Source organism: Monodon monoceros, unplaced genomic scaffold (genome assembly GCF_005190385.1).
Source record: "Monodon monoceros isolate NGI ecotype Baffin Bay Population unplaced genomic scaffold, NGI_Narwhal_1 Super_Scaffold_9, whole genome shotgun sequence".
In the NCBI taxonomy this organism is placed as follows: Eukaryota; Metazoa; Chordata; class Mammalia; order Artiodactyla; family Monodontidae; genus Monodon; species Monodon monoceros.
The window spans coordinates 46,071,434-46,324,466 of record NW_021703786.1 but is presented as its reverse complement, the minus strand read 5'-3'; the positions used below and the strand labels follow the sequence as shown (position 1 = coordinate 46,324,466).

At 49.7% G+C, this 253,033-nt stretch overlaps 16 protein-coding genes, 4 non-coding genes and 1 pseudogene across 33 annotated transcripts in view; 16 read left to right on the top strand and 5 right to left on the bottom strand.

Annotated features, from left to right (window-relative positions):
- The window catches only part of POLR2A (RNA polymerase II subunit A), a 20,394-nt gene extending 19,024 nt beyond the window's left edge, over positions 1-1,370 (top strand). The window contains exon 29 of the mRNA XM_029212464.1: positions 1-1,370. This exon is cut by the window's left edge and continues 221 nt beyond it. Coding sequence (XP_029068297.1) covers positions 1-951 — 951 coding nt within the window. The 3' untranslated portion in view covers positions 952-1,370.
- A 23,922-nt stretch (positions 1,371-25,292) lies between these two features.
- Positions 25,293-26,395, bottom strand: LOC114889442 (annotated as a pseudogene).
- A 6,836-nt stretch (positions 26,396-33,231) lies between these two features.
- Positions 33,232-41,203, top strand: LOC114889233 (tumor necrosis factor ligand superfamily member 12). Of its 3 annotated transcripts, XM_029212305.1 has the most exons (8): positions 33,232-33,464; positions 33,622-33,672; positions 34,252-34,324; positions 34,994-35,047; positions 35,132-35,167; positions 40,128-40,251; positions 40,426-40,561; positions 41,004-41,203. In XM_029212305.1, the coding sequence occupies exons 1-8, from the start codon at positions 33,306-33,308 to the stop codon at positions 41,040-41,042; spliced, it is 672 nt and encodes a 223-aa protein (XP_029068138.1). In that variant the 5' UTR covers positions 33,232-33,305; the 3' UTR covers positions 41,043-41,203. The 3 variants fall into 3 exon arrangements, with proteins under 3 accessions (XP_029068138.1, XP_029068137.1, XP_029068136.1); XM_029212304.1 differs by lacking the exon at positions 41,004-41,203 and having other exon boundaries at positions 33,625-33,672; positions 40,426-40,729; XM_029212303.1 differs by lacking the exon at positions 41,004-41,203 and having other exon boundaries at positions 40,426-40,729.
- Positions 41,204-41,225: 22 nt separating this feature from the next.
- On the top strand, positions 41,226-45,055 carry TNFSF13 (TNF superfamily member 13). Of its 5 annotated transcripts, none has more exons than XM_029212306.1 (7): positions 41,529-42,550; positions 42,834-42,878; positions 42,984-43,053; positions 43,207-43,254; positions 43,398-43,516; positions 43,728-43,866; positions 44,129-45,055. In XM_029212306.1, the coding sequence occupies exons 1-7, from the start codon at positions 42,368-42,370 to the stop codon at positions 44,236-44,238; spliced, it is 714 nt and encodes a 237-aa protein (XP_029068139.1). In that variant the 5' UTR covers positions 41,529-42,367; the 3' UTR covers positions 44,239-45,055. The 5 variants fall into 5 exon arrangements, with proteins under 5 accessions (XP_029068141.1, XP_029068139.1, XP_029068143.1 ...); XM_029212310.1 differs by having other exon boundaries at positions 41,529-42,625; XM_029212308.1 differs by lacking the exons at positions 41,529-42,550; positions 42,834-42,878 and adding an exon at positions 41,226-41,515.
- A 445-nt stretch (positions 45,056-45,500) lies between these two features.
- Positions 45,501-54,738, top strand: SENP3 (SUMO specific peptidase 3). The gene is made up of 11 exons (XM_029213305.1): positions 45,501-45,731; positions 46,574-47,299; positions 49,525-49,764; positions 49,862-49,973; positions 50,343-50,490; positions 50,620-50,667; positions 51,081-51,158; positions 53,159-53,296; positions 53,483-53,566; positions 53,686-53,736; positions 54,189-54,738. The coding sequence occupies exons 2-11, from the start codon at positions 46,585-46,587 to the stop codon at positions 54,297-54,299; spliced, it is 1,725 nt and encodes a 574-aa protein (XP_029069138.1). The 5' UTR covers positions 45,501-45,731; positions 46,574-46,584; the 3' UTR covers positions 54,300-54,738.
- An 882-nt stretch (positions 54,739-55,620) lies between these two features.
- Positions 55,621-62,363, top strand: EIF4A1 (eukaryotic translation initiation factor 4A1). Of its 2 annotated transcripts, none has more exons than XM_029210877.1 (11): positions 55,621-55,654; positions 57,030-57,078; positions 57,520-57,652; positions 58,112-58,251; positions 59,740-59,908; positions 60,243-60,352; positions 60,691-60,834; positions 60,918-61,055; positions 61,175-61,264; positions 61,529-61,608; positions 61,727-62,363. In XM_029210877.1, the coding sequence occupies exons 1-11, from the start codon at positions 55,632-55,634 to the stop codon at positions 61,869-61,871; spliced, it is 1,221 nt and encodes a 406-aa protein (XP_029066710.1). In that variant the 5' UTR covers positions 55,621-55,631; the 3' UTR covers positions 61,872-62,363. The 2 variants fall into 2 exon arrangements, with proteins under 2 accessions (XP_029066710.1, XP_029066711.1); XM_029210878.1 differs by lacking the exon at positions 55,621-55,654 and adding an exon at positions 55,829-56,338 and having other exon boundaries at positions 61,727-62,029.
- On the top strand, positions 57,687-57,821 carry LOC114889828. The gene has a single exon (XR_003792130.1). It is a non-coding gene; the product is annotated as a small nucleolar RNA SNORA48 (small nucleolar RNA).
- Positions 58,550-58,694, top strand: LOC114889829. Its single transcript, XR_003792131.1, has one exon. It is a non-coding gene; the product is annotated as a small nucleolar RNA SNORA48 (small nucleolar RNA).
- LOC114889845 lies at positions 60,012-60,152 on the top strand. Its single transcript, XR_003792145.1, has one exon. It is a non-coding gene; the product is annotated as a small nucleolar RNA SNORD10 (small nucleolar RNA).
- Positions 61,310-61,451, top strand: LOC114889891. Its single transcript, XR_003792182.1, has one exon. It is a non-coding gene; the product is annotated as a small nucleolar RNA SNORA67 (small nucleolar RNA).
- A 211-nt stretch (positions 62,364-62,574) lies between the features above and the next one.
- On the top strand, positions 62,575-66,572 carry CD68 (CD68 molecule). The gene is made up of 6 exons (XM_029210879.1): positions 62,575-63,341; positions 63,424-63,884; positions 64,066-64,185; positions 64,319-64,391; positions 64,507-64,677; positions 64,991-66,572. Exons 1-6 carry the CDS (start codon positions 63,293-63,295, stop codon positions 65,122-65,124), a joined length of 1,008 nt encoding a protein of 335 aa, XP_029066712.1. The 5' UTR covers positions 62,575-63,292; the 3' UTR covers positions 65,125-66,572.
- Positions 66,573-67,178: 606 nt separating this feature from the next.
- Positions 67,179-70,344, top strand: MPDU1 (mannose-P-dolichol utilization defect 1). Its single transcript, XM_029210880.1, has 7 exons — positions 67,179-67,302; positions 68,470-68,535; positions 68,724-68,856; positions 69,189-69,274; positions 69,392-69,510; positions 69,675-69,785; positions 69,925-70,344. The coding sequence occupies exons 1-7, from the start codon at positions 67,200-67,202 to the stop codon at positions 70,048-70,050; spliced, it is 744 nt and encodes a 247-aa protein (XP_029066713.1). The 5' UTR covers positions 67,179-67,199; the 3' UTR covers positions 70,051-70,344.
- Positions 70,345-70,600: 256 nt separating this feature from the next.
- Positions 70,601-72,699, bottom strand: SOX15 (SRY-box 15). The gene is made up of 2 exons (XM_029210883.1): positions 71,633-72,699; positions 70,601-71,012 (listed from the first exon to the last, which is right to left on the bottom strand). The coding sequence occupies exons 1-2, from the start codon at positions 72,157-72,159 to the stop codon at positions 70,844-70,846; spliced, it is 696 nt and encodes a 231-aa protein (XP_029066716.1). The 5' UTR covers positions 72,160-72,699; the 3' UTR covers positions 70,601-70,843.
- A 1,015-nt stretch (positions 72,700-73,714) lies between these two features.
- FXR2 (FMR1 autosomal homolog 2) lies at positions 73,715-87,822 on the bottom strand. Its single transcript, XM_029210876.1, has 17 exons — positions 87,380-87,822; positions 81,047-81,099; positions 80,620-80,713; positions 80,146-80,217; positions 79,885-80,033; positions 79,549-79,642; positions 78,957-79,073; positions 77,429-77,599; positions 77,147-77,225; positions 76,704-76,813; positions 76,385-76,471; positions 75,859-76,081; positions 75,462-75,659; positions 75,169-75,369; positions 74,979-75,074; positions 74,733-74,833; positions 73,715-74,415 (listed from the first exon to the last, which is right to left on the bottom strand). Exons 1-17 carry the CDS (start codon positions 87,458-87,460, stop codon positions 74,320-74,322), a joined length of 2,022 nt encoding a protein of 673 aa, XP_029066709.1. The 5' UTR covers positions 87,461-87,822; the 3' UTR covers positions 73,715-74,319.
- On the top strand, positions 86,090-103,041 carry SHBG (sex hormone binding globulin). 2 transcript variants are annotated; one of them, XM_029210882.1, is made up of 6 exons: positions 86,090-87,041; positions 98,875-98,964; positions 100,098-100,287; positions 101,195-101,356; positions 101,592-101,751; positions 102,865-103,041. In XM_029210882.1, exons 2-6 carry the CDS (start codon positions 98,936-98,938, stop codon positions 103,035-103,037), a joined length of 714 nt encoding a protein of 237 aa, XP_029066715.1. In that variant the 5' UTR covers positions 86,090-87,041; positions 98,875-98,935; the 3' UTR covers positions 103,038-103,041. The 2 variants fall into 2 exon arrangements, with proteins under 2 accessions (XP_029066715.1, XP_029066714.1); XM_029210881.1 differs by lacking the exons at positions 86,090-87,041; positions 102,865-103,041 and adding exons at positions 101,868-102,004; positions 102,430-102,524 and having other exon boundaries at positions 98,884-98,964.
- SAT2 (spermidine/spermine N1-acetyltransferase family member 2) lies at positions 95,169-97,501 on the bottom strand. 3 transcript variants are annotated; one of them, XM_029210885.1, is made up of 7 exons: positions 97,188-97,461; positions 96,976-97,027; positions 96,756-96,839; positions 96,555-96,656; positions 96,372-96,412; positions 96,127-96,238; positions 95,169-96,042 (listed from the first exon to the last, which is right to left on the bottom strand). In XM_029210885.1, exons 1-7 carry the CDS (start codon positions 97,251-97,253, stop codon positions 95,993-95,995), a joined length of 507 nt encoding a protein of 168 aa, XP_029066718.1. In that variant the 5' UTR covers positions 97,254-97,461; the 3' UTR covers positions 95,169-95,992. The 3 variants fall into 3 exon arrangements, with proteins under 3 accessions (XP_029066718.1, XP_029066719.1, XP_029066717.1); XM_029210884.1 differs by having other exon boundaries at positions 95,861-96,238; positions 97,188-97,501; XM_029210886.1 differs by lacking the exon at positions 96,756-96,839 and having other exon boundaries at positions 95,169-96,238.
- Positions 103,042-110,084: 7,043 nt separating the features above from the next.
- On the top strand, positions 110,085-116,817 carry ATP1B2 (ATPase Na+/K+ transporting subunit beta 2). 2 transcript variants are annotated; one of them, XM_029210667.1, is made up of 7 exons: positions 110,085-110,757; positions 112,536-112,664; positions 113,378-113,482; positions 113,671-113,807; positions 114,045-114,101; positions 114,880-114,978; positions 115,086-116,817. In XM_029210667.1, exons 1-7 carry the CDS (start codon positions 110,646-110,648, stop codon positions 115,248-115,250), a joined length of 804 nt encoding a protein of 267 aa, XP_029066500.1. In that variant the 5' UTR covers positions 110,085-110,645; the 3' UTR covers positions 115,251-116,817. The 2 variants fall into 2 exon arrangements, with proteins under 2 accessions (XP_029066500.1, XP_029066499.1); XM_029210666.1 differs by having other exon boundaries at positions 113,602-113,807; positions 115,086-115,372.
- A 5,452-nt stretch (positions 116,818-122,269) lies between these two features.
- TP53 (tumor protein p53) lies at positions 122,270-134,987 on the bottom strand. 2 transcript variants are annotated; one of them, XM_029212409.1, is made up of 11 exons: positions 134,849-134,987; positions 126,613-126,714; positions 126,454-126,475; positions 126,107-126,364; positions 125,498-125,684; positions 125,304-125,416; positions 124,964-125,073; positions 124,485-124,621; positions 124,324-124,397; positions 123,790-123,896; positions 122,270-123,228 (listed from the first exon to the last, which is right to left on the bottom strand). In XM_029212409.1, the coding sequence occupies exons 2-11, from the start codon at positions 126,684-126,686 to the stop codon at positions 123,147-123,149; spliced, it is 1,164 nt and encodes a 387-aa protein (XP_029068242.1). In that variant the 5' UTR covers positions 126,687-126,714; positions 134,849-134,987; the 3' UTR covers positions 122,270-123,146. The 2 variants fall into 2 exon arrangements, with proteins under 2 accessions (XP_029068242.1, XP_029068243.1); XM_029212410.1 differs by lacking the exons at positions 126,454-126,475; positions 126,613-126,714; positions 134,849-134,987 and having other exon boundaries at positions 125,498-125,728; positions 126,107-126,270.
- A 950-nt stretch (positions 134,988-135,937) lies between these two features.
- WRAP53 (WD repeat containing antisense to TP53) lies at positions 135,938-147,424 on the top strand. Of its 2 annotated transcripts, none has more exons than XM_029213156.1 (10): positions 135,938-136,536; positions 136,687-136,785; positions 137,260-137,371; positions 145,075-145,163; positions 145,353-145,443; positions 145,553-145,685; positions 146,248-146,456; positions 146,663-146,766; positions 146,913-147,042; positions 147,163-147,406. In XM_029213156.1, the coding sequence occupies exons 1-10, from the start codon at positions 136,133-136,135 to the stop codon at positions 147,172-147,174; spliced, it is 1,383 nt and encodes a 460-aa protein (XP_029068989.1). In that variant the 5' UTR covers positions 135,938-136,132; the 3' UTR covers positions 147,175-147,406. The 2 variants fall into 2 exon arrangements, with proteins under 2 accessions (XP_029068989.1, XP_029068988.1); XM_029213155.1 differs by having other exon boundaries at positions 135,949-136,536; positions 146,913-147,047; positions 147,163-147,424.
- Positions 147,425-149,532: 2,108 nt separating this feature from the next.
- On the top strand, positions 149,533-153,433 carry EFNB3 (ephrin B3). The gene is made up of 5 exons (XM_029212806.1): positions 149,533-149,654; positions 151,827-152,119; positions 152,289-152,381; positions 152,484-152,588; positions 153,024-153,433. Exons 1-5 carry the CDS (start codon positions 149,533-149,535, stop codon positions 153,431-153,433), a joined length of 1,023 nt encoding a protein of 340 aa, XP_029068639.1.
- A 9,378-nt stretch (positions 153,434-162,811) lies between these two features.
- DNAH2 (dynein axonemal heavy chain 2) lies at positions 162,812-248,546 on the top strand. Its single transcript, XM_029213407.1, has 85 exons — positions 162,812-162,968; positions 167,161-167,222; positions 171,347-171,517; positions 179,561-179,789; positions 180,330-180,440; positions 180,610-180,848; positions 181,817-182,008; positions 183,967-184,172; positions 184,836-184,965; positions 185,231-185,413; positions 185,918-186,132; positions 190,339-190,485; positions 191,286-191,442; positions 191,693-191,932; positions 192,227-192,415; positions 192,612-192,759; positions 193,243-193,435; positions 195,021-195,221; positions 195,316-195,472; positions 195,836-196,010; positions 196,334-196,497; positions 198,124-198,285; positions 198,386-198,489; positions 199,537-199,693; positions 199,845-199,927; positions 200,018-200,198; positions 200,584-200,722; positions 203,080-203,297; positions 203,513-203,614; positions 203,945-204,070; positions 204,544-204,654; positions 204,964-205,152; positions 205,597-205,700; positions 205,801-205,990; positions 206,530-206,710; positions 207,447-207,574; positions 207,904-208,056; positions 208,339-208,464; positions 215,373-215,591; positions 215,835-215,952; positions 216,165-216,301; positions 216,815-216,952; positions 217,044-217,202; positions 218,618-218,770; positions 218,949-219,040; positions 219,356-219,554; positions 219,709-219,933; positions 221,111-221,215; positions 221,960-222,148; positions 222,348-222,433; positions 222,562-222,692; positions 222,850-222,999; positions 223,353-223,520; positions 223,767-223,927; positions 224,206-224,345; positions 225,768-225,900; positions 226,012-226,151; positions 227,456-227,666; positions 227,877-227,993; positions 228,164-228,305; positions 228,985-229,154; positions 229,298-229,414; positions 233,925-234,089; positions 234,786-234,911; positions 235,050-235,198; positions 235,272-235,338; positions 235,472-235,622; positions 235,860-236,008; positions 236,194-236,327; positions 236,485-236,629; positions 236,711-236,910; positions 238,382-238,508; positions 240,027-240,213; positions 240,423-240,571; positions 240,698-240,881; positions 241,117-241,307; positions 245,307-245,498; positions 245,669-245,853; positions 246,061-246,289; positions 246,376-246,527; positions 246,650-246,764; positions 247,256-247,432; positions 247,530-247,604; positions 247,760-247,910; positions 248,056-248,546. The coding sequence occupies exons 1-85, from the start codon at positions 162,812-162,814 to the stop codon at positions 248,208-248,210; spliced, it is 13,275 nt and encodes a 4,424-aa protein (XP_029069240.1). The 3' UTR covers positions 248,211-248,546.
- The last annotated feature ends 4,487 nt before the right edge of the window (positions 248,547-253,033 follow it).

The window sequence follows — 253,033 nt, the reverse complement described above, 5'->3', positions numbered from 1 at the left end:
CCCAGCTACTCCCCGACCTCGCCCAGCTACTCCCCGACCTCGCCCAGCTACTCCCCGACCTCACCCAGCTACTCGCCCACTTCCCCAAGCTACTCGCCCACATCACCCAGCTACTCGCCAACCTCTCCCAGCTATTCGCCCACCTCTCCCAGTTACTCGCCAACTTCACCCAGCTACTCGCCCACCTCACCTAGCTACTCTCCGACATCTCCAAGCTATTCGCCGACATCACCAAGCTACTCACCAACTTCCCCAAGTTACTCGCCCACCAGCCCTAACTATTCTCCAACCAGTCCCAATTACACCCCGACGTCACCCAGCTATAGCCCAACATCCCCCAGCTACTCACCTACTAGTCCCAACTACACACCAACGAGCCCCAACTACAGCCCAACCTCTCCAAGCTACTCTCCGACCTCACCCAGCTACTCCCCGACCTCACCAAGCTACTCGCCTTCGAGCCCACGATACACACCACAGTCTCCCACCTATACCCCAAGCTCACCCAGCTACAGCCCCAGCTCGCCCAGCTACAGCCCGACTTCACCGAAGTACACCCCAACCAGTCCTTCCTACAGCCCCAGCTCACCGGAGTACACCCCGACCTCTCCCAAGTACTCACCTACCAGCCCGAAATATTCGCCCACCTCCCCCAAGTACTCTCCGACCAGCCCCACCTACTCGCCCACCACTCCAAAATACTCGCCGACGTCTCCTACTTACTCACCAACCTCTCCGGTCTACACCCCAACCTCCCCCAAGTACTCACCCACCAGCCCCACCTACTCGCCCACCTCCCCCAAGTACTCACCCACCAGCCCCACCTACTCGCCCACTTCCCCCAAAGGCTCGACCTACTCGCCCACCTCCCCTGGCTACTCGCCCACCAGCCCCACCTATAGCCTCACCAGCCCAGCCATCAGTCCCGATGACAGTGATGAGGAGAACTGAGGGTGCGCAGTGGCAGCCGGCTAGGGGAAGAGCGGCTTCAGGGTGTCGTGCAGTCCTCCCTCCCCTGAGGGGCGCAGGCCCCGGTCCAGCTCCCTTGTACATAGCTCCTTGTGACAAAGTTCCCTGTTGAGGTTCTGGTCCCATTTCTGCCGGGGCTTTTGTCTTGTTCTCCACTTGTGCCGTCTCAGAACCCACTCACCTGCAGTGGTGTTCTCCTTCTCGCCCTACCTGCCCGAGGCCTGTCCCCAAATCCAGGATCCTCCTTGCCTATGGCTTGATTCGGGAGGTAAAGGGTATTTTAACTTTTTGGGGGTAGTTCCTGCTCTGGGTCGTCACATCTGATTCTCCGGAAGAACAAAGTGAAAGCTGCCTTTTGTTTGTTACTTTTTGAATTTGAAATAAAGTTTACTAATTTTGACCAGAAGTGTGGCTGTTGAGTGCTTTATTAGGAGGCAAGAATACCCAGGCCCCTACTCCCTGTCTGGGCTGCTGTTCCATTTGTCATGTTTTAGCTGATCCCTGCTAATGGGGCAGGGGCAGGGGCAGGAAAACGAGCACAGACAGTACATTCACGGAACAAACACCTACTTTGTGCCAGGCTTTGCTCTGTCCTGGCTTTGTGGTTGAACAGATAGATACAGGCCTTGTCCTGCATTAAAGCAATATTGACATAACATCTTTTTTAACCAATTTTACTGATTATCATAATATGTAATTTAGAAAAGTACAGAAAGGTACAGTACAGAAGCAGAAAAATTATTGCCCTTAACACCACCACCAGGAGGCATGTTTTCTTTGGGTATTTTTCCTACCTGTTTCTCAGGTCACTTGTAATCAGTCTTTGTTTTGGCCTCAAACCAACAATGAGAAGATTATGGTTACTAGGATATGTTTTAAAGCTGAAGTTAAAGAACTTGGTGATAATTTGCTATTTTCAGTTGGCCATTTCATATTTTGTTCCATTAGTTCCTTTTTTTTTTTAATTTTGGCCACGTGGCTTACAGGATCTCAGTTCCCTGACCAAGGTTTGAACCCAGACCCATGGCAGTGAAAGCCCAGAATCCTAACCACTAGGCCACCAGGGAACTCCCTGAAATATTTCAAAGGATAGTTTAGAAAGTAACATGGGGACTTCCCTGGTCATCCAGTGGGTAAGACTCTGTGCTCCCAATGCAGCGGGTCCAGGTTCAATCCCTGGTCAGGGAACTAGATCCTACAAGCATGCTGTGCAACTAAGAGTTCGCATGCTGCAACTAAGAAGCCTGCATGCCACAACTAAGAAGTCCGCATGCTGCAACTAAAAGATCCCACATGCCACGTGCTGCAACTAAGACCCGGCACGGCCAAAAGAAATAAATATAAATATGAAAAAAAAGAAGAAACATGGCCAAGATCTATTAATTTATCACTAAGATTATAGGTGGTAGATACCATTTTGCAGTATTTAATCCAGATCTTAAATTGTTTTGAAAGAGATGACTTGTTTTTATAAAAGGGTATTATAAAAGATCCAAGCACGGTAGAAAAAAGAATAACATCTTCCCAATCCCCTGAATTACTGTTGGCAATTGGTGAACATAATTCCAGACAGCTCTTTCACCGTATAGAATGATAGAAGGATAGATAGAAAGAAATGGCTTTTTTCCTTGTGATGAGAACTCAGGATTTACTTTTTTTGTTTTAAGTTTTGTTTTTTTTTTAGTATTTATTCGGTTGCATTGGGTCTTAGTTGTGGCAGGCGGGCTCCTTAGTTGTGGTATGTGAACTCTTAGTTGTGGCACGCACGAGGGATCTAGTTCCCCGACCAGGGATCGAACTCGGGGTCCCCTGCATAGGGAGTGCTGAGTCTTAACCACTGCGCCACCAGGGAAGTCCCAGGATTTACTTTTTCAACAACTTCCCAATATACTGTACAGCAGTGTTAACTATAGTCATCATGTTGTACATGGCATCCCCAGTACTTATATTTATCTAACAACTGGAAGTTTGTACCTTTTGACCACCTTCATCTAATTCCTCCACCCCATGCCCCACCCCCATAACCACAAATCTGATTTCCTTTTGTATGAGTTTAGTTTGTGTTCTATTTGTTTTAGATTCCACATGTGACATTATATAGTAGTAGTAGTATTTTTTGTCTGCACCATGCAGCATGAGGGATCCTAGTTCCCTGACCAGGGGGTTGAACCTGAGCCCCCCACAGTGGAAGCGTGGAGTCCCAACAATTGGACCCCCAGGGAAGTCCCTGTATAATGTTTCTTTTTTCTCTGTTTGACTTATTTCATTTAGCATAATGCCCTCAAGGTCCATCCATCTTGTCACAAATGGCAATTAAGGAAGTGAAATCTGCCAGGATGAGGCAAGCACAGTGCTCTCTGCAAGCGCAAAATTTAAGGGGCAACAAAAAAACACATAATCAAGATAAATAATATTTTAATGCAATATTTAAAAACTCAAAATTAATGTAAAAGTCCATGATGAATGAAATAGTAACAGTTTAAATTTAAAAAGGATCCAGATGAATGATTTTCCCCCGTTTGCCTCTGGCCCCGATGTGACTTGGCATGGCCCTGGTCTTTGCAGGTGTAGTTCCGTGGTCTCACATCTCTTTCGAGGACTCACAAGGCCTTGTTTGCTTGTGTGTTTTACAGCTTTAGATTGTGAGCTGCTCTTTTTCCTTGGAACTCTATCTGTGGGAGAACTTTGAGTCCTTGATCGAAGTGGCATACCTATAGAGAGAACGTGTATTTGCTTTCTCCTGGCGTGCGGCTGCACTAGCAACCTGGGAACCCTTTGCATTTTTTTAAAATTAATTAATTAATTTGGCTGCGTTGGGCCTTTGTTGCTGTGTGCGGGCTTTCTCTAGTTGCAGCGAGCAGGGGCTACTCTTTGTCTCAGTGCACAGGCTTCTCATCGTGGTGGCTTCTCTTGTTGCAGAGCACAGGCTCTAGGCACGCGGGCTTCAGCAGTTGCAGCACGCAGGCTCTAGGGTGCAGGCTCAGTAGTTGTGGCGCACGGACTTAGTTGCTCCGCGGCATGCGGGATCTTCCTTGACCAGGGCTCGAACCCGTGTCCCCTGAATTGGCAGGTGGATTCTTAACCACTGGGCCACCAGGGAAGTCCCCAGTTATGTACTCTTATCAATGTATTTAAATGGCTCATCTGTAGTCTTCTTACCACTGCTTCTCTGTTGTCATCTTTTTTATTCATCTGTCTGGAATGTTTTTCAGAAAAGGCTCATAATTGCCTCGTTATAGTCCCTTAATCTTTTATTTTGAGACTATCTTCCTGTAGCCTTCAAAATTGAAGCATATCTTGGCTGGATATTTCTTTCCCTCACAATTTTGTGGACATTGCTTGATTTTTGTATTGGTTAGGTTCTCCAGAGAAACAGAACCAGTAGAATGAATAAATATATATATATAAATAAATATATATATATATATAAATTCATAAACAGGTAAATTCATATATATATATATATATATATATATATATATTATACTATGAGGAATTGACTCAAGGCTCAAGGATTACGGAAGCTGAGAATTCCCATGATCTGCCATCTACAAGCTGGAGACCCAAGAAAACCAGTGGTGTAATTCAGCCTAAGTCTGAAGGCCTGAAAAGATTAGATGAGATGTCACAGCTCAATCAAGTGAGGCTGGAAAGAAAAGGGGTGAATTTCTCCTTCCTCCATCTTTTGTTCTATTCAGACCTTTGATGGATTGGACGATGCCATCTGCTTTACTGAGTCTACCAATTCAAATGCTAATCTCATCAAGGACAGCTTTACAGACACACTCAGAAATAATATTTAATCTGGGCACCCTGTGACCTGTCAAGTTGACACATAAATTTAACCATGACCAGTCCACCCCTTTTCAATTTGTACCCAGATGCACCTCTTTAAACCATACTTAATCTCCAAATAAAGACAATAACAAGATCATAATTCCATGATGCAACTGTCATGTGTACAACTGAAAATACACTAACCCCTTCCCCAGAAGAAGAGGTGAAGTCCTTGAGTAGTGTTTAGTCTTCCTGATATGCCATAACTTAAATACTATGACGTAAAATTAACAATACTTAAATACTATGATATAGAGTCAATACATCTTATGTTACATGATAAGGGAATAAGAGAGGAAAGAAAACAAAGAGAGATACACATACACAAACATATTCATAAAGCAATGAGGAAATAAATATTCATAACAGTTATAGTCCTAATTTCTGTAACTAGCCATGTGGTCATAGCTGGTATTTATAACTACCTTCTTCTACTACCCATTCTGTATTCCCTTTGCCTTCAGCAAGCACCTCAGCTGGTCATGGTTCTTCACTTGGTGGGGTGACCCAAACCTTCATTCTTGAAGGGGCTAGACCATTACTAATTCTTCCTCAATTGGATTGCTGTCATTTTCCATTGACTTTAATTACAGGACATGGTAATGCTAAGAGATGCCCACACATATTCTTCCTTACCTCCATGGTGGATAGTAGTCCAATTTCTCCTTGGCAGTCAGGATCAATCACCCCAGCTAGCCAACACCATAACTCCCTTCTTTGCCCGTTGAGTGAGAGGCATGAGATGCCCAAAGTGGCCGGGTGGCAGTCTTAACTTCCAGTTCAATGAAATCATTGTTGAGTCTCCTGGTGGAAGCATCCTTCCCTCTGGATCTAAGACCTCTAGGTGAGCAGAGCATAAAGTCATAGGAACAGGAAGGAAAAATGTTGCTGGTGAGTCATTAGGGGTAATAGTGAGTGGTGCCACTCCCTTGATTCCTGGACCCATGAATCCTGGCTATCAGAGAATCAGGACCATATATCAAATGCTGATTCAGAGCACAGACAGCCTCCCAAAGAACCTTGCCCCAGCCCTGCAAGGTATTGCCACCTAGCTAGCACTGGAACTGAGTCTTCAGAAGGCCATTACATAGTTCTTTCAAGCCAGTTGCTTCAGGGTGGTGTGGAATATGGAGAGACCAGTGAATTCCATGAGCATGGTCCTGTAGCCACACTTCTTTTGCTGTGAAGTGAGTTCTTTGATCAGAAGCAATGTGGTATGGACTACCATGACATGTGGATAAGTCCAGGGATGGTAGTTTTGGCAGAGTCATTGCATGCAGCATTGCATTTTGCCAAACGTATCCAGAGGGTCTATTCCAGTAAGAGTAAAACACTGCCCTGCCCATGGTGGAAGCCATCCAGTGTCATCAACCTGACAGCATCTCTCTGTCACGGACACTTCAGGCACCATTGGGTCTGCTGGATCCTGTGACCCGAAGGGCAGAGCAGCCTGCACAGCAGCCTGGACCTATCACACAGCCTTCTCTTGTTCTGGACCCCACTGAAAACTGCTTTTTGGGTCACTCAGTAAATGGGCCAAAGTAACGTACCCAAATGAGGACTATATTGCCTCTAGAAGCCAAAGAAGCCCTCTAGGCCTTGTGCCTCTTTCTTTGGATATGGGAGGGAGCAGATACAATGACTTATCCTTCACCTTAGAAGGGATATCTCAACATACTCCACACCCCCTGGACCCCCAGAAGGCCCCTGAATTTTAGTTGGATTTATTCCCCACCCTACAACACACAAATGTCTTACCAATAAGTCTAGAGGAGCTGCTACTTCTCACTCACTAGGTCCATAATGTCACTAGGTCATAATGTCATCACTGGTATAGACCAGGGTGATAGCTTGTGGAAGGGAGAGGTGATCAAGATTCCTGCAAACTAAGTTATGACATTGGGCTGGAGAGTTGATATATCCCGGAGGTAGGATAGTGAAGGTGTGTTGCTGAGCTGAAAGCAAACTGCCTCTGGTGAGTCTTATGGACAGAGATCGAGAGAAAGGCTTTTGCTAGGTCAATAGCTTCATACCAGGTACCAGTGGATGTGTTAATTTACTTAGGCAATGAAATTGCATCTGGTCCAGCAGCTGCAATAGGCATCGTCACCTGATGGTGGAATAGAATAGACAGCCCAGATACTGATCCATGCATATGTGGAATTATGATGTAGTCCAGCAATGGAATGGCAGATCAGTGGGGAGAGGAGGAACTATTCAATTAATGAGGGAAAAAAAGACTGGCCAAATGTGCAAAAAAGATAAAAGTGGATTCCTATCTCATTCTCAGAAACCAATCCCTGATGAATTAAATGTTGAAAGAAAAAATTTAAACAGATAGTAGAAATAGATTAACATTTTTTTCTGAGGTTGGACTAACAAAATTTTTGTTAAATAAGAACCCCCCCCCAAAAAAGTACTAATGCTAAAAAGAAATGGACACATTTGAAAAAATTAAAATTACAAACAGCTATTCATCAAAAGACATCATGAATTGGATGAAGGCAGTCAAAATGTACAAACTTCCAGTTATAAGATAAACAAGGGGAATTCCCTGTCTGTCCAGTGGCTGGGGACTCAGGGCTTTCACTTCCGCGGCCCAGGTTCAATCCCTGGTCGGGGAAGTAGCATCCTGAAAGCCTCACGGTGAGGCAAAAACCACACAAACAAACAAAACATGTTCATAGAAGCAGTGCTTATAATAGCAAAAACATGGAAACAACTCAAGTGTCTGAGTTCTCACCACGAGGACAAATAAGTTTTTTTCTGTTTCTTTAATTTTGTATCTATATGAGATGATGAATGCTCACCAGACTTTTTTTGATAATCATTTCATGATGCATGTAAGTCAAATCATTTTGTTGTATGCCTTAAACTTACACAGTGCTGGATGTCAATTATATCTCAATAAAACTGGACCAAAAAAAGACACGTCATGAATAAAGTAAAAAGAAGTAAGTTGCAAAACTGGCAAAAGAGGTTTGTAACACATACGACTGACTGACAGAGAATATATATTAAAAAAAAATCTTCTAAAGATGAATAAGGAAAGAATAAACCACCAATAGAAAAATGGGCAAAATACATGAACAGGGATTTGGGAGTCAAATAACAAACAATGAAGAGATGTTCAACTTTCTTTGTAACTAGGGAGATTCAAATCAAAATGATAGTTAACCACTACTTTACACTCAATTGAAGGGCAGAAATTTAAAAGTCTGATAATACCAAGTGTTGAGAGGATATGGATCCATAGTATCCACATTGCTCAAGGGAGGGATTATACATTTGTGCAAATTGTTTGGAAAACAGTTCGATGTTATTTTGCAAAGTTGGACATGACGTTCCCCAGGACCTGCATTCCAGTCCTAGCTCTGTGCTCAGAGAAACTTTCCCTCGGGCCCCAGGAGGCACGTAGAATCATGTTCATAGAAGCAGTGTTTCTAATAGCAAAAACATGGAAACAACTCAAATGTCTACAGGCAGGAGAATGAATATATCAATTGTGACATTCTCAAAAGAGAAGTAGTTTGAACGCTGACATCATAGATGAATCTTAGCAATCTAATGTTAAATGAAGAACGTAATCTCAAAAGGTTACATGATTTTTTTTTATTGGCTTTTTAAAAAAATTTATTTTTGGCTGCGTTGGGTCTTCGTTGCTGCGCGTGGGCTTTCTCTAGTTGCAGCAAGCAACGCCACCAGGGAAGCTCCCAATATCATTTTTATAATGTTAAAATTTAACTAAAATTAAGCAGTATTTTAGTGCTACACTTATATGTGATTAAATCAACATTAAAAAGTGAGGGACCAGGGCTTCCCTGGTGGCGCAGTGGTTGAGAGTCCACCTGCCGATGCAGGGGACACGGGTTCGTGCCCCGGTCTGGGAAGATCCCACATGCCGCGGAGCGGCTGGGCCCATGAGCCATGGCCACTGAGCCTGCGTGTCCGGAGCCTGTGCTCTGCAACGGGAGAGTCCACAACAGTGAGAGGCCCCCATACAGCAAAAAAAAAATAAAAAATTAAAAAATGTTTAATTGGTGAACCACATGAAACACCATTGGAACTTGAGAAGCAGAGGGATGACTAATGGGAAAGCCACGCCCCTGCCAGCATGGCCCCTGACAGGTTGTCACACCTGCCACCTCGCACTGACAATTTCCACATCACTCACGGACCCTCCAAGGTTTGTCAATTCTGAATTACTATCATAGACTGACCAGGCTCTATTACCACACAGGATAATCATAAACTCAGTGAAATGCCCTACATTTCCTACTTTTACAATTACATTCGAGAACATGCTGTGAAGCCACCAAAAATTTAATTTTGTTTATTTTGTCTCAAAATTTCCAAAATTGCAACACCATATATGAACCCTAGTTGGAAGCAAAAGAAGAGAGTCTTTCAGGGTTCCAAGTGCCGGCTACAGTTTTAAATTTTCATCTCTGCCATATCTGAGTCTGGTTTCGATGTCTGCTCTGTCTCTTCAAACTGTTTTGACTTTTAGTATGCCTTGTAAATTGTTGTCGAAAGCCAGAGAAGATGCACTGGGTAAAAGGAACTGTTATAAGTAGGCCTTCAGTGATGTGGCCTTGAGGTTTGCGGGAAGGGAAGCATTCTACCGCCCTATGAGGAGGTCCCAATATTTTAGCGAGCCTGTGCCCCTGGGCTGTAAGCTTCACAGGTGTTTCTTAGTTTTTTCTTCCCTTGAAGTGGGAGGAGATTGTTAGAGGGGGCTGGGGGTGGGTATTTCCCTCCTCCCAGGTGGGTTAGGCTGTGGTAAACTAGTTTCTCTTGAGAGCAGGCCTTGTTAAGAGGAACAGAATGCTCTGGGTGATTTTCAAAATGGCTACTTTTCCCCTCCTCCTACCAGAAGCAGAAGAAGATTTTTCTCTGATCTTCACTGTAAGAACCTGTTGGAACTCCTGGAGGTAAAACTCACAAAGAACAGACTACTCCCCCTAAGACTGAGCCCCCTGGAGTTTTTAACTCTCAGGTTTGTCCACACTGAGCCTCCAGCAATTCAAATGCTCTTTTGATTTTCCTACCCTGAGAGGGTTCTAGTGCAGGATTCTGTTCACGTGTTTCTGCTCTAGTAAGTTGTAATTCTTTGTATGTGCCTGCCTGTCTCTCCAATTTTGAGGGGAGGGGGGAAGCAGCGGTTTACGCTGTGACCCCAGTTCTCTAATGGATCTAAGAAAAGTTGTTGATTCAGTTTGTTCAGCTTTCTACTCCTTAGGATGGAGTGACAACTTCCAAGCTCCTTACATGCCAGACAGGAAACTGGAAGTGTCTCTCTCTCTCTTTTTAAATAACAGCTTTACTGAGATATAATTAGTATACCACAAAATTCACTCTTTTAGATTGTAAAATTCAGTGGTTTATAGGATATTCACAAAGTTGTGCAATGCTCACCACTAATTGCAGAATATTTTCATCACTCCAAAAAGAAACCCCGTTAGCAATTGCTCCCCATTCCTTCCTCTGCCCACCCCTAGACAACCACTACTTTCTGTCTCTATAGATTTGCCTATTCTTGGTATTTCATATAAATTGAATCATAAAATATGTGGTGATTGGCTTCTTCTCTGTAGCATAATGTTTTCAAGTTTCATCCATATTGTAACACATATTAGTATTTCATTCCTTTTTATGGTAGAATAATACTCCGTTGTATGGCTATACCACATTTTATGTATCAGTTCATCAGTCAATGGACATTTTAGTTGCTTTCACTTTGGGGCTATTATGAATAATGCCAGATTTTTGTGTACAGATTTTTGTATGAACATGTTTTTGGTTTTCTGGGATATATACCTGGGAGTGGAATTGTGGGGTCACGTGGAATTCTGTCTTTAACGTTTTGAGGAACTATGCTTACTGGTCATTTGTATATCTTCTTTAGAGAAATGTCTATTCAAATCCTTTGCCCATTTTTAAACTGGGTTGTCTTTTTATGGCTGGGTTGTAAGAATTCTTTATATATTCTGGACACAGTCTCATCAGATACATGATTTGCAAATCATGGGTTGTCTTTTCACTTTCTTGGTGGTATCCTTTGAAGCAAAAAAGTGTTTAATTTTGATGAAGTCCAATTTATCTAGTTTTTCTTTGACTTTTGTACCTTTGGTGTGATATCTCAGAAATCATTGCCTAATCCAAGGTCACAAAGATGTAGGCCTATGTTTTCTTTTTTCTTTCTTTCTTTCTTTCTTTCTTTCTTTATTTTTTGCGGTACGCGGGCCTCTCACTGCTGTGGCCTCTCCTCTCCCGTTGCGGAGCACAGGCTCCGGACGCGCAGGCTCAGCAGCCATGGCTCACGGGCCCAGCCGCTCCGCGGCATGTGGGATCTTCCCGGACCGGGGCACGAACCCGTGTCCCCTGCATCGGCAGGTGGACTCTCAACCACTGCGCCACCAGGGAAGCCCTATTTATTTATTTTCTATTGTTAAGTTTTTTTGGCTGCGTTCGGTCTTCGTTGCTGTGCACGGGCTTTTTCTAGTTGCGGTGAGCAGGGCTACTTAGTTGCGGTGCACGGGCTTCTCATTGCGTTGGCTTCTCTCTTTGCGGAGCACGGACTCTAGGTGCACGGTCTGCAGTAGTTGTGGCACGCGGGCTTCAGTGGTTGTGGCTCGTGGGCTCTAGAGCACAGGCGCAGTAGTTGTGGAGCACGGGCTTAGTTGCTCTGTGGCATGTGGGATCTTCCTGGACCAGGGCTCGAACCAGCGTCCCCTGATTATTGGGGGCTAACTTTTGTTACATGTGGCACTTCAGTTGTCTTAGCACTGTTTATTGAAAACAAATTTAATTGACTTGGCACCCTTATTAAAAATTGGTTGGCCATAAATGTAAGGTTTTACACCTTGCTAATTCTCACTCATTCTTAACATGTCAAATCACACTTACCTTCCTCTGTGGTGCTTTCCCTGACCATCTCCCCACTCTCTGTACCCAATTAGATAGACCTTTTTTTTTTTTTTTTTTTTCAGTACGCAGGCCTCTCACTGTTGTGGCCTCTCCCGTTGCAGAGCACAGGCTCCGGAGGCACAGGCTCAGCGGCCATGGCTCACGGGCCCAGCCGCTCCGCGGCATGTGGGATCTTCCCGGACCGGGGCACGAACCCGCGTCCCCTGCATCGGCAGGTGGACTCTCAACCACTGTGCCACCAGGGAAGCCCCAGGACTGATATTAATACCAAGAGCAGGAGGAGTTTTCCTGAGCAACTGGTTGGTTGTTAATCTCAGACTCCTAGAATCATGTGATTGACTGAGTCACCCTTCCTACATCAGCTTCTGGGATATTTAAAGCAGATTTGTGGTCCCCTCCCCCAACACAAAGCAATTGGGGCATTGTGGTACCCATTTTATACTTGTTCCTGGCATGTGATGGCCCCACCTTGCTTCTTCGTTCCTCTTTCGCCTTCTTTGCTTCACTGAGGTAAAATTACATCCAGTGAAATGCACACATCTTATGCAGACAACTGGATGAGTTTTGACAACTCAAATGTTGACACCCATGTACCAACACCCAAAGCAAGAGAAAGAGCATTTCTATCACCCAGGAAGTCCCCTTGTATTCCTTTTCTGTCAACTCCTCACCCTGAAACTGTCCTTTCCTGCTTTTAGTGTAGTCTCTTATTGTTTTTCATGTAGTCTTTTAAATATCTTAAATTCTCTATTGGAATGAGAAAGGGGATGAATAATGAGGATATTCAAGTGGTGGAGAGGTCCCGGCCTTGGCTCATTCCCTTACAAAGCTTACCTCCCATCTGGGAGAACGACACCCAAAGAGGAAGCTCAGATCCCACCGCCTGAGGCCTTCTGACCACGTGCTGGGTTCCTGGCCAGGCCCTCCTTCCCTCTGCATAACTGGAAGCCCCCTCCGTATCTCACTACCCAGTCTGGGGGTGCTTCCCAGGACACTTCCTCATGGGTGACTCTTACCTTTGTTCATTGTCCCTTTCCATCTCAGATCATCATGGATCCTCCCCTTCCTTCAACCCAGCCCCAAACTTAGTCATCACAGTTTATCCTACAAACCATTTTTTTTTCTACGTGCCCATCACTGCACCGGGTGAGGGGGACACAAAGACAGAGCCTAGATGGTTCTGGCCCTCTGGTAAGTAAGGGGCTTGCTACCCACATGTGGAAAAGTCACCTTACAATACAAGGCAGTATGTGACCTCAGAAAAGGAGAATCACGGTGAATTTACACGCATCAACCTCAGCGAGGCCCTCCACAGCAATCTAAGGTCCTCGAGTTTATTAAGCCATTCAAAAATATTTATTTTATGTTTGCTATATGCCAGGCACAGTTCTAAACACTTGGGGCACATGAGTAATTAAAACTGTTGAGGCCCCCTGCCCTTGGGGAGCTTGCATTGCAATGGGAGAAAACACATAATAAATGTAAGAAATAAGTAAATCAAGTAGGAAGTGAGAAAGTAACCATTGCTATGGCAAAAAGGAAAAGGGCGGGCTTCCCTGGTGGCGCAGTGGTTGAGAATCCGCCTGCCGATGCAGGGGATGCGGGTTCGTGCCCCGGTCCGGGAAGATCCCACATGCCGCGGAGCGTCTGGGCCCGTGAGCCATGGCTGCTGAGCCTGCGCGTCCGGAGCCTGTGCTCCGCAACGGGAGAGGCCACAACAGTGAGAGGCCTGCGTACCGCAAAAAAAAAAAAAAAAAAGGGCAAGATGAGGGACCAGGAATTTGGGACCTGGGCCAGATGCAGGATTAAATGAGGTGGTCAGGGTGGGCCTCATTGAGCAGAAGAGATTTGAGCAAAGACATGAAAAGGGGAGGGAGGAGATCTAGTGGGTATCTAGGGAAACCTCTTCTAGGCCAGTGGTTCTCAGGCCAGTGATGTTTCCTCCCTCTTACCCAGGGGACTTTGCCAACATGTGGAGACATTTTTGTCGTCACAACTGTGTGTATGTGGAGGTGCTACTGGCATCTAGAAGGGAGAAGCTGTAAACATCGTACAATGCACAGGACAGCTCCCATGACAAAAACTTAGCCAGACAAAGAGTGAATAGTGCCAAGGCCAAGAAGCTGGTCCAGTAGTAGGAACAGCTGGCGCAAAGGACCTGTGGCAGAAGCATGCCTGGTGTTCATGGAACTCTGGGAACCTGTGTAGCTGGAGGGAGGAGACAGGAGCCAAGGTCGGAGGGGGAAGGGCCAGCTGATGCAGGGCAGGGAGGCAGTGATGATGACGTGAGCAGTCACTGCAGGGCTTGAAATGGAGGAGTGATGTCATCTCGCTGAACATTTTAGAGACTCCGTCAGGCTGCTCTGCTGAGAACAGGCTGCGGGACCGAGAGCCAGTGACCAACGCAGTGACCCTGAGAGCCAAGTTGGACTTTCTCCTCTTTCCTCCCCGTCCCCCATCCCTCCCCCTTTCACTCCCAGCTGATGACCTCAGCCCTCAGAGAAAAAGCAGCAGCTGTGGATGAGACTCCCACCCCTGCACCCCCTGCTCACCCTCCTTTCCCGGCACAGGGTACAGGCCAAGCCCCAGGCATGGGCCCAGGATTCCCCTCTGGTCCATCCCTTCAATGCGCAGGCGCACTCTCTTATCTCCCATGTGACAAACCAACCAACCAGCCCCAGAGGCAGAACTGTCCTTCAAGGCAGGAGACTCTGGAAGGGGGTCACCATCGAGTGCCAGCCTTCTGAACCGTTGAGTCCCTTTGTTATGAAAGATCCTCGGGGTTCCTACCACCTCACAGTTTGAATTCTTCTTTCCATGAGCAGGCATTCCTTTTCCAGATAAAACAGAAGGGGAGAATTTAAAACAGTTCACAAAAATGATCAAATCTACTATAAACACCCCCTCCCACTGGCCCTGGAGCCCTCGTTCAGCTACCATCCCCCACCCCATCCCTCTGCGGCCAAACCACATCTTCACCCACTGCAGTCTGGTTTCCGCCTCCCCAGCTCCACCAAAACTGCTCTAACCTCCATGTTGTTAAATCAACACAGCCGACCCCTCCCTGCTCCCTGACACTCCATCCTCCCCTCCTGCCCCATTGGGGCTCCTCTTGCAGTCTTCTGGAGTCCCTCAGGGTTCAGCCAGCCTCTACTTCTCCTCTCCCCCTCCCCTTTCTCCCTGGGTGATCCCCTCCCACAGATTTAAATAGCTTTTATTTAAAATATCATTTATTCCCTCAGCCTGGCTCCAACCCAAAATACCCAAGCACTAGGCAGACTTCTCTGCTTGGACATTTCATGGGTACTTCAAACCTAACATGATCAGAATGGAATTCTTTGTCTCAGACCCGTTCCTCTCTGGAGGTCCCCATCTTGATGTATGGCACCCACATGCATCCAGGTGCTTGAGCCATCCGAGCTGCCCTGGATCCTCCTCTCCTTCGGGACCATTTCCAAGTCGCGTTGCTGTTCTGTTTTATGAATATGTCTCAAGGCCACGCACGTCTCTCCCTTTCCACACCTCCTCCTCAGCGTTAACTGCCATCATCTTTCTCCTGGAGTCCCCAGCCAGCTCCCTGCCTCTTCTGTCCCTCCCTCCAATCTTTTCCACGTGATCTTTCTAAAGCAAAATCTCCTCCCTCCACGGCCTGAACCCGGTATAATGGCTTCCCTCTGCCCTTCGGATCAACTCCCAAATGTCCAGCCTCCCAGCCGGCCGCTGCCCCTCCCACACCACGTTCCGCCAGGTCTTCCCCACCCCTGGGCCTTCTAGGGATGCTCTTCCCCTCCCAGGAAATATATTATTTATGTTAAAATATATTTTATAGGTTAAAAAAATTTTTTTAGGTGTTGTAAAATACACGTAACATATAATTCACTGTCTTAACCATTTTTAAGCGTACAGTTCAGTAGTGTCAAGGACACTCACATTGTTGCACAACCATCACTGCCATCCATCTCCAGAACTCTATCCATCTTGCAAAACTGAAATTCTGTACTCCATTCCCCCTTCCTCCCAGCCCTCGGCAACCACCATGCTACTTTCTGTCTCTATGATTTTCACCACGCTAGGTATCTCATATAAGTAGGATGATATAGTATTTGTCTTTTTGTGACTGGTTTATTTCATTTAGTGTAATGTCTTCAAGGTGCATCCGTGTTGTAGCATGTGTTAGAATGTCTTTCCTTTTAAAGGCCAAGTAATATTGTATGGATATACCACATTTTGTTTATATATTCTTCTATCCATGGACGTTTGGGTTGCTTCCACCTTTTGGCTATTATGATTAATGCTGCTATGAAGTGTCCAAATATCACTTCAAGATTCTGCTTTCAATTCTTTTGGGTATATACCCAGAAGTGGAATTGCCAGATCATATGATAATTTTATTTTTATTATTTGAGGAATGGCTATGCTATTTTTTTTTTATGCTATTTTTGATAGTGACTGTACCATTGTATATTCTCACCAACAGCAGCACACAAGAGTTCCAATTTCTCCACACCATTCCCAGCACCTGTTATTTTGTGGGCTTTTTAAATTTAATATTAGCCATCCTAACTGTTGTGGGGTGATATTTCATTGTGGTTTTGATTTGCATTTCCCTAATGACTAGAGGTGTTGAGCATCTTTTTATGTGCTTATTGGCCATTTTAAAAATCTTCTTTGGAGAAACGTCTATTCAAGTCCTTTGTCCATTTTTTAATCAAGTTTTTCTTTTGGGGGAGGTTGAAGGAGTTCTTTATAATGTATAACCCCTTATCAAATACGTGATTTGCAAATATTTCCTCCCACTCTGTGGGGTTGCCTCTTCACTCTATTGATGTATCTTTTGATGCACAGAAGTCTGAATTTTTGCTATAGTCCAGTTTACTTATTTTTAGTCTTGTTGCCTGCGCGTTTGGTATCATATCCAAGGAATCATTGCCAAATCCAAAGTCATGAAGCTTCTCCCCTACGTTTCCTTCTAAGAGTTTTAGAGTTGTAGTTGGAAATACTCATTAACTTCTCTCTCCCTGGTTAACTCCAACTCAAATTTGCCTTCGTAAATGACCCTTCCCCAGGGGGCCTTATCTAATCCCAGCTGCATTCATAATCCCAGTCACATCCTGTGACATCCTTTCATGGCCCACATAGTACAACTTCCCCTTCGTGGCCCTTTCCCCAGTGTAGCGAGATTTTTACTTGGTGGACATTTGTCATCTTGAAGGCAGGAGCCTCTTGTTCTCACTGCAGGACTAACACCCGCCACAGCACTTGGTACCTAGTGGGCCTCCGTATATTTTTGTTGAATGAATGAATGAGTGGCCAAGTGTTAAGTGAATGGGACAGAGGGTGAGCGCGCAGGGAAGTTAAAGCTGGATGGCCAGAAAGAGGAGAGGTCTGATCCAGGAAGGCCAGGAAAAGATTGGAGAGGAGAGAAGTTCGGGAAGGCCTTCTAGCTGGAGGGAACAGCCTATACTCAGAGGTGAGACTGAGCACTGCCGCCAGACACGAGCAGGTGGCCAGACTGCCTGGAGCAGGGCCGTGCAGGCAGCCATGGCCAAGGGGGCTGGGTGGGCCCGGCCTACACCAGGTACATGAGTCTGACCAGGAGAATGAGGGGAACCAGTGAGGAGATGGAACCACCCTGTGACATAATAAAATACTGTCTCTAGAAGATTCTTTGGCAACAGGGTGCACAATGGGTGTGAGGGGAGGAGATGCTGGAGGTACGAAGGCCAGTATGGAAACTTCTACTGGTTGAGAACCACCCTGTCTGAGACCCAAGCTCACTGCTTAAGTGCTATGGCCTTTACATCTTTTGCTAAACTCTTTGCTAAGAACATCCTGGGCAGAAATAACCAGCTACTGCACAGCCCCCCCCGGTGTGGTCCTGTCTCCTGCACCAATCACGCACGTGAGTTTGGCCGTGTACACACCTCAGCTTTGTCCTTGTCATCTGCCACGCCTGCACTGCACAGCCGGACGCACGGCAGCCCCTGAGCTGACAGGTCAGGCGAATGAATGCTTCAATCAGGCATTTTCTTTGCTCCCTGAAAAATGGGGCCTGCCCCTCCATTGCAGTTTAGGGGAGAAGACCAATATGTTTTCTCAAAATAATGCCTGGTCAGACAGACTACAGAGTGTGTTCCTTGTATCCAACTACAGTGTCCTCTTTGTATAATGCAAATTGCTTTGCACTCCTTGCATACAAGTGAGGGCTCAATAACTATTTGTTAGCAGTGAACAGAGAGCGGTACCTCAATAATTGTTAACTGATGAGCCCAAACATGACTTAAGTACATGCAAACGAACAAGCCTTAACCTCCACCAAAAGCCTAAGGACGAAGCTGCCACCAGCGTGGGCCTCTGGTGTCATTTGGCGGCCCGGGATCTGATCCTCCTGTCTGGGCAATTTCCTACCATATGCACATTGCTGGGCGGTGGAGCCATCCACCCTCGTTAGAGACCCTAAAGCCAGAGGTTCACTTTCCCAGCATCCCTTGCAGCTGATGGGGGTCACATGACCCAGGCTGAGCCAGATGGACCACTGCCCCTTCAGACTCTGGTTTGAGGGCTAGAGAAACAAAGCAACAAGGAGCACATCCATCCCAGGGCCAGCAGTGGCCTCCAGCATCCAGGGCCAGTGGTGCTGGAGGTCCTGGCTGTGCGTGTGTCCTGCAGGGCCTGTGGCTGGCATACCCTCACCAGGCCAGATCTGCAGGGAGCTTTGGTCTGTGTCCATGCTGCGGCTCCCTTGACCTGGCTATGCAGGCTTCCTGGTGATTCTGGGAGCCTATGGCCTTCTGATAAACTGCTTTTCTGCTTATAAACACCAGGGATGGTTTTTATTGCTGAAAACGCTAACGACTCAGCCACAGACAAGGGCTTGGGGCAGAGGTGGAGGCCTTATGTCCTGCTCGTCTGAGGGCCTCGCATCAGCTCCAGGCCCAGGCTCTGCCCCAGGGACCCCTCCAGCAGAGCCTGAGCAGGACTCTGAAGCAGTGGGGTCACAGGCTGTCCTAGCTCGAGGTGCCAGACCAGCAGCAGAAGCATAACCTTAAATGCAAATCCTCCTTCCCAGACCTACAGAATCAGAAATGCTGCTGGAGGATCTCCCTGGTGGTGCAGTGGTTAAGAATCCACCTGCCAATGCAGGGGACACGCGTTTGAGCCCTGGTCCGGGAAGATCGATCCCATATGCCGCAGAGCAACTAAGCCCGTGCGCCACAATTACTGAGCCTGTGCTCTAGAGCCCACGAGCCACAACTACTGAGCCCGTGTGCTGCAACTACTGAAGCCCGTGCGCCTAGAGCCCGTGCTCCTCAACAAGAGAAGCCACCACAATGAGAAGCCCATGCACCGAAACAAAAAGTAGCCCCTGCTCACCGCAGCTAGAGAAAGCCCACACGCAGCAACGAAGACCCAACGCAGCCAAAAATAAATAAATAAATAAATTTTTAAAAAAAGAAATGCTGCTGGAGGGGACCAGCAAACCCTCTAGGTGGAGACGCAGATGCACCCTAAAGTTTGCCGTAGAGGTTAAGGGAGGAGCCATGTGCAGCAGAAAAAGCAACAGACAGAAAGCAGAGACCAGGTTCTAGCCCTTGACTAGTTGGCTTTGTACTCATTTGCCTTACCTTTCTGAGTCTAGTTTTCTTTCATCCATAAAGTGGGGGATCATGATATCACCATAGAGATTTTTTGTGAGGATTAAATTAAGTAACACTGTACACATACAGTGCCAAGCATGGTGATGGTCCCACAGGAAGTGGCAGCCATCACTGTTCAGACTGGTTGCAATTAGTCCTCTTAGTGGACAGCTGTGCAAATTTGGGCTGGGCCCCTAGCGTCTCAGCCTCATTTTTTCCTCTGTAACATGCAGATAACAACCCTCACCTCCCAGGCTTGTCTGGAGAATCAAGGAAGATAAACTCTGAAAGCAATGTTTTGTCCAAACTAAAACATGAGACTATGAAAACACAAAGTGAAACACAAACGTTCAAAAATATTCCACCTAGATACCAACACAAGGTCAAGTAGGGCTCACTTGTGGGCTTCTCATCAGGCCTGGGCTCCGACTGTGGGCGGGGGCTGCATTAGGCAGAGGAGACCCAGCAGTGAGCTGGCAAATATGGTCTCTGCCCTCGAAACTGCTCATAATTGAACTTCACACTCCAGTGAGGGGATAGACAATAAATATAAATTGTGCTCAGTGCAATGATGGCAACACACAGCGTTGTGATCGAGAATAACATTGGGGTTGGGGAGGGGATAAAAATGTGGGAGGGAGGATGAGGAAGAAACTTGCGGTGTTGGACCACACTTAAAGGTGTCATATGAATTTACTATATAATATTTATATATCCTATCTGTGTCTGATAAAGGGTCTAGAAGCAGTGATACTTCTAGAAGTACTGAGTTTACCCTGTGTTTAGATCTTGGTTTCTAATAGACCTCTCTGTGACGGGAAACAGAATTCCTTGAAGAGCTCCCAGGGCTGGTACAGAGGAAGTACAAAGGGTGCCTGGAAGAGAGAGGTGGGGAGGAGAAGAAGAAAGAGAAAGAGGAGGAGAAGGGGAAAGAGGAAAAGGAGGAGGAAAACAAGAAGGAAGAGCTCAGAAACTGAAGAAGACACAGGAATCAAATGGAAAAATCTCCCACTGGATGAATCTGGAACAATATACATATTAAAATGGATAATGACAATAGATTATAATACATTATATAATCAATGAACACATGGCTATCCTAAAAATAAAAACAAATAATAAGTGGAGAAGAAGGGAAATTACAGTAGAGTGTAATTAATAAATACAGAGGAAGAATTAGGAAATTCATGTCTTGAACCCAACATAGTAATAATTGATTCAGGCAAGAAACATTAAAGGATGTTAAAGTCTTTAGGTAGACTTTTGTTGGAGAACAGGATATTTACAGGGTCTCAAACGTCTTTCCACAGACTCTTTTTTTTTTTCGGCCGTATGGCTTGCAGGATCTTAGTTCCCTGATCAGAGATGAAACCCGTGGTCCCTGCAGTGTAAATGTGGAGTCCTAACCACTGGACTGCCAGGGAATTCCCTCCACAGACTATTTATTCATCACAAAGATGATAAAGGTAACTTTAGAGTGGAGAAGCCTAGCACAAGTGACCTTAACCAAGGGATCAAAGTTAACATCACCAGCAGTAATGGGATGAATCATGTCCTGTGCCTCCTGATACGAGGCACCGAGAAGGACACACAGCATTTCTAAGCTTTCCTGCCAAAAATTTGCAACCTGATTTATTCATAAAACAACAGCAACAACAAATAACCTAGGGGACATTATGTGATATTGTGATTTACAATAAGAAATATATATTTCATCTTTGTCCCCATTTCTGGCACAGAGCTCCTAAAACCCTTGGAATTTCCCAGTTGATAAGAGCAATGGGAGTATCTTTTCTTTTAGTATTTGGTCTTTTGTCCTTGGTTTCTGAAATAATGCCAGGGCCATAAAAGTGAAAGGAATGTCTTGTGTCATAACAAGTGTCATAACAAATCCCCTTCAAGCACACTTGAGCTTATGTTAACGGGGTGACTTTTGGAAAGCCCCTAAGGATGGGGGCTGGTTGCCAGGGGAGCCAACCATGTGATTAGAGGGTTGGAACTTTCAATCCCAAACTTCCAGGGAGGGGAGAAGGGCTAGAGGTGGAGTTCAGTCACCAATGGCCAATGATTTAATCAATCGTGTCTATGTAACAAAGTCTCCATAAAACCCCAAAAGGACCACGTTTACAGAGTTTCTGGATTGATGAACATGTGGAGGTGCTGGGAGGGTGGCACGCCCCTTCCCACAAAGCTTGCCCTGTGCATCTCTTCCATCTGGCTGTTCCTGAGTTGTATCCTTTTGTAATAAACTGGTAATCTAGCAAGTAAACTGTTTTCTTTCTTTCTTTTATTTTTGGCTGCAGTGTGTGGCATGTGGGATCTTAGTTCCCTGACCATGGATCGAACCTGTGTCCCCTGCATTGGAAGCACAGAGTCTTAACCACTGGACCACCAGGGAAGTCCAGTAAACTGTTTTCTTGAGTTCTGTGAGCCTCTCTAGCAAATTAATCAAACCTAAGGAAGAAGTGGCGGGAACGACTGATTCATAGCTGGTTGGTTAGAAGCACTGATATCAACCTGGACTTTCCCTTGGTGTCTTGTATGTGGGGAAGGGACAGTCTTATAGGACTGAGCCCTTAACCTGCAGGATCGGACACTATTTCCAGGTAGATGGCCCGGAATTGAGTTAAATTATAGGACACTCAGCTGGTGTCGCAGAAACGCTTGATGTGTGGAAAAACCACACATCTGGCATCAGAAGTGATATGGTATTGTAGAAGTATTGAGAATAGAGGAGACACACAACAGGAAGTGAGTTTTTCCTTTATACCTTCTCTAAAACAACTGGCCCAGACACAAAAAAATCAATGTCTTGAAAGACAAAGAAAGGCCGAGAAACTGTTCGCAATTACAGTAAGTCCCCTACATATGAACAAGTTCCATTCCGAGAGTGCGTTCGTAAGTCCAATTTGTTGGTAAGTCCAACAAAGTTAGCCTAGGCATATAACTAACACAATCGGCTATATAGTACTGTACTGTAATAGGTTTATAATACTTTTTTTTTTTTTTTCGGTACGCGGGCCTCTCACTGTTGTGGCCTCTCCCGTTGAGGAGCACAGGCTCCGGACGCGCAGGCTCAGCGGCCATGGCTCACGGGCCCAGCCGCTCCGCGGCATGTGGGATCCTCCCGGACCGGGGCACGAACCCGCGTCCCCTGCATCGGCAGGCGGACTCTCAACCACTGCGCCACCAGGGAAGCCCAGGTTTATAATACTTTTCACACAAATAATACATAAAAAAACGAACACAAAAAATAAAGAAAACATTTTTAATCTTACAGCGCAGTACCTTGAAAAGGACAGTAGTGCAGTACAACAGCTGGCATACAGGGGCTGGCATCGAGTGAACAGGCAACAAGAGTTACTGACCGGAGGAGGGAGAGGAGGTGGGAGATGGTAGAGCTGAAGGATCGTCAGCAACAGGAGACGGAGGGCGAGCTGCAGTTTCACTCGTGCCTGACGTTGAAGGCACAGGTTCTGGTTCCTTGCTGGAACCAGATGCATGTTCACGCCTTTGAAAGTTCACAACTTGAAGGTTCGTATGTAAGGGACTAACTGTAAAGGAGCCTACAAAGGCGTAAGAGTGTGACCTGTGATCCTGGATTGGAAGACGCAATTGCTATAATGGACATTATTGGGATAATTGGGGAAATTTAAATATAGATTGTATACTAGATAGTGGTGTTGTATAGATATTAAGAATGCAGATTTGATATTTATATTATAGTTAGGTAAGAGAAAAATCCTTGTTCTTAGGAGACCCATGCTGAAGTATGCAGGGTAAAAGGTCATGATGTCTGCCACTTACTCTCACACATTTCAACAGTAATAAGAAGAAGAAGAAGGAGAAAGTATATTCGTGTATATATATACATAATATATATGTGAAAAGAAAGACAAAGCAAATGTGGAAAAAAGTTGACTATTGGTGAATACAGGGGGAAGGTCTAAGGGTGTTCATTGTAGTATACTTCAACTTTTCTGTAGGTTTAAAATTGTTCAAAATAAAATTTAAAATAAAAAACTAAAAACATTTCCAGTTGAAAATACTTTGGGACTTCCCCGGTGGTGCAGTGGTTAAGAACCAGTCTGCCAATGCAGGGGACATGGGTTTGATCCCAGGTCCGGGAAGATCCCACGTGCCTTGGAGCAACTAAGCCCGTGCGCCACAACTACTGAGTCCACGTGCCACAACTGCTGAAGCCCATGCGCTTATAGCCCATGATCCTCAACAAGAGAAGCCACTGCAATGAGAAGCCTGTACACCACAACGAAGGGTAGCCCCCGCTCGCCACAACTAGAGAAAGCCTGCGTGCAGCAGTGAAGACCTAATGCAGCCAAAAATAAATGAAAAATAAAGAAATTTAAAAAAATAATAAATAAAGAATAAAAAGCTAAAAACATTCCCAATTTAAAATACTTTGGTCTGTATTCAGTGATCAAGTGTGAAATTTCTGTATCAACTCCATTTGTGATACCAAGTTTGGTAAAATAATGAATGAACCAATTTAAAGATAGTGCATTTATCTTCCTTAAAATGACTAATGAAGGAAATGAGAAGCCAGAGGGGTAGAGGCCAGGGAAAAAGGGTTTCAAAATGAGAGTGAAAAACAATCAAAGATGTTGCAAAGAAGTAAGATGTGCGCTAAGGCGTATCTGCTGGGTTGAGTAAAGGGGACTTTGGTGGAGCATCTGGTCAGCTGGGGAGTGGGAGGGAGGGCCAGGGAGTTATCAGTGAAGGGATGGTTGTGAAAGCCTGGGGAAGGATGGGATTTGTAATACGAGTAGAGGATTTCGGTTGTTTTATTAATCGATTGAGGGAATTCCCTGGCAGTCCAGTGGTTAGGACTCCACACTTCCACTGCAGGCGCCACAGGTTCAATCCTTGGACGGGGAACTAAGATCCCGCACACCTCAAGGCGTTGACAAAAACAGACAAAAAAAAAGTTGATTGAAGTTTTGAGCTTCCGAATTTTGACAGAAAGTGTGTGTGGTGGTGACTTGGGAGGGTGGTGATAAACAGCTAGTCCTCTTCTAGGCTTGCTACCGACTCCAGTTGCCTGGGATTGTCCCGGGTTTAGCACTGAAAGTCCCTCATCCTGGGAACCTTCTCAGTCGGGATGGCCACTGTCCACTCCCAGGTTGCTCCCACTGATATTAACTGGTCACTGCCAGCCTGGGAGGTTACATTATATTTTTCGTTCAACAAGCTTTTGCTGGAGGTGGAAATATGATGGCCAGCAAAGCAGACACAGCCCCGACCCTTACAGACCACGGGAAATTCCTTCTTTGCATTGAAGTGGTATTAATCAAACTGGGCCTCTTTTAAAAAAAATCTTATTTTCCCTCATTATAATGGTAGAAAAATTGAGAGGAAAAGTGTACAAAGGCAGAGAAAAAAAAAAATCACACTGGCAGATTTCCTTTCAGTATTTTTCCTACACATTTCCCCAGTCACTTCCTATCAGTGTCCAAAAAAATGCAAGTTAATTTTAATTTTGGCCACAAACCAAGAACAAAAAGGTTAAGTGCATTGAATTAATTTTTCAAGCCAAAGTTAAAGGCTCTGAGGATGATCTGCTGTCTCCAAGGGTCCAATCCCTGTTTTTTTCCACTAGCAGGTGTGATCACAGGCCTGGCAGAGGCGCGTAATGACTTTCCCTCCTCAGCAAGGCTTCCTGCTTTGCAATTTTTTTTTCTTTTTACAAATTGAAATGCTGCATTCATTTGATAACGAATCAAGTAGAACAGAGGAGATTATGGTGAAAAACAACAGTGCCTCACCCCTTCCCATCCTGTTCCACCCAACACCCTCCTGTGACCTAGAGGCAACCCCATTTTTTTTTTTAACGGCATAAATGAAACAGCCAATTTTATTCAAATTCTCCAAAATTTATGCTCAATATGTTAATTGTTTCTAAAATGTTTCACCTTTGTATAATGGTTTTATTATTTCATCTTTCTTTTATAGTTTTTTCATTTTTTTCTGTACAGTTCTTCAGTAGAAGCCAGAGTCCTGAGCTGCCCAGTTAGGAGCCTCTGACCTACTATTCTGATTAAGTTTCTTCTCAATATTCATGGCCAACATCTGGCTTCTAAATGAAAGGCTTTTGGTCTTTTCAATCACTTGCTGATAGGGTGAGACTGCACTGTTACCCATAACCACATGACCTAATTTAGAATCAATCTTGGCATCCAGTCTTGAATTTCTAATCAAATTTACAATCCACCTTTCAGCTTCTTCTGAAGTCATGTTCAGTTTATCTGCCAACATGTTTATGCTGCTACATTGATGGATGCGACAAAATGTCTCAAATACGAAGAGACAGGCATTTTCAATGAAATCCTCAAGACAAGCCACCAAGACGAAATCATTCACTAGCACTGATTCACATTCCCTTAGCTTTTTCTGAGCCCCATCAAAGTCAAAGTTAACATATAAGCATTCAACAGACTCTGTAATTGGGTTTTTATATGTGTAAGACTCCTGTTGAATAACTTTGACCAGATCTTTTAGCACCTGCCGGCGTTTTCAGACATCTTTGTTTGTTATGACTGCTGTGGTCAAATAGTGGAGAATATGTGGACACATTGTCTGAATTGTGTTAAGATACGGTGGCTGGTAAAGGAAGAGATCAATAATGTTATCACACCCTTTAGGGTGATCGAAGAAAACAGAGACCAATGAATGAGCCACATTCGCTGCTGAAGAGGCTGAAGTGGAGAACTCACAGAATTATTATCTATCGTCTCTTTTAATGGTGTATGGTCTTCCATGGCTGCATCCCAATTCTGCATTAAGATTTCAGAGGCCAGTTTTCCCCAGAGTGAACTCAAAGCATTTCTATCCATTGCTGGAACCAACACTCTAAAGAAGTAAAGATATTCTGCTGCTCCAGAGTAATTTCCACATTCATATTGGAATTTTGCATATCTGTAGAGTGTATCTAAATATTCCTGCCTAAAACCATGCTTGTCTGCCAGGTAGTCAAACAGCATCTGACCATCCCTGGTTGACTGCATTTGAGGCAACCCCTTTTAATGGTTTCTGTTTTTATTTCTTTTGGAAGTTGTTTCCAAAAATCCTAGCTCAAATGCCCGTACTTTATTTCTTTATATATCAGTTTTAGTGAATGTTGAGCTTCCAATATAAAACATGAGGCGTTTAACTCATTTACCCTCCCTCTCCCTCTCTTCTTCCCAATAATGACTATTTATATTATTATTTTTGTTTTTATATTAATTATTTTGGTTCCATCTACTTTCCTCAGCATCTCTAGCAAGAGAGGCCAGCTTGTAACTCCTCTTTCTCTCACTTCCACATGCAAACTTTTCTCAGTTTCACATTTATTGTACAAAGTCAAGATTTTGGGTATTTACAATTGTTCCTGCAACCACAAACAAGTCTTCTTGATTTTTCTATGTCGACTCCAAAGGTTAAGATCCAATGAACAGTATTGACATTATGAGGGAGTTGTGAATACTGATCACACTCAAACAACGGGCTGGAACCCCGTGCCCCCAGCAGTAGAAGTGTGGGGTCTTAACCATTGGACCACCAGGGAAGTCCCAGGATTACACTTTCTATTCAATGCACTCAATCCCACAACCCAGGAGAATGTTTCAAGCATTAAGGTCATTGATTAATACTATGTCAATTAAATACCATCATGTCATGTTAGAACTTGCCTATCATTTAAACTATTATTTATTTATCTATTTTGGCTGCGCCGGGTCTTAGTTGCAGCACGTGGGATCTTCCTTGCGGCATGTGGGATCTTTTATTTCACTTGTGCCATGCGGACTTCTCAGTTGGCCCACAGACTTCTTAGCTGGGGCATACGGACTCTTCGTTGCAGCGTGCATGTGGGATCTAGTTCCCCAACCAGGGACCGAACCTGGGCCCCCTGCATTGGGAGTGTGAAATCTTACCCACTGGACCACAAGGGAAATCCCTTGCCTATTATTTAAATCAAGAATTTCTTCTTCAGTTTTGGAATTTTCCTAGAGATTCTGATGGCTTTTCTTTCTCCTTGTACTCCTTACCTATAGCATGTCTTTTTTTCCCCCGAGTTATTGTTCATACCATTGATACAATTCAAGCCACATTTTTGCTTCCTCCTCCAGGTAGAACCCATTACTCCCTAAGTCATCATCCTTCATTCCCTGTTCTTTGGGCTTAGATCCACTGTTTCCTGTATATTATTTTGTCTTCTTTCTGGTTTGCTACCACATTTTCTGGAATACATCCTCAATTTTCTAGAAAAGTGTGTGTGCAGGCCAACTTTGTGTGTCAGAACAAGTCTTTATCTGTTTGACCAGATATATAGAGAATTCTAGGTAGAAATTCTTTTCTCTCAAAATTGTGCAGGCATGTCTCCATTCAGTCTTCTAGGATTCACTGGTATTGACATAAAGTCTGTAGCCATTTTGATTCTTGTTCCTTTGGAGAGGAATAGTTTTTCTCTTTAGAAACTTTTAACATCTTCCCTTTATTCCTGACGTTCTGAAATTTCATGAGGAAGTATCTAGATATGGATAATTTTTCATTCATCATCTTGAGCATACAGTAAACCCTTTCAGAATGAAGACATGACTTTTTCTGGAAATTATCTCTTATTTTTTTCTAAGATAGTTTCCTTCCCTCCAATTTCTTCATTATTATTTTCTGGGGTTCCTAATAACTGTATGATCCTTCTGGATTGGTCCTCTGTGTTTGCTATCTTTTCTCCCTGATTTCCATTTTTCCTCTTTTCTTTTTTTTTTTATAAATTTATTTATTTATATTTTTGGCTGCGTTGGGTCTTTGTGGCTGTGCGTGGGCTTTCTCTAGTTGCTGCGAGCAGGGGCTACTCTTCGTTGTGGTGCGTGGGCTTCTCATTGCAATGGCTTCTCTTCGTTGCAGAGCACGGGCTCTAGGTGCGCAGGCTTCAGTAGTTGTGGCACACAGCATCAGTAGTTGTGGCTCACAGGCTCAGTAGTTGTGGTACACAGGCTTAGGTGCTCCAAGGCACGCGAAATCTTCCCAGACCAGGGTTCGAACCCATGTCTCCTGCATTGGCAGGTGGATTCTTAACCACTGCGCCACCAGGGAAGTCCCGCATTTTTCCTCTTTTTATTCTATATTTTTAGAGATTTTTTTTTCTTAACTCTATGTTGTAATCCTTCTATTCAACATTTATTTTTGCAACCACAGTTTTAGTCTCTACAAAATAATTTTTGTTCTCTGATTGCTCCTCTCTCCCACAACATCCTGCTCTTGCTTTATGGATGTTTCGTCTTCTTGAATCTCCAAGTATATTAGATAGTTCTCTTTGTACTAGGAATTATCTGTTTTCTCCAGTGTCAGTTTTTTTGTTTGCTTATTTTGGTCTTTCTTTGCATGCTACTTGTTCTCCCATATGCATGTAGATCCTTGGTAATATTTAATAAAGAACTACCTAGGTATCCTGGATTTCCTCTGCTGGTATATAAATTATACTCTTTCTCCTTTAGGTTTTTCCCTGGTGGAAATTTGGCCTAGAAATTCTTTGTGCATCAAGATAGGACATATCAACTGAAAGGCTTCAATTGGGGTAGGGAAGGTTGATGGTCAACTGTCAGGCAGTGGGCCACCCCAAATGCTAGAAGGAAAGACACTTATTCTGAACCTCCAACATTCATACCAGAAGCATTAACTTCCCTCAGACAATTGATTCCATTTCTTTGGAGACAAGATGTCTGACATTTTGTCTGAGGGAAAATGCCTTCTGGTGAGGAAGGGAAGTAGAGTCATAACTGATGCTGGTGGCCTGTCTTCCAGGCCTTCAATCAATTCTGGGTTTTCAGTCCCCCTTCTCCCACTGTCCTTTGCCTGTTGGCCAAGACCGTGGCCTCTCCTTGGCAGCCTAAGCAGCCAGGCTTGGCTGGACACCCCCCCCCCATCTTGGCTGTCTTTCCTTTTGACACTGCCTACTTTGATTTCAGTGGGATCTGAGGGGAGATGGGTGATGAGGAGTATGCCTGACCTGGGATCAGAAATCCTGTTTTATTTCCTAATTGTTCCACACGTCCAATACCCAGACTGACAGAGGCCCATGGTAATGGCTCACTCGTCAAGCTCAGTGAAAATCAAAGAACTCTTTAATGAATATCAGGGTCATCTCTAAACACAAGGCTCGCACGTTCATCTCAGGGCTCTGGCCTCAGAGCTGAGGAGGGAGTGGGTAAACTGAGGAAGGAAACCAAATTACTTCAAGAAAACACAAGCATTGCCTTTATGTGGGTCAGGCTTTTCCAGATGGAGGTCTCTCTGGTCACCTGAAGGAAGGGGGCTTGTGCAGGGACAGGCCCCTGTGGCTGACAAAACCAAGACCTTCCTCAGCTCGAGGCCTGGTGGGAAGAGCCAGCCACCCTCAGGAGTGCACACAAGCTCCTCAGATTCTCTTCAGTTCCTCACCCGCTCAGACAATGGTGTCTGGTACCAGTTTGCATCTTGCTATTCTGTCCTTGACTTTTTCCAACTCTTGCCCAATAACCTCAGATAATCCCTTTCCACTCTGTCATCCCTTTCTTCATCTCATTTGTATGCACCCAGAAAACCCTAATCACACCTATTAAGCACAGAATAATGACAGAGAAAGCCTTGCTTCAAGGGAAAAAGGAAAGTCACAAGTTTGAAGTAAAATTAAATTTAAATCAGTGTCATTAAGTGATATAAATCCTGAAAATGACCAGAATTCCTTCTGGGCTTTCCACCAAAGCCTCCTGGGCTTCTTCCTTCTCCCTGTATTAAATGTGAACCACTAGAATCCCCAATAAAGATCTGTCCATTCATTCATTTATTAAATATTTATTGAGTGCTCCCTGTTTGCCTGATACTTCGCTAGTCACCAAGTACAAACAGAGGAGAAGAAGACATGTCGGCCCTGTCCCCTTGGGGCTTTCAGTTCAATCAACCAACAAATGTTTATTAAGCATCTATTATGTAGGTTGAGAACTGAAACCAGGGATACTCATTCAGCTTAACATTGATTTTTTTTAAAAAATTAATTATTTATTTTTGGCTGTGTTGGGTCTTTGTTGCTGCACGCGGGCTTTCTCTAGTTGCGGCAAGCGGGGGCTACCCTTCCTTGCGGTGCGCGGGCTTCTCATTGCGGTGGCTTCTCTTTGTTGCGGAGCATGGGCTCCAGGCACGCGGGCTTCAGTAGCTGTAGCACACAGGGTCAGTAGTTGTGTCTCGCGGGCTCTAGGGCGCAGGCTCAGTAGTTGTGGCACACGGGCTTAGTTGCTCCGTGGCATGTGGGATCTTCCCAGACTAGGGCTCGAACCCGTGTCCCCTGCATTGGCAGGCAGATTCTTAACAACTGTGCCACCAGGGAAGTCCCAACATTGATTTTTTTTTTTTGGCTGCGTTGGGTCTTCGTTGCTGCGCACGGGCTTTCTCTAGTTGCTGCGAGCGGGGGCTATTCTTCGTTGTGGTGCTCGGGCTTCTCATTGCGATCGCTTCTCTTGTTGCAAAGCATGGGCTCTAGGTGTGCAGGCTTCAGTAGTTGTGGCACACGGGCTCTAGAGCACAGGCTTAGTAGTTATGGTGCACGGGCTTAGCTGCTCCGTGGCATGTGGGATCTTCCTGGACCAGGACTCAAACCCATGTCCCCTGCATTGGCAGGTGGATTCTTAACCACTGCGCTACCAGGGAAGTCCCTTAACATTGATATTAACGTGACTATTCCACTGCCTTCATTGGCATAACATTTTTCCAAGAGACTTGCCCAGAAAGATGAATATTGCAAATTAACTTTATTGCTTATTTATTGCTGACAGTTTGCACCCTAAGACTGTTTGAACCCCTCACCTCAAAATCCTCATTATTCTGTGTTCATTCTAAACTATTACGCCATGACCCTTCCCCAACCCTAATCAACCCCCGCTCCTACCCCATGATGGAAAGACTCTCCCCCTTTAAATGAGATTTCAGAGTCTCAATAAATGTCATGGCCTTACTCATCTCCCTGTGAAGTGTTGTCAGACTGTCAAGGGGTAAGCAATAAACCTGGCTTTATCTTGCCAATAAAGAGATATCTTTATCTTGTCAAAAAGATATCACGAGTTTGCTCTCGTGATATCTGGGGAGCCAGCATTTGACAAAGTGCTGGGAGCACAGTGGTGACTGATGTCCTCATAGAGTTTACATTCTAGAGATAGACGATAAGCAGATAAACCAGGAAATATGTAATTTGTATTTTACAATGTAGTTGGGGAGATAGTAGCCAAACAGATCATTACAAATTACAAACAGATCATTACAAAATAACTAAGAAGGAAATAAAGGATAGAGAACGGGGGAAGTTGGGAACCTAATTTAAAAAAATGATCTAGAAAACTCTCCTTGAAGTGACTTGAGCCAGGGGTGAGGGTGGTCTGAGCGTTCCAGGTAAGGAGAATAACTGGTGTTGAGACCCTGAAGCAGGAAGGTGGTTCAGAAAGGTTCCACAATGGAAGAGAAACCAAGTCAGGAGGGCAGCGGGGGAGCGGGCAGGACTGAGCAGAGGGGGAAGGCAGAAGGGTCTCCACATCCTTACCTTGTTCAGAACCACTGCTTTACCTTGTTGTTTAACTATGACTTTTGCAACAGAGTTTTTTCTAATCCAGTACTTCTCTTTGCAAATATGCAGAGGTGAATACTGCAGAGTTTAAATGAACTTTGGAGGGTCTTACTGTTTACAAAAGTGTTTTCATGGCAAAAAGGGTCCAGCTTTTACGAAATTCAACTGAGTAAATTTGAAGGTCTAATTGGCTTTATTCAACATTCATGAATCGGGCAGCATCCCATTTAACAAGCAGAAAGGCCTCTGAGGAGTTGAACCAAACGGATCTTTTATAGGGACAAAGCATTTATTAGCAAAAGAAAAGAAAGGATTGTTTCAGGCAAGGTCCCTTTCCCTTTGGGGCCAGGAAGGGCAGGAGTCTTTTGGAGACTACCTCACCAGTGTGGATCAGGAAATTCCAGACTCATTGGTTGAAAACTCAACTCCTGGGAGAGGCTGTAACTGCAATTAGGTTAGGTATTACGTTTTGGTTTTGCTAACGTGGCTTTGCGCCACGTTAAATTTAAGGAGTTCTTGTAGCTCCACTTGAGCTCAGGTTAGCCCTATTATTTGTTTAAGTGGCTTCTGTGTTTCCAGAGAAGTGCATTTGGGGAACACACTTGGCGGGGTTGGGGGGCGATGTTTCTGGCACACAGGTCTAGAAGCTTGCTCTCCCCAGCTGCATGACCCCGGGGTTTAAATCAACTACCAACTGATTTGCTAAAAGAAGTGAAAACCCAACCCGCGCTAATGGATGCCCTCAGGCTCCTTCCGTCACTTACAGGAAAGAATCGTCTTTCGGTGCAGCTGCTAAAATCCAAATGCGCCTTGGCCTCTAACCGTGTTGACTGAGGGATTGCCTAGTTACCTTGGTCTGGAGGCCTAAATTAGCAATCTCGCTTGGGCAGGACTAGACCTGCAGGAGCTGCAGTGCTGTCGCCCCGGCCACCCGTACACAGCCCGAGTGGAGTTTCTGCTCCTTTCAGCCCTCGCTGCCTCTCTCCCGCCGGCCGGCCGCGTGGAGGGCGCTCAGCCTCACACCCCATCTCGCCCGCTGCGCACTCACACAAACACTGCCCCGCTTTTCCACGCCCGGGCGGTGCGTGCCCCCGGCCGGGACTCGCTCTGTGGTCTGCACGCGGAGCGGCGCGCGTCCCGCCCCGTGCACGGCTCTCGGCCGGGCTCGGAGTTTAATCTCACACACAGTGTCCGGCTTCCTGTCCTCATCACACACACACCCCCTCCCGCCCCGTTTCCCTGGCCCCTCCCTCTCTCCAGCCCGATCCGCCCGCCGGCTCCCCCTCCCCCGATCCCTCGGGTCCCGGGATGGGGGGGCGGTGAGGCAGGCACAGCCCCCCGCCCCCATGGCCGCCCGTCGGAGCCAGAGGCGGAGGGGGCGCCGGGGGGAGCCGGGCACCGCCCTGCTGGCCCCGCTCGTGCTGGGCCTGGGCCTGGCGCTGGCCTGCCTTGGCCTCCTGCTGGCCGTGGTCAGCCTGGGGAGCCGGGCATCGCTGTCTGCCCAGGTGAGGCCCGCCTGCACACCCCTCCCTGGGCAGATCAGGAGCGGACTCTGCCGAGCAGCTGATGGGGCCGGGTGGGCCGAGGGCAGGGGGCCAGGAAGATGGGTGGAGGGTGAGATGTCAGGTGGAGAAGGACAGGGTGACGCTGCCTCCTTCCCAGCAGGAGCCTTCCCAGGGGGAGCTGGTGGCAGAGGAGGACCCCTACCCGCTGGTGAGTGGGGGTGGGTGCTGGCCTCGGGCTGCTGGGCATGGGAAGTGTGTGCCGGCTGAGGGTGCAGGGTGTGCCCCGGTTGTGCCAGCAGTGTGCGGGGGTGTGCACCAGCCGCGCCGTGGGGCATGGGTACGTGAGAGAGAGGGTGACAACTGTGTGTGAGGGGTTTGTGCCGCGCTTGTGTCAGCCGAGTACGAAGCGTTTAGTGGCCGTGGTGGAAGTGCGAGTGTGTGGGAGTCTGTGTGGGAGAGGGATGCTGGCTGTGTGTGTGGTGCGTGTACCCACTGTGCATGCTGACTGGGTGTGGGCGTGTGTGCAATGTACCAATGGCTGGTTGGGCGGAGCAGAATAGGGGGATGTGGCTGGTTGTGGGAAGGGGGGCGAGGGCTGCGGCCTGACCCTGGAGCTTGCCTCCTTGTGGCCCTGGCCACTCTTGGCTGAGAGGCTCGGTCCCTCCCTAAGACTTCTGTGCCTCTTGCTGGCTGGGGCCTCTCGTGACGGGCCCCCTGTCGGTCTCAGTTTATGTCTCTGGGAGTCCCTGGCAAGATCCTGGTTTAGCCCTGCCCTTAATGTCCCTAGGACCTGAATCCCCAGACAGAGGAGCGCCAGGATACCCTGCCTTTTCTGAAACTGGTTCGGCCTCGCAGGAGTGGTGAGCAGCCCTTTATCCCAACCTCAGGAATAATAATAGCGGCTGGTCTGTGGTGGCTTCTGGACTCATTATTGCTTTTGTTCATCATAACAGCCCCGTGAAGCAGGCAGAGCAAAACCCATTATCCTCATTTACGGATAGAGAAACTGAGGCACTGAGAGTAAATGGGGGGTTCAGAGTCATGGAAACTCGAACCTAGAATTCTGACCCTCCCTCTGAAGCTCCTTCCATGGCATAGACCTGCTTCTCGCTTCAGACCCTACCCCAGATATGAAGGTGGGATGACCAGGAATTAGGAGAACCCCTGGGGTCCTGATGAAGATGAGGTGGGGGAGTCAGAGGCCTGAAGCCCAAGAAGCAAAGAGACTTATGACTGGGGTGACCGTGTGACCACGTATCCAGGTTTGCAGGGGGCTGTCCTGGCTTACACCTGTTGGCTCAGAGCGATGATTAATAACACCCCTATTGCTCTCAGAAGCATCCCAGTTTGGATAATAAGTTATCAGCGGCTCTACCTATGGAGGAAGATAAGGCCTGAGGTTCTGAGGCCAGGAGTCTGGACGAGAATAAGGATGCCAGGGTTTTGAGGGGGATGGGGCTGAGAGAGCAGCTCCTGGCCCCTCTAGACGTGGGGCCTGCTTTGCCCATCCGTCTTTCTTTGATTCTCAGCACCTAAAGGCCGGAAACCACGGGCGCGCAGAGCGATTGCAGCCCACTATGAAGGTGGGTGACCGTGAGCCATGCCCAGGGAGAAGGGGTGGCAGAGGGGCAGGGCAGGGCTCACCAACCCTTTCCTGTGTCTTACAGTTCACCCACAACCGGGACAGGACGGAGCGCAGGCGGGTGAGACCCCATCCCCACCTCTGAGCTCTTCCCTGACCTCCATAGCACTGGCCTTCTAGACAAAGGCCCCCCCCAAAACCTTGACTTCCCACCCTCATCCCCGCCTTCAGCCTCAGAACCCCAGAAGCCAGTTCAGGAAAGTGCTTAGGGCTCGCTTCTCTCAGCTCCCGAACCTGAACTTTCTCCGTGACTCAGACATAGGACCCTGGGGGAGGCCCCTTCCCCTCCCAGAGCACAGGCAGATTCCCCCCGCCACACCACCAGCCCAGCTTATCCTTTAGCCCTCGCTTGTCTCCAAGAAGCATCTTTGATTTTTTTTTTCCTCTTCTTTCCTCTCCATATTCCAAGAGTCTTCTTGCTCTGATCATTTTTCTCCAAATGTTTCCAGTCTCTGCTCTTCTTTTCCATCCCTACCCCACTCCCCACCTCAGCGCCATGACCTCGGAACCTCAAACTCATTCTCCAGTCCCTTCCCCATTCTAGACTTTCCCCGCCCCTACTCTGTCCCACCTGTGTTGCTAAGCTAAGCCCCCCTGAAGCCCGCCTTCCATTATTCTGTTGCTTTTCTGCTTGGATTGCAGCCTCTCCCTGGTCTGGTCTCAACCTATTTTCCTGGCACACCCTTATGCCTTCTCCACATTTGTTGGGCTGACACCCCCTCCCCATCAGCGTGCCTCGTCTGGACTTTGCACATCCTGTTCTCTCACCTGGAATGCTCTTCCATGTGAGAGGTCAGGAGGCAAGACATGAGAGTGGCTTAGTCTAGGGGTCTGGCAGCAGAGATGGAGAGAAGTAGATGGATTCAGCGTGTGGCTTGAAGATAGGGTTTGCTGTGGGGATGAGAAGGATAAGGGAGAGGGGGGAATCAGAAATGACTTCTAGATTTTTAACTTGGGCATCTTTGAGAATAATGGTCCATTTATTAAAATGGGGGTTAACCAGGGAGGAAATAGGTTGCGAGGTGTGTAAATTAATAATTGAATTTGAGATCTAATAATAACTAAGTGGATACATAATAATAAACGAGTGAGTTTCACAAATAGATGGCCGCACACGGTAGAGCACACATCCTGGGCAGGATGTGTAGGGTCAGGAGTCCTCACCAGATGGGGGTATTTAAAGCTATAGGTCTGGATGAGACACCTAGGGGAAAGACGGGCTCCACAAGTGAAGCCCTGAGGCTCTTGGACCTTTACAAGTGGAGCAGGGGAGGAGAACCCAGCAGAGACTGAGAAGCAGCCAGAGAGAGGGGAAGAAACCCAGGGAGGGTGGTGTCCAGGAGTCTCGGGGGGGGGGGGACACAGTTTTAAGAAGGAGGATGTGGCTGTCTGTGTTGAATGCAGATGACCAGTCACATGAGATGAGAACAGACAAATGACCGCTGGGTTTGGTAACATTAAAAGTCAACTGGTGACCTTGACAAGGGCGGTGTCAGTGGTGTGGTTAGGATGGAAGCCAGCATGGATTAGGTTAAGAGAAAATGGGAACTAGGAATCGGAGACAGTGACAACCCTTTCCAGAAGTTTCTCTGTGACAGGAGCAGAGAAATGGGCCAGGAGGTAGAGGAGGATGTGAATCAAGGAAAAGTTTGGTCTTTTTAGTGGTAAACAATACTGCATGAGTCTTAGCTAATTCTTATTCAGTGTTTAATCTCATCTAATCCTCGGAACAGTCCTGAAAGGAAGATAATCCGATCATCTCCATTTTACAGATAGAGGTGATGTAACTTCTCCGGGTCATGATGATACTAAGAGGTGGAGCCAGGATTTGAACCCAGCTAGTGTGTGCTTGTGTTCCAGACATTGTGTGAGAGGCAACTGCTGGTGCATGGGTGGGGAAACCTGCAGGGCAACATCAAGAAGGTGGGAGGGGGTGGGTTCCAGAAGGAGGAGAGGACACATCATCCCATCACCATAAGAGGCTCAATGGCAAACATGAGAACAGGTTGGTTTGTGGTTTCGGTGGCAGGACGTGGGGCAGCCCTTACCTGATGACTTCTAGGTCCTCTGGAGAACGAGGGCGGCAAGAGAGATGGTGCTAAAGCAAGCGTAGTGGGGGAAAGAAGGACAACTGCCATGCAGTAAGGAATGAGTTGTGATTGTGAAACTGAGTGACACCACGGTCCCAGACACACCATGCCCTTAGCCACAACCAGCTCAAACTGGTTCCCTAGCCAGGAATGCCCTCTCTCCTTCTCTCCCCCTACTCTTCCTGCCCCAGGCCACCTTCCTCCCTTCTGTATGGACCATTTATTTCAGCGGTTACCCAGACATTCATTCATTCGTTGACTCAACACACATGCCCTGAGATCCCACTGTTTGTAAGGACCCGGCTAGGTGCCCACAGTGAATAATACCCAGACCTCTTTACAAGGAATTGCTGTCCAGGAGAAGAGACAAGCATATAAATTTGTAAATTACAATGTGATACAACAACAACAGTAAATAAAGTAGCCAGAGGCGCGTGGCGGCACAGAGGAGACCACTTTACAATGGGGTAAGGGACTCCTTCCCCAGGAAGGTGTGGGCCTTGAAGTGTGAGTGTGAGATGGACGGGGGGGGGCAGGGGCCACTTGTGCAAAAGCCCCGAGTCTGCCAAGAGTATGATGAGGCTGGGGGACTGGAGCAGCGCGATGTGGCTGACAAGACAGAACTAGAAGAGCAACATGCGGTGAGGCCAGAGAAGAATATGGAGCCAGGTCACAAATGGAATCTGGAAGTTATCCTGAGGTCAAAACAAGAGAGGCAGGCTCGCATCTGCATTTTAGAAACGTCACTCTGTGGCTCTGTGTCGCGTAGCCAGTAAACTGGACCAGGCAAGACTGGAAACAGGGAGTCCAAAGAGGAAGCAGGCTGGGAAGAGTCCCAGTGAGAAGTGGCAGGGGCCAGACCAGGGAGGGAGACAGCCGTTTAGGTGGCAGAATTGCTAGAAACTGGTGATCAGTGAATGAAACTGGTAAAGGAGAGAGTGGCTTGGGTGCCTGGTAAGAGGTAGAACCAGGAACCCAATGTGGAATGCAGACAGTCAAGCACATTTGGGACAGGGGAGGACCAGGCTCAGTTTTGGGTTTTTTTTTGTTTTTTTGTTTTTCAGGCTCAGTTTTGATCTAGGTGAGTGTGAGGTGCCAGGGGCTATTCTGATGGCAGGCAGGTAGCAGTGTCAGGAGGGGCAGGAAAGGGCAGGGCTGGAGGCTCAGGTTGGAGTCTGCAAAATAAAGGTCAAGGGAACCCCTAGGTGGGGATGAAAATGCCCAGCGAGCATTATGTTCTCCTTGAGAAAGCAACAAGGATAGCGCACCGGAGCAGGCAGAGGGTGGGGCTGCTGGGGAAGGAAGCTGGCCGGGCTACTGAGATGAAGCCAATGAAGCCCTGGAGAGTGGCCCATGGACCCAAACAAGAGAGAGCTGTTGCCACGGCCACCTCCTTCCCTCTATCTTCCCACCAGCGTGTGCTTGGTGCCCACTCAGGGCAGGCCCAGCTCCAGGGGCTGGGGTGCAGTAACAAGACCAATACCTCTGTCCCCTGGGGGAGTCAGACCCCAAACTATCACAGAAGGAAATAAAATGATTTCCCTCCTTGGTGACTGCTGTGAGAGAAACGGGGTGAGTGGAGGAGAGATTATTGGAGACGAGCTATTTCAGGCTGGGAGGACTGGGGAGGTCTCTCAGAGGGACCAGTCTGACAGAAGGGGCCAGGCAGGGGAGGAATCCTGTGGGGAGGGAAGAGCAGTAAAAGCCCTGTGGAAACAATGAGCTTGGTGCGCCGCAGGAACAGAAAGTGGGCCGGAGTGGCTAGAGTCTTGTGACTTGGAGGAATGTGTGAGATTAGATGCGAGAGGTAAACAGGGGCAGCCCATAGAGGACCTGGGAAGCCACTTGAGACTGTGCTCTGTCATTTGAATATTTATCTTCTTTACAATTTGCAATTACCCTCACTCTAGACTTTTTTGGTAACAGCTTTATTGAGATATAATTCACATTCTATATAATTCCCCTGTTTAAAGTGTACAATTAAGTTTTTAGTATATTCACAGAGTTGTGAGATTGTCACTACGGTAATTTTAGAGAGTTTTCATTACCTCAAAAAGAAACCCTGTACCCTTTACCCGCCACCCCATATTTCCATGATCCCCCGAGCCCTAAGCAACCACTAATCTACTTTCTGTCTCTATATATTTGCTTACTTGGACATTTCATAGAAATCATATAATACGTGATCCTTTGTGACTGGCTTCTTTCACTTAGCATAATGTTTTCAAGGTTCCTCCATATTGTAGTATGTATTAGTATTCCATTTCTTTTTTTTTTTTTCCCCCTTGGCCCCAGCGCGTGGCTTGTGGGATCTTAGTTCCCCAGCCAAGGATCGAACCCGCAACCCCTGAAGTGGAAGTGCAGAGTCTTAACCACTGGACCGCCAGGGAAGTCCCATTACTGCATTTCATTTGATGGCTGAATCATATCTCATTGTATGGACTTAACACAATTTTCCTTATCCATTCATCAATGGATGGACATTTGGGTACCATTTTATTATTTTTAATTTTTTTTCTTTTTTCCCCTCTTTTTAGCTTTTTTTCCCATATTTTCCTTTTCTCTTATTTTTAATTTTAATAATCCAAGTAATGTATGATTCAAGTAATGTATTGATACATTCTCCAAGTAGAAGAGCAAACAATACAGACACAAACTATAAAAGCCCCCAATGCTTCTTCAATCCTCCTCTTCTCCCCAGAAGTGGCTGGTGACAACTTGCCCTGTTTGGTTCTGGTCATATACGTTGGGTTTCTTCACCGAACTTCCTATTACACTCCCAGCTCCCTAGGCCCTGGCGCCTCCCTTGCCCTGGGCCCTCTAGATATCTTCTGGGTAAGGTAGGCCCAAATGTTTATAAACTCAGTGGCTGGGAAGTGTGAGAAAGTTCTATAAAGGGATTTCCCCCTGTCTCTGAACATCCACATTCAGGTGTGGACGGGACGGTGAGTGGCTGGGAAGAGGCCAAAATCAACAGCTCCAACCCACTGCGCTATGACCGCCAGAGCGGGCAATTTATGGTCACCCGGGCTGGGCTGTACTACCTGTACTGTCAGGTAAGCCCCACCTGGCTCCACGGGTAGAGCAGGAACTGAGGGAGAAGGGCTGGGCTTAAGGGGTGGGGGCAAGTTAAAGGTGGGGGAGGAGGAGCTTGGGGTCTGGGCTGGACAGGAGCCCAGGGCAAGCAGAGGCCTGGACTCCGCCCCCTGCCCCCCCCCCCCCCCCCCCCGGTGCACTTTGATGAGGGGAAGGCTGTCTACCTGAAGCTGGACCTGCTGGTGGATGACACGCTGGCCCTGCGCTGCCTGGAGGAGTTCTCGGCCACAGCGGCCAGTTCCCTCGGGCCCCAGCTCCGTCTCTGCCAGGTGTCCGGGCTGTTGCCCCTGCGGCCAGGGTCCTCCCTGCGGATCCGCACCCTCCCCTGGGCCCATCTCAAGGCTGCCCCCTTCCTCACCTACTTTGGACTCTTCCAAGTTCACTGAGGGGGCCCTGGTCTCCCGATGGTTTGCCAAGGCCGCTGGCTCCCCACGGCAGCTCTCTGAGCACCCCAGTCCCCTCTGCCCACCCTGAGCGGCTCCTCCCCCAGAACTGCCTCTCCCTCTGTAGGCTGCCAGGGCACACTCAAGAGACGGCCATGCCACAGAAATAGTCCCCTCGTCTCTGACAGCTCCCCACACCTCCAGCTCTCCACCTCACTAGCTCCCAAACCCCCATTTATCTCCTGACTCCCCACCCTGGCTGCAGCCCCCCAGGACACTGTGTTTACTGTACTCTGGGTGACGATGGGTCCTGAATACCCCTCTTCAGGCACTAAGAGGGGCTGGATGCCAGAGAGACTGGGACTAGGCCAGGAGTTCCCGAATGTGAGGGGTAAGAGACCAAGACATAATTCCTCCCCTGATAATTCCCTGTGGATTTTAAAAACAGATATTATTTTTATTATTATTGTGACAAAATGTTGATAAGTGGATATTAAAGAGAATAAGTCATGGTCGCTCTCTTTATTGGGCCTTAGGGGACATCCTCGGGGTAGCTGAGGGCCATGCGAAGGGGGTCTGGGAATTGGGGAGTGGGGGGCAGGACGCCCGGAATTCCAGGGCAATGTCCAGGCTTGGGAGTGGGGACCTAAATGCCTCTAACGCCGAAGCATGAGCAGAGAGTCGAAAGGCAAACTGCCAGGAAAAAAAATCAATCCTCTGCCCAAGGTCCAGCAGAAGCGGCCTCATTTACCTATAGGAGGCGGGCTTCCTCCTGCGGGGAATCCCTGGGCTGGGAGGAACAGCAGCCCTTCCTCCTGGCAGCCTCGGAGACTTCAGCAGGTGCTGGCACAAGCCCTGGCTGGGACGCGGGGTGGGAGCAAGCCCAGCATGGGGGCTCAGGGGCAGGAAGCGGGACGCCAGGGCCCGGGAACACGGACACCTGCGTCATTGGGGCCAGGGAGGAATCCTACAGTGGCAGGGGGCTTGGGCTGTCTCTTTCTCTCTTTGTCCAGAGCCTTATGTAAGAGCTTTTCTTGGGAAACAGGAAGTCCTGCCTGCCAAGTTCAGCACACAGGGAGTAGTGCAGGCCTTATTCCAACACACCCGGCCTGGCCTTAACCCCAGAACTCAGCCAGTTTCTTGCTTCCGCGACCCTGGTTCTCCTCCCCACTGACGCCCTCCCCTTCTTTCCCACCTTTGGTCTCTCTCAGCAAACTGCCCCAGAGATCTCGCCTGTGCCCGGGCCAGAGGGTCTTCCACTCTCACCCCTTGACCCTCAATGCTGCCCAGCTCGTCCCTCCATCCCGGCTCCTGGCACCATGCCCCATAGCCAGCCAACCTTCCCTCCCCCACTTCTGGGGCCGCCCTGGGGTTCCTGTGCTCTGGCCGCTCCTCCTGGGTGTCACTGGCAGCCCTGTCCTTCTTAGAGAGACTGACAACAAATTCTCCTGAGGCTGGAGGAGGGTGAGGGGTCTCAGGACAACACTGGCCCTGCAGCGGGGTGCCAGGAGCACCAACAGTGCCCCGAGCTTGCTTTCTGCCTCCCTCCTTTTTATTCTCAAGTTCCTTTTTATTTCTCCCTTGCGTAACGCCCTTCTTCCCTTCTGCACCACTGCCTGCACGCCGACCCTCCCCGTCACCTCCTTGCTACCCCACTCCTGAGGCTACAGCTGTTGGCAGGGTCCCCAGCTCATGCCGACCTCATCTCCTTCTTTACTAGCCCCCAAAGGGCCCCCGGGAGACATGGGGGGCCCAGTCCGAGAGCCGGCACTCTCAGTTGCCCTCTGGTTGAGTTGGGGGGCGGCTCTGGGGGCTGTGGCTTGTGCCATGGTTCTGCTGACCCAACAAACAGAGCTGCAGACCTTAAGGAGAGAGGTGAGCCGGCTACAGAGGACCGGAGGGCCCTCCGAGAAGGGGGAAGGGTATCTGTGGCTGAGCCCCCGGGCGCAGGTGAGTGAGGGGAGAAGGGTGTCTGGGGGAGAAGGGCGTCTGGGAGAGAAGGATGGGTGGCAGGGTGGTCTCTAGGCCTCTTGGTTCCAGCCGCCTGGTCTGCAAAGTTTTCAGTGGGTGCAAGAGAGGGTCCCAGGTTTGGAGGTCAAGGGAGCAACCATTTCAGGAAAGGAAATTGTTAAAGATTAATGCTTCTCGTACCTAACAGATCCTGGAGGACAGCCAGCACCAAGACTCAGGTTGCTGGGGAAAGGTGCAGGAGAGATGTGAGGCATTCCCGGGGCGGGGGAGGCCTGGGGGAAAGGCTTTCTGGGACCCTTGCATCTCAGCCTAACCCTGACCCTCTTTCCGTGAGCAGAGCTCTGATGGCGTGGAAGCCCGGGAGAATGGGGAGAGATCCCGGAGAAGGAGAGCAGTAAAACAGAAGAGTGAGGCCCCCGGGGTGCAGCAGGGGTGGGAGGTGATCAAGCAGCACCGGGATTTGGAGACTGAGACCCTGAGCCAGGGGTGAGGGTGGAGGGCTGACAACAGGGCAACGGGGGTAGGTGGGCGCTGCTGAGATTTCCTCCTTCTCTCCCCAGAGAAGCGCTCAGTCCTTCATCTTGTTCCCGTTAACATCACCTCCAAGGGTGAGCACTATTTTCAATAATGGCTTTTGAGGAGAGGCAAAATCTAGGAACTGTGGGCCTGGCACCTGGGCCCAAGAGAACCTTAGAGCAGAAAGTGTCTGAGTGTGCACAGAAACCCTGACTGCCACACTCCTTGCCTCCAGAGGACTCTGATGTGACAGAGGTGATGTGGCAACCAGCTCTCTGGCATGGGAGAGGCCTGGAGGCCCAAGGATATGTCATTCGAGTCTGGGATGCTGGAATTTATCTGCTGTACAGCCAGGTAACCCCAAACACCCCCTGAGCCTCACCTGAGGGCCTGGAGGCCTGTTCTCCCAAAGCCTTATGCCCCAGCACTGAGGGTTCCCAACCCCTATGGATACCCAACTTAGAGGGCACTTCTTCATTCCTCGGCTCCCTTGTCAGGGCTCCTGAGGCTGCCCAGACCTGAGCCACACTATCCCGTTTTCTTCATCTCCTCCCTTCCCTGCCAGGTCTTGTTTCATGATGTGACTTTCACCATGGGTCAGGTGGTATCCCGGGAGGGCCAGGGAAGGCAGGAGACTCTATTCCGATGTATACGAAGCATGCCCTCCAACCCCGACTGGGCCTACAATAGCTGTTACAGCGCAGGTGAGAGCCTGAGAGGTGGGTGAGCAGTTGAGGGTGGATGCGAGGAGAGCAGGGGATCTCTGACCTGGGGGCACTGGTTGGGGGGCTACAGCAGGGGGTTGGAAGAAGCGTGGGTGTAGAGGCAGAGCTGAGGAGTGAAGGACCGAATACCTTGGTCCTTACAGGAGGCAGAAACAAGGTTGAGCTGGAGAAGGGAGGGTGAAACATCAGAGTATCTTCATGGCCGTGCTTCACTGAGCATCTCTTTTCTCCCTTTTCTCAGGTGTCTTCCATTTACACCAGGGGGATACCCTGAGTGTCATAATCCCCCGGGCAAGGGCGAAACTTAGCCTCTCTCCACATGGAACCTTCCTGGGGCTTGTGAAACTGTGATTGTGTTGTAAAAGGTGGTTCTGAGCTTGGAAGACCAGGGTGGGTTCATTTTGGAGACAGCCAAGAGCTGACTAGACAAAAGACAGGGAACAGTCAGGAACAGAGGCCTCTTCTGGGTTTGACTGGAATCCCAGGTTTGACAGCTCATGACTCTCCCTTCCTCCCTTCTCCCCCCCAACCCCACCCCCAGGACTTTGAATTCATGGATATTAAAGAGGTAGTAGAATATCTTGCTCTTAGTCTCCATCCAGCCCCAAATTCTTGAGGGAGTTGGGCGGGGGTGGGAAATGCCCGGCATTGTCTAGACTTGCTCTGGGTCCCACTGGAATGCTTCCAGAACAGCACCACCATCTAGCGGCAATCTGAGACAATGATCCTGCCTGTTGGCAGATGGCCACGACTCCTTCCGCCACTCAGGAAAACTCCTGGTTCTTTACCCCACACCTCTCTCTAGGTATCCTCTGCCTCTCCACTCCACAAGAAGCCTCATCTTCACTCTCCTCTCTCCATCTATTGGGGCCCAGTTTCCATCACTGACTCCAGAGGTGTAATTATTATGCGCCCGTCTGCAGAAGGTACCCAACGACGACGGTGCCCTTGCAGCCACATCATTACTCTTCGGGTGCCAACTTTTGCCTTTCACGCTCTCCACTGCCCTGGCGCCGGCAGGCCACTCTAAGCCTCTCTGGACTGGGAGGGGAGCCGGGGAGCCTCGGATAAATCGTACGCCCTAGTCCTGATCCTGTATCACTCCTCTGATCTCTCCTTTCTGCGCAAGCCCTGCCTAAAGTTAAAAAATAAAAGAGAATAAATGGAACCTCGGATCCATTTCCCATGCTGCTGTGCCTCAGCTCCGTCCCCGTACCAGGATCTCCCGGCCCTCCCGGCCCTCCACCGAAGCGCCTCACTGGACCGAGACGTCTCACTGAACCGAGGCGTCAGGGTCCTCAGCTCAAGCCCGGCGGCGCGTGGAACGCAGGGCTACGCAGCGCGGGGGCGAAGGGCGGGAGAGCGGCACGGGACACGCAGGCGCAAAAGAGCGAGTGGAGGCACCGCCCCCCACGGCTCGGGTTAAGCGGGTGTGCGCAGGCGTGGGGGTCATGGGCGGGACGGTCCCGTGGCGTCTGCGCTCTCGCGCAGGCGGGACTAGGCGCGTGGTGGCCGCGGCGGCGCTGTTCGCCGGCTGTGACGTAATAATTGTGCGCCACCACCGCCGGTGGGTCTGGGGCTCGCGGGAGGGGAAGGAGGAGGAGGAGGAGGAGGGGGGGGGAGGTGGTGGAGGTGGAGGCTGAAGCAGAGCGAGAGGCGGCCGCGGCGGGGCGGCTCGGCGGGGCGGCGCGCGGCCCAGAAGCGTTGGAATCCTGAATTGAGACGGCTACGCCTGAAGACAGCAGGAGTGGCGGGGCAGCCGCCGTCGCCGGAGAGATGAGCCGGGAAGCCTGAGGCCGGAGACGCCCGCCCTCGGGCCTGTCCGCCCGGCTTCCCCGCTCCCGGTGAGGACGCCCCCTCCCCTCCCCCCAGCTCTGCCACGGCCTCTCCCATTCCTGGACCCCATTCCTACCTAACCGGGGCCCAGGAGGCCCTCGAAGGGGCTTTTTAAGGCCCTTGCGCGCCGAGCCGCCCGAGCCTGTAGGATCCTACCGGTGCTGGGACGTATTCTGGTCCCCGGGACGGAGCAGGAGAGGGGGCTGGGCCAACCTAGCTCGGCTCAGTTCAGCCCCAGCGCGCCTTGATTCGGCTGCTTAAGCGCCGCTTCGGTTCTGTTTCAGTTTCCTCTAAAATCATTCCCTTTCCATTAGATTTTACCACCTGAACCATAGCCATGGTATGGTTCCTTCCTGAGACTACCTGAGCATGCCCACACACCCCACTCATTCCACGGTGATGGAGACCTCTTTTCCCACTCTAGGTCACGGTTTTCCTGCGGAAATTGTGTTCTCCTCAGGTGTCTCTGTACCATGTCAGGATTCCCGTACTGAGCCTTCTCCGTTATTAGGCTTTCAACTAGGACATTCCTGGTGGTACTAAAATAGAGAAGTGGAGCCTGAAAATACTAGGTTTGATCTGGGGATCTGAGAAATAAGAGCCTCGAGGCCTGCCGCTTAGCCATTCTTCCTTGCCTCTATCTGGGCAGGAGAGAGATGATGGCACAGACTCTGAAGGGCACCTTGTGGACCATATTAACTAGGAAGATATGAAGTTAGGAGTTTTGAAGTTTTTTTCTCTTTTCCTTAGTTTATTTGCATTTGATTGCAGAAGAGGCGTGCTGAGGAAGAGAGGCAGAATCTGGAGTGTAGGATGTTTGGATTCTGACGCTCTAACCTTTGTTTTACAGGTTACTGGAAGATGAAAGAGACTATACAAGGGACCGGGTCTTGGGGGCCTGAGCCTCCTGGACCCGGCATAGCCCCAGCTTATTCAAGTCCCAGGCGGGAGCGTCTTCGTTGGCCCCCACCCCCCAAACCCCGACTCAAATCAGGTGGAGGGTTTGGGCCAGATCCTGGGTCAGGGACCACAGTGCCAACCAGACGCCTTCCTGTCCCTCGGCCCTCTTTTGATGCCTCAGCTAGTGAAGAGGAGGAAGAAGAAGAGGACGACGAGGATGAAGATGAGGAAGAGGAAGTGGCAGCTTGGAGGCTGCCCCCCAGATGGGGTCAGCTGGGAGCCTCCCAGCGGCCTCGCCCTCCCCGCCCTGCTCATCGGAAAACGTGTTCACAGCGCCGTCGCAGAGCTATGAGAGCCTTCCGGATGCTGCTCTACTCAAAAAGCACCTCGCTGACATTCCACTGGAAGCTTTGGGGGCGCCACCGGGGCCGGCGGCGGAGCCTTGCACACCCCAAGAACCATCTTTCACCCCAGGAAGGGGGTGTGACACCACAGGTGCCATCCCCCTGCTGTCGTTTTGACTCCCCCCGGGGACCACCTCCCCCCCGGCTGGGTCTGCTAGGTGCTCTCATGGCTGAGGATGGGGTGAGAGGGTCTCCACCAGTGCCCTCTGGGCCCCCCATGGAGGACGATGGATTAAGGTGGACTCCAAAGTCTCCTCTGGATCCTGACTCGGGTAAGGTGGGAATGGGGCAGAGGAGGGCATGGGGAGAGCTAAGATCCTGGGAGACCAGGAGCCTCTTGCTGTGGTGAGAACTGGGGTCTAAGGAAAGTAGGAGGGCAGAGAGAGGGAGGGTCCAGAACAGCAGTGAAATGTCTTCAGCTCCGTTTTGAGCAGGAACTAAGTCTGGGAAGAGAGTCAAGGCCAGGATACAGGATCCATAAGTAGGTGTCCTGTGCATAGATGAGAAAGGGAGTTGTGGTTTAGTGAAGTCAGTCATGTCCGCTTGAAGTCCCACTTCATGTGGCCTCTCAGGATAAGTGCCCCTGCGTGTACATTTCTAGAGAGTGCCGTTCTTATAATGGTGGGATGGGATCTCTCTGAGTAGTGGAGTACATCACCTGGACAGTTGTGTGTGACATTCTCACTCAGAGTATTTCTCTTTCGGAGAACCCCACTAAACAACTTCAAGCTTTCTTTTTGTTTATTTATTTATCTATTTTTTAAAAACGTTTATTTATTTTGGTTGTGCCGGGTCTGAGTTGCGGCAGGCTTTCTATTTCTTTATTAATTATTTGAGTATTTATCGAGCCTTTGCTGTATGCCAGGTACTATGCTAGGTGCTAAGCATATAGTGGTGAGAAATATTTCTGAAATTTACATCTCTCTGAATTCCTAGTGTTTCTTGCTTTCCTCCTGTTTATGAGTACAGGCATACCTCATTTTATTGCGCTTCGCTTTATTGCAATGCAAAGACATTGCATTTTTACAAATTGAAGGTTTGCGGCAACATCGAGTAGAGCAAGTCTGTCAGCGCCATTTTTCCAACAGTATTTGCTCAATTCATGCTTGTATCACGTTTTGATAATTCTCGCAATATTTCAAAGCCTCCACCCATGAAAAGATTACAACTCACTGAAGGCTCAGATGATTAGCATTTTTTAGCAGTATTTTTTTTTAATATTTTTATTTTATTGGCATATAATTGATTTACAATGTTGTATTAGTTTCAGGGGTACAGCAAAGTGATTCAGTTATACATATACATATATTCATTCTTTTTTTAGATTCTTTTCTCATATAGGTTATCACAGAATATTGAGTAGAGTTCCCTGTGCTCTATAGTATATCCATGTTGGTTATCTATATTATGTATAATAGTGTGTGTATGTTCATCCCAAGCTCCTGATTTATCCCTCCCCCCACACCGTTTCCCCTTTGGTAACCATAAAGTTTGTTTTTGATATCTGTAAGTCTGTTTCTGTTTTGTAAGTAAGTTCATTTTATCTTTTTTTTTTAATTAGGTTCCACATATGAGTGATATCGATACTTGTCTTTCTCTGTCTGACCTACTTCACTTCGTAGGATAATCTTTAGGTCCATCCATGTTGCTGCAAATGGCATTATTTCATTCTTTTTTAAGGCTGAGTAATATTCCATTGTGTATATATACCACATTTTCTTTACCCATTCCTCTGTTGATGGACGTTTAGGTCGCTTCCATGTCTTGGCTATTGTAAATAGTGCTGCCATGAACATTGGGGTGCATGTATCTTTTTGGATTATGGTTTTCTCTGGTTATATGCCCAGGAGTGGGATTGCTGGGTCATATGGTAGTTCTGTTTTTAGTTAAGGAACCTCCATACTGTTCTTCGTAGTGGTTGTACCAATTTACATTCCCACCAGCAGTGTAGGAGGGTTCCCTTTTCTCCATCTCCAGCATTTATTGTTTGTAGACTTTTTGATGGTGGACATTCTGACTGGTGTGAGGTGATACCTCATTGTCGTTTTGATTTTCATTTCTCTGATAGTAATGTTGAGCATCTTTTCATGTGTAACAAAGTGTTTTTAAATTAAGGTATGTACTTTTTTTTTTTTAGACATAATGCTGTTGCACACCTAATAGATTATAGTAAGCATAAGTTTTACATGCACCAGGAAACCAAAAAGTTTGTGTGACTCGCTTTATTACATTATTCGCTTTATTGTAGTGGTCTGGAAGTGAATCCGCAATATCTCTGAGGTATGCCTGTAGTAACTTTTCCTCTCTGTCTTTTATAACCTCTTGGACATAATTATCTCGTGCTTTAGGGTTTTCATTCTTTAGAGTTTATATTGGTAGATTTTGTTTCAATTCATCCTTTTTGTGGTCTTATAATTTGGGTGCATCATTTAATCTTCCCATTGGCCTTTGATCTGAGCCAGTTTCTTGCCTCCATTCTGTTTCCCCTGCCCTGCAGGCCTCCTCTCTTGTACTCTGCCCAACGGCTTTGGGGGACCACCTGGGCCAGAAGGGGAGCGAAGTCTGGCACCCCCTGATGCCAGCATCCTCATCAGCAATGTGTGCAGCATCGGGGACCATGTGGCCCAGGAGCTTTTTCAGGGCTCCGATTTGGGCACTGCAGAAGAGGCTGAGCGGCCTGGGGAGAAAGCTGGCCAGCACAGCCCCCTGCGGGAGGAGCATGTCACCTGTGTGCAGAGTAAGGAACCCTAGAGGATCTAGTCTCTTTCCCACAGCTGACTCCTAGATCAGAGTCTGGAGGCCTTACCTCACTCCTCTCTCCCTCCTCCACTCAGGCATCTTGGATGAATTCCTTCAAACTTATGGCAGCCTCATCCCCCTCAGCACTGATGAGGTAGTAGAGAAACTGGAGGACATTTTCCAGCAGGAGTTCTCTACACCTTCCAGGTGAGGCATGAAAGAGATGCTCTTTGGAAGAGGGCTGGGACCGGGGAGATGGGGTGAGAAAGCTGCTGCCTTTTCGGGGAGGAGGAGGAAGCTAGAACTGAGGGGAGGAATCTGCAGGCAAGGTGCCAAGCCCCTGTGAGCCAACCGGGAGGGGCTTTACGTGGGACCCTGAAATACCACGTGTACCTAAGTATTCATGTGCCTCTTACTGGGGAGTAAGCCTTTAGCAAGTCCTCAAAAGGACCCATGACTGAAAAAAAAAAAAAAAAAAAAAGGTTAGTTTTAGATTCTTATTCTAGGCAGTAGAAGGTACTTCTGTGTGCCCTAGCCCCCTCGTCTCTTGTGTGACCTCACCCTTGGCCTACCCAGGAAGGGCCTGGTGCTGCAGCTGATCCAGTCATACCAGCGGATGCCAGGCAATGCCATGGTGAGGGGCTTCCGAGTTGCCTATAAGCGGCATGTGCTGACCATGGACGACCTGGGGACCTTATATGGACAGAACTGGCTCAATGACCAGGTAAGGAGGCGTGCAAAAACAGGCCCAAGAGGGGATTCAGGGAGCAGGGTGTCTGGGGCCCTCTGCATGGGGGAGCCCTGTACCCATGCCACACCCTCCATGGCAAGTGGCCTCCCATCTTCTCCCCAGGTGATGAACATGTATGGAGACCTCGTCATGGACACGGTCCCTGAAAAGGTAGGCCTAACCAGATACTTCAGTCCCTGGAAGAACTCCCGCAGTTTTAAGCAGCTTTTTCAGTCCCTTTCATCTCTTCCATTTTACATAAAGAGGGTCTTTCTCTCTGGGGAGAGGCAGTAGAAGGTAATTTGTTCAATTCAAGTCTGTAATCTTGGTCCTGAACTTAACAATTTTAGTCCTTTCCTCCAGTCTGTAGTGTTTTTCCCCTATGGCTAACCCCACAGATTGGGGTGGGAAGCTATAAGATGAGGTTAAAAATAGTTTGTTTTTACCCTCAGTGAGTTGGACTAGAGTTTGTTGAAACCAGTCCTCAGAGCCATAATGAAATGGAGTGGGCTGGGGAGAGGACACTTAGCAGGAGGGCCTGAGGTCTTTTCATTCCATCCAGTTCTTTTGTATCATTGGCACAGGTGCATTTCTTCAACAGTTTCTTCTATGATAAACTCCGTACCAAGGGTTATGATGGGGTGAAAAGGTGGACCAAAAACGTGAGTTATGAATTCACATCTACTTGTGTAACACCTTGCCTCTAAAGAAGAGTTCTGTTTCCTGTGAGCCCTTTCCTCAATCCTGTTCATTCAAACTTTCAAGTATTTATTAAATGTCTTCTGTGTGCCAGGTGCTGTTCTGGGCACTAAGGATACAGTATTAAATAAAGAAAACTTCTTGCCTTTATGGGGTGAGAGTAAATATGCAAGTTAAATTTCAGCTAGTGATAAGTGCTATGAGCAAATTAAAACAGTAATGTGGTAGCATGGGGGTGGGTACTTTAGATTGGGTGGTCTGGGAAGGCCTCTGTTAGCTGAGACTTGAATGACAAGGAGCTAACCCTGTGCAGATCTGGGGCAAGGGTGTTCTAAGCAAAGGGGACAGCAAGTACATGGGACACAAAGTGAGAAAACGTTTGAGGGTCAGAGGGCCTGTGTGGTTGGAGCAGAGTGAGCAAAGGGAAAACGATAGAAAATTTGGTCAGAGAGTAGATAACGTGAGGCATGGAGGGTAGATTTTTTTTTTTAATAAATAAATTTATTTATTTTTGGCTGCGTTGGGTCTTTGTTGCTGTGCACGGGCTTTCTCTAGTTGTGGCGAGTGGGGGCTGCTCGTCATTGCAGTGCGCGGGCTTCTCATTGCAGTGGCTTCTCTTGTTGCGGAGCACGGGCTCTAGGTGCGCGGGCTTCAGTAGTTGTGGCACACGGGCTTAGTTGCTCCGCGGCATGTGGGATCTTCCTGGACCAGGGATCAAACCCACGTTTCCTGCATTGGCAGGTGGATTCTTAACCACTGCGCCACCAGGGAAGTCCCGAAGTGAGGGTAGATCTTATTCTTTGTGTTCTGAGAAGCCATTGAAGAGTTTTAAGCAGGGTGGGAAGTGCCTCATGTTTTAAACTCCTGTTTCAATGATAGATTGAAAGAGGCAAGAGTGGAAGCAGGCAGGCTAAATGGAGTAGCCGAGAAGTCCAGATGAGAAACTTGGACCAGAGTGGTAAAGGTAGAAATAGAAGTAGTTTTATCTAGGATAAATTTTGCCAGTAGAACCAATAGGACTTTCTGATGGATTGGACATGAGAAATGAGGAAAAAGATAAGATTCAAGGGATGATGCTTAGGTTTTTGGCCTAAGTTCCTGGGTAAAACAATGAAGGGGAAGGGGAGCCAACTTGGCGGTGCGGGGGGAGTTCTTTTCCCCTGTCCAGTTAGTTTACCTGCCCTCTGATTCAAAGGCCAGGAAATATCTATAGTGAGTTAGGGCCGTTGACTCCAGCATTTCTTAATTCCTGTCTCCAGGTTCAAGAGCTTACACCCGCAGGGACCTGGCAGGCCTTCTTCTGGTAGAGGCAGGGTGACATGCAGTGGAAAGAACTTGGCTTTCTATATGCCGGTGTTTAAATCCCACCTCTGCCATTTCTTACTTCTGTGACCTTGAGCAGTGACTTTACTTTTCCAAGCCACAGTTTCCTGATGCGAACTTTCTCAGAGGATTGTTGTGAGTGTTTAACTGATCGAGCATCTGTTAGGTGCCATGCGTTGTTCTTAGTGTATCATGGATATTAATTAATCTGTATAACGAACAGGTGAGGGTAGGTACTGTTATTTTCACCCTCTTACAGAAAAGGGAACTGAGGTACAGAGAGTTATTAAGTGGTCATATGCTAGTAAATGGCAGAGCTGGGTTTGAACCCTGAGAGTCTGGCTCCAGGATCCTGAGCCTGGGTTCTTAGCTCTACTAAGCACTTGTGCCTTTAATGTGTGTGAAGTACCTGGCCCTGTCCTGGGCTCTCGAGTGTTTGTTGTGCGCCACCTCCTCCGTCCTGCCTTCCTCCTTAAGCCCAAGAATCCAGACATCCAGATGCTGAGCCTTGCCTCGCAGTCTAGGGGCTGGGTATTGAGTTCTCCCACTTGGCTCCTTGCCTGCTTCTCCTTTAGAACCCTCCTGGCAATAGGCAGGATTCCTGTGCTGTCTTTCCTGACCTCCAGCACTGCTTCCTTAGGTGGACATCTTCAATAAAGAGCTACTGCTAATCCCCATCCACCTGGAGGTGCATTGGTCCCTCATCTCTGTTGACGTGAGGCGGCGCACCATCACCTATTTTGATTCGCAGCGCACCCTGAACCGCCGCTGCCCTAAGGTTTGAGAGGGAACGGGAAAGATGGGCAGAATGTGGGGAGGAGATCCAGTGGCAAGGCATTTCAGGCAGAAGGGTGGGTTTGGAGGCTCTGAGGAGCAACCTGGGCTTGCTGCCTGTGACCACCACAACTTGGGTTCAGTTGGGAAATGTAGGGGCATCACTTCCTCCTTTTCTCCATCTACATAGCATATTGCCAAGTATCTACAGGCAGAGGCAGTGAAGAAAGACCGGCTGGATTTCCACCAGGGCTGGAAAGGTTACTTCAAGATGGTCAGTTTCTAGAGGAGGGTTATGGGGGCGGTTTTGGGGGCATGGTAGGAGGCAGAAGTTGAAGCCATACGTGTAGGGTCTCCTCTAGGAGAAGGGCTTACCTTCTTTTTATTCTCTAGAATGTGGCCAGGCAGAATAATGACAGTGACTGCGGTGCCTTTGTGTTGCAGGTAAGCAGATACCAGTTGGGTTAAAGAGTTGGGAGGGAGGCGGGAAGCTGTCTCTCATTTGGCTCACAGCCACTTAGGGAGCGGGAGTAAGCTTCTGTGTTAGAATGCAGAAACCCTGATTTCATTGTCCTCTCTTGGTTTCTCCATACCGCATTGGGACTGGGTGTGTGGTCCTTGGTCTCTGGCCCTGATATAGCTGCCTCCTGATCCCCTAACGCAAAGTATTTTCTCTGTTAACACTAGGTGTTTTATGTATCAAATAGGAACACTGGCTTTAGAGTCAGACTTCTTTTGAGCCCCAGTCTATGGGACCTTGGCTTCCTTTGTGAAATGGGAATGTTCTCGGAAAGATCCAGTGAGATGTGTATCATACAAAATATGTAGCACAGGTCCTGATTTGGGGGGGGGATGCTCAGTAGATGGTTCTCATGGCCTGCTTTGTTAACACCCAGTATTGCAAGCACCTGGCCCTGTCTCAGCCATTCAGCTTCACTCAGCAGGACATGCCCAAACTTCGTCGGCAGATCTACAAGGAGCTGTGTCACTGCAAACTCACTGTGTGAGCCTCGTATTCCAGGCCTCAAGCCCATTCATTAATGGGCAGGGGGACATGGGAAACCCTTCCTTCCCAAGAAACTCCAGTTCCCTTTGTCTCTAGCCTCTTCCCACCCAATTCCCTTTGGATTTTCATATTTAAATGTTTTAATTGATTTCTGTATTTTTTTTTCTTTGAGAGAATATTTGTTGATTTCTGATGTTCAGGGGTTGGCCATGGAAAATCCCCTTTTTCCTTCTGTCTACAGGGGAGTATGGCCTTGTGGCCTGGGTGGGGCAGTCATCTCCCTTCCATGTGCAGGGCGGGGGGGGCAGCAAAATCTTTGCTGGGGTGGTGGGCGGGCAATGGGATTACTGCCTGCCAGATCTTCAAACTTTTTTATATATATATATATATATATAAATACCATGGTCCTTCTCTGGTCAATAAAGGATCCTTTGGAGATACATAGTGGTGGTCTTCCTTAAGGGGCCTCAAACTAGTGGATATGCTCTCCAGCTTTCCTCCAGTCAATGCTGTTAGCTACCCTTTCATGGGTCTTGAGACTTACCCCGGGGGCCAGCTTTCCATCCCTGGCTCAGACAGTGCCAAGACCATGTCTTCAACCAAAAGAATCCCCCAGCAGGGGGAGCCAGGGCTGGAAGGAGGGAGAGTAGGTAAGCCTCAAAAATACGGGAGCTTGAGAGGTGCTGAAGTTGGGAAAACAGCATACTTAAGGGAGCCCACCAAGATTCATGACAGCAACCCCAAATGCTCTTAAGCCCGTTACGTTAGTTCCTTCATCCTTTCTCCCTCCAGCCCGGGGGTATGGCCCTTGATTCCATTATCCCTGTACATTCGGAGTTGGTGTCCGATTTAATCTTTGCTGCAGGAGAGAACAAAATAAAATGTGGGTCCAGTGGAGACCTGGAGCAGAGGTAGAAGGAAGTGCTGCTCCCGGGAGCCCGGAAGTCCCTGGAGGCTGAAACCTCGCCCCCCTTGCGTGATAGGGTCTGCTAGGCCACATGACCAGGGCACTCTCGCCTCCGCACGTGTATGGGTGCAGGGCACCAAGATGGCTGCCAGGCCTCGAGGCCTGAGTCCTGTATGTCACTTCCGTACCGGCAAGAAAGGCGGGCCCTTTAGCCAATGAGGCCGCGGGGCGGGCCTTCACCGTGATAGGCACTCAAGCTATCCAATGGTGGTTGCATGCCAGAGCGCCGACGAATGAACGTCACGCCGGGTTGCTGAGCGGCGGCAGGCGGAGCCGAGGAGACCAAGCCAATGCGATGGCTGGGGCGGGGTTGGGCTCCCTATAAGTTGTCGATAGGCGGGCACTCCGCCCTAGTTTCTAAGGATCATGTCTGCGAGTCAGGATTCCCGGTAAGAAAGACATTTGCAAGAGCTAGTGGCTACTTACCCTGCTCTCCCTTCCGAGGACCCCGCCGGGGGAAGCTGAGGTCCACCGCCCTAGGCCCCCCCCAGGGTTGCGGGGCGAGCAAGCCGGGAGCACCCGTGGGCGGGGGGGGGGGCGGTGAGGGGCGGGTCCACGGCCGACGTTGCCGCCAGGGCTTAGGTAGAGGCCGAGGACGGCCCAGGTTTCGGGGCTCGGCGCGCGAGGTGCGCTACGAGGGCTCGACCGACGAGGTGCGCGAAGCCCCGGCGTTGAGTCGGGCGGCGAGGTGGCAGCCTGGCGTGGGAAAGAGAGGTAGAGGCGACCGTGCGTGGCCCGGAGCCGCCGGCCCTGTTGCCTCACTGCCGGAGGGCTCGCGCGATCGGGATTCTGGAGGATTCTGACGGTACCACTCGCCGAAGGCGGGGGTGCCTGCGTCCTCAAATCCAGTCGCTGAGTCGCGTGGAGCTGTGGGTCGGGGGAGAAGAAGCCGGCCGTTCTGTGTGCTGGTTTTCTTGACGGCCAGGACCGACCCTAACCCCGAGGAGCGGCCGCGTGAGGCACCAGGAGCCCACCCGGCGCCGGGCGGGCGGGTCCATTTTGCCGCACAAGCCGGGCAATTGGCAAACTGCGGATGGTCAGGTCCACTTTCCTTCGGGGGTGAGCGGCCTGAGGTATGGGAGGGCGACGCCATTTCGCGACGGGGCGGGCGGGATGTGGTTTGTTCCGGGGTGGGGTGGGGGGACGCCGCCGAGTGGTCGAGGGAGCAAGCACATGGCGTCCCGAGGTGTTCCCCTCCCCCAGTCCGCTTCGTTTCTAAGTGTTGTGCAATCTCCCCCTTTGCTAGCTTGGCTGGGGCTCATTGTGCGCGAGGCCGCCACCGCCCGCGGCCTCCCACATCCGGGCACTGCGAGGGGGGGGAGATGGGCTCGAGGGAGTGGGGGAGGGCGCGGGCTGCATGACGTGGGGGGAAGGGGATGTCCTACCCTGGCATCTGGGGAGGAGAGGGCGGGACTTCCGGCGGGCAGGGGCCACGGTGGGAGGTGCACGCGTTTGGGCTTGGAGCGTCAGGCTCAGGACACGTGGGCCCGGAGGCAGGCACCACCTCCGCGCCCCTTAAACGCAGATTGCTTCCTTCCAGCCTCTGGGTCTTCTAGGAAGGTTACTCTATCATGTCGGGGTCGGCTTGACTTGAGCCGCTCCCGAGATGGGGCCTGACTCAGTTGTAAAATAACTTATGTTTTTTTGGGAACACGTGGGGCTTGGACTAGGGAGTGAAGGCTGATGGCATCATGCAAAGTTGGTTTGCTGCTAGGAAGAGGCTGGTTGTCAGGATTTCTACATACTGTATTTTTAAATCGACAGATCTAGAGACAATGGCCCCGATGGGATGGAGCCCGAAGGCGTCATCGAGGTGAGGTTGGACCCCTCCCACCATTATCCTTTAACTCTGGCAAAAGCAGTGCCACTAGCACTGTTCTTTGGCTTTTGAAGTGGTGGTTTAGTGAATACACCAGTGATTGAAACCCAGGATTCAGCTGTACTACGTAACATAAAACTCCCAGGTAGTTAGACACGACACCTTCACTCTCTTGCAGAAATTTGTTTAAAGATTTTAAAGTGTGTTTAAAACATGTCACTCAGATTCTGTTCTTTCTACAACATCTAGGTTCACTGTTTACAAGTGGGCTGGCCCCTTAGGGCGGTTTCCCAGGTCATGTAGAACCATCAACCATCTGGCTTCCATGGGGAGAAGAGAGGTTGTGGGCTCTGAAGCTGGTGCAGGCACCAGGTCCTGTTTACTCCAATGTAAGAGCACAGCCCTATTTCTCCTACTTGAATTTGTTTTCTACAGAGTAACTGGAATGAGATTGTTGACAGCTTTGATGACATGAACCTTTCTGAGTCACTCCTCCGTGGCATCTACGCCTATGGTTTTGAGAAGCCCTCTGCCATCCAGCAGCGAGCCATTCTTCCTTGTATCAAGGGTAAGACCCTTCTGCCCCAGAACAAGTTCTGGACTGTCCCTGGCCTGGGTAGAGTGGTGCCTGGTTGGTGGTGCCTGTCTCATATCAGCCAGGGACAAAGTAACTCCTTGTTTATCCCAGCTTGGCTTTTGGTTTGTGCCCATGTCTGGTTCATGCCCTGGAAACATCGATTGCTGGTTTAATTTCAACAAGGTAGTGTTTTAGCCAGATCATGCTGGCTATTTACAGCTGTATTTCTAGCCCAATTTTGTGCAGTACTAAATGGCTGAAACCTGGCCTGATTGTCCAGATCTCTTCTTGTTTGGATACTGTGTTGTCATGTAGAGTCTGAAGCACTTATTGCTGGGCACATATGTCTATTGGTTGCTTACTAATCTCATTCAGCAGGGCTGTTGAATGTCTCACGAGTCCAAAGAATGCTTTCTACCATACAAAATTTCTCTCCTGATTTGTGTTTAGGTTATGATGTGATCGCTCAAGCCCAATCTGGGACTGGGAAAACGGCCACTTTTGCCATATCAATTTTGCAGCAGATTGAATTGGATCTAAAGGCCACCCAGGCCTTGGTCCTGGCACCCACTAGAGAGTTGGCTCAGCAGGTGAGTTTACCATTCTTCCCCTGAAGGACTTATTTAGCAAGTGGTTAACATAAACCAGAAATCAGAAGTTACGTGCTCCAACTCCTACCACTTTTGGAAGAACTGAAGTATGGGGAAAAGAGATGATATAAAGTCAGTTGATGACTTTTATGTCTCAAGACTTAGTAGGTTAGTTGTAAGCTTTTTCCTCACCAAACACTGTAAGCATCCCTTACTCCACCCATTTCCTGAGTCAGACGGGGAAGGCTGCTGGGTGGAGCCTGGCTGGCTGGGCAAGTTTGGCTGTTCTATGAAGAAAACCCCCTGGCAATGGGCAAAGAGATACCTGATTGGTGGTGGTGCTCTTGTATCAGTCAGGGGCAAAGCAGATGTCTAGTCCTTTCTTCATCGTAGCTTGATGCCTGGGTTGGTGGCCAGAGCTGTTTCATGGCTGGGGCACATAAAATGTTGGGCTATTTTCCTGGGTCTTGGAGGGAAAAAAGATCAGAAACACTTGTCTCATAAGTTGATTACTGAGTTTAGGGGAATGTATTCTTACAGTGTCCTGCGGAGGTATCATGGTCATTCTGTGCCTAACTTCTGAACAAAGGCAGTGTAAGCAAGAAGTTACAGTAGAGCACCACTCGAGGGCCCTTAACGTTTAGAACATGCTTTAAGAGTGAACATGCCGGGCTTCCCTGGTGGCGCAGTGGTTGAGAGTCCGCCTGCCGATGCAGGGGACACAGGTTTGTGCCCCGGTCCGGGAAGATCCCACATGCCACGGAGCGGCTGGGCCCGTGAGCCATGGCCGCTGAGCCTGCGCGTCCAGAGCCTGTGCTCCGCAACGCGAGGCCACAACAGTGAGAGACCAGTGTACCGCAAAAAAAAAAGAGTGAACATGCCATCCAATGTAGGCAGGAGTACAACAATACATAGATGTCATTCCACACATAAAACTAATTGCTGTGACCCATCGAATAAATGGGTCACAGTTGATGACTTACAGAAAGCTGTGAGGTCTAATTGGTTAAGAAGCCATATTGAAGTTGTTTCAGGGGGCCATTATTGTGAATCAGTGTGTACATTCAGGAGCCAGACTGAGTTCAAATTCTGAGACTGCCACTTACCAGCAGTCTAATCTTAGATTGTTTAACCTACCTGTTTATTGCTTAAGAAGTGAGCTTAGGGGGGGCTTCCCTGGTGGCGCAGTGGCTGAGAGTCCGCCTGCCGATGCAGGGGACACGGGTTCGTGCCCCGGTCTGGGAAGATCGCACATGCCGCGGAGCGGCTGGGCCCTGTGAACCATGGCCGCTGAGCCTGCGCATCCAGAGCCTGTGCTCCGCAACGGGAGAGGCCGCAACAGTGAGAGGCCCGCGTACCGCAAAAAAAAAAAAAGAAGTGAGCTTAATAGTGTTTGTCTCAGAGCTGGAAAGAATAAAATACATAGCACTTAAAATGGTGCCCGGCAGTTGTAGCTAATATATGAGCACTTATGTTTTTCTGGTTCAGATACAGAAGGTAGTTATGGCCTTAGGAGATTACATGGGTGCCTCGTGCCATGCCTGCATTGGGGGTACCAATGTGCGTGCTGAGGTGCAGAAGCTGCAGATGGAAGCTCCCCATATCATCGTGGGTACCCCAGGCCGTGTGTTCGACATGCTTAACCGGAGATACTTGTGTGAGTGTACAATTTTCTAGCTCTCTGGGTCACTTCCTATACATGCTTTTCCAGTTTCTTAACGTGGCCACAATTTGATTCCCAGTGATATCCTCTGAGAGTTGCTCTGTGATGAACCCCATGCGTGTCATCTGAGCCTGGCTTCCCTGTCATCTCAGCCCATGTAGTGTTCTACTTCCCAGGGCTATTGTCTGGCCTGGCAAGGGGGTCCCAGGCAGAGGATCAGTCTTTGTCTTCTGAGAGCAGACCGCCTGTCCCTGTTTTTTTTATTGGGAAAGTTAGGGGTAGTTCACATTTCTTTAGTAACTACCTGTTGGTGTTTTTCTTTCTGCAGCTCCCAAATACATCAAGATGTTTGTACTGGATGAAGCTGATGAAATGTTAAGCCGTGGGTTCAAGGACCAGATCTATGACATATTCCAAAAGCTCAATAGCAACACCCAGGTGAGGAGGACATTGGCGTCTTGCGCGCATGGCTGACAGTTGCTTTGTGTAGGTTGTGGTGTGCTTGGGGTGATGATGGAGCATTATCAAGTGCCAAAGGAGGGACTTCCCTGGCAGTCCAGGGGTTAAGACCCGGCACTTCCAATGCACGGGGGTATGGATTCGATCCCTGCTCAGGGAACTAAGATCCTACATGCCACGTGTTGTGGCCAAAAAGTTAAAAAAAAAAAAAAAAATCTTGGATGATATCCAGACATGTAAAAAACCCAAAAGTGCCAGGGGAACCCATGGGGTTCTGGAGTATCCCCTACCCTGAGACTGCTCTTTTTTCCCATTAGGTGGTTTTGCTGTCAGCTACAATGCCTTCCGATGTGCTTGAGGTGACCAAGAAGTTCATGAGGGACCCAATTAGGATTCTTGTCAAGAAAGAAGAGTTGACGCTGGAGGGTATCCGCCAATTCTACATCAATGTGGAACGAGAGGTGGGGGCCCAGTGCAGGAGGCGGGCCTGGTGGTAAGTTGTTGGGTATAGCCCCTGACTGATCTCCTCCCACCACCCCACCAGGAGTGGAAGCTGGACACACTGTGTGACTTGTATGAAACCCTGACCATCACCCAGGCAGTCATCTTCATCAACACCCGAAGGAAGGTGGATTGGCTCACTGAGAAAATGCATGCCCGAGACTTCACCGTCTCTGCCATGGTGAGGTTTCTCCACCTTGTTTTACCAGCAGAGTCACATGTCAGGGTCCTACTCACAGTTCTCTCAGAACCAACGCACCTACTTGTAACACCGTTACACCATTCTATTTCCTGTTCTAGCATGGAGATATGGACCAAAAAGAACGAGACGTTATCATGAGGGAGTTCCGCTCTGGCTCTAGCAGAGTATTGATTACCACTGACCTACTGGTAAGTAAAAGGGCATTTGGACAAGAGGGGAAGGAAGATGGGAGAATCCAAGGTGATTCCCTCTTCCAAGGGGCCTGCTAGTGCCCCTCTTCAGGAAAGTAGCAACTTGGAATAAAATCTGGCACGCCTCTGGTTTCTGGGGAGAGGGGATGTTTGTTTCCTTGCCTTCCTTTGGCTGCCTACATGTATGCTTAAGTCTCTTTTTGCATAGACTTAGGGTGTCCTCTCATTCACACACTGAAGCTGCCTTTTCTCTGGACATAGGCCAGAGGCATCGATGTGCAGCAGGTTTCCTTAGTCATCAACTATGACCTCCCCACCAACAGGGAAAACTACATCCACAGGTAAATGCAGATCTGGACTGTTAACCAGCCCAGCCCCCTCCTGCCCAGTCCTCCCTGCACGGAAGCGTCTTATTTAATCTTTAATCCTCACTTATTCTAAGGTGTCCTTGTTTTCCAGAATCGGTCGAGGTGGCCGTTTTGGTCGTAAGGGTGTGGCTATTAACATGGTGACAGAAGAAGACAAGAGGACTCTTCGAGACATTGAGACCTTCTACAACACCTCCATTGAGGAGATGCCCCTCAATGTTGCTGACCTCATCTGAGAGGGGCTGTTCTGCTACCTAGCCCCAGCCAGGGCTCAGTCCTTGGGGGGCGCTGAGGAGCAGCAGGAGGGGGGAGGGAAGGGAGTCAAGGGATGGACATCTTGTCATTTTTTTCTTTTTTTTTTTTCTTTGAATAAATGTCACTTTTTGAGGCAAAAGAAGGAACCGTGAACATTTTAGACACCCTTTTCTTTGGGGTAGGCGCCGTCTCTTCTCCCAAAAACACTAATCCACTTCCCTAACCTAGTCAACCTCCAAACCCCAGAGGCTTTCCCCACCCCACCTGAATTCCTCTGAAAATGATTCAGTCCACCTCATTTGCTGGACCAAATCTGGAGGGAGAACCCCTGAGGAGTTAGGTGGCCCAGGGGGTTGTCCCCAGGTGGGGGGAGTAGGGGAGAGAAAATGGTAGCCATTTTTACATTGTTTTGTATAGTATTTATTGATTCAGGAAATAAAGACAAAATTCTGAATAAAATGACTTGGAAACTGCCTGCGTCGGCTCGTCATTTCTTACCTCCCTTTCCCTCCCATCTGCTACTGGGTACAGCTCTACTCCCTTCTGTTGAGCTTTTTTTGTTGACTGGAAAATGGTAGTGTTAACTGGATAATATGACCTTTCTGGAAGGGGCTGGGCAAAGACCATGGTAAGTACCTCACATGCCTCAGCAAAGAGGAAACAACAGGGCTTCCCTGGTGGCGCAGTAGTAGAGAATCTGCCTGCCAATGCAGGGGATACAGGTTCAAGCCCTGGTCTGGGAAGATCCTGGAAGATCCCACATGCTGCGGAGCAACTAGGCCTGTGAGCCACAATTACTGAGCCTGCGCATCTGGAGCCCATGCTCCACAATGAGAGAGGCCCGTGCACCTCAATGAAAGAGTGGCCCCCGCTTGCCACAACTAGAGAAAGCCCTCGCACAGAAACGAAGACCCAACAGCAAAAAATAATTAAAAAAAAAAAAAGAGGAAGCAACAGACGGAGAGGAAAGGGAGTAGAAATAAATGTTCAAGTTTTACATCCTATTGAACTGTGACAGGGAGGGGCTGCTGGCTCCATAATCACTTGTCACAACCACTAAGCATGTTTTGCTGAGGCAGACAAATGAATCCCCAAGGATCCACTTACCCAAAACTCCATCTCACTATCCACATGACACATGTTGCTGACGGCCCCTACTTCGGTGACACCAGGGCCAATCGTCTAACTCAATGACAAAATTTTAATGACTAAGAGATTGGTGGCTGGGGCTGAGGTGCCTGAGTCAGGCTGGGGGTTGGGTTACCTCAGTTACAGGAAGTCAAAGATTGATTTCCTCTTTTTCCAAAAGAACTGAAGGCAGAGGGTATAGGGTTGATTGAGCAGGCAGGCAGCTGGTACCGACACAGAACCAAGCTGGACTCTGGGTGGAGGCTGTTCTGTCATGAGGTTGGCTGTGCTCTTCTCTGGGGCCTTGCTGGGTCTACTAGCAGGTAAGGAGAAAGGGGACAAAGGGGAGGAGGCCCCTGGGAAGGAGCCTGCCCCTGGGTTGCTAACCAGTGTTTCCTCTGAAAGCCCAGGGGACAGGGAATGACTGTCCTCATAAAAAATCGGCCACTCTGCTGCCATCCTTCACGGTGACACCTACAGCTACAGAAAGCACAACAAGCCCTGGAACAACCAGCCACAGAACGACCAAGAGCCACAGAACGACCACTTACACGGCTACCACCACTCATAAAACTACCACCACAGGTACCACCAGCCACGAGTCTTCAACAGCCACTCACCATCCTGCTACCACCACCAGTCACGGAAATGCCACAGTTCATCCAACAAGTAACAGCACTGCCACCAGCCCAGGACCCTCCACCAGATCCCCCTGCCCAGGACCACCTCCACCCTCTCCAAGTCCTAGCCCAGGCTCCAAGGAGGCGATAGGAGACTACATTTGGACTAACGGTTTCCAGCCCTGCGTCCGGCTCCAAGCCCAGATTCAGATTCGAGTTCTGTACCCAACCCAGGATGGAGGAGAGGTAAAGCCAAACAACAATAGAGGACATAAGGGGAAGGGGATGAGGCCTTCCGCTACGGTTCAGAAGGGAAGGAGGAAGTAAAGAAGTAGACGAATACAGGGTGGAGACAAAGGGAACAGGGAACCTTGGACGGCACAGCTGTGTAGTCTTGTGACCCTCTCTCGTCTTTTAACTTCCGCAGGCCTGGGGAATCTCTGTTCTGAACCCCAACAAAACCAAGGCCCAAGGGGGCTGTGAGGGTACTCATCCCCACTTGCTCCTCTCATTCCCCTATGGACAGCTCAGCTTTGGATTCAAGCAGGTACTTAACCCTCATCCCTCACTCTCACCCTCCAAGTGCCCTACCCCTACCAACTTCTTGCCGCACTCCTTACTCTGTGTACCTGGATGCCACTCTCCCCTGCTGCCCTGAGTCTTCCTGGTCACCTCCCCAGGAGCCACTGCAGAGCACCGTCTACCTGAACCATGTGATTGTGGAGTACAACGTGTCCTTCCCCCAGGCATCACGTGAGTAACCTTCCCTTTCTCATCACTTGCACTAGATGTCTGGGCTCCTGAAGGGACCTAGGCTGGGGGTATAAGGGGATGTGGCTATGGAGCTGACCCTTCCTCGTTCTTTCAGAGTGGATATTCTCTGTTCAGAATTCATCCCTTCGAGATCTCCAAACCCCTCTGGGCCAGAGCTTCAGTTGCAGAAATGCAAGCGTCATTCTTTCACCAGCTTTCCACCTGGACCTGCTCTCCCTGAAGCTACAAGCTGCTCAGCTGCCCCCCACAGGGGCCTTTGGACCAAGTAAGACCTATTCCTTCCCTCCCAGAATTCTCCCACTGCACTGAAAGCCCTCCCCCCAGGCCTATAATCTCCCTTCCTGCACCCCCAAATTTCCTCCCCCTCTCAAGCTTGTCAGAGCTAGGGGTAACTGTCCTCCCCTCCTCTATAAGACTCCACCCAGGCTCCCCCTTTTTTTTTTTGCTCTGAGTCCTCTAGGTGAGCCAGCCCTTCACCAATCTCCTACTTCCCAACATTCCACATTCCCTCCTCCCTCCTTCCACCTTTATTCCAACCACCACCGTTGTGATGCCTACTTGCCCTATCTTTCCGCCAGGTTTCTCTTGCCCCAGTGACCGATCCATCTTGCTGCCTCTCATCATTGGCCTGATCTTACTCGGCCTCCTCACCCTGGTGCTTGTTACCTTCTGCATCGTCCGGAGACGCCCACCCACTTACCAGCCCCTCTGAGCATTTGTCCCAACAGCCAGGGCACCAGGAGGTGCCCTCATTTCTCACCACGCAACTGACTCAGAGACAAAGTTATCTTCCTTCCCTGTCTTGATGAACAAAAGTCGAGATAATGCAATCGGGAGGGATGAGAAGAGCGCTGTTTATTAAATATGACTGATTCCCCCTCCCCCATCTCCAGTGGGAGAATAGTAAAACTTGATCAAATCTTTATCCTTGGTTTTCCTTGTCCTTCCTGCCAGGATTAAAAGCCATGAGTTTCTTGTCACACACCTTTCTGTACCTTCCATGGTTGAGTCTTGGGGAGCCAGGAACAGCTGGTGAGGAGGGATGAAAATGTCACTGTGTGGCCCAATGCCCTCACGGGTTCATCCTTCGAAGCCTGACACAGCTGGTGTCGAATCGGCTTCGCCTCCCTTCCTCCTCTTCTTCTGGGGCCCCTGGCTGGCTCCAGTTCCCTCTCTCCTCCAATCCAGTGGAGCCACCCATCCCAGCAGCCTTCTTTCCAACCTTCATATTACAGTTACAGGCAAAGTAGGCAGCAAAAGCAATGAGTGTGGGTGGGAAGGTCACAGCCCTGCCCTGCTCCGTTTCAAATGCCCTGCCCTACCCAGTGTGCCCAGGCCTAACGAACAGCCTGGATTAAACTCTTCCCGCACCTGGGATGCTCCTATCTCACCTGCAAAGGGTTTTCATCAACCACGGGAGCAATGCGTACTGTGAACTCCACATACGATCACCCTCTATGCTCCTGGGAACAACATGCCTCCAGCCTGGGCGACCCGCGGAGCCAACCCTGAAGTCCCTGGTGGTGGCGCACCTAGTGGTGGTGGATGGCACCCCCAAGGCAACCTGAATCCAGATTCTTCAAAGGACCTCCCCGACCAACAAGTGCCAGACCCTTTACAATCAACTATGAGCATCCCCGGGGCCAGAATGGGACCCTTCCAGTTGTAGCAGCCGTGTACGGCTACAGAAAGCAGCCGCCAGGACCTGCAGACCCAGCCCTCTGAGGGCAGCACGTGGCAGGGACCAAACCACCACACCACCGCCTCGCCGACACCCCGTTATGACCTTGCTGACTGTGGTGCGGGAGTCCCCAAAGGGTGTGGTACTCCCAGCAGGCGCCCAGCCAACAGAGCGTGATGGCCAGGCCCATCTCCACCGAGATGGCCGAGAGCTGGTGTCCCGGCACTGGAGGGCAGAGAGCATCGCTCCCGCCGCGTAATCCACGATGCCCTTTCCCAAGGCTAGCTACTAGGCCCCCTCCGCCCGGCCCAAGCCCTGGCTCAGCACGCGGTCACAGAAGGCCGAGGAGCGGGCCTTGGCCTAGAGGTGGCGCCCTCGGGCCAGTGGGGTGAGAGGGAACCCCAGGGCCCTCGTTTCACAGGGGCGGCCAGGGCTGGGCCCGCACGGGGGTTAAAGGCGTTGCAGTCCCCCGAAACTGGGCTCACCTTCCCCACCTCCCCCTCCTCTGCTTCACTGTCCCGGCCCAGCAGTTGCTGGCGCACCCATCTGCGAAGGCCTGGGCGAACCTGAGGAGGAAGCAGCATGGGCTCGGCGCCTAAGGAGGGATGCCTGGCTCAGACTGTGCCCCTCCCGTCGGTGCCGTGTCCTCTGGAGACGCCGAGAGCACGGGAGAGAGAACGCTACAGAACCTCCCCCCCCCCCCCCCCCGCCCAACGCCATTTTGGAGACTCACGCTCCTTCTGTCTCAACCTCGTACAATGTAAAGTCAGCTGGAAGAAGACAAGATGGCGCCGAGCAGGAGGAGCGGAGAAAGGCTGGAGGATAAATCTTGTTGCCGAAGCGGAAGCGTAAACAAAGGCGCGAATGATGGAACTGCGCAGGCGTACAGCTTTGGCACGCGTTAAAATTCGAGCAGCAGGGTGGGCGCGTCCAAAAACGTGCTCTCCGGGCGAGACCTATTTTACGCGAACGAAGGTGGGATGGAGTAAGGCAGGAGCAGCAGCCCTGTTTAATCGCGAGAAGACGGGAGGCGGAGTGCCCAGAGCGCGCATGCGCACCGTAAGTCAATGGCGGTTTGAGGGGTTGGCGGAAGCTAGCCTTTCAATATGGCGACCGAGGTAGACGGGCCGCTCAAACGGGTGCTGGTGCCGATTCTTTTACCTGAGAAATGCTACGACCAAATTTTCATCCAGTGGGACTTGCTTCACGGTGAGTTTTATTCGGCATCCGGTCAAAATTGTGCTTCAGAGCTCTCCGGCCGTAAATGGGGCGTGAGTGCGGACTAAGTGACAGCAATGACAGCTGCCACGGCGCGCGGGGCGGAAGTCGCTTCTGAGAGGGGCGGATATGTCTCGGGCTCCGTAGAGGGAGGACTCCATATTTGAGCGAGAGAGGGGAGTCGCCGGGTGGGAGTAGTTCTTTGGTTTAGCGACGGTGAAAGACGAAAAGACTCAAATTTTACAAAACAAAGTTTAAAATCTGATTAGATCGTTCCAGCCTGTAATAGATCTCTATACCTTCAGGAGCAAGGTTACACTTGATTCAAAGCCTCTGATGAATCCAGGCCTTCTGCGGCTCCCCCAAGAATCCTGCCATCCTAGTGGCTTTCCTTCCAGCTTCCACGTTTGCTCATGGTCGAATTTTGGAATTAACTTGTCTGCCTTCCTCCTTCTATCTACGAGGCGACGCCAGAGCAAAACCTGCTTCTGACGTCAGACCTTTAGGGAAGCCTTCGCGGTCTGCCCCCGTCACTTCTTGGTACCCCAGTTGTGCTCCCGGGACAATGTTTTAGCCGCGTTCAGGACCCACGAGAATCTGACTACTACTGGGCCAGGCACCTTGGGGATAGGGCTTCAAGGCTAGAGAAGATGTCGGTGGCTAGAGCATAAAAGCAAGCCCTGGAAGGGTCAAGTCCCTGAGTAGGGGTCAGAGACAGTGTTCAGGAATGAGTGATACAGAGGAAACCTATCCTTGGAGAAAGAAGACATGTGAAGTGGATTGCCTAGTGGCTCAGAGGCGGGGAATAAAGGATCAGAGGACTCTTGGGCATTGCTCAGCTCTATACAGGGAAGCAAGGGAGAGGTTTGGAAGTCAGATCAAGGAGTTTAGATGTGATGGCAGGGAATGGAAGGTTGGATCAGAAAAAAGGAATGGTAAAAGCCGTTTTGGAAAGTCACCTTGTCTGAACGTGATATGATTTGGAGTAGGAAGAACTAGGCCTTTTTCACCTGCCTCCAGACCACCCAAGGCTTCCTTTGTGTGGGTATGTCAAGGTCATAAGGAGCACTTCAAGCCTTTAGGCCTGAGCTGCCTCCTGGAACCCCTGGCTTGGGTTCCATAAGTGTCATCTCTGCTTACCTCTTTTTCTCTTCTTAGTTCCCTGCCTCAAGATTCTCCTCAGCAAAGGCCTGGGGCTGGGCATTGTGGCTGGCTCACTTCTGGGTATGTTTCTTATCATCTTCCCTTCCTGTTGTTGGGAGGTGGGTGGAGTGCTAAGATGCCATGAACTGGTTGGGTCCCTTAACCAGAAGCGGGGCTAACATGCCTCCCAGTCTGCTCTGTAGCTGTCGTGCTGCGCTCCCAAGGGATGTCAGCCCCTCAGCCCTGCCCTTTTCATCCTCTTTCTCCAGTAAAACTACCCCAAGTGTTTAAAATCCTGGGAGCCAAGAGCGCGGAAGGGTTGAGTCTCCAGTCGGTAATGCTAGAGCTGATGGCGTTGACTGGGACCATGGTCTACAGCATCACCAACAACTTCCCCTTCAGGTGAGGGGCCCCGCCCTTTATCTCCAAGGGTAAAGCTCACAACTCTAGTAAGGATTAGGGTGAGGGAGGTAAAAGGGCAGGAAAGCTTAAGCCTTTCTGGAACTCTAGCCATCATCTATGGTGATGAGAGGAGGTGAGAATCCCAAGAATGCCCAGTTTCCTATCCTGGGTCAAGCGGGTGGGGGCTGCCGGGAGGCAGGAGGTAAGGAACCAAAAGGGCTGTGGAGGACAGGGAATAATCAGAATTGGGTCCCCAAGATGGATGGGCTATGGAGGCTTTCCCTGCCTCTTTCCAGGCCCACGTTTCTTCCCCCCAACTCTTGACTCTGCAGCTCTTGGGGTGAAGCTCTGTTCCTGATGCTCCAGACAGTCACCGTCGCCTTCCTGGTCCTGCACTACAGAGGACAGACTGTGAAAGGTGCTGAGGATTGAGCCAGGAGCTGGCTGCAGCTGTTGGGAGCCTTGCTGGGAACGCAGGCCTGGGAAAGCTGAGACTCAGAGGTTGATGAGGACTCCTTATCTCCTTGTCTCCCAGGTGTTGCCTTCCTAGCGTGCTCCGCCCTGGTCCTGCTGGTGCTGCTTTCACCACTGACGCCCCAGGCTGTAGTCACCCTGCTCCAGGCCTCCAACATGCCTGCTGTGGTGGTGGGAAGGGTGGGTGCTGGGAACAAGGGAGAGGATGTTGGGAAGGGGGACTGGGTGAGGAGCAGAGGGGAAACCCAAAGTTTGGGGGTGTTGGACTGAGGGGAATGCAGAAATGTCATGGGAACATTGGACAAATTCATGTGACAAAACGAAGGGTCTCAACTCCTCCCCAGCTGCTCCAGGCAGCCACCAACTACCGCAATGGGCACACGGGCCAGCTGTCAGCCATCACAGTCTTTCTGCTCTTTGGGGGCTCCCTGGCCCGAATCTTCACCTCCATTCAGGTGAGTGCACCTCCTCCCCTCTAGAGGGCACCATAACCTCACCTTACTTCTCTCTTTCCCCATGGACTTGAAGATGCTCCCTCTCTGGAGCCCTTTTTGGCTATGCTGACGAGTAACCCTAGCCATGTCTCTCACCCAGGAAACTGGAGACCCCCTCATGGCTGGAACCTTTGTAGTCTCTTCCCTCTGCAATGGCCTCATCGCTGCCCAGCTCCTCTTCTACTGGAATGCAAAGGCTCCCCACAAGAAGAAAAAGGAGCAGTAGTTGAGCTGGCTCCTGGAGTACATTCCATGTTTCTATTCATCCACCCAACCTTGGGATCCTTCCCATCTGAACCAGTCTGCTGGTGTGACTTTTAATCATTCCCTGTTCTTCTGCAATTGCAGCTTTAGTGGAAATGCTTGGTTGACCCAGATCCTTAGAAACGATAGGGGAAGAGATTTACGGGCTGACATTTAATCATTTAGCTGAGATTCTTTCTTTTGCAGAAGTTTCCAGCTACTTGCCTATTCTGGGCAAAACTCTTACCCTGTCCCCCCCATTTCCCCACTTCCCTTCTGACCCTAGAGGACAGAGGCTGGACAGTGGAAGGGAATAGGTGCTTGTGGATTCCTCCCTCCCACACCCTGGCTCAGACTGTCTCCTGGACCCCAGTGCTTGGTGGGGGAAGGGGGAAGGGGGACAGAAGAATGACTGACTCAGGCAGGGCCCCAGGGTGGGGTGTGGAGGTTCCTGCTCTGGCAGGTCCAGGCGGAAGGGAGTGGAGACTGCTGGTTCCTGCTGCAGTAAAGGCGAACAGAGATGGTACAATAAAGACTCAGAGACGTGGTGTAATCGTACAAAACTGTGTTCAGCCTACAAAAAAAAAAAAAACTGTCTTGTTTTGTTCCCACTGGCTTTCAGGGCTTTGGGGGGTACTGCCCACCTCCTCTGAACTGTGGTCCAACACAGTTCTAGAACAGGGTTTGCAGCCTGGGAATGGTGGTGGTGGTATTGGGGTGTTTCTGGGTAGAAAAGGAGGATGGAAACCTCTCTGGGAGGTCCATGTCCATGAGGGTTAGAGGTGGGTTAGGGGCATGGGGGCCCCTGGGAGGGGAGGGTTGTACAGAGTGGGAGAGCCTGGGGGTGGGTAGGGGCTGTAAGGGGGGAGCAGCTCCCCCTGGAACCTTGGGTTACTCTGAGGGAGAGAGCACGGCGAGGAGGCTTCCGGTTTACAGTGGGAAGAGCTGCAAAGAGAAACACCGGGGTTAGAAGGCACTTGGTCCCCTGAGTTGGAGGTGCCGAGGAGGGTCCCCAGCTCGCATGTGGGGTCAGTTCTGAGCAGCTCTGCGCAGACAAGTATAACTTGTCACCCACCTACCCATCCCTGGAACCGGACCCCAGGACGGCTTAGAGCAGCGCCGCCGCAGCCGTGTTGGGGCACGCTCAAGAACGAGCTTGCGTGCTGCGCGCCTGTTTTCCTCTTTTGGGGCGGCAGGCCAGGAAGGGGTAGAGCTGGGCTTGGCCTGTCCTTGCCCCGGGGGCTGGGAGAGGAAGCTGGGTCACACGAGGGCCAGAATCGGGGGTGGGAAACGGGAAATTCTGGTAACTAGAACACGGTCACATCCAGGGCACTGTGGTCTGCTCCTGCGGTGCCACCACCAACAGACTATGATGGAAACGTCCTCTAGAAAGACCCTGGCTCCCCGGAACTCTCCCACCCTTCACGGAGCGCCCCCCAAACTTATCCGGGTGTGTCCCCTTCTTGGGTGGGCTCGGGGCCCCTGCCAGCCAGGCCCTCTGGTATCCGCCCCCACCCAGGATGCAGGCGGGGGGCACGTCCTCATTCCGCTCCCCGGGAACTCACCCGTAACCGCCAGGCAGGTAGGCTGTCGAGTAGTTGGGGGGCTGGTACCCAAAGCCTCTGCTCCCCTGGGTGGTCGTGTACCCGGGCCCCCAGACAGGCCCGCCGCCAGCCACGCCGCCGCTTCCCTGGCCGAAGTGGGGCGACCCGGCGCCCGCGCTCTTGGTCTTGCGCCGGGGCCGGTACTTGTAGTCGGGGTAGTCGCGCAGGTGCCGGGCCCGGAGCCGCTTAGCCTCTTCCACGAAGGGCCGCTTCTCGTCCTCGCCCAGCAGCTTCCACTGCGCGCCCAGACGCTTGGAGATCTCCGAGTTGTGCATCTTTGGGTTCTGCTGCGCCATCTGGCGGCGCTGGGCGGAGCTCCACACCATGAACGCGTTCATGGGCCGTTTCACCTTCTCCAAGGGAAGACCCCCGGAGACCACTGGGCTCCCGGCGCCCTCCCGCTCCTGGGAGCCCGAGGACGAGGAGTTAGGGTCTGTGGGAGTGGGAGGTTCCAGCCTCCAGGCCTGTGAGGAGCCGGGTAGCGCCATCGAGGGTGAAGGGAAGCCTTAAGAGGGCGTCTTACACGCCCTCCCCTCCAAAGTGAAACGTTGATTCCCCAAACCCGGTATCCTTAAAATGGAAGTGCCTTCCTAGTCCGGAGTCGTTACAGAGAGACTCGTGTTCTTAAAAGGTATATATATCGCCCCCAAGTTCAGAGTCCTTATAATGGAGCCCCTGCCACCAATCAATCCGGCACGTTTGGGGAGTCAAGCGCAAAATCCGCTGTCCGGTACCCAGTCTTGGATAGGCTGTGCTCTTTCCTTGTGGCCGCGGGGTCCCCGACCCTGCCTCGCTCCCCCTACTAGCTGCCGGCCACCGGCCCGGGATTCGGTGAAGGCGGTAAAACTTCGCGCTCTGGGGTCCCGCAGCTGCCAGGAGGCACAGCCCGAGTGCCACAGCCCTCTCTCACCTGGCCTCAGCGTCTGTGGCTGCCGGGTGCGCCAGCACCGGGAACTGCTTTTAACGACTGACTCCTCCCTACTCCCTCCCAGCCGACCGCGCCTCCTGAAGGGCGCCAACCTCCCCCTCCCTTAGGCCAACCAGGTGTCCTGTTCTTCCCAGCCCCCAACACTCCCCCCCCAGGGGACCACGCCTCCTCCCCACCCAAGACCCAAGTCAGGCCTTCCAGCCCCAGTGGCTCTGAACAGCTACCCCTCCCTTCTTAAGCACTGGCAATTTAAAGTCAATGCCTTTGCACAACGGATCAGGCATCTGGTGATCAAAAGCCCTCAGGCTCAGAGTTGTGCTGGGAGGGAGATGAGGACACCCAACCCCCCAATCCAAACAAAACTCTTTTCTGGTGCCTCCTGCTCCTCAAACCCCTAACCTGGCCCGGGGCAAAAAAGTCTGGCAGTCAGGAGGTAGGCAGGCCATTTTTGTTTCCTGAGGTGCTTGGGTGGTGATTCAACCCCTTTCCAGGTGAGAAAATTTAAACCCTCCCCACTATAGCCCCCAAACCTAGGTTTCTCCACTGCATGTTTTATTTCTAATCCTCAGAGTTGGGAGGCAGGGAGCAAGGAAGCCCAGGATGACCCCTAAGGCTGTGAGGTCAGTGATGTGGATGCTGGAGAAAAAGCCTGGATCCAGGGCACAGAACCAGCAGGAATGAGGGCTGGACACCTAGGTCCCAGAGGCTGTCTTGAGGGAACCCTGCTCCGCACTCTGCCCAAGGCCCAGCCCAAGCCCTAGGCCTCAGGTAATCGGATTAAGCAGCCTGCCTTGGCTCTCAGCTCTTAGCAGGAACAGCTCCAGCTCTGAGCAGCCCTACCTAGCCCTATGTGACTCAGGGTATAGGAGTGGCCCAGCTCCCTCTACCAGCAAACCTGGGGGAGGGGAGAGGCAAGGCACAAGCCACTCTCCTCTGGACCAGGAGGGTACCTGGGCCTGGAGAATTTAGGAATGTCAGAAATTCCCAGAAGTAGACCAACTTTGGAATGCCAGAGAAGCTAGGTGTGGAGATACAGGAAACAAGGGTCAAGGCAGGTCAGTCCTACACAAACAGATGGACCAAACTGGGCATAAGGAAGGTGCAGGAACCAGAGGGCCATTTGGATTTTTTTATTCTCTTTTTAAATACTGTACAGTGAAAAATAAATACGCCTTCTCATCCACCAGACAAGGTTGGTCCCCCCTCCCCTGGGGGACCTTGTCACCCCCCTTCATACACACCCCTGGTTCTACTCCAAAACCTTCCCCATGCCTCCCACCCACTTATACCCTTACTATCCCCGTCTTCCACAGTGATGAGGCCCCAGAAATGGGGGGTACAGGACGGGAGGAGGGATAGCAGGGGAGCCCCCCTGAACTGTCCAATCTGGGTGGGTCAAGGAGCACCCCGCACCAACAGGCGGAGAATGGGGGTGTTCAGAGAGAGATTGGGGCATTAGAGGATAAAGGCACATCCAGTCTGATGGGGAAGGAAAGAGGCTCCCCTCACCCTGGGGGTAGGGTGGACAAGAGGGAGGGGGGTATGACCCTGTTACACACCCCTCCACTAGCTCCTGGAGGCTGGGGGGGGACCCAAGCTGCTGTGCCACCCCCCGCCCCCCTAGATAAGAGCAGCTCCAGCGCAGGTCAGTTGGGCCTGTGAGGGCCATGGTGTTGGGCAGCAAGCGAGATGGAGAAGGGAGGGATGCGGGCTGGAGGGTTTATGAAACCCCATTCACCAAACTACCCAACTCCAGGGGGGCAGAGAGCTCCCCATTCTCTGAGGGGCCCTTAGGAAGCTTGCTGACAGAGTCACCCTGAGGGGGGAGTGGGAAAGAAAATGGAGAGGAAGGAAAGAAAAAGGTCAGTAGAAATTCAGGTAATGACATTCCCTACCACCTAAATGCTCCAGGTACCTCCAGGCTGGTCCCCTGTAGTCACTTTTACTGGGATCCAGAAAATATGAACCAAATTCTCTTCTACTCAAACTTTTCACTATTCTAAATGCAGTCTAAACTCCATCAGACATGCCTTCTCTGCAATTTAATGAGAGGTTTCTTTGGGAGTTTTCTTGTGCCCCCTACCCCAGAACAACAAAAAAGGAGGTGGGGTAAACTATATCTTGCTTGCCTACCTTCTGTCCTGAAAGAGAATCCTCTGAAGGTTTAGTGCGTTCCAGGGGTGGCCGCTGGCGGCTCTGAGACTTTGCTCGGGAGATATAATCAGCCACAGTCACTGGGGAAGGCAGAGGACCAAAAGTTTCAGAAGGAACCCAGGTACCCAGCCCCTAGACACCCACTGAACCCCAACCCCTAGCTTTCACAGGATAGGAGGCATCCTGTTCTCTGAGGAAGTCTGCTGACATCCTGTGTGAGCTGACCTGGCTGACGGTCTCCACTGATCGAACCATCAGTCCGGTTACCACGGTTACGGCGGCGGCGGCTCCGATTACGACGCTGGGGTCTTGACTCATCTTCTGTGGGGCAGGGGAAAATGAGAGCTGTGCATCAATCTCCCATCCCTCAATTCTTGCCCAGTTCTGATTTTTCAGATCCAGGTACACCCCTTACCCAGGCCATTCTCTGTCATGCTGGGCCCGTCAGATTCCAGGCCTCCATCCATGACAGTCCTGTCTTCATCAGTGCGACGGCGGCGGGAGCGGCGGCGCCTGGCACTTGCTGGGGGGGGTTCCCCAGGCTCTGAATCAACTGGGGGCTCTGGTTCGGATGTGTCCAGTAGGCTGTAGGGATTACTGTCTGGGTCCTTCAGCACTGGTTAGAGGAAAAAGAGGAGTTGGGAGTGAGGTGTCCATCATCTTTCCTTTTGGCCCACATTCGTGAACCTAGCTGTCTGCTTCTGGTACCTGAGCTAATTGATGAAGAGTTGTATCTTGAGGTGGGCCGGGGGGCAGGTGGGGGTCCCCTACCCCGGCCCCCAATCGGCCGCCTCCGACTTTCTTCCCCCCGGGTCGGGGGATCCCGGTCACCAAGCCCAGCTCGGTTGGGCTCTTCCCTCTTCTCTGACTCAGTCTCAGAAGCTGTGGATAGGTCTGAGATGGGGCCTGAAGAACACAGTAGGGTTCAAACAGGGTCACTCACCCTACCCCAGGATCCATCCCAGTCCCCAGGCTGGAAGACTCTCGCTCTCACTCCTAAGTCCCCCAGCCAACCACTTCTTCATCTTCTCCGTCACCCTTTCCTCAAACTTCCACCCAGACTTCTGCCTCCCACACACCCTACCACTGCTCGCCTCCCTCTCACCACAGGCAGGACCGCCTGGCCTCCGGCCCCGGCCCCGGCCCCCGTAGCTGCCCCCATAGGTTCGTGTGGTGTGGAGGGAGGAGGAGGAGCTCTCATCGGTGGTGTAGCCAGCCTTGTCGCTGCCACCGCTGCCCCGCCCACTCCCAGGAGGGCGAAAGCCCAGCCCAATCTGCCGAAGCTGTTCATCAATTTGCAACCTCTCCAAGCGAAGCTGCTCCACCTCCTGGTTGGGGAGAAGATGGAGGAAAACAAGGAAGGAGAAATAAGTATAAGATCAATGAACAGTCTCTTTTTCCTGCTTCTCTGCCCTGACTGTCCCTATGGATCTGAACTCTCAGGAATGCAAGAAGGCTTAAAACAGGGAAAATTCTGGGTTCCAACTCCACAGCCCCAATTTTCCACCTAATGGTTTCTATTCTACTCAGAGACACAAACTGGGAACCACCACTTTTAACTTTATCCACCAGTATCCTTAGTCCCTTTGTACACATGGATCTCTCCTCTCCCAGGCTTCTGGCTTGGATACCTGCAGGTAGGAGAGGTGATACTCCAGCAGAGCCTGAGCATTGCTGATATTCTCTCGGGTGCCAACAAATATGAAGGGAACCATTCCCTGGAGAGCAGAGGAAAGGACAGATGGATTAGAGACTCAAATGAAGTTTTAAGTCCACCCTGTCTCCTACAGAAGCCCACCCAAATGGGATCTTTCTGGGCTGTACATCTACCAGGAAAAACCAAAGTTCCCAAGCCCCAACCCCTAGAAATCCCATCTCTCAAGGGAATGGCTTGGAGAATAATCCCATCTACTTCTGGCAACCAATCTCTAGGTGTTAGCTGCCCCATACCTCCTCCCTGGGGTTCTTCTTGTCATTATCACCTTCTACTCGAACTCTCACCACACCAGATTTATCCACAATCTCCTGGATCACTTTCCCGTTCTTTCCAATCACTTTGCCTGAATGGGTAAAGGAGGAATTAGGCCTTTTTTTTTTTCAAAGGAAAGAAAGAAGAGTAAAAACAGACAAGATAAACAGTTTTCCAGCTGCTATATAAGGATTCCGTTTAATGATTCTCTTGCTTCTAAGCTTCTGATGTGTTTTCACAGGACAAAATATCACAATCCCTAGAAATCTGTTCTCCCATTTTTGTCACTCCTACTACAGACTGTTTGCTCTGTCCTTGTGAAACTGGAAGTTCACAGGGAGGTGCCAAGCCAGAATCACTTTAGAGCATCTCACATCTGGTCCCCAGCTGTATTCTCTTATACACATACTCATCCCCAACTCACCAACCAGGTTCCTGGGCACTTGCACAGAGTCCTCAGAAAACTCAAGATAGCTCCGGGCCTGTCGGCACGCCTCGGGAGTCTAAGAGAAGAGGAGTGGGGAGTCATTAATAAAACAGAACACCTGGATCTCAAACAGTGATCTTCCTGCCAGTCTCTGTCTTTGAGAAAATGTGGTGCCACCGAAGTCAGGGAGGGAGGTCAACACGACAGGCTTCCTTTCTGTTTCACACTCTCTTCTCTCTATCCCCTAAGGGACCTAGACAACAGCTGTCTTTTGCTGACCTCCCCATAGATGCGGAAAGTGCAGGTCTCTTCACCCAATTCGATGGCAGTCACCCCAGGTACTTTTCGGGCCTGCTGGATGTTGGCACCATGAGTCCCAATTGCTAGTCCCATCAGGTCCTCTCGCACTGTGAACTCCTCTTGGAAAGCTGCCGCCAGCTGCTTACTTGTCTGAAAAAAAAAAAAGGCACTGGACCACTGGACTACAGGAATCATGGAGAAATCTCAGAACACCTGTCCCAAATACCTGATGCTTTGCATAACTTAAATGAGAAAAGACTGTATGAAAGAAAGCCAGAACTACCTGGGAGTCCACTGACCACCAGGACCTGTGAAGAATTCAGGAACTTTTCATTCCACTCCTACCTTCCCAATACCAATGGCTTGGTGGGGAGGGGAGGTAATGATGGCCGAATCTGGGCTGAGATCCATCAAAGATCCAGATTTGGCTATAACACTATCTGGTTGTGTGATCCCAAACAAAACATACTCTCTGTGCCTCTGTTCTGTCATCTGCTAAATGATTACACCTGACCTACCCTATTCCCAGACTAACAAGAGGATTAAATAAAGTTGGTATGAAAGAAAGGACTTTTCACAAGGTAAATGCAAGTGTAAGGAACTATTTACCTTAACCAAACCAATATCAACTCCCAAAATAAAACCTGAAAAGTTGAACAGAAAGCAACAGGTTGAGAAAAGCATAAAAAGAGGTTATGGTACACCATGCTACCACTTCATTTCTCAACCAGTCCTTAGAGGGATACCTGAGTACAAGGGCAGGAAAAGGGAAAGGTTCTGGCAGTGCCCTGAGTAGCATCCCTGGAGAAGTAAAGATTTACCATGGTCCAGAATTTTCAAAGGCTCCCGAAAAGATCAGTTCACTTGATAAAAAGGAAACAGATGTTCAAATACACACATACACGTGCGTGCAAGCACGTGTATATATACCATCCTCATTTAGGATGGTATAATTCCTAAGAGAATCTGACCATCATAAGATGTCAGAACACAAAAAGACCCTGTAGAAACACTCACATTCAATTACCTCATTGTCACAGCTAAAGAAGAAAAAGCTCACTGAAATCAAATTATTTGACAAAGCAAGACTTAGGATTGATTCCAAGTCCAGTGGTCTTTCCAGTGTACAAATGGTTCCCAAACATATCCCACAAAGCAGTCTGGTTCTCAGAGGTAATTTGGGGGCAGCCAGTGGAGGTAAGAGCCACACCCTCTTGCACTTTTAGACCCTGTTTTGATTGATCTGTTTTATGCATTGTGCTTTCAAGTAAAATTTCACTTGATCAAAGGGTCCCTTTGAAAAAAAAAAGAAAAAAAAAAGAAAAAAAGCTTGTACTAAAACATGATGGAGCTCTGCCATCTGGAGGAGTCTGAGATAAAATAGCAGACCCAGGTTTAATGGCCCAGAAAGACCTTAATGTCTGTTCACAAGAGCATGGGTGGAGGATGGGGTGGGAGGGGAGAAGGACAATACCAATCAGCAGTAAAAACTGAAGCCAAAACTTACCTCGAGGTGCTTGGTAGCTTCTTCATTGCGGGACATGAGTAGCAGTTTGGTGCGCAGGCTTCGGAAATGCATATCACCCAGCAGGGATGCTCGCTTCACAGGGGCTTCTGTGGTTGACTGCAAAGAAACCAAAGGAAAAGTCATTAAAACTGACTGACTACATTTTAGAGGAGATCCAGGAACTGGGAATCAGGATGCCTGAGTCACTGGAAAAGGGTGGGAGTTAAGAAACAAAGTTGAGGAACAGGAAAAATCACTGTCAGTCTCACAAGGGCCTACTAACTGGGTGCTTAAGGGAAGTGATTTTAAGTAGCAAGCACAGGTGAGAATCATACTGTCTGTTTTTGAGAGTCCAAATATGCAAGGAAGGGTACCCAGCCCAAACTGGAATACGATGGTCAGGTTGAAAAAAAAATTAAGGTCATACATGAGAAAGACTAAGGAAAGGTAGGGCTAACCTGGGTCCACAGAGGTCAGGAGCAATAAAGTCCTCTCTGACAAATAAATATAAGCACATTTTAGCTCTTCTCTTCTTGCAAAGGAGTTAAAAGGGGAAAAGGGCTTAGGTGAAATTCAGGCAGAATAAACTCACCAGAATGAAGAGCTCACTATTTGTGATGTTGAGAAAGATGCAGTTTGCTCCCAATGCTTTCTTGAACTCTTTATGGACGTTTTCATTGGAGCAGCTGCAGAGAAAGAGAACAGTGCTCAGAGGGCAGAGTGTTGAGTACAGTTGAAGGGGAGAGAGAGAGGGACTGAGAAAAATAAGGACTGCAGTAAAAGAACAGGGATGAGGAAACAGAGGAACTGGGAGCAAAAGGGACTCTAGAGGGCCTAGGGAACACAAAACACTGAAACTGGGAGCGGGGGCTGGGACAAACAAGGGCAGAGAAGAGGGCCCCCCACTCCCGACATCCCAAACACTCACGCCTCTCTCAGATCCTCAGGCACAGCCATGGTAACCTTGAAGAAGCTGCCTTTGGTTGCAAGGGGACTGGGATTAACTGGCCGAAGCCGTTCCAGGGTGACAATCTCATTGTAAGTGGCATCACAGGCAGCATATTCAATGACATAGAACTGGCAGAAGGAAAGAAAGGAGAAGCGGTGGATGACCTGAGTCTCTATCTCCCACCTTTCTGACTAAAATACGTGTTTCAGCAGCTCTCCAGAGGCCCTGCCGATCACTCACATCCCCCTTCATCATTCGCACGCGGGCCAGCCACCAGCCACAAGGCTCTTGCTCGTTGGCTCGAGAATAAACCTGAAGAGAAGTTGAAAATGAGAGAGATACTGAGGACCAGCCAAAAACATCAAGAATGCAATGAGCATTAAGACACTTGGGAGGCATCCTAAACTAAGATAAAGGAATCTAGAGGAAGGAGCTGCTAATTAAAATCAGAGTACACTGGATTTTAGATGCTGTTATCATAAATGGAAGAAAAGTGAATCCCCTGAAAACAGGAAGCTCCCTGAGAGCTTGACTGATCACAGCAATGATGGACAGAAAACTGCTGCATTTCACTCTTCCACAGGCTGCCTAGCTGGATGGAGGAAGGAGCGTGAACCAACCAGTGAGGAGCCTAGGGTACTGGTATCAGGGTAAGGGAGATGCAGAATCCTGGGAAAAGGGACATTTAGAAAAGGTGGACTCCAAGGCCCTTACCTCCACTTCATCCCCTTCTGTGATCTCCTTATTATAGTCAGCTGGAGGTGGTAGCCGGACATCCCCAAAAGGAATCTGCCTCTCACTCTGCCAGCTGCGAGGGAAAACAGTGACATGAAAGCATTCAGGCGAGTGTGGCTGCCCGTCTCTTCCTCCACTGGGCATTTTCCACCTTTCCTGGTGATTACAAGTTAAACTCCAGGCCCTGCTCCATAGTGGTGCTTTCCATCTCTTGCTAGAATCTAAATATGGAGTCAAATGACCCCCACTCTCACCATTTCCTCTCCTGGGATCCATATAAGTTGCCCACCCAAACCCTTGGCTCTCCCCCACCTATTATACACGCCTCATGGGACTCAGCCGCCCCCTCTTCTCCACTCTCCTGCTAGGACCTAGTATGCTGGATTCTCTATTCCCAAGGTCTTACTTGTTTTCAAAGAAGATGGTGACAGAGTCTTCATGGACATCCTTCACAAAGCCCTAGAATGGATTTTAGAACAAAGTAAAAAAAAAAAAAGACATCCTTCACAAAGCCCTAGAATGGATTTTAGAACAAAGTAAAAAAAAAAAAAAGACAATCAACCACCACCTCAGCCATCAAGGGAACAGACAGTTTTAGAGGGTCTTAAACTAGTTTTTTTGTTTGCTTTTCTTTTCTTTTTTTTTTGCCCGCGCCTTGTGGCTTGCGGGATCTCAGTTCCCCAACCAGGGACTTGAACCCGGGGCCACAGCAGTGAAAGCCAAGAGGGCCTAACCACTGGGCCACCAAGAAACTCCTTTTTTTTTTTTTCCTTTTTTTAAACTAGAGTTTTAGATGGGGACACAAGCAATCTAAAAACAGGGCTAGAAAAAGCTGTATTGGTGAAGGAATACGAAAGTTGAGGTAGCAAGAAAGGAAACAATACTGGCAGGGAAAGAAATGTTGCAAAATCCAGAAATAAGATGAGATAGAAATTAAGTAGAAGGGAGAAACATCACCTGCATCAGAACAGCTAGGAAACTAGTGGTCTCCTACGGCTCCCACAGAGGCCTCCCTATCTGTCTGCCTCATGCAGTGCTGAGCAGCTTGCCAGAGTTCAATTAAAATACCAACAACATTAAGCAAAGCTAAGAATATCCCATGAGACAGTGTAAGGTTGTCCTGGAACACCTAGAGGACATCAGGATCTGCCAAGAGAGAAAGGGTCTAGCTCCTAATACAGCAAGAGGCCTGAGCGAACTTGGTGCCTTGATGCCTGGGTCATAAGAAAATAATCAGAACACTGGAGAAATTAGAAACAAACACAATTTATGGAAGGAAAAATTAGGATTTAAAAGATGTGAGGGGGCTTCCCTGGTGGCGCAGTGGTTGAGAGTCCGCCTGCCGATGCATGCGACATGGGTTAGTGCCCTGGTCCGGGAAGATCCCACATGCCGCGGAGAGGCTGGGCCTATGAGCCATGGCCACTGAGCCTGCGCGTCCAGAGCCTGTGCTCCGCAACGGGAGAGGCCACAACAGTGAGAGGCCCGCGTACCCCAAAAAATAAAAATAAAAATAAAATAAAATAAAATAAAATAAAAGATGTGAGGGAATTCCCTGATGGTCCAGTGGTTAGGACTTTCACTGCCATGGGCCAGGGTTCAACCCCTGGTCAGGAACTACGATCCTGCAATCCTGCGAGCTGAGCGGTGCGGCCCAATAAATAAATAAAAGATGTGAGATTTCTAAATGCTAGACTAGGACACTGCTAAGAATTTGAAAAGAGTAATAAAATTTGTATAAGACCCCAAACTTGAGATGAAGACAAGGGAGAGGAACAGGGATGACTGAATAGCTGGAATCGCTGGTCTACCTCCTATTTTCTCTCTCTTTTTTTGGTCAAGGCAGTGAAAGCTCTGAGCCCTAACCACTGGACTGCCAGGGAATTCCCCACCTCCTATTTTCTATGTCTTCACTGAGCAAGCCAAAGCTATGCGTTCAATCCTGTGCTCCCAATTTTCCTACCTTCTCTCCTGTTTTTCACATACTCAAAATTAGGGATTGCTAATTTTGATAAAGTCCAATTTTTCAACTTATTCTGTATCTGAGCTTTTGGTTTTATATCTAAGAGATCTTTACCTAATGTCTTTGTCTAGAGTTTTATAGTTTTTATTTTACATTTAGGTCAATGATCCATTTTAAGTTAAATTCTGTATATGGTGCCAGATACAATCAAACTTTTTTTTTTTTTTTCTTTTGCCGTACGCGGGCCTCTCACTGCTGTGGCCTCTCCCGCTGCGGAGCACAGGCTCTGGACGCGCAGGCCCAGCGGCCATGGCCCACGGGCCCAGCCTCTCCGCGGCATGTGGGATCTTCCCGGACTGGGGCACAAACCCGTGTCCCCTGCATCGGCAGGCGGACTCTCAACCACTGCGCCACCAGGGAAGCCCCAAACTTCATTTTTAACCTATGAATGTGCAGTTCTTTGAGCACAATGTGTTGAAAGACTATCCTTCCTCTACTGAATTGCCTTTTCGCTTCTGTCAAAAATCAGAAAATGCAAACTAATGCATAATGACAAAAGGCATTGGTGGTTAGTGGAAGACTTTTGGGATTGATAGAAATTGTCGTGATGGTTTGTTTTATATATATGTCAAATCTTAACAAATTGTATGCTTTAAATAGGTGTACTTCATTGTATGTCAATTATGCCTCATTAGATTTTTTTAAAAAAATCAGGGGTTTCCAAAAGCTAATATACGAAGAACTATTCCTGAGCTTTGCAGGTAGGAACAAAATATGAGTTTGGGAGAGAAAACACCAAAAATGTACACTTGTGTCACTCCCACCTCAGAGAACTGATCAATCATAAACACTTAATACACTGTTTTTTCCTTAAATCTAAACCTAAAATGTCACTCTTGATACCAGCCATCTTTCTCTTCTTTCGGGAAGGGATCTTGTTATGGAGTCTTACTACTTAGAGCTTTACTTCTGCCCAAGGCATTAGTTCTCCTGGTACTGCCTAGCCTCTGACTTACCCATGCTTCAGCCTTCTCTGCCATTCCCTTCTTCAGTAATATTTTTTCCGCTCTTCATTCAGCTCCATCAATACCCATTCCTACTCTTCTCCACTCACATCTTCTATTTGCCCAAATCCCTCTCTTCCCTTTTGGGTTCTTCCCTTAGCTCCTTTTTTTTTTTTTCTTTTTCTTCTTTTTTCCTTAGCTCCTTTTTAAGTGTCCTCCTCTTTTCTTCCTTTATAAGGATTTCTCTAAACATTTCATCTAGCCTCTTCAGCTGACTTTATCCAATTCTTTATCCAAAATGTCTATCTCTAAGCTTTAGAAATAGTTTATCAAGAGAGAGTTAGCTATTTTCAAAACATTTCAGGGATGAGATAAAACATAGTGGAAGAGAATCACTTGCCTGCCTCTTTTGTGAAGAGATCCCCACTCCTAAATACACTCATTCACAAAGGATATGTCTAAAGCTCTAATCTAATTCTCCTCCAACATGTCAGGGTTGGCCCTCAGGCAGAGGTAGCAACATTACCCTGGTTTTTCCAGCTACCATGATCCCAAGGCAGAAATGCAAAGCTCAGAATGGAGTTTTCCCTCACATAACTCAGCAGTTCAACTAAACTGTCACTCATTCTTATACTTCTAGGGTCCTTTTCCTTCAAAGATTCTCCAAAACAAGCTTTCTCCTCAACTTCATATTCCAAGTCAGTCTCTGCTCCTTAATTCCACCCACATTACCCCAGTTTTTTTCCTCCAAAAATACCAGTGGCATAAAGTGAGCTCCTAGTTCTGCTCAGTCCATGCTCACTGAGAAGATAAGCAGAGGAGGGCAAGAGCAGTTGAGTGAATCTCTAGAAGGCTACCTACATCCAAAGGATAACTCAATTCAATTCAATAGCCAGGGCATATGGAGCTTTGGCTTATAGAGCCTAGGACTGGACAGAGGAAGTGAGAGCCCTAGGTTCCTAAGTACTTCACTTTCCTTAAATTATAAGATACAAAATTAGGTCCCACCTTCAACCTATCTTCTAGTCCTGGGTTCTCAAAATAAAGGAGGGAGTTCTAGAAGAAAATCAGGAAGGGTCTGGATAAAAATCATGTGTTGAAGGTGAGGATGCCATATTCCTTAAAAAGGAATTGGAATTGGGATATCCAGGTAAGGTCTGGAAAGTTGGATGACTGTGCCCTGGAAGGTGAACAGATATTTCATTCGGGAGAGCACCGCTTAAAGAACAAAACACATTAAGTTCTGACAGAAAAGGAAGAGCTGATGGGATAGCTAAAAGATAACTTAGATCCCAGATCTGACATTTGCAGTTCTATCCTGGAAGAAGATCAACAACACTAGGACCCAATTCTGAGAGGGATGAAAGGAACCTTCCCAAATTTATAGTTCTAGAAGCAATGTAAACACTCCTTGAACCACAATGAAGTTTGCTGAGTCATGAATATTAAATCAGCAGCAAGGACAGATTGGGTAAGTATCTATATGGCACTGAACGTTGAAGAAAGATTAGTCTGAATTTAAGGATTTACTGTTGTTTTCAACTGAGGCATGGGGCAGAAAATGCTAAAGTGGCCAGGACACAAAATCCACATTACCTGGCTTTCAGCTCAAGTCCAAACTCTATTCTCTGATTCAAAGCATCCTAGCCCCAATTCCCTCAATCAAGTCTATCACTGCCATAGCCCACAGGAGAAAAGAGAAAGATCCAGAGACACATTTTCTGTTGGACACTTATATGTGGAAAGGGAAACATGTCCCTTCCCAGCAGTCTCACACAGCTAATTTGAACTGGATACCAATCTTTCCCAGCTGTGTCTGACTCCCATGCTTCCTAGAACAAATGCAAACATCATATCTTGATCTCAGGCTCAGTTTAAGAATCACTTTTCTTAGGGATGGGAAGGACCCAGATGAAGGACAAGATACTGTGGGAAATGAGGCTAAAATCTTATGAGGAAAGGTATTTCAACAAAGGTAATGCAAGTTTGGGGAGAAAGGATATAAGAGACAAATGCACTCTATCAGAATCAGAAAGGAATTAAGAGACTTTGCCAAAGAAAACAGAAATGCTATGGAGGGAGGCTAGAAGAAAAAGTCCCATGAGTTAGGAAAGTATGCAGAAAAAAATGACAGAAGGGATCAGCTGGGAGCTTCCTTCTTCCATCTTAGCTGGGTAATGGAATAGGTAGTTTCTGGGGATTACACAGAAATATTAGGAAAAAAAGCTAAAGGCGTATATTGAGAGGTTAAGTTAAGATAGATGTGGGTACCCACAGGCACTGAAGAATATAAAGAAATCTGGTGAGGGAAGTAAGGCAGAAATGAATAGGCATTTAGAATGGGTCAAAAATGACTACACTGAACTTATCAATCGAAGTTGGGGCAGAAACCTACTCCAAGGGCAAATATGAGACCCTTTCCAGTTATAGCAAGATATGATTTCACAGGGAAGGAGTTCGAGAAAGTCATTTCCAAGGGCACGAAGGTGGAGAGGTCTATTATGGGAGGAAAGGCTTGAGGGGAAGTGAAGGAAAGGGGGTTCTTCTCCTCACAAGTAATGTTATGATAAGATAACTCTGCTCTTGCTCCTCAGGGTAAAATGAGAGAAGACAGGAATCGGGAAAGTCTCTGAGACAATTCCAGGCATAAAGTCCAAAGAGGTTCAAAATAACAACAGTCACATAAAGAAAAATTCCTGAGAGGCAAGAGGGGTCTCCCTCTGGCTTAATCTAAATGGGAAAAAAATGTCCTAAAAAATAAGATTCGGAACAGCTTTAAAAGGTGGTAATAAAAGGAGTTCTAAAAAACCCAATCCTGGGCAACGGGGGAGCTGAAGTAAACAAGGATCTTTTAAAGATAGTCTCCTTCTCCTTTAAAAAAAAGGCTAGTGGATTCCCAAACTGGGCGAGTTGGCCAAAAAGTCTTCTAGAAGTGGAAATCCTTAAGAAGGAGATAAACAGAGGGAATCCTTGTGAGATCCCCTTTTAGAGATCAGGGATATGAAGCTTACACTCCTCAAGATGAAGAAACCGTATGAATGATCTAAATGTATGAGGTCAAAGTGAGATGACAAATACAAAACCATCCCTGGGTAGAACAGTAAACCAGCTAGTCTTGGAATAAAGGGGTGGGGCGAGAGACTTGAGAAAAGATGCCACCTTATGGCTATGAGGCAACTAGACTGGTACAGCACAGAGTTCCTGAGGTCAAAGATACTAAATGTCATAAACAGATTCTGACCGTATCTCCTTGGGGTGGGAACAGAAATATAAGATGAAAGTGGGGTGAGTCTTCCAGAGCCAGTAAGCAGAGGCCTCTCCGAGGAAGATGAAAAGATCTAATATGGGACGGCCTTCCCAAGGGGGTAATAGGGAAGAATAAAGAGAATTCTCCATGTGCTTGGACTGTGGGGAAGACGTGATTCAGATCCAAGGTAGGTCTTCTACTAGAGACAGGAAAAGTCAACGAGACGCTGGGTAAATGGGGTCTCTTCTGGGGGGTTGGGGGGGGGGAGCTGAACCAAGTACAATAATGCCCTGATGCTCAATCCCGGAGATGCGGGTAAAAGCAGGTGTAATAGAGGGGCCAAAAATAAGAGGAAGGGGTTAACTTATAGAGGTCTCCCCCCAGGAGGGCCGCGGGTGGGAGCGTGGGTCTAAGGTTCTAAGGGTCAGGGCTTAGCTCCAGAATATCGATCCCGCCCCACTCTTCCCTGCTCTGGCTGGAGGGAGGGGGCTGAAGACCGCGTCCCCGGCCGGCGCGCCGCCTCACCTTGTAGAAGGCCCCGTTGGAGCCGCGCACCTCGACCGGCAGTCCCGGCTCCACATCCCCCCCAGAGGCCAGGCCGCCCATGGCGCCGCCACCGCCTCCGACCCCCCCGGCGGCGGCTGCAGCAGCGCTCTGAGTACGGGCCGGGCCAGGTCCCCGGCGTCTCCCCGGAGGAGGAGCCGGAGGGGGAGCCGCGGGGGGCGGGAGCCGGGCCGGCCCCACGGCGGCCCTGCCACAGCCAACGAGCAGGGGGCCGGGGCCGGGCCGCTCCCCGTCCGCCGCCGCCGCCTTGGTCTCCGCCACCGTGAGGGAAACGGCCGCCGCCGCCGCCGCTGCCTTCGTCACCTCAGCTTCCGCCCGCCGCTGCCCCCGCTGCTGCCTCAGTCCCGGGACCCGCTGCTGCCGCTGCCGCTCCACGGCCTCCACCTCCCCCTGCCGCCGCCGCCTACTGCGCAGGCGCACCGGGCACCCGCCCGCCGCGCGCGGGCCCTGAGGGCCAAGGCGCAGGCGTCAAGGCTGGCGACCCAGCTCGCGCTGGCCAGCGCATCAGGGCTTCCACACTCCTCTTCACTCTCTCACGCCCCCTCCTGGTCGCTTACTTGCGCTTGCGCAGAACCAGACTGGTTCTTTTTCCTCGCCACCCCATCTCTCCACGGCCCCTGTCTCTTCCTTTTCCCACCCCACAACACTGAGAGCTAACCAATCATGGGGAGGGAGGGACGGAGCTCACTCAATCGGATTGGACTTCTGATGCTCCTGGTCAGACCACACCCACTTCACCACGGTGCGCTCCACCAGGCTTGTACAAGTTAGGGATGGGCATGCGCCTGAATGATTGCTTGGTCACTTTCCCCACCTTTGTCTTTCTTGGTGCGCACGCTCCGAAGGAAAAAAAAAAAAAAGGAGTTGTCGAAAGGAAAAAAAAAAAAGGGCCTGGTGCGCGTGCGTTGGGCTTTACAGTCCACAAGGCGGACTGGATTCTTTTGAGCCTCTGTATCTCTGCACGATGCGGTTTAAGAGTCACGTTCTTGCCTTGAGAAGATTCTGATCATGCATACAAAGAAAGGTAAAAGAAAGATTTCAAGGCAGTACCGAAAGGCAAATGCAACTTAGCACAAGATTGGATATCTAAATGCGGAGAAAATTCAAAAGAGGAAAAATTGTTACGGAGAAAGGATAGTAGAGGGGAAACTTAGGATTCGTAAACTAAGATAAGTGAGAAATTTCGGTGGAAGTGAATAAAATAGCCAAGAAATTAGGATCATGTGTTGTGCAGTAATCATTTAGCAAATATTTATTTAGCCCTCACTGTGTTCTATCCACTGTGGTAGGTGGTAAGGGTACAAAGACAAGATGTTGTCCCCAAAACAAGGATTTTATAATATATTGGGGAAGGAGCAGACAAACACATTTAAGCAAGTAAGTGCATGGAGTTCATTTGAACATGGGATAAAGATAAGGACTAAGTTTTGAGGGAATCCCAAGGAGACAAACAATGGTCAGTTGTTCTTCAGAGTGATAGGGAAAGACTACTGCAGGGGAGGTGATGCAAATTGAGATTTGAGGGATAAATAGGCATTTGCTAGAGGAAACGTGCAGTAAGAGTATTCTTGAGAGAACAAGGACTACAATGGTGCAGAGAAGCAGAAAGAACATGTCCTTTGGGGAACCACAACTAGTTCAAATAGCGTTTGGCTTGAGGTAGGGAAGCTAGACTGCAAAGGACTTGTAAATCAGGTTAAGGAAAATTGTCTTCACTTTATCAATACTGGAGAGCCACTGAAAGATTTAAAGCAGTAGTATAATGTAATAATATTTATGTTTTACAACTGTGGGGAATAGATTAAAGAGAAAGGGCATTCCAGAAGGCAGTGAGAGCTGTGAGGAGCTGTTGCAGGTGAGAAAGATGCTGAGGAATGCCTTGGATTAGGGCTGTGGGCAACAGAGGTACAAGTTGATTTGAGCCTGTTAAATTTGCAATAGAATCAACAAGAATTGGTGATAAGGATGGGGTGGAGTCCGTGAAGAAGTGGGAGGAACACAGATTTCTACCTTGGATTGCTGAGTGCATGGTGATGCCAGTCATGGAAGAGAGAACATACGAGAAAAAGTTTTGGAGGAGAAGTTGATGAGTTCAATGAGTTTGATTTTGCTCTTTGAGTTTGAGGGTCTACCATCCAGGTGGTCATGTTCCTTTGTCTTCAACAAACTTCTCTTTCAGATCCCAATTTAAATATAATTTCATTAGCCTTCCATTATGCCCACACTGGTTTAGGTCCACTGCCTCACACTGCCAAAGCATCCTATACTCCTTTGTGGCACACATCATGGTTGTAATTTTAATCATTTATCCAGCATCTGTCTTCTGCCATCACACTATAAGTAAGCCCTATGAGATCAGAGACTGGGTTCCAGGTCTGTTTGTCCCCAGCATTGTATACCCAGTACTTAGCACAGTTCCTGGCACGGCAAATATTAACTGAAGGAACCAATGTCCTGTAGGTCAATGGACACACAAGTGTGTAGCCCAGGAGACATCTGGGCTAGAGAGGTGAATGTGAGAATTATCAGCATATTAGACATAGTTAAAGCTATAAGAGAAAATTAAATGTCTAAAGAAAAGTGACTTAGAAATGGATTGGGTCCATGATAAAACTCTCAACTGCAACAGTATTTAAAGGGCTGGCAGGGAATTCCCTGGTGGTCCAGTGGTTAGAACTCCATGCTTCCACTGCAGGGTACCGGTTGGATGCCTGGTTGGGGAACTAAGATCCCACATGCCGTGCAGCATGTCCAAAAATTAAACAAAGATACAAATAAATAAATAAAGGGCTGGCAGAAGAAGAGGTGCCTTCAAGCGTGCCTGAGAAGGAACATCAGTAAGGAGGGTAGCAGAAATAATAAAAGGGACTAGACTATCAGCAGTGATTCTGATAAGGAGTAGGGAGGGAGAATTAGAGAAATTAAGTGGGACAGATTATCAGGAGTGCTGGCTGTCAGACTAAAAAGTTTGGGTTTGGACCCTTAAGCAACAGGAGTGGCTGAATTTTGTCTTGGAAATGGCACCATCATCAATTTCCAAGCCTCTGGCAGCAACAGTCCTCTCAGATTTGACTTTTGCACTTTTTCATCTGCTCTAGTCATTGTTCATTCAGGCCAAGGATGAGAGTGGGAAAAGGGGGAACAGCATTTCAGATGGGAAAATGGCATGTACAGAAGGCCCAGAGGGGAGACTACACTGCATTTGAGGTACTGGAAAGAGTCTAACATGGTCAGAACTGACTTGCTGGGGAAAAAAGGCTGGAATAATGTTTCAGATAATGGAGGTTTGGGCCAGAGCCTGGAGGGATTAGCCAGAAGTTTGGACTTTGTGCTGACAGCAGTGGGAGCTGTGACTGAATTTTCAGCCAACTTGCCTTTAGGTGAAATTACTCTAGCTGGACTATACAGAATGTGTCAACAGAATGCCCCAGCTTGCCTTAGGACTTCTTTTGGTTTTTTTTTGGCGGCACCGCATGGCATGTGGGATCTTAGTTCCTGGACCAGGGATCAAACCCATGCACCGTGCCGTGGAAGCACGGAGTCTTAACCACTGGACCGCCAGGATAGTCCTGCCTTAGGAGTTCTAAATACACAGAGAGATTGAGAGAGGAAGTTAGAAAGATGGATAGATTGATAGATGGATGGCTAGATAGATACTGAAAATGGGGATCAAATGAAAGTTTACAAATTGAATGTTGAGACTTGCCTCAGACTCCCTCTTCACCCAGCTCTGAGATTACCTACAACCAGGCTTACACCCTCCAGGCAGGAGTTTGGAAGCATCTTCTCTGGGAAATCTAACCAGACAAGGAAAAAGACCTAATGGTACTGACATCAGGGGTTCCTCAAGGAAATGGCCTCATGGCTCACCCTATAGTAAAGTTCACGGTCCACATGCCTCCCTACATCCCATACAGACACACTCACAGTTTCCAATCAGTACCTTAGTGTCCTGATCTTAAATATGAGCAGACAACTGAGGATTACCAGACATTTGAGGAAAGACTTTAAAATGAAAGACGGAGGCCAAAACAAAGAAAGAAAGAAAAGTTTAGAAGAAATACAGACTACACAAGGAGAAAAACATTTTTTAAAAAACCTATGATGGATATTCTCAGATGAGAAAAGAACATATATCCATGAAACAAAAACAGAATGTTTTTAAAATGCAGAGAATAAAAGAGAGTTCTTAGAAATTAAAAACATGAGAGCAAAAATAAAAATTCAGTAGAAGGAGGTATGTAATGTACAACATGATAAAAATAATTAACATTGCTGTACGTTATATATGAAAGTTGTTAAGTTCTCATCACAAAAAATTTTTTATTTCTTTAATTTTGTAACTGTATGAGATGATAGATGTTCACTAAACTTGTGATATCACTTCATGATGTATGTAAATCAAATCATTATGCTGCACACCTTAAACTTATACAGTGCCGTATGTCGATTATATCTCATTAAAACTGGAAGAAAAATAAATAAATAAAATCAATTAGGGGAATTAAAAAATTTCAGTAGAAGGGTTGGAAAATAGAAATTAATCTCCCAGAAAGTAGAGCCAGAAAATGAAGGAGATGGGGAAAAAGGAAAGAAAAAAATTTGTTTTTAATTATAGGATTAGTTCATGGGATTCAACATCTGAATAACAACAAAAGTTCCAGAAAGAGATCACAGAGATAATGGAGGGAGAAAATCATCCAAAAAATAATAATAATAATTTTAAATGTTTCCATAACTGAAGAACATGAGTTTCCAGATTGCAAAGACCCACTGAGAAAACACTAAGACATTTCCATGGAAGATTTCAGAATGCTAGGATAAAGAGATGATCCTAAAAGCTGTGGTTGGGGAAAGAGGGAAAGAAAATAAAAATAAGCTTCATACATAGGATTCAGAATAAGAAAAATTTCAGGTTTCTGAACAGCAATACAGCAAACTTTCAGTTTCTGAAGCTTGAAGACAATGGAGAAATGCCTTCAAAATTCTTAGGGTAAATTACTTCCAATCTAATATTTGATACCCATCCACACTGTCAATTAAGTACAAGAGTAGAACAGACATTTTCAGACTTGTAAGGTTCCAACAAATTTACCTCCCAGGCATCCTTTCTCAAGAAGCTCCATCAAAGTAAACCGAGAAAGGTGAGTACATAGGTTCTGGGAAACAGGCTGTCAAGAGCGGGGCACAGGTCCCTAAGATGGATGTGAAAGGAGACTCCAACAGTGCAGCCTAAAGTTCAGACTGTGTGCTGGAGCAGGTCTAAGGGCTCCGTGAGAAAGTTCTTCAAAATGAAGTAGATCAAATTCCTTACGTGTTTGTATATTCTTAAGAAGAGATTAACATAACTAAGGGAGAATTGGGGGATAAATTAGAGTACGCAGAAAACTAAGCAAATGAATATAGGAGACAAGACAAGTATTAATTTCAGGGAAAACAAAAATGATTCAACAAAGAAGGGCTTCCCTGGTGGCGCAGTGGTTGAGAATCTGCCTGCCAATACAGGGGACACGGGTTTGAGCCCTGGTCTGGGAAGATCCCACATGCCGCGGAGCAACTAGGCCCGTGAGCCACAGTTACTGAGCCTGCGCGTCTGGAGCTTGTGCTCCGCAACAAGAGAGGCCGCGATAGTGAGAGGCCCGCGCACCGCGATGAAGAGTGGCCCCCGCTTGCCGGAACTAGAGAAAGCCCTCGCACAGAAACGAAGACCCAACGCAGCCAAAAATAAATAAATTAATTAATTAAAAAAGAAAGAAAGAAAAACACCTATAACAATCCTCATGGCTCAACTGTGAAGAGCATTTGCATAATCATAACATGTAAACACGAAACACAGATCCATCCAGAGTTATGATATAATATTGGAAGGATGGAAGGATGGGAAGTAGGGATGGGGTGAAAGAGGGGTTGGAAAAGAGGGTTAGCAATGGGAGGTCAATACTAGTGCTCGAAACAGAAACATCAAGAAGTAGCAATATCTGGACTTCCCTGGTGGTGTAGTGGTTAAGAATCCGCCTGCCAATGCTAGGGGACACGGGTTTGAACCCTGGTCCGGGAAGATCCCACATCCTCAGAGCAACTAAGCCCGTGTGCCACAACTACTGAAGCCCACGTGCCTAGAGCCCGTGCTCCGCAACAAGAGAAGCCAGTGCGATGAGAAGCCTGCGCCCCGCAACGAAGAGTAGCTTCCATTCGCCGCAACTAGAGAAAGCCCGTGTGCAGCAACGAAGACCCAATGCGGCCAAAAAAAAAAAAAAAAAAGTAGTAATATCTGTATGCCATTTTGAATTTGAAATATGAAGGTGAATACAACCCCCCCCATAACAATACAATTTAAAAACTCAATTGAACATGATTGACTCTGAAGAGTTAGGGGAAATGGGAGACTACTGTTTTCTTATATAGGTCTTGTAGAGATATTTGACACTTTAAATAGTATACTGTATATCTATGATTAAAAAAAAAAACCCCATGGAAGGGGGTAGTTACAGAAGGAGGCTGGGAGATCAGTTAGGAGGTTATAGCAATTTTCAAAGAGAGGTGATAGTGGGAGTGGGGTTAGGGATGTGGACAGATTTGAGAGATATTTTTCTCTATTCTTTCTTTAAAAATCCTTCCCCCTAAATGCCCTCCCCTCTGTTCTCCCTGGAATGGCCAGAACCCAGGTGATTTTCACTCTATACTAGTCAGCCCCAGCACTTAATAGAATCACCCTACAGGAGGTTAATGAAGGGATGAGTGGGTGGGAGGCCATGGGGTGGCTGCAGAATGAATGCTGGGGTGAAAAGACACCCTATGAAAACTGGTAAGATCTGGGTCAGGAGGAGCGAATAACAAAAAACAAGTGTAAACTCCGAAAAGCAAAGACAAAACAGGACGGGGGCCAGATACATTTTGGAAATACTAAGTTTCCTAGTTCATACTCTTATTTATTTATTTATTTATTTTTGGCTGTGTTGGGTCTTCGTTTCTGTGCGAGGGCTTTCGCTCCGCGGTATGTGGGATCTTCCCAGACCAGGGCTCGAACCCATGTCCCCTGCATTGGCAGGCAGATTCTTAACCACTGCGCCACCAGGGAAGCCCCCCTAGTTCATACTCTTTTCTTCTGCATTAGCATTTAAAGTTTTATTTATTCATTTTTCTGAAGTACTACATGGGCGAGGCACAAAATTCAGAAGATCAAAGTGGTATGGGGAAGAGTCCCCTTCCTTCCGTTACCTGGACACCCAGTTCCTCTCCCTGGAAGCAACCACTCTCTGCTTGTTTGTGTGTCCTTTCAGAAATAATTCATTCTGAGTTAAGTTTAAAAAGTGCCATCAAAAGATAACTTGTTCATGTTAAAGAGATATTCATCCCTGCCAGATTAGATGAGCCAAGGGCATGAAACTGGATTCTTCTGGCTCCCATCTGTGGAAGGGGCTGACAAGCTTCATTATTTCTCAATCAAGTTTGTCCTAAAGGCCCATCTGTTGTAAACTCGTTTTAAGGGCCCAAAATTGGCACCACTCTGGAAGAATTTGGGCATTTGAAGTGTTGTTTGGCTGAATTGTATTTTTTAAAAATTTTGAATTTTAAGATGGATCTTCAACTCTCTAGACTCCATTGATCCTGTTTTTTACAATTTACACATGTATGTTACCTTGTTGTCCACTTTCAGTGTCTAAATTATGACCATTTAACCAATGGTTCCTCCACAAAAGGAATAATATGTCACCACTGAAAGTGATGATGTGTTTAATAACTTTGGCAGATGTTTCTGATTTATTGTTAAATGAAAAAACAGGTTGCAAAAGAGTTGATCCCATAAATCCCCACACACTTAACTAATTATATGTATACATGTACATTGAAAAAATCTAAAGAATCAATACCAAAGGGTTAAGAGTAGAGATGTAAGTAAGGCTATGGATTTTATTTTTATATGTCCCTTCAAACTTCTCTACAACAAACCTGCATTACGAAATATTATGAAAGTAGGAAATGAACCTGTTTCCCTTCTTGTCTCCATGCGTCCTAAAGGTTTGTTTTGGTTCTGCTGAACTGAAAATAAAGGCTTTGTGACTTTTGAAAAAGAAAAAGCACTCGCTAGCTGAGCGGATTTTTTGAAAAGTTGGGGCCAGTGGTCCTTCCCAGTGTCCCTAAAATGCCACCACCAGGTGGCAGCCTGCTCCATCTGTTGAGTCGGTGGGCCTGCCTCAGTCTCGGATTCTACACAGTCCAGTCCAGACACTGGAGGCCTTTGTCTGGGTCCCAAACCCGACCAACAAGCCTGATATGTATGCTAGAGGCCAGAGTCAATACTCTGGTCCATTGTGGGTGAAAGTCATCTTAGGCCCACTTTTATCCCCAGGAGCAACATCCACTGACCAGAAAACACTGAGGAAGGGTCGTAATAGCTGAAGCTTGTCACATCCTCAATTCCTCCACCCAACACCACATCAACACATGGGAATTCTCATTTATTTTTCACCCTTAACAAGGAGGTGGGAAGCCTTGCCTCTTCCTCACCTCTGTTCTTTCCATCTGGGAATATTCACTTCCAACCCTCCTTCCCTTCCTTCAGGGAGGCCTTGGTCAGTGGAGGCAGTCTCTGAGGACTGCTTGAGCTGGTGGGGATGAAGAAGCTGAAATAGAGATCCCCAAGGGATGGCGTCACTTTCCTGCCAACTCCCTCATCACCTCTCCTTCAAAGCGAAAGCAGTGCCAACCTTCAGCTTCCGTCAGATCTTGGGCTCCTAGGGCCTTATACAAGTCCATAGCCCCCTTGTTCCAGTCTAGGACTGCCAGGCGGAGCTGGGAGCAGCCCTTATCCAGGGCCACCTGTGGGAGAAGACACCACTCACTTTCCTGGGTCAAAAAGGAAAAGACTTACTCGCCCTCCATTCAACCCAGGTGCCTCCCATACAGCTTTGCTTTGCCAGGGCCCAGCTTGTAGCCCCATCCCTCTCCTCACCTCAGCCACTTTTTTGATTATTTTGGAGCCAATCCCCTGACCTGATGTGGGGAGAAAAAGGCAAAAAGAGGGATCGTCTGAGTTGAAGGGGACCAGAAAAGACCATAGGCTAGGATTAAGAGGCAAGGGATGGTGGTCCAGTCTATGGGCTGCTTTTCTCCCATCCCGGCCTCTGCTCAGTACCCCGATACTCTGGCTTCACGTAGATGTCTTCCAGATAAATGTTTCGTCCCTTCCATGTGCTGTAGATGAAGTAGTATAGCCCATAGCCCACCACACAGGGCCCTGAGAGAGAAAAGAAGAAGGGTCAGGCCACTGGGCACCTGGGGGAGAGACCTTTGAGGCTGACTGGAGAGGGCACCTCCGAGATCAGGCTGCTCTTACCCTGTGGCTCCCCGGGGGCAGGAAGAATCTCTGCAACCAAACAGTGATAGAAAGGATTCTCTCCAAAGCCATCTGCTCTCAGGGCTGCAGAGATCGGAGTTGTGACAAAGAGATAGAGAAAGAAGGCCTGGGTGTGTGCCCAGTCTGGAGTTACTGCCTGGGGAACCCATCCGTCACTTCCACCCCAGCCTCCGTCAGGACTCAGGTGTTGGGCCCATACCTTCTTCACTGATCTTCACCTGGTCTGAGAGTTTCTCGTACTCAGCGAGTTCCTACAGCGTGCGGACAGAGGCTAGATTAAGGCAGGAGGGCCTCACTGCTCCCTAAGCAGGAGCCCTGGGCGCGCTCCTCCCTCTGCTCCCACCTCCTCCTTCCCGTCCCCACTCCAGCAGCGCCGCTCTGGGACCCCGGTTTCCGGCCCGCAGCCCTCACCCGAATCAGCCTCAGGATATTTCCACAGTCTCCCTCCTTGGCTTCTCGGATCAGCACGGAAACCATCCCGATCTCCACCGTCTGGAACCGAAGTCCAGGATCCCCACTTCCGTTCTGCAAGACCGGGCGAAGAGCAACGGGGACCCTTTAAGGGGCCTCCAAATTCGGATCCCGGAAAGCCGGGGGAGTGGTGGGGAGCGAGGTGGTGGGGGCGCCGCGGGCTGGGAAGCAGAAGCCCGATTCCGGCTGCCGCAGGGCGGAGAGAGTGGTGGGACTAGCGGTCCGCACGGCCTGGTAGCCCCTAATTTCGGGCCCCTACAGCGCGCACCTGCCAGCCAATCAGCTTGCAGAGCAGGCATGTCCCCGCCCCCCGCGCACCCCCCCCCCCTTCCAGCTCTGCCCCTATGGCCGGGTCTCTTGACCGCACTCCCCGCAGCGGTCAAGGCTGGACTGCCGAGGCTTCCTCGTTGTTGTTATCTGGGTGTTCCAGCCTCCGTTGGAGAAACTCCACGGCTCAAAAGATACCTCCTTCTTTAACTGAAGTGTGCAGTGATACCTGCTCTACCCTTCACCCCAACTCACCCATTCCAGCCCATCCAGACTCGGGGTGAGCCCCAAGACCTCCAGCTCTTGCCTACTGGCTCAAAGTGTTACTCCTCTTGGGGGCATTTGTATTTTAAGATGGGTCAGGGAGAGGGTGATGAATTTCTACTGGTAAATGGTTAGGCCTTGTAGTCGACGGTTAAGAGAAGATAATGGTGGGGGAGGAGGGACCAGGACTCTTAGTATCCACTGAATCACACTCAGAGACAATGAATGCCTCCCTATGCAGCAAGCCTCAGAGGCCTGGGAAAATACTAAGGGAAGAGCTCAGAGCAGATACCAGGCACTGTGCCTGTATCATCTCGATTCATCCTTGTTCACAGTAACTCTGGAAAGTAAGTATTTTTCACATTTTGCAGACAAGGACACTAAAGCACACAGGTGGGGTGACTTGCCCACAGTCACCCAGCTAGTATTTGGGATTCCATGTCTCACAGCTCTAGGCCTTATGGAGGATGCTACTTGGGGATCTGGGCATGTCTGTTTCTAGATCTCATGTTTGTCCTCAAGGCAGCCTCCGCAGGTGGGCAGAAGGCTTGGAGGACCCAGGTCAGGCTCTAGAAGGAGAGGGGAAGTGAGGTGTCCTCTCCCAGCTCAGAAACTTTCTCAGCAGTGGGGGAGGGTAGTGGAGGAACTCTGTTCCTCACTCCATTTGTCCTCAGAGGGGCCGTAGGGTCAGTGGCCCTGTCTCCTGCCCCCCTTCTTCCCCCGGGGCAACATTTAACCCTCCACCAACCATGTGCGACGCTGCCTGCCCCCATGCATTCTCCTCAGAGTTGTCTGAGGCACAGAGAGGACCACGGCTGATTATGGAGAGCGGAGGTCCACCGGCCACATGGCATGGGCTGCCGCTGCCGCTGCTCCTGCTGCCTCCCAGCCATGAAGGACGAGCCGTGAGACATATTCTCCCCAGACAGGTGCAGGAGCAGGACAGGGCGCTAAGCCCTGTGTGTGTTTAAGTGAGCTACACTTTAGCTCTGCTCTCTTCCTTTCTTTCCTCCTCTGGCCTTGTAGCAGTGCTTCTCCCTCCGGTCTGTCTCTGGCACATCTTATTTCAGCTTGTTTATTTTTCTCTCTGGCAGAGGACTCAGGACCGGCCTGCTCTGCACCTCAGCAATGGCCCTGGACAAGAACCTGTAACCATCATGACTTTTAACCTCACCAAGATCATAAAGTATGGGGTTGACCTAATTCTTTGACCTAGTCCCCTGACCTCACCCTCTCTCCATCAGCTCCTCTCTCTTTTTTTTTTTTTTTTTGCTTTATTTAATTGAAGTATAGTTGATTTACAATGTTGCGTTAGTTTCTGGGGTACAGCAAAGTGATTGAGTTTTATATATATATATATATATATGTATTTATGATACATGTTATATATATACTTTTTCAGGTTCTTTTGCATTATGGTTTATTACAAGATATTGAATATAGTTTCCTGTGCTATACAGTAGGACCTTGTTGCTTTTTTTTTTTCCAAAAATATTCTTTATTGAGGTCATTGCTCCTAAAACAGAAGCAAAAAGCAGAGATCAAACTTGGTAGTAAGATGTGATTTAAAAAAAAAAGATGATAAAATATAAGCTGGCACATTTCAAGGAATAAGCAACAGAAGTTGCTTATCTATTTTATATATAGTAGCTTGTATCTGTTAATCCAAACTCCCAATGTATCCCTGCCCACCTTCCCCTTTGGTAGCCATGAGTTTGTTTTTTATGTCTGTGAGTCTGTTTCTGTTTTGCAAATAAGTTCATTTGTATCAGTTTTTAAATTCCACTTGTAATTGATAGCATATGGTATTTTGTCTTTGTCTGACTTACTTCACTTAGTATGATAATCTCTAGGTCCATGCATGTGGCTGCAAATGGCATTGTTTCATTCTTAAATATTTATTTATTTATTTGGCTGTGCTGGGTCTTATTTGCAGCATGTGGGATCTTCGTTGCGGCATTCAGGATCTTTAGTTGCCGCATGTGGGATCTAGTTCCCTGACCAGGGTTGGAACCCAGGCCCTCTGCACTGGGAGCTCGGAGTCTTAACCACTGGACCACCAAGGAAGTCCTTGTTTCATTCTTTTTCATGGCGGAGTAATATCCCATTGCATATATGTACCACATCTTCTTTATCTATTCATCTATCGATGGACCTTTAGGTTGCTTCCATGTCTTCGCTATTATGAACAGTGCACCAGCCCTGCTCTTTTCCCTGTCTCCCTGTCCTTCTCTCTCACTGAACTCCACTTCCCTCAACCTCACATCTATGCTCAAAGAGCACACCCCATACCCAGTCTTTCCTTCTGTGTCCTTCCAGAACCTCCTCCTCCTTTGAGTTTCGGACCTGGGATCCAGAGGGAGTGATTTTTTATGGTGATACCAACCCAGAGGATGACTGGTTTGTGCTGGGACTTCGGGATGGCAGGCCTGAGATCCCGCTTCATAATCACTGGGCCCAACTTACAGTGGGTGCTGGACCCCGGCTGGACGATGGGAGGTGGCACCAGGTAAGCCAGATCTGGTCCTGAGGGAGGGGTGTCTTGAGCTGGTGTGAGGAAGGGAATGGAACCAAGTTATTGGGCATCCCTTTATCATTGTCATCTCATTGAATCCACACAAAAGCCCCATGAAATTGCTTTTTTTTTTTTTTGCCACACCTCTTGGCATGCGGGATCTTAGTTCCCTGACCAGAGATCAAACCCGTGCCCCCCGCAGTGGAAGCACAGAGTCTTTTTTTTTTTTTTAATATCATTTTATTTATTTTTATGGCTGCATTGGGTCTTTGTTGTGGTGTGCGGGCTTCTCGTTGCGGTGGCTTCTCTTTGCGGAGCACGGGCTCTAGGCGTGTGGGCTTCAGTAGTTGTGGCATGCGGGCTCAGTAGTTGTGGCTCGTGGGCTCTAGAGCACAGGCTCAGTAGTTGTGGCACATAAGCTTAGTTTCTCCGAGACATGTGGGATCTTCCCGGACCAGGGATCGAACCCATGTCCTCTGCATTGGCAGGCGGATTCTGAACCACTGCACCACCAGGGAAGTCCCGGAATTGCAGAGTCTTAACAACTAGACCGCCAGGGAAGTCCCAGAAGTTGCTATTCTTGTCCCCATTTTTTCAGAAGTGAGTTCTGAGGCTTTGTTAGTATGTAAGTGACAAGTCCAGAGTGAGCTGCGGATGCCAGCTGACTCTTCAAGTACTTGTTCTTTCTGCCATACTAGACTTCCTCTGGTAGGTTCAAGTCTTTTTTCGTAGATGGTTGTTCAGCAGTTAGTTGTGATTTTGGTGTCTTCATGAGAGGAAGTGAGCTCAAGTCCTTCTACTCCGCCATCTTCAGTATGGCATTTTCTAGACTGCCTCTGAAGAAAGTGGTGGAGGCAGGCCCCAGCAACCTCTGATTCTTCTTCTCTTTTTCTTCTTGCAGATGGAAGTGAAGATCCATGCGGATTCTGTGATGGTAGGGCTGGATGGGGAGGAGGTGCTGCATCTGAGACAGGTCTCTGGGCCACTGGCAAACAAACCCCAGCCCATCATGAGGATTGTTCTCGGGGGGCTGCTCTTCCCTGCCTCCAAACTCTGGTTGCAGGTAGCTGCGTCACAGGGGCAGGAACCATGACCAAAGCTCGTAAAGCATTGCTGGCTGGGTGGCCGTGGGGGTCTAAGTCCACACTTCAAGGAGGGGATATGGGGTGAGAGCTGCATGGGGGAGGCCAAATGCTTGCATCTTGGAGGGGAATAAACAGGGTGGGAGTCTGGGACTGGCGCTCAGATATCCTGATTCCAGCATCCCCCGCATCTTCCCTTCCCCGCACGGGCTCCAGCTGGTCCCTGCCCTGGATGGCTGCCTGCGCCGGGAAGACTGGCTGGACCAGCAGGCCCAGACCTCAGCATCTGTCCCCACTAGTCTCAGAAGCTGTGCTGTAGAGTCTCAACCTGGGATATTCTTCCTGCCAGGGACTGGTGCAGAATTCAGTCTTGAAGGTAAAGGTTATTTTCCCCTCCATGGCCAGCTCTGTGTCCATTTCCCTCCAGCACTAGCCCCTTCCCTCCATGAATCCCCAGCCTTCAGACCTCAGGAGGGTCATTTCTCCCCCCAGACATTCCCTGGCCTCATGTAGAGCCCTGGGCCTTCTCCTTGGACCTGGGACTCCAGCTAGCAGCAGGCTCAGGCCACCTCCTTGCCCTTGGGACCCCAGAAAACCCTTTCTGGCTCAGCCTCCACCTCCAAGATCAAGTAAGAGGGAGATGCTGCCTGCATTCAGTGGAGCCTGGGAGCAGTGGGAGAAAAGGGGACTCTAAAATGTCAATATTACGAAAAAATAAAGAAATAAAAATAAAATAAAATGTCAATATTACAATGGTTTAAGGGTTGGGGTGGGCGGGCAGAGACACATATTAAAGCTGCCCACAGCAAACAGTGACTTGTAGTTAGATTATATATTTACCTGGGGAGGGTGTGGTTTTATAGAAGGCCAAGCCAGGAGAGTTAAGGCAGGATGGAGGTGGTGGGAATGGCCAGTAGATAGACTGCATGGCTAAGAGACAGGATTAAGTCAGCCAGGGGTGGGGCACACGGAGCAGATGCAGTTCATTCTTTCCTCCCCCGCTTATGTCCCTTCCCACACACTCTGCAGAAAGTGATGCTGTCTTCTGTGTCAGGGCCAGGGCTGGAGCTGCCCCTCATCTTGGGGATCACTCTTCAGCTGAAGCTGACTGTGTCCAGGGTGGTTTTGAGCCAGGGAACAAAGAAGGAGATCCTTGCTCTGCCTCCCGTGGACCCTGCCCCCCTCCTCAACCTCTGGGCCCAAACACAGGGGCGTCTCTTCCTGGGGGCTTTGCCAGGTAAGAAAGTGATGTTGAAGTTTCTCAGCACACCATGGGAAACAGCTAAGGGGAGGGGAAGAGGTGGGAAGGGATGCATTTTTAGAGGAAGGAAATCTCTGCGAGGGAAGAGGAGAAGGCCACAAGAAGAGAGAGGATAAGGGGACAGTGGGAGGAAGTGCTTTAAAAATTTAGGTTAGAGGACTGGAAAAGTGGGGAGGAGCTTCTGGACCACAGCCACCCTAATGCCTCCTCCATACTACCTCGCTGTAGTAGAGGCCTCTTCTGCATCCTTTTGCTTGGATGGCCTTTGGGCACAAGGCCAGAGGCTGGACATGGACCGGGCCCTGAGCAGAAGCCAGGACATCTGGACTCACAGCTGCCCCCAGAGCCCAGGCAATGGCACTGACACTACCATTAAATCCCCGCCTAAGAACCTCCTTTGAATGTCACTCATTCATTTATTTAACAAATACTTACTGTGCATCTGCGATGTACCAGGCACTGTGCTGAGCATCAGGTTGCACTGATGAGCAAAACTTACCCTGCTTCGGGACTTCCCTAGTGGCAGTGGTTAAGACTCCGAGCTCCCAATGCAGGGGGCCTGGATTCGATCCCTCGTCGGGGAACTGAGATCCTGCATGCCGCACATTGCGGCCAAAACAAAGCAAAACGAAAAACTAACCCTGCTTCCTGCCCTCTCTGTGCTTGTGGTCCCCTGGGGGAGGCAGGCATCCATCAAAGACTAACAAGTGAGTGGATAATTGGAAACTCTGATATGCACCATAAAGGAGCAGTCAGGGAACTGAGAAAGCTTGAAGGCCAGTGGCCTTGACTTAGGCTGGGGATCAAGGAGGGATTCCTGAGGAAGTGGTGACTTCTTAGGCTGAGATCCCAGCAACAGCACCCACAGACCCACAGACACACACCCCCCAGTTGCGAGTCACTTCCTGGGAGCCAGCAGCCCCCCTCCTTCCCCAGCAGCTGCTGCCCCGGGGCTTTAGCTTTGTCCCTCTGGGGCTGGTCCCCAGAAGTCAGGAGGGAAGGGAAGAGATGGGATTTGGTTGTCCTTTAGACAGGCCACTGCTATCCAAGAAAGGAGCAGCAGGGGGCGTGAGTGGGTCATAGACAGATGGAGGCCTTTGGGAAAAGGGGTGGAGGCAGCAGGGAGAAAGAAAAGGGGGGGAGAGCAGAGGGAGAAGGCTGCCTCTATCTCTTCTCATCTCGGCCCACTAACTGCGTTCCCAGATGAATTTGTCTTTACTTCATTAAACAGGAACTGGTTTGTGCTGGTCCCAGCTGGAAAGAACAGACAGAGTCGGGAATATCTCTGCCCTCAAAGAATATATGGTGACTCAGCCTCCAGACCTCTGGAGAATCCTGGCGCCCCATCTCCTTCCTGGGGTACCCTCCTGCCTCAGCCCCCAGCTCCCTGGGAAACTTCATGCCCATCCCCCATCTCCAGACCCCATGGGGATCCCAGTGTCCCAGCTTCCTAGGTTAGGAGGATCTTCCTACCAGTAACCCAGGCAACAGGGTGAGTCACTCATTGGACCTGCTGTCCCCCTTCTACAAGGATTAGCCAGGACCTAAGTGACCCCAGAGAGTCTCTGGGTTGGAAGACACATCCTAGGCCCCTCCTTGGACCCTCACAATCTCAAGTTTGCAAGTCTATGGCTGCCTCCTTCCAGTCAGAGTGTTTTTCAGGAGAGTCCTCAGTATGTCCAGAGAGCCCAAATTCAACTCTGGTCCCTGGGCAATGTTCAGGGTTAGCCTGGGCCACTTGACTAAGTTCATTCAACTGGTATTTACTGAGCACCTACTGTGTACCAGGCACTGTTCTAGACACTGAGAATGCATTGATGAAAAGGATACACAATCCCTGCGCTTATGAAGTTCACAGTGTAAGAGAGGAGACAGCCAGATGGTCCATAAACAAAAATAAATAAGCAAGGTCATTTCAGATAGTGGTTGTCTCTATAAAGGGAATAAAATCCTGTAGTAGAATCAAGGGTGGTAGGGGAGGGGCAGCATTAGCCAGGTGGTCAGGCAAGGCCTCTCTGAAGCAGTGTCACTTGAGCAGAGACCTGAAAAGAAACCAGTCCTATGGGGGTCTCGGGTATGAGCAAGCCAGTGGGGAGAGAGGCTCAAGGGCTTGAACACACCTGGTCCCCACCAAGGGGGTTGTTCTGAGTGGCAACTTCCTGGCCTTGTGTCCCTGAGGAATCTCCCAAGGGCTAGCTTTTCTCTCCTCCCTCTACCCCATCCTGTCCAGGACACTGTGCTCCCAACCTCTCTTTCTCCAGCCTGCCCTAGATTCCAAGATTCCTGATTACCATCCAGAGCTGTCTACACTCTTTCATTAAGACTGACTCTGCTTTTACACAGACTCTGCCAGGCTCCCACCAAGGGCACCTACAATGCCAGCCCAGTGTCCCCTGCCTCTCCCACACCCCTAAAAACAATTCTGGAGCTTGAGAGCATATGCTGTAGGCCCCAAGCCTGGTCTACCCGCTCACTCCACCCTGTGTGTTACCTCTCTCTTCCCTTCCCTCCTTCCTTCTCACTCTCTCTCTCTCCCTCTTTCTTTCTTTCAACTAACATTTATTGGACCCTGACAGTATGCCAAGCACTGTGTTAGGTACTCCATAGGGACTCCAGGCATGAATAAGACTTGGTCCTGGCCCTGGAGAACAGGGGTCTGGGGAGAGAGACAGATATGTAAAATGATTTAATAGGGATCTCTTAGGAAGTGCCAGGAACTTGAACAAATGACTAAACCTCTTTATCTTTCAGTTTCCCCATCTACAAAATGGGCAAGTCACCCTACTCAGGGTTGCCAGGAGCGTTTGGTGGAATCATGTAAGTCAGATGTGTAGCACAGTGCTTGGCATATAGAAAGTGCTCCCTGTATGAGAGATGTTGCTCTTGTTTATATCATTAGCCTCCTGCATAGTTCTTGAAATATGAGTCTGAGCCTGCCGGGTATGGAAGATAAGGAAGGGTGTGTGATGTGGCTGAACTGGGGGCAGGCTGAGATGGAATGAGGGCAGACTGGGAAGGCTCCTTGGGCCACGGGGTGAGAGGCCTTGTATGTCCTGCTGAGGAGTTGGGGCTTGATCTAGTCAGCGCAGGAACATGTGTTTCTTTCCTTTTTTTTAAATTGTGGTAAAATACACATAACATAAAATTTACCATCTTAACCAATTTTTTGAGGAATTTAATCAAGATATATTGAATACATGGATGAAACGAAAAGCCAACAGATAAAAAACATTTATATATCAGTTCCAGGTTGCATGTTTTAAAGTCAGGCTAAGTCTTTAACGGTTACAGAATACAAATATATACCTTCATAATATCACACATACCTTCATCACATAAAACAAAGACACTCTAGGCCATTACACAGACCATGATAAATTGCAAGAAAGGAGAGGTGTTATAATAGTAAATTCAAGCCAGTCAGTTTTCCTCAATCTTTTACCATCTTAACCATTTTTAAGTGTCCAGTTCAGTGGCATTAAGCTTCACAATGTTGTACAACTATCACCACTATCCATCTCCAGAGCTCTTCATCTTGTAACACTGAAAGTCTGTACCCATTAAATAATAACCTGCTACTTTTCCTCCCCCACCCCTGCCCTGCCCCGGCCATATCTGTGTTTTGGAGCTCTCTTCTTTCCTTGCTCTTGTCTCTACAAAGACCCATCTTGCTGGGAACCCAAACAGCTGAGTCCCTGGGATCTGGTTGGTAGGGGGAAGAGAATCATTGGGCACAGACCTAAGACAGGCTCTGGGTATGCGAGAGGGGGTGTGGGAGCTCTCATTCCCTTCCTCCTTTCTGGAGATGCTGGAGGGAGGGCTGGGTTCCAGAAAGAGGTTGGAGGTTTGTAATGGCTCTTTGCCCCCTCACTCCTTCCTCAGCCTCTTTCCCCGTGAACACCAATGCTGCACGGAGTAGAGTGTCCTTCCCTACCTACGCCCAGCCCTCCTCATGCTGACCCTCAGCTTTAGGAGAAGGCATGGAAGGGAGCAACACAGTCTCAGCCTTACCCCAGAACTGCCCTAAGTGTACAGAAGACATTCATTCTTTCTTTTCCAAGTGAGCCTGGGGTACAGGGCAGAGACTGAACCAACAGTCTGGAGGCCATCTGCAGGCCTGTGTTTGCCAGGCTGTGTGTGTTGAGGGTAAGATCCAGGCCTCATCTCTCCAGATCGAGACTGGCCCATTTCCGTGCTCCTTAACTGATGAAGGAAAAGGCGAGTTGCTTCCCTGAGGTTTCTCGTAGAAGGAGCCGTTCCATGTTTAAGCCCAATTCAGCAACCAGGCGTTATCTTCGGTAGCTCTGTGTGTTGCTTGGGTATGGAGGATATATAGAAAGCCTTGCTCTGAAAGAGCTTACAGTCTAGCTGAAAAGATAAAATATAAGCGTTTTCAGCCCAGTTGCTCAAGACAAAAACTTAGGCACTAGCCATGGTCATCATTCTACTGCCTAAATAGATTCTGAACCCATCCTCTTGTCTCCATCTGCAAAGCTGCTGCCCTGGTCCAGGCCGTCCATATCTCCCACCCAGACTGCTGCAAAGCCCTGCTACCTGGGCTCCTCGCTTCCCATGGTCCACTCTCACACGGCAGCCATGGTGATTTTCATTAAATTTAATCATGTCGATTCATTGCCTAGAATTAAGACTTCCCTGGTGGTCCAGTGGTTAAGACTCGGTGCTTCTACTGCAGGGGGCATGGGTTCGATGCCTGGTCGGGAAACTAAAATCTCATGTGCTGCACAGTGCGGCCAAACAAACAAACAACAAAAAAAAAACCCGCAGAAAAATCCTGAAATTGTTTCTGTGATGGTTGGATTAAAATCCAAACTACTCCCTTTGGCATACAAGGACCTGCATGACTTGGTCTCTGCCTACCTCTCAGATCTCTTGCTGTATGAATCTTGCTGTCCCTCGTTCAAGCCCAGCCTTTGCACTGACCCTTCCCTCCACCTGGAAAGCTCTTCCCCTACATGTCCCTATGGCTCCTTTGGGTTACTTGGGGCAATTAAAAATTATCTCCTCAGTAAGGCCATCCATGCCCATGCAGGCACTCTGGCACATCACCCTGTTTTATTTTTTTCTGCATAATATTAACATTATTTAATTTGTTTTTACGGTTTATTGGAATGGGAGTCCCAGGAGCACAGGGACCAGAATAGTGCCTGGCTCTAAGCAAATGCTCATTAGGTACACATTGAATGAATGAATGGGAGTCGGGGCTGGACTCTGAAGGGTGGGCAGTCTTCCAGGATGTGGAGATGAAATGGACAAAGGTGTAAAGTCAGGAGTAAGCACAGCCTGTCCCAGGAGTGGCGGGCTCAGCTCCAGCAGAGGACTAGTTGGGGCCTAGTGGCAAAGGAGGTTGGGGATACAGACTGGGTCTAGATATGGAGTACCCTGAGGGTGAGACTGAAGAATCAGGACTGCATCCTGCAGGGTCACAGGAAGCCACCGAAGACCTTTGAGCTGAGGGGTGCCCTAATTAAAACTGTATTTTGAGAAAATTAATCCAGAGTCTGCTGCAGAAGGGACTGAAGTAAGACCAGCTGCATAATTTGTGGGACCCAGTGCAATATGAAAATGTGGAATCCCTTGTTCAAAAAGCAGGAAAAAAGTGCCGTTCGGGTACTAAAATATAAAATATTTTCCTTTCTTCCATGGTTCTTCTCTTGACTTTTCATGGTATTTTAAATTTATTTAATGTTATTCTAGATAAAGAAAATAACATTTTGGGGACTTCCCTTGTAGGCCAGTGGTTAAGAATCCACCTTCCAATGCAGGGGACTCGGGTTCGATCCCTGATCGGGGAACTAAGATACCACATGCCGCAGGGCAACTAAGCCCACGCGCCTCAACTACTGAGCCTGCGTGTTCTGGAGCCTGCGCGCCACAACCAGAGAGCCTGTGTGCCACAACTAAGAGCTGACGCAGCCAAAATAAATATTTTTTAAAAAGAAAATAACATTTTTAAAGATAAATTTATTTATTTATTTTTGGCTACGTTGGGTCTTCATTGCTGCACGCGGGCTTTCTCTAGTTGTGGCGAGCAGGGGCTACTACTCTTCATTGCGGTGCGCGGGCTTCTTATTGCGGTGGTTTCTCTTGTTGCGGAGCACGGGCTCTAGGCTTGTGGGCTTCAGTAGTTGTGGCACACGGGCCCTAGAGCGCAGGCTCAGTAGTTGTGAGCACGGGCTTAGTTGCTCCAAGACATGTGGGATCTTCCCGGACCAGGGCTCAAACCTGTGTCCCGTGCATTGGCAGGCAGATTCTTAACCACTGTGCCACCAAGGAAGTCCCAGATAATGATTCTTAACAGGAGGTCTTTGGAGGCCCATGTACCTCCCTACTAGACTGTGGGTCTCTGGAGCCCTGTGAGAACCATGACTTTACCTCCCCAGCGCTGGGTTGCACAAGGTCTCTAGTAGGTGCTCAATAAATGTTTGTTGACCCAAATGGGCAAATGAGAAGGGGAGTTCAGACATGGGGGTGGGAGGAGGCAGAACACCTAAGCAGATGGGGCTCCAGGGCTGGGGTCTCAGGGCAGTATTGGGGGCTGGGAATGTGGTGTTGGAAGGTCTTTTTTGCCCCCCTAATATTTACTTGGTCGCGTTAGGTCTTAGTTGTAGCAGGCGGGCTCCTTAGTTACGGCATGCACGTGGGATCTAGTTCCCTGACCAGGGATGGAACCAGGGCCCCCTGCATTGGGAGCGCAGAGTCTTAATCACTGCGCCACCAGCGAAGTCCCTGGAAGGGTTTCATGAGGGATGTGGTGGGAAGGCAGAGAAGCCCCCAGGCTTGGAGAGAACCAAGTGGTGGTGGGAGAAGCGGCAGTGGGACTGGAGAAGGAGGTGTCGGGGGAATTGGTAGCAGCTCCCATAAGGGGAATTTCCCCCCTGTGGTGGCCTCTATTGATCTCTTTGAGGACTGTTCTAGCTTCCAGCCCGGCTGGTGTAGTACCTCAGCTGGTCTCTTCGATCTGTTTTTCTTGATCTCTGGCTCCTTCTCTATTCGTCTCACATTCTGCCCCGTCTCCTGGATCTTAGTCTCTTTCTAACTCCCTGCCTGAGATGGGGCCCCCATCTCAGCATATATCTGTTTTCCTCTCTGTCTTCTGTGTCTCTCGGGGGTTATCTTTCCCTCTACTCCGCCCGGACACGCCCTCTATCCTCTCCACTCACCCAGATCTAGTCCAGTACCTGGAGTGGGGGTAAGGGAGAGACCTCTAGGTCCTGAAGAGGCGTCAGGGGGGCGGGCCCAATCCCTTTCTCCAAATTTGCATATGCATGAAGTCGCCCAGGCCAGCAGCGAGGAGGCGGGGCCTCTTGGGGGGGCGGAAAGGGGGCGGGCACCCCCGGAGCCGCGGAGTATATAGACTGAGCGCCGCGGCTGCCGGCCCCGCACTGCTGAAGAGCGGAGCCTCCGCCCGGGGGACCCCTATCCCTGCCTGTCCCCCACAACTGCGCGTCCCCACCCCACCCCACCCCCGCGGCCGAGCCACCGCAGGTGTGGCGGTCTCCGCTCGGCAGAAGAGCCTTGAACGGTCACCCGACCCTCCTCCACAGCCTCTTTGCATCTCGGATTTCGGGGCGGTCCCCTCCCCCACCTCTCCCTGCCCCTTTGCACCCCGATTTTTTATGCGCTTCTCTCGGGTTTTGCAGCCGTCTATTTTTGCATCCCTTTTCGTTTTGCTTCTGGGAGGTTTGGGGAGTGAAGCTGCGTTCGCACCCCTTCCTCTTTTTATCCTCCCCTGCTCGGACAACCCCCCCTTTTCATTGCAGTGGGGGGGGGGCCTAGGTTCTGTGCATCCTACGCCGCGCCGCCAGCACCCCGCAACGTGTGGCCCTGCGCCCCGGAATTTGCAGCAGCTGCATATCTGAGGGAGGGGTCTCCCTCGCCCCCGCTGCCTTTGCTTCCCGCGCGTTCTGGTGCGTGAGTGTGCTTCACGCGCCGCACCCCGGCTTCTCCGTAGCCCCCGCCCCGCGCGGGACTCGCCCCCCGCCGTCAAGATGGTCATTCAGAAAGAGAAGAAGAGCTGCGGGCAGGTGGTTGAGGAGTGGAAGGAGTTCGTGTGGAACCCGAGGACGCACCAGTTCATGGGCCGCACCGGAACCAGCTGGGGTATGCGGGGCCGGCCGCGCGAGGGGTTGGGGGTCCGCCGGGCGACGCCCCGAGCACACGAGGTCCCGCCGGCGCAGCCCCAGCTCCCTTCCCGGGTCCCCGGCGTCCGGCCCCCCTGCCGGGCTCTGGACTGGGAGGGCGCCGAATCGCCGGTCTAATCTCCCTGGCTGGCCGCTGCGGAGGCGGAGAAAGTAGGTCACTGCCGCCTTCCCGTCCCCCGCGGAGCCCCCTCGCTCGGGGGGGTCGCGGGCTCTGAGCGCGTGTCCGCGCCGCGGCGCTCGCGCTCGCTGTCGGAGTCCGGTCAGCTCCGCACAGTCGCCCCCCCTTCCCCAGAAGAGAGACCCTTCCCTCCCTCTGACTCTCACTAGCTAGCCAGCCCCGTCTATTTTTAGCTCGAGCCCACCCCTTGGACCCTGGGAACGTTCATGAGCGGGCGGGCCTTGGAGAGGTGGGGAGTGTGTTGGAGGGGGTTCTTCACAGCGGAAGTTGTCTGTGTCCTACTACCGGGTGTTTTGGAGCCTTCTGTGGCTGCTTGGCGGGTGGGGGGCTGTTGCGCCGGGGTGACACTGGGAGGTTTTCGGGGCTGGGTGTTCGGCTCAGATGTCGCAGGCGGAGGGAGTGGTCACTAGTGGTGAGACATGTACATCATCCGGCCCAGTGTGTCTCTGGGCTTGCGTGGCTTGGCTCCTTACCCACCCATACCTTGGCGCCACTGGGGAGGCGTGGAGGGAGTTGCATCTGGTTGAGGGTCCCGTGCTGGGCATAGGTGCCAGTGAGGGGTGGAATTCTTCCGAAAGGGATTTTCAAGCTGGGAAGTCGAAGCACAGGAGACATTGTGTGACACAGCTTACAATTCATCCACACTAATTGAACGCGGACCCCATTAGCTCAGCCACTTGGGGCACTTGAGGTGGGTCCGATGCAGTCCTTGCCGCAGGAAACTTGAAGTCCACTCCCTGGGACTAGAGGCATCCACGAGTGCTTGGGAGAATCTGAGAAGGCTTCTTGAGTGAAGTGTCTTCTGAGATGGAAGTACTGGGGGTCTGGGGTGGTGGAAACAGCAGGTACTCACACCAGGCTGAGGAGTGACGGAGTGACGTGTCACATCCACCAAGGACCAGCTGTATGCCTGAAAGGCTATTGGAGGTCTACGTTTACTCCTGCCTCTGCCCGGGGTGCTGTGTGTGAATTGGGGGGTAGGTGACTGTTGAAGGTTCTGGACAGCTGAGACTTTGTAGCTTGGCAGGAGCCTCATTCAAGGTTTGGCTTTTGTGGGGCTCTGAGAGAGAGATTTTGCTATTTGAGTGTGGACGTCCACGCCCTGAGGGATGGGATAAGAGTTTGGCTGTGAATTGGGGCCAATGCCAGCTTGAAAGTCATCGTGCTAGACAGCTTCAAGCATGAGTACCGATACAGTAGTATCAGATATTGTGCCTTTTCAGGGCCACGAAGGTTGAGGAGTTGAGAACGTAATTTGTGGCAAAATGACTGCGGCCTATACTATGAGTTGTGCCAGCAACAAGAGTTTAGATCTCTTGTGGCCTCCACAAGGTCGGGCTTCACTGTGCTGTGGGATCAGGAAGGGCTGGGAGTCATGGCTGGAAGCCAGACACAACTGCCGCTTTTCAGCTTGTCTCCTTTTGCTTCCAGGGGAAGGCTTCCCAAGGCTCTGCGATCCATTCCTGTGCAGAACCTCTGAGTGGGAGAGGGGTGTGTGGGGATAGGTCAGGTCATCGAGGGAGACCTGGAACCTGCTGACCCTGTTTCCTCCTCCTTAGCCTTTATCCTCCTCTTCTACCTCGTCTTCTATGGCTTCCTCACCGCCATGTTCACCCTCACCATGTGGGTGATGCTGCAGACGGTCTCTGATCATACTCCCAAGTACCAGGACCGACTGGCCACACCGGGTGAGTGATGAGGCTCCCCCACCAGCCACTGTAACTGCTCTTGTGCCCCCAGGTATCCAAAAGGAACTCACAGGCTGAGAACTGTCAGCTCTTCTCAGAGGTTCGGTTCTGATGATCCAGTCACCATGTGCGGGGAGTTCTTTTTTTTGTTTTTTTAATTACTTATTTATTTTATTTTTGGCTGCGTTGAGTCTTCATTGCCTACGCAGGCTTTCTCTAGTTGAGGCGAGCAGGGGCTACTCTTCATTGTGGTGTGCGGGCTTCTCACTGCGGTGGCTTCTCTTGTTGCGGAGCACGGGCTCTAGGCTTGTGGGCTTCAGTAGTTGTGGCACACGGGCCCAGTAGTTGTGGCTCGCAGGCTCTAGAGCACAGGCTCGGTAGTTGTGGCGCACGGGCTTAGTTGCTCTGCGACACGTGGGATCTTCCCTGACCAGGGCTCGAACCCATGTCCCCTGCATTGGCAGGCGGATTCTTAACCACTGCGCCACCAGGGAAGCCCTGGGGAATTCTTGAAGTCTGCCTTCCCATTTCCCACAGCTGAGAGCTCTGTGATCTGGGGAGGTGGCAGATGTTCACAGGAGATCTCCCTCCCGGGAAGACGATCTCGGATCTTCACCTGTCCCTCACCCTGGTGTTCCCTATGTCCATCTTTTTCCCTCTGTGTGTGGTCCCTCATCTTATATATACCCCTCACTCTCGCCTTTGTTGACTAGGCTTGATGATTCGCCCTAAGACTGAGAACCTAGATGTCATTGTCAATGTCAGTGACACTGAAAGCTGGGACCAGCATGTTCAGAAGCTCAACAAATTCCTGGAGCGTGAGTATGGGGCTGGTGATGTGGCTGTGCAGGACCTCGGGGCAGGGGACTGGAGACCCTGGGAGCAGAACATGAGGCCTGTGACTCTCCCCCCCCCACCCCACCCCCACCCCCCGTAGCTTACAATGACTCCATCCAAGCCCAAAAGAATGATGTCTGCCTCCCTGGGCGCTATTACGAACAACCAGATAACGGAGTTCTCAACTACCCGAAACGTGCCTGCCAGTTCAACCGGACCCAGCTGGGCGACTGCTCTGGCATTGGGGACCCCACCCACTATGGTTACAGCACAGGACAGCCCTGTGTCTTCATCAAGATGAACCGGGTACTCATGACCTTAGTTCCCAGGGGGAGCGGAGGAGGGAGCTGGGGCTACCATCTGCTGGCAGCTGCTTTATTTTGCTGGGGCTCTTGCGCTTCGGGAGATTTGTAGATATTTGAATGGCTGAGAGAACAAGAGAGATGGGGCCATTGGAGGCTGAGATGGTGGTTGGAAGGCTGGATACTTGTGTCTTTGACAACTTCTTTCTTTAACCCTCACGACTCTCTCTCCTCGCTCCAGGTCATCAACTTCTATGCAGGAGCAAACCAGAGCATGAATGTTACCTGTGTGGGGAAGGTGAGTTTGTTGGGCCTTGTGCACCTGTTTGTCCTTCATGGTTTCCATGTCATTCACTCATCTCTCCCTATCTTCTTTGCTCCCAGAAGCTCCATCACTCTAGGGACAAGGGGGTAAGAGTGGGCTCCAGTATGGCTCAAACTCCAAGGGGCTGCCACCCCTCTTGCTTCTCTCTAGGATGCAGAAGTCTGCTCTTTTGTGTGGATAGACACCCCCTTCCTGACTCCACCCAAAGCCCTGCTTCTGGCTTCCCTCCCTAATCCTTCCATGTTCTCCTCTATTCCCTGACCATGTCTTTTGCTCTCCATCCCATGTCTCTCCTATCCCTCAATTCTTTTTAGGTATCTGGTAGCTGCTGATCTGTAAGCACCACCTGCCACCACTAAGTTGTCCTTGGAACCCTGCTCCCCCCACCTCTGTCCTCTCTAGGAACTTCCTGCCCCTCTTTGTTCATCCCCCTCGTTTCCTACTGAGCCCTTACTCATTTATCTGTTCTCTCTTGGCTCCGCTCCAGAAACCGATTTCTGAGGATGGGGTAAGAATTTGGGGTGGGAGGGCAGTAGGAGGCTTCAGGCTCATTAGCGCCCTGGAGGCCTTCCCAGTTTGATGGAAGAGATGGGACACCCGCTCCTGCGCACGCGCGAACACACCAGCCTCCGCGCTCAAGGGATACGGATATGAGACAATAATTTGGGGGTCAAGGAGGAACAAAGGGAAGTCTGGATAGCGTCTGGGTTCCCTCACATGCTCTCCCCCACCCTCCTGCGCCCCCCCACAGCGAGATGAAGATGCTGAGAATCTCGGCAACTTTGTCATGTTCCCTGCTAACGGCAGCATCGACCTCATGTACTTCCCCTACTACGGCAAGAAGTTCCACGTAAGTCCCGTGGGAGGCTGGGTGCTGGTTCCTGCAGGGGAGCGGGGCCCTGGGGAGGAGGCCGAGTTGCTGCGGGCCTGGAGCCTCGCTCTCCTCCTCTGGCCCAGGTGAACTACACGCAGCCCCTGGTGGCCGTGAAGTTCCTGAATGTGACCCCCAACGTGGAGGTGAACGTGGAGTGCCGCATCAACGCCGCCAACATCGCCACTGACGACGAGCGCGACAAGTTTGCTGGGCGCGTGGCCTTCAAACTCCGCATCAACAAAACCTGAGGCCCCTTCCTCCCGCCCCCACCTCTTTCCTACGGATGCTTCTGGAATATCCCTGACCCTGCCTGATCCCTCCCTCACCCACCCCAAAGGTATTTTTTATAACAGAGCTCTGGCTTGTCTGAGTCCCTTTTCCTTTACTTCTGAACCCGGCCTGATGTCTGTCATGATTCCCTGGCTACCCACATTTTCCACCATCTTCTTCCCACCCTAGCTCAGTCAGAGACAGGGAGATGGGACCCCAAGACGGTCACAGAGGAGTTGGGAGCCTTTCTAGGCCTGGAGTAGCTTTGAGTGGGGTGTCCTCACAGCTACCCACCTGTCCCGCCCTCTTATCCCCTGAGAGCTATAGAAAATGCCCACCCACCCACCTACGCACATATCTCATTTCACCCCTTACTTCCACACACTGAGGTGGCGCTCAATTCTGTTTTTTAAATTGAAGGAGAATTGACTTACAACACTACGTTAGTTCCAGGTGCACAGCATAGGGATTTAATATTTCTGTACGTTAGAGTGGTCACCAGTGTGGCCCTCTTTCCCTCATTCCAGCTCAGCTGCTGTCACTTTCCTCTGTCTCCCACACCTTCTGCCTATCTACAACAGTCGCTGTCTCAGTGGCTTTTGACTTGTCTGGCTCCTCTGGCCAGTCTTCTCCATCCCCATTCCCTCCACTGAAAGGGGGGCCGTTTGTAACTGAGGACAAGGTGGCTCTGTGGCCTTTTCCCTCTTTCCTGGCACATCTGGCTTCTCACCCCACGTTGACTACGTGAGCTGGGAATGAGGGTCTGAAGGGGAAGTCCATGTTGGTTCTTGAAAATTCTCTTCTGGTCCCTCCTGTCACCCAACTAGGCACTCAGAGGGGCGGGGTTGACCTAGGCTGAATGTCCACTTTGTTTTTGCCGATGGCTCCCTTCCCCCTGTTCGCGTTCCCAGAATATCCTGCAAGTTCCACTTCCCAGGCGCCCCGGGGGAGGGGCAGCCATTTTGGCTAGGTCCCCAGTGGCCACCTTGGAAACGTCAGCTGGCTATGGGACTATTCCACCTCCTTCCCCTGGGCCCAGATATGCCCCCACCATTCTCTCTCTGGCTTCTCTTAGCAAGTTATCAACTAATCACTAACTCCTTCCTTTTTCTCTGCATGCCAGCCTGAAAATTGCAAATACCTCCTCCATCTAAGGCTCTGAATTTCTTGTCTCCGTCTCCTTCAGACCCCTTTGCCTTCTTAAACAACCCCATAGTGCCCATAGAATGTTAAATGAGGGACTGCCTGTGATCTTGAGTTATAGAGGCATTTTAACTCTTTCTTTTCCCACGTCCTTCACTTCCTCCCCTCTGACTTCCTTTTTTTTTGATGCTGCAGCTTCCACATCCCACCCACAAATGGACTCTCCCCTGTTTTTCTCTCGCTGGATCTGAGTCTCTTCCCTTTGGGTCCCCATGTCTTCCTGCACTCCCCTCACCCCACTGGTCTCTCTCTGCAGTTATTTAATGCCTGTGTCAGATCTACTGTAAAAAGAGGATAAAGTACAATAAAATGAGAGCAATTATATATATAAATATATATCATACAGGGAGCCCTGTGTGCAGGTTGTTCCTTTCTGAGCATTTGGAAGAGCCCTGGGAAGGGGGTGGGGGTGGATTTGGGTGACCCGGGAGTTACCCAGCCCTTGGGGGCCCCCTCCCCAGCTTTGATCTCTTCCATCCAGTGTCCAAGCATCTACCTCCTAGATTGCTCCATCACGTATACTATCTTGAGATCACTCAATACAAGACAGGCAAGAAGCCTACGTCCTTTCCTACAGCAATACTTATAAAGTGCCTACTCTGTGCATTCTAGGCACCAGGAAGACACACTTATGAAAGAGGCAGAGTTCCTGCCCCCAAGGAGCTCCCCAGTTTAACGGGAAAGGGGAGGAGCACACGAGAAACTCTCAAACCAGGTAGACCTAAATGTATTTCCAGGAAGGGGAGAAAGCTGGTGAGGACAAAATTCAGAGTGGTCACCCACTCCCTGTGGGGGCTTCGAAGGGCTTAAAGGATGTGGTGGTTTTAGGGGGAGAGACTAGCATCAGCAAATGCCCAGAGACAGGAGAGGAAAATTGATCAGAAGAAACAGATCTCAAAACAATATGAACCGTAGGAGCCCAGTTTTGTGCGTAAAAAAAGTACACACACAAGCGTAGAGAAAAAGGATGGCTGAGTCTATACCACAGTGTTGATTGTGGTATTTGTGGATGGCTTTATAGCTAATTTTTATTTTCTTGGGGCTTATTTGTTTTTGTTTGCAATGAGTTCCTCAATATTTGCCTTGAAAAATAACTTTATTATGCATACACATATATCCACAGTTTTATCATGAATGCATAGTACACACACACACACACACACACACACACACACACACACACACACAGGGATTGCTGGGTTTTGGTCATTGTTACACCAAAATTAGATCATATTATACACAATTTTGTGCATCTCACTGTGTTCACTCAATTTCACCTGGCCTGGTAGAGCTCTAATTTTTTTTTTTAAATGGCTGCATAATATTTTTTTCTATTGGGTCGTTCTTCCCTTGTTAATTTGTTAGAGCTCCTTGACAGTTGTAGATATAAACTGTTTTATGCATTGTAGAATTTGCCCCAATCGATTTTTTCCTTCTTGAGTTTGTGGTTTCTTTTACTGTTAAAAGTGGTTTCTGGGCTTCCCTGGTGGCGCAGTGGTTGAGAGTCCGCCTGCCGATGCAGGGGACATGGGTTCGTGCCCCGGTCCGGGAAGATTCCACATGCCACGGAGCGGCTGGGCCCGTGAGCCATGGCGGCTGGGCCTGCACGTCCAGAGCCTGTGCCCCACAACGGGAGAGGCCACAACAGTGAGAGGCCCGTGTACCGCAAAAAAAGTGGTTTCTTTTCCTTTTTTTTTTTTTTTTTTTGGCCACACCTCCTGGCATGTGGGATCTTAGTTCTCCCGAGCAGGGATTGAACTCAGGCCCTCGGCAGTGTAAGCGCAAAGTCCTAACCACTGGACCGCCAGGGAATTCCTGGTTAGTTTTTCATATAGTCAAATATGCTTTAGTTGTTCTTTTGCAGTTTCTGGGTTTCCAGTCAGTAGTGTATACTCGTTTTGTAAATTTTTTGGACAGGATTTTATTTCAATTTTTACATTCACCTTAATTCATTTGGTCTATTTTTTTAAAAATTAAACTGACTTTATTTATTTTTGGCCGTGGCTTGCGGGATCTTCCCTGACCAGGGACCAAACCCGGGCCGCCTGCGGTGGAAGCACGGAGTCCTAACCACTGGACCACAAGGAATTCCCATATTTGGTTTATTTTCGTTTCTTTTTGTGTGTGGTGTGAATGAGGAGTCTGGTTTACTTTTATTTTTTAGTTGTGTCAGCTTCATTTAAAAAATATCCTTAATTTACCCCCATTGAATTGAAATGCCAACTTTGGTTGTATAATACATTTTGCTGTATGCTGAGATCTACTTCTGGATTCATTACTGGCTTGTCTACCGCTCCATACACCAAGCCATACTGATCTGATTCCAGTAGTTTTATAGTATGTTTTCTGATATCTAGCAAGGCAAGTAAGCCTCCTTTTTAAAAACAACTATTGGCTATTTTGGGGCACTTATTCTTCTCTATAATTTTTTATAAAAATAAATAAATTTATTTATTTTTGGTTGCACTGGGTCTTCGTTGCTGTGCGTGGGCTTTCTTTAGTTGCATCAAGCGGGTCTACTCTTCTTTGTGGTGCGCAGGCTTCTCATTGCAGTGGCTTCTTTTGTTGCGGAGCATGGGCTCCAGGTGCACGGGCTTCAGTAGGTATGGCACATGGGCTCAGTAGTTGTGGCTCGCAGGCTCTAGAACGCAGGCTCAATAGTTGTGGCACATGGGCTTAGTTGCTCTGCGGCATGTGGGATCTTCCTGGGCCAGGGCTCGAACCTATGTCCCCTGCATTGGCAGGCAGATTCTTAGCCACTGCGCCACCAGGGAAGTCCCTCCATTACTACTTTTTTTAAAAAAATTATTTATTTATTTTTTTGGCTGTGTTGGGTCTTTGTTGCTACGCATGGGCTTTCTCTAGTTGTGGAGAGTGGGGGCTACTCTGTTGTGGTGCGCGGGCTTCTCATTGCAGTGGATTCTCTTGTTGCGGAGCATGGGCTCTAGGCACGCAGGCTTCAGTAGCTGCAGCACGCAGGCTCAGTAGTTGTGGCTCACGGGCTCTAGAGCACAGGCTCAATAGTTGTGGCACATGGGCTTAGTTGCTCTGCAGCATGTAGGATCTTCCCGGTCCAGGGCTCAAACCCATGTACCCTGCGTTGGCAGGCGGATTCTTAACCACTGCGCCACCAGGGAAGCCCACTCCATTACTATTTTAATTAAGGTTTTTTTTTTTTTTAAAGGAGTGGCTGCTGAAATTTAATCAAATTCCTTTCAGCATCTGTTGATATGATCATATTTTTCTTCCTTAATTTGTTTTTATTTATTTATTTTTGGCTGCATTGGGTCTTCGTTGCTGCGCGTGGGCTTTTCTCTAGTTGCGGTGAGCAGGGGCTACTCTGTTGCGGTACATGGGCTTCTCATTGCGGTGGCTTCTCTTGCTGCAGAGCACGGGCTCTAGGCGCGCGGGCTTCAGTAGTTGTGGCACGTGGGCTCAGTAGTTGTGGCTCACGGGCTCTAGAGCACAGGCTCAGTAGTTGTGGCACACGGGCTTAGTTGCTCTGCAGCATGTGGGATCTTCCCGGACCAGGGCTCGAACCCATGTCCCCTGCATTGGCAGGCGGATTCTCAACCACTGCGCCACCAGGGAAGCCCGCTCCATTACTATTTTAATTAAGGTGTTTTTTTTTTTTTTAAAGGAGTGGCTGCTGTAATTTAATCAAATTCCTTTCAGCATCTGTTGATATGATCATATTTTTCTCCCTTAATTTGTTAATGTAATGAATAATGTTGATAGATTTCTATTAAACCAACTTTATGCTCCTGGAATAAGCCCTACTTGGTTATAGTGTTAATACTCTTTTGATTCATCAATGTATTCTGATACTACTTAGAGATTTTGTATCTCTATAAATTAATTTGGCTTCTAGTTTTTTAGTATCTTGATCAGGTTTTAATATTAATGAAACCACAATAATTCTACATGAATTGGAGATTCCACTCTTCCTATGGTCTGGAATAGTTTAAATAATATTGGATCAATTGGCCCTCGCTTTTTTTTTTTCCTCAGTCAAGCGCTTGAGTTTTTCTTTTCTTTTAAAGTGTTTTTTTTTTTTAAAGCCCTACTTTTGAATCTATCCTTTCAACCAAGATTGCTTTCTCTTTCAATAAGTTATATCTTTAATTTTTAGGATGCATGCTAGGTTGCTTTCTTTTCCTTTTCTTTTTTTAAATAGTGAAAGCATTTATGGCTTGACATTTTCCTCATTATACAACTTCTGCTGGGTGTTATAGATCTGGGGACCCCTGTGTTCCTGAAGTCAAGGAGGTAAGTTTTTATAATTATTCCAAACCTTAGTGGGACAGGACTTGGGCTTTCTGAGCCTGAGGGCAGGGGCCATGTCTGCCACAGGCCCCCACAGCCTAGAACAGTCCTGGGCACAGAGTAAGGCAACAATCAATGAATATCTGCTGGCTAGATTGTCAGAGGAATGAACACAACCAGAGGGGAGGAAGTGAGCAAGTGGGACCAGAGAGGTCAGGGACTCATTGGAGGTCACACAGCTTAGTAGAGTTGGCCTGAAAACCCAGGACTAATAATTCTCAGACCAGTAATCTATCAGCTCACAAAGGGATTGGCAGAGCCAGAATGGATCTGCTTTCTGAAGCAGTACAGCAGAAATAAAAACAGAGCTAAGGACACACTCGAGAGAAATGCTGAGCATACGGGGGTGCCGGACACTGGTCAGAAAGAGAGCTTCAAGGTGACCTGTCTACAGGAGTGAGACGATGGAATGAGTTTCAAGTGCTCTGGTTTGCCAAGGGCCTGGCTGGTAGGGAGAGATGGCAAAGTTAAAGGTCTCTAAAAGAGGTGGTTCTGGGTCTCCTGGGGAGTGTTTGGCATTCCCCAGCAGGGAAGAAAAAAGGTGGTTTTGAGGCCAGGGAGGGCGAGTGGCTTCACAGCTGTCTGGGATCCTCGGGGTAAGCCAAGGGACTCCCACAGGCACTTTAAGCCAGGTTGAGAGGACAGTGGCCCCAGAAGCCCCTTTGGATCTTACTCCCCTCTCTCTGCCCCCGGGGTGGCAGGATGAGCCACGTCCCCACTGTCCGGCCATCCCTCCGAGCACTGGCTCAGGCTGCAGCCGGTGATGGGGAGAGCTCGCCCCCAGCCCTCCTCCTTGGGAGCTGGCAGCACTAAGGGACAGAATGGTTGGGGAGAGTGCTGGGTTCCCCAGGCTCGACTCTCCTCCCTACCCCAAGAAACCCTTTGAAAGGTTTTCCTGGCAGAGTTTAAAGCTTCAATTCATTCAGCTGGCTGGCATGAGGCCCGGATGAGGGGATGCTGGGAAGGCCCCAGTCCCACATCCCAGCCCTCACCTTAGTCGCCCCCACTTCCTGGGGACCCTGGCTGGCAGGCCTCCCCCTGCTCTCCTCATCCATTAGCACCCGCCCTCCTTCCCCTTGGGCACCCAGGTATCCTGCCCCTTTCCCGTGGAGCAGATGGCCACCCCAGAGGCTCAGGCTTGCTAAATCAGACATTTAAATCCCATAATCCTTGGTGAGAGGCTGAGAGGGGGCAGAAGCCCAATCCTAGAAGCAGGAGCAGAAGACCTTGTGCCAGCCTTGGCAGGAGAGGAGAGGGGGACAGTTGGTTCCCGAGTTATGAATGGAGTCACCCCTTCCCTTATTGTCATGCAGCCTGCGGACTGACCCAGTCTCCAGGCTTTGTTCTCCTCCCGGAACCCGGGCGCTGGGCCCCCCAAACATGCTCCCTGAAGACTCAGGTGGCTGCCTCCCAAATGCACCCCCTTCTTCACCCCTGCACTGTGGGCCCCAGGCACCCTGCACTGGCACCGATCTCTCAGACACACAGGTGGTAGCAAAGTTTTATTGTAAAATAAGAAATCAATATAAAAATGGGATATAAAAAGGGAAGAGGAAGGGTGCGGGTGACAAATGCAGATGTGCCCTGCAGAGTACAAAAGAAATCTGCCTGAGCATTTGGGGGAAATAAAACAGATCTCGGTAGATACACCAGGGATGGAATCCTCCAGGACGTGGGATAGGGTGAGATTTCCCCTTGGGTGCTGAGGTTCACCAAGAGGTTAGATAGGATTTGGCGGGGCCAGGAGCGAAGGGACTTGGAAATTCCTTCCCCTTGCCCAGCCATCCAGTCATAGAAACTATCAAATCATCCACCAAGGGGGACACAGAACCAGCACCCACAAAGGCACTAAGTCCCAGACATCATGTAATAAAAAGATGGTTTGGGGGTCAGACATACGTTATTTCATTAACCCTCACAACAAACTCCGTGAGGTAGGTATGATTATCAGCATTTTGTAAATGTGGACAATCAAGTTCGGAGAAACTCAACAACTTAAGATAGCTTCCATGGCTAGTATGGTAGAGAACTGGACTTCCAACCCAGTGTATGGCTGGTTATAAAATGTTCCTCACATGCAGGAACGTTTTCCTACCTCTCTCAAATGCTCCCCACAGTAAAAACCTTAAAAGCTAAGCTGGAAGGCCCCAGCTACCTCCCCCAAAAACCATGAGTGCAGGCCAACCTCTTTAGCAGAGCCCCAGGCCAAGCAAACGGAAGAATTCCAGGGTGTTTCCGAGGCACACCTGCACCAAGCAGAGGTTTAAGCCCCTGAGACCCAAAAAATGGCAGGGAAGGGGGGAACGAGGGTAGGGGTGTCAATAGAGGACAGGAAGCAGAAGATGTCAGTCTGAGTCAGGCCCTTCTCTCTTGAACATCAGTTTTTTATGGCGGGAGGGAGACTGCCCCTTCTTAGACTTCAGGTGGCTGTGAGGAGAGAGGGGGAGGGGAGATGACATCATCTGACTGAGAAGCTCTGGGCCCCTCTTCCTGGACCTGGGCTTTGAAGGGCCTGAGGTGGGAGCAAGGAGAACTTAAGTTAAAATGGTCACCACCAATGGCAGACATGCTGACTGAGCACCTTGGGGTACTTGTGGGTATTAACCTCTCAGTCTTCCCTTATCCCATTTGACAAATGAGGAAACTGAGCCTGGGAAGGGAAGTAACAAGGCCACAAAGGACTCCTCAGTACTTTGCAGGGCAGAGGATCTGACCCCAAACTCTGACACTGTGTCCTATACTCCCACAGTTATCAGTCCCCTATTTGAGACCCTAGCTCTGAGGGTCTAGGGGTTGTTAGAAATGGCAAAGAAATATCCATGCCCCTGGACCCCCGGAGGCAGGAAAGTAGAGGAAGACTAAAGAATGTTTGGGCAGGGCTGGGACCCAATGGCAGGGTTCCAGCCTTTTACCTTGAAGGCAGGATTAGAATGGAATCCCATGGTTTTCCAACACAGGAAGGCAGGGGAGGAGACCCGGGTCACTCACCTAGAGTGAGCCCTGCTTTCCCCTGGCTCCTTTCCAGCCTGAGCATCCTTCAGCTCCAAGGCCTCATTCAGCTCTCGGAACATCTCAAAGCGTTCACGCCCACGGATCTGTGGCAGGGAAGGAAGGGGATAAAGAAGTATTAGGCAAAATCATAGAAACCGTTTTTATGCTCTCTTTAACAATTTTCTTTTTGGAAGAGGCTTCTTTAAAATGTGTGTTAAGGTACAAGCTGGCGTTTGAAGTCAGGCACAACCAGGAGCCATTGTCTCAAGGCACCACTGCCCCCTGATGGCAAATGTCCTAAATACAGGCAAAGCAGTCAAGAAGAAAATAGCATTTGGAGTGCTAGACTTGAAACTTAAATCTGTCAACCCAATAATATTAACTACAAGAGTCAACGCCATGGACAGGGAAAGGATGTCTAGAGAAACTGGGCTTAACCTCACATCTGCTACATTTATATTTTTTCTTCCCTTATCCAACCCCCACTGAGTGGTGGCAAGAGCCTGCATCTCTCTCTCCCAGACTTGGTACCTGAAGAGTGAAATATTCTCCATCCAGTGGTTTCTTCTTTTGCGGTGGAGAGGAGCTGGTGCCGGTAGGCAGTGCTGGAATATAGGCAAGGAAAGGCGAGAAAAGAGTGAATCTTGGGCAGAACTGCACCCTCTCTGCCTCCTCTTGTCCTGCCTGCTTACCTCGCTTAGCGCTCCCAGTGGGCAGCTCAGGGCAAGACTGCCCCTTCTTGTGGAAATTTTCTTCCTCTGTGCGGCGGTCTCTCCCAGGACACGCACAAACACGCACCTCAAAGCTGTTCCGTCCCAGCAGATTACCACTACCCAGGTAAGAAGAGGGAAGCAGAAGGCAGTAAGGAGGGTGGGCCCCGCCTCCCTGTTCTCCTGTAAACCAGGCCCCACCTACTCCCAACCACCCCCATCCTACATGGATCCTAAGGTCCAGCTCCAGAAAGACTGAGAAGCCACAGGCTAGAGAGATCCCAAAGCCGGAGAAAAGAGAACTGGGAGGGAGCAGCAGAGGAAGTCTACCAAGGGGATGCAGTGAGGGAAAGATGGCTGGTAGCACGGAAGAAAGTGGTGAAGGGCAGAGCCCAGTGGACAGAGAGAGGCGGAGCTTAGGGAGGAGCATGCCAGCGTGGAGGGCGGCGTGTTGTCCCTACTTGGAGTCTTCCAGTGTGATGATGGTGAGGATGGGCCGCCGGTTCATGCCTCCCATGCAGGAGCTGTTACACATGAAGTTGTAGTGGATGGTGGTACAGTCAGAGCCAACCTGGGAGAGAGCACAGGCCCCAGGTGAGGCTATGCAGCCCCGGGGAAGCTGTTAGCCTTTGTGAGCCTCTGTTTCCTCAGCTGTGGAATGGGGATAACCCATCTGCTCTGCACACCTCACCGGGTTGTGGGAGATCAAGGAAGGAGAAAGCCCTCCATCTCCCACCTGGATGGTCACTGACAAACCCCTCTGGCCCCCTTCCCCCAGAGACCCCAGTGGCCAAACCAGACCTCAGGCGGCTCGTAGGGCACCACCACGCTGTGTCGAAAAGTGTTTCTGTCGTCCAAATACTCAGCACGTAAATTCCCTTCCACCCGGATGAGATGCTGAGGAGGGGCCAGACCTGAGAGCAATCATGGAGGAATTAGGGGTTTGGGGGCTCCGGGCACCAGCCTTGCCCATCCACAGCCCCCCCGCTGCTCACCGTCGCTATAGTCAGAGCAGCGCTCATGGTGGGGACAGCGCCTCACAACCTCCGTCATGTACTCTGACTTCTTATAGATGGCCATGGCGCGGACCCGGGTGCCGGGCGGGGGTGGTGAGCTGACCCACAGCTGCACCGGGCAGGTCTTGGCCAGCTGGCAAAACAGCTTGTTGAGGGCAGGGGAATACTGGAGGAGAAGGAAGAATGAATGGAAGGTCAGGACACAAGTACCTAGGGGTCAAATGAACAAACACTGCATAAGTACCGACTGGAAGCCATGTTCTGTGGGGGGAGGGTAGCTAGAGATGGCACGGTCGGGCTCCTACATCCCAGAAGCTTACTTACAAAAGCCAAAGAGTGAATGAGAGTGAAGAAAAAAGAAAAAAAGAATGGCCTCACGACAGACGCTGAGAATGTGATGGGAAGGATGAAACCCCAAGGTCGAGGGGGGAAATGCAACTTTGGGACTGGGGTCAAAGGTCATAGACTAACTAGGTAAAATGTAAAAAGGCTGAAGTGGAACCCTAGACTTCCGTACAGAGAAACCCTGGGGCACAGGGGCCACATATCGAATTGTCACAGGGAAGCCAGCCCCTCAGGGCCACTTACCGTGCAGGTTACAGACTTGGCTGTTCCGGAATGTAGGAAACCTAGATGGAACCCATAGCTGCCAGGGTAGGTCTTCTGGGAAGGGACAAAGGACGACAGGGGCCAGGAGGTGGCTGGTGCTGGGGCGGCTGGGGTGGGGGCAGCTGGCGCAGGGGGCTCTGGCATTTGGGGGGCTTCATCTGGACGTTCATCCAGCCAGTTTGCGACGTCTTCTGGGGACAGCAGCAGGTCATCCACGGCTGGGGAGAGCTCAGAGGACTGTGGACGGGAGAGACAAGAGTCAGAAGGCCAGGTTCTCAGCCCCCAGCTCTGCAGCCCCTGGGCCCTTCTCGCAGCCCAGCCCTTACCAGAAGGTTGTTTTCAGGAAGCCTGTAAGACAAGAGCAGAAAGTCAGTACTGGTTTTTGCTTCTCACAGGTCTCTACTTAGGGGGCTGGGGACTCGGGTGGGGCAGGGTTATTAGAGGCTCGGCAGTGAACCTGCCCCTCCCTCCAGACCTCCACTTACAGTTTCCACAAGTCTGAAAACGTCTCCTGACTCAGAGGGGGCTCCACGCCGAGTTCTGCCTGCGACTCCTCCATTACAGCTCCCTGGGAGGCAGTGTGGCCACTGGGGGGAGAAAGGCGAGGACCCGGTGTGAGACATACCCAGCCCAGGGTCACCTCGCCCTGAGGCGAGAGGGAGCCCTGTGTGCAGACCACGCCAGGGTGTTGAGGATCTGCTACGGGGGCAGGACCCCCCACCCCACCGACTCCTCACCACGCAGAGAGGGACTTCCAACCCTCCCACCACTGAATCCAGAAGCCTTCCTCAGTGTCTACCTATTTCTGCTCTCCTTTGTGGTAATAAGGCTGAAGCAACTCTCAGCCCACTCCCTCCATCTGCGGTAAGATACCTCCCTTGACCCGCCCATTCCCCACCTGCTCCCTTGGGACGGCCCCCCACCCCCCCCCCCCCCCCGGCTTACAAATCCCTCAGGACCCAGGCCCTGCCCACCTCTTTGACCTCATCTCCTAGCACCCTCTCCTTTCTCCGGTGCTTGAGCTCCACCGGCTGCCCTGGTGCCAGAAAGGCTGAGGACCGCTGCTCTACTGGAATATAAACTTCGGCAGGGCAGGGAAGTTGTCTTGTTCACCAGTTATCAGCATAATGCCTTGCACCTGGTTGGGCTCAATAACTGGGGTGAATAAGTGAATCGTCGTACCCGGGCCATGAGCGGTTACGAGCGGTCGAGGGAACAAAGGGGACAGAGCGGTGGCTGCGGTCCGGGCCACGGCCCTGCCGCCATCGTCTCGTCTCTCAGGCTAGCTTTCAAATGGTTTCATCATGCCCTCTTTCTTTCCTTTTTTTCCTTTTTGTTCCCAGTTCATTTCCCCATATATTTATTCTCGGATTAGTGATTTTTGAACAGGTGTTCATCTCTTTAGAAATACCTGTGCCATGACCGCAGAGTACTCAGATTTCTTTTTGGCATTTGGTGACATATGATGGGGAAAGTGACGAGTTGTATGACAGGAGAGGTACAAGGTGAACCTTAGAGTAAGTAAGACTTTATGCATAGTTCTTTTTTTTTTCTCATGTGTGAATTCTTTTTTTTTTTTCACACACACGCTGTATTTTATTTTTACAAGAGATAAACAGACTGACACCAAGCATTCTAAATGCATCACCATAACGAAGGCAACAATGATTGCAATTACCAAACACGAAACACACTCACACTATGTCATAATATTGACATTCAGTCCAGGAATCCTCCACTGTAACAGCTCCTTTACTTTGCAGTGAAAATTGATTTGTATATTTTTCGCCTCTGAGTCCTTGTGGGATTTTTTTTTTTTATTCAAACAGAAAGTCACAAAAGTTATAATCATCCTCACCAGTTCACTCAGTCCCATGTAATTAATTTTTTTTTATCTTGATCTTTTGTTACACCATGCCCTCTTTCTTTTTTTTTTTTTTTTTATTTTTCGGTACGCGGGCCTCTCACTGCTGTGGCCTCTCCCGTTGCGGAGCACAGGCGCCGGACGCGCAGGCTCAGCGGCCACGGTTCACGGGCCCAGCCGCTCCGCGGCATGTGGGATCTTCCCGGACCGGGGCACGAACCCCCGTCCCCTGCATCGGCAGGTAGACTCTCAACCACTGCGCCACCAGGGAAGCCCCATGCCCTCTTTCTTGATGCCAAATTTGTCATCAGCTTTGCTCAGAAACATGTCACTGAAAAAGTCCCTGTTCAGTACATTTTTCCTGCTGTCTCAATGGCACTGACAAACACCTCCCGCACCACGCCCAAGCAAGCGGCTCTTTTCTAATCTCCCTTAAGGTTCACCTGCACCTTTATGTTGATACAGAACCTGCTTTCCTGTGTATTTAGAGTGTGAAAAAATCCTTTCACGTGGGTTACCTTATCTGTCCCAATAACCACACCTGCCTCTTGACAGGTGAGAAAGTCTCACAGAGGTTAAGTGACCAGCCGACAACACACACAGGTGAGTGAATGAGCTTTTATGAAAAGACTGTTCGAAGGTCTAGGATTAAGAGGCTTACTTCATTACAGACTAACCTGCAGAGCTCTCATTTGTAATCAGTTAAGTCTGAAGGTGCAGATTTTAGCGATGAAAGTCTGCCAACTGAGAGGATGGCAAAAGGGCCTCTTATCATAGCTCCCAAAGCTGATGGAGGATGGACCATGAACGTACATGGAGGAAGGCAAGAGGGGACAGCAGCGGGACCCCAAACATCTGCCTTGGGGGGAAGGACTAGGGTTACCCCTGGATCGATGATCAAAATAACTTTGAGACTTTTATGGAAGGGAGGCTCGTGTCAACAGAGATGGGGCTCAGAAGCCCTTGGTTTGATGTTGTACTGTCACTTAAATTTGCTGCATGACCTCACTTATCTTAAAGCTCCCATGGCAAACGTGGCAGAGCCTGGGCTCTGGAGGCAGACAGGCTAGGCCTGCACCCCAAGCTCACCATCTAATAGCTGTGTAACTTTGGGAGGTTGCTTAACCTCTCTGTGCCTAGCGTCCTTTGCTCTAAAATAGGGCCCCACTTGTTATAGGAAATATAAAGAGTTGAGAAAAGCACCTAGCACTTAGTCAGAGCTCAACAGATGCTTCTCTTTATATGATTATCCCAATTTTATTTGTTCTCTATTATTGTTGGAAAGTGAGAGCTTTGTGATTGCGAGGGGGTGGGGCTTTTGTGGTCCTGCCTGCATTCATGCTAGTTCCCCTCCTTCAGACAACTCTGTTTAGTAAACATGCCAGGAGGGGCTGTCCTGGGATGGTGGGCCAAGGTCTCAGTCCCACTGCAGGGAGACAGCCCCATGGACATAGGAGGTCTCCCTCTCTCAGACCTCGGCAACAACTGAATTCTCAATGTTTCTTTCTCTAGGAAACCTCTTCAGAGTAGGTACTTCCCATGGGTATGAGCATCAGGGGGTCATGATGGTTGTGCGGAGGCAGAACATTTACACTGGCAGCCCTGGTGGGAAGGCAATAAACTCAGCTGGGACCCAAAGGAGGGGCAGGCCTGATCGCCATCATAACAATGGCCTATCATAACAATGGTGGCTGTTTATATAGACCTTATCTGGATCCACTGCTTTCAGTGGCTAATCTCATTAATCCTCTCAAAAAGCCAGTAAGGTAGGTGCTATCATCAGAAGAGAGGAACTGAGGTTAAAGGAATTACCCAGGCTCAGAAAGCTCCCAAGCGGCAGGGCCAGGGATTTGAACCTGGGCTGTCTGAAGCCACACCCAAGCTCTAAATAATTATGCTCCTCTGGCTCCACCCAGAGTCTGATGTAAAAAAAATTTTTGGCTGAAAGCTATGTGATTGGGAAAATAAAAAAAAAAATTTGATTCTGGGAAGAAATAAGGCAGCATCTGGTAAAACTGAAAACACATACATTTTACTACTCCACAAAACCACTTCTAGGTGGACGTCCTAGAAAAGTGGTTGCAGGGGGCGACAGAAGGAGTCTTGCACAAAAATATTCATGTCGTTGTTCCTAATGGCAGGTGACAAGAAACAACCTTACTATCCATCAATAGGAAATAGGTAAATGAAACGTGGTGTATTCATTGCAGTGGTTTAGGGAAATGAATTATCTGTATATGTAATCCAATACAGCTCACAAACATGCTGGGTGAAAATACAATTTGCAAGAAAAAAGCAAAACACAGTAATTTGGTTCATGGAATTTAAAAATATAAGATGAGGGACTTCCCTGGTGGTCCAGCGGTTAGGATTCCGGGCTTCCACTAGAGGGAGCACAGGTTTGATCCCTGGTAGGGGAACTAAGATCCAGCATGCTGCGTGGCAGCACAGGGGGAACAAAACAAAACAACATATATATACATATATAGAGAAATATGAATATATATAATGACTATTGCTTATAAACATGTGTATGAAACACAGGCAAGAAGAATAGAAATTCACAAAATCTATGATCGTGATGGTCTCGGAGAGGGGGATGTATGCTTAGGGTACTGAGGGTAGAGTCAAAGGAGGTTTTAGCTTTATTAACAAAGAAAAATTTAAAAAGATGGTATCCGTACATTACTTGTGTAATTAAAATATGGACAAAAATAAGACAGAATGTTAAGTGTTAAAATTATTTGGTGGGGATATGTGTTATGTTACTTTTGTACCTGTATTTTTCCAAAATAAAAAATATCTAAAAAAGAAAAATAAATAGAAATTATGGAAAATTTTAACCATATAAAAAGGTAAACAGAAAAATGTCCCAAGTACCCATCACACAGCTTCAAGAATAATCAACATTCTGCCTTTTTTGTCTCATCTATACCTCTAGCCACTCCCCACAACCCCACAAATGTTTTTGAGGTAAAACTTACAAAGGTTGAAATGGCATCATACTATTTTGATCACAAAACTTGACAAATTTTGATACAGCTCTGTAACCCACCCCTACCAAGACAAAGATGTTGTGTTCTCTGAAAGTTTTGTGTTCAGGGCTATTAACCATGTCAAATTAACTGTTGTGTATGGTGTGAGGTAGAGGTCAAAATCCATTTTTCTGCTTCAGTTGTTTCAGCACTGTTTGTTGAAAGACTTTCCTTTCCCAACTGATTCACTTTGGTGCCTTTGTAGAAAATCATTTACCATATTTATGTCTTTTCCCATACTCTATTCATTGGTTGTTGTCCTACTGTAGCTTTACAGTAACCTTGATATCGGGTATCTTAAGACCTCCAACTTTGTACCACTGTTTCATTTCGGAATCAGCTTGTCAATTTCTACAAACAATGTTTTAAGTCATTGAGTTAAATCATTCTGAAGAGTACAGACACCTTAACACCAATAAGTGTTCTAATCCATGAATACGGTATCTCTCCGTTATTTAAATCTTCCTAAATTCTCTCAGCAGTATTTTGCAGTTTTCAATATGGAGCTCTTGTCCATCTTTTGTTAAATTTATCCCTGAGTATGCCATGTTTTTGACTTTGGATTCAAGGTTGCTATTATATAAAAATACAATGTATGTATACTGCCTTTGAAACTTGTAACTTTGCTACAATCACTTATTAGTCCGCATAGTGTGAAAATGAATTTTCTATTAGGACTTTTTGTGTACACAATCATACCACCTGTGAATAAAGCAATTTAATTTCTTCTTTTCCAATTGTTATGTTTCTTTCTCTTGCCTGGTTAAGACCTCTAATTTACAATGCTGAAGAGGCCAGAGTCAAATCCTTATCTTAGAGGAAAAGCATTCACTCTAGTCTGTCACTATTAGGTATGTTGTTAATGGTAACTTGATTGGGGGTGCACTGTATCAGACTGAGGAAGTTTCCTCTGCTAGTTTGCTGGGAGGTTGGTTTTTCTTTTAAAATCACAAACAGGTGTTGCATACTGTCAACAGCTTTTTATGCATCTATTGAAGTTGATCATAGGATTTTTACCCTTTAATCTGTTAATGTGGCAAATTACACTGATTGATTTTTTGAATGTTAAATCAACGTTGCAGTCCAGGGATAAACTCTACTTGGGGACGATATATTTATCATTTTTATATATTACTAGGCGTGATTTGCTAAAGTTTGTCAGGTTTTTGCATATATATGCTGACAGCATTACGCTGGCCTCATAAAATGAGTTGGGCAATGTTACTTCCTCTATATTCTGAAAGAGTTTATGTGAGATTGGTTTTGTTTCTTCCTCAAGTATTTGAAGTGAAGAACAAAGGATAGGAAATACCACTGAGACAGCAGATTTAAACCCAAATGTAACAATAATTGCATTAAATGTAAATGGACCAAGCGCTCCAATTAAAGCAATTCAGTGGGGAAAGGAAGGCTATTTCAACAAGTGGAGCTAGAACAACTGGATATCCATAAGAAAAAATAAAACAGAACCTTGACCTCACATCATGAAATAATTCTTAATTATCAGTTAATTAATTATGGCTCACACACCTAAGTGTAAAACCTAAAGTTAGAAGGTTCTAGAAGAAAATATATGAGAAACTATAAGAGAATATCTTCATGACCTTGGGCTAAGATTTCCTGAACAGGTCACAGCAACCACTTAAAAGAAAAAAGAATCTTCTGCTCCTCTTAAGAGCTGTTAAACAAGCAAGCAACAGGTCAGGAGAAAATACACGTATCTGACAAAAGATACACTCTTCCTATCCAGAATGTACAAATAACTTCAACACCTCAACAACACAAAAAGCAAATACACCAATTTTAAAAATGGGGAAAAGACTTGAACAGTCTCTTCACATATAACACAGAAATGGCCACTAAGCACATGCAAACTGTTGAACAAAGTTAACAGAGAACTGCAAAATGAAACCGCAATGATGTGCCACATTAGAGAGACTGAGAAACCAAATCCTAAGACAGGATATATCCTGCTGGTGGGAGTGTAAAATGGTACAACCACTTTGAATAATTAAAACTTTTTAATAGAATTTAAAAATATATAGATCTACTCCTCACTCTATGACCCAACAATTCCACTCCTAAGGATTTATCCAAGAAACATAAAAACATGACTACAAAAGTAATTGTACAAGAATGCTGATAGCAGCTTTATTCAAAATAATCTCAAATGGGAAACAACTCAAAGGCCATCAAAAGAATGCATAAACAATCGATGGTTTATTCATTCAGAGGAATATATTAAAATAAAAAGGAGCAAAATACGGATACACTGATACATGCAATAAAATGGGTGAATTTCACAGATATAAGAAGTTCTCCAACAGGCAAAAATAATCCACGGTGACACAAATCAAAATAAAGGTAGGGGGTCAAAGATAGGGAAGAAGCAAGAGAAACTTGTATTTTGATAGGCGGCGGGTGTAAATGCTACCCCCAATTTAGAAAAAAGCACGCAAGTACAGCGCACTGTGTCTGGTTCGTAGCAGGTGCGTGGTAGGCGACCGCGCCCTAAACGATGAAAATGCGGGAAAAATGGTTACGGGTCGTACTTCGCGCGGGGTTCGCCGCCTCCCGCAGGCCAGAACTAGCCGGGACTGGAGAGCTGCACAGAAGACCTCGGGCCCCGCCCCTCTCCAAGCCCCCCCCCTTCCGCTTCAAGACGTTCACTCTGCGTCCGAAATGGGAATGTCTCAGCCCAAAGCCGAATACAGAAGAAATTGTTTCTCCGCCACAAACAAACGACCCATCGTTACACTCTTTTATCGTTTAATGCTCAGATGTACCCATTCTCGAAAATACCCAGGGTCTGCCCTCAGACACTTAAAGCAAAAAAAAAACCATCCCACGCAATGGTAGCGTCCGCCTGGTTAGCAGTCGACCGGGGTGGAGCACACCATTCAAAGAGGGGGGAGGGATTGAGGTTTGCATGAAAACGAATACCTCTTCCTTTCCAAAAGCGGTAGCTAAGTAGTCCAGGAGGGGGGGGGGGGAAAAAGTAAAGGGGGTTATCAGCCTCCCTCCGCAAGCAATAGGAACTAGTCTAAAAGACCTTTTCTCTTTCTACTTCCCTCACATAGGGTGAATAGTGGTCTGTTCCGAAAAAAGAAACCGGAAATGCTCCTGCAAGTGGCAGAAATGTAAATGTAGAGTCAAACAATAACAGGGCTCCCGGGCCTCTCAGGCTGGGTTAGTTCTGCCGGGCTTCGGGGGCAAATCTCTCATTTAGCACGTCCCACTTCCACGACTGACAGTCTTTAACCGGATTTTCTCCTTCTAGCGGAGCCACGGGCCATTTGGAAAGAGCACTCCAGGAAGGACAAAGATCCGGAAGTTATGGAACCTTAGCAGCTTGGCCTTCCCGGATCACCCCGAATAACCACTTCGGAATGGAGCCCGAGGTTCCACTGGGATGCCATACGCTCTAAAATCCCGAGCCACGAATCCCCAAAGTTACGAGATCCGAAAGTCTCAGACCTTGATGCTTTGTGCGTCTTATTTCGGAATCCCCCACACCCTGGGATGGGGTGGTAATGGTTGGAAGAACCCCTTAGGCCGGCTCAAGTTTCCCCAAAGCCCCACTCCCCCGCCCAAGTGTTCAGCTTGGAGTTCGGTTGGTCCTAACATCCCCATCATCTACACTCGGGCCTCCCAACATTGCATTCCTCTGTTGGTGCCGCTAGCCAAGCTTGCATTCCCCCCCCAAATCGCTAAATCCCCAGTGCCCCGCCCCCAGCCCCCTCTATTCCCACGAGCTGAAAATACACGGAGCCGAGAGCCCGTGACTCACAGAGGACACATGAGGCTCAGTCAAGAGCTTACCCGAAGCTCAGGGGAGCGTGTCACCGTCCTGGGATGCACGCTCCGAGGCTGGACGCCAGGTGACCCCGGACCCCAGCTACTACCTGCGGCCAGGATGGTAGCTCTGGACTTTTGAAGAGCTCAAAACTTTTAGCGCCAGTCCGGAGCACGTGGGAGGGGAAAATCCCAATCCCAGCAACCCTCGCGAGCCTCCTGGCACAAAGCTGGACAGTCGCCATGACAAGTAAGGGCAAGCAATTCCCCTGCGGGCGGAGGCGATGGGAACTGAGATTAGGAGAGGAGGTTGCGGGGAGAGTTAGGATTCTAGCAGTATTGGTACTGTAGCTACTGAGAATTTGGGGTGGGGAAGTTCGACGAGCCGGAGCCGTGAGGGCACAATTGGTGGAAACCATTTTGGTAGAATTCTGCCACTGTGTCAAATATGAAGGTGAAAGGAAGAAAGCCTTTGCACTTGTCATTCCCTCTGCTTGGAACACTCCTCTTCCTAAATAGCTGGATAGTTTGTACTCAACAGCTAAAATGTCACAGCCCCTATCATTTTCTGAAATGATTTGTTCCTTGCCTTGAATACACAGCAACCTAAGCCTTAGGAGGGCAGAGACCTTGTCTACTATCTTATTCATTGTTGTATTTCCCAGTGCCTAGTACAGTACTGGGTAGCAAGTAAGAGTTCAGTAATAAATATTTATTGAATGAATGAAAAGAGACGGAGGTCTGAAGAATTCAGCGAATGAGATGCAAAAGAAGCTTAAAACCTGTAAAATCAAACATAGCGCTATCGCCCTCTGCAGGTGGGGGAGAGGAGTAGGTGCTTTAAGAATGATCGCGGAAGACCGCAGGGGGAGCTCAGGCACTTCTCGCAGAGGCAGAAGCCTTTGGACTACAACTCCCAGCAGCTACTAGGAGCCCCAGGGCTTGATGGGAACATAACCCGTGACCTGTTACGTCCCTGCCCTGTCCCTCCGTGGGTCGCCCGCGAAGTCTGATCCGGGATGCGGAGGTCCAATGGAAAGGTGTGCCCAAATCCCGCGAGAAGAGGTGGCTCGTAGCGCCCGAGCAGGCTGAAGAGCGCCGTGCTTTCTAACGTTGCTGTTCCGCAGTTCTCCTGGCCTTCTGCCCCCTCCCAGGGGAAGAAGGAAGGCACTGGTGGGTTTCTCCAGTTCTGCATCCCGATCCGTGCGAACTTTGAAGCGGTCTTGGCCGTTCCGCGGGCCCGGCAGCTGGTAGCCGGCGGGAAGAGAACTGCTTGGCCGCGGCTAATGTCTGCCGCGCTTCCTCTGCAGTATGAAGACACCGGAGGCGCCACTGTTAGCTCCGGACTGCTTTCCTTCAGACCGGGCCCCAGCTCCAGCCCCTCTCTCTCCTCAGGCTTCCCCAGTGGATAAAAATACGGACCCTGAACTGATGCCACCGACACCCGATGGCGATGATCCGCCCCGGGTGTCCCCAGATCCCATGGCTGTCTCAGCTGTGTCCCAGGAGCTGGAGGAGGGGGACCCAGCTTCTCTCTCCATTCCCCTGGAAACAGGGTTTGGTATTCCTAGTGGGTTGAGCCCTCGAGTCGAAGAGCAAGAACTTTCTGAAAATGTGAGCCTTCCTGCAGAAGAAACGAACAGGCCAGAGTTGGGGCCCGGAGAAGACGAGGAAGGTGTGTCTGAGGAACCCGCTCCAGAGGATGAGGGATACACGTAAGTGGTGATAGCAGGTGGCTCAGGAATCTGTGGAGATTGGAAGTGTGAGATATATCTTATTCGCCAGTCCTCAGCCCCACTTCTCCAGGCCCATTTCCACTTTGCTTTGGTGAACCCAGGTTTGTTGTTCCCCCATCTTCCTTCCAGCGTCTGGAGCTACAGCTTCTCCCAGGTACCTCGGTTTCTCAGCGGTTCCTGGTCAGAGTTCAGCACCCAACCTGAGAACTTCTTGAAAGGCTGTAAGTGGTAAGTAAGCATAATGGGGCAGGGAGATAATCACGCTCAGGATTTCCACCTTAAAATACCCCAGTTATCTGGGAGAAGGATCCACCATGGTGGGAGAAGGAGTAAGAATTCCTCTGGATTGAGTTTGAATTTCATTTGTGGGCTTCCTTGGTGGCGCAGTGGTTGAGAGTCCGCCTGCCGATGCAGGGGACACGGGTTCGTGCCCTGGTCTGGGAAGATCCCACATGCCGCGGAGCGGCTGGGCCCGTGACTCTGCGCGTCCGGAGCCTGTGCTCTGCAACGGGAGAGGCCACAACAGTGAGAGGCCCCCGTACCACAAAAAAAAAAAAAAAAAAAAAATTCATTTGTGATTGTGTGTCTTCTACTTCCTCAAGGTCTTGGGGGTGCTTACCTATACCAGAGGTCAGCTCAGCCCTAGTCCTACACGTGGAAAATACAGGTCTGTCCAGCTTTCTAACTCTTTCCTACTCCTAGGGCCCCTGATGGTTCCTGCATCTTGACCAATAGTGCTGATAACATCTTGCGGATTTACAACCTGCCCCCAGAGCTGTACAATGAGGGGGAGCAGCTGGAATATGCAGAAATGGTAAGAGTAGGGGCTAACTCTGCCCCTTCATCAGACACTGTGCATTTAATTCCTTCCTGTAGATGGAGAAAGTACAGTCCACATGTTTCCTGTTCACAGGCAGGACATTTCACCATGAGGTTCCACAGGTAGCATTTTCTACCCTGAATTCTGACATCATTTAAAGAGGTGTTTGTCCTTCTTTAGTTAAGAATATGTGTTTTCCATAAAAGACTAGTAGATTTCTCACGGTGGTTTTTTTTTTTTTTTTTTTTCCTCACGGTGGTTTTTAATTGACTTATAGGTATTTATTGAATGACTACCAGTGTGTCACTTACTGTGTTTGGTGTTGGGATAAAGTAATGAATGTGACAGATGAAGAGCTGCTTTGCTTTCTTGTATGGGACATAGACAACAAACGTAGTCCAATAAATAATCAAGTTCATTACAGATTATAATAAATGCTACGAAGGAAATCAACAGAATGAGGAGAGACTAACTAGAGGATGCCGCTTTAGATAAAATGGTCGGTCAGGGAGGGACTCTCTGAAAAAGAGACATTTGAGCTGAGACCTGAAGGATGATGAGATCAGTCCTGTGAAGAGCTGTAGAAAGAGCGTTCCAGGAAGAGGCAAAGATGCTACAAAGACCCAGAGCTGGGGAAGAGCTTTGTGTGTTTAAGGAACAGAAAGAAAGCCAGTGTGCCTGGACCAAGGCCAGTGAGGGGGAAAGCCTGGTGAGGGTGGAGAGGTGGCTAGCAGCCACATCTTGTCAGATCTTGTGGGTAGGGCATTTGGAGTGTTTTTGGGGAAGCCGTGGGAGAGCTTTTAGAAGAGAAGAACAAAATAATGGCTAGAGAATAGATTGTGAGTGGGCAAGAGTGGAGACTCATTAGGAGGCATTTATCACGGTCCAGGCGAGAAATGATGTTGGCTTGTGCTAGGGTGATATCAGGCGAGATAGATGTGGGTGGATTTGAAGTATATTTCACAGGACTTGGAAGTCAATTGGGTGGATGGGGGTACAGTTTACTCAGAGGATATGAAGAGGTATTGGGACAGAAGTCAAGCGTTTTTAGGTACTTTATTTTTTTTATTTTTAAAAAATAACTTTATTTATTATAAATAAATTTATTTATTTATTTATTTTTGGCTGTGTTGGGTCTTCGTTGCTGTGCACGGGCTTTTCTCTAGTTGTGGTGAGCGAGGGCTACTCTTCATTGTGGTGGCTTCTCTTGTTGCGGAGCACAGGCTCTAGGCACACAGGCTTCAGTAGTTGTGGCCAATGGGCTCTAGAGCGCAGGCTCAGTAGTTTTGGCTCACGGGCTTAGTTGCTCTGCGGCATGTGGAATCTTCCCAGACCAGGGCTCAAACCCGTGTCTCCTGCACTGGCAGGCGGATTCTTAACCACTGCGCCACCAGGGAAATTTGGGCTTTTAGATACTTTAAATGTGAAATGTAAAGCTAAGGAGAGACTTTGCGAAGGGCGCTAGGGATATACTTTGGAAGCAGGAGAGCATGTCGATGGTATCTTGTGTCTTGAGAACGGAGTCAATCTCAAGAGAGAGTGTAGATGAAGAAGAAGGCTCAAGCAGAGCCTGGAACACTCCAGCACATGGAGGTGGGTGCAGGAGAAATTATAAAAGTGGAGGCAAAGAGTCATGTCTCATGCTGTTGAGAGTGAGGGCAAATTTAGAGAATGACCCAAGAAGACATAGTGACCTTGAGGAGAGCACTTTCAGAGAAGTGCTGGAGGTAGAAGGTAATTAGGGTAGGAGGAAGAGAGAATTCTTTGGAAGTGTTTTCCTGTGAAAGGGAGCTGAGAAATGGAATGGTGACCGGAGGGAATGTGGGGCTAAAGAAAGGTGAACAAGATGCTTCTGTGAGGTCAGAATTACCCTGCAAGAGAGGGAGGAATTGCTGCTGTTGTCGGGGATGGTGACGAAGTCCCTGCGTGGCTGGGTGAAGACAGGATCCAGAGCACATTGAAGGACTAGACTGACAGGCGCAGAACCCTTCCTTGACGTGGGAAGAAAGGCAGAGGATGCGTTCAGAGGCAGCTGTTTGGTCGTGGGAAGATTTGGGTGTCTCTCTCTCTTGGCTTCTCAGTGAAGCATAAAGGGGATGTTATCAGCTGAAAGCAGAGGGTTGTGGGGAGAGAGCAGAAGGTGTGAGATGATCGGTCCTGGGGAGAAGAAAATCAAAACCACCAAGGAATGCTTGGTGTAGAGTAGCATTGCTATTCTTTGCTCAGTGCCCACTAGAAATTTGTTGTCAACCATGTAAAGTGAGTCCAGTTAGCATGGTTGTGCATCTTTCCCCAGTAAGTTGACTGTAGTTTCTTTGTTTGTAAAATGAGGATGATAATAATAGCACCCACCTCATAGAGTTGTGGCGAGGATTAAAAGAATTAGGGTAGGACTTCCCTGGCGGTCCAGTGTTTCAAACTCCATGCTTCCACTGCATGAGGCACGGGTTGGGTCCCTGGTGGGGGAACTAAGATCCTGCACGCTGTGTGGCACAGCCAAAAAAAAAGAAAGAATTAGGGTAAAGTGCTTAAAGTATTGCCTGGCATGTAGTCAGTGTTCAGTACATGCTAGTAGTCCTTGGTGTTAGTTGGATGCAAGCATGGACTAGAAGGAATAGGAGGTCTGGCTGGGGTTTGCCAGGAGAGAAAGACAAGGGGTGTTTCGAGAGTGTCTGCAGGGATACTTCGAGAGTGTCTGCAGGGGTACACCTGTTGTGCTTGACCAGAGTGTAAAATGGGTAAGAAAATGGATTGTGAATGGGTTTCTGATGAAGCTGAACAATTGTGGTGGAAATGGCAGAGCAAGGGAGCTGGGTGGGTTGGAGATGGTGGTCAGAGATTGTAGTGATGACTCGACTGGGAGTGGGCCCCTGGTGTAGAGTGAGGGCCACGGCCGTGGGTGCTAAGGAAGTCAAGGAATGGCAGAGGCCAGGGTGTTGGGTGTTTTTATTCATTCTTTCATTGATTCATTCATTCAACAAGTTTTCAATGAGCACATTCTATGTGCCAGGCTTGTTTTTAGCTGCTAGGGGTCGGTCAGGAACAAAACAGACAAAAGTCTGTGTCTTTGTGAAGCTTCTATTCTAGTGTGAGAAACAGGCAATAAAGAAATAACACAGTGAAATATATATCTGACAAGTACCATGGAGAACGATAAAGCAGAGAGGAGGACTGGGGGAATTCATTGCAATTTTAAAAAGGGAGGTTGGGGGCATTCCCTGGCAGTCCAGTGGTTAGGATTTGGTGCTTTCACTGCCATGGCCCCGGGTTCAATCCCTGGTCTGGGAACTAAGATCCTGCAAACCGTGCGGTGCAGCCAAAAATAAAAATAAAAAGGGCAGTCGGAGAAGCCTTCACTATTCAGGTGAAATTTGAGCAGAGATCTGAGGGAGTCAGGGAGTGAACCAACGTGATATTTTGGGGAAGAATATGCTGGGCAGAGAGAACTGCAAGCTCAAAGTCCTGGTGGAGGTGCACGTCACCGAGAGTAACAGTATTTGTGGGGAGCGAGAGACTGAACCAGGAGATAAAAGTCTCAGTGAATGAGGGAGGGAAACAAAAACAGGGAGCTAATGTGATGGCAGGAACTGCAGAGGAGGTGGAATTTGGAGAGGTGAAAAGATTTGGAAATGACCTTGATGTTTGTACTGAGGAGGGGAGTGAGAATGAAAGACATTTCAGCCTGAGAAAGCCACAGCGTTGGGCAGGTCCAGGTGGGTGGACAGGGCGTTCCGAGAAGATGCAAAATAAGGGAGTTTGAAGATTCTAGAGTGGGAATTTCAGAGGCCAAGGGGTAAGGATTTGGGGGGCAGGGAGGAGGGTGGGATTGGGGCCGATCAGGGAGTGTGTTGAGCAGCGAGCAGGTGGTGGTGAGACCAGATGGCCCGGAAGCCTGGGACTTCTTTGGTGCCCGAGGTTCGTGGGGGTGCCGGGCCTTGATGGTGAAAGAAGGGTGCGTTCCAGGGACGGTCCTGAATGCCTGCCTAACCTGCATCTCTGTGAGATCAGAGGCTGCAGACATGTGAATTCTGTGTGCAAGCTGTAAGGCACTCCTAGCCCTGGTTCCTGGAACAGAAACCAGTGGTGTCCAGAAACCAGGGCTGGGTGGGCGTGGCACAGCCAGCCTGAAAGAGTTCAGGAGTAGGGGTAGTTAGAGGAGACTGGAAATGTGAGAGGTCGAATATTTATTGTACACATTCACTTGAGAGAAATGAGAATGTTAAAAAGGGGAAAAGGTGGGAATTCCCTGGCGGTCCAGTGGTTAGGGATCGGTGCTCTCATTGCCGAGGGCCCAGGTTCAGTCCCTGGTGAGGGAGCTAAGATCCCACAGGCCGCGTGGTATGGCTGAAAATAAAAGGGAAAAAAGTCATTGTTACCTACCACTCTACAAGATTCAGCCCTCTAAGTTTTTCTACATTCTTTCTAGGTACCGGAGCTCTCTGTGTGGTTGTAACTCTTTGGTAGATGGTTTTGTACACTGTTTTTTCTTTTAACAATCACATCGTAAATGTTTTTCACGGTGTTCCAGTGTTCATAGTTATGCTTAATGGTGTATGGTATTTCACTGACTGCCTATGATAGTTTTCTTACCTATTCACCTGTTTTGGACTTTTGGGTTGTTTCCAGAATTTTTATATCATAAATTATTTTTCAGTGAACATCTCCATGTGTTTTGATGGAGATTCTTCAGAGAATCAGAGAAATTTTACAAGTAAGAAACACCCTAGGTCAGAGAGAATCAATATCTCTTTTTTAAGTCTCGTGATACAGAGAGTCAATTTGTTTTCGAAAGCTTTTTGTGCTGCTTATTCTTTTTTTTATTATTATTATTGCTGTTGGCAATATGAGTGTACCAATTCTATCATAGCCTAAATACCTAAATACTCATTAGGCATTTTCATTTTTAACGTCTGCAAGTTTAGTATGGAAATAGACAACATTTGTATAGGTGGGGAAATTGGGGTAGGATATTTTGGGGTATTTGCGTACATCTGTGTACTGCTTCTTCCCACCATAGTTTCCCAATTCCTCCCCTCCCTTCTCCACCTTTTCACAGAGCTTTCTGGAACTCCTGTTTCTAACTCTCCACTTCTTCCCTGAGTACTCTCTGTACCCCGTGGCTCTTGCCTGAGGCTTTCCCTTTCCTGTACCCTCTCTGGGAGAGACTGTGCATCCTCTGTGCCCTACATATCTCAGGTTGGAGAGGGAGTGTCCTCATTCCTAAATGCTATATCCAGACAATTGCTCTTTCACTTTGTAAAAACTTTTCCTTTGACGCTTATGCTGTCTGATTCTCCCTAACTCACTGAGGACATTGGCATCTCATAGCCTTCCTGTGCACCCCAAGTCCTTCTACCATCTTGGTGACCTCAGGTATCCAAACCAGAAGCCAGGGTCTCCTCCTTTAATCTTCCATTTCCCTAACCCCCATGTCCAGTTAATTACCAAATCCCATCAGGTTCTTGTGATCTTCCTAATCTATCCACTTCACTTGACTGCCTCTGTTTTAATTCAAGGTGTTATTATTTTGGGCCTTATGTTATTGGAACGGTCTTCTGTTTCCATTTTCCCATTAAAACATTTGACTGCTGATTGTACACTAGGTGTTGGGGAAACAGTGGTGAGCAAGACAGACATGGTTCCTGCCTTCTCAGATGGGTACGCTGTAGCGTGGAGGGCACAGAGGGCTCTTGGAGCGTGGAGCAGGGCACCTGGCTCAGCTCGAGGGGCTGGGGAGGCTTCCCAGTGGAGGAAGTGTCTAAGAGACCCAGAGGATGATTAGGAATCAACCAGGAAGAGCCTCTGGGGGAAGGGAAGGAAGACTATTCCAGACTTGGAGGCTAGTGTGCATGAAAGTGTGCAGTTCAGGAGTGTAGGGAGTTGGCACCTTCTAGGGACTGAGAGTCAGGATAATGGGACGTGGAGCTATTACAGGAGTGAATACAGGGATGAGGGATGAGCCTGGAAAGGTGGGTATGGCGTAGACGCCTGGTAAGGGAAGGCTTCATAGGAGATTGGGTTTTATACCGAGGGTTTTGGGGAGGCATTGCAATGTTTTAAGCAGGAGAGTGACGCTGTACAGGATTCCAGGGGCCTCAGTGTGGCTGCAGGGTGGAGAATGGAGGGGCAGATTGGAGTGTGGGGTGCAGGGAGGCTGGGGGAACGTGTAGAAATGCTAGCAAGAAGGCAGTGGCTTCACGTGGGATTGAAGGCAAGGGGACAGGTTCAGGCGAACCTAGGAGGTGCAATTGGCAAGCTCTGGCCTTGGGTTGGACCAGGAGAGGAAAGGGAGTGAAGGGTAGTAGTAGTCAAGGTGCTCACATTTCAGGCTTGAGAACTGGGTGGGGAGCCCAGGAGGAGCAGCCGGTTCACAGGCTGCAGAGGCTGGGTCTGTTCCAGAGAAACTGAGTTTGAGGACCCTGTGGGATGCCCCAGTGGAGCTTTCCACCAGACAGTCGGATGCAAGGGTTCAGGGTGGAGAAGTGGACCCTGCATTCACGACTGGGTGACATCACCCGAGGGCCAAAGGGGTGACGTCACCCCGCCAAAGGACTGGTATCCAACTGATGTAAAGATTTCCTTCAGGTCAGTAAGAAAAAAGCAACAACCTAGGAGAAAACTGAGCAAAAACTAGGAAAAGGTGCCCTTAAACACAAAAATGTCTAACTTCACTGGTTAGACATTGAGAAACGCCAGTTTATATCGTAATGAAATACCATTTCACAGCCTTCAAATTGAGAAAAATTTGAAAGTCTGACAACACCAAGGGGATGCAGAGCAACAGGCGCTCGTACACGCTGCTGGGGGGAGAGTAAATCTGGATGAGCACTTTGGGAAAAACGTGACATGATCTAGTAGAGCTGGCAGAGTGCAGACTGTAGAGCCCCAGTGATTCCCTCTTTAGCAGAAACTGCAGAGAAACCCTCCCACACGGGTACCAGAATGTTACAGCACACTAGCCAGAAATTGGGAAAACACCAGTGACTGTCAGTGGAGAGGGATGGGTGAGTGGAGCGCTGTACAGCAGGGAAGATGCATGAATTTGAGCTCAGTGTGTCACCGTAATCTCACAATCGCGGTGGGATGCATACAGCTTGCTACCATTCATATTAAGTTTAACAGCACGCAAGACCATGGTATATATTGTTTTTTTCTCTGTCTGAATGTATTCCTAAAGAAATACACGAGAGTGATAAATTCAGGATGGTGTTTACCTCTGAGGGAGGGTTTCACTGGGAAGAGGTTTTAACCGTTTGGTAAAATATTTTGCTTCTTAAGCTACGTGGAGGACTCACAGGGTTTGTTTGGCTTTGTTTTAATACTTCTTTGCTTGTTTGAACTGTTCAGTAAGTTTTTTTAGAGGATCAAATGGTGCCTGGTAGGCACTCGGTAGATATTTGTATCATTGGTTGGTTCTTTGTTTCTGGGTTGGGATATTACTTGTTTCTTGCTCTCTAAGTGTTGAAAAAGCAAAAGGGTAAATCTGCATGGCTTTTGGTGGCCCAAGTCTGATGTTAAAGTCTGAGCTAAACCTTAAACTTTGAGATCAAGATCCTGTTCTTCATATTTACCCCGTCTGCCTTCTCCTACCTGGTTAAGTGCCCACAGAGCATCTCCCTCTGCCATAAAACTGCTAGATTTCCGAGTGGGCCTCCTTTTCCCACCAGTGACCCAGGCATCCCCGCATCTCTGTCCAGGCTCCCGTCCTTCGAATGGTGGAAGGCGACACCATCTATGATTACTGCTGGTATTCTCTGATGTCTTCAGCCCAACCAGACACCTCCTAGTAAGTGATGTCTTTCGCCTCCCCTCCCCGCCGCCCCCATTTCAAGGGGACCCTCCACTGAGAGAGTCAGGGGTCTCGGGAGGAGGAAAGCTTGCTGTGCCCTTCAGATGTGAGCTGAGAGGGCCGGTCAGTTGGCTTCCTCCCCTTCCTTTGACAGCACTGGGGCCTCAGTGTCCGTGTCTCTCTCAGCGTGGCCAGCAGCAGCCGGGAGAACCCGATTCACATCTGGGATGCCTTCACTGGAGAGCTCCGGGCTTCCTTTCGCTCCTACAACCACCTGGTAGGGACCTCCCCGCCCAGTCCCAGGGCTCGTCCTGGCCCAGCTCTCCTTCCTTGAGAACGGCTGAGGCTCTTTGCTAGGCCTATTTCCAGCCCTTTCCCACCCCCAGGACGAGCTGACGGCAGCCCACTCGCTCTGCTTCTCCCCGGATGGCTCCCAGCTCTTCTGTGGCTTCAACCGGACCGTGCGTATCTTCTCCACGTCCCGGCCCGGCCGCGACTGTGAGGTCCGAGCCACATTTGGTAAGCAGTCCACGCCTCTGAGGGAGGAGGAGAGAAAAGGGCCCAGCCACGTGCAGAGGGGCCTTGTGTGAGCCAGGGGGTCACGTGCAGGGTTGAGGCGGGGGTCACATCATCCTCAGTACAGACGTGTGGGGCAGGTTGGGCCCAGTGCACAGGGAAGAAAACAGACTCAGGGAGGGGCGGAACTTTACCTCTGGGTAAAGAGCTGGTTCGCTTTTGAGCCCCGTGCCCTGTACCTTTTGATCTCCCAAATCTTGGTATCTCCAGGAAACTGGAGGTAAAGCTGATTCCCTTTTTCTATAAGCCTTCTGCTTTCCAGCCCTTCAAGGAAAAACAGGTTTGAGAGGGAAGAAGTGGGGCTTGGGCCTTTAGGTCCTTTGCAGGGGATAGAAGGATCTAGGGAGCATCAGAAGTCTTCATCCTGCTTAAAACGAACGGGGTGGGGGAGGCACTGAGTCCAGCACATGGGCTCTGGGACGGGAGACAGAGGTGTACCTCTGATTAGCGTGGTTAATGCCAGGTGCTCTTGCCCTCTCCCCGACTTTGTTCCTTCCCTTTCTAGCAAAAAAGCAGGGCCAGAGCGGCATCATCTCCTGCATCGCCTTCAGTCCAACCCAGCCCCTCTATGCCTGTGGCTCCTACGGGCGCTCCCTGGGTCTGTACACCTGGGATGATGGCTCCCCTCTTGCCTTGCTGGGAGGGCACCAAGGGGGCATCACCCATCTCTGTTTCCACCCCGATGGGAATCGCTTCTTTTCAGGAGCCCGTAAGGTAGGGATCATGTTCTGAGATCCCAAAGCGGGGGGTAAAAGGCAGGAGTGGGGATGTAGTCTGTGCTGTGTTGGGAGATGGGCATGGGAAAAAAAAAATCAACCCAGCTAAAGGAGTGCTTATAAAACTGGAGGGAAGCAGGCATGTGTTGGGAGTGGGGGAGTGGAGGGTAGAAACGATTCTAGGCTCCTGTTCTTTGTTCTTAGGATGCTGAGCTTCTCTGCTGGGATCTCCGGCAGCCTGGACGTCCACTGTGGTCCCTGAGTCGTGAAGTGACCACCAATCAGCGCATCTACTTTGATCTGGACCCGTGAGTGACTGTGGGTCCTTCCTGCCCAGGGTCTTGATGCCCCCAGGGATGCCAGAGCCCACCTGTAGGGTCCCAGCCCCTGACCGTGAAGGGTTCCTGCCCCCGGTGATGACTGCATGCCAGCAAGCCTCTCCTCTCTTCCCCAGGAGTGGGCAGTTCCTAGTGAGCGGCAGCACGAGCGGGGCCGTCTCCGTGTGGGACACCGGTGCGGCTGGGCATGAGGGGAGGCCGGAGCCAGTGCTGAGCTTCCTGCCCCAGAAGGACTGCACCAATGGAGTGAGGTCATAAGTTAATTCTGCAGATTTGGGGGCTTGGGTTGGGGAGAAAGGTAAATCCCTGAGGGAGCAAACATCCTGGCTCATGGTGCTGACTGGCGCCGCCCATCTCTCCCTACAGCCTGCACCCTAGTCTGCCTCTGCTGGCCACTGGCTCCGGTCAGCGTGTGTTTCCGGAGCCCACGGAGAGTGGGGACGAGGGGGAGGAGGAGGTGGACCTTCCCCTGCTCTCCATGCGCCACGTCCACCTTGAATGTCAGCTTCAGCTCTGGTGGTGTGGGGGTGGCCCGGATACCAGTGTCCCTGATGCTCACCAGGACGAGAAGGGACAGGGAGGGACAGAGGGAGGTGGGCGTGAGTTTATATAAAAAGGTTTTATATGATATTAGAGTCTTTGTGTCTCTTTGGGGAGGCAGATGATGGAGATGGGGCCGGGAGGGGTACCAGCGGGCTCCCGGGTCCAGCGGCACTGGGGACTGGCATATTGTTCCTGAAACCAGGCTTGAGAGGTGGGACTAGGCGGGAACCAATGGGGCTGCTGAGCTTGGTGTGAAGTCAAGTAAGTGGGGGGTGGGGCTTCATGCCATTGACTGGCTGGTTGCTAGGCAACTTGGTAAACTGAAGGGGGGAACCTGTTTGAAATCTCACTCCCAAGGTGGGGGCAGCAGGGGTCAGGGTGAGTGTGGCTGAGCAGGAGTGGCAGGAGCTGTGTGTCAGACTGTTGCGTGTGACTGTGTGAGACTGTGCAGATGGTGACAGACAAGACACCCGCTCACTCCTGCTCAACACTATTTACCATCATCCAGCAGCAGAGGGACCATTAGTCAGCTCTGGGGGAAGGGGAGAGGAGGACCGCCTCCCCCCCTCCCCCGGACTCCCCCAGGAGGCAGGTGACTGAGTAGCCAGAGTCAAGGGCACACATGAAAGAGTAAAGGTGCCGAAAAACACAGATGTCACATTCTGTATTCCCGTTAGATGCAGGACAAGGGCGAGAGTCATTCAGTAGCTGTCGCTGGTCTGGTTTCTTCATTTATCAGCTCTGTCTTTTTGGGGGGTATGTTATTTCAAGCAGTGGCTCCCCCCCTCCCCCCACCTTGCCACACACTGAGAAGGGGGGCTCTGAAGAGATACTGTCAGCAGAGGATTTGATTCTGGACCTCACAGCCTAAGGGAAGGGACTGGAGGCCTGCGACGACTAGAGAGGGGAGAGAAATGTCACCTCTGCCCAGAGGTGCTGAAAGCCAGGGTTCTTACACCCAAAAAGGCAAATCCTCCTCCCTTCCCCCAGGATAATTGGAAACAGCCCTTCCGGCTGCATGCGGGTTTTGGGTTGTAGGTTCTCCGTATCTCCCGGCCCCATTTCTCCCCACAACCATCTAAGAAGGGCCCAAGTTTACCCCCGAATCTCTTGCCTTTCGTCAACCTCCAGATAGCAGTAGAGGGTCTAGGAGGCTGTGACAAAAGATACCCCAGGAGCGGGAGTTCGGCAGCCTGGGTCTGGTTTCGGCTTTATCCCAGATTCCTCGTGTGACCTTGGGCAAGTCACAGAGCCTCTCTGAGCCTCAGTTTCTTCATCACTGCCACGGGGATCCTTAAGCTCTGCCCCTCCCACTTCACACAGGTAGTCGAGAAGGTCAACTCAGCCCACTTTGTAAAGTGCGGAGCCTTCAAGGTTATTATTATTCTCTTCAGACCTCCCCGGAGCAGCGGTGTTGTTTTGGGATGGGGGAGGAGGGGGCTGCGGGAGCGAAAGGGGCTGGGTTCCTCGGGGTGGAGAGGGCGAGAGCCTTTCTGGATTTGAGGGAGCGGAAGATTCCAACCGCTCGGGCGATCCGAGGGCAGGAGGGGAGGTGGGCAGAAACTAAGCCAGAGCCGGAGAGTTGCAGAGACAAAGGGGGCGTGAGAGACCGCGCGGGGGAGTGAGGCGGGGCGGCGGGGTGAGGGCTGGGAGGTGCGCGAGGTGAGGGAGGTGTGGGGGGCGTGGGCTGCATGATCGCCCGCTCCGACTCGGGCTCCAGCTCCGGTTTTTCCCTCCGCCATCCTCTCCCCCTCCCCGCCTCTCCTTTAACTCCCCCCTCCTGGGCTCAGGACTGGTTGGTTTCCTCCCTTAGCCCGCTGCCCTCAATCCCGGCGAGGCTGGGGCTCCGGCTCGGCGCCCCCTTCCCCGCTCCCTAGCCCGGCGCCCCATGCCGCCCCCGCCCGGTCCCCGGCTCCCCCAGTCCCCCACTTAGGCCCGCTCATAAATACCGGGGTGCCGGCGCGTGGGCCGGGGGCGCAGGGCGCCTGCAGACGGCCCCTGGAAGGGCTTCTGCGGGCGGAGCGCTCCGGAGAGGGGACGCGGGTGGAGCAGGAAGCGGGTCCGCGTGGGAGCGGGGGGCATCAGCCACCCGGGTGGCCGGGGCAGAATAGCCCGGGCGGCCAAGGCAGTCACCCCAGGGGGTGAGCGACTTTGGGGGAGTTGGTGCCTCGCCCCCCAGGCCTTGGCGGGGTCATGGGGGCCCCCCGTTCTGGGCCGGGGGGCGTGCGAGTCGGGGCCCTGCTGCTGCTCGGTTTTTGGGGGCTGGTGTCTGGGCTCAGCCTGGAGCCCGTCTACTGGAATTCCGCGAATAAGAGGTGAGCGGCCCGGGGGTGGGGATACCCCACACCCTGTGGGCAGGGAGTCTGGAAGCCTTAGGGACTTTGGGGGCTGGGTTCTCGGAGCTGGGAGGAGGCGGAGGGAGGGTGCTGGTGATCGGATGTGAGCTGATGGGCAACCAGACAGAGGTGGTCTTGGGAGCCAGACTCTCGGGCCACGCACAGAGCTGGATGCGGGTGGTGACAACCATGTGTCAGGAGTTTGAAAGACCCCCAAGGGGCAAGGATTTGAAAGATCATGGGTAGCCGGGAGGACAGTGGAGTGGTTATTTGGGTTTGTGGGAGACCTGTGTGGTGTCGGGGGCTGGGCTTAGAGGGAGCCTGGTTAATGTCAGCTCTCAGGAGAGCAGCTGAGTAGGTGCTGCTGAGGTGCTGAGAGGAAGGGCAGGGTGCCTCCCTCCCCAGAAGGGACTCAGTGGTGGAAATGGGAGGGAAGGGCTCTCAGTTTGGGGGCACTGGGGACAACTCCCCCAAGGCTTTTTGACCCTTCTTCACACATCCGTCTCCTAACTCTTGCCCACAGCCGGAGGGTCTGTGAGTCCTTGGTGGAACAATTTCCCAACCAGAAGATTTTCCTGCCTTCCTGGCTTGGAGATTTCTTTCTGGAAGAAGCCTGGAGCCCCCTAAAGCCCCCACTTTCCCTCTTGCATCTGGAGTCCTGAGGACTCCGTTGCCCCCTCCCCCATCTTTGCTGCAAACTCTTCCATCAGACCCTCTGTTCTGAGGCATGCTTGCTTTGCTCTGAAAAAAGGCCAGGGGTCAGATGAAACTTCAAGCCACACAGAGTAGGACAGAACCCTTGGGAGGTCATTTGGGTCCCTTGCCTCCATGCAGATCCTACTCCCTGTTAGCAAAAGAGTTTTGTGTTTTGAAAACTTCCTAATTGCCTGGGGAGGCTGTGTGAGGCCATGCAAAGAGGGTGTGCTTTGGAGCTCATCAAATCCTAGGTCTTAATCCTAGCTCTGCTGCTTTCTGTTGTGTGGCCTTGGGCAAGTCACTTAACCTTCCTGAGTTTGTATCCTCAATCCTTACAGGTTTTATGAAGATTAGAGGTAAGGTATTTGAACATATTATATGCTCATTAAAGGAGAACTAGGGTAATTATTCTTCCTCTCTTTACTTCACAGCTTCCCTCACATTTCCTGTCCTGGCCTCCCTCCCATATCTCTTGGGGTCTAATCTCAAATGTCTTTTCCCCTCTCAGTCTCCTACCCACCAACTCCCAGATGCAGTTGGAGTATCAGGAGCAGTGTGAGGATGTAAGTTAGGCTTATCCTGATAGAGCTGAGAAAATGGAGTTAGGGTGTTCTGGGAGCTCTTTGGGATGTTGGGGCAGGGAGGGAGGGGGTTATTTGGGAGTCTGGGAAGATACCAAGCAGCAGTCCCCTGTGACCAAGTTCTGAGACCCTGTCTGCAGCTGTTGGCAAGTAGTGGCTGTGCTGGGCCAGTGGCTGCCGGGGCTGAGGGAGATGTGGACTTGTGTCAGCTGTGGGTCGAAAAGTCAACTCTTTCAATTCCAAAGCAATAGGGCACTTTCCCTAAGAAGTGTGGGACCTGAGGGAAGTGGGGTACTGAGCAGGGAAATGTCTGGGGCAGCTGTTTCGATTAGCCCCATTTAGGGCCATTGCCAGACCAGGCATTTGTGTCCTGTTACATTGCCTGGGTACTTGGGACACTGGTCTGGATCACCCTCCACACCCCCTCCCCCACCCCGCCCCCTTTGCCCTGAAATCACTGAAATTCAGTGGTGGCCTGTGGGAGGGGAGGCTCTGCCCCCATGGTTGACTGCCATGGAATAGTGAAATCACCCGGGAGGGGTGGGCTGTGTGGTTCCAGAGAGGCCAGCTCCTTAGTAACTGGCATCCTGTTGCCATGGCAACAGGACCGGTGATGGAGCAAGAGATGGCAGTGTGCATGTGGTGAGGGCGGGCTGAAGAGTGCATTTGGGCACACCAAGGGGCAGGAGACCTCTGAGCCTGGCTTCCTGCTGCTTCCGTGAGCTTCCAGAGACCTTAGTGCCTGCTCTGTCTGAACAGACTCTCCACTCAGACAAAGGCTGTCCTGCAGGGATGTGGGGTGAGGGAGGCAAAGCTCTGGGGACCAGACCTCTGACACCTCTCGTCCTTATCCACCTTGCCCTCCTCCCCATAGGTTCCAGGCAGAGGGTGGTTACGTGCTCTACCCTCAGATCGGGGACCGGCTAGACCTGCTCTGCCCCCGGGCCCGGCCTCCTGGCCCCCACTCCTCTCCTAATTACGAGTTCTACAAGCTGTATCTGGTAGGGGGTGCCCAGGGCCGGCGCTGTGAGGCACCCCCTGCCCCAAACCTCCTTCTCACTTGTGACCGGCCAGATCTGGATCTCCGCTTCACCATCAAGTTCCAGGAGTATAGCCCTAACCTCTGGGGCCACGAGTTCCGCTCACACCACGATTACTACATAATTGGTACTGCTGGGCAGCGGGCAGGGTCGAGTGGGGAGGTGCTCCTGGGATCGAGGGCAGATGAGGGAGGGGACCACTGGAGCCACCTCGTGTGGTGTTGGGGCCAGGCATGGAGACAGAATAGGTGTAGACTCTGGAGGGCCAACTTCTCCCTCTGGTTCTTCTCTCCCAGCCACATCGGATGGAACCCGGGAAGGCCTGGAGAGCTTGCAGGGAGGTGTGTGCCTCACTAGAGGCATGAAGGTGCTTCTTCGAGTGGGACAAAGTGAGTGGGGCTGGGGCACACCTCCTAGGGGCCGAGGGGCAGTACCATCGTGGTCAGGGGGCTGCTGTCTCAGCCCCTCTCTTGGCCCTTCCCCGTCTCCAGGTCCCCGAGGAGGGGCTGCTCCCCGAAAGCCTGTGTCTGAAATGCCCATGGAAAAAGACCGAGGGGTGGCCCACAGCCTGGAGCCTGGGAAGGAGAACACAGCAGGTAGGAACCAGGGGTCCAGCCTCCTGTCTTCCCTAGCCTCCTCTGCTCTCGGACCCCAGCTGCCCTAGCTTCACCCTCTCCCTCCCTCCCTCTTCAGTTTTGGGGGCAGTGATACAGGAAAGAGGAGAAGAGAGGATGGGAGGGTGGGAGGGGAATGGAAGCCAAATGAGGAAAAGACTCAATCAGAACTAATTAGCCAAGTCAGTGCTTCAATCAGTGCTGTCAGAGAAGGGGGGAGGACTCCTTGGCATGGAGCTGAAGGGCTGGACACACCTGGATTCCGAGTGGGGCTTGGACGGGAGGGGAAGTGGGGTCCCCAAAGGGCCTGGGCACTGCTGGGGAAACCCATGGGGACCCGCAAAGATGGGTGTCCAGATGCCCGGGTGGCTCCTTCAGCCCCACCCCCTCTTTCCTCCTTCACCCCTTCCCTGCCAGGTGACCCCACCAGCAATGCAACCTCCCGGGGTGCTGAAGGCCCCCTGCCCCCTCCCAGCATGCCCGCAGTGGCCGGGGCAGCAGGGGGGCTGGCGCTGCTCTTGCTGGGCGTGGCAGGGGCTGGGGGTGCCATGTGTTGGCGGAGACGGCGGGCCAAGCCTTCGGAGAGTCGCCACCCTGGTCCTGGCTCCTTCGGGAGGGGAGGGTCTCTGGGCCTGGGGGGTGGAGGCGGGATGGGACCTAGGGAGGCTGAGCCTGGGGAGCTAGGGATAGCTCTGCGGGGCGGTGGGGCTGCAGACCCCCCCTTTTGTCCCCACTATGAAAAGGTGAGTGGTGACTATGGGCATCCTGTGTACATCGTGCAGGATGGGCCCCCCCAGAGCCCTCCAAACATCTACTACAAGGTATGAGGGCTCCTCCGACCTGGCTGTCCTGGATCCAGCCCTTTGTGGGGTGCTCCTCCAGTTTAATTCATGGTTTGAGGGACACCTCTAGCATCTCCTTGGCCCCCTTTGCCCCCCCAGCTCCTTTGCTCCTCCTGGCTCTCGCCTCTTCTCCACTTTTAGGATTCCCTAAGACATCCACCCAATGACCGCCTGCCCTCTGGTTGGCTGTGTGTGCCCCTCTCTGTCTCTGTGTTCCTGGGTCCTATTCCCCTGGGGAGGGGGCAAAGATTCAGCCTCTTCGTCTAACCATGACCCAGGGATCCTTGTCCCCCTCACCCACTGAGAGCTAGGGGTGGGAACAGTCTGTCTTTTGGTTGGCACCTCTTTCTGCCTCTCACTGTTTTTCTCTTCTTTTCTCCTCTCTCTCTTATTTTCTGTCTCTCTCTTCTGTCTCTAGGTCTGTTCCTCTTCCCTAGCATCCTCCTCCCTGTACCTCCTTTTATTTACCCTCTTGGCTTCTTATCCTGTACCTCTCCCATCTCCAGGGTGGGGGCATCAAAGCATTTCTCCCCTCAGCTCCCTCTTCTGACTTCTCTTACCAACCACTCCCCTCAGTCTGCCAAAAATGGGGGCCTTATGGGGAAGGCTCTGGCACTCCACCCCAGCTCAGGGCATGGGTAGCAAGGCCTCCTCCTCTGCCCTGCCCCAGGCCTCTACATATTTACTCCAGCGATTTGGGATGGTTGGGTCATGACAGCTACCATGAGAAGTGTCCCGTTTTGTCCAGTGGCCAATAGCAAGCTATGAACCAGTCAGGACACATGTGGACTTGGTCTGATGCTGAATGGGCCACTTGGGACAGGAAGTGACTTGCTCCAGACAAGAAGTGACCAGGCCTGGACAGAAGTGGCCTGGGAAGTGGAAGCAGTGCAGCAGGAACTGGAAGTGCCTTCATCCAGGACAGGAAGTAGCACTTCTGAAATAGGAAGTGGTCTGGCTGGAACCGGAAGTGGCTTAGTCTGGGGGGTGGGGGGAGGTGGATGGTTCTTACTCTGTGGAGAAGGGTGGGCAGGAAGAACTTCCCATTTCAGGAGGAAGCTGGAACTTACTCTAAGAAGATCGGGTGGACTGAGGTTCTTCCTAGTATTCAGTGTCACGTGCCAGGATCTCCCTTCCCTTGTTCTCTGTGCTGCTTTTAGGACAGCTAAGGTGGCTGCCATCTGCCATGGCAGGCTCAATTTGTCTTGTTCTTCCCTTTCCATATCCCAGTATAATCTCTGTTACTCAACAGGATGACCCCAAGAACCCACGTGTTGTCCCCAGTAACCTGGATGGCTGTCTTGTTCATCACATTCTCCATTTCCTACTCCCTTCAAACTCAACACAGCTCCCTTCTTAGTGACCAAAATGGTGGCCTACTGACTGGTCTAGCTGACAGTGGTCCTTAGCAACAGCCAGTCTTTCCATAGTGACCAGCTGATACCTCTTCCTGCCCACTAGTGCACAATTGGGTGTTGCCTCAGTTTCCTCCCAGCTCATTTCCTTTAGGTCAGAGATGCCTTTGGGCACCACGTCGGCCACCTCAATCACCAGCCAAGATGGTTGCTTTGTCCACCAGAGGTCAAGCTATCTCTCTGGTGCTGTAGTTCCCAGCTCCTTCCTGATTTTTCTAATCGCTCCTTCCAGAGAACAGGAAGTTGATATTGCCATGGGGGAGGTGGCGGGGTATGGCCGTCACCTCAATAGTTTTACTGTAAAAGGGAAATTTGAACAACAAAAACCAAAAAAAAATAAAAAACTTCAAAAGTTGATGAGAAGGCTGGAGAATGACTGGACGTGAATTGGGGCAGAGAAATGGTGATTAGAACAGCTTTTCAGCTGAGTGTTGAATTGCATGAAACCAAGGGGTAGGGAGGGGGTTGTGCTGGATGGGCGAGGTGGACAGGGCCTGGCTGGCGGAGGGGGGTGTGGTCATGGGCTGGGCGAGGAGGCTGAGGAAAGCAGCCCCTGCCAGGGCAGGGAGAGAGGAACCCAGGTGGCAGTGGGTTGCCAATACATCCCAAATGGGGCTGTCTGTGAATATGTGTTCACTCACGGGGGAAAGCCCAAGTGTCTATTGCTAAACCAAGTATCAGATTCAAGGCAAGTCTCAGTCGGAAACAAAGTGGAAAAAACATGCTCACGTGTTCAATCTATTCCCTCCCACTCCTGCCCAAGGCACTCCTGTGCCCAGAAGACTCAGGGACCCAGGCATCGAGCTGCCTATCCCGTGGCTCCCTGTGTACCCATAACCCAGGCTCTTCTCCCCCTAAAACCCAGATGCCCAGTCCCCTAGACTCAGCCCCATTCTCCAACCACAAAAGCAGCAGTGAGGAGCATCGCTGCAGCCAGTCGGTGGGGGTCACAACCTCTGACCTGCCTGCCCCTCCCCTGACTTTAGGTCCCCTCCCGCTGTCTCCCATCTGCCTGGAGGTCAAGGGGTCCTCCTGCCCCTCCTCTGTCTAGTGGGACCCCTGCCCCTCCCCCTGTCTGAGCAAGATGCCTGGGTCCCGAGAGGTGCAGGCACTGTAGGAGGGGAGTTGAAAACTGGGAGGCCAGGTGCTGGGCTGTCTGGAATTTACTCCTGCCTTCTAAGCCCACACTGGAGCTGCCCGAGGTGGGGAGGCTGGAGGGGGTGTGGAAGGGCTGGTTCCTGCCCCTTAGTGGGGGTTGGTTGTCATGGCAACATCCCCTTCTTCACACAATGGGAAGCCCCCCTCAACCTCCCGCGTGGATGGAGCCGACAGCCCCATCGCTGGCTATCAGCCTCAGGGACTTGGCAACCGTCACTATGGCAACCCAGAGCCCAGCAACAGGGCCCAGTTGAGAGAGGGAGGGGTCCACAACTGGGGCAGGGCTGTGTGTGCGAGGGGGCAAGGGAGCCAAGGAAGACTCCCCTACACGTATATCCAGAGGCACAGGTGGAGAGAAGAGAGGGAAGAGAAGTGGGGATAAATAGTCTCCGTGACAGACAAACATCTCACCAAAGCAACCGAGACATCATAACATGCTGAGAGACAGGAAGACACCTGGGGACAGATGCACAGCTGGGGAGAGGAACAGCACATTCTGCACATTACCCTGGGACACACCCCTTCAGAGAACTGGCATCTATAGACTCTCCTCTCCCCAGACATTAACAATGCAAGATCTAGAGCCTTCCACATGTGTAGTGATCTTTTGAGCTATTTGAAAGCTCAGGTGACTTCCACGCAGAAAAACACATGCCATCCTATTCGCTTTCTAGGTACAAACACACAAAAACACTCCTAGGGTAACAAGTACAACAAAGCAAGAAGAGGTGCAGGAAGACATTCATTCATTCATTCATTCATTCACTCAGCATCATATTAAATGTCTGCTTTGTTCCAGGTACTATTTCAGGCACTGGTAGTATGAGGTGAATAAGGCAAAGCCCCCGCTTTCATGAAATCCACATTTTGGTGGGGAACAACATAATAATATTTCTGGTAGTGATAAGTGATATAAAAAAACAGAGTGAAGAGGATGGAGAGTATCAGGAAGATGCTTTAAATTAGGAGGTCAGGAGGGTCCCTCTGAAGAGGTGACATTTGTTCAGGACCTTGAATAATGAGGAGTATGGAAGGCAGGCACTATGGGGAAGGGCAGAGCAGAAAGACGGAACAGCAAGTGCAAAGCATAGAGGTGAAATCTCGACAGGCTTGGGAATAGTGAGAAAGACATCACAACCACACACATGTTCTAGATGCGTCCTGTCTTTCCCCAGCCTCAGCGTGTAGGGTAGCAAGTGACCAAGGAAGAATCCACATTTAGGAAGTTGATCTAACTCCGTCTTCCATTTTTTCCCCTTTGTTTCTTTCTTTCTTTCTTTCTTTTTTTGACCTAAAAACATGCTTTTTTACTTCATTATAATAAATACAAAGAAATCAGCACACAAAATACATTTCCAGATAAACACACCAGTTTTATAGAAAAAGATATAAACATTTACTTTAAGGTCTGGGGCGGGAGGGGGTCCCCTTTGTTTCTTGTGTGGATGTGAGCTGTGTTTTCCTCAACTAAATTTTAGGCTCTGGGAGGGCAGGGATAATGCTCTGAGATTTTGGGGCTGTGGTACAGCTGCTGGTACAGAGTCTAGAGCAGAGTGGGAGTAAAGGATGTGAGAGAGCTGGGGACCACAGAACGTAAACCCAGCATAGGATGGAGGCTGTCCTGGGGGCTGTGCTGCAGACAGAAGCTCACACTTTTCCATCCTTCCGAACAGAAGCAGGATGTAAATTAGGTTGAGGTATGTATGTTTGTGTCTGTGGTCTATGTTGAGGATTTTAAGAAAAGGAGAACAGAGCAAAGGGTTGCAGTGGGGATTTCTGATGGGGAATGGTTGACATCACAACTGGAAATGTAGTTAGAATGAAAAACAGAGCTTCCTAAGTGGAGTCACAAACGTGGGGCATCCCCTGCCCTAGAGAGAGTTTCAAGATCTGTAGGCAGGCTGGGAGAAATGTGGCAGGCTGGTTTGGAGGCAGGGGGCTAGCTGGGATGGGCTCAGAGAGTTGGGTGGGGGTAGGGAAAAGGATACAGAATAAATGGGAGTGAAAACTCAGCACAGGAGAGATGTTTGAAAGGCAGCAGCAAAGGTGGAGTCCTGTAGGGAGTTCTGAGGGGACCAGGTCCTAGGGTCCCCTGATTCCCAGAAGGAATCGAAGCATTCCACGGCCTGGCTCTCCCACTTCCCTCAGTTGCCATCAGAAACTCAGGCATCAGCTCCCTCCAATCCAAGTGGCTAGTGGTGGTGGTGGGGAGATTCAGCAGCCTCAGGGGGCGGCAGCTGGTGAGTGGGGAGGAATCTGTGTGCTCAGCAAACAGCAGCCTCAGTGCCCAGTGGCTGCTTCCTCCCTCATCAATCAGCCCAGCCAAATGTCCTTGCATTCCCACCACCCCAAGGGGACTGGGGCTGGGCCAGGGTCCCCAGGGGAGTGAGATGGGATGGGTGGGGGCAGGGGGGTTGGTGCTTGGCTCCCCATCTCTTGGCCTCTGTTCTCTCCTCTCCTGGAAGCTCTCGGCTGTTCATGTCATGGAACGGACTCCCTCCTGGTGCTACCATCGTGAGGGCATCAGCTACAAATCACCTGTGGGGGTCTGCTCGTGGGGGGGGGGTGCGGGGGGAAGAGGGATGAGTCAGGGCTGAAGAGGAATCTACTCTGGTTCTCACGGGACCGGCCCCGGGCACATTCAGCAGGGAGGCTGCTGGCACAGGGGCTCTGCGCCCCCGGCTGGCTTCTCCATCCCCGACGGATGCTCTGGACAGCAGGCTGAGACCTGGACCAGAGAAATGTCCTCCCTCTTCTCACCTTTTCCTAGCCCCCAGCCCTAACTCCCCACTTCCCACCACAATCCAAAGGGCCAGCCCCCAGCTCACCCTAAATCTGCTGCTCCCCCTTGGGGACTGGGGCCTCCAGACCTTAGCCTCTGGCTCACTCTCCCCCCTCCTCAGCCCTTGCTCCCCTCAGGGACCCAGGCGTCCTGCCCACTCCCTTCACCATAACAACCATTCTTTTGGAGTTGCTTAAGACTTTAATATCATTTCATTAAGTCAGCTAGTTCAGAGAAGGTTGGGGGCACAAAGAGACTGGGGTGGGCAAAAAAGGGCCAAGGTAGGGGGGAAGCAAGGGAAGAGCTCCCTCTCTCCGTGGAGATGGCCCTGAGAAATCAAATATTGACAGTGAGAGAACAGAACTTATTAAAGCTGGGACAGGGGTGTGTGTGGGGAGCTGTGGGAATGGCCGGATGCCTGGGTTCTGAGAGTAATGAAGGTCCTGGGAGGAGGGAGTGCCTGAGGCTGGGAGGATGCAGTGAGATGAAGGGTTCTGTCGTACAACCCTTCTGCCCATTTCTTTTGCGAGGTACTGAGTCTTGCTACCCTGGCTGTTTCTCAGCTGTCCCCTAGAGCTCCTGGGGACAAGACCCCCATCACAGCTGTGGCTGCCCCCCCTTTCATCCCTTCTCCCTACCTCCACCTCTGTTGATGAGCTTCAGTGGCGTTTAATCGGATTGAGCAGTAATTAGCAAAGCAAGATGTTTGATTACCTATTTAGCATAATGTAGGGGCTGGGATCCCTAGGCACAGCCAAGGCCAGTGGGGGTGGGGGGTGGTTCAGAAAAGAAATGGGGTCTACACAACATTCCTTTCCCTGAGCGAGCCATGAGCCCCGCCTATAAGTCTCCCCATCCTGTGCCTCCCCTCAAATCTTCACTCCTCTGGGACTTTCTCCCTGGGGGATCTGACCAATCATGTCACCTCTCTGCCACCCACTGCCTAACTGGTTAGAGGATCACCCACTTAGCCCTGCTTGCTGTGCAGCTGATTTTGGGGTGTGGCAGGACCCCTCTCTCCTTCAATCCGTGCCCTCAGCAACAGGAATGTGGGCTGGGCAGGAGCTCAGAAACCTCCTTTAAGGATAATGGGGGGGGTGCCAAGGGCAGGCGTTGTCAATTCTGGAAATAAAAATGGGGTAGGTAGGATGGTGAGGTCAGAGCTGGGCTCAGGTGTGGATTAATCCACAGGCCCTTCAGGAGTACCAGGGACTGCCAGTCCTTGCCCTGCCAGACTGGCATAATGAGACTCGTCAGGTGTGAACATCAACCAGGAAAAGGGGGAACTGAGGTGCCAGCTTCTCTCCTCCAGCAAAGAAAATGTCATCAATTTAGCTCCTCATGGAAATGTAATCAGTGGGCTCGCTGCGGGCTTTGTCTTAATTAGGCACTATTGATGGAAGCAGGGAGGGTGCCTTCCCATCCCCCTGACTCGCTTCCTCCCTGCATCTCCCAGGCCTCCCTAAAGCTTCCACCAGCCCCAGGTACGGCTCAGTCTTCCAGGCGTCTCTTCTGGCACCCCGGCCCGCAGCGCCCCCTAGCACCGGCTGCCGTCTGCCCCTCCTCTCACACCCCTCTCCTGTCGCTTCCCCACGACTCTGTCTTTGTTCTTATGGAGAGCCGAGCCCCTCCCCGGCCCGGTCACCTTCCCCAGAGAGTCCCCGCCTCCTGTCCCCCCCAAAACGAGCGACGCTTTCCAAAGCCAATCCTCAGATTCCAAAAATTCCAGTTCCGTTCTTCCCTCCTTCCCCCACCCAGCGCTGCCCGGCGATCCTAGACCCCAGTCCGAATTAAGAAGGGGGAACGAGCGGGAGGGCAGGGGTGCTCCAGCCCCGGTTTTTTCCCCGGACTCAGCTGCAGCCACGGCTGTCTCGAAATCCTGGAACGCCTTCTAGAGCGCGCGTGAGCCTCGCAGACGGGACCTCGGGCGCCATCTGCTGGACTCGCCCGGAATGGAGCTCACAGACCCGCGCGCGGGGTCGGGCGATTGGGTTCCCCCAGCCTTTTCAGTGTCCTGCGGGAGGCCACTCATTGTTTCCAGCCCCAGTCCTTACCGCCCGTCCTCAGACCAGGCCTCCCGTCCCCCTCCAGCCCCCCTGCAGCCTGCCAGGTTTAGCGGCTTCCCCGTGCCCCCCAGCCCTCTTGCCCCGGCTCCCCGCCGGGGTGACGCGAGCGCCGCCCAGCCGGGAGCGGCTGATCAGGGCGTCTCTGCGTCTGCGCCGAGGACGCTGGCTCGGCGCGCTCGGGCCCCCGCCACTCGCCCCCTCCACCACCCCCGCTGCCCGTGCCCGGGGTTGCCAAGGCGACGCGTGCAGGCGCCGGCCCGAGAGGGCCACGCGGGGCAACTTCTCAGCTGGAGTGGCCGGTCGGTCGGCGTAGGGAGGAGAGGGTCGGCGTCGTGAGGTGTGTGTTGGCGGGGGAGGGCACCAGGGAGGAAGGGAGGAATGCCGGGGAGAGTGGGAAGCTACGGGGAGAAGGGGCAGTGGTGAGGGGTACGAGGGAGAGTTGCGGGGGCGAGGGAAGAAGGGGCCGTTGCGGGGGGAGGGCAGAGGAAGGGGCAGCTGAGAGGAAGGAGCGGCGACGGTTGTGACAGTTCTGTGAGGAAGCTCCTGTGAGGGGAAATTTGCCCACTGGTAGCCACTGGTGGTTGGAGGAGAGGGCCGGCCCCCTACGGTATTTCCTGAGAAATAAAATGAGCCCCAGGCTAGTAGAAGGCTCCTCCTGGGGCCTCGGTGTGGGACCATGGGGCGAACCCCATGGGGAGGTGGCTCCCAGCCTTGCCACCGGAATGTTCCTGAGGCTCCAGCCGGAGGCAGGGAAGCACAGCCTGACGCTTCTCTGGAGACTGATGGCAGAAGCCGCGCTGTGGTACCTGGCTTTATTGATGTGTTGGCCTAATAGAACGGTGTTCCTTGGAGTAAAGTACAAATCCTTCAAGTGTGAAACTCATAGCGTATGATCAATGCCTGTGGCAGTCTGTGGGGATGAGGAAGAAAAGCCACAGGTGGTTGTCAGGCTAGAGCTGAGTGAAGAGGAACTGCCCAGCGAATCAGACATTGCCCTGGGCGCCCGCCAGAGATGCCCCGCTTCCCGCCCTCCTGCTTTTCTGAGAGAGACACTACTGAGCCTTCCTCATCGCCCCATTTCTCCCTCCCCCAGACACAATTCCAAGTTCATTGTTGGATGACCTTTGTCCTTCCTCTTCCAGTCTGTTCTCAGGACATCTGGAATCGAACACTCTTGGTCTTCAGTAATCGGTTAGCACAGACTCAGCCAACTGTGCGAAGACACCTTTTCAGTACACACAGAACAGGGTTTCTGCCCCTCAGGATTGAAAAGCTGAAGAGACAGGTTGCAAATACTGTTTTCTTCCTTGTTTAAGGAGGTCACAGATTTTAGTGTGGGTAGGAGGGGCATTTTTCTTTCTCCCCCGCTTCCAGGGGGTAACTTGGGAGAAAAGGAGGTACATAGGAAAATCATCTTGGTTGCTCAGTGACGTGACAGAGAGTGTGGAACCTGGGGACAGTCTTCCCTTCCCTGGGCCCTCTCTCACTCGCCCATGGCCCCTGAGAGCTAGAGTGCTTGAGGGTGTGTGCAACCACACCTCAGCGTGGTAGATGTTTCCCTGATTATCTTACGTTCTCATACCTCTGGGCAGAGATAGGGGTTCCTAAATCCTCATGAGTGGGTGTCTGCTGTGCCCTCTTTTTTCTTTTTTTCCCCCCCCGGCCACGCCTTGGGGCTTGTGGGATCTTAGTTCCCCGACCAGGAACGGAACTCATGTGCCCCCTGCAGTGGAAGCGCGAGTCCTAACCACTGGGATGCCCGGGAATTCCCTATGCCCTCCTGTTTAGCTTCCATTTATTCCTAATGCCTCGAGGGACTGATTTTAATTTTTAACCCAGCGCCCTGAAGAAAGTGGGCTATCCCAGGGAAAGGACTGAGGATTGGGGGTGCATCTGGTGGTGGTCCCCCAGCTTCCGTGTGTCTACAGGTTTTGCCAACACAATGTCCAGCAAAGCCGACAAGAAGCAGGAAGTGAGTAGCCGGGGAAGCACCCGCTGGCGAGTCGCTCAGTCTGCTCTGGCCGCACAGGCTGTGGAGACCACCCTGCCGGCCAGCAGTGAGTCCCAGGCAGAGCCCGAGTCTCTCAAGGAGGAGCCTGGTGGGTACCTGCTGGGGAGAGGCTTGGAGGCAGAACGTTTGTATTGAAGGAGGGTCTTAGGGCCGGGGAGCAGGTTCTGTTGCTTCTGGGTAAGAAGCAAGGGGTTCAGCGGAATCTCAGGCTTGCTGCTAGGTCCCTTGTTTTGTGTTTTCTTCCTGGCCAGCCTTATACTTGTTCTTTCTGTCTTAAAATTTTCCCCCAGTGCACCAAGAGCTCACCAGCCAATCCTCTATCCTAGCCTCTTCTTCCTTATTTCAAGTGTTCCTGGTTGCTCCTACCCCAGTGAAGAGGGTTTGATCTCTTCCTTTTTCCCATTTTCACCCTGGGTGGCAAAACAAATAGTGTTTTCCTCCCATTAAGCCCATCACCATGGAGACTCAGCCTGCTTTGCCATCCTTTGAATCCTAAGCCTGACTGAATCTTTCTCCCATCTGTTTAAGGCTCTTGTATCTCTGCCCTCATTTCGTCAGGGCCTTGGTAGACTAAGGAGGTTCAGGTTCAGGGCCACAGGAAAAGAAGCCTGATGTCTAGATTGAGGAAGAAAAGAGTTTAAAGAGGCTGCCTCTTGTGGCTTTGATCTGAGGGATTCCTTCCTGTTGGGTGAGCTGGGGCCAATAGGGTTGGAAGGTTTTTGGTAGCTGTTGCTGTCACTAGGCTGCCCCTTAGAGCACTGGCCAGTGTAGCTATGACTGTTAGCTAAGAATAGTCCTCCCCGTTTACCTGGGGCTTCTTTCCACTGCTAGCAGCCTGTCAAGATGGAGAGAAATAGAATCTCCTTTTAATATTAAAAGTTGAGAGATTAAGCGTGGGCACGGGAGAAAGGTCCAGGGTACACAGGGCCTTGCCCTGGGATCTGGACATTGGAACCATGCAAATTTTTTTCTTCTGAGCTCTCTTAAGAGCAGTTTCAAGTGGGACTGGCTCCTAGACGCTGGGTACCGGGAGCAAGGGGAGGGAGGACGGAAGGCAGTGAAGTTCAACTTGGAGACTCCTCTGGGGTGGGAAGGGAATGTCAGGGTGTCATGTGATGTTGCTTATATGTGGAATCTAAAAAAAGGGTACAGATGAACTCATCTGCAGAGCAGGAACAGAGTTACAGACGTAGAGGGCAGACTTGTGGTTGCCGGGGGTAAGCGGGGGAGGGGTAAATTGGAAGATTGTGATTGACATATGCACACTACTGTGTGTACAGTGGATAAGTAATAAGGGCCATTGTACAGCACGGGGAACTCTACTCGATACTCTGTGGTGGCCTCGATGGGAAAAGAATCCAGAGAAGGGTGGATGTGTGTGTGTATATATATGGGTGATTCACTTTGCTGTGCACCTGAGGCTGACACAACACTGTGAATCAACTATACTCCAATAAAAGTTATAAGAAAAAAGGGAACTTCTAAATGAAAGCACTGACCCCCAAACACCAAGGATCTCTGAGTCCTTTTAGCTCTAAGCCTTTTTATTGTTTGATGTGGAACTTTCTAGCTGACACTTGATAGAGGTTCAGAGAAGACTTGGGCCTCCAAGGCAGCCCTGAAATGAGCCTTAATCCCTGTACTCAGGACTTCCCTGGTGGTCCAGCGGCTAAGACTCCGTGCTCCTAATGCAGGGAGCCTGGGTTCCATCCCTGGTCAGGGAACTAGATCCCACATGCATGCTGCAACTAAAGATCCCGTGTGCCGCAATGAAAGATCCTGCACAGCCAAATAAATAAGTAAATATTAAAAAAAAAAAAAATCCCTGTACTCTTTGGAGTTGGGGAGGGATTGAGGCCTGTCCCACAGGAGACAGAGGGGGCCTACTATGGTCTGAATGTTTGTGTCCCCCCAAATTCATATGTTGAAATTCTCATGCCCAATACGATGGTGTTAGTAGGAGGGGCCTTTGGGAGGTTGCTTAAATCATGAGGGTGGAGCTGTCATGAGTGGGATTAGTGCCTTAAAAGAAGCAACTCCAGAGAGATTCCTTGCCCCCTTCCGCTGGACACAAAGAGAGGTCTGCACCCCAGAAGAGGGCCCTCACCCAACCCCGCTGGCACCCTGATCTAGGACTTCCAGCCTCCAGAACTGTGAGGAATAAATGTCTGCTGTTTAGAAGCCACCCAGTCTATGGTGTTTTGTTATAGTAGTCCAAATGGACTAAGACCAGGCCTAAAACACTTCTTGGTGAAGGATGGTGGGTTAAAGGGCAAGACACCCTTTTGAGGTCTTTATTGATACCCTTTGCTTCCTTAAGTGCTCCTCTGTTCCCACTAAGAAAAGAAGTACAGGTTCATAATCCCATATCTCTAATTTTAAAAAGCCCTAAGAACTGAAAGGTTTTTTCCCCCAAAATTTGGCATCCAAACTTATTTGGCGGTGAGACGTAACCTAAACTGACCTGAAGGTATTTATAGTCTATTTAAACCACTTAGTATAAATTTTCATACGTTTTACTGCAGAAATACTGACATTAAAAGTTTGTGGAGTGCTGTTCTAGAGGCCCCAAGATGTGGTGGGGGTCTCATATACCAAACGCTCTTACAAGTCTACATTCTGAAATATACTTGATCCCAAGGGTTTTGGTTAAGGGATTGTAGACCTGTATTTCAGGCAAATCAGAAAAAATACAGAGAATGAGATAATGAACACCCATGTACCCGTCACCCAGTGTGAGAATAAACCATGATGGCAACAGGTGAATCCCTTTGTCCCCCTGCTACCCGCCCCCCCACCCCCAAGCCCTTCTCTCCTTCTCCAGAGGTCACTGCTATCCTGAGTTGGTGTTTGTCATTCTCAAGCCTGTTTCTTAAATTTTTACTGTGTGTATCCATGACCATCTCATACTAGTATCGTATTGCATGGTTTAGACTTTATATAAATTGTATTACAATAGAGGACAAAACCAGTTTACTCTTGAGATTGTCTCAGTCTCCCTCCCCCGCCTCATTCCTGTCTGAAACCTTGGATGCCCTTGGCTTTCTCGAAGGGCGTTGGGTTTCTTGGTTACCCATCCCACTCACCACTGAGCTCCTAGAATCAGCTGTTCCATCTTTCTCATGATTTCCTTCCTCGGCCTGTGTGCCTCACTCCCCTCTTAGGTTTTCTTTCTGGAAGTTGGAGTGTCCTGTTCCCAAGGTCTTTTGGTTGCCCCTCATTTGTTCCTTCCTCCTTTCAGCCCACGGGAGATGGGAGGTCCACCAGTTTTACCCCAGTCTCTCTGTGTGAGCAACAGATCAGGAAGGAGAGGGACACCCCCCTGGGTTTTATGGAGTCCAGAGTGGGGATGGCAGTTTGCTTGGAGAGGGGCTGATTTCTGTGGGCCCCAGCTTCTCCATGTGGGAACAGGATGGGGGAAGAATGGCAGGCCAGATGCTGAATGCCTAGAATGACCTTAATACTGACTGCCTTCATTCCCCTGCCTCCTCCTGTGCCCCCTCCGGCCCCAGTCGGCTTTTTAAAAGAAAAATTAAAAAAAAATATATATATTTATTTATATTTGGCTGCACTGGGTCTTAGTTGTGGCACGTGGGATCTTAGCTGTGGCATGTCTAGTTGCAGAGAACTGGAGGCAGGGACTCGGACAGACATTTGTATGCCCGTGTTCACAGCAGTGCTATTCACAGCAGCCGAAAGGTGGACACACCCAAGCGTCCATCCACGATGAATGGATAAACAAATTGCAGTGGAATATTATGCAGCCATAAAAAGAATGAAGGTCTGCTACGGTACAACAACGTGGATGAACCTTGAAAATATGCCAAGTGAAAGAACCCAGTCACAAAAGACCGCATATTCTATGATGCCACTAATATAAAATGTCCAGAATAGGCAAATTCATAGACTCAGAAGGTAGATTAGTGGTCACCAGGATCTGGGAGGAAAGGGGAATAGGGAGTGCCTGCTAAGAGGCTAGGCTCTGGTGCAACTTAGAAGTAAAGATATAGGGGCCATGGGGTGCCAGTTTCTCAAGGTACTTCAAGTACCTTGAAGTGGAGTTGCTCGGTCATATGGTGACTCTGTGTTTAACTTCTTTTATTTGTTGTTGTTTTTTTGTCTGTGCTGTCCGGCATGTGGGATCTTAGTTCCCCATCCAGGGATCAAACCCATGCACCCTGCAGTGGAAGCTCAGAGACTTAACCACTGGACCACCAGGGAAGTCTCTGTGTTTAACTTTTAATGGGATGCCTTCATTTTTGAATTTTCATTCTTCCCAGAGCCAATATTGGAGGAACCTGAAATACAGAAAGAAGAATTACAGGAGTGTGAGGTAGACGTGGTAAGTTTGGCTTTTCTCTGAGACAAATATTCCTCCCCAACAACTGGTGAATCAAAGGATCAGTTGCAGAATGGTGTACGAGGAATTCTCTTCAATCTCTCACTACCTTCTCTTTACTTTCTACTGGTAGCTTGCTCACTGCAAATCCAGTACACCGAGTAAAGGACAAAGTTATCCGTGTCCCCTACCCCTCCCAAAGAATAGGGCTTTCAGTGGGGAACAGGGCTCTCGGAAGGCCCTTCCTCATCTCTCCACCTTGGGTCAGATTGCAACAAGCTATATCCGTTGAATGGGTGAACATCTGAACAAGCTGGGCGGACACTGTCCTAATTGGATACTAATTTCCAAGACATCCTCTTTCTTCCTGTCCTTCAGTTCCCTCCTTTGGCTGAAGAGTTTACAGAAGCCACTTGAAATACTTTCAGAATTTGGCACTCAGTAACCTCTACACCTTTATTTCCAAGCTGCATCAGAGCCTAGGCACACCCTCAGCTACCTGGGTTAGAAGAATAGAATGGTGACCTTGAACTTTTTTAAAAAGGGAGAGAAAAGTGACAACTACTCATTAAAGAAAAAAATTGGAAGGGACAGAAAAGTAAAACAAAGAAAGGGAAAATAAAAGTCATAGTATTACTGTCTGAACACATCCAGCGTTACTAATTTGGTATATGTACATCCAAGGTTACTGATTTGGTATATGTCCTTTCTTTCTGTGTAGATTTGCAAGTTTTTTTGTTTTTTAACAATCCCAACTGTACCACACATTATAATTTTTTATTAGGCTTTCTCACAAAACATTTTTTTATTCTTCATGTTATTGTATACTTAAAAAAATACATCAGGCTGCCTTTATTTTTTTAATCACAAATATGTAAATCACAAGATACCTCTTTTTTTTTGATATGTAGTATTTTCATTACTGTTATTACATACTTTTTGTAAGCAGCATTTTTTTTTTTTGGCTGCGCAGCTTATGGGATCTTAGTTCCTGACCAGGGATTGAACCTGGGCCCCAGCAGTGAAAAACACCAAATCCTAACCACTGGACCGCCAGGGAATTCTCTGTAAGCGCCATTTTTTTTTTTTTTTTGGCCGCTGTGCTGCATGCGGGATCTTAGTTCCCTGACCAGGGATTGAATCTGTGCCCCCTGCAATAGAAGCGTGGAGTGTTAACCACTGGACCGCCAGCGGAGCCCCTTTAAGCGCCATTTTTAATGGTCATATGGTGCTCCGTAAGATATATGTATCACAGTTAAATCCTTACTCTTGGACATTTGCCATTTATGATTTTTTTGCTCTCATAATAATACAGTGATGAATATTATAAATAAAACTAACACATTTTGAAATACTTAATATTTCCTTAAGTTAGATTCCTGTATATGGAGTTCCTGAATCAAAGAGTAAAGAACATTTCTAACACCTTTAATACATAATGCCAAATTGTTTTTCAAACAAATTGCATTTTTTTGCCCTTGCACTAGCAACAAACACTTTCCAGACCTGGGTGTTAGCAGTTTAGCAGCTTTTTTTTTCTGGTTCCACTCCGCGGCTTGTGGGATCTTAGTTCCCCGAGCAGGGATTGAACCTGCACCCTCGGCAGTGAAAACGTGGAGTCCTAACCACTGGACCACCAGGGAATTCCCTAGCAAGGATTTTTTTTTTTTTACATCTTTATTGGAGTATAATTGCTTTACAGTGGTGTGTTAGTTTCTGCTTTATAACAAAGTGAATCAGTTATACATATACATATATTCCCATATCTCCTCCCTCTTGCATCTCCCTCCCTCCCACCCTCCCTATCCCACCCCTCTAGGTGGTCACAAAGCACTGAGCTGATCTCCCTGTGCTATGCGGCTACTTCCCACTAGCTATCTATTTTATGTTTGGTAGTGTATATATGTCCATGCCACTCTCTCACTTTGTCACAGCTTACCCTCCCCCCCCCCATATCCTCAAGTCCATTCTCTAGTAGGTCTGTGTCTTTATTCCCGTCTTACCCCTAGGTACTTCATGACATTTTTTTTCCTATATTCCATATATATGTGTTAGCATACGGTATTTGTCTTTCTCTTTCTAACCTACTTCACTCTGTATGACAGACTCTAGGTCCATCCACCTCACTACAAATAACTCAATTTCATTTCTTTTTATGGCTGAGTAATATTCCATTGTATATATGTGCCACATCTTCTTTATCCATTCATCCGATGATGGACACTTAGATTGTTTTCATCTCCTGGCTATTGTAAATAGAGCTGCAATGAACATTTTGGTACATGACTCTTTTTGAATTATGGTTTTCTCAGGGTATATGCCCAGTAGTGGGATTGCTGGGTCATATGGTAGTTCTATTTGTAGTTTTTTAAGGAACCTCCATACTGTTCTCCATAGTGGCTGTACCAACCTAGCAAGGATTTTTTAAAAAATGATAGGCAATAAATGATACACCTTTGCTATGTTTATTTGTATTTCTTTGATTTCAAATGAAATTGAACATTTATTTCACATTTTCATTTTCTCTTGTTTTATGACATGATATGTTTGTTCATATCCTTTTGTCCATTTATCTGGGTCTTAGTGTTTTTCTCGTTGGTTCTTCATGTATGTATTTATATACGGAAGATTTTAGATCCCTAGCTAAATTTTCTTGACCTGGAAACTTTAAGTAAGAGGGATTCCTTCTCATCTTCCAGAGTACTGGAAGAAGGACGGGGTGACTTCTCAAGTTCACCAAGCTAGATTTTTATATCCTCTAGTTTTCTTAATTTATTTAGTAGTGTTCAAAATAATGCTGTCTTTTTTCTAGTCACCAGTTATGATTTATTTTCCATCGAATTGGTTTGTTCTTTGGTGTTTTCCAGTCTTGTCTTTTCACCTCCCTTTTGTTTTTTTCCTCACTGATATGCCAGTTGACTTTTGCCCAATATCACATACTTATTCCAGTATCCTGTGGAGGCCACATCATGGAGAAATTGCTCTTTTACCCTTATCCTTTTTCCAGCTTGTCATCCCCTTGCTCCTAATTGTTTTTGTTTGTTTGTTCGTTTTTAATTTATTTATTTATTATTTTTGGCTGTGTTGGGTCTTCGTTTCTGTGCGAGGGCTTTCTCTAGTTGCGGCGAGCGGGGGCCACTCTTCATCGCGGCGCGCGGGCCTCTCACTATTGCGACCTCTCTTGTGGAGCACAGGCTCCAGACGCGCAGGCTCAGTAGTTGTGGCTCACGGGCCTAGTTGCTCCGCGGCATGTGGGATCTTCCCAGACCAGGGTTCGAACCTGTGTCCCCTGCATTGGCAGGCAGATTCTCAACCACTGCGCCACCAGGGAAGCCCTGTTTGTTTGTTTTTAACATCTTTATTGGAGTATAATTGCTTTACAATGGTGTGTTAGTTTCTGCTTTATAACAAAGTGAATCAGCTATACATATACGTATATCCCCATATCTCTTCCCTCTTGCGTCTTCCTCCCTCCCACCCTCCCCATCCCACCCCTCTAGGTGGTCACAAAGCACCGAGCTGATCTCCCTGTGCTATGTGGCTGCTTCCCACTAGCTATCGGTTTTACATTTGGTAGTGTACATATGTCCATGCCACTCTCTCACTTTGTCCCAGCTTCAATGGAATATTACTCAACCATAAAAAGAAATGAAATTGAGTTATTTGTAGTGAGGTGGATGGACCTAGAGTCTGTCATTACAGAGTGAAGTAAGTCAGAAAGAGAAAAACAAATACCATATGCTAACACATACATATGGAATCCTAATTGTTTGACTTAGGCTAATATCCTACATGTTCCCTTGATTTAGTTTTACTGTGAGGTTGAGGGTTGCTTGATAAGACATTTTTACAAACACAGGCATAAATGAAATATCTTGGGAAGATAATATCCCTCAGTCTTCCTTCATGATCCATTCTATTTTTACTGGTAGAGGGAAGAGAATCTTATTGTCTTGTTTCTTCGAAAGCTTGAAACCTGTCTTTCAGTCCGTTCTCAGCTTTCCCTTCCCCGTTCTGAAGCTGTCTGACTTCTCTCATCCCCCACGTCCTCATACGTGACAGTGGTTGGGAGAAGTGACCCATCCCAACAGCTGTCCCTGCTCTGGCCCTCTGCTGTCCTTCTGCAGAAGCCCCTTTTCTTGTCCCGAGCTGTGCTGACAGGACTGGCAGCTGCAACTTGGACAGAGGAGCACGATACCATTCTGGAACACTTTGCCCAGGACCCTTCGGAGCCCATCCTCACCATCTTCATCGACCCCTGTTTGGGGCTGAAGCTAGGTCTGGGGATGCCTGTGCAGGTGCGTACTCCGCGGTCCAGACCTCAGGGTGTTCTTCCAGGGGGCTGAGAGTTCTGAGGATCTCTGTCGTCTGTGAGTCTTATCTCCTGTGTACAAGGTCTGTTGAGCGTCACAGTGAGTCAGACACCCTGCTTGGCAGCAGGATACAGAGAGGAATGAGGCAAGGTTTTGCTTTTTTTTTTTTTGCGGTACGCGGGCCTCTCACCGTTGTGGCCTCTCCCGTTGCGGAGCACAGGCTCCGGACGCGCAGGCTCAGCGGCCATGGCTCACGGGCCCAGCCGCTCCGCGGCACGTGGGATCTTCCTGGACAGGGGCATGAACCCATGTCCCCTGCATCGGCAGGCGGACTCTCAACCACTGCGCCACCAGGGGAGCCCCAAGGTTTTGCTTTTGATGATCTCATGGTTTAGTGGGGAAGACAGACATATAAAAAATATTTACAGTATATTATGATGCCTGGGCAAAGCTTTATAAGAGCTTTTTTGGAAGCAACTAATGTAGCCAGTGGAATGCTGGCAAGGCTTGGTGATGGAGGTGATATTTGAGTTGGGGATGAAGGGTAAGTAGGATTTCATCGAGGCTGAGTAAGAGCATCCAGGTAAAGAACACTTCATGTGCAAAGAAAGAGGAGTTGTGGGAAATGATACTGGAAAGGTGGGTTGGGGTCAGCTTGTGATGGGCCTTGTATGTTATGCTAAAGAATTTGGCTTTATCCCAGAGGGAACTGTTGATGGCTTTCATGGGTTAGATAACTGTTCCAACAATGGGGAGGATACATAGGTGAAAGGTAAACCATGGGTAGGGAAACAGTTAAAAGACAGAAGTATAGGGCTTCCCTGGTGGCGCAGTGGTTGAGAGTCTGCCTGCTGATGCAGGGGACACGGGTTCGTGCCCTGGTCTGGGAAGATCCCACATGCCGCGGAGCGGCTGGGCCCATGAGCCATGGCCGCTGAGCCTGCGCGTCCGGGGCCTGTGCTCCGTAATGGGAGACGCCACAACAGTGAGAGGCCCGCGTACCACAAAAAAAAAAAAAAAAAAAAAAAGACAGAAGTATAGTAAAATGTTGGTGGTAGAATATGGGTGGTGGATGTACAGGTCATTATTGTAAAATTCTTTTGGTGTTTCTGTATGTTGGAAATTTTTAGAAATAAAATTTTGGAAAAGAAGAAGGGCTATTGCTTTGCTTTTATTGGCAGCACGTATACAAAAATTGAAATGATAATGAAGATTAGCATGGCCCTGCTCAGCAGCACAATTTGTGAAGCTTCCACATTAAACAAAACCCAAAACAGGCCATGGCTTTTTCCCCGCGTATTGGCAATAATCGGCTATAAAGCATCATGAAAAAAATATTTCATTCACAAAAGGAACAAAAATTTGAAAAAAATAATTTAGGATTTATACGAAAGAAAACAACTTTGTTGCAGGCCAAGAAAGAAGATTTAAATAAATGAGGAGCCCTACTTTGTTATAAAGCAGAAACTAACACACCATTGTAAAGCAATTATACTTCACTAAAGATGTTAAAAAAAAAAAATGGTGAGCCCTATCCTGTTTCTGAGTGGGAATCTTAATATTATAAAGATCATTCCATCCAAAAAAATGTACTGTTTTAATGCAACTCCAATCAAAGTGCCACAGACCCTAGATCCCTAGTGTAAAGGATTTTTAAAAGTATATCTAGAAAAATGAAATGAAAATAGCAAAAAAAAAAAAAAGATGAAGAAGAAAAGTAATGTAGGAGATCTGTGACTATGAAAATCTTTTATTAAATTACAGTAATTAAAATAGTTAGATTGGGGCACGAATATGTATTATATAAGCAACAGTAAAGAAACAGAGAGAGTCCAGAAACATATATGTAAGCATTTTCTACAAAAATTGCTTTTAAAATCTGTGGGGAAAGATGGATTATTCGATGAATAGGGAAACATGGAAAACAAAGGTTTTCTATTAAAAAAATCTAGTGGGGCAAGGGGGAAATAGGGAAATGTTGGTCAAAGGGTACAAATTTTTTGTCCCTACAACAAAAGCAATAAAAGCAAAAATAAACAAGTGGGACTACATCTAACTAAAAAGCTTCTGCACAGCAAAGGAAATCATCGACAAAATGAAAAGTCAACCTATGAATGGGAGGAAATATTTGCAAATCATATATCTGATAAGAGATGAATACATATCTAAAATATATATAAAGAAATCATACAATTTAATAGCAAGAAAACAAAACAATGTGATTAAAAACCGTGCAGAATTGAAAAGACATTTTTCCAACGAAGACATACAAATGGCCAACGTGTACGTGAAAAGGTGCTCAATACTACTAATCAGAGAAATGCAAATCAAAACCACAGTGAGGTATCACCTCATACCTGTTAGAATGGCCATCGTGAGAAAGACAAGAGATGACAAATATTGATGAGGATGTGGAGAAAAGGGAATGCTTGTGTACTGGGAATGTAAATTGGTGCAGTCACTATGGAAAACAGTATGGCGGTTCCTCAAAAAAATAGAACTACCATATGATCTAGCAATCCCACTTCTGGGTGTATATCCAAAGGAAATGAAATCACGATCTTGAAGAAATATCCACACCCCCACATTCATTATAGTTTATTTAATAATAGCCAAGGTATGGAAACAGCCTAAGTGTCCATCATTGGATGAGTGGATAAAGAAAATGTGGAATACACACACACACACACACACACACACACACACACACACAGGAATATTATTCAGCAATGAGAGAGAAAAAAACCTTGCCATTTGCAAAAACATGAGTGGCCTTGGAGGGTATTATGCTCAGTGAAATAAATCAGATGGAGAAAGACAATTACTGTATGATCTCACTTATATGTGGAATCTAGAAAAAAAAAAAAAACTAACTCATAGAAACAGAGAACAGGACAGATTGAGAAACAGAGATTCAGATGGAGGGAAACAGAGGACAGATTGGTGGCTGCCAGAGTTGGGGATGGGGTAGTAGGGAAAATGGATGAAGTTGGTCAAAGGTACAAACTTCCAATTATGAGATAAATAAGTTCTGGGGATTAATGTACATACAGCATGGTGACTCTAGTTAACAAAACGTATTGTATATTTGAAAGTTGCTAAGGGAACAGATCTTAAAAGTTCTGACAAAAAAAAAATTGTAGTTATGTAAGGTGATAGGTGTTAACTTATTGTAATCATTTTGCAATAAATATACATATCAAATCATTACACTGTATACCTTAAACCAATACAATGTTATAGATCAATTATATCTCAATAAAACTGGGGGAAAATTGTACAAAGTTTAAGTTATGCAAGATAAATGAGTTCTGGAGATCTAATATACAGCGTGGTAACTATGGTTAATAATACTATAATGTATAATTTGCTAAAGGGTAGTTCTTAAGTGTTCTCACTACAAAAAGAAAAAAGAAAAAGTAAATGGTAACCATATGGGATAATGGATATGTTAATTAGCTTGATTGCCGTGATCATTTCACAGTGTATATGTATGTCAAAACAGCAAAGTGTACACCTTAAATATATACAATGTTTATTTGTCAATTATACCTCAACAAAGCTGAAAAAAATCTATTTAGCATGCCAAAAAATATTCTAAATAGATCATGGATTTAATTGTATTCTCCTGGGGCAAGATTGAAATTGAAAAACTTCCTTAAGAAATTATTACTCTTGAATACTTGATAAAATAGTAAAAAGTAAAACGAGAAAACAGCAAACACCCAAGAGTAAACAAACAAGGAAAGAAGCAAAATCTAATCTAATAAACTTTAAAAGTGGGGACCAATGAAAGGTCTAGGTACTAACTTATGGAAACTGTCCTCCCTGCGGGAATGATGGACGCCCCCTAGTGAGATGGAGTGAACCTCGGTTTTTTACAAAATCTGAAAAGAAAGAGCCCATGTATTTTAACAAAGATTTTACACTGTTTTAAATTAGCTTTAACCATCTGCCCATCCCCTCATGCAGTTATCTTAGGCTAGAGAAAAGTGAATGAAACATAAAATACCCAACCCTTTCACTTTAACTTCGAGGGGGAAATGAAACTGGGCTCTCACAGTGGGACATCAGGAAGTCACCCACAGTACTTTAAAGCAAAAAGAAGGAATTCAGAGAGCTGCGCAAGCATGAGGCAAGTGAAATTGCATGGCAACTGCAAGCATACTACATCAAGGGAGAGAAAGAACAGAACAAAACATGCAAAAGAGGAAAACATAACTGAACAGAAGGCAATTCCTCACAACAGCATCATGTTACAGTACGACTTAATAAGAACATGAATTTAATTTTTTAATAAGCTGAGAGACGAAATGATAAAACGTGAGAATGAAATAAGAGGGAGACTGCAGATTTTTGAAATAAAGAAAGCAGCATGTTTACATGTTAAAATTAGTAGGTTAGAAACAGCAAGGAACTGAATAGCTACCACTGAAAATCTGAACGGATGTAGAAGAGAGGCTTGAGATAATTACAGCGTATGCAGAAGAAAAAACCAATGACAATACAAGTAGAGAGAAGTTAATAGCTGTGAAAGACAGACACAGGTGATCTAACATAGGGTACCAACTAATGAAACAGAATATAAATTTAAAAATAAAATACAGAGGGACTTCCCTGGTGGTGCAGTGGATAATACTGAGCTCCCATTGCAGGGGGCCCAGGTTCAATCCCTGGTCAGGGAGCTAGGTCCCACATGCATGCTGCAACTAAGAGTTCACATGCCATATCTAAGGAGCCTGCCTACCACAACTAAGACCCGGTGGAACAAAAAAAATAATAAAAATACAGAGAATTTCCCTGAACTGCAGAAGGAACAGAATGTGGGAATTGAAAGGACATACTTTATTCCACAAAAATTTGTTGCACAGTGTTTAATGTCAATACACGTCTTAGTTAGGTTACTTAAATTCGGGGAAATTAATTCTTTGGGAACATCACCTATGTGGTATTCCTGCCAAGAATATTTAACCTGCATCTAATAATGAGGAAACAATCCAATAAATCAAAATTAAGGGACATTTTGGAAAACAACTGGCCTGGACTATTAGAAATATCACTGTCATGGTAGAAGGAAAAAGACTGGGAAACTATGTGGAATTAAAGGGGACACAACCATGTGTGATCTGTATTGGATCCTGGATGGGAAGAAACCAGCTGTAAATGACATTATTTGGACCACTGTGGAAAATCGAATATAAACTGCATTATATAAAAGTATTAAATGAAGTTAAATTTTCTGAGTGTGATAATTACAGTGTTGAGACTGTTGGAGAATATCCTCCCTTTTAGGAGCCATATGCTGAAGTATGTAAGGGTGTAGTTTTATAACGTCTGCTGCTAACTCTGAAATGGCTCAGCAGAGAGAGAGGAGAGAAAATGAGAGAGAGTGCAATCATGCACAAGTACAGCAAAATGTTAACAATTAGTGGATTTAGATGAAGGGCATGTTATTGTTCATTGTGCCTTTCTTGCAACTTTTCTATGGGTTGGAATTTTTTTCAAAATAAAAATTTGGGAAATAATTATTTAGGCCTCTAGTCAAAATCCCAAATTATCTACCAAGGGGAACCATTAGGCTGATCTCAGACTTCTCTGAACACCCAGAATTTACACCTATGAGTTCTCCAGGAACCGTAGTGTAACCCAAGGGTATAATTCCCAGCCTAGATGGTCAAGTATAGAGGCAACAAATAGGCAGTCATTTTTAGTCTTGAAAGAACCCTACTTTGAAAAGCAAAAATGATGTCATCAATGGAAATCCAGTTCATCAAAGAATGAACCAAAAAAAAAAAAAAAGAGGAATGAACCAAATAGAAAACTCAGGAATAGAGACTCTGTGAATATTCAATTCATTTAAATAAAGAACTAATACTAAATAACCATGGAAATTATGGTTATGTTATTGAATGTGAATGTTATCAACCTGGACAATGTAAAAAATAATAGTATAACAAAAATTGGGAAGTGGTGAGAGAATGCAAGAGAGTAAGAGGATGTCAATGTTCTTGTCGTTCAAAGCAGCGAGTCAACTGAACTTAAAATTGGAAGGCAGTGAGAAAACTAACCTCTTTTTATTCATTTATTTATCTATTTTTTGGCTGCATTGGGTCTTCGTTGCTGCACGTGGGCTTTCTCTAGTTGCGGCGAGCAGGGGCTACTCTTTGTTGCGGTGTGTGGGCTCCTCATTGAGGTGGCTTCTCTTGTTGTGGAGCACGGGCTGTAGGCACGTGGGCTTCAGTAGTTGTGGCACACGGGTTCAGTAGTTGTGGCTCCCGGGCTGTAGAGCGCAGGCTCAGTAGTTGTGGCGCACGGGCTTAGTTGCTCCGCGGCATGTGGGATCTTCACGGACCAGGGCTCGAACCCGTGTCCCCTGAATTGACAGGTGGATTCTTAACCACTGCACCACCAGGGAAGTCCTAACCTCTTAATATTTTTCATAAGCTTTCTTATAACCTTAGAAAGGGGTCTTTTAAGAAGAAATCTCTCTTAGAGATAAAGAAACAGTTATTTGAAGCTCAACCACTTACTATATTCACATCAATGTGTTTTTATTCTATTAAATCCAAGTAAAATTAAATTTAATACTTTTAATTACAAATAGCATGATCCTGGGGCTTCCTTGGTGGTGCAGTGGTTAAGAATCCACCTGCCAATGCAGGGGACACGTGTTTGAGCCCTGGTCCAGGAAGATCCCACATGCCACGGAGCAACTAAGCCCGTGCTCACAACTACTGAGCCTGCGCTCTAGGGCCCGCAAGCCACAACTACTGAGCCTGTGTGCTACAACTACTGAAGCCCGCATGCCTAGAGCCCGTGCCCTGAAACAAGAGAAGCCCCCGCTCGCCACAACTAGAGAAAGCCCGTGCACAGCAACAAAGATCCAACGCAGCCAAAAATAAATAAATTATATGTAAAAAAAAAAATAGCATGATCCTATTTTGAAATAACTATTTTAATTTATTTTTCTGTATATATATAGATAGATAGATAGATAGAGAGAGAGAGAGAGAGATGTCTGGAATAGTATTTTCTCTAATGATCATAATTAATATCTGGGTGGTGGAATTTTTAGATGACATTTAAACTTTTATCTTTGTACTTTTCTGCATTGTTTCAGTTATTTATAATTAACATATCATTTTTAACAAAAATAATAATTGTTAAGCTTTTTTTTACAAAAAGAAATACAAGGACTTCCCTGGGAGTCCAGTGGTTAAGACTCCGTGCGTCCAATGCAGGGGCGCAGGTTCGATCCCTGATCAGGGAACTAAGATCCCACATGCCGCATGGCATGGACAAAAAAACCAAAAACAAAAAAAAAAAGCCAAAATTTAATTCTGGATAGTGGGAAGATGAATGGTTATGAATTTCTTCTTTGCATTTTATTTTCAGTTTTTAAAGTTAAATCAAGTATAAAGAGTAGCTACAAAAGTACTAAAGAAAAAAAGACAGATGAATCTGATCTTAGAGCGGGAATGACTTTTCTAAGCATGTAGAAGTCAGAAACTTTAAGAAGTTTTAACAACAGGAAAGTTATACATTTCTGAATGTAAACAACAACAAAAACTCAGCATAAACACAACTGAAGGATAAGTGAAAAACTGGGGGAAAAGTATATGCAAGTGAAATGGAAAACCCTAGACAGTTGTCTCTTACTTTAGGTCCTTCTCCTTTCTGGTTTTCCTATATCCTTTTCTCCATTTATCCATCCATCCATCATTTATGGAGCATCTAATATGTCCCCGTCACTGTGCTAGGTCTGGAGCCAAGTTGGACAAAATACACAGTCCCTACCCTCAAGGCATGCTCTCTCCATTTCCTCCCCACATCTCTGTATACAGACTCTGTTATGTCCCTGACAAGAACAGGAAGCACCTCATGTTGCTTATATTTGGAGAAGGATTGGATACACTAAGGGAATGCGACGAAGAACTCAGCCAGGCTTTCATGATTGGAGCCTCAGATTCCCTTGGGGATCATGGCTGGGCCTGGACCCTGAACTCTGATCTACTGTCTTTCATGCAGACCCAGAACCAGATTGTCTACTTCATTCGCCAAGCGCAAGTTCCCATCACTCCAGAGAACTTTGAGGCGACTGTGCATTTTGGGACAGTGCGGGGTTCCTACATCCCAGCCCTGCTTCGGCTGCTCAATGGCGTCTTTGCCCCTCAGATCTTTAGAAACACAACCTGGCCCGAGAGCATTCGAAATCATTTTGCTTCTCACCTGCACAGGTTCTTGGCCTGCCTGACAGGTGAGTGGAAAGACTGGAATGCCTGCTTTCTCCCCAGTCCCCACCAACAGTAGAGAGAGTGAGGCGGGGGGGAGATTGCTCCTGAGTACCCGCGTTGCTTGGCAGAGAGTAGGTGCTTGGAATGTGTTTGTTGAATGAGTGGAACAGGGTACAGAGTTTGCCTTCTAATCCAGGTAGAGTTTCCTGCTGTAGAACAGTTGGCCAGACCTGCTCAGAGTTGGAAATTTCCAAGAGTACATGTAGGGTAAGGGGAGATGGGGGCGGGCAGTAGGGGGGAGTACATGTGTCATAGAAGAGAGTGTTGAGGGCATGGTATAGATCTTTGGCCATATGTTATGACAATCTCTTATAATATCTCAGTGAGGTATCTCTGCCTTCTGTCATTTTCCCGCTTGGTATCAAAAAAGCATGAGTCATAGTTTCTCCTGCGTGCTCTCCTGAAATGCGTACACTTCCTGGGCCCCAGATCATCAACCATGGTTGGAAGTGGGGTGGCATACACCCATCGCCCTCTGTGAACTCTCATGGTCCTTTCCTTAGATACTCGGTACAAACTGGAGGGGCACACTGTTCTCTACATCCCTACAGAGGCCATGAACATGAAGCCTGAGGCGGTGGTTAAAGACAAAGATCTGGTACAGCGACTGGAGAGTGAGTGGCTGGCACCGCCCATGTGTCAGGGCTCCTAGGGGAGAGGTGGGGGGCAGCCCAGAGGCTGGGACAGGAGTTGGGTTAGGAGGGCTCTGTAGGGGGAACAGGGAAGGACACAACTGGGGAGTACTGCAAAGAAATGCCAGAGGTTTTGTCCTCTCCCCGGCAGCTTCCATGATCCACTGGACACGGCAGATAAAGGAAGTGCTCAGTGCCCAGGAAACTGTGGAGACAGGAGAAAATTTAGGTCCTTTGGAGGAGATTGAGTTCTGGCGCAACCGATGCATGGACCTGTCTGGCATCAGCAAACAGCTGGTGAAGCCGGGAGTGAAACACATCGAGTCCATCCTGCGTCTTGCCAAGTCATCCTACCTGGCGCCCTTTATGAAGCTGGCCCAGCAGATACAGGTCTGTGAGTGGATCAAAAGATGGAGGCTTGCCAGAAAGTAGACAGTGGTTGGGACACTGTAAGGTGCTAAGAAGAGAGAGTCAACATAGTCATCAAAGGCAAAGATAGATGCATCCAGTGCTTGGACTTGGACTTGTGGGAGAGTATAAAAGTGGTAGAACACAAGGTCCCAAGGAGCTTATAGTTTAGTTAGGGAGACTTCTGGTTACTCAACAAGTGTACTACATTGAGTGCCCTCTCTGAGCCCAGCCCATACAGTCCAGCTGAGAAATAAGACTTACACAGAAGAGATGGCTAGATGGCCTGGGGTCAAAGACAAACCCACACGGTTCAGCCGAGAGAGCTGCAAAAGAAACACTTCAAAAAAATTAAATTTGGTATAATATGACAAGCTGATTATCTTAGTGTTGGGACGCACAGAGATCAGAGTGGTCTGTAGAATACAGAGAAAGAGGCCCTGTCTTCCTAGGTGGAATCTGAAGCTGGTATTGAGGGAACTGAGCCACCGTTAGGTGGAGAAGTCTAAAACTCTCGTTGAGAACAGGGCAGTGAAGGGGCCTGGCTGACAGCCGCTGGGCTGAATGAGAGTGATATCCAGTCAGTTGATCAACACCTATTGAGCGTCTCCTTTGTGCAGAGTTAAGAGTTCAAGGGGAAAAACTAGAGAAATAGACGCAAAACCCGAGCTTGGGGAATTCCCAGTCTAGCGGGAGAGATGGGACTCCCACATGAGAAAAGACATAAAAATATTTTTGTAGAAACTAGTAAGTGAATAAAAGTCGATATGTACAAGCTCTGGTCCTGAAGGGTGGCAGAGACCTGAGGTGATTGGCACCAGGTAGGGTTAATTGGGAATGCTTCCCGGGAGAGGCAAGTCGGGGTAGGGTTTGAGGAGGATCAAAAGCGCTCGCTGTGAACGGGTTCTTTCCAGGGGGTAAGTCTTCTCCTGGTTTCTCTTTACTGCCAGGATGGCTCTCGTCAAGCACAGTCAAACCTGACTTTCTTGTCGATCCTGAAGGAACCTTACCAGGAGCTGGCTTTCATGAGGCCTAAGGACATCTCCAGTAAACTCCCAAGGCTCATCAGCCTCATCCGCATCATCTGGGTCAACTCTCCCCACTACAACACCCGGGAGAGACTGACCTCCCTCTTCCGGAAGGTGTGTGCCTGCAGAGGGTGGGACAGAGGGTTATGAGGGGGTGGCCGTGCTAATAGGACGCAGATTTCTGGAGAAGGCGGAATTCACCAGCAGACATATGCGGTGAAAAGGTAGTGAGGAATGCCCTTCAGGTCGGACGGAGACCACAGGTTTTTGCCTGCATCATCAACTTTAGTGATGCTTGGAGTTGGGGCCTGGACTGGACATTTTGCTTCCAGACGGACGTAGCCCAGGCGGGAAGAGGGCCTTTGCGAAGAGGCGTAGATGGAGTGCAGGGCGGGAGGGGGGCACGAAGGACAGACTCCCAGGCAGAGCTGTATGGAAGGGGAAGACCCACTCTTTCTCGTTTCCAAAGATGGAACTCGCAGTGGGCGAGAGGCAGATTCAGGAAGGAACACCGACTTTTTTTTTTTTTTTTTTTTTGCGGTGCGCGGGCCTCTCACTGTTGCGGCCTCTCCTGTTGCCGAGCACAGGCTCCGGACGCGCAGGCTCAGCGGCCATGGCTCACGGGCCCAGCCGCTCCGCGGCATGTGGGATCTTCCTGGACCGGGGCATGAACCCGCGTCCCCTGCATCGGCAGGCAGACTCTCAACCACTGCGCCACCAGGGAAGCCCAAGAACACCGACTTTTGAGGAGCAGGAGCCGGCACACTTCCTGGAGGGCAGTGGAGCCAAAGAGTAGGGCAGGGGCGCTGGGCCGATCGCTGGCTAGAAATGCAGCTGCAGAGCTGGGCTGAGGCAGGCAATGGAGGTGGAACCCAGAGGTGCTGCCACGCCAGCAGTGGAGGACCAGGGGCGAGAGGGGTATCGGGAGGCAAATCCAGAAGTAGGAGGCTGAGACCTGAGGCGTGGTCTTGGGGACTCCGAGAGAGGGTGAACTGAGGCTGTTGGGACCCCATCTGCAGATGAGCAATGAGATCATCCGCCTGTGTTGCCATGCCATCTCCCTGGACCGGATCTTCGAGGGATACGTCATTTCTAGCAAGGAGGACCTACAAGGCTGCATCTCCTGTTGTCACGCCTGGAGAGACCACTACCTACAGGCTGTGCAGATGCATACCCAGTACGACGGGCCTCCCCTAATATCCTGTGTGTCGCCCACCTTGTCGTTCCTATAGCGGGTAGATGCTGAGTCCTTTTGCTTGCACTTTAAGCCTATGGATTATATCTTTCTAGAGTTTTTACATGGGTCCGAGTTTTCTCTGTGGATTCGGATATTCTAGCTCCCAGCCGTAGGTCCTCCTAACTCTAATAACCTTCTCCCTGATCCCAGGAATCCCTCCTGGTGTTTTCCTCCTTTCTTGGCCCTGAAGTCTAAAATTCCATTGTGTGTAAACTTCTCTTAGAACTGAGATGTTTTTGTTTCCTCTCTGGCTCTCCTCACCTTGAGTTTCTTCTCTTGGGGTTCAGGAAAACTGTTTCTTGGGGTCTCATTTTCTAAGGCTCCCCCTGGACTAGGACTCATGTTTCTAGCCTGGCCTGGGCAGGTTGGTTAATGCCTCGTGTTCCCGCTTCTGACTGGTCAGTCTTTCTTCCGACAGGTTCTCCCGCTGGGGCTGGGTCCTAGACCAGACCAGCATATTTGCCCAGGTCGATGCCTTCGTGCAACGCTGCAAGGACCTTATCGAGGTGGGAAGACTGTCAGGGAAGGAGACTTAAAGCCAACAGCAGACGCTCTAGGAGCTGGGGGAGCTGGGGCTGAGGCTACACATAGAACTTGCTGCTTTGGTTCTTTTCACATGACTGTGTGCCTGACCACCATCCCGTGCTTTGAGACTTTTGCCTGTTATCACTGCCTTAGTGTCTCATATTTCATTCTGCAGCTAAAATTCACCCCGGTAGCCCCTTGCATCTGGTTGGTCCTCCTTAGTTTTTAGCCATTTAAAGCTAAACCAGAGAGCTCAGGACAGAGAGGTTCAGAAAGGAGGGCAGGAAGCCTCACGCTGACTTCTTTGCAGGTATGTGACTGTCAGTTCCATTTTGCCCGCTGGGAAGATGGCAAGCAAGGTCCCCTTCCCTGCTTCTCTGGTGCCCAGGGGCCCCAGATAACACGGAACTTGCTGGAGATTGAGGACATCTTCCACAAAAACCTGCACGTGCTGCGAGCTGTTCGCAGGGGCATCCTGGACGTCAAGAACACCTCTTGGCACGAAGACTACAATAGGTGAGAGCGTCACAGGCAGGCCCCCGGGGTGGAGCAGGGAAGGGAGGTCAGGGAGGTGAGAGCAGAGTGTACTGGGGAAGCGTGGAGGCCACAGGTCAGGGATGGGGAGGGCAGGGGAAGTGCAAGGAAGGAGGTGGCAGCTCAGACTCAGGGTTCCAGAGTCAGCCTTTCTGGGCTTGGATCCCGGTTCTGCCACAAACTAGCTACATACATTGTTCTACCAGCTGGGGCCTCTGTTTCCTCACCTATAAAATATGGTTAGTGGGACTTCCCTGGTGGCACAGTGGTTGAGAGTCCGCCTGCCGATGCAGGGGACGCGGGTTCGTGCCCCGGTCTGGGAAGATCCCACATGCCGTGGAGCGGCTGGGCCCGTTAGCCATGGCCGCTGAGCCTGCGCGTCCGGGGCCTGTGCTCCGCAACGGGAGAGGCCACAACAGTGAGAGGCCCGCGTACCGCAAAAAAAAAAAAAAGAAAAAAATACGGTTAGTGATAAAGCCTACCTCACTGCACTGTTTTGAGGGATAAGTGGATTAATGCGTGTACAACACTCAGTGCCTGGCACCTAGGAAGCCCTCAGTACATAACACATAGAAGTCTTACTCAGGGGATGTTCTTGGGGGCAGGCGAGGGCACCCACCCTTCAACATACCTCTAACGGTGCAGGTTCCGGGCTGGAGTCAAGGACCTGGAGGTGATGACTCAGAACTTGATCAGCTCCGCCTTCGAGTTAGTCCGCGACGTGGAGCACGGGGTGCTACTGCTGGACACCTTCCGCAGGCTTGCAGCCCGAGAGGTGCGGCTGCCCGCTTGCTTCCTCCACCCCTGGTTCTCTTCTGCCTTCCTTCAGTTCCTCCTGGTCCTTCCAGACACCATCCAACCTCCGTTCATGCTCTGTCCCTTGTCCTGAATGGCCAGTGCCTCTTTTCTTCCGCTGTTCCCCCAGTGCCCGGATGCCTTGGGAGCGGGACTCCCACAGCAGGGGTGTAGCTTTCCTCCAGGGTGGAGCTGCAGGGAACCCGCATCCCTGGGTGTGTTGTCAACTTCCTCTTCTTCATCAGACTATCAAGCGAACATATGACAAGAAGGCGGTGGATCTCTACATGCTGTTCAATAGCGAACTGGCCCTCGTGAACCGTGAGCTGAGCAAGAAGTGGCCGTACCTGGAGCCCTACATGGCCCAGCATTCGGGGCAGGCGCACTGGGTGCGGATCCTACGGCGTCGCATCGACAGGGTCATGAACGTAAGTCTGGCCTTTTCCAGGACTTGTTCTCAGTGCGGCAATGGTAGAGTCTGCAGGCTGAGCCCAGTGCTGAGGCGGGAGTGGGGTGGGGGGCAGGGGCGGGGGGCTTGCCTCCAGAGAGTCTCCCTGGAGAGGTTTCCTGACCGAGACTGGATCTGTCCAGGGGGTGGCAGACGTAGTGATCTGTCCTGAGGAAGGGCTCATGCTAGTTTTCGACCTTGTGCCTCTTAAATCCCTTACCTCCTGTGATGGACTTCCTTTTCCCGACTTTTTTCCTCGAGCTGAATCTCTGTGCTTCTCTTTCTTCGTTTGGGCTCCCCCTCTCGTTGTGCCATGGCCTCTTCCTCTCACCTTTCCTTTGGGCTCCACCTTCCCTCCGAGTCTCCCACATATTGTCGGAGTGTCTGTGTGTGTGTCGGGGGTCGGGGATGGGGGTCTCAGGGAGATGGTGACACGGAGGAATGTGGCAGGTGACTCCAGCCATCCCTGGTTCTTCCCCTGCAGTGTCTTTCCAATGCTCATTTCCTGCCCCACATCGGGACGGGAGAAGAGAGCGTACACACCTATCAGCAGATGGTTCAGGCCATTGACGAACTGGTTCGAAAAACCTTCCAAGACTGGACATCAACTCTGGACAAGGACTGCATTCGACGGCTGGATACGCCGTTGCTACGAATCAGCCAGGAGAAGGCGGGCATGCTGGATGTGAACTTTGACAAGTACGACACCCTCCGTGACTCCCTCCCATTCTGCTTGTCCTGTCTTTAGCGCCCTTCCCTTCCCCAACCCTCCCCAGAGTTTAACTCCTATCTCTTGGTTTCTCTCCCCATTCTTCTAAATCTCTCTTATCCCGTAATATGTTTACTACCACTTCTTAATTTTAATTTCACATTTTATCTTCAAAAAAACTGATTGAAAACAGAAAAACCCCAGTAACCTACTCAACCAGTGATGTAGGTGCTCTGCCACTAGGTGGCCGCGATGGCTCAGCGAAACCTTCCAAACTGTGAGCCACCAAGGGGCCTTTCCTGAGAACTGATGGGCTGTCAGATCATGTCCTCGTCTACAGCTTTAGAATCATGACATTTTCATATCACCACTGTTTTAAATTTAATTAATCCATTTATTAATTATTCAAAAATATATAGCGAGTACCTTCCACATGCTAAGAGCCGAGATGGGCACAGGGAATGTGTCCAGTGGCGAAGTCCCTGCCCTTTGAGGCTCTGTAAGTGAACAGTTCTACCCTGGAGCCATGCCTCCTTCCCATATAAGATGCTGAAGAGAGAAATAAAGAAGGAGCTATGTAAGGCAGCTGACTACAGAGATGACAAACCTTCTTTTTATTTATTTATTTAATTTATTTTTGGCTGCATCAGGTCTTAGTTGCGGCACGCAGGATCTTCGTTGAGGCATGCAGGATCTTTTGTTGTGGCACGTGGGCTTCTCTCTAGTTGTGGTGTGTGGGTGTTTCTCTCCTCTAGTTGTGGCATGCAGGCTCCAGGGAGGAGCCTGAAGCCCGCGTGCCTAGAGCCCGTGCTCTGCAACAAGAGAAGCCACTGCAGTGAGAAGCCCGTGCACCACAACGAAGAGTAGCCCCCGCTAGCTGCAGCTAGAGAAAAGCCCGCGCGCAGCAATGAATACCCAAGGCAGCCAAAAATTTTAAAAAATATGAAATAAAATTTTAAAAAAATATATTTTTTTAAAAAAAGAAAGAGTCAAGGTTACCAGTTTCTTGTGTAACATCCCAGGGATAAGAGTATATGTCTGTATAAGTATACTTTTTAACATGAATAGTAGCATACTGTCCTCACTGTTCTATACTTTCAAAGTGTTCTCAAAATGATTTATTTAATTTTTCTGTTATAAAATTCTTCATCCTTTTAGAAGATTTGCAGAATGCAGAAAAGTAGAAGGAAGAAAAAAATTCCCCCAAAGATAACCACTGTTAAAGATTTGGTATTTTTTTTATCATGCCACCCCGCCCATTTCATATGGTTGCTTTTTTTTTAATTTTTAAAATCTTTTTTTAATTTTTAAATTAAAAATTCTAAACTACAAAAGTAGTGCATGCTCACTGTGAAAGAAAAAAAAAAGAGATTGATGTAGAAGTATATAAAGGAAAAACTGAAAATCCAGCACACAGCCCCACTCCCTAGAGGTAACCATGATTACCATGTAATCAAAAATACACACTGCACACATAAAACAGGATCCCATTATAAACAGTATTTTTGCAACTTGCTTTTTTTTTTTTTTAAGGTTAGCAATATGTGTGGGAGATTTTCCATTCTGTATGTATAGTACTACATAATTATTTTCCACGGCTTATAGCATCCCACGATTTTGCTGTACTGTAATTTAATCCATCAACCCACTACTGATGGACTTAGAAGTTGTACCGTTTCCACAAGGTTCTTGAATATTCTGTGCTGGGGGCTTTCAGCTAGGCTTCCTGCATCTTGTTCCCTTCCCCCCACAGTGGTGTGTCCACCTGATGTTTGAGCTTAGTGCCCACGTAGCAAGGATAAACTTAGGAGACAACTTTTCTGTCTGCCGTGATCATCTCTTGTCTAGGGACACATCGGATATTTATCTCAAACACCATTGCATAATCTTTACAGTAGAGCTTAACAAGACAACTTTGGGCCAAATATTTATGGCCTGGGTTTAGCCAAAACCCAAATAATGGCTAAAACACTTCTTCCAGAGAGAAGAGTTACCCCCATCCTTTGGCAGTTGTTGTCTAGAGAGATCTGTTTTAAGCTGCTTTACATTTTTTGTGGCTTTATGATAAACTACCTCAATCCAGTAAATAATGTATGGGGGAAAAAAAAAAGCCATGATCACGGGGAAGGATTTTGAAAAGTTTGGCTCGTTAAACCAGTAAAGACATCCAAGACAGTTTCAGCTTTTCCAAAACGTATGAAGGCTCCAAGGAGGGGCAGATAACTTTATCAGGTTTACTTTTTTGTGTTCATGGTCTAGATAAGATCTTGAAATAAGCATGCTCTTCAAATGTCCTGATTGTCCTCGGAACTACCTGACTCTCCCTTAGTTCTGGGAGCCTTCCAGTCCCTAATAGCACCTATTTTATCTCACTGGGTTTTATAGCTGGGTTTTGTTATCCCAGCTTATAGCCCAAATATTTGAACTCTGAAGTCCAAATTGGCTTTTACCACATTTTACAGCCAGACCAGCCTTACAGATAGTACTTAACACAAACATATTCCAGATGTCGTCTGTACCCTGGCTGAAAAGAGCTGTGTTATTGCTGTGTATCTAGCAGACTCCTCTGTGTAGTGGGACTTCTCCAGAGCAGGACAGGGGACATTGGCGTCTGTCCGTGTTTTGCGTATGGGACTTCCTCTTCCTCCTTTTCTCCTGCTCTGACAGCACTTTCTCCATCCTGTCAGTTCATTCTGGGGTGTCAGCACCAAACCCAGCCAGCTTCCCTGTCCTATCTCTACTGCCTGACCACTTGTCTGAGGACAAATCAGAAAATATTTTACAAAAATTATTCCCCAGGCTGATTTTTTTGTTTTTTTTGCGGTACGCGGGCCTCTCACTGTTGTGGCCTCTCCCGTTGCGGAGCACAGGCTCCGGACGCGCAGGCTCAGCGGCCATGGCTCACAGGCGCAGCTGCTCCGCAGCACGTGGGATCCTCCCAGACCGGGGCACGAACCCGTGTCCCCTGCATCGGCAGGCGGACTCTCAACCACTGCGCCACCAGGGAAGCCCTATATCTCTCTTTTGATTAAAAAATTTTCTGCTCTCATTTTTAACTTCTAAGAGCTCTCTTGGTGTCCCTTTTCTAGCATCTTGTTTCTGTTTCACAGATGCTCTTTTGTCTCTGAGGATGTTCGAGGTGGTTTTGTTTGTTTTTCTTTTGCAGGTAGGCCATCTTCTTTCTGCACAACCTCTGTCCCCTCTCCTTCCCTTCTGGTTGCTTTCTTCTGTTTGTTTTGACTCCCGCCTTTTGTGCTAGGAAAGACAGAGACCAATGTTCTGTAACCCTTGGTTGTCTGTCCATATTTAAGGTACAGGGGCTGGAAAGCTGACCAGCAGCTCTGCTGAGCAGGAAAAGGGGGGCTTCTCAACTGGGAGCCTCACTGCAGGCTTGTCCGGGTGCGCTGTTTCCTGGCGACTCCAGAGGTCATCATCCGTGGGACTTTTCTATTTAGGCTGGTCCGAGGTCACAGAGAACCATCTTTCAAACTTTGCTCCGGAGGGTGTAGGTCCAGCTGCCAGAGTGCTGGTTTCTGGGCAGGAAAGGGAGGCGGGGATCTTAACATTCAGTGGGTTCATGGTGACTCACCACCCCTGCTGCCAGTGTATTACTCTCTCCTTCAACTGGGCCTGGGGTTCCCCAGTCCAAAGACCCTCTGTTTGTCTCTGCACTGCCTCCTGAGACAAGAAGCCTTCAGTCTTAGGCTGGGGTGAGGGAGGGCAACTTGCTTAACTACGTAGAGTAGGAGAGGGGACATGGGTAGAGCTGCTTCCTAAACTTTCAACTGCTCTTCCTGTTATATAGTCCCACCTTCACCCCTTTCCTGAGATACTTGGAGCCACCCGTCCCCAGGCCTCTAAAGAGGCTTCCCAGCTGTCTCCAGCACCAGGACTGGACTCCTCTTCTCCTTATCCATCTGCTTTTGCACTTTCAGATGTTTTCAGTTGTTGTCTTCTTGTATTTGTGGGCTTATGCCTTAGACAAGCGAAACCCCCCTTTACTGTTATTTTGGTTATTTGGGGAGGGGAGCAAAAGTCAACGTGTCCAGTCCGCCTTCTTTACTCGGAGGTTCAGCTTCATTGCTTACCTTTAAGGGTCTCCATGCGCCCCAGCCCCGTACCTCTTGGTCAGGTGTTGGTTCCGGTTTACTCCCTTGGGCGGCCCCACAGCTGCTCTGCCTCTCTTCCTCCCCAAGGTCCCTGTTGATCCTCTTTGTGGAGGTCGACTACTGGGAGCGGCTGCTTTTCGAGACGCCCCATTACGTGGTGAATGTGGCTGAGCGCGCCGAGGACCTGCGCATTCTTCGAGAAAACCTGCTGCTCCTCACTCGGGACTACAACAGGTGGGGCCCTCGCTGCAGCCCTCCAGAATGCCACTACATGCTCCCTCTTTGTCTTATCCGCCCCATGATGTTGTCCATTTCCTACAGTGTGCGTCCTTCACATTTTGTCCATCTCAAAAAAAAAAAAAGGTTCCCGTGCTCTCTCGTACGGCCCTACGATTATTCCTGTCCCTTTCAGTGTTGTCTTCTAGCTTTAGAGTAGAGAGCAAAAAACACCACGTCCCCTCCCACCCCACTGGGCACTTGGACCATATATACTGTCGGCCTGGGTGACTTCTCTAGGAAGGAAGTTGATGGCGTTAGGTTTATGGGTCCAGAACAACATAAGATTCGTTGAACCAAGCAAGGCCATGCTGGCACTCCTCTTAACACCCTTTGTACTCATCTCTGGAGTGAGGCTTAGCTCGGGGTTGGGTACCTTTCTCAGCCCAGTTCAAGTCTGAGGGGATGGGACCGGCAGTCTTGTTTGGGTGTCTAGAACTGCACGGTCCAGTGTGGCAGCCACTAGGTGCATGTGGCTATTTCTATTCAAGTTAATTAATCGAAATTAAATAAAACTTAAAATTCAGTTACTCATTTGCACAGGCCACGTTTCAAGGGCCCCGCAGCCACACGTGGCTTGTGGCTACCGTACCAGGCAGCACGAATGGTAGACCATTTCTGTCATCGCAGGAAGTATTATTGGAAAGCTCTAGCCTAGAATCATGAACTTTCAGTTCTCCACCAAGTGTCCTGGTGTGGAGGAGAGGTCGTCGGAGCTGATAGCTCCCTGTCAGCTACCGGTCTCCTCTTATGCGCAGGATTATTGCCATGCTGTCCCCAGATGAGCAGGCCCTGTTCAAAGAACGTATCCGGTTCCTGGATAAGAAGATCCACCCTGGGCTCAAGAAACTGCACTGGGCCTTGCAGGGGGCCAGTGCCATCTTCATCACAGAGTGCCGTGTACACGCCAGCAAGGTGGGCCGTGGTCATTAGACCCTAAAGGTCTGCAAGGCAGACTGAAAGGCTGGCATGTGGGTAATTAATACCTGAGTCATGGGTAGTGGTGGAGATACCAGGGAGTCGTGTGAAAGAAATGAAGTGTGCTTAGGGAAGTTTTTTTTCTTAATGTCAGCAACTCTAGCTAGAGGACAGTGGGAGGATAGAATTAGGCCCAGAGGGTCTATTCCCAAGCTGAAACTCCCCCATGGCTGGGGTCTGACTCCAGGTGCAGACGATTGTGAATGAGTTCAAGGTGTCCACTCTGACCATTGGCTGGCGAGCCCAAGTGATGTCAGAGACACTGCTGGTACGCATTAGTGGCAAACGGGTGTACAGGGACCTGGAATTTGAGGAGGACCAAAGAGAGCATCGGGCGGCGGTGCAGCAGAAATTGGTGAGCCTGCACCACGATGTGGTGGCCATCATGACCAACTCTTATGAAGTCTTCAAGAACGACGGCCCCGAGGTAGGGGGTCCTGTGGCCAGGGCTTTGTGGGTGGGCAGGTCCTCCGCTCCCCCAGTCCCATCAGACCCTTCTCTTGGTCTTTCCCCTCCCCCCCAACCCCCACGTGCTTCTCAAACATCCTGCTCTAGTCTTGGATTCACCCAACCTTCGGCCTTTCAAACTTCCTTCCTTCAGGACTCGGCATCCCGTCTTTCTGTTGAACCAGCTCGTTCCCTCCCTGTTGGCTGGTTCTCATTTCCCAGGACCTGCCTTGTCTTCCCTGAGGGGCTCTCTTCCCCCTGCTCTTCCCACCAGATTCAGCAGCAGTGGCTGCAGTACACGATTCGGCTGGACCGCATGATGGAGGATGCCCTGCGCCTGAACGTGAAGTGGTCACTGTTGGAACTGTCCAAGGCCATCAATGGGGATGGAAAGACCACCCCCAACCCACTCTTCCAAGTCCTTGTCATTTTGAAGAATGACATGCAGGGAGGTGTGGCACAGGTGGGAACCACTTTGCCCCCAACAGCCCGAAATCATCACACTTTATTTGCCAGTTTCCGTCAATCCTTAAACTTGGCTCTAGGCCCTGACTTTCTCCTACAGCCTCCAGGCCTGGTTCTGCGGTGTCCAGCCTTCCCAGTCCTGAGCTTGTGTCCTCCCGGGCCTGTGCTAAGCCCTCTCCACTGTGCTCCCACAGGTGGAGTTCTCACCCACTCTGCAGACCTTGGCAAGTGTGGTCAATGACATTGGCAACCACCTCTTCTCCACCATCTCTGTCTTCTGCCACCTCCCTGAAATTCTCATCAAGTGCAAGTTTCTTCGTGAGCCCATCTACACAATCGTGGGTGAGTGGGCAGTGGGAGGGCACCAGGTGCAGGGGTAGCAAAAGCTTAGGACCTGGCAGAGCCAGGAGGAGAGACCAGGGCTGTTTCTAGACGTACTGGGCCAGTCATCTCCATGACTGGTGGAAAACCCAGGTCAAAGGGCTGGAATGGGGAAGGGAGAAGGGCCACAGAGGGGGTTCAAAACTAGGTGACTGATGCTCAAGGGGTTTGGGGTTTGGGGTTGGGAGACCAGGAAGGACTTGTTTGGGACTGGGGCTGGGCTATAAGAGCCCTAGACACCAACAGGTGAGACATCTGAATTCTACAGAGTAGAGTCATTCTTTTACTTTCGGCCTCCTCCTTCATTTTCTAATGCTCGTGTTTGAGCTGTATTTCTTTGGGAAGGTGCTATTGGAGGGGAGGTTCTGGGGCAGTGGCCAGGGGCTGGGCTGCAGCTTGGGCCGGGGTGGAAGTTAGTGACAAGCATTTTGCTGGGTCTTGAAGAGCGGGATGAGGACATCAAGAAGATCCAGGCCCAGATCAGCAGCGGCATGACCAACAACGCAGCCCTGCTACAGAACTACCTCAAGACCTGGGACATGTACCGGGAGATCTGGGAGATCAACAAGGACTCTTTCATTCGTCGATACCAGCGCCTCAACCCGCCGGTCTCTTCTTTTGACGCCGACATTGCTCGGTAAGGAGCAAAGGTGGCTATGAGGGTCTGTCTTGAAGAGGCGGAGCGCTGCAGGAGGAGGTCTGACCTGCAGGCTGGCGGAGGGGCAGAAAACTAGAGGACCAGCACCGGACCTAGGGCACTGGGCCTTTGTTTCTCAAGGGGATAGCGATCCGATAAGAGCTGGGCAAGGGCTTCCCTGGTGGCACAGTGGTTGAAGGTCCGCCTGCCGATGCAGGGGACACGGGTTAGTGCCCCGGTCCGGGAAGATCCCACATGCCGCGGAGCGGCTGAGCCCGTGAGCCATGGCCGCTGAGCCTGCGCGTCCGGGACCCGTGCTCCGCAACGGGAGAGGCCACAACAGTGAGAGGCCTGCGTACTGCAAAAAAAAAAAAAAAAAAGAGCTGGGCAAGATTTAGGGAAAAGGCTGCTTTGGTGTGAAGTACCACAGGGTCCTGCTGGGAAAGGAGAGATGCTAGGGATCTGAAAGGTGAGAGACGTGAACACTTTCATTTTAAGAACGCAGATGGGAGTTAAATGGAAGAGGATTCTTAAATTCTGATATGAACTCCCGTCTCTTTGTCCTCTAGTCATTCATTCATTCATTCATTTGTTCAAAAAACACCATTGTTATGATGGGTTGTGAGGAATTAAAAACAAAGAAATGAACAAGTTTTTTCCTCCCAAGGGCTCTAGTGCAGTAGGGAAGATAAGAATATTGCTGAAACAGCAGTGGCTGTGGCATCTTGAGGACAGTTGAAATCCCAGCTCCACCACTTACTAGTCATGTCATCTTCGGTCGGTTATTCACATTCTCTGGGCCTCAGTTTCCTGTGAAATAGGTGTTATACTACCGACCTCATAAGGTTGTGAGACTGTTAAGTATATGTGGAAGCACTGTGTGAACTCTGAAGCGCTAATGTGCTGACGTGCTCAGTGTTCTTATACAAGCTTCCATGTGATCAGCGCTGTGAGTCAGGTATGCAAGATGCGGGGCAGTTCGATGAGAGGAGAGAGAATTTTCAGCCGGGGGCATCAGGGGAAGGAGGACGTGGATGAAGGGAGTGACTTTGGGGCAGGACTTTTCAGGATGGGTAGGACATCAGCAGGCAGAGATGGGCAGCGGGAGGGCATTCCAGGCAGAGACAACAGCACGAAGATGGGACCTTGTGAGCATGTTCACCAAATAGCGAGTATCCAGAAAGGAAGTCAGCAGAGGGATATATGTTCAGCAGCCAACTTAATCCTCTCAGCAGTCTCGCCGGGTGGGTTCTGTTACCATCACCAGGTTACAGATGAGAAGACCAAGGTTCAGAGCAGTTAAATAACCTGCCCGGCGGCACAGAACTAGTGAGCAGTACAGTGTGAACTCTGCCCAGATCTCTGAGCCTCTAAAGCCTTGAATGCAAACCGAGGAGTCTGAAAGCAGCGGTTGGGAAAATGACATGTTCACAGCCGTCTACTGGGGGACGGGTTGAAGTGGGAGACACCTGGGAGCAGAAGAATGCTTTCGCGCTGCTGGCTGGGAGGAAAATGTCACCCAGGCAGGGCACCTGGCACGTCTGCAAAGAAAAAGACGTCCTAGCGGGGATGTGGGCCTTTTCAGCTACACGGAGGTGGCTAATAACGTGCAGAAGGAGGAGACGGTCCTCAACATCCAGTTTGTGTTGCTGGACTGCTCGCACCTCAAGTTCTCGCTGGTGCAGCACTGCAGTGAGTGGCAGAACAAGTTCACGACCCTGCTCAAGGAGATGGCGGCCAGGCGCCTCCTGGAGCTGCACACCTACCTGCAGGAGAACGCAGAGAAGTACGGCGGGTGGACGTGGGCTCAGGCCGTGCAGGGGGTGGGTAGGTCCAACCTTCGCGCCCGCCCGCCCATGCTCTCTTCGCCCACGCTGCAGAATCAGCCACCCTCCCCAGACGCTGGAGGAACTGGGGGTCAGTTTGCACCTCATGGAGACCCTGCAGCTCGAAATGCCCAACTTGGAGACCCAGATCCCTCCCATACACGAGCAATTCACCATCCTTGAGAAGTACGAGGTGCCAGTTCAGGACAGCGTAAGTTCCTAAGGCGCGCGGCCCACCCGCCCGAGCCCGGCCCATTCCCGCCCCAGGTTGCCGGGGACGCTGACGCCCCACGTCGGAGACCCTCGGCTGTCAGGAGGAAGAGCAGAGAAGTGAGCGGGGGAGAAGGTCCAAGGCCCCAAAGCCTCTGAGAGCCAAAGCTAACTCGAATGATCTTTCAGGTCACCCTGAGGATCTCTTTCAGGCCCAGCAACTGCTTGATTTCTTTGGGCCTCATTGCATGTGGAACTTGGACACAGATGCCGGTCCAGAGGATCGGAAAAGAGTTCTTCGAAGTGTTGGTGGGACGGGCAGAGCTCCTGCTCGTGGGCCACCTCCACTCTGTGATGTCCCCAGGTGCTAGGGATGCTGGACAGTCTCAGCGGGCAGTGGGTCGCCTTCCAGCAAGCTGTGCTGGACAGTGAACAAATGCTGAAGAGGCACAAGGAGAAGTTCAAGACAGGCCTCATTCACTCAGCTGACGATTTCAAGAAGAAAACACACAACCTTCTGGAAGAATTTGAATTCAAAGGTACCCGTCTCGCAACCTCTCCCCTGGCTTCCCCTTTGTCTTGACCCAGTCTTTCAAAGCCTAGGTCCCGGGGGAGGTGCAGACAAGGCTGAGCATGGGAAAGAGCCTGGCACGTCTGTCGGTGACACTCCTGTTGTCGCTGAGTCTTGGCTGGAAGGCAGCAGCCCAGCTCATAGCCTCTCCAGTTTTCTTACACTGACTTTTCATGTCCCACCCATTTCTGACTCTCGAGCCACAGTAGTTTCAACACATTCTTTCAACGCGTTCCCTCTCGTTTTCCTTCTCTTGTGGGAGGAGAGAAGCTCACCTTGGATTCTCCACAGGCCCCTTCGCCAGCAACGTGGGGCACCAGGCGGCCCTGGGGCAGATAGCCCACGTACGGGCCGTGCTGAACACCATGCGGGAGGAAGAAAACAATCTCCACGCCAACCTGGGCATCTTCAAGATCGAGCAGCCAGCCTCCAAGGACCTGCAGAACCTGGAGAAGGTGGTGTGCCGAGCAAGGCCCTCGTGGTGACCAAGGGTAGGGGGCAGGAGGCAGGAGAGTGGGTCCCAACCGGCCTGGGAAAACAACTGGGGCCAGGAAGATGGGTACGCGAGGAGCTTTTTTTAAAAAAATGGGGGGAAAACTCAGGTAACAAAAGAACCATTTTAAAGTGAACGGTTCAGTGGCATTTAGCACATTCACAATGTTGTATAACCATCACCTCTAATTCTAAAACATTTTCATTACCCCCAAGAGAAGCCCTATACCCGTTAGCAGTAACCCCCCATTCCCTCTCCCCCCAGCCCCTGTCGACCACTAATCTCTTTTCTACTTACAGTTGACCCTTGAACAACAATGGGTTTGAATTGAGCAGGTCCGCTTATACGCAGATGTTTTTCAATAGTAAATACTACAACACTACACAATCTGTGGTTGAATCCACGGGTGGGGAACCATGGATATGGATGAACTGCGGATGTGGAGGGCAGACTATAAGTTATACACAGGCTGTCTCGATTGAGTAGAGGGTTGGTGTCCCTAACGCCTCTGGTTTTTAATGGTCAACTGAACATGGGTTTTGCCTATTGTGGACATTGTGTGTAAAGGAAAGCATGCAATACGTGACCTTTTGTGTCTGGCTTCTTTCATTTAGTGTAGTATTTTCAAGGATCATCCGTGTCGTAGCATGTGTCAGTGCCCCATTTCTTTCTATGGGTGAATAATATTCCGTTGTATGGATTTTGTTTATCCATTAACCTGTCGATGGACATTTGGGTTGTTTCCACCCTTTAGCTACCGTTAAGTGGTGCTGCTGTGACTGTGCACGTACTTGTATTTGTTTGAGCTCCCGATCCCAGTTCTTGTGGGTATGTACGTAGGAGTGGAATTGCTGGATCATAGGATAACTCTATGTTTAACGTTTTGAGGAACCTCCAAGCTGTTTTCCACAGCAGCTGCAGCAGTTTACTCTCCCACTAGCAGCGTACGAGGGTCCCTACTTCTCCACATCCTTGCCAGCATGCCCGCCCCCCCCCGCCTTTACTTTTGGTTCTAGCCATCCTAGTGGGTATGAAGTATCTCACTGTGGTTTTGATTTGCATGTCCCTACTGACTAATGACGTTGAGGATCTTTTTCTTTTTGTTATATATTATTTATTTACTCATTTATTTTGGCCGCATTGGGTCTTCATTGCTGCACGCGGGCTTTCTCTAGTTGCGGTGGGCGGGGGCTACTCTTCGTTGCGGTGTGCGGGCTTCTCGTTGCGGTGGCTTCTCTTGTTGCGGAGCACAGGCTCTATCTAGGTGCACGGACTTCAGTAGTTGCAGCACGTGGGCTCAGTAGTTGTGGCGCACGGGCTCAGTTGCTCCGCGGCATGTGGGATCTTCCCGGACCGGGACACGAACCCGTGTCCCCTGCATCAGCAGGCGGACTCTCAACCACTGCCCTGAGGCTCTCTTAAGGCAAGAGAGTGGAGGAAAAAGAAATGTGAACTGAGGAGGCAGCTGTATGTTGCCAGGAGGGAAAACTTCTCAGAATGAGAGGAGGAGAGGCCCTGCGTGTTTGCCAGGGAGGAGGAGGGCGAGAGTCACATCACTCAATGCACCTGTCTGCTCTTGGCCACGAAGGAGTTGGACACGCTGCAGCAAGTCTGGGAGATCACCCGAGACTGGGAGGAAAACTGGAACCAGTGGAAAACCGGCCGGTTCCTGACCCTGCAGACGGAGGCCATGGAGACCATGGCCCACGGGCTGTTTCGCCGCCTCACCAGACTGGCCAAAGAGTACAAGGTGCGTGGGGAGAGGGTGGGGGGCTGCCGGCAGGCTGACTGAGGAAGAGGCCATGTGGGAAAGATGGTCAGGTCTTCCGACACCTCTCGCTTTTGCTCAGGACCGAAACTGGGAGATTATTGAAACCACTCGCTCAAAAATAGAGCAGTTCAAGAGGACCATGCCTCTCATCTCGGACCTGCGAAACCCCGCCCTTCGAGAGCGGTGAGGCTGCCCCTCGGCTCCTGGGGGTCGCCCCCTGGCCTGGCCGTCACCTGGTTCTCCCGGTTGTCCCCTCCATGGCGTTCCTAGCTCTCTCTGCCCCTCTGTTCACCAACACACGCCTTGAAGAAGGCTTCCCAAGAGCCCACCGCCGTCCTCTGTCTGTCACATCGTCCTGGGTTCTCCAGCCTTCTTGGCTCTTTCCCTTCCGTCGCCCCTCAATTTATGTTGTCTGTCAGAGCTAAGCTTTACGTCTTCTGTCCTACAGACACTTGCACATTGTAGCCCAAAGCCTAATAACTTTTGTCCCTTAGGGGTTTTGCTTTTGTGCCTTATTTAAGAGGACCCCGTCTACCCCAGTGTTGTAGACACACTCTCTCCATAGACACAGAAAGTGTAGACACACTTTCTTCTCATACTTTATAATTTTGCTTTTCAAGTTTACCTCTTTTAGTGCATCTGGAATTTATCACATGATAGAAGAAGGCTTTGAAACCATTGAGGCTAGAATAAACTATTTTATAAATGGTGTTTTAATAATTATCTATCTATTCACTTAGGAGTAGGTAATTTTACTTCTTTGGTATTGCCTCCAGCATAATGTTTTTGGCAATGCTTCTCTAATAAGTATTATGCAATTAAGTATCACCTAACTGCTTTATTTGCTTAAGTTATTTACCCTCTCTAAGCCTCAGTTTCTGCATGGGTAAATGGAATAACATGGATAGAGTGGTCCTCATTTATAGAGTGGCCGTGAAAATGAAATGGTTCATGTAAAGCAGTTGGCCCAAGGCATCATCTTTAGTGGGCCTGCAACCATCCGTCCTAACTCCCTCTCCAGAGAGTCAGCGCCTCAATCTCTGTATTCCCCACAGTGCCTCAGATTGTATGTTAGAGGCTATTGAGTAAATATCTGTTGAATCGTGAATTAATAAATACACGGAATCATAATATCCCAATGGGAGAAAGCCATTGGGGGGTGATGCCGATACTTTCCGGTAGGCTCTGGTGTTCCAGCGTCCTGATCTGACCTTTTGTCCCTGGCTGCAGGCACTGGGATCAGGTCAGGGATGAGGTCCAACGGGAGTTTGATCAGGAATCTGAAAGCTTCACCTTGGAGCGGATCGTGGAGCTTGGGATGGATCAGCATGTGGAGAAAATTGGGGAGATCTCTGCCTCAGCAACCAGAGCGCTGGCTCTAGAGCTGGTACGACAGAGTCCTCTCCCATGGTCCCTCATTTCCTAAGCTTCCTGGAACAAAGGCTTCCAGCTTTTCATCATCTGATGGCCCCTCCCCGCTCCTATTACCCTTGGGGACTAAATACCTGATTGATCTGTTCCCCAATTTCTTTCTGCAGGCATTACAAAACATCGCCAAGACCTGGGATGTGATTCAGCTAGACATAGTCCCCTACAAGGATAAGGGCCATCACCGGCTCAGGTAGACAGGGCTGTGTGACCTGGGCTGCAGAGTGGGGACCGAGGCTTGGCAGATGGGGCTGGACTATGGTTTTGATACCTTCCACCGCAGAGGTACAGAAGAAGTATTTCAGGCGCTGGAAGATAACCAGGTGGCTCTGTCTACCATGAAGGCATCTCGTTTTGTCAAGGCCTTTGAGAAGGATGTAGACCACTGGGAACGCTGCCTCTCCCTCATTTTGGAAGTTATTGAGGTGGTGCTCACAGTGCAGCGTCAGTGGATGTACCTAGAGGTCAGGATTCACTGCCCGAGCTCTCCCTACCTGCTGTTTTGACTCCTTTATTTGTACAGGACCTAGATAGTTGCCCTGTTATCGGCCCCGTTTTCCCACCTCCAAAGCCATTCTTCATCTGGGACCTAGGCATCTGACTCTTGGTTATTACCTCTCATCTTCAGCCCCCTCCTTGAAAAGCCTTTGTTCTTTTTCCATTTTTCTTCTCGGACCCACATACCTAGCCTCCCAATCCCAAGTTTCCTTCTAGAACTTGAGCATCTTGCCCTTTGGTTCTGATGCTCTTTATCTTCTCCTCAACTGTCATTCCTGGTCTGAGAGCAGGGAGCAGAGTGTGGAGAGTGTGTGAGAAACAGCCTCTCACGCCAGTTGTTTGGCCCTTCAGAATATCTTCCTAGGAGAGGACATCCGCAAGCAGCTGCCCAATGAATCAGGCTTATTTGACCAGGTCAACGGCAACTGGAAAGACATCATGGACCGGATGAACAAGGACCCCAATGCTCTCCGGAGCACCCACTATCCAGGTCTGAGCCCTGACGTAACCTCAGCTGGTGCTATACGTATGTGAAGTCATGGCCACATTCTTCATTTACTGAAAGGTTGACCATTGCACCTGGCTGTCCTACCATCACCACCACCTCTTCTAAGCATTAAATAGTAGTTCCGTAAATTAAACTCAACACATATTTGAGCAGAGTACAGTATAGTGGTTAAGAGGATGGGATGTGGAATCAGACAGACCTGAGTTCAAACTCTGACTCATGCCTTACCGATTGTGTGCTCTCAGGCGGCTTGCTTCCTCCGTACTGCAGTTTCCTCACCTGTAGTGTGTGTGGGGTTAACGATAGCTATTTCTCAGGGTCTTTGTAAGGATAATAGAGGAGTATGTAGCACTCAGTACAGTGTCTGGCGTAAAGTTAGTGCTCAATCATTAGTACTGTGCCTCAAGAAACACTGATCGAGGAATCACTCTTCTTCTCTAGCTGGTTCATTCGATGAGATGATGCAGGTAAATGAGATAATGCAAATAAAGCACTTGTCACATTAAAGGGCACAGAGAAAACCTTTGGTTACTGTGAGCTATTGTTATTACCGTGACTTTAATTGGTTTATCAGATTAGCTAGTCTTTAATGTAGACATTTTGGTAGGCATGGGGATTGGGTAAGGGGATGGGGGAGAGATGTACACATAGTGAGGTCTGGTTGATTGTGCTCGATTGGGGTAAAGAATCAGGAAGTCGCGTTTGGCGACGGGTACCTACAGTGCATGTCCTGAGAAGAGTTTTGGCATGGGGTACGGAGGACCTCTTTGTTTTGCCAAGGGCCAATCTAACAATTCTTCATTTTCCCAAGAACCTTAAGTATACACGTCAAAAACCAATTATTATTCAATTACTCGGGTAAAATATAAGTATTAAGATGTGCAAAATTGAGTGACAACATGAATTTTTTAGAAATAATATTTGAGATAATTGACATAATTACATTTTAGAACAATTTATAAGCAGAACCATCTCTTCGTTGAACCCACAGAACAAAGCTGTGTGGTCCACTGCTACCGGGTCTCCCTGTGGTCTCCAGGGGCTACTCGGGTGGTCGCTCAAAGTTCTAACAGCCTGTAGGCTTTGTACTTGAAGGCCTGAGGGTCACCTCAGAGTTCAGACTCTGTGACATCCATGCTTTCTTCAGAAAGCTAGAAACTTGGAAGACCAGGAGATCAGCTAATCAAAATCTAGTGCTGGGAGAAAACTAACATTATCAAGAACCTACAAATGGGAACACATTTTATCTTATGTCTCGAATTTTTCTTTGAGGTGGATCTCATTACCATTTTACAAAGAGGTAAAAGCTCCCTGAGGTTAACCGACAATGCTAATTAAGTGAAAGAGCCGCAGTTTGGATGGCCACCGTCTGCCTCCCAATCTAGTGCTCTTTTTGTTTGTTTGTTTGGCCACGCCGCACAGCTTGTGGGATCTTAGTTCCCCAACCAGGGGTCGGAACCGCACCCCCTGCAGTGGAAGCTCGTAGTCCCAACCACTGGACCGCCAGGGAATTCTCTCTAGCGCTCTTTTAGCTCTGTCACGAGGGACACTGGCAACCCCAGTGACTGCAGACCCCTTTCATTGTGTGCGTGTGATATGTATTTAAATCTAATGGGTTTTTTTCAATTTATTTATTTTTGGCTGCATTGGGTCTTCGTTGCTGCACACGAGCTTTCTCTAGTTGTGGTGAACGGGGGCTACTCTTTGTTGCAGTGTGTGGGCTTCTCATTGCGGTGGCTTCTCTTACTGTGGAGCACCAGCTCTAGGGGGCGCGGGCTTCAGTAGCTGTGGCACGTGGGCTCAGTAGTTGTGGCTCACGGGCTCTAGAGTGCAGGCTCAGCAGTTGTGGCGCACGGGCTTAGCTGCTCCACGGCATGTGGGATCTTCCTCGACCAGGGCTCAAACCCTTGTGCCCTGCATTGGCAGGTGGATTCCTAACCACTGCACCAGCAGGGAAGTCCCAAATCTAATGTTTTAACTTGTTGAATTGTTTATGTGCAGAACAAGCTCTAATTTTCAGAAGCTCTTGGGATGATCGGCAGAGCCCCACTTCTTTGGCGGGAAAGGACTGATGGGAGATGTAGTTATATTAATGGAATTGTATAATTAATACGTAATGTATAATGCGTACAATAGTGTATAATGAATACTTAATAATGAATTAATGAAGAGGATGGGAAAAGAGTGACTGGGGACACTGCATCTGCTTCCAAAAACCATATGGCAGTCTGTGCCCCAATACTCAAGAGCTGGCAAAGCGGATATAGTTGGAGGCTCCAGATCTACTCAGGGCAATGGTACAAGGGCCACCAAATATCATTCACTGTTCTCTTCTCCAGGCCTCCTGGACACATTGATAGAAATGAACACAATCCTGGAAGACATCCAGAAGTCTCTGGATATGTATTTAGAGACCAAGCGCCATATTTTCCCCCGCTTCTACTTCTTGTCCAGCGATGACCTCCTGGAGATTCTGGGCCAGTCCCGCAACCCAGAGGCTGTGCAGCCACACCTCAAAAAATGCTTTGACAACATCAAATTGCTGAGAATGCAGAAGGTCAGTAGAGGTGGCCATGATGCGAAGGAGGGCAGGGGAGGGATGGTGACGTCAAGGTGTTCAAGGCCTCGGAGGGGACCGTGCCCTCCCAGCAGGAGGGGGATATAATGATTCTGGGTATCTGGGACAGAACTTTCTAGAATTGGTAATACAGAGGGGAGGGGGGAGGAGCAGATATTACCCTCCAAGGGCTCAAGAGCTTCCTGTTCCTGCAGGTCGGGGGACCCAGCAGCAAATGGGAAGCGGTGGGAATGTTCTCGGGCGACGGCGAGTATGTCGATTTCCTCCACTCGGTACTTCTAGAAGGACCTGTGGAGGTGAGCTGCAACGAGGGCCTAAGAAGCAAGCTGACTCTTCTAAGTTTGCTTGGCTCTGTGAGGAGAGGGCATCTCTGTGAAGGGATATTAGTCACTTTTTGCCCTCCCACCTGCCATTCCTAAAACCCTTAACCTCTACCCTGCACCCGAACGTCGGACAGTCTGCCCCCTAGTCTCCATTTCCCTCGGGGACGCAGGCCGGCCGCTTCCCAGCTCCTGCTCTTCTCTTGGGCCCCAAAGCCCCGGAGTCCTGTTTCCCAAGCACCTTCACTCTGGGGACTCCTGACTCTGGCCCTTAGGGCGAGCCACCCTGTTCCTACCTCCCCCCAGTCCTGGCTTGGTGATGTGGAGCGGACCATGAGGGTGACCCTCCGGGACCTTCTCCGGAACTGCCGCCTGGCCCTCAAGAAGTTTCTTAACAAGAGGGACAAGTGGGTGAAGGAGTGGGCTGGCCAGGTGAGCTGGGGTCAATGGAAATGAGGGAACAAGGAGGACCCAGCCGAAAGGAAGCAGCCAGTGTAAAGACAGGATCTTCTTCTTTTTTTCTTTTAAATATTTATTTATTTATTTGGCTGCATCGGGTCTTAGTTGCAGCATGTGGGATCTAGTTCCCTGACCAGGGATCGCACCCAGGCCCCCTGCACTGGGAGCGTGGAGTCTTAGCCACTGGACCACCAGGGAAGTCCCTAAGGACAGAATCTTGAGTCGCACTAAAGGCAGGTTTCCTGGCCCCTGTTCTGGGCTGTGGCCCCAGAAGCCTGCACCGTGGACCCTCAGCTCCTGACTTGGGCACGTGCCCATCCTTCAGAGCAGTTTAGGCGTAGTGAGAGGAGTAGCAGCTGGTCCCAGAAGAAGCTGGGTTTTGGGAGCCGGGCTGTGTGTGTGGCCAGGGACAGGGCTTTGGAATAGAGCCTCTACACGTGCCCCAGGTGGTGATCACTGCCAGTCAGATCCAGTGGACGGCTGATGTCACCACGTGCCTGCTGACGGCTAAGGAGCGGGGAGACAAGAAAATCCTCAAGGTCATGAAGAAGAAGCAGGTGGGGAGCCCTGCCAGGACGGGAGAGGCCTGGAGTTAGAGCTGGAGGAAGGGGGCAATACATTGGGTCAGAATTAGCGATGAGCTGGTGGGAAAGGGTCCGAACGAGGGTGCGTTATGGGAGGCGTCCAGCAAGAAGAGGTTGGGTGGGTCAGAAGTACGTCTCCCTGTGGTGATGTTGGGGGCCAGGAGCTGCAGTGGGGGTGGGGTCAGCATTGCGGTTGGATGTGGAATGATGCTGGGACGAGGCGTGATTAGGGTTTGGTGGCATTGCTCGGGCCACCTTCTTCTCTGGCACCTCGTTCCGCAGGTGTCAATACTGAGTAAGTACTCGGAAGCTATCAGGGGGAACCTGACCAAGATTATGCGCCTTAAAATTGTGGCTCTGGTGACGATAGAAGTCCATGCCCGGGACGTGTTGGAGAAGCTTTACAAGAGTGGCCTCATGGACGTCAGCTCCTTCGACTGGCTCAGCCAACTGCGCTTCTACTGGGAGAAGGTGCCGAAGGGCCAGCTTCCCACTCCCGTACCCTAAACCCGATCCTAATGCTTTAACTAAATTCATGTTCTCTAAATACAGTAATATCCCAACCCGACCCTTAGTCCTATCACAGCACCCTAATCCAGCTGGTAACTCTCTCTCGAATCTGCCAAGTAAGGAGTGGCAAGTGGCGCTTTTCCAGGGAGTGCCCACGCTGGGTGTCACTTGATGGCACTCAGAAAGACTCCAAGCAGCTGCTGCAGTAGTTTGGGCTGGACACGTGCAGCGTGACCCCCAGTGTCCATCTTGGCCGTAAGCCCGCCCCTCCTCCTAACTCTGAACGGAGCCCCCAGCCTTCTCCCTGCAACTCCCCTGCCGCTTCCAGTCCTCCTGTCAGCCATCGCTGCAGCTCTGTGTCTTCCTCCAAGCCCGCCCCTCTCTTACTCTGCCCTGTTTCCCTAGGATCTCGACGACTGTATGATCCGCCAGACCAACACACAGTTCCAGTATGGTTATGAGTACTTGGGTAACTCTGGCCGGCTTGTCATCACCCCGCTGACAGACAGGTCGGCCATGGGGAGGCAAACAAGGGGCTTGGGGTAGGGGCAGCGAATGCCGAGCCAAGGCTTCCAGGAGTCCGGCTTGAGTCCTGTCCTCCATCCCCAGGTGTTACATGACGCTGACCACGGCCCTGCACCTGCATCGAGGTGGATCCCCCAAAGGTCCCGCAGGCACAGGGAAGACCGAGACCGTCAAGGACCTGGGCAAGGCCCTCGGCATATATGTCATCGTGGTCAACTGCTCTGAGGGTCTGGACTATAAGTCCATGGGCCGGATGTACTCAGGCCTGGCCCAGGTTAGCATCCTGCCAGCCTGGCCAGGAGGCCCCTTCAATATCTTTTAGTTCTAGAAAATCAGCTGAAACCCAGATCTGTTTCAGTGCTTTGTAGCTGACGACACTGCATCGCCTCATTTAGTTCTTACAACTGGGGAAATCCCTGCGCCTCCCTGAGCTTCGCTTTGCTTATTTGCAAAATCACAAGATTATGTAAGGATTCAATAACTCATGCACACTGGAGTTGCTCAACACCCACAAGTTCCCTACCCTGGTCACTTTCCCACCCACACCTCTCAGGCATTCCCCTAGATCCTTCCTGTCTGATGGAAAGTTCTGGCCAGAAACCACAACAGTGCTACGGGGCCCCCTCCACCACACACACACACACACACACACACACACACACGCACGCGCGTGTGCACACACACACACACATTCATTTTAGAGGCTGCTGCTCCTATCCAAACATTTCAGGGAGAATATGTTAGTCACAATTTTTAGTTTCTCCCAGTCTGGGGGTACTTTTCTTGCTCCCAGCAACTCCCCCCCACCCACAGATGGGCGCCTGGGGCTGCTTTGATGAGTTTAACCGCATCAACGTGGAAGTGCTATCCGTGGTGGCCCAGCAGATCCTGTCCATCCTCTCAGCCCTGGCTGCCGGCCTCACCCGCTTCTATTTTGAGGGCTTTGAAATAAATCTGGTGTGGTCCTGTGGGATCTTCATCACCATGAACCCTGGTAAGGGCCTGGGAGTGGATGGGACTCCTGCGGGGAGAACTGAGTGTTCAGGGCAAATAACTGTGCATCCCCCCACCCCCTGCCAGTGTTTTTAGCCAAGTGAAATGTGGCTAAAGACCATAAAGTGTGAGAGAAGGATAAACATACACATTTCTGGGAGAAGGGGTGGCAATCTTACTGTTCTCCCTAAAGGGATTAATAACAGCTTGCAGGCATATATGTAGCCCTAGTCTTTTAAAGTGCTTAGCCATCTTCTTTTGTTGGACTAGCTCCCAGAGTTCTGGTGTGTCTGCCATCCCTTTTGCCGAATGGGAGAACCTCCCCCAAAGTGCAGGGCCTAGGGTCTCTCATTACTGGTGCCTGAGAACAGCTCTGGGGGAAGGAACTAGGAGAAAACAGGAAAGGTTCTGGTACTGAAAGAATCAGATAAACAGGTGCGATTTCTATTAGCACTAACGTGAGTTATACATGGAACTTGGAGAGATGGGAACTTGACAGCTCTGTGATTTGAGTTTGAATCAGGGCCATGCAGAAGGTTAAGGAAAGGACCAGGGGTAGGAAAGAAGAGCAAAGTGGTGTGGGAAGAGCCAGGGCTGAGATGAGAAAGGAAGAGGTCTCAGAGTTGGAGCTGGGGAGAGAGTTAGGGATGGAGCTGGGGATGGGGAAAATGGGACTGATTAGGAAGTAGGTCTTTGGGAAGCAGTATGGATTCTGAATAAATGGTGCTGTTTTCCAGGCTATGCTGGTCGCACAGAGCTTCCTGATAATCTTAAATCCATGTTCCGTCCAGTTGCCATGGTGGTGCCCGATGCTACCCTCATTGCAGAAATCATTCTCTTTGGGGAAGGATTTGGCAACTGCAAGGTATTCTGGTAATCTCTTGTCTCCAACACTTTATTTCCCTTCCGTGATTATTCTCTGGACCGGAGAACCCCCTGGAGGCCTCATAATCAGTTTATCCTACAAGGAACTTACATGGCTGTCAGTAGGATATGGAGGGAGGTCTCCCCTCTATGGTGTCACTAGTCCTTGATGGCACGATTCACAGGATCTTCTCATTAGAATTGTGCATAGAGCACTTCCCAGCTGCTCCAAGTCCCGGGACCTAGCTTCTTGGATCTGTAACTGTCCCTAGATGAAGCAGAGGGATTGGTGGGGAGATGGATTGTTTCCTCCTCTATTTTGTTCTCCAGATTCTGGCCAAGAAGGTGTACACACTTTACTCGCTGGCCATGCAGCAGCTCTCCAGACAGGACCATTATGACTTTGGCCTACGTGCCCTCACCTCCCTCCTGCACTGCGCTGGCAAGAAGCGCCGCCTGCAGCCGGATCTGTCTGATGAAGAGGTAGATTGAGGACACAACCGATGGACCTTAACCTCCATTGTCACTGGTCCTATGCACCTTCACTGAAGTTTTTGAGATCCTTACTTTTGCAGGCTTAGGTTTCCCACCCTCCTGCCCCTCCCCTCAGGTGTTGCCTGAGTTCCACCTGTCCTATCGCCAAAGACTAGCTCGGATGTATCCACTGTTCTTAGCTCCTGCCTCTCACCCAGTTGGAGAGGAAGGGCCTAATGAGTACCTCGGCCCTGGCTTCGCGAGCCTGAGTCTCTGTCTTTCCCCATTCAGGTTCTGCTGCTCTCGATGAGAGACATGAACATCGCCAAGCTAACTTCAGTGGACGTGCCACTCTTCAATGCCATCGTGCAAGATCTATTCCCCAGCATCGAGCTGCCGGTCATTGACTACGGCAAGGTATTTGTTCCTCAAGACTCTCCCTGACCTCATGTGTGAATGTGGGTCTGGAAACAGGACACCTGGCCTCCAGGCCTTGTTCTGTCCTTCACTAGCTGTCCATTCACTGGCTGTGACTTTGAGCAACACAGTTGGCCTCTCTTTGGGCTTCCTTATCTATAAAACCATACAGGCCTATTCAAACATTCTACTTTCTCACCTCAACTCCCTACTCCCTGACTCAGCTGCTCAGGTACTTCTACTCATCAGTTCCTTGACTTCACTGAGACCGCTGATCCCCTGGCCTCTCTACTTTCTACCTGGTAGCCCTCTCCTTTCTCTACCTCTCTTCTCATTCAGGGAGTTTTGAGGAGAGACTGCTAGGAGCTCTTTGAAATGCGAGAGGAGTGGGATGGAAGAGGCCAGGGAAGGAGCATTTTAGAAAGTGTAGGAATTTTCTTCTCTGGCAGTATGGTAGTTTAGATACCCTGAATGATTCTTTCGGTTGAAACCACTAAAATGCTGGATAAAAATATAAAAATACATCTTTTAAAATGTATTGCTAAACTGGCAAGAAAGAAAGAATCCTGGGATGAGGAGGGGGAGTAAAAGCAGGGAGGCAAGTGAATGAGAAAGCTGGATTTCTCCCCGAAAGTTTTTGTTGAACTTAAGGCACTGGGGGTAGGAGATGAAGCAGCCCACATTTTGAGGTATAACAGAAAACCCAGTCATGCATAAACTTCCGTCCACAAGGGAAAACACCTTCAGTAAGTGGGAAAATGAGAAACCCACCACTGACGAGGGTCCATGCAGTAAAGAAACATGCTTGTCATGACCTTTGATGATGAGAGGAAGGGGCAAAATCTCCTTTGAGATTTCCTAACCACAAGTCAGCCCTCACATGGTTCCTGGTCATAATTTATTTTAATGTGTAATGCCCCAAATCTCAAATTTAGAACTTAAAGTACTTCCAGTTTGTTAGTGTCTCCCCCAAGTGACTGGCAGAAGCAAATGCAAATTATTTCTAGAATAATGAAGCTTCAACTTAAGCCTCAAAGAATTCTCATAAAAGTCCAAGAAAATGAGCAGCTTCTGGTCAAAAATCACAAAACACACAAGGAAACAAGATACTATGAATGGGATGCCGAAGAACAACAAAACAGAATCAGATCCACAAAGACTTCAAACATGGAAAATAATCAGCACAGAATTCTAGAAATAACTAAATTTAATATGTTTAAAGAAATAAGAGAGGGGAATTCCCTGGTGGTCCAGTGGTTAGGACTCTGCACTTTCACTGCCAAGGGCAAGGGTTTGATCCCTGGTCGGGGAGCTAAGATCCCGCAAGGGCAAGCCGCACAGCACAGCAAAATAAATAAAGAAATAAGTAAAAATAAAGAAACAAGAGAGGAGCTTGAAACTGTGATCCAGGAACAAGAGACTTCTAAACAAAGTAGGATTGAAAAGAACCAACAGCATTCCTACAAATGAAAAAATATTATAATTGAAATGTTAAAAATCCAGCAACTCACAGGGAGGACTTCCAGATAAAAAGGTGGATTAAAAACAATTTTGTTTCCTTTTGAAAACCTGCTACAACTACTCTAAAGAGATTTTTACAAATAAGGCATCTATACCCGAAAGGATGGGGAGAATGGGAGAGGCAATGACAGCAAAATTGTGACATGGGAAATAAATGAATCAAGTTGTGACTTACTCAGCAAACCTGAGAGGCTGGAAGTGGGGAGAATTGTGAGTTGGGAGTAGGCGGGGGGAGTGAGTAAAGGAGGTGTAGCTGAAACGAGAAGGATTGGCAGCAAACAGTCTTGGGAGCAGGTCTCCCCTTCTCTGCGACCCTGGATAGCCGTGCCTCTCCCACTTTGGTGGAAGACTAGAGGGTAACGATAGTAGGTCTCTGGTCTGGGGGACACATGGTATAGTTGAGGGCGGGAGAAAACTCTATTAAAAATGGGGATTAAGTGAATGTTTGCACATTGAATGCTGAGACCCTTAGCCTTCTCTGAAGCCCCCAGAATGCCGGCAGCCAGCCAGCCAGGAAATTAGAAGGGTTCTCTCTGGGGAATCTCTCTGTCCCAAGAGGAACGAACAAGACATCGACAATGGAAATTTCCCCACGAAAGTCCCAGATAAATCATCTACAGTGACACTCACAGTCTACAGGCCCCACTCACACACTCAGAGCTTCCATTCAGCTCTTTAGTCCTCCACCCTTGTATATGAGCCGAAAACCAAGGCTCACCACACATCTGAGGAAGGCCTCTAACATGAAAGCAGCCAAAACAAATAGGAAAAAGCAAACTGGAGAAAATAGATAATGCAGAGAGAAGAAAAGTTTTTAAAATAAATCTATCATTAGTATACTCAGAGAGAAGATTAAGGTATTGTATCCATGAAGTACTGATGAAATGCTATTGGAAAAGGAATATTCCAGAGAGTAGAGCAGAGCAGACAAAGCGGGAAAGAGATTAAGATTCAAGTGCCAGTCTAGGAAAGACAACACTGAAATACCAGCAGTTCCAAAAAAAGTAGGAACAGAGGGAATGGAGGAGGCCAGGATCAGTAATGAAACAATTCACGAAGAATCCCCAGAACTGTAGCATCTAAGTTTCCATAATTAAAGGATCTATAAATGCATGACATAATAGATAAAACAAATCCTTATCAAGGCCCAGCATTGTGAAATTTTAAAACACTAGGAAAAGGAGAAGATTTAACAAGCTTCCAAAAAGGGAGAAGAAAAAGAGATGACATGCAAAAGATCAAGAATTAGAATGTTGGACTTCTCAATAGCAATATTGGCTCTGTAAACAATGAAGCAGGCTTCAACATTCTGAAGGAAAATTATTTCCAACCTCAAATGCTATACCCAGACAACCTGTCACATAGGAAGCTAGATCAGAGATGTTTCAGACAAGCAGACTCTCAAAAAAAAAAAAAAAAATTACCTCCACTGCATCCTTTTCTCAGAAAGCTACCAGAGGATGTGCTCTACCACAGTGCAGGAGCATTCCAAGAAAGAGGAAGATAGAGGACACGGGACGACAGTTGTGCACCAGACAAAGAGAGAAGCCAATCCAAACTGAAGCAAAGCTGAAGGTTCAGGCAGACTTCTTTTTTTTTTTTTTTAAGATTTTTTAAAAATTATGATTTATTTATTTATTTTATTTAGTTTTGGCTGCTTTGGGTCTTAGTTGCAGCACATGAGATCTTTGTTGAGGCGTGCGGGACCTTTCGTTGTGGTGCACGGCTCTTTCTCTTTTCTAGCTGTGGCATGTGGGCTCCAGGGCTCCAGAACGTGTGGGCTCTGTAGTTTGCAGCATGCAGGCTCTCTAGTTGAGGCACGCGAGCTCAGTAGTTCTGGCGTGTGGGCTTAGTTGCCCCGTGGCATGTGGAACTTTAGTTCCCTGACCAGGGATCGAACCCACGTCCCCTGCGTTGTAAGGTGGACTCTGCACCACTGGACCACCAGGGAAGTCCCCAGACTTCTTTAAGAAGAGGAAATCGATACCTGATGAGAATAAAAGTTTTGAGAGACTTACTCAACTGGCAGAGTTTGGAGTTGAGTTAAAGATCAGTATATTAAAAACTAAGCAAACAAAAAACCAGAGCAACTATTAGCCCCTAGGGAAAACCAAAAAGTTGTGCAGGAAAGGAAAAATAATCATGTATTGAATCATATACATTGTTATACTAATATTTAATACTGTTTACAAGAGACACATGTAAAACGTAAAGACAAAGGGTGGAGAGTCAAAGACTAGAAAAATACATCAGGTAGACACTAATCAAAAGGAAGCTGGGGTAGCAATATCAGACAACATAGATCTTAAGGCAAAATGAATTACCAGAAATAGAGTCGCTTCATAATAATAAAAAGTTCAATTCACCAGGAAGATACAACAATTCTAAATTTGCATGCATCTAATAATATGGCCTCAAAATAAATAGAACAAAATTTTTCAGAATTTCAAAGAGAAATAGACAAATCTACAATCGTAGTGGCGCTCTTCACATCTCTCAGTAACTGATAGGCCAAGCAGACTAAAAATCAGTTTTGTTAAAGAAGATTTGAACAACACAATCAATCTTGAGTTAATCAAGACATTGACAGCAGTTGCATTCAATAACTGAAGAATAACCATGTTTTTCAAGCATACATAGAATATTTAGGTTACTTGACCATGTAAAGGTCATAAATCTGCCTCAAAAATTTCAAGGGAATTTATTCAGAACACATTTTCTGATCACAATGTTAACTCTACTGATATCAGGCAAAGTAGACTTTATGGCAAGAAGAATATTAAAGATAAAGGGGGACATTTCATAATGATAAAAGGGCCAATGCTCAGAAAGATATGGCATTCTAAATTTGTATGCACTTAATAATAGAGCTAGAAAATGCATAAAACAAAATCGACAGAACTAAAAGTAGAAACTGATAAATCCACAACCCTAGTGGGAAATCTTGACATGCTTCTCTCAGAAATTGATAAAATAAGGGGATAAAAAAATCCATAAAGGGAGTTTCCTGGCAGTCCACTGGTTAGGACTCAGTGCTTTCACTGCCGTGGCCCGGGTTCAATCCTGGTCCAGGAACTAAGATCCCACAAGTTGTGTGTTGTGGCCAAAAAAAAGAAAAAAAAAATCCATAAAGATACAGATTTGAGGGACTTCCCTGGTGGTCCAGTGGTTAAGAATCTGCCTTCCAATGCAGGGGACATGGGTTTGATCCCTGGTCAGGGAACTAAGATCCCACATGCCATGGGGCAACTAAGCCCGCAAGCCACGACCACTGAGCCCGCGTGCCACAACTAGAGAGAAGCCCGAGCACTGCAACAAAGAGCCTGTGCCCCACAGGGAAAGTTCCCGCATGCCACAACTAAGACCCGACATGGCCAAAAATAAAATGAATAAGTAAATAAATATTTTTTTAAAAGATACGGATTTGAATGCTTTTAACAGATTTGACCTGACACATTAGAACATTATATGCATATAATTGCAGACACATATTCTTCTCAAGCATGCAAGGAGCGTTTACCAAAATTGACTGTGCACTGGATTATTAAGTGGCGGTCTCATAAACTTCAAATGATTGAAAATTATACAGAGGATGATCTCTGACCACAATAGAATTAAACTAGAAATTGGTAACAATATATAATTATTCCAAATGTTTGGAAATTAGGCAGTACAATTCTAAATAACTCATGGGTCAAAGAAGAAATTACAGGATATTTTAAACTGAGTAAATGTGACATTTTAAACTTTTGGCATGATGCTAAACAAGCACACACACACAAATACACCCAAACATGCTAATACAACTAATTCTCAGACAGTGGAGGGAAGTAGTAAGGGTGAGGCCTCTTAGCGGTGTTTGAGAGATACAAGTAAAATCTTGCATTGTTTGAACTTACTTGGTTGCATTGGCTGTGTATTTAAAAATGTCACACTCTTCTGGGACCCACATGGGTCATGGTTCTATAAGCATTTCTTTATTTTTCATTTTTGTTTTTAAAATTTTTAATGGGGTAGAGTTGATTTACAATGTTGTGTTAGTTTCAGGTGTACAGCAAAGTGACTTAGTTTTTTTTGTGGTACGTGGGCCTCTCACTGTTGTGGCCTCTCCCATTGCAGAGCACAGGCTCCGGACACGCAGGTTCAGCGGCCATGGCTCACAGGCCCAGCCGCTCCGCGGCATGTGGGAATCTTCCCAGACCGGGGCACGAACCTGTGTCCCCTGCATCGGCAGGCGGACTCTCAACCACTGCGCCACCAGGGAAGCCCTAAAGTGACTTAGTTTTTTATATATATATATATTTTCACATTCTTTCCTATTATAGGTTATTATAAGATATTATATATAGTTCCCTGTGCTATATAGTAGGTCCTTGTTTATTTTATATATAGTAGTTTGTATCTGTTAATCTCAGACTCCTAGTTTATCCACGCCTTTCCCCCTTTGGTAACCATGAGTTTGCTTTCAATGTCTATGAGTCTATTTCTGTTTTGTAAATTAGTTCATTTGTATCATTTTTTTAGATTCCACATGTAAGTGATATCATGTGATATTTGTCTTTCTCTGTCTGACTTAAGATGACAATCTCTAGATTCATCCATGTTGCTGCAAATGGTATTCTTTCATTCTTTTTTATGGCTGAGTAATATTTCATTGTATAAATATACCATGAATATTTATACATATAAATATTATATGTATATAAAATATATATGTATATATATTATAAATATAATATAAATATCTTCTTTATCCATTCATCTGTTGACAAGCATTTAGGTTGCTTCCATGTCTTGGCTATTGTAAATAGTGCTGCTATGAACATTGGGGTGCATGTATCTTTTTGAATTTGAGTTTTCATCTTTTTAACTTAGGTGATGATTTGTTTAATGTCTGGCTTCCCCACCAGACTGTGGGCTCTGCGATAGGATGAACACTAATTTGTTCTCAGCACCCAGCACACTGCTCGGCACATACTTTACAGGCTTAATAAATATTTGTTGAATGATATTAGAAAAGATGTGTAGAGCTGCGTGTCAGACATTGTGTTTTACATTGACTATCTTACCTAATACAACAGCCCTACGCGGGAAGTACCATCATTACTCCCATTTAACAGATTAGGAAACTGAGGCTCAAAGAAGTTAACTTGCTCAGGTTCACATAGCTGAAAGCTGGGGCCCCAGGCTGGCTGACTCCAGAGCCCAGTCTCTTAACTCTGCAATTGGCCAGCCTCCCAAGGAACAAACAACTGTCAGGGTGCGAAGGGCCCTGGTGCAATTTTTAATGGTTTGCACGTTATCCTTCCAGGTATCGGTGAGCTTTTGAAAGTCCCTTACAAGCCGCACCCTTTTTCTTCTGCTTCCTGTATTTTCCCTTCTCTCAGCTGCGGGAGACCATTGAGCAGGAGATTCGGGATATGGGCCTGCAGACCATCCCGTTCACCCTCACCAAGGTTATCCAGCTGTATGAAACCAAGAACTCCCGCCACTCCACCATGATCGTGGGCTGCACAGGCAGCGGCAAGACTGCCTCGTGGAGAATTCTTCAGTCGTCCTTGTCCTCCCTGTGCCGCGCCGGAGAGCCCAACTTCAACATTGTCAGAGTACGGACCTGGGACAGTGGGGCCACTGGAGGAGACTTGAGTAGCAGGAAGACAGTGAGGCTGGGGGCAGGGGTGCGTAGGTGTCTGGGAGGGTGGTGCAGACCAGGAGGGCGGCCTGGGAGGGATGAGAGAGACAGGGGCCAAATACAAATACCTGGAAATAAAGGGAGGCTGGAAATAAAGGGACATCTTGGGATTTGTGTCAGCAGGCAGCTCAAAACCCCCTTCCTGTGTCATTTTTAGGAGTTCCCTTTGAACCCTAAGGCACTGTCCCTAGGGGAGCTGTATGGGGAATATGACCTCAACACTAATGAATGGACAGACGGCGTCCTGTCCAGTGTCATGCGGACGGCTTGTGCAGGTACCCAAAGGATCTTGGGGCAGGGAGAGCAGATGCCTAAATCTCCTGTGTGGGTGGGCAGTCTGGGGATAGAAAGCTCACTTTGGGGGGAAAAATGCTTGGGGAATGCGGAGATCACCAGGAAGCAACTGCTTGCGTCTCCAGGGAGATGAGTGTGGAGGGAGGGCTGGGTAACAGAGCTCTGGTTTCCTTATCATCTACCTCCGACCAAGACGAGAAGCCGGATGAGAAGTGGATCCTTTTCGATGGCCCTGTGGACACACTGTGGATTGAGAGCATGAACTCTGTCATGGACGATAACAAAGTGCTGACCCTTATCAACGGAGAGCGCATCGCGATGCCTGAGCAGGTTTGGGAGTGGAAACTGGAGGGCCTGGGGCAGGGCTAAGGGGAAGAGCAGGGGCATCCAACAAGAAGGGGAAGTTCTATAGGAACGCCCAGGAGGAGGATGCCTGGATTCAGGGCAACCTGTGACTGAAGAAGAAATGCCTGTCTTACCACAGACTCTGAGGACAACTGTATAGAAAACACGATGTACTAGGATGCACTGTGTGGACTGAGGCAGCCTCATTGCCACTGACATATGAGGGATGACCTTCCGTTGTGCACCCAGAGTTACAATTCGTGGGCTTTTGTAAAGCCCACCCTTTCCCACCGGCTCAAACAATGTGAGCGAGAGAGTGATTTTTCATAAGGATGACCTTGAATAAACCCTGATTTCTTTTAACAAATCATTTGTAAAGCTTAGGTCTTTATTCATCCTGCCACACGTGGTACTCAGTAGAGACACCTTGGGGCATCAGAATTCTGGGTGTTTTTATTACTGAGGGAAAGACAAGGTTCTGACCAAGTATATCCATAGGTGTCTCTCCTGTTCGAAGTGGAAAACTTGGCAGTGGCCTCCCCAGCCACTGTGTCTCGCTGCGGGGTGGTGTACACTGACTACGCTGACCTGGGCTGGAAGCCCTATGTTCAGTCATGGCTGGAGAAGAGGCCAAAGGTATGAAGGGAATGGAGGAGAGGAAAGGAACCGGTGGGGCCTGCGGAGGGGACACAAGAATAATTCAGAGCCCCTGCTTATTCAACTCCAGGTAGAGGCAGAGCCTCTTCAGCGCATGTTCGAAAAGTTCATCAACAAGATGCTGACCTTTAAGAAGAACAACTGCCACGAGCTGGTGCCCCTCCCGGAATACAGCGGCATCATCTCCCTCTGCGATCTGTACTCAGCCCTGGCCACACCGGAGAATGGGGTGAGGGAGGACCAGGGCAGGAAGGGCTCTCGACCTCCTGGGACAACTTCAGGGAAATGGTGTGTCTGAGACACAGTTGGAACATGAGGCTTGAGTGGAGCAGAGACTCCAAGGGGAGGCCTCAGCAACCGTGGAGGCAGCGAGCGGTGTGTGTGTGTGTGTGTGTGTGTGTGTGTGTGTGCGTGTGTGCATTTGCATGCGCATATGTGCATGCACACTGGGAGGCCAAACTAAGGACTCTAAATCAGATATAGTACACAGTGGGTCTCACTGTAATTTCCTGCCCATATCTGGGAGCTGAGGATGGTTCATTTGGTTCCTCATTTCTCCATCCTTTCAAAAATTAAATATTAAGTCTTGGAATCTGTGAGGCCTTAGGATACTGTTTCTTTTTTGTTTGTTTTTTAAGAATTTTTTTTTTGGATATGGACCATTTTTAAAGTCTTTACTGAATTTGTTACAATATTGCTTCTGTTTTATGTTTTGTTTTTTTGGCTGCAAGGCATGTGGGAGCTTAGCTCCCCAACCAGGGATTGAACCCGCACCCCCTGCATTGTAAGGTGAAGTCTTAACCACTGGACCGCTGGGGAAGACCCTGGGGTACTGTTTCTGCTGGGAGGAGCTCCCCACCTAATCTGATGAGGGGTTTTAGAAATTTTCAGATTAACTGATATTTAAGAAAATTTTTGTTTGGTTTAGAATTATGGAGTAAGGACCAAAATTGAGTATTTTTCTGTTGAGATTAAATCACTGCCTAGAAATGGTTCATATTGTTTTTAAGGACATTGACAGATCGCTCAACTATTAATATAAAGTTATATAACAATTAAGATCTATAACAGTATGTGTCATTCCTGGTATGGTTAATATAAATTAAAAGTATGTAGGTGAAGTTGCAAAATGACATAGGGGAAAAGGACAGTAATATAGTGTCAATGGCACCCAGCTTCTAAGGAGGACTGGGTAGGGGGAAGAACGCTGATGAACAAAACAAAGAGAGGAGGGCAGTCTAGGTAAAGGGAATGGCTTTTGCAAAAACACAGAGACACAAGAGTCAGTCCCCGCTGGGCAGGGTGGGTGATGGGTGGATGGTGTTGGCAGTGTTACAACCCCTCTTAGCTGCAGCAGAGACCCCGAGAAGAGGATGGTGAGATGTGTGTTGAGCTGGAAGGACAGACTGAAGATTCTGGATTCAATATGGTAGACAATGGAGTCTCAACACAATTTCCCACCATGTCGCTGTAACTTAGTAGGTTTATTTAAATGTTTTGATTTAGGTTTATCTACAGCCACATGGTTTTCCAAACAGAACCAGGAAGGGAGGGAAACTCTAAGCCTTTGTGATGAGCTGCCAAAATTAGACGCCTCCACCTCTTATAGATTTACGGTATTTCCGTTTCTCCTTTTCCACCCAGGTGAACCCAGCTGATGGTGAGAACTTTGTCTCCATGGTAGAGCTGACATTTGTGTTCAGCATGATCTGGTCTGTGTGTGCCTCCGTGGATGAGGAGGGCCGCAAGAAGATCGACAGTTACCTCCGAGAGATTGAGGGCACTTTCCCCAACAAGGTCAGGGCCCTCAAACCCAGCTGCCCTATTTTTCTGCATCCCTGATCCTTGGACTCTTCTTGAGCCTCAGCCTGCCACCCAGCTCTCTTTCTTCTGCCCAGTGGTCTGTGAGCGCTTTTTCTGGGCAGGGAAAAGCTAAAGGAAGGCTTTGGTAACCCGCCACACATTCCCTCCTCAGGACACAGTGTACGAATATTTTGTGGACCCCAAGATGCGGAGTTGGACATCATTTGAGGAGAAGCTCCCTAAGAGTTGGCGCTACCCTCCAAAGTGAGAGCCGGACATGGGGGGTGGGTCAGGCTTGGGACTGCAGTGGGTGGGGGATGTGGTGAGAGAGCCAAAGAGGGGTGCAAAAGTGAGCTGTAGGAAGAGAGGGTGGATCCCAAGGCAGTGCAGGAAGTGGGATCTAGAGGAAATGGGACAGGGTCCTTCAGGAGAATGCCTGATCCCCGGACCCCGCAGGAGGCAGGCTTGGTGATTAGAGAGTGGTGATGCCGGAGAAGGATAAACACTGCGGGGCAGAAGGAAGCGGGAGTTAGAAAGGAGCGGGCCACGATCTTGAGACACAGTCCCTTTCCCCACCAGCTTCCCCTTCTACAAGATCATGGTGCCCACCGTTGACACTGTCCGCTACAACTACCTGGTGAGCACCTTGGTGGCCAACCAGAACCCCGTCCTGCTGGTGGGTCCCGTGGGGACTGGAAAGACGTCCATCGCTCAGAGTGTCCTGCAGTCCTTGCCCTCCAGCCAGTGGTCAGTGCTCACTGTCAACATGTCTGCACAGGTGTGTGGCAGGACCCAGGGCCAGGCCGCCAGCTCCCTGCTCTTTCCCTGCCTCTGCTCCCCCTTGGAGGATCCAAGTGCCTGGTCGACACTCCTCTCTAACCCCGGATTTCTCCTGGGGGACCCAAGCATTCATTCTGTGCCTTTTTCACCAGACCACATCCAATAATGTGCAGAGCATCATTGAGAGCAGGGTGGAGAAGCGAACCAAGGGTGTCTATGTGCCATTTGGAGGCAAAAGCATGATCACCTTCATGGATGACCTAAATATGCCAGCTAAGGACACGTTTGGGTCCCAGCCCCCCCTGGAGCTGATTCGCCTCTGGATTGACTATGGCTTCTGGTATGATCGAACGAAGCAGACCATCAAGTACATTCGAGTAAGCATCCCGAAAATTTGTCCTTCAGGCCTCCGTTCCCGCCCATGATGGGTTCAGTCCCCGCTCCTCTGGGACCCCAGGATAGAATCCTGTAAGCCTATGTTCCTCCCCGCACACGAGTGTCCTGCCTTTCTCAGGACCCAGACATCTGGCTCCTAGGTTATCAATTCCTGTTAGTAACCCTCCTCACTGACTGTCCTGTGCTTCCTGACCAAGGGAGCCTGTCCTCCAACTTCCACTCCTTTCCCAGGCCTCTTATACCTTGCTCCCATGGCAACGCTGATGCCAACCAGAGCTGCCCATAACCCCGTCTCCAGGCCTCTCCACCTCCCACTGTTTCAGTAACCACCTCCGCTCCCCACCCGGAATCCAGGCATCTCCCTTCAGTCCTGGCTTTTCTCCCATGGGATTCTGAATGTCTTGTTTCTTTTTCCTGAATCAATGGGCAGCCATTCCAGCCTGATATCTGGGGCACTCATCTATCTGGCCCTTGGGGTCCGAAACTCACCTAATAATATATTCATATGTTTCTGAGAAAAAACATGCACATACATACACAGATACATGTGTGTATATATATATATATATATTTAAAATAGAAAAGAAGAGAAAGTCTAGAAGACGTAATCAAATGTTGTTTTTTTTTTTTTTTTTTTTCTGGTACGCGGGCCTCTCACTGCTGTGGCCTCTCCCGTTTCGGAGCACAGGCTCCGGATGCGCAGGCTCAGCAGCCATGGCTCACGGGCCCAGCCGCTCCGCGGCATGTGGGATCTTCCCGGACCGGGGCACGAACCCGTGTCCCCTGCATCGGCAGGCGGACTCTCAACCACTGCGCCACCAGGGAAGCCCAAATGTTGTTTTTTTGACTCTCTTCTATTTTCCAATTTGGGAACATGGATTATAATGATGAAATAAGAACAAATACATTACTTTAGTAATTCTGTAAAAATGTCCCAAATCCCTTCCTTCCCCTCACCTTTCCCTGCCCCTACTACTCCGTGTTTCTTCCTGCTCTTTCTGTCCCTGTCTTCCCTCTTCCCGTTTGTCCCTCCATCTCCTCTCTTCCTCATGGCTCCTCTCACATCCTCCCTATTTCCATGCTCCCTCTCTTCCCGTCCTCTCACCTGTCTCCACCCCCCACCCCCACCCCCCACCCCATCTGGTCTTTGCTCTCTAGGACATGTTCTTGATGGCTGCCATGGGCCCTTCCGGGGGTGGACGGACCGTCATCTCCCCAAGGCTGCAGAGTCGCTTCAACATCATCAACATGACCTTCCCTACGGTGAGGGCATCCTGAGGGCTGGGGGAGGGGACTGTAGAAGGCAAAGCCATCTGTGGCTCAGAGAACGACGGGGCAGATCACAGAGGGGCCCAAGGACCCCCAGGGCTGAGTTGCACTCAGGGAGCTATGATACGTGGAGGGGAGACGGCTCTCTGCAGGAGCCTTGCTTCTGCTGAGCTAGGAGAGCTGCAGAGTGAAAGTGTAGCCTGGCTCTGGCATGTGAAGCCTACCAGTCCCAGTGGGCAGAGAGTGGGGACCAAACAGACAAGGAAGGTAGAGCCTCCAAAGCAGAGAGCTGGGAGCGGCCCAGGGCTAGGGTGAGGCGAGGGAGGCACTCAGGGGCACCCAAAGCCCTCAGAAGTCAAGATAAATAATATTTTCATGTAACGTTAAAAAAAATTTATGCCAAAAATTCACAATGAACAAGACGCCAAAATTTTAAATAAGTACAAGATGAGTATAGTACCGTGCTGAGCCTCATGAGAGCCTGAGGCAAAAGGAAAAACCAGCAATACGGATCCCGTCTTTATTTAAAATGTTCGTATTCGTTCATCGTGGACAGTTTGCATTAATCTTGATTTTTAAATACTACACTAAAGCATTATTTCTCTTGATTTCTGAGGGTTTTTTGTGCCCCCCTTAAATTCTGCCCCCAAGACAAGTGCTTTTCTCCCCTGACCCTAGTCCCCGCCTTGGGTGAAAGGTCATGAGCCTGCAATGTTGAGTCTGAGAGCCTGTTTCTAGGAGTCGCAGATCATCCGGATATTCGGCACCATGATCAATCAGAAGCTCCAGGACTTTGAGGAAGAGGTGAAGCCCACTGGGGATGTGGTGACCAAGGCCACCTTGGATGTGTACAACACTGTGGTACAGCGCTTCCTGCCCACGCCTGCCAAGATCCACTACCTCTTCAACCTTCGAGACATCTCCAAGGTGAAACTCTGTCAGACCTTGTCCCTTTGGCCCAGCACAGCCTCCTTGGAGGCATTCTCCTCTCCTCAAAGTAAGCCTTGGAGCTCAGTAGCATCCCACACACCCCAAACCACCCCCATCCGGGAATGCTGCTTTCTCTAAAACTTCTGGAGGGACTCTCTTCCCTCCCTCCATCCCACTAGCCACGCCCCTTCCCTAGGTGTTCCAGGGCATGCTGAGAGCCAGCAAGGACTTTCACGATACCAAGTTCAGCATCACACGACTCTGGATCCATGAATGTTTCAGGTGAGGTAGCTGTGCCTGCCAGGTCCAGGCCTTCCCAAGCCCAAGCCTCCACCCCCCACCCGCCTGTCCCTTCCCCAAGACCACGCTCCTCTTCATTCCCAGATCTCACCCCAGCTCCCTCCCAACAGAGTCTTCTCTGACCGACTAGTTGACACAGCAGACATGGAAGCCTTCGTGGGCATCATAAGTGACAAACTCGGCTCCTTCTTTGACCTCACATTTCATAACCTTTGTCCCAACAAACGTTCTCCCATCTTTGGTGAGCTGGGAGCTGTGGCCCCTCTAGGCTGGAGACTCTTAGGAGATGGGTTAGAAGGGGAGGTGGGGCACCAAGTCCCATGGACGTGTAGGGCCCTTTGGGGAAGCCTGGGGAGGACCAGGCATTTGAGATCTGCCCCCCTCTTCCCATGACCTAGGGGACTTCCTGCGGGAGCCCAAGGTGTATGAAGACCTGACGGATCTGACGGTCCTGAGGACAGCCATGGAGACGGCGCTAAATGAGTACAACCTGTCACCCGCCGTCGTGCCAATGCAGCTGGTGCTCTTCCGAGAGGCCATTGAACACAGTGAGCACCTCCTGCTCCCATCCCTTCTCCAGCATCCCAGTTATGGGATATTCCAAGGAAATAGGGATCTCTTCCCAGGTTGCTCCCAAATCAAGTCTCAGAAGTTGCCTTCCTCCCTAACCCCAGATGTGCTTGTGGCCATGGGTGGAGTTTTCCTTGATGATGGTGTTTAACAGAGATGGTGGAGGTTGAGAGTTGAATTGCTACCAGTGCTTCAGACACCAACCTCTTGCCACGCTGCCTGGTTCCTCTACTGCAGTTTTAGTCGTCCCAGTCCCCAGCCTAGGGCCTGGAGGTCCCCTGAGGTTGTTCAACCAACTCATTACCCCCACCCCCTACCCCCTACCCTCCAGTCACACGGATTGTGCGGGTCATTGGACAGCCTCGGGGCAACATGCTCTTGGTGGGCATTGGGGGCAGCGGACGCCAGAGTCTGGCCCGCTTGGCCTCATCCATCTGCGAGTACATCACCTTCCAGATTGAGGTCACCAAACATTATCGAAAGCAGGAATTCCGAGACGGTAACTCTGGGTTTCTGAGATGGAAGAGGGTTTGGGGCTGGGAGTGAAAGATCAGATGCCTGAACTTCCTGTGATGACAAGTGAGAGGAGGGATGGAAGCCGGGTAGGGAGCCGCGCCAGGCCCGGGTGGGGTACAGGACGGTGTCATGTATGTGTTGCCAGCTGGGGGAGGGCTCCTGAATCTCAGAAGGAGAAGGAGGGACAGGATGCTGAATCTGAAGAGTGTTTCTGTCTCCTCTGGCCCAGATATCAAGCGTCTGTATCGCCAGGCTGGGGTAGAGCTCAAGGCCACGTCCTTCCTTTTTGTGGACACCCAGGTTGCTGACGAATCATTCCTAGAGGACATTAACAACATCCTCAGCTCAGGCGAGGTCCCCAATCTCTATAAGGTGGATGAATTTGAAGAGGTGCGATCCTTCCACACCCACTACCAGTTGGTTCTTTGGCCTTCCTAACTAACCCCTTCTCACCTAATCCCAGAGGATGCTGCCGTAGCACCCCCTCCCTCCAGCCCCCCATTAGGTGGTGCTTCCTCTTTTGCCATCCTCCCTCGCGGGACGCTAGTGGGCCGAGCTGCTTTAAAACCCACACCCTGTGAGCCCAGCGCCACCTGCTGCTCCCTCCTCCCTCCAGCCCTGGGTTCTGCCCTTGGAACCTCAACCCTCTGACTGCGGCTTCCACGCAGATCCAGACGCACATCATAGAGCGGGCCCGCGCCGAGCAGGTGCCCGAGTCCTCGGACAGCCTCTTCGCCTACTTCACCGAGCGCGTGCGGAACAACCTGCACATCATCCTCTGCCTCAGCCCCGTGGGCGACCCCTTCAGGTGACTCTTGTTACAGCCTTCTTCTCCCTCGAGGCCCCCACTCATCGCGGGGTCCTCCTCCCCGGTTCTGGCCTCTGTGCCTTCTTCCGGCGAGACTCAGGAATAGCGCTGGCCTCTCCAGCCCTGTACACCCCGTCTCCTGGCTGTAGCCTGTGTTTCTTTCAGCAAGTTCCTGCTGCTTACATGGGAGCCTTTTGGTGTATCAGATTTCTTTATTTTTCCGGAAGATGGAGGTGGTTTTTATGTTTTGTTTTAAAATTTTTAATTGTGGTTAAAAGCACACATAAAATTTAATCGTTTTAGCCATATTTTTTTCAGGTTTGTGGCTTGTTTCCTCACTTTCTTTAAGCTTTTTGGGGTTTTTTGTTTTTGCTAAAGAGAAGTTCTTAAATTAAAAAAAAATGTTTATTTATTTATCTTGGTTGCCAGGTCTCAGTTGTGGCACATGGGATCTTTAGTTGCGGCATGCAGCCTTCTTAGTTACGGCATGCGTGCAGGATCTAGTTCCCTGACCAGGGAGTGAACCTGGGCCCCCTGCATTGGGAGCACAGAGTCTTACCCATCATGCCACAAGGGAAGTCTCTAACCAGTTTTAAGTATACAGCTCAGCAGTGTTAAGTATATTCACACTGTTGTGCAACAGATTTCTGGAACATTCTCATTGTGCAAAACTGTAACTCTATACCCACTGGCCAACTGCCCATTTCCCCCACCACCCCCAGGCCCTGGCAACCAGCCTTCTACTTTCTGCCTCTGTGAGTGACCACTCTAGATACCACGTAGAGGTGGAATCGTACATTATTTGTCTTTTTGTGACTGACTTATTTCACTTAGCATAACGTCCCAAGGTTCATCCATGTTGTAGCAGGTGTCAGAATCTCCTGCCTCTTTAAGGCTGAATAATATTCCATCGTGTGTATACACCACATTTGATCCATTCTGGGTATGACTAGATTTTCAAAGGCATTGGAAAATAGGACGACAGGGAACTTGTGCAGAGAGGCAGTTTGGGTTACCATTTTGTTTATCTTTTAATCTTTTTGGTTTATGGCATATTTACCATGTACCAGGCTCTGTGCTAAGCATTTTACACATGTCACCCCACTGAATCCCCTAACAACTCTAGTTAGTATGTTTTGTTATTCCCATTTTAGAGCTAAGGAAAATGACGTTCAAAAGATTACATCACTTGCCCCGAGATCCACACCTAGTTGGTGTGGAATCGGGTCTTTCTGACCGCAGAACCTGTTTCTAAATCCTGCACTGAATCAGCTCTGAGGGGAGCAAAACCTGGACAAGGAGATACAGGGGCACGGGGGTGGGGCTTTTAGGTTCCTGGGGAGTGGGTGGGGCTGTGACGAAGCCCCTCGCTGGAGGCTGAGTCTGCGATTGGGCTTAACTGCCTCTCGAAACCCGCGCCAGGAACTGGATCCGCCAGTACCCAGCCCTGGTGAACTGCACAACCATCAACTGGTTCTCAGAGTGGCCCCGCGAGGCCCTGCTGGAGGTGGCTGAGAAGTATCTGGTGGGAGCAGACCTGGGGACCCAGGAGAACGTGAGGCCCTCCTCCCCACCTCTCCTCACCCCCCTGCACCTCCCGCCCATTTCTGTTCTCTGTCTGCCTTTACTCTTGCTCTGTCTCACATCCTCTATGAATTGGCCTCAGATCCACAGGAAGGTGGCCCAGATCTTCGTCACCATGCACTGGTCAGTGGCTCAGTATTCCCAGAAGATGCTGCTGGAACTTCGAAGACACAACTACGTCACACCCACCAACTACCTGGAACTTGTATCTGGATATAAAAAGTATGATGAAGAGTAGGGGGCACAGAGGGCCAGGGAGCTTGGTGTCTTTCGAGGGTGCTTGGTGAAATGAAGTCAGGGAAAATATCCAGGAGCTGGCCAAGGGGACCCGCTTGAGGACTGGGATGTTGAGGTGGGATGGCAGAGATGCCAGAGACCTTGATTCTGTCCAGGAAGTTAAACAGAGAGATGGGGTTTCCAGGGGACATGGCCATCTCAGGGGCCCTCTGGCTGTGACCACTTTATACACCTCTCTGTCCTTATCTTCTAGAATGATGTCTCTCTTCCCAACCACAATACAACTGTGACATTATATTATGGGTATATATGACAATGTAGGTCCTCTTCTCTCTGCCTTTAACATCTTCTAGACTTTCCACCATTCCCAAGAATTGTATATTCATTCATTAAGTTGTACTGACTGAGTTTTTATGTGCACAACACAATAATTTGCTTTGAAGGATATAAGAGTAAGGTAAAAAAAAAACAACTCATTTATTGGATTTAGTATTTCAAAGGTGAAGAAAAAGCCATTTGTAATAATAATGATAGCCAATATTAATTCATTCATTTAAAATATATTTTTGAGCACCTACTCTGTGCCAGGCAGTCTTTTAGATGCTTGTAATATATATGCCAGTTAACAAAATAAAGTCCTTGCCTTCCCTGGGTACACAGGCTAACATCCTGTTTAGGATTTCCCAGTCACTGCGTTAAGCTCTTTACATGCATATTATTACTTAATCCAGAAAACAATCTTGCATAGACATTTTTCTTTGGCTGTACAATGTTAAAACTCATTTTTGAGTGAGTTGCCAACATTTAAAACTTGGGGAGCCTTAGAAAACTCCAGATTTCCAGTCTGTCTTGAAGCATCAGAAATTGTGGCAATACTGAGCCCACATTCATTCTCAAATGGAAAAAAACAGGTTGGAGCCCAGAGATGGCCACCCCCTTGAGAGAAGAAGTTTGTGTTTTCTGGTTCACTGCAGCCCCCCTGGCTCCTGCACAGCGGGGAAGAGTCTCAAGTAGGGAAGTGGTGTGATGAAAACAGTAGCAAGCAAGCTGATTCTGACAGCGGTGTGTAGAATAAATCAGAGGCACGAGAGTCTGGAAGCAGGAAGACCGGTTGGGAGGCTGTTGGCAACGATCCAGGCAGGAAATGATAAAAATCTGACCAGGATGGTGTTGGTGGCAACGGGCAGGAAGACAGGGCCCAGAGCCGCTCTGGGAAGGAAGAGACTAAATGGGCCTCTCCTTTCTGGGTGCCCTGGCTCCTGAGGCACCGATCCTACTCTGTCCCCTAGCTTGCTGGCAGAGAAGCAGCAGGAGCTGCTGGACCAAGCCAATAAGCTGCGGACGGGGTTGTTTAAGATCGATGAAACTAGGGAAAAGGTGGAAGTGATGTCTTTGGAGCTGGAGGATGCCAAGAAAAAGGTGGCTGAGTTCCAGAAACAGTGCGAGGAGTACCTGGTCATCATCGTGCAGCAGAAGCGGGAAGCGGATGAGCAGCAGAAGGTGCCCCCGCCCCCTTCCCCTGCCCCTCGTGCCCCCTACTCCCCGCGCCCACCGGGCAGGGGCTTCCCAGTCTCCACTGGTTACAGGGCAGGGAATGGGAGTTCCACTCCTCGTGTTTTCTCTAGCTTTCTCTTTCTCTTACCGCCAGCACCGTCACCGCCACTTTTGCTCAAGGTGAAGTCAAAACCCTCGTTTTCTTTTCATCCGTAGGCTGTCACAGCCAACAGTGAGAAGATTGCGATTGAGGAAGTTAAGTGCCAGGCACTGGCTGACAATGCCCAGAAGGATCTAGAAGAGGCATTGCCAGCCCTGGAAGAGGCCATGCGGGTATCTGGGTGGGAGGGCTCAGGAAGGGGGTGGGGCCGGCCTTCTTTGTTCTCAAAGTCCCTGGGGAAGTAGGGAAGAAGAGGGGAACTTCAGCTGGGTCCTATCTCCATAAAGGAAGCTGTCTTACCACCTGAGTTGACTCTTGTCCCCAAGTTAATCCCTTTTCCCAGGCCCTGGAGTCTTTGAACAAGAAGGATATAGGAGAGATCAAGTCTTATGGACGGCCCCCTGCCCAAGTGGAGATGGTGTTGCAGGCAGTCATGATTCTCCGAGGCAACGAGCCCACCTGGGCAGAGGCCAAGAGGCAGCTAGGTAAGCCCGGGATCCGGAAGGTAATTAGCGTGAGTCCACCCAGCATTCCCTAATCATGTGCTGGGTGTCAGGCACTCGGAGAGACAGAGATGAAGGATGCATTGTACCAACCCTCAAAGCACAGAGCCTAGTAAGGAAGAGAAGCCATAAATGTCAGTCAAGTTTCTTTGGTTGTAAGTTACAGAAGATGACTCATCTTAATTTAAGCAAAAAAAAAAAAAATTTCATAAATCTATAGGAATATATCCCAGAATCCAAGGACAAGAATGGCTTCGCTCGCCCATCCTCCAAAAACACAAGAATCAGAAAATGGATATAAAGAGTCTTTCTGTTTTATGCCTGTGATAGTTTTCCTGCTCTGAGTTCTGGTGGTAGGACGTAGCCTGTAAGCTGTAGTCTGGTGGCCCCTGCCCTAGAAGAAGGTGCAGAGTATATAGAAAGAGTGGTGTGTGGGGCAGTCGGGCTGAGAGTGTGGAAGGTAAGTGATGGGAGTTGAGGCTGCAGAGGTCCTGGAGGCCCTGGGAGCTTCGAGGGTCTAGAGAAGGGAGCAAGGTCAGCGGAAGGAGCTCGGGATGAGGGCAGATATGCTGGCCTTGGGAACTGAGCCCAGGAAGCATGTGGCCTGGATGACGAGGGGGGTTGGGCCCTCTGGCTGAGGCCCCATACCTTCATCCCGCAGGGGAACAGAACTTCATCAAGTCACTGATCAACTTTGATAAGGACAATATCTCAGATAAGGTCCTGAAGAAGATCGGGGCCTACTGCGCCCAGCCGGACTTCCAGCCTGACATCATCGGCCGCGTGTCGCTGGCTGCCAAGTCCCTCTGCATGTGGGTTCGCGCCATGGAGGTAAGCGGTGGCCAGCGCGGAGGGGGCAGTGAGGCCGGCCCAGGAGGAGGGGGGATGGAAGACCCAAGTGGGAAGGAAGGATCACGGGCGGGTGAGTGGGTGAGTGGGTGGCGGGTAAGAGGGTGCCTGCTGTCTCCCCGCAGCTGTATGGGCGGCTGTACCGGGTGGTGGAGCCCAAGCGGATCCGCATGAACACTGCGTTGGCCCAGCTTCAGGAGAAGCAAGCGGCCCTGGCCGAGGCCCAGGAGAAGCTGCGTGAGGTGAGCCTCACACCCGCGTTTTCCGTTTTCCGAGGTGGTCCCTCTCCCAGATTTCTGAGGGATGCTTCCTGACTGTGTAATTTTCCCTGTCAAATTCTACTCCCCTCTCCCTTACAGTCCTGTCTGCCTCCCCGTCTGTGCCTTGTTTAGACAAGCCTGCCTCTGGCTCAGAAAGCTAAGCTGACTGAGAGGGTTACAAACGCACAGGGGCACTGTCCCCAAGGAGCCCCTCCCAAGACTGACCGGGGAGCCGGCAGTGTCTGCCATCCTTCGTTGGGGGCCCTTTGGAGAGGGACCCTGAGACAGTAGCCGATGAAATCCGGGTGGCAAATGTGTCTTTGCCGGGGGGATGGGACAAAGGTGTCACACTGCTGCTTGGACCTGGAGGAATGTGAGGGCTTTGGAGCCTGGGGAGGGGATGGGGTCGTCTGGAGGTAGAGAGGGCTATTTCCTGTGAGTGGGCTAGACAATCCAGAAGGTGATTTCCTACAAGATATATGCACAAGTAACTCCCTAACCAGGCAGAATATGTTATTATCAAGAGTTCAAAATGCTTTCAGTCTATCATTTAATTTTCTATCATTGATTTGATAGGTAATATAAATACATCCACATGGTTTGAAATTTAAAAAGTACAAAAGCATATCCAGTAAGAATTCTCTCTCCCACCTTCTACTCTCTAGCCACCAGCTCTGCTCCCTTGAAAGCAACCCATATTACAAATTATTGTTTCGGCAAAATTTCTTTTCTTTTTTTTTCTTACATTACTTACACTGTTCTGCACCCTCCTATATTACTGACTTATATATCGAAGATTGTTCTGTATCAGTGTATAAAGAGTTCTTGCTTTCTTTTTACCGCCGCATGTTATGCCAGTAGATAGCTAGACCATCATTTTTCTTTTTTTAAATGGCCGTGCCACGCAGCTTGCAGGATCTTAGTTCCCTGACCCGGGTTTGAACCTGTGCCCCCTGCAGTGGAAGTGCGGAGTCTTAACCACTGGACCACCAAGGGAAGCCCACTGCAATACTCTTAATTAAGGCCACCCTTGCAGGCTATGTATTTCCTCTGCCCAAGTCCAGTTTCCTAGAAGTTGCCCTCCTTCAAACATCCTGCCTCTATAGAAATAGCCACTCACCCCTGGAAAAAGCTGCAGCCACCTGCCAAGGTCAGAATATTACAGGGTTGGCTTAAAGACTTTCACTCAGAGGCTTCCCTGGTGGCACAGTGGTTAAGAATCCGCCTGCCAATGCAGGGGACATGTGTTCGAGCCCTGGTCCGGGAAGATCCCACAAGCCGCGTGCTAAACCCGCACGCCTAGAGCCCGTGCTCTGCAACAAGAGAAGCCCGCGCACCGCAAAGAAGAGTAGCCCCCGCTCGCCACAACTAGAGAAAGCTCTCGTTCAGCAACGAAGACCCAGCGCAGCCAAAAATAAATTTAAAAAAGAAAAGAAAAGAAACTGGCAATAGTGGTTCTCTCTCAGGCTGGGGCTTGGGGGCTGGGGGCTGTAGTAGGAGGAAGATGGACCCTTCACTCTATACGTTTTCGTTCCTTCAGAATGTTGATTCATGTGAAACATACTCACTATTCAAAATTATACCTCAATAAAGATGTTTAAAAAAAAGAAGAAAACATCATACAATATAAAAACTGTATTACACAGCAAAAGAAATTATTATAAAATCCTGTTTCTTGAAAAAAATAAAATAAAATTTCAATAGTGTAAAAAAAAAGACATAAATGGGAAAAGTTATTTTCAAAAAAAGATAAAGATGATGTTAGGTGTGATAATGATGCTATGATTATGTCCTTTTTAAAAAAAGAGATGCCTTATGAGGTATTTAAGGTTGAAATGTCATGAGTCTGCAATTTAAGATACTTTGGCAAAAAACAAGTTGATGGAATAAATATAGCAAAATGTTAACAACTGTTAAATCTAGGTGATGGGTATATAGGTATTGCTTATATTAGTCTTTTTTTCTAGCTTTGAAATGTTTCATAATCATTTTTAATTAAAAAAAGATTAAAACTGCAAAAATTTAAAAAACTGTATGTATATATATATATGTGTATAGTAGCGGTCAGAGATATGGAAGTAATTACCAGAAGACATAAAAAGAGGAATGGTTAAAAAATAATTTGCTACTGAAGGATGGGACTGAGTAGGAAGAGTGGGCTAGAGGACTGTTGCTTTTCATTATAACCCCTTTTATTATATTATTTAGGTTTTTAACCTTGTGCATATATTTCTTACATGAAAAATAAAAACAGTGGAGACAACACCACACGCAAAATAAATAATGAAATATAGATCCGTCATGTGGGCTGGCTGCCTCCCCAGAGACCAGTCTCCATGGGAAGCCAAATTATAGTCAGAGTGTTGCTGATGGCCTCAGCGCACGGAGGTGGTCGCGTGAACCTGATGACAGGGGTCACGCGGTAGAGCCTGCCAGATAACCCAACACGCGTGTGCAAGAGGACCTCCATTTCCCTGTAGGTCCCCAGCCTCCAAGTGGCCCAGCTGATCACTGAGTGACACCTTCTTTCTTTAGATGCTAATGGCTTCCAACAGATTCCTACCAAGGCTTGACCTATAAGCCGTCCTGTCACTCAAGGGTGACATTTTGAATCTCCACTTTGCCTTAAAAAATATTCCTTGGAGAGCTCCCTTTCCCGTTCCCAAGTTCTTGGAGGTCAACCTCAATAGCTGAGCCCAGGTCCTGCTTGCTTAGTACACAGTCGGCGTTGTGCTGCAACCCACATTTATCCTTACAGCCATCACCCAGGAAAGTGGGGCAATGATCGGAGCACTCCTTGCACGGCTGCAGACTGCCTCTCCCAGTGGGGATGCAGCAGGAAAGAGAACTAATGTTTATCGTGTGCACACCGTGTGGCAGGCACTTAGTGTAAGGCCAGCCCCCCGTTCCTCTTCATGAAGAGAACAGGTGACACGGTGTGTTCACAGACACGATTACTGTTCACCAGTCAGGCACACATAGCGGGTCCCGGAAAAGACTCAGTTCTTTTATTTATTTATTTATTTTTTTGCGGTACGCGGGCCTCTCACTGTTGTGGCCTCTCCCGCCGCGGAGCACAGGCTCTGGACGCGCAGGCCTAGCGGCCATGGCTCACGGGCCCAGCCGCTCCGCGGCATGTGGGATCTTCCCGGACCGGGGCACGAACCCGCGTCCCCTGCATCGGCAGGCGGACTCTCAACCACTGCACCACCAGGGAAGCCCTCAGTTCTTTTTTTTTTTCCTTCCAGTTTTATCGAGATATAATTGACATGCAGCACTGTATAAGTTTAAGGTGCACAGCACATTGATTTAACTTACATACATCATGAAATGATGATCACAATAAGTTTACTGACTATCCATCATCTCATATAGAGGCAAAGAAAAGAAAAAGAAGAAAACCTTTTTCCTTGTGATGAGAACTCAGGATTTGCTCTCTTAACAACTTTCATATACAACATACAGTAGTGTAATTATATTAATCATGTTCGTTACATCCCTAATACTTATTTAGTTTATAACGGGAAGTGTGTACCTTTTGACTGCCTCATCCAATTCCCCTCCCCCACCCCCTATCTTTGCCTTTGGTAATCACAAATCTGGCTTCTTTTTTATGTTTGTTTGTTTGAAGTATAATTAACCTACAACACTATGTTAGTTGCAGGTGCACAACATGGCAATTCGATATTTCTAAACATTACAAAACAGTCACCACACAGTCAGTTCTTGACTTCGGATTTGAGTGATAAGGAGTTCCCTGGCGGTCCAGTGGGTAGGACTCTGTGCTTTCACTGCCAATGGCACGGGTTCAATCCCTGGTCCGGGAACTAAGATACCACAAGATGCACGGCACGGCCAAAAAGAAAAAAAAAAAAAAAAAAAAAGATTTGAGTGATGTATTCCAACCTCAGCAGAGCCCACAGGGTGGCAATGAGTCGAGGTGAGGGAGGCTTCTCTAAGAGGTAAGGCTCTTCCCAGGTCCCATCTTCAGTGGGACCTCGGACCTGGGCCTTTTTCCTGAATGGACTCCCTCTTCCTCCCTCCGACAGTTCCTGGGTTCATTCTAACTCCTCCTTCCTCTCTCAAGGTCTCACCTTAGGTGTGGCCTCTGGCACAGAGTGGCCGTTATTTCTGTGCTATCTGGTCCTCTCTTGCCAACACATCCTGTGTGCTTTATCACTGTGCTACGAGAGGTGTGTCTCCTACTCAGCCTTGAGTCCGTTACCAAGTAGTTTCCAGGCTCAAGGAAAGGGTGGTGGAGGGATGGGAAAGAAAACGCAACTTATCACACATATTTGATCTTGTTTTTCTCCTCACAACAACCCTGTAGGGCAGGTGTTGATTGTTCTTATTTTGCACGTGAGGAAACAGGCCCAAAGAGATCATTTTCCCCGAGGTTCATTTTCCCACAACCCGGCAGACTGGTGATCCGAAGCCAGGACAATCTGGCCTCAAGCCCCGTGTCTGATCCCTGTACTCTGATTCCTCCCAGGTGGCCGGGAAACTGGAGATGCTGAAGAAACAGTACGATGAGAAGCTGGCACAGAAGGAGGAGCTTCGCAAGAAGTCCGAGGAGATGGAGGTGAAGCTGGAACGAGCCGGGATGCTGGTGTCTGGGTTGGCTGGCGAGAAGGCCCGATGGGAGGAGATGGTGAAGGTGAGATCATTGCACCACCTGGCTGTCCTTCTTCCCTGCCCACCAGTGCCAAGAGCTCCCATCCCGTTTAGGTTGAGGGACAGGCGGGGGAAATGGGGATACTTGGGTGAGGGGACAGCCATGAATGGGGCATGGGAGTTCTTCCCCTCCACCTCCTGACATTTGGTGAGAATAGTAGAAGGAGAGACTTTTTGTACCATGGGGGATCTGCTTCTGTGTTTAGGTAGGGCTGGAAAGCACACACGAGGACCCTTGACATAGCCCACTGGCCAGATTGAAACTGACCTGGGGCATCTCGTCTCTACCCTCGGTGAGCTCCTGGCTTCACAAGAGGGTTAGGCCTTATCGTAAGAAATAAACATTGCTGTTAAAGATGGGGAACTCAAGGGAGTTCCCTGGTGGCCTAGTGGTTAGGGTTCGGCACTATCACTGCCATGGCCCGACTTCGATCCCTGGTTGGGGAACTGAGATTCCTGTAAGCCGCATGGTGTGGCCCAAATGTGAAGAAAAGGGAAAAAAAGATGGGGAACTCAAAAGTTGTGAGAGTAGGTTAGAGTTCTCAGGGTGCAAGGGTCTAGGAGTGGCAAAGACTCTCTCTGATCTGGTTAGTGTCCAGAGGAGAGTGCCTTCAGAGCAGTCCAGGTGTCTCCAGGCTGGGGGCCCAGGCAGCCTTACACCTCCCCTGCTGTCCTCCAGGGCCTGGAGGGGGATCTGGGCTACCTGGTGGGAGACTGTCTCCTGGCAGCTGCCTTCCTGTCCTACATGGGACCCTTCCTGACCAACTACCGGGATGAGGTCGTCAACCAAATCTGGATCAGGAAGGTGAGGCAGGGCTTAGGCGTGATGAGTGAGCTCATGGGCTCTGAGATTGTGGCCTTTGGGAGTAACAGAGATGTAGGGAAGGGGCAGGGGTGCTGGGCTCAGATCTCCAGGCTGAAGCTTGGGGCTCTTCTCACCCAGATCTCAGAGCTGCAAGTTCCTTGCTCACCCCACTTCACCTTTGATAAATTCCTGTCCAATCCTACCAAAGTTCGGGACTGGAACCTCCAAGGGTTGCCCTCGGATGCCTTCTCCACTGAGAATGGCATCATTGTCACCCGTAGCAACAGGTAAGTGTGCTGCTGGGAGCACGAGGCTGAGTAAGGGCAGAGCCTGTCTTCTGACTCACGCTTCCTCCTTCAGGTGGGCACTGATGATTGATCCTCAGGCCCAGGCCCTGAAATGGATCAAGAACATGGAAGGAAGTCAGGTATAAGGCTGGGGGACTGATCTGTCCCCTTACATTCTCTTCCCAAGCCTGAGTCTTCCTGAGGTCCTTCCCTCAGGCCATTACCCCCCTTGGATCCTGCAGCAGTTCTTGCATCTTTTTCCTTGCTCTCTAGGGCCTACAGATCATCGATCTGCAGATGAGCGATTACCTTCGAGTCCTAGAAAAGGCCATCCAGTTTGGACACCCAGTACTGCTCCAGAACGTGCAGGAATATCTGGACCCCACACTCAACCCCGTGCTCAACAAATCTGTAGCTCGAACTGGTGAGGGCCCAGGCTTATTGTGGGGTTGGTCTGAAGGACAAATCCTAGAGCCCAGCCGAGTCGGACACAGGGGAAGAAAGGGCTGGGTCTTTGGCTGTGTCCTCTACTTACCTGTCCCTGTATTCAGACAGCCCTGGGCCGGGGACATTAGGGCAGGCTGAGTCGCTGCTCCTGGATCCCAGTTGGGGAACAACGGGTCGCGTGGGGTCCTTGCCCTTGGCCCTCCTGTGGGTGCAGGTGGCCGCCTGATGATGCGCATCGGAGATGAGGAGGTGGAATACAATACCAGTTTCCGATTCTACATCACCACCAAGCTCTCCAACCCGCACTACGGCCCAGAGACCTCAGCCAAGACCACCATTGTCAACTTTGCTGTCAAAGAACAGGTGGGTGGGGGCTGATGCCTAGACTGAACTAGGGTGAACCCGGGAGGGCTGTAGAGTCCGGCAGGATTGAGAAGAGGCTAAGATTGTGTCACGCAGCTGCGGATGCGGGGCGTGAGGGGGTAAAGGGATGAAACGGGTAAAGGTCACCGCGGTGGGATTCTCACCACGAGTCCTGGCGATCCCAGGGCCTGGAGGCCCAGCTGCTGGGCGTCGTGGTCCGGAAGGAGCGGCCGGAGCTGGAAGAGCAGAAGGACTCACTGGTCGTCAATATCGCCGCTGGCAAGAGGCAGCTCGAGGAGCTGGAGGACGAGATCCTTCGGTGAGACCTCGCCTCCCCCCACCCGCGGCCCGCTTGTCTGCTCGCAGGCCGGACTACAGCCCCGGGGGCTGATGGGGCGGGGGGTCTCCCCACTCCCCGACCCCAGCCCAGTACCCCTAAAGCCTCTCCATCCACGTGCCTCTTGGCTTCCCTCCAGACTGCTGAACGAGGCCACAGGCTCCCTGCTAGACGACGTGCAGCTGGTGAACACGCTGCGGACCTCCAAGATAACCGCCACGGAGGTGACAAAGCAGCTAGAGACCAGCGAAACCACGGAGATCAACATCGACCTGGCCCGCGAGGTGAGCCCCTGCGCCCTCCGGCCCAGCCCCCTCCTTGCCCGAGCCCCCGCCCCTCCGGCCCTGACTCCGCCCCCTCCACAGGCTTACCGCCCTTGCGCCCAGCGGGCCTCGGTGCTGTTCTTCGTGCTCAACGACATGGGCCGCATCGACCCCATGTACCAGTTCTCGCTGGACGCCTACATCAGCCTCTTTATCCTCAGCATCGACAAGAGCCGTCGCAGCAACACGCTGCAGGACCGCATCGACCACCTGAACGAGTGCCACACCTACGCCGTCTACAGGTCTGCGCGCCTCCCCACGCGCCGCGCGAGCTCGGCGGGAGGCCCAGCGGCTCTACGCCGAGCCCTCTGGCTACTTGTGCCTTCGTGCTGCCCCATGCCACCGCTCTTGTCCCCCTGCTCCTCTCTCCATGCACTTCCCCTGGGTGGCGTCCGCGGTCGGGGTCTAACCATCATCCACGGGCTGACTAGTCCCTGTTCCAGTGTATCTTCTCTTCAGGTCTCCCTTGAGCATTAGCCTTGTGTGTAGGACCGTCTCCTATACCAGCACGTCTCAAACGGTTCACGTGCCCACGACGCACTGGGAGTCGTGTTAAAATGCAGACTCAGATTCAGTAGGTCTGGGCTGGGGCCTGGGAGCCTGCATTTCTAACAAGCTCCAGGTGAAGCTGCGGCTCTTGGTCTGTGGCTCGCACTTTGAGTAGCGAGGTTCCTGACCCCTCTGCCTGGACTTCCCACAGACCCTTCAAGTTCAGCTTGTTTCACGTCAAACTCGTTAGCTTCCCTCTTTCTTCGGGGCCACACCCCTGAGTGGCACCAACACCCGCCTCCCAGGCACCCAAGCCAGAAGCCAGGAGATGTTCCTGACTCTTCGCTGTCCCTCACCCCTCAGATCAGTCACCAGGTTTTGCTCATGATTCTTTCTGCAAACTGTTCCCCCACCCCACCCGAGTCTCCCCAGTGCCATGACTGCACTTCAGTGGAGGCCGCCGCGATCTTTCTTTCTGAATTCCCCAACGGGCTCCCAACAGGTCCTTCTGCCTCCAAGTCTGTCCCTCTCTAATCTGTCCTCCTGCAGGCGCCAGCGTGAGCCTTTCAAACACAGAAATCTGGCCATGCCACTCCCGGTTTACACTCTTCGGTGGTGGTTTCGTGTCCAATGGCCACAAAGTCCTCCGTGCCTTGGCCACCACCTGGCTCCCAGCCTCACCTTTCCCCTCCTTACGCTGGATGCCTGAGCACCGCTGACCGGCCTGCACGCCATGGTTTTCCCGCCCCCACTGCCTGCTTCGCTTGTGCTCTGAGCTCTCCCTGGCGTCCTCCCCTCTCCTCTCTGCCAATCACTCGGTAACTTGGCTGTACCTCCGGGCAGCTCCGCTCCAGGCAGGGCGGGGGCTGCCACCCTTGTATAGGACTCATCACGTCCTGTGGTAGCCCCGATGGCCTCTCGCCTGTCCTCCCCACTCTACCTGACTTCCTCCAGCACAGAGACCGTGCTTGTTCATCTTTGTGTCTTCAGGACCTGGCAGGGTACCTGGCACATAGCAGGGGTCCAGTCGTTGTTGAGGAAACTCTGGGAAAACCACGTCCTCTCTCTAGTGCCCTGAATGCTTGGCTGTTTACGAGAGGTTTGGACTCGAAGCTGAGTAAGGCCCTCCTTCTGTGTAGGGCTGTGTGATGGTCTGGTCCTCTCTCAGAAAGCATTCATGCTGAGTACCCTACCTCCCGCCCCCCCATCCCCTGTCCCTCCCAGGTACACCTGCCGCACGCTTTTCGAGCGTCACAAGCTACTGTTCAGTTTCCAGATGTGTGCCAAAATCCTGGAGACTTCCGGCAAACTCAACATGGATGAATACAACTTCTTTCTGCGCGGGGGCGTGGTGAGTGGAGCGGAGGGCACATCCGAGGGTGGGGCGGACAAGGCTGGGGGATGGACTCCACACCCGGAGGGTAAGGCCTGAGGCTCCAGCGAGTGCGCGTGTGCGGAGGAACGCTGGCAGGAGCAGGCGCCTGAAAAACTCCTGGGGGGGGGCGGCGCGGGGGGTGACTTGCCTTGTGCCTCCTTGCCCGAGTTACAGGCGGGGCTTTGGGCCCCTTACCTTCGACCAGCTGGTTGGTATGAGCTGGCCACTCTTTCACTGCCTCTCAGGCCACTCCTTCCCCAGCCTAATTTCGTGGCCACCATTACACTTTCTCCCTTGTCAACACCCTCCGCCCCTTTGCCCCCCCCCCCCCCCCCCCCCCCCCCCCCCCCCCCCCACCGCACGGTGTGGCATTTGCTCGCTGAAGCTACTGCTCTGGTAAGATCCAGCTCTCCTTCCCCTCTGTCCCAGTGTGACCCATGCAGCTGAGCTTGACTGGAGAAAAACATGCCCACACCGACTGGACTCACTTTAAATCCATGGCCGTGCACCTCAGGTGGGCCCTTAAAGCTGCCAACCTTACCACGGTTCCCTGAGCCGTCAGCACACCCTCCTTGGACAAGAGTTTCGTTCCTTTTGCCACCTTCACTTCACCTCTCATCTGGATTTTAGCAAGAGCCTCTGCCACCCCTAGTCTCTCAACACAGCGACCAGAGAGATTCTTTGAAAATGAATCACTGATGTCATCCCCCGCTGCCCAGCTCCACACTCCGTCCACTCCAGCTGCACGGGCCTCCTCTTGTCGCAGGCATATCCCACCCCAGGGCCTTTGCACTGGCTGTTCCTTCTGCCAGAAAATTGTTCCCCCTCCCCTCCTTCAAGTCTTGATTTAAATCTCACCTCACTGAGATTTCCTTGACTTTCTTATTTAGTATTTCAGACTACCCCCCAGCACTTCCAATCTGCCTTATCCTCCTCAGCCTATTCTCTTTTTCCATGGCACTGCCACCTTTATCGTACTAGATAATTTACTTGTTATGTTTTTGGTTCAGTATCCGCTGTCTCGTGGTGGAAAATAAGCTCCTCAAGGGCAGAGGTGTTTGTCTGTTTTGTTCAGTGGCGTGTCCCAGGTGCTTAAAACACATAGTTGGTGAACAACAAATATTTGTTAAAAAGGGTAAATGAGTGAGTGAACAGTTAGTTTGTGCTTCTCTCAAGGGTGAGACTGCAATTGAAATCATTCGGGTAAGGGGCATTATTGCCAGGCAACCACCAGAGGGCGCCCGCTTCTTAACTTCGGACTGTGTCACCTCCGCACAGCGTCTCAGAGACCTAGCCCCCACCCCCGCCCCCGCCCCCCCACTTATTTCCCCAGTAAAGGTGGATTCCGATCCATCTCAGATTCCTGTATTTATTTCTTCATTTTGTTTCATGAAATACTCATCATGGCTTTTCCACCTTGAAAAAAGAGAGAATGCTCCTTTGGGGGTGTTCCCGGTCAATCGTTTTCTCCTCTCGCCACCCTCCCACCCCCAGGTCCTGGATCGCGAGGGCCAAATGGATAACCCCTGTACCAGCTGGCTCGCAGACGCCTACTGGGATAACATCACAGAGCTGGACAAACTGACCAACTTCCACGGGCTCATGAACTCCTTTGAACAGTATCCTCGTGACTGGAACCTGTGGTACACCAATGCCACCCCGGAGAAGGCTATGTTGCCAGGTGCCTGGGCGCCAGGCCTCCCTCTCCTGCCTCTCTCCCGCCCTCGTTCAGCCGCATGCCCTCTCTTCTCTCTCTGATTCCTCCCCTCTCTCTCCCAAGTTCCCTCAGCACATCTGCCTCCTGACCCGGCGTTCCTGCAGGTGCCCCTTTGTTTACATTCCCAGCTCTTCCTGACTCACTCTCCCTGCGATCACTCACCTCACCCCCAGGTGAGTGGGAGAACGCCTGCAATGAAATGCAACGGATGCTGATCGTTCGCTCCCTGCGCCAGGACCGCGTGGCGTCCTGCGTAACCTCCTTCATCGTCTCCAACCTTGGCTCCCGCTTCACTGAGCCGCCTGTGCTAAACATGAAGTTGGTCAGTGGCTTGGTTTCCTTCCCGCCTCCCTCTCCCTGTCCCAGGCGGCCGCCCGCATTTCCTCAGTCTCTGTCCCACTGCCTCACCTGGCCTTCTGCCTGAGCCCACGCCCTGTGCTGCTGGCAGGTGATGGAAGACTCAGCCCCGCGGACCCCACTCATATTTATCCTGTCTCCCGGCGTGGACCCCACCAGTACCCTGCTCCAGCTGGCAGAGCACACGGGCATGGCCCAGCGCTTCCATGCCCTGTCTCTGGGCCAGGGCCAGGCCCCCATTGCGGCTCGGCTCCTCCGAGAGGGTGTGGTTCAGGGTCAGTATCCATCCTGTTCTGCGCCCACCTGTGTCCCTGGCCCGACTGCCCACCACCTCCCACCTCCTTCGCCCTGCTGTAACTGCAGCTCCCACTTCTCCAGAAGGCCCCAGGGGTGGCACCTGAGCATTTGAACCCCATCTCTCCCAGCCACCACACACACAATCAGGTGGAAGGTGGGGGGACAGGTGGGGCATAGGGAGTGGTTCCCACTGCATCCAGCATCTCCTTGCAGGACATTGGGTGTTCCTGGCCAACTGCCACCTGTCACTGTCGTGGATGCCTAACCTGGACAAACTGGTGGAACAGCTGCAGGTGGAGGATCCACACCCTTCCTTCCGCCTCTGGCTCAGCTCCAGCCCCCACCCAGACTTCCCTATCTCGATCTTGCAGGCCAGCATCAAGATGACCACAGAGCCGCCAAAGGTATGGGCAACTGACAGCCAGCAGCGACCGTGCCATCTGGCCTACCTTTCATCTTCCAGGCCTCAGAGAGAGGGTTTAACCTTAACAACAACGCGGCTTCTTTTGATTCTGCTGTCCTCTAAAAAATTCCACCTCCTTTCCCTCTTCTGTGTGCCAAACTCTTAGAACATAATAGTAATAGCTAACATCTCTTGAGTGTCATTATGTGCCAGGCATTGTTCTAAATGCTTTACATTTATTAATCCATTTAACACACACACACCTATCAGGTAAATACTATCACCCCCATTTTACAGGTAGGAAATGGAGGCAAAGAAAGTGTATATAACTAGCGCTTGGACCCTTCAGACCCTTCCTCCTCCCGACATTTCCTTACATTCTTACCCTGATGTCACTTCCTGGCCTTTCTCCTTCCTTCCCTCCAACTCTATTGAAAATTTTATCTCCAATATTACAAGGTCACCATTGAATGCAATCAGTGAATTGCAGATTTAAAATCTGATCATGTTGCTGCATCCTACCCACTTACCTCCTACTTAAAACTATTTTAGTCACTTTTCATTGCTTTTAATCAAGATCAAAACCCTATTCACATGCCCCAGCGGGCGCCTCCCCAGCTTTGTCCGTCGCCGCTCTCCCCTTCACTTTCTTTGCTCTACCTACACCTTGATTTTTAAATTGCTTTGTTCTTCTTCCTTGATAGACCCTGTATTCTCCTGCTTGGGGCTTTTGCATGTGCTGCCCTCCCTGCTTTCCTCCCCGTCCCCTCCTTTGCCCCTTCAGGTCTCAGCCCCACCAGCACTTTCTCAGGAAGACTCTGACCTCCATGTCTAGGTAACACTCCTAAAACCTTCACCACTCCCTCTGGTCTTCCCACTGTGGGGAATTTTACACGTATTAGTGTGATCCTGGCTGATGCCTGACTTCTTTTCTAAACTGTAAGCTCCAAGAAGAGGGCAGAGGCCATGCCTTTTCTTCCCCCTCACCGTTTTGCTCATCCTGTGACTAACACAGGGATGCGCACGTAGTAGGTGCTCAATAAATGAGGACCCTATGAATGCACAGGTGTGTGGATGTCTTTCATCATTAAATCCTTTTTGACCACCTGGAGGCAGCTGGCATAGTTGACTGTCCCTCTCCCTGGTTTCCCCGACACACACTCCTGGTCCCCCCTCTGTTTCTTGCCACATTATTTATTACTTCTGTGTTTCTTTCTCGTCCTGTCCTGTCCTCAGTCTACATTTCCTCCTTTCACAAGTTGATGGAGAAATTGTCCTCTTCCTGATTTCAACCCCAATCCCCATCTCTGGCTCCAGTATCAAACTCACTGCAGGGTCTGAATTCCATCTGGTTATGAAGCATTTCTTTTCGGCACACCAGCACCATAAATCCCACGCTCTCAAAACAAGTCATCCTCCACGTAGATTATCTCCTCATCCCATTTTTGTTAATGGCGCCACTAATTTTTTAAAAATATATGTTTAAAGTTGATTTTTATTTATATTCTTTTCTGCCAACAAAAGTATTCTGTACTCCCATTTAAAAATGTCAAACGGTCCAGAAATGTGTTGCCAGAGAAACAGAACTTTTTTTTTTTTTTTTAGTTCATTTTTTAAGAGCCTTTCTTATTGCCTTCTAAGAGAGGTGTGTGCCTTGGTAGCCCGTGGGCCCTCTGTTGGCTGAGCCCCACCCTCTGTGATGGGTAGAGATGTGTTGGCCCTGAGGTGGGTGCTGTTTAGGTCGGCATGATAAGCAGTGAGCGTGGAGGCAATGATGAATTGGAGCAAAACCCAGGAGGAGAGAGGAGTCAGAGAGGATGGCTCTGCCGTGGTTGGGTCACCAGAGGAGAGGGCCTTGTTCTAGCTCAGCCCAGGAGAGCCTTCTGTGAAATGCTACTTGCTGGTGATACAGAACCTTCCTGGGATCCACCAAACCTTCAGAGAAAGTAGGACATTCAGGGTATAGTTGGTGCAACCAGATTTCTTTTGGAAGCTGACAAAGAGGCCAATATTTTAAAAGTATTTTATTTGGAAATAATTTTAAACTTACAGAAAAGTTGTAAGAAACTTTTGTAAGAAACAAAAAGTTGTAAGAAACAAAGAACCCTCACATGTATGTTACCCAAATTCATCTGTTGTTAACATTTTGTCCCACTTGCCTTATCATTTGACCTCTCTCTGTTTTTCGCTCTCTCCTCACTCACACTTCTTCTGAAACGTTTGAGAGTTCATTGCATGTATCCTGGCCCTTTACTGCTACATACTTCAGTGTATGTCAGTGTAAAGGGCTCAGTCCTAAGAATAAGAATGTTTTCTTATATAATTGCAAGCACAGTTGCCAACTTCAGTAAATTGATACACTCTTTTAATCTAAATGTATTATATATTCCAATTTTGTTAAATGTCTCAATCATGTCATATATATACAGATGGGTTTCTGGGCCCTTTATTCTGTTCACTGGTCAACTTGTTTATCCTGGGGTCAATGTGCACTGTCTTAATTACTATATAGCCCTATAATAATTCTTGATAGCTGGGAAGGCAAGACCCCTCACCAATGTCCTTCTCCAGGCTATTCCTGACCTTTTATTCTCCAACATAAATTTTGGAACAAGCTTGTCAAGTTTTCACCAGAAAAATTCTATTGAGCAATTTGGGGGAAATCATCATCTTTAGGATATTGAGCCTCCCAATCCATGAGTATAGTAGGTCTCTCCATTTATTTTTTATTTTTTTGGCTGTGTTGGGTCTTTGTTGCTGCTCACGGGCTTTCTCTAGTTGCGGCGAGCGGGGGCTACTCTTCCTTGTGGTGCGCGGGCTTCTCATTGCGGTGGCTTCTCTTGTTGTGGAGCACAGGCTCTACGCGCGCGGGCTTCAGCAGTTGCAGCATGCGGGCTTCAGTAGTTGTGGCGCACCGGCTTAGTTGCTCCGCAGCATGTGGGGTCTTCCCGGACCAGGGACTGAGCCCGTATCCCCTGCATTGGCAGGCGGATTCTAAACCACTGCACCACCAGGGAAGTCCCTATTCTTTATTTCAATAAAGTTTTGTAAGTTTCGCTATAAAGATGTGTAAAGGGAATTCCCCGGTGGTCCAGTGGTTAGGACTCGGTGGTTTCATGGTATTTTACATAATTTGATGATGGTTGTAAATGGTATTTTTTAAAATTACATTTTCTTTTTGTTATTGGTTATCCAATGTTCTTACTTCTGTTTTCTCCCTGCTCTATTCTGTCCATCATATATGAGTCTTCTTAAAATACTCTTTCAGCGTATCACTGTCCTACTTAAGACAGAAATGGCTTCAGGATACCTGGTGAATCTGGTCCAAACGGCTCAAACTGCCCTTCTTATTGCACTCCATCTGCTCATGGCCATTCTTTCCCCACCTGAGCACTTGCACTTGATTTCTGTTAGACTTCTCTTCTCACTTTATCTCCCCTTTGTGCCTTTATTTCTTCAATTCTTCCCATCTCTGGGAAACTAAGGCCCTCCTCTCAGCCTCGTCACATCCTTCCCATCTGTAAGACTTAGGCCAAATCCCAACCTGTTCATGAAGCCTGATAAATCCAATCACATAGAACGTTCCTCCTTGATGAGACACTATCTACTGACCCTTTGCCCATAGTTGTGTACATTTTTGTTCATCAGTAGTGCACGTTTATGTTTCTGTTCGTATTTTCTGGCACTTCCAAATTGAGTTGGCCTACCCACCATTGAGAACATCGTGGTTGAGGGGATCAAAAGGCGGGGGGGCGGAGACAAGAAGACAGGGCTGCCCCTAGTCCATACAGTGCCCGTGTGTGAATTAGAGAAAGGCACGCAGCCCCGTGAATGAGTGCACGTCCTGGCATGCAGCTCAAGGGCTGGATTTCAGCCTCCACTCATCCCTTCAGCCAGTGCCCTTGTGCAGTGAGCAACCTCCACAACTGTACACGACGGTGCTAGGGGCAGGGCCAAGCAAGATGCATGTCATCCCACCTCTGTACTTCATTGTCCCCAGGGCCTAAAGGCCAACATGACCCGTCTTTACCAACTGATGACAGAACCACAGTTTTCCCGCTGCTCCAAACCCTCCAAGTATAAGAAGCTGCTGTTTGCACTGTGCTTCTTCCACTCTGTGTTACTTGAACGCAGAAAGTTCCTGCAACTTGGCTGGAACATCATCTGTGGCTTCAATGACTCCGACTTTGAGGTTTGTGCTAACCAGGGTCCCTCATCCCAGCCCTGTCTCCTTACACTTCCTGCCCCATGGCTGCCCTGCAGGAATAGCCACTGACAGGGAGCCTGTGTTAAAGCGCCCCTGGAAGGGTTCCTGCCATAACTGTGTGTGGGGCTGGGAGCTCAGGCTGGGACCACACACAGGTGTCAGAGAACTTGCTGAGCCTCTACCTGGACGAGTACGAGGAGACGCCCTGGGATGCGCTCAAGTACCTCATCGCTGGTGTCAACTATGGCGGACACGTCACGGATGACTGGGACCGGCGCCTGCTCACCACCTACATCAACGACTACTTCTGTGAGCAGGCTCTATCAACCCCCTCCTACAGGTGAGGGGGGCGCTGAATGGGGTGGGGGCAGCACTGGGGGTAGGGGAAGTGTGTGAGGAGAGAATGTGACATGGGAGAAGCAGGCTTTGTGGGGTTGTGGGGCGGGGGCTGGAGCAAGAGCAGGGAGCTGGATGAATGGGGTCTCAGCCTGGCATGGGAGCCCCAGAGTCCCCATGACACAGTGATAATTATGCGGTGGCTCCCCAGGTTGTCAGTATTGGAGACCTATTTCATCCCCAAGGATGGGAGCCTGGCCTCATACAAGGAGTACATTAGCATGTTGCCCTGCATGGACCCCCCCGAGATCTTTGGCCAGCACCCTAATGCAGATGTGGCCTCCCAGATCACTGAGGCACACACTCTCTTTGAGACTCTGCTTTCCCTGCAACCCCAGATTACACCCACCAGGGCCGGAGACCAGAGCCGGGAAGAGAAGGTAAGGACAGACAGAGACACCTGGGGGAGGGAAAGCAATGAGGAAGAGGGGTCTGCACTCAGAGCTCAGAGCTCCTGCCTCGGCAGGTCCTTGAGTTGGCTGCTGATGTGAAACAGAAGATCCCTGAAATGATTGACTATGAAGGGACCCGAAAACTGCTGGCTGTGGACCCCTCCCCACTCAATGTGGTGCTTCTTCAGGAGATTCAGAGATACAACAAGCTTTTGGAGACCATCCTGTAAGATGGAGGGCGGTTCTGTGGAACGTGGTGGGGGAGCACGAGGAAAGGCCTTCACTGCCTGCCTATGATGGCTCTCCCAGGCCCACCCCATCCCTAACCCTCCACCTTACCCTGTTCAGGTTCTCACTGACAGACCTAGAAAAAGGCATCCAGGGCCTCATCGTCATGTCTACAAGCCTGGAAGAGGTTTTCAGTTGCATCTTTGATGCCCGTGTCCCTCCACTCTGGGGAAAGGCAAGATTACATTACTGTTGATCCTAATCCAACAATGAACTCTCCTTTCACCCCTGGGCCGGCGACCTCCTGGTTTTAAGGAAGCATATAGCAAAAAGCAGTGAGCCTGGGCTTTGGGGCCAGACAGGTTCAAGGTTGAAATCTGACTCTGCCCTTTACTGACTGACTTTGAAAAGTTATTTAGTTAGAAACTTACCCAGGGTAAGTTCCTAGCCTCTCCAAGGATGTTTCAAGGATCCCCTGTACTGTGCACAATGCTAGAAGGTGCTTCATTAATGGTAACTGGTTAATATTACTGGTGCTATTGTTAATAGTTGTCATTTTATGCTTCTTTCCTGGGAGTTGGCTTTTGGAGAGCTGTGCCGAACTATGGTTGGGGAACAGGGGCTGACAGCATATATTCTTCTTATAGCTGCTCCAAGTGTTGAAACAAGGATTTGAATGCATGAATAAGTGAATGAATAAACACACACTGCCTTCTCCTCCTCCAGGCATATCCCTCACAAAAGCCATTGGCTTCATGGACCCGGGACTTGGCCATGCGTGTGGAACAGTTTGAGCTGTGGGCCAGCCGCACACGGCCTCCTGTGATCTTCTGGCTGTCTGGCTTCACCTTTCCCACCGGCTTCCTCACTGCTGTCCTGCAGTCTTCAGCTCGCCAAAACAATGTGAGCAATGTGGAAAGTGTGGTGGGGATGGTTGCTGGGGATATGTATCTGCTCTCCTCTTTGGGGGTCCTCCCTTATTCTCACCTTCAATCCCCAGATTTCAGTGGACAGCCTCTCTTGGGAGTTTATTGTTTCCACTGTGGACGACAGCAACCTAGTGTATCCACCCAAGGTGGGAGCCAGATGTGCTCGGGGTTCCGAGCAGAGGGGGTTCTGGTGGAGAAGGAGGGTGCTGGGAGCAAAGGTGGGAAAGGAGAGGTGGCAGGACAGGGGTGCTGGCAGCTGAGGGTCTAGATTTCCCCCCAACCTGCCCCCATGTCTCCCCAGGATGGTGTCTGGGTTCGGGGCCTATACCTGGAGGGTGCTGGCTGGGACCGGAAGAACTCCTGCTTGGTGGAGGCAGAGCCCATGCAGCTTGTCTGCCTCATGCCCACGATCCACTTCCGGCCTACAGAGAGCCGCAAGAAGAGTGCCAAGGGTGGGACAGTGCCCTCAAGCTTGCCGGCTCCATCCCTAGTTTGGATCCTAACCCAGTCTCTGCTCCACCCCTCCCCCACACTTGCTCCTGCCCTGCTGTGCCAGAGGCTCCAGGGTCTGACTCTTTCTCCTCTCCTTCCCCGAAGGCATGTACTCCTGTCCCTGCTATTACTATCCCAACCGGGCAGGCAGCTCAGACCGCGCATCGTTTGTCATTGGCATCGACCTCCGCTCTGGGACCATGACATCTGATCATTGGATCAAGAGGGGCACTGCTCTACTCATGAGCCTGGATAACTGAGAGGACCTCCCCTTCTTTCACCGCTTGAGGGAGGGTCGAGGACTCTAAAAGCCAAGGCTGATAATGCACCTCGGACAGACGCTGGACCTCACTCTGGCCTTGACCTTGGTTGAATTTGTCGTCTGAGGGGGGCCCTGGTAATATCTGGTTGTGCTAGCCATAAAGGTGGGAGAATTGTATTGGAGCTCAGTGCATTAAAACACCCACAACCACAAGCCTTAAGTCTCTCAATGGGATGCTGGGGGTTTGGGGAAGGAGGAAGCCCAGGCCTTACGGAGAATGAGAGTTCCTATGAGTAGCTACTGGACCGGGAAAGGAGCAAGGGAAGTGGGAGGTCTTGAGAGGGAGGGGAGGCGTGGCCTTGAACGAATGGGCAGGGCCGTGGGGCCTAAAGAAGATGTGGCTAAATCTCTGGGCAGGACTTGAGCAAGTGGGGCGGGGCTTACTTTGGAAGGGCGCGTGATCCAAACGGAATCGGGGTTTGTCAGGCAGGGATCGGTGCTGGACCCCCGTTCCTTGCACCCTGAACCCTGTACCCCGCATTCGGCATCCTATTCGGCACCTGTGCTGAGGCGAGCAGGACCGGCAGAAAGCGGGGCGGAGCCTGAGAGAGGGACTTAGGCGCGGGGAGGGGCGGGACCATGAGAAGGGGGCGGGGCTGGGGCGCGGGAGGGGGGTAGGGGGGCGGTGTTTGTGTTGGAAAATCCAACTGCGCCACGGGGCGGAGCGGCCCCCCCAGCCCCGGCCTGGGAGAGGGGGGGGCCGCTCGACCCCCTGGGTGACCTTGGGGAACCTGAACACCTGGGACACCCCAGAACCAGGTAACGGGGAGCCGCGAAGGCGTCTGGAAAGGGAAACCATCTCCGCGCAGTGGGGCGGGACGCCTGAGTCGCAGGAAGGGTAGAACTGGGGATGGACGTTCGGGTCTCTGGAAAGGACGGCACTGGGAAGAAGACTGGGCGTAGGACGTCTGGGTCCCCTAGAAAAGAGCAGGGCGGGGATGAGGGGAGAGCTGGGCGGCAGATGTCCTGGGTTCCGGATGTCGACAGGGGCCTGAAAGGACTCCCTGTTCCTCTTGGGCTGGGATTCCCCTTCCCGACCCTAGGGCGGGGGCGGGGCGCGGCGGTCCCTAACCTGAAGGGCAGGACCAAAGATCAGGGTTTGCAGTTAGGTCAGTGCGATGGCCTCTTGAGGGCGGGTGTAGTCAGGGTTGTGTCTCAGGTCCCGGGCCGCGCCAAGTCTCCCTCTGGCTCTTCCCACGGGTGAGGTATGTAGCCTCAGCTCTGACCCTCACACTGGGAGCCCCGACAGCTTCCCAGCGGTAGCCTTCGCCCCCATCCCCTCCACCGCACGTCACCTCCCTGCACTCGGCCTCACCCCGATAGTCTCCTCATCCCCGGTCCTGCCCCCACTCTGACACCTCCCGTTCCTAGCTTCTCGCCCTTCTCGGGACCTTCTCCGCTGAACCTTCGCGACGTAGCCGCGAGATGGCGAGAGCGAGACGCACAGCGCGACTCAGGGGCCTCGGGTGGGGGATGTGGCCGTGAAAGCAGCCGAAGCCCCCCGCCCCGGCCAGAGGGAAAGGTGGGCTGAGGTGCTAGTTTGACTTCCTGTCATCTCGGTCCCCCTCACAGGAAATTGTGGTCGGGAGGGCAAAGGACATGGGCGGGTGAGGGGGTAGGGACTCCGCCTCCCGGAGCTGGGGTAAATAGTGGGGAGGGGGCACGCGGGCAGGTTGCTAAGCAACGCAGATTCGCTTCCTGTCTGCCGCGGCTTGTGGCTGATTTAGGATGGGAGACTGCGGCGAAGGTCGAGGGCAGGTCGCCTGGTTCTTGAGACAGGGAGATCCCTAGGAGGAAGCAGGGGAGCAGCGAGCGAGCTGCGCTGCCACAGAAACGGACTCGGCGTTGGTCCGGAGGGAGGCGGGACCCAGGCGCGGCGCTGAGCTCTGCTCCCCTTCCCTCCCGGGGGTTGCTTGCCCTGTTGCCAGAGTAACTGGAGAGCTAGACTCAGGAGCTGGATTCCCTAACTCTCGCGTCCGCCCAATCCGCTCCAGCGGCTGCCTCTGACATCAGGGCCTTGGCAGCCAATGTGGAGAAGGCATCGTAGAGCGACAGGAAGAGGGAAAGGGGAGGGGAAGAGGTGGAGGCTGGGAGGGGGTAGCTGCCCGGGACCCGCACGTGCACTCCCACACGCTCGCGCCCACTCCCCCTCCCCGCGCCGCACGAGCCCGAGTAACCGCCCCCCCCCCCCCCCCCCCCCCGCGCCGCCCGAGCCCGAGTAACCCCCCCCCCCCCCCGCGCCTGCGCGGCGAGTCAGCGCTTGCCGCTTCCCCCAGTTACCCCCATCTAGAGACTCTGTTCGCAAATTAGTACTGGGCTGCACTCACTCCTCAGCCCCGGGGGGAACCAGACGTATGGGTCCGCTAGCCTTTCTCTGGGTCTCAAGCCGTTACTGCCCAGCCTGGCGTGGGAGGAGCCAGCTACCTGTTCCCCACCAACCCCCAGCTGGCGCCCCACTCTCCCAGGTGGGCTGGGCGGAGCTGTGGTTTCCGGCCCCATATGCTCCGCCGCTGCCTTCCCGGGCTCTGGCTAAGGTTTCCTCTCCAAGACGAACGGAACGGGTATCAGCACCCCTTCCCGAGGCTTCACTCGCTCGGGCTCAGCTGCTGTTGGTGGCTGGGGAGGGCGCTGCGGGGAAGCCCCGGACGGGCCAGGTGACTTTTCCCGGACCATCACAACCCGTCTTCGCGTGAATTCCTCCCCTTTGATGTGCACCAAAACCCTTCTCATCCCTAACGTTTCTTCCCCCCCTCGCCCTGGTGCTCTTTGCACCTCCCTCGGCTCCTTTCGGGCTGCCTCTCCCGGTCTTCACTCGTCCTTCTCGTCTTCTCCCAGTTATATAACTCTTCCTCTTGCCGTGTCCTGATTTCAACTCCACAGACTCCGCCCTGGAACAGCGCGGGGAGGGGCAGGAGAGTTGGGACCCAGACAGATTCCGGCTGGCGGCCGGCAGGGGCACGGGGGATCCCGCTGATGGGAGACGGAGCCCCGCGGGACCTGGTGCCCCCGCCCCCCACCTCCCGCGCCCCACCCGAGATCTCGCCCAGGAGAGAGAAGGCACAGTATCTCTGAGAGGCGTGTCGGGACTCCGTCAGAAATGTGGGTTGGGAGGTCAGGGCTGGAGGCGGAGAGGAGGAGCCGAGGGGCCCGAGTCCAAGGGATGGGAGCCGCGTTGGGGGCAGAAGATAAGGGCGGGACGCCTGGGTTCCTTCCTTCCTCTCCTTTTTGGGTTCCCAGAATTCTTAAGGCTATTTCCCAGGAAGCTTAGCCTGAGGCTCCTCTCCGCCCCTCGGGGTCAAAGGTCTGTGTTAAAGGTGGCCTGGGATGATGTCACCATGCACGTGCCCTTTCCATTCCGGCCCCCTCCCCCTACCACACCCCCCGCCCCGAGTCCAGTTGCAACCCCGTGCCATCTTTTTTCCCTCTCCCTTCCCTTGGCCTTAGCGTCCTGCAGGTGGGAAACCCTGGCCTGGAGTCTTGTGAGGGGGAGGGGCACGGGTGTGGTGTGGTGGACTTTGCCCCTTCGCTGGGCGAAGCGAAGCCTGGGTCACTTTTCCCTAGACTGGCACAGAAGAGCTTTTCCTGCAAGACCCCCGTCCCTCCTGGAAAGAGCCTCCCAGCAGTCTTTTTACTTTCCCACCTGCTGCATTACCAAGTGTCTCATTGCCCCCGCCCCCATATTGAGTTGAAGTAGGAGTGGTTGCCAGATAGCTACCTCCCAGGAGGCATACTGTGGTATACTGCTGTGTGGTATACTGCTGGATACCAGCTCAGCCCTGACCTTAATTAATGGCACCCCACCCCCAGCCCCAACAGTGAGGAAAAGGGTCAAGAAACTGTATTAGACTGAAAAGTCAGGGCCTTTATTCTGTGTAGGTGCGTGGATTTCTGTCTCTTGAAGGAAGGGGACTCAGTTGATAGCTATGGCTGCCCTTCTTTATTAAGTCATGGGATTGGTTATCGTATTGCAAAAAATTGGTTTCTCTTTTTGTGTACCTTAGGGCTTGGGCTGTCAGATCAGACCTGGATTCCATTCCCAGCTCTGCCACTTAGTGGCTGTAGAGACTTGGAAAGGTCACAACCTCCCTGTGCCTCATATTCTTAATCTGGAAAATTGAAATATTAATACCTACCTTCTAGGCAGTTGATAGGGAAAAAAATGAGATAATTTATGCAAAGCACTTAGCACAGTGCCTGGCACAGAATGAACACTGAATGAATGCTTGTTATAAAATGCTTATTATTGTTAAATGCTGTTATTATTTTTATTATTATGGTTGGTAGGCCTGCTTCAAACTGGCCAAGACCTTAGGAGTTCTCCAGGGAGGAGTGGAGAGTTTGTGCTAATTTGGTAGGGCGGGGGTGGGGGGGGCGGGGGGAGGGGGGGAGGGGGCTGGGGATTAGCTTCCACTGCATTGTGCACTTTATTTGATGAGGGCTTTAGTCAGATTTGTATTGCTTTCTTTGCGATTATTTTTTCCCCCTTCTTGCAGAAGAAACAGCTAAGACTGTTCCTCTGGCTGTGAAAATAAAATAATTGTATTGTGGTTCTTGATTTTTGAGCAAGACCCCAGTCCCCTCCCATGCTCTTTGGAGCCTTTCAGTTTTACAGAGGGACTCCACAGTTTCCTTTGCGGGGACAGGGCTGGCTGAGGGGTGTGTAAAAGGTTCGGGTGGGTGGGTAGAGAGACTAGTGCTGGGGGCTGGGGGGGGCGGGTAGTTAAAGGAAGAGACCGGAGGGGAGAGGAGGGAGCCTGCTGG

What these genes read in the sequence shown, in the direction of transcription:
- LOC114889233 (XM_029212303.1), top strand. Translation starts at nt 33,306, where the DNA reads ATGGCCGCCCGTCGGAGCCAGAGGCGGAGGGGGCGCCGGGGGGAGCCG. An exon ending in GATTGCAGCCCACTATGAAG is followed by an intron (nt 35,048 to 35,131) that starts GTGGGTGACCGT and finishes TGTGTCTTACAG; the next exon opens with TTCACCCACAACCGGGACAG. An exon ending in ACAGGACGGAGCGCAGGCGG is followed by an intron (nt 35,168 to 40,127) that starts GTGAGACCCCAT and finishes ATCCACATTCAG; the next exon opens with GTGTGGACGGGACGGTGAGT.
- TNFSF13 (XM_029212310.1), top strand. Translation starts at nt 42,368, where the DNA reads ATGCCGACCTCATCTCCTTCTTTACTAGCCCCCAAAGGGCCCCCGGGA. An exon ending in ACTCAGGTTGCTGGGGAAAG is followed by an intron (nt 42,879 to 42,983) that starts GTGCAGGAGAGA and finishes TTCCGTGAGCAG; the next exon opens with AGCTCTGATGGCGTGGAAGC. An exon ending in GAGAGCAGTAAAACAGAAGA is followed by an intron (nt 43,054 to 43,206) that starts GTGAGGCCCCCG and finishes TTCTCTCCCCAG; the next exon opens with AGAAGCGCTCAGTCCTTCAT.
- SENP3 (XM_029213305.1), top strand. Translation starts at nt 46,585, where the DNA reads ATGAAAGAGACTATACAAGGGACCGGGTCTTGGGGGCCTGAGCCTCCT. An exon ending in AGAACTGGCTCAATGACCAG is followed by an intron (nt 50,491 to 50,619) that starts GTAAGGAGGCGT and finishes TCTTCTCCCCAG; the next exon opens with GTGATGAACATGTATGGAGA. An exon ending in TGGACACGGTCCCTGAAAAG is followed by an intron (nt 50,668 to 51,080) that starts GTAGGCCTAACC and finishes TCATTGGCACAG; the next exon opens with GTGCATTTCTTCAACAGTTT.
- EIF4A1 (XM_029210877.1), top strand. Translation starts at nt 55,632, where the DNA reads ATGTCTGCGAGTCAGGATTCCCG. An exon ending in TCTGCGAGTCAGGATTCCCG is followed by an intron (nt 55,655 to 57,029) that starts GTAAGAAAGACA and finishes TTAAATCGACAG; the next exon opens with ATCTAGAGACAATGGCCCCG. An exon ending in ACTTCACCGTCTCTGCCATG is followed by an intron (nt 61,056 to 61,174) that starts GTGAGGTTTCTC and finishes TTCCTGTTCTAG; the next exon opens with CATGGAGATATGGACCAAAA.
- CD68 (XM_029210879.1), top strand. Translation starts at nt 63,293, where the DNA reads ATGAGGTTGGCTGTGCTCTTCTCTGGGGCCTTGCTGGGTCTACTAGCA. An exon ending in TCAGCTTTGGATTCAAGCAG is followed by an intron (nt 64,186 to 64,318) that starts GTACTTAACCCT and finishes TCACCTCCCCAG; the next exon opens with GAGCCACTGCAGAGCACCGT. An exon ending in CACAGGGGCCTTTGGACCAA is followed by an intron (nt 64,678 to 64,990) that starts GTAAGACCTATT and finishes TCTTTCCGCCAG; the next exon opens with GTTTCTCTTGCCCCAGTGAC.
- MPDU1 (XM_029210880.1), top strand. Translation starts at nt 67,200, where the DNA reads ATGGCGACCGAGGTAGACGGGCCGCTCAAACGGGTGCTGGTGCCGATT. An exon ending in CCAGTGGGACTTGCTTCACG is followed by an intron (nt 67,303 to 68,469) that starts GTGAGTTTTATT and finishes TTCTCTTCTTAG; the next exon opens with TTCCCTGCCTCAAGATTCTC. An exon ending in GAATCTTCACCTCCATTCAG is followed by an intron (nt 69,786 to 69,924) that starts GTGAGTGCACCT and finishes TCTCTCACCCAG; the next exon opens with GAAACTGGAGACCCCCTCAT.
- SOX15 (XM_029210883.1), bottom strand. Translation starts at nt 72,159, where the DNA reads ATGGCGCTACCCGGCTCCTCACAGGCCTGGAGGCTGGAACCTCCCACT. An exon ending in TACCTGCCTGGCGGTTACGG is followed by an intron (nt 71,013 to 71,632) that starts GTGAGTTCCCGG and finishes TTCTCTTTGCAG; the next exon opens with CTCTTCCCACTGTAAACCGG.
- FXR2 (XM_029210876.1), bottom strand. Translation starts at nt 87,460, where the DNA reads ATGGGCGGCCTGGCCTCTGGGGGGGATGTGGAGCCGGGACTGCCGGTC. An exon ending in AGAAGAACCCCAGGGAGGAG is followed by an intron (nt 76,472 to 76,703) that starts GTATGGGGCAGC and finishes TCTGCTCTCCAG; the next exon opens with GGAATGGTTCCCTTCATATT. An exon ending in CTCTTCATCAATTAGCTCAG is followed by an intron (nt 75,370 to 75,461) that starts GTACCAGAAGCA and finishes TCCTCTAACCAG; the next exon opens with TGCTGAAGGACCCAGACAGT.
- SAT2 (XM_029210884.1), bottom strand. Translation starts at nt 97,253, where the DNA reads ATGGTTTCCGTGCTGATCCGAGAAGCCAAGGAGGGAGACTGTGGAAAT. An exon ending in ATATCCTGAGGCTGATTCGG is followed by an intron (nt 97,028 to 97,187) that starts GTGAGGGCTGCG and finishes CGCACGCTGTAG; the next exon opens with GAACTCGCTGAGTACGAGAA. An exon ending in GGTGAAGATCAGTGAAGAAG is followed by an intron (nt 96,840 to 96,975) that starts GTATGGGCCCAA and finishes CGATCTCTGCAG; the next exon opens with CCCTGAGAGCAGATGGCTTT.
- SHBG (XM_029210881.1), top strand. Translation starts at nt 98,936, where the DNA reads ATGACTTTTAACCTCACCAAGATCATAAA. An exon ending in AACCTCACCAAGATCATAAA is followed by an intron (nt 98,965 to 100,097) that starts GTATGGGGTTGA and finishes GTGTCCTTCCAG; the next exon opens with AACCTCCTCCTCCTTTGAGT. An exon ending in CCTCCAAACTCTGGTTGCAG is followed by an intron (nt 101,357 to 101,591) that starts GTAGCTGCGTCA and finishes CACGGGCTCCAG; the next exon opens with CTGGTCCCTGCCCTGGATGG.
- ATP1B2 (XM_029210666.1), top strand. Translation starts at nt 110,646, where the DNA reads ATGGTCATTCAGAAAGAGAAGAAGAGCTGCGGGCAGGTGGTTGAGGAG. An exon ending in GCTCAACAAATTCCTGGAGC is followed by an intron (nt 113,483 to 113,601) that starts GTGAGTATGGGG and finishes CACCCCCCGTAG; the next exon opens with CTTACAATGACTCCATCCAA. An exon ending in TCTTCATCAAGATGAACCGG is followed by an intron (nt 113,808 to 114,044) that starts GTACTCATGACC and finishes TCCTCGCTCCAG; the next exon opens with GTCATCAACTTCTATGCAGG.
- TP53 (XM_029212409.1), bottom strand. Translation starts at nt 126,686, where the DNA reads ATGGAGGAGTCGCAGGCAGAACTCGGCGTGGAGCCCCCTCTGAGTCAG. An exon ending in CCAAGTCTGTAACCTGCACG is followed by an intron (nt 125,685 to 126,106) that starts GTAAGTGGCCCT and finishes CTTCTCCTCCAG; the next exon opens with TATTCCCCTGCCCTCAACAA. An exon ending in CACTGGGAGCGCTAAGCGAG is followed by an intron (nt 124,398 to 124,484) that starts GTAAGCAGGCAG and finishes CCTATATTCCAG; the next exon opens with CACTGCCTACCGGCACCAGC.
- WRAP53 (XM_029213155.1), top strand. Translation starts at nt 136,133, where the DNA reads ATGAAGACACCGGAGGCGCCACTGTTAGCTCCGGACTGCTTTCCTTCA. An exon ending in TTCTTGAAAGGCTGTAAGTG is followed by an intron (nt 136,786 to 137,259) that starts GTAAGTAAGCAT and finishes TCCTACTCCTAG; the next exon opens with GGCCCCTGATGGTTCCTGCA. An exon ending in GCCCAACCAGACACCTCCTA is followed by an intron (nt 145,164 to 145,352) that starts GTAAGTGATGTC and finishes TGTCTCTCTCAG; the next exon opens with CGTGGCCAGCAGCAGCCGGG.
- EFNB3 (XM_029212806.1), top strand. Translation starts at nt 149,533, where the DNA reads ATGGGGGCCCCCCGTTCTGGGCCGGGGGGCGTGCGAGTCGGGGCCCTG. An exon ending in CCACGATTACTACATAATTG is followed by an intron (nt 152,120 to 152,288) that starts GTACTGCTGGGC and finishes CTTCTCTCCCAG; the next exon opens with CCACATCGGATGGAACCCGG. An exon ending in TGGGAAGGAGAACACAGCAG is followed by an intron (nt 152,589 to 153,023) that starts GTAGGAACCAGG and finishes CTTCCCTGCCAG; the next exon opens with GTGACCCCACCAGCAATGCA.
- DNAH2 (XM_029213407.1), top strand. Translation starts at nt 162,812, where the DNA reads ATGTCCAGCAAAGCCGACAAGAAGCAGGAAGTGAGTAGCCGGGGAAGC. An exon ending in CTGGATGTGAACTTTGACAA is followed by an intron (nt 186,133 to 190,338) that starts GTACGACACCCT and finishes TTCCTCCCCAAG; the next exon opens with GTCCCTGTTGATCCTCTTTG. An exon ending in AGACCATCAAGTACATTCGA is followed by an intron (nt 219,934 to 221,110) that starts GTAAGCATCCCG and finishes TTTGCTCTCTAG; the next exon opens with GACATGTTCTTGATGGCTGC.